Raw genomic sequence first — 254,478 nt, forward strand, 5'->3', positions numbered from 1 at the left:
TGGTTGGGGCTGAGCTTTGGGAATTCCCCAGGTGGGAAAAGAGCCTTTCCCACCCCCCGGAGACGCCGAGGAAGGAGAATTCCCCAAAATTCCCAATTTTCCGCCTCCAGTCTCCTGTGAAAATCCATCAGAATCGGTGAAATGGCCGGAAAATCCCTTGGGAATTCTGGGGGGGGTTGGGGTGGGAGCTCTGAGCTGATCCCAGCTCCTGAGGGCTCCTCCTGCCGCCGGAATTCCCAAATCCCCAAATTCCCGGCGGAAATTCCAATGTACAGAGCTTTTTACCATTGTATATTAAATTATTTAATAGCTTTTCGTGGCAGTTTTTCCTTTATTTTTTTTTTTTTTTTTAATGGAGCAGAGCTGGGAAGGAGGAGCTGAAATTCCTTGGAGTTTTGGAGGGAAAGAGGAAAAAGGGAAACCAAAGCTGTGGGATTGAATCCCTGCAGGAACGATCCCAAATCCATGTGGAAATGATCCCAAATCCCAGTGGGATTGATCCAAAATCCCAGTGGGAATGATCCCAAATCACAGTGGGAATGGTCGCAAGGGTTAAATCCCAAATCCCACCAGGAATGATCCCAAGGGTTAAATCCCAATGGGAACGACCCCAAATCCCAGGATTAAATCCGTGCAGGAATGATCCAAGATTCCATGTGGAATGATCCCAAATCCCACTGGGAATGACCCCAAATCCCACCAGGAATGACCTCAGATCCCACCAGGAATGTTCCAATAGTCCATCTAGAATGATCCCAGATCCCACCTGGAATGATCCCAGATCCCACCGGGAACGATCCCAGATCCCACTGGGAACGATCCCAGGGTTAAATCCCCCCGGCAATGATCCCGGTGGGATTGACCGCAGATCGCACCGGGCCTGATCCCGGCGGAGCAGCCGGACCGGACCGGACCGGACCGTGCCGCTCTGACCCAGATCCCCCCCGGAGTCACCGAGCGGGGCCGGCCCCTCTCATCCCCGGCGCGGGCCCTGTCCCGGCCCTCAGCCGGCCCGGCCGCCACCCCGCCCGCCCTCCCTCCCGCAGAACCGGCTCCGCCGGCCGCGGGGCCTCCCCCGCTTCCTGCCGCCGGCCCCCCCTATCTGCGGCCCCAGCGCGGCCTGCGCGGGCGGATAAGGGCGGCGGGGCCGGCCCCTCCCCGCGCCGCCATCACCTCAGCCGGCCCCGGGAGGAGCCAGCGCGGCCCGGCCCCGGGGGAACGGCCGCGAGCCGCCGGGCCCGGCCCGCCGCACCGCCCCCTCCCCGCGGGCCGCATCCTCATTGGCTGCTCTTGGGTGAACTCTGTGTCCTACTGGGTATTTCAGCTATCAATCAAATACAGACCACACCTCTTTCCTCCCTCACAGCAGGGGCGCGGCGCGCACGGCGGAGTCGCGCCGCTGATTGGTCAATATGCCCGTCAATCAAAACCAAACCGCGCCCTTTCCATCGCCGCTCTACTACGGGGGCGGGGCTACTACTGACTCTTCGCGCCGATTGGCTGCAGGGCAGGCAACCCACCTTTCTATTTGCCGGCGCGGCTGTCAATCATTAGTTTAAAGATTAGAAAAACCCCACCCAACGCAGAGCCCCAGGCCTGGGCAGGGGGCGTGGCCGGGCGCGAGGGTGTCCCAAATCTGCCTGGCAACGGGGGGGGTCTCGCGGGGGGGGGCGCGAGGGGAGGGGGGGGCACAGGGGAGCGGAGGGGGGGAGAGGGGCGGGCACGGAGCGGGGAGGGGGGAGAGGGGCGGGAGGATGGGGGGGGACGGAGAGTGGGGGGGGGCGGGTCCCCCTGCGCGCGCAGCCCCCCCCGCCCCCCCCTCCTGTCAGTGGCCACCTGAGGGAGCCGCCTCCCCTCCCCCCACGGCCCCAGTCCGGGCCGGGCCCCGCTGAGGAGGAGGAGGAGGCGGCTCCGAGGGGGCTCCGGACAGTGAGTGACACCCGCGCCCCAGCGGCCCCCCCGGGGGGACGGGGACACGGGGACACCCCCTCACACACACCCCCTTCCCCCCGAGGGCGGCTCGGGGCGCGGGGCAGCGCGGGGGGAGCGCCGGGCACGGAGATCCGGGGCGGTTTGTGAGGGGCACGGCCGTGAGGGGAGAAGGGAGCGGCCAAAAGGCGCCCGTGGCGAGGGGGGACCCCGTGAGGGACGCGGGGAGCCGGGCTGAGGCAGAGCGCCGGAGCGCCAGGGGGGTTCACGGGGGATGAAAGTGCGGCCGGGTGTGGGGGGGGGGGGGAGCGGGGGGTGTGGAGATAATAAAAAAAAAAAGCTTAAACAAAAAAAAAAAAAGGCAGAAAGAAAAGGTTGGTAAGTCCGAGGGGAGGGTGGGCACGGGTGAGGGGGTGCCAGGGAGGAGCGGGAGTGCATCCTGGGAGTTGCCCGATAGGCACAGCCACCAGAGCATGTCAGCAAAGGCGGATTATTGGTGCCAGAGCCTTGGGAAGGCGGGGGAGGGGAGTGGGGGAGGGGACGGGCCACCACCGGGGCCACCGGGGCCACCGGGCCACGGCCCGGGCAGCGCGGGCAGCCCCGAGGGAGCCCCCGGGCGTCCCCCGGTGCGCGGCGGGCCCGCAGCCGCACTCCGGAAACACGGAGAAAGTTTGGGCACGGGGCGGGGAAACGCGGGGAAAGCAGCGGGGATGTGCGGGGAAAGGAGCGGGGATGTGCGGGGGATGCTGAGGGGTTTGGGGAGAACCGAGCGGTACAGGAAAAGTTGAGGGGTTTGGGGAAAAGTTGAAGGGTTGAAGGGGAAAAACAGGGATGCAGGAAAAGCTGAGGGGGTGTTGGGGGGAAAACAGGAGTGAGGAAATGCTGAGGGGCTTGGGGAGAACTGAGTGGTACAGGAAAAGTTGAGGGGTTAAAAGGAAAAACGGATGCAGGAAAAGCTGAGGGGTTTGGGAAAATGTGAGGGGTTTTGGGGAAACCGAGTGGTACAGGAAAAGTTGAGGGGTTTGGGAAAAGTTGAAGGGATGAAGGGAAAAACAGGGATGCAGGAAAAGCTGAGGGGAAAAACTGGGGAAAACTGAAGTGTTTGGGGGAAACTGAAGGCTGTAGGAAATACTGACGGGTTTGGGGGAAAAACAGGGCTGAGGAAATGCTGAGGGGTTTGGGGGGAACTGAGTGGTACAGGAAAAGTTGAGGGGTTTGGGGAAAAGTTGAAGGGTTGAAGGGAAAAACAGGGATGCAGGAGAAGCTGAGGATTTGGGGAAAAGCTATGGGGTTTGGGGGAAATTGAGTGCTGCAGGAAAAGCTGAGGGGTTTGGAGAAAGATGAGGGGTTTGAGGAGAACTGAGGGCTGCAGGAAAAGTTGAGGGGTTGAAGGGAAAAGCTGGGATGCAGGAAAAGCTGAGGCGTTTTGGGAGAACTGAGGGGCTGAGGGAAAGCTGAGGATCTGCTGGGAAATCCCAGGGGCTGCTGGAAAACTCGAGGCTCTGGCGCAAAATCTGAGGGCTTGGCCTAAAATTGGAGGGTTTGTCCCAAAATCTGAGGGGCTGAAGGGAAAGCTGGGGCTGCACTGGAAAACCTCAGGGGTGGCAGGGAAACTCGGGGCTCTGCTGGAAAATCCTGGGGTTTTTTGGAAAACTTGAGTGATTTTCTATTGGAAAATCTGGGGTTTTGTCCCAAAATGTGAGGGTTTGTCCCAAAATCTGAGGGTCTGTCCCAAAACTTGAGGGTCTGTCAGAAAAGCTGGGGCTCTGCTTTAAAACCTGAGGGCAAAACCTGAGGGGCTGTCCCAAAATCCAGGGATTTGTGCCAAAACTCGAGGCTCTGCAAGAAATCCTGAGGGTTTGCCCCAAATCCTGGAATTCTCCTGGAAAACCCCGGGCTCTGAGTGAATCCCGAGGATTTGCGGGGTAATCCAAGGATCTGCTGGAAAACTTGGGAGCGTGTTCCTCAGAACTCCGAGGGTCTGCCCCAAAATCCAGGGATCTCCTGAAAAACTCTGGGATTCACTGGAAAACCCGAGGGGTTCTCCCAAAGTGCCCAAATCCGGGGCTTTTCCCCAAAACCTGCGGGAAAAGCTGAGAGCCTGTGGGAAGATCTGGGCTCTATGGTGGATTCCAGGGATCTGGGTGAAATCCAGGGATCCGTCCCAAATCCCGGGATTCTGCAGTGGATCCCAAGGGTCCATCCCAAATCCTGGGGCTCTGTGGTGAATCTCAGGGATCCATCCCGAATCCCGGGATTCTGCAGTGGATCCCAACAGCTTCTCTGGGAATTCCAGCCCATTCCAGCCGGGAACTCCTGCCCAAACTCCCGCCCAAACTCCCCTTTCTCAGCTTAAATCCATTCCCTGTGCCCTGGGATTCCCATCCCAGATCCATTCCCTGTGCCCTGGGATGTTTGAGGTGACATCCATGGAATTTTCCCAGTTTGGCGTGATTTTCCCATTTTGGGATGGCGTCCTTGGGATTTCCCAAGTTTTGGTTGATTTCTGTGGAATTTGTCCAGTTTGGAGTGGCATCCATTGGATTTTTCCAGTCGATATCCACTGGATTTTCCAGCTTTGAGTTGTTATCCATAGAACGTTCCCAGTTCTGGGATGGCATCCATGGAATTTTCCAAGTTTTGGTTGACATCCATTGGATTTTTCCAAGTTTAGGGATGGAATCCATTGAGTTTTCCCAGAATTTGGGTGGTATCCCTGGAATTTTCAAGGTTTGGGACATCGTTCATTGGATTTGTCCAAGTTTTTGGTGAGATCCATTGGATTTTCCACCTTTGGGATGGCATCCAGGGGATTTTTCCAGCCTTGGGATGATATCCATGGAATTTTCATCACTTTGGGGTGACATCCATGGAATTTTCATCACTTTGGGGTGACATCCATGGGATTTTTCCAGGTTTTGGGGTGATATCCATGGAATTCCCCAGGTTTTAGGGTCACATCCATGGAATTTTCCCACTTTTAGGGTGGCATCCATAGGATTTTCCAGCTTTTGGGGTGATTTTCTCTGGGATCATCCCTGTGTTCCCCCCTGCAGGAATATTTGGGATTCCTGATCCTGCCTGGATTCCACCTTCCTAAATCCTTCCAAACTCTGGGAATTTGGGGCTTTTAGGGATTTCTTTTTGGATTGGGGCAACAGGAGGGTGAGGGAAAAATGGGAATGAGCTGGAAAAGCACGACAGGCATCTGGAAATAATAATTAGTAATTAATAATCAATAATCCCACAGTTCCCAATTCCTTCTGCCATTAATTTGGTGGGAAATAATTGAAATTTGGGATTTTGGATTTGGCTTCAGCCAAACTGCCCTGGAAAAGTCTTTGCCCAAAATCCTGGAGATGCCGGGCACTGATTTAGGGAATTTGCTGGGGTTTGGGGGGATCTGCTGGGATTTGGGGAGCTCGGAGATTCTCAGGGAATTTCCTGGGATTTGGGGAATTCTCCGGGAGCGTTTTGGGGGTTCTCCTTGGGCAGTCCCGGGGCTGCAGAGCTTTTGTGGGATCGGGGAATTTGGGATTGGAGCCGGGCCCTGACCCTGTCCTGGTGTCCCCAAAGGCTCTGCCCCACCAGCCACCGCCGCTGTCCCCTCTGTCCTCGCTGTCCCCTCGCTGGCACTGCTGTCCCCCCTCTCTGTCCTCCCTCTCTGTCCCCTGTCTCTCTCTCTGTCCCTCCTCGCTGTCCCCTCTCTGTCCCCACTGTCCCCTCTCTCTCTCCCCTCTCTGTCCCCTCTCTCTGTCCCCACTGTCCCCTGTGTCTCCCCTCTCTCTGTGCCCACTGTCCCCTGTGTCTCCCCTCGCTGTCCCCACTGTCCCCTGTGTCTCCCCTCGCTGTCCCCTCTCTCCACGTGGCCTCTCCCAGCGCGGCGATGCCCGCGCGCCCCCCGCCCGCCGCTCCAGCCAATCAGGGCCCTCCTCTCATCATCCGCGCGACCCCCGCGGCCAATGGCGGCCCGCGACACAGCCGCGGCTCCCCCCGCGCCGCGCCCGGAAGCGGCGGCGGCCGCAGCGCCGTGAGGGGCCCGGCCCGGCGCGGCCCCGGTGCTGTCCCGGTGCTGTCCCGGTGCCGTGCCCGCTATCCCGCGCTGTCCCCTGCCGTCCCCTCCGCTATCCCCAGCTGTCCCCACGCTGTCTCACCGCTGTCCCCACGCCGTCCCCTCCGCCGGCCCCGCCGCTCGGCCGCCCCGCCCCGCGCATGCTCTGCCGGCGCCGCCGCGACTCCATGTGTGAGGAGCGCATTATCGGCACCGGGAGCCGCGGCGGCCACGGGAGCCCCGGGAAAGCGCCGCAACAAGCGGGAGAGCGGCGGCGCCGGCGCGGGGAGAGCGGAGCGGAGCCGGGAGCGCGGGGCGGGCTCGCTGCGGATGCGGCGCGGAGCGACCGGAGCGGCGCCGTGCGAGTTCTCCCGGTAAAAGTTCTGCCGGCGTTTATTGGCTCCGGCACCGGAGCGACGGCACCGCCGGGATTTTGGGAGAACGGAGGCCGGGGTGCGGGAGAGCTGCCGGGGAAGTTGCGGCATTTCCTGGCCGTGCGGGCAGCCCGGAAAGTGCAAAGTCCCGCTGGCCGCGGCTCCGGCCCCGGCCGCCCCTGAGCCCCGAGCCCGCGGCACCGGGGCCGCTCCGGGATCCCGGGGCTCGTCCCCCGGGGAGCCCCGACTCCGCCGCCCGCCCAGCGCCCCGGGGCGCCGCCGGCTTTTGTTTGGGAAAGTTGCTGCGGGCTTTCCGCCGGGCTGCTTCCTCTTCCTCCTCTTCCTCCTCCTTCTCCTCCTCCTCCTCTTCCTCCTCCGCCGCCGCCCCGAGCGCTCCGTGCCCGCTCCCCCCCGCGCTCCGCACCGGGAACACGGGGGGGACACGGACGGACGCGGAGGGACACGGGGACCCCCCGGAACCCCCCCGGTCACTCCGTGGGCACCCCCCGCCCACCCCCCCGGGCACCCCCGGTCACCGCGACCCTCCCCGGTCGGTGTCCCCGGGGATCAATCCCCGCCGTGCGAAGCCGCGATCCCCCCGCTGTCCCCGCGGCCGGTGCCCCCGGTGCCCCCGGTGCCGGAGCCCCGCGGTGGCCGCGGCCGGGCCGTGCGGCCGGGCCGGGCCGGGGCCGTGTCACAATAAGAGTCCCCGGCCGCCCTTCCTGCGCCCGGGGCACCGGGAATGGCACCGGCACCGGGAGCGGCGTCCGCGCCGGGATGCGCTGCCCGGGCTCGGGATGGGCACCGGGATGGGGATCGGCACCGGGACTGGCACCGCGATGCGCTGCCCAAGGGGGATCTCGGGAATCCCGGGGGATGCGGGACGATCCCGGCCCCGCACAGCGCACGGTGGGCAGGGGGAATTGCAGAATTGCAGCCGGGAATTGCAGCCGGCATCGGTTCCCGGGCCGGGATGGGATCCTGCCGGGATGCGGGGTCGGGATCCACATCCCGGCTGTTCCCGAGCATCTCCTCACTTTTCCCGGGAGTGGCCCCGCACGAGAATTCCAGCCGGGAATGCCTCACCCGTGATCAGAACTGGGATTCACATCCCGGCGTTTCCCAAGTGTTTCCCGGCTGGTTTTCCAGGATTTTCCCAGCCCGCTGTTGGGTTTTCCTTGGGCTTGTCCGGGATTCGGTGCCTTGCTCGGGCTGGCATTCCCGAGCTGTCCCAAGTCCCGGGAATGCTCCAATCCCAGCTCTGGGCTCCGGGACCGCTCCGTGCTGCCGGGAGCCGGAGCTGGGAGAGGCACAGGAAGTGACAGCGAGAGGAGAGAGAGAGGGAGAGGGAGAGGGAGGCCTTGGGGAATCCGGGATGGCAGCGCCGGGACCGGGCTGGGATCAACCTGGGATCAGTGGGAAAGGGCTGGGATCGGCCTGGGATCCTGGAAAAGGGATTGGGATCAACCTGGGATCACCAGGGCAGGGCTGGGATTGGCCTGGGATCAGCGGGAAAAGCAGTAGGATCTGCTGTGGATTTTGGGAAAAGGGCTGGGATCATCCTGTGATCGGCAGGAAAGGGGCTGGAATCTGCCAGGGATTTTGGGAGAGGAGAGGGAAGTGTCAAAATCCCTTGGATTTTGAGAAAGGGGCTGGAAGCTGCTTGGGATGAGCAGGAAAGGGGCTGGAATGTGCCTGGGAATTTGGGAAAGGGGCTGGTATCGGTGGGAAAGCCGTGGATTTTGGGAGAGGGGCTGGGATCTGCCTGGGATTTTGGGAACGAGGCTGGAAGTGATCTTGGATCAGTGGGAAGGGGGCTGGAACTTGGGAATGATGGAAATTGGGGTGTTCCAGGAATGCTTCAAATCCCAAAATTCCGATCCAAACCAGGGATGTCGCTGATGGGATTCCAAAGCCGGAGATGAATCCTGAAAGGGAATAAATTCCTCTTTTCCCATGGATTCGTGGAATTCTGGGATGCTTTGGGGTGAGAAGGAGCTCGGGGATCAGGCAGGGACATTTCCAGGTTTTTCCAGGCTGCCCTCCCTCTCCAGTTTTTCCCATAAATCCCAAACTCTTCCAGGATTTTCCCACTCCTGATCCAACTGGGGGCTCCTTCCTTCGAATCCCCAGCCTTAGCACAGCTGGAATTCCAGAATCCCAGGAATTCCCAGAGAAATCCAGGGAATTCCAGCTCTCCTAGATCCTCGGAGCTTCCCAAACTCTGGGAAAAGCGGCCGGGGCAGCTCCGAATTCCAAAGGATTTCCTGGGATTTTCCCAGATCCTCTTAACCACCAACAGCCCCGGGTGAGCTCCGCTAATTCCCCCTGGAATTCCCGGGATCACGGGGCCGGAGCAGCCGGAGAAACCCGGGAATGGCCGAAGGCCCCGGGAGCTGCTCCCGGCCCAGAAAAACCGGGAATGGATGGAAAGCTGGGAATGCCATGGATGGAAACTGGGAATGGATGGAAAGCTGGGAATGCCATGGATGGAAACTGGGAATGAAGGGAAATCTGGGAATGCCGTGGATGGAAACTGGGAATGAAGGGGAATCTGGGAATGCCATGGATGGAAACTGGGAATGGATGGAAAGCTGGGAGAGAAACCTGGGAATGCCATGGATGGAAACCGGGAATGAAGGGAAACCTGGGAATGCCATGGATGGAAACTGGGAGTGAAGGGAAATGTGGGAATTCCATGGATTTCAGTGCCTGGAAAATTCGCAGGATGAATCAGAATTCTCAAATCCCGATTCCCAGGATTGTGTTGCAGTTTGGGATTCCCAATTCCCAGGATTGTGTTGTACTTTAGGATTCCCAAATCCCGGGTCTGTGCCATGCTGATATTCCCGATTTTACGTGATGGAGCCGTCGTTCTGAGATTCCCAAATCCTGGTTCTGTTCCGGGGTTCCCAAATCCCAGCATTCCGAACCCTCCCTCGGGAATGTGGGAATTCCCGGAATTCCCAAATTCTCACCCCTCTCTGTTCCCGCAGGATCCTCGGCTCTGGCTCACCCCAGCGGGTCCCCATGACCTTCCCTGACAGGTAGGAGCTGGCAATTCCCGGGGTTCCTGGGGATTTGATGGGATGGGGAACCTCTGCTGTGCCACGGGCCTGGAATTTTCTCTGGGAACAGCTGGAGAGGAGCTCCAAGAGAAGCTTTCCCCAAAATCCCTGGGAATTCCCAAATTCCTGAGGGATTTGAGCCAATTCCTGAGGAAATCTCCCAGATTTTCCAAGGGATTGGGGAGTTCCAGAGGATCCAGAGCTCCTGGAATTCCTGCTGGGATTGTCCAGCGTGACTGGGCAGGGCTGGAGCGGGGATGGGATTTTGGGATTTGGGATTTGGGGCTGGGTGGGCTCAGAGGGGAGCCGTGGCTGAGCTCTCACCTGGGCTGGGCTCTCACCTGGGCAGCTCTTCCCCATTATAGGTCCTACCTGTGCAGCTCTCACCTGGGCTGGGCTCACCTGCTGGGTTCTCACCTGCCCAGTGGAGGTGTCACCTATGTGGGTCCCACCTGTCCCATCTCACCTGTGCCAGTCCCACCTGCCCTGTGTGGGTCTCACCTGTCCCATCTCACCTGTGCCAGTCCCACCTGCCCTGGGTGGGTCTCACCTGTCCCATCTCACCTGTGCCAGTCCCACCTGCCCTGGGTGGGTCCCACCTGTCCCATCTCACCTGTGCCAGTCCCACCTGCCCTGGGTGGGTCTCACCTGTCCCATCTCACCTGTGCCAGTCCCACCTGCCCTGGGTGGGTCTCACTGAGGGCGCTCCCATGTGTGGGTGCTCACCTGGGCAGGTCTCCCCTGTCCCCTCTCCCCTGTCCTGTCCCAGTCTCACCTGTTCAGGTTTCCCTCTCCCCGTCCCTGCAGGAACTCCGGGATTTCTCCTGGGATGGATCCACCCTGATCCCGCCCGGGGATCCTGGGAATCCTGCGGGGCTGGAATTCCCGGGAAAGGGAATCCCAGGATGGGAATGGGATTGTCCTGGGGTCTGGGATCCTGTGGCTCCAGAATTCCCGGGATTGTCCTGGGATAGAGATGGGATTGTCCCGGATCCTGTGGCTCTGGAATTCCCGGGACAGGGAAGGGACTGTCTCAGGAAAGGGCCGGGATTGTCCCAGGAAAGGGCCGGGATTGTTCCGGGATCCTTTGGCTCCAAAATTCCTGGGAAATTATTTTTTTAAAAACTGAGGAATTTTGGTGGGTGAATAAGAAAATTCCGTGGGAATTCCAATTCTCCTGCTGCTTTTCCCACGTTTCTCTGGGATGATCCCGCTGGGGAGGGAATTCCCAGCAGGAATCTCTGGGATCCCAATTCCAAGGAATTCCCAGCCTGAATGTCCCCATTCCCGTCTGGAAAATGGGAACATTTAAGGATGGAAATTCCCTCGTTAATGAGGAATTAATTAGGAAAGATCAGATTGCAATTCCTCATTAATATTCAAATATATTCAGGAATATTTAAATTACATCACGAATATATGAATAATCTTATGAATATTTAAATTGACTCCGGAATATTTCAGTCACTTCCCAACAAATGAATCTTGGAATTTTTCCCCTTAAAGGAGGAATTTGGAATGGAAAATCAACAATGGAGAAATAATTAATGAATGATTAATTAATGATTAATTAATAATGGGAGGATTTGCTTGGAAAATCCCAGAAGAAGTTGGGAATTCTGCTCCTGGATTTCCTCTCTGCATTCCCAAATAATCCCAGCCAGGGAATCTCAGTCCTTGTGGTCTGAATATTCCAGTTGGGAACAATTTGGGAATAATTCCCGTGGGAAAAGAAGAATTTTCCAGGAATTTTCCTGGCTTTGGTCCAATGAAACCAGAGAATTCCCAGAATTCCCATAAAATCCTGCAAATTCCTCCTGGAATTCCAGCTCCCCCCAGGGAAAATTCAACTGGAATTTGACAGAAATTCCAGGAAATCCACAGAAATTCCAGGAATTCCTCTGGATTTTTCTGGGCAGCCTCTGTTCCCCATCTTCCCACTCCAGTGGAATTTTGGGATTCTCCTCTCGCGCCTTTTGCGAGCCTTTGGAGCTCCAAACTCCCGGGAGCAGGAATTTGAAGGATGATTTTCCCCAAATTCGTGTGGGAATTCCAGAAAATTTCCCAAATTTCCCCAAAAATTTCCATTCCCTTGGATAAAAATTCCATCTGGGAGGCTCCGGAATTCCTGGGCTGAAATTCCTGGAGCTGCTCGAGGGGTTTGACCCCAAATTTTTCCCAGCTCTGGAGGAACCTCGGGATAATTCCTGAGGGATTTGGGACAAACTCCGGGAATTCCCAGTGCTGGATAATCCGGGAATGACCTGGCGGGGAGGGTGGGAAAATCGGGATAAATCCCGCTGGGAATCCCGGGAATTGCTGGGGATCAAAGGGATCGCAGGGCAGGGAATCCCGGGAATCTCAGGGAATCCCCAGCCTGGGAATGACTCCCGGGAAGTTTGGGGAAACCGGGAGAAATCCTGGCAGGAATGAAGGGAATTCCCGGGAATTTCAGGGAATTCCCAGCCTGGGAATAACTCCTGGGAAATTTGGGGAAACCGGGAGAAATCCCGATGGGAATCCTGGCAATCAGAGGGATCCCAGGGCGGGGAATCCCGGGAATTTCAGGGAATTCCCAGCCCGGGAGTGACTCGCGGGAAGTTCGGGAAAACCGGGAAAAACCCCGGCGGGATCGGGGCGGGAATTCCCGCGGGGATTGGCGGGAGCGGGGCCAGCCCGGGATTCCCGGCGGGAATTCCCGGTCCCCGCCGGCGCCCCAAGGGTTAAGCGCTGCCATTTTGTTCCCGGAGATTTCTCGGGAATGGCGCGGAAATGGCAGCGCTTAACCCTTGGAATGCCGGCTCGGGAATCCCGGCGGGATCCGGGGGTTCCCCTGCCCCTCTCCTTTCCCGGGAATCCCCACCCCAAAATCCCGGGAAAAGCGGGAGCGGGGCTTTCCCGCGGCACAGATCCCGCTCTTCCACCTGTTGGGATCCCAAAGTTTGGGGCGGAAAATGTGGGATTGGCGCTGAATTCCCACAGAAAAGTTTGGGAATTTCCCCTGGCGTTGCCGCATCCAAGGATTGGCGTCGTTCAGCCCGGAATTCCCATGGATTTTCCTGGGAAATCTCGGGAAAATATTCCCAGGAAAGGGAATTCTCAGGAATTTTGGGATGGTCCAAGGCTGGGGTATCCAGGAATTCCTCCTGGGAATCCTCGGGAGCAGCAAATCCAAGGAAAACATTTGGAAGTGTTGGAATCCCACTTTTCCACCTCTGGGAATTTTCTCTTCCCGAAACTTCGGTTGTTGAAATTTTGGCTTCCAAAATTCCAGGAGAGGAATTTCAGGATGTGGGAAAGGATAGAATCTTCAATCCAAGTTTCTCCTTTTCCTTTGGAATTTTATTGGAATTTTCATCAGGATTTTATTTGGGAATTGCCCTCCAAATCTAACCCGGTTCCCATTCCTGAAAAATCCTTCAAATCCTCCTTTTCCAAGATTTCCCTGGGATTTTGGTGGAATTTTTTCCTTTATTTCTCCCTTTTCCTGCCCTGGGCACTGGGATGGGCTGGAATTCTCCTGGGAGAGATTTCCAGCAGGAAAAACACCAGGAATTCCCTTTTCCAGGGCTGTCCCTTCACTTTTCCAGGGATTTCCCATCCCTTTCCCAGCCCCATTTCCAGGGATTTTCCAGCCCCTTTTCCAGGCTTTTCCTGGGATTTTCCAGCCCATTCTCCAGGGTTTTTCCCTCCCTTTCCCAGCCTTTCCTGAGTTGCTGTCCCCAGACTTTGTCCTGGTTGGAAATGCAGGAACTCCATCCCAAAATCCCGGGATTTTTAACCCCTTCGTGTCTCCCTTTCCCCGGGATTTTCCAGCCCCTGTCCCAGATTTTCCCCTCCTTCTTGTCTCTCAGCTCCCGGAATCTTTTCCCGGGAATTTTGACTTTTCCCGGGACTTTCAGCTCCCCATTCTCTCCCCTTTTCCCGGGATATTTTCCTCCCTTTTCCCGGGGTTTTCCCCCCTCCTTTCCCAGGATTTTTTAACCCTTTGATGTCTCCCTTTTCCAGGGATTATTTTTCCCCTTTTCCTGGGATTTTTAACCCCTTGATGTCTCTCTTTTCCTGGGATTCCCCCCCCCTTTCCCCATGATTTTTCCCGCCATTCCCAATGTTTTTAACCCTTTCCCGGGGTATTCCCCCCCCCCACCCGTGCCCAGTGTTTTTAACCCTTTCCCGGCATTTTTCCTCCCCTGCTGTTTTTAACCCTTTCCTGGAGCATTTTCCCCATTAATTTTCCCACTGTTCCCTGGTGTTCTTACATTTTTCCCGGGATTTTTCTCCCGGTGTTTTTAACCCTTTCCTGGGGTATTTTCCCCCTGCTGTTCCCGGTATTTTTAACCCTTTCCTGGGGTATCTCCCCCCACCTTTCCCGGGGATTTCTTTCCCGGTGTTTTTAACCCTTTCCCGGGATATTTTTCTCCCCCGCCATTCCCGCCGTGTTTAACCCTTTCCGGGCCGTTTCCCCGCAGCCCCTCACCATGAGTGAGGACTCATGCCGCACCCGGAGCCAGAAGCGCGCCCTGGAGCGGGACTCGGAGCCGGACAGTAAAAAACTCAGGATGGACAAAGGAATTCTGGGCTCCGAGCTCAGCTCCGAGGGGGACATGAAGATCAAAGCGGATCCCGGAGCCGGGAAGGTCCCGGGAACGCTGAAAAGTGGGGAAGTCAAAGCCACCATCAAAGTGGAGCTGCCGGCGGCAGCAGCAGCAGCAGGGGATGAGCCCGTGGACATGAGCACATCCAAAGGGTGAGGATGCCTTGGAATTCCGGGAATCCTTGGGTTTGGGGGAGGGTTTGGGTCCCCTCTCACCCTGCTTTTTATTGGGATGTGGCTGGGGTGGGGTTGGAGTTCAGTTTTTGGGAAGTTCTGGTGCCACATTCCCGGTTTTTCCTTTGGAATGGTGGAAAAGTTGGGAATCCCAGCCTATTCCAGGGGCAATTCCTGCTGATCCAGACCCCATCCCCGCCCCATTTCCTCGGAGCTGCCAATGGAATTCCTGGAATTCCAGCAGGAAAAGGAGTTTGGGAGTTGGGAATATCTCGTTCCCGGCCTTCATCCCAACCCAGTCAATCCCAGTTTTCCAGCTCTAGGGAAAAGCTGGGAATGCTCCACCCGTGCCACTTCCAGAGGGAAATGCCTGGATTTGGGCATTCCCTGGATTTGGGGATTCCCGGGCTCGCTGTGCCCTCTAGAGGGCGTTCCAGACCCTTTGGAATTCTCCCATTCCTGAAATTCCCACCCTGGGCCCTTTTCCCAGCCCTGGCATTCCCTGCGGGGCTGGAAAAGCCTTGGAAAAACGGCTGGGAAAGGACTGGAGAAACCCTGGAGAAGGAATGGGAAAGGGGCTAGAAAAGAGTTGGGAAAGGATTGGGAAAGGATTGGAAAAGCACTGGAAAAGGGTTGGGAAGGGCAGGAAAAGTGTTGGAAAGGCTGCTCCTGGAGTGACCCCGTTCCCAGGATTTGCTCCCCCTGCACTGACCCCATTTTCCCCGGGATTTGCTCCCCATTTCCTGGGAATCCTGACCCGTTTCCCTGGCAATCCTGACCCGTTCCCGGGTTGTTTCCCGTCTGTGGCTCCAGGGAGTGCCGGCGGGAGCGGCGCGTTCCCTCCCCGGACGTGATCGTGCTGTCGGACAACGAGCCCTCGAGCCCCCGCGTCAACGGGCTGGCCCGGCTGGCCCTGCCCGAGCCCGGGGCTGAGGCCCTGCTGGTGAGTGCTGGGAGGAACTGGGATTGGGTCAGGATGAACTGGGAGGAACTGGGGCTGGGTCTGGGGTAACTGGGATTGGGTCAGGGTTAACTGGGATTGGGTCAGGATGAACTGGGATTGGGTCAGGATGAACTGGGATTGGGTCAGGAGGAACTGGGGTTGGGTCAGGATTCACCAGGATTGGGTCAGGATTCACCAGGCTAGAGTCAGAAAAACCCAGGATCAGCCACATTTTCCCCTCCCAGCTCCATCCATTCCCGTTAATTCACGATCCCAAAACCCAGCAGCCAATTCCAGCTGGGAATCCTCCTCATTTACTCTTTGCCATGAATTTTTTCATGGAAAAATCCCAGATTTTCACCTCGGAACTCCCTCCCCTCACTTCTCCCGCTCCCCAGTCCCAGTTGGGAATTTTGGGAATTCTCACCGTGCCTGTGTCTCTGCCTTCCCCCGGGGTTCTCCCCATTTCCCTGGGATTTTCCCTGGGATTTTCCCTGGGATTTTCCCTGGGATTTCCCTGGGATTTTCCCTGGGATTTCCCTGGGATTTCCCTGGGATTTCCTGGCATTCCAGCGGAGCCCGGAGCAGCGGGAGCGCCTGATCAAGCAGCTGCAGGAGGAGCTGAGGCTGGAGGAGGCCAAGCTGGTGCTGCTCAAGAAGCTCCGGCAGAGCCAGAGCCAGAAGGAGACGCCGGCGCCCAAGGTAGGAAAATCCTGCTTTCCCAGGAATTCCCAGCCCTTTTCCCAGGAGTTCCCAACTCTTTTCCCAGGAATTCCCAGATCTTTTCCCAGTGTTTTTAATCCCCTGCTGTGGCCTTTTTCCTGGACTTTTGGAAGCTCCTTTCCTGGATTTTTTTAAACCTTTTTCTGGCATTTTTAGCTTTTTCCCAGGATTTTTAACTCCCTGGTGTCTCCCCTTTCCGGGGTTTTTCCTGCCAATCCTCAAGGACTTTCCGGGCAATGCCCAAGGATTTTCCTGTGAACTCCCAAGGATTCTCCTGCCAGTTCCCAAGGATTTTCCCACCAATTCCCACCAATTTTCCTGCCAATTCCCAAGGATTTTCCCTCCGATTCCCAAGGATTTTCCTGCCGATCCCAAGGATTTTCCCCTCAGACGCTCCGGGCTCTCGCCGTGCGCTCCCTGCTCTCTGCATTCCCGCTTTCCCGCCTTTTCCCGCTGCTCTCTTTCCGCTTTTTCCTTTTCCAGCTTTCCTCGGGCCCCTCTGGAAGCGCTGCGGCCACGCCCCCGCCCTTGGTGCGGGGCCCTCAGGCTGTTCCCGCTGGGAAAACTTCCCTCCAGGTCAGTGGGAGCCGGGAAAAGCCGGGAGAGACCCGGGAAGAGCCGGAATTCCCGGGAAAAGCTGCCAGCACCGCCCAGCTCCCACGGGTTTAGGGATAACAGGACGGGGGAAAGGTGGGGTGGGGTCTGCAGCGGGATTGTTGAGCCAGGGAATTCCTGGGGGGAACCGGGAATTCGCTCTGGAATTGCCGAGGGAATCCCGGGTTTTTCTGTGAGGGAATCCCAGGATTCAGGGTTGGAAAAAATCCCATTCCCGACTGAATTAAATCCTTGGAATCCCGAGGGAAGGAAGTTTCAGGAATCCAGGGACAGCTGTCAATTACCCCTGGAGTCCTTTGGGATTAGAACATTCCTGCTTTTTTTTTTTTTCCTGGGATAATGGGACCCAAATTCCCAAAGTGCTCCAGCACGAGGGATTTTCCTTGGAAAACCCCCAGAATTCCAGGAAAGGGAGGGATTTGCTCTCCTTTAGGAGCCATTCCCAAATCCAGAGGTGTGGGAATCTTTACCTTGGAATCACTTCCAGAGGAACTGGAAAACCTTCAGGGAATCTTGGAGTTAATCCAAATAATCCAGTTTATCCCAACAATTCCTCTGGAATTTTGGGTGAATTAACCTGGGTTGGGTTTTGCTGAAGTGTCCAGGAATTCCAGAGGGAGGGATTCCCTGGGAATGGAATTCCCACCCCGGGGAAGGGGGAGATCCCTGATCCCAGGGCTGGGAAGGAGGAAATGCCAGGACTGGGATGCAGAGGAAAGTTTGGAATTTTGGGAATATCCCAGCCCAGCACCAGGAGGGATTTTGAGGATTGGAATCCCAGGAATCCTCGGGCAGCAGCTTTTCCAAACTCCTCTCTCTTCATTTCTTTTCCTCCTCCATGATTTCTCCTCCTTTTCTTTTCCTGCTTTTCCCTTCCCTCTCCCAGGATCTTTTCCTTTCTGTGATTCCTTTTCTTCTTCCATGATTTCTCCTGGAGCTTTTCCTTTCTCCTGATTTCTCTCCCAGGATTTTTCCCAATGTTTTTCTTCCCTCCTCCCATTTTCCCCCTGCTTTTCCTTTCCCTCCACAGATCCAAACGCTTCCATTCCCACAAATCCCAACACTTTTTTTCCCCGTTTCCCCCCATTTTTTCCTGCCTTCCTTTCCTTCTTACCTGATTTTTCCCAAGGTTTTCCTTCCCTCCACAAATCCCAGCATTTCCATTCCACATTCCTACAAATCCCTGCACTTCATTCCCACAAATCCCGATATTCCCATTCCCACAATTTGCAACCCTTTCCCCCCCCATTTTTATCCCATTCCCACAATTCCCAACATTCCCCCTCCATTTTTCCCCCATTTCCATCTTTCCCAACCCATTTCTCCCCCCATTTCCCCCATTATTTCCCCCATTTCCCAGCCCCACTCTGACTGTTTTTTCCCGTTTTTTCCCGTTTTTCCAGCCCTCCTCCAGCCGCGTTCCGGGCTCGGGGCTCCCGCCCCCGCTGCTCCGGGGGGGCCAAGCGGCCGCCTCCAAGCAGAGCCCCCAGATCGTGATGCCCCCCCTGGTCCGAGGGGCCCAGGTGAGCTGCCCCCCTCCTCCCCTTCCCATTCCATGGAAAAATTCGGGATTTCCCCCCTCTGGTTGCTTTGAACATCCCATGGGGTGTGCTCCCATAAAAACGGGATTTTTGGTGTTAATTCGGGGTGTTCTGGCTTCTGGGGGATTTTTGGGAGAGGGGGTGGGAAGCAATTCCTGCTTTTCTGTGGTTTTCCCTCTAATTATCCTTTCTATCCCACCAATTCCGTGTTTTCCCAACCCCTTTTCTGTGTTTTCCCAACCCTTTTTCCGTGTTTTCCCAGCAAATCCACACCATCCGGCAGCACTCGAGCACGGGCCCGCCGCCGCTGCTGCTGGCGCCGCGCGCCTCGGTGCCCTCGGTGCAGATCCAGGGCCAGAGGATCATCCAGCAGGGCCTGATCCGCGTGGCCAACGTGCCCAACGCCAGCCTGCTGGTCAACATCCCCCAGGTGAGGGTTCTGGAAATTTCCACTGGGAATGGGGTGGGAATGGAGTGGGAATGACCAACACCAGCCTGCTGGTCAACATCCCCCAGGTGAGCATTCCTGGGAATTTCCACTGGGAATGGGGTGGGAATGGAGGGAATGGTGGGATTGACCAATGCCAGCCTGCTGGTCAATGTCCCTCAGACTGGCACTGCCCCAGTGGGAGGCACTGGGGACTCCCCTGATTCCTGGTGACCCCAGTGATCCCATTCCCTGATTCCCATTGATCCCATGGATCCCATTCCTGTCTCTCTCACAGGCGTCCCCCACGTCCCTGAAGGGCTCGGCGGTGCCCTCGGGCCAGGCGGGCACGGCCCCCGCGGGTGGCACGGCGCTGGGGGGCACGGGCGAGGCCCCAGGCAGCCGCCAGGCCGCGGCCAAGCTGGCGCTGCGCAAGCAGCTGGAGAAGACCCTGCTGGAGATCCCCCCGCCCAAACCGCCCGCGCCCGAGATGAACTTCCTGCCCAGCGCCGCCAACAACGAGTTCATCTACCTGGTGGGGCTGGAGGAGGTGGTGCAGAACCTGCTGGAGAGCCAAGGTGAGCCCGGAGGGGCAGAGCCCGGCTTAAACCTGGCTGGGGTCAGTTTAACCCAGCTGGGGACAGTTAAACCTGGCTGGGGATAGTTAAACCCGGCTGGGATCACTTAAACCTGGCTGTGATCAGTTAAACCTCCAGAAATGCAAGGTTAAAATGTGGTTAAATAAGTTAAACCTCCCAGAAATCATTTAAACGTCACTGAAACCACACTGGGGCTGCCCTGCTGTTTGTCCCTCAGGGAAGGTGACCCTGGGGCTGACCCTCCATGTTTGTCCCTCAGGGAAGGTGGCGGTGGCCAATCCCAGGTGTTTGTCCCTCATGGATGGCCACACTGGGGCTGACCCACCATGTTTGTCCCTCAGGGAAGGTGGCGGTGGCCAATCCCAGGTGTTTGTCCCTCATGGATGGCCACACTGGGGCTGACCCGCCATGTTTGTCCCTCAGGGAAGGTGGCGGTGGCCAATCCCAGGTGTTTGTCCCTCATGGATGGCCACACTGGGGCTGACCCGCCATGTTTGTCCCTCAGGGAAGGTGGCGGTGGCCAATCCCTGGTGTTTGTCCCTCAGGGAAGGTGACCCTGGGGCTGACCCGCCATGTTTGTCCCTCAGGGAAGGTGGCGGTGGCCAATCCCTGGTGTTTGTCCCTCAGGAAAGGTGGCAGCAGCGCTAACCCACCATGTTTGTCCCCCAGGGAAGGTGGCGGTGGCCATGTCCTGCCGGGAGCCCTACCTGTGTGCCCAGTGCCACACGGACTTCACGTGCCGCTGGCGGGAGGAGAAGAACGGCACCATCATGTGCGAGACCTGCATGGCCTCCAACCAGAAGAAGGCCCTGAAGGCCGAGCACACGAACCGGCTCAAGGCCGCCTTCGTCAAGGCCCTGCAGCAGGAGCAGGAGATCGAGCAGAGGATCCTGCAGCAAACGGCCCCGCCCGGGCAGCCCAAGGCCGAGCCCGTGGGGCAGCACCACGCGCTCAAGCAGGTGAGGGAGCGGCCCCAGAGCCGCCATTGCCCGAGGGAAAAGGGGCCCGGGGCTGGGGGGTGGCCTGAGGGTTTGGGCCTCGGGTTGGGTTTGGGGTGGGGGGCTGTGGGTGTTGTGCCAGGCTGTAAAGATTATCTAGGCCCAGAGAGCATCTAATCCCAAAAATCATCCAATCCCAAAAATCGTCCAGGCCCAGAGAGCATCCAGGCCCAAAAATCATCCAATCCCAAAGATTATCCAGGCCCAGAGAGCATCCAATCCCTAAAATCATCCAGGCCCAAAGATCATCCAGTCCCAAAGAACATCCAGTCCCAAAGACCATCCAATCCCAAAAATTCCAGTCCCAAAGATCATCCAGTCCCAAAGGCCATCCAGCCCCACGACCCTGCAGTCCCAAAGACCATCCAGCCCCACGACCCTGCCGTCCAGCAGCAGCCCCGGTGACGTTGTCCTTGCTCCCTGCAGAGCTCCAGCCAGCTGTCGCGGGGCGCCTCGCGGGGCGTGCTGCACCCCTTCAGCTCCTCGCCCAAGCTGCAGAGCTCCTCGGGCAGCGCCGCGCTGGGCGCCCGGCCCGGCAAGCACGCCGACAGGGCCGGCAGCAAGGGCGGCGCCGCCTGGAAGAAGAACCCCATCAGCACAGGTGCGGCGCCCGGGGAGCCCACGCTGCCAGCATTCCCAGGTTTTGGGGGGAGCTGTTGAGGGGTGGTGCTGAGGGTTTGAGGTGAAAGTTGGTGTCATCACTGCCCAAAATTCCCAGTTTTGGGGTGGGAATTACTTTTCCATGTGGATTTTCATTATTTTTCCCTCATTCCATGACTCCATAATTCCAGAGGGCTCAAATCCTGATTCTTGATCCAAAACCTCTGCGTTTCTTGGGATGAGTTTGGAACCTGAAGGCGCCGGATTGCACTGGGATAGTTGCGCTGCATTTTCTGTGCAATTTTTCATTATTTTCCCTAATTCCCGAGCTATTCCGTGACCCAAAATTCCCTTTTGCCGCAGGTGGGGCCCTGCCCTTCGTCAGCCCCGCGCTGGCCGTGCACAAGTCGGCCTCGGCCGTGGAGCGGCAGCGCGAGTATCTCCTGGACATGATCCCGCCCCGCTCCATCCCACAGTCGGCCACGTGGAAATAATTCCCGAGGGAGGACTTTTCCAGGCTCTGCCATCCTTTCTTTTCTACCACAATTCCGTGGAATCTGCTTTAATCCCAGCTGGATAACGCCCCGAGGCTTTCTAGGATGCAGCACCACCACTCCTCATCCGTCCCTGCCGGGAGAAGTGACCGCGTCGGGGTGGCCGAAGCCCGGCTCCGTTGGCTCCCAGATTTTTCATGGAAGCTGGCAGGGAAAGGGGGAAGAATTCCTTAATTTTTCTTTTTTTTTGGCTTTTTTTCCGTATTTAGTTTTGAAATTTTTTTGGCACCAGCACAAAAAGAAAAAAAAAACAACAAACCATGAAAGGACTCAGCGACTCCTCTCTGCCTTCGCCGACGCCGAACTTTTTGCTGGGAACGCTCCGGAATTCCGGAATTTTGGGGCGTGGAGAGAGGAATTCCAGCCCCATCCTGCGTTTAGTGAGCCGAGTTCATGGCTGCTCCCGATCCCTGCTCCTCCTCCAGCCGGGAAAGCAGGCGGCACATCCCGAGATTCCCAAAATTCTGACGATCCCAAGAAGAAGAAGGAGAAAAGTGCAAATCTCTGGTTCCGGTTGAGTTTGGTTTGGTTTTCTCCCGTAGGGATCGGCTGCCGCCCAAACCTTGGCTGGGAGGTGGGAATTGCTGCGGGAAATTCCCACTTTTTCCTTGGATTCTGGTTGGAATCAGACTTTGGAACCGTTGGTAGTTTCCAAACTTTGCAGTTACTGAGAGACAAAATCCACCTTGGTTCTTTCTCATCCCGCGAATTTTGGGCCTTCCCGACGTTCCCAGAGACTCCAAAGCGAAACATTTTGGGAATTTTTTTTCCTTTGGGAGGGTTGGTTGGGTTGGTTTTCTTTCTTTGGGTTTTTTTTCCTTCCTTTTCTGTTGTTGTTTTGAGGGATATTATTCCGAAATTTATAGGAATTCCAGAAGCTGATGCAGGCAGGGAGGGTTGGGAGCCGTTCCCAATCCTTCCCTCCGTGGTTCGAGTTCTTCCAGGCATCCCAAGCATGCTCCTGTATCCATTTGGGATGGAGTTTTCCATCTCTTTTTTTGGGAATTCCAGAGGTTCAACCCAAAATCCATCCGGGGGCCAGTTTGGTTTCATTTTTGGTTTCTCATCCTCTTTTTCCTTGGGCTTCTTCCTGAATTCCAGACAAATCCAAGGGGCAGAATTCCAGGCCTTATTCCAGTGACGAGAATTCTTTGGGAAATTTGGGGAATTTTCTTGGGGAAATTATAAATATATATAATTTAGAGATCTATATATATTAAAAAAAAAAAAGTGTGCGTGGGGGGGGAAATTCAGGAAAATCCGGATTTATTTTCTTAGGAATCGCTGAAGCCAAGAATTCCTTTGGGATCAACCCCTGGGATCCGAGGGACAAACCCCCTCCTCCCTTTTCCCACTTTTCCTGGTGTTTCCATGTTTAGGGATTTAGTTTAGGAAAAAAAAACAACACAACAACCTTGTTTTCCAAACTGGGATTTGTTGGATTAAAACCCCCAGAATTCCCAGCTGGATGTGGATTTTGGGGTGTTTTCCATAGGGATGTGAAGAGCTCAGATGTGGGAATTGGGTTGGAATTTTGGAATTTGGAGTTTTGTTTTCATTCCAAGCTTGGGCTGGGAGATGCCACCAGCGTGGAATTCCTTCAATTCCATTGGATTTTATGGAAAAGTTGCCATTCCTTTCCCACGTGGAATTTTTTGGGGTTGGTTCAGGGGAATTTTCCTCTCCTGTTTTTCTTCCTCATGGATGCCAACGTTTAGAAAAAGTTCATTTATTCAAAAAAAAAAAAAATCCCAACAAAATTCCTCCAATTAAAATATTTTTTTTTTGGGGGTGGGGGGAAACCTGGTTCATTTATTCCCAGAGTTTGGATGATTCCTGGAAAAAAAAAAACCAAACAGGGAATGGAAGAGTCACAGAAGGATTTAATGGGATAAAAACAATGTCAAAACTTTCTGGATCCCAGCAGAATTCCCTTGGAAATTGGAATTTCAGCCAATTTTGTTTCATTAAAATAATCAGGAATGTTGGAATTGAAGGATTTGGAATTAAAAATCCAAACACGTCTCTGCATCCAGACTTGCAAATATTCCATCCTGATTTTATTTGGATGGATAATTCAGGATAAATCCCAAAGAAAAATTATTTGGGAGATGGGGGGGACATTTGTTTGGAAGGGAAAATCCAGCACGGATTGGGGCTGGAAAACCAAATTATTTTACGGGGTGGGGCTGAAACTCAAATTCCCGCCTGGAATGCGACTCCTGGGATCCAGCCTGGTTCTGGCGTGGTTTTTTCCGGAACGTTCTTGGAATGCTGCCGGGAATTTGGGGGATTTGTTTGGTTCCATCCACGTTCCTGCCACGTTTGGGATCGGTCTGGGGAAGGTTCCCTGCTGGAACGGCGGGATGGATTTTCCTCCGCAGTCCCAGTTCCCTGTTCCCGTGGGGGTTTTTGGGATTGGGATGGTTCAGGTTCAAAGTTGTTCCAGCTCTTCAATACAGATTTTCCAAACCTCTTCCCAGTCTCCTTTTTCCAGGAAAAAGCCCCACAAAAAATGGGAAAAATGGGGGGGGAAAAAAAAAAATCTCAAAGGAACGGAAAATTCCCATTGTGGAATTCTGCCCTGGAAGGGGGAAGTTTGGGAATGGTGGAGGAGGGGGGAATCTGGGAACAAATCCTGAGTTTGTTGATCCCCTTTGGGATTTGGGATTCTCTGACTGGATCCCCTTTGGGGATTCCCAAACCCCCGAGGGCTTTTGGATTTCTGGATTCCCCGAGGCCCTTGGATCCCCTTTAGGATCCCCAGATCCCTTGGGGCTCCTGAATGCCGAGATCTTTGGGGTTCCCAAACCCCTGAGGCTTTTGGAATTCCGGAATCCCAGAGATCTGGATCCCCTTTAGGATTCCCAGATCCCAGAGAGCGCCTGGATCCCCTTTGGAATTCCCAAATCCCTGAGATCTCTTGGATCCCCTTTGGAATTCCAGAATCCCAGAGATCTCCTGGATCCCCTTTGGAATTCCCAGATCCCAGAGATCTCCTGGATCCATGGGAAGCCCTCCCAACCCTCCCGTTCCCACCGATCCCTCGGGGTCCTGGATCCCTTTTCCCTAAAGCCATAAAATTCCCGCTGGGAATTTGGGATTCCCGCCGGGGTTTTGGGGTTTCCTGGGACGCTGCGGGGAGCGAGGGAGCGCCGCTGTAATTTAGATTTTAGCGACTTGTGAAATAAAGAGGTCCCGGATTGTCATGGGACGATTCCCGCGGCGGAGCCGGGGCGGCCGTGTGGTTCTTCTCGGATTTCCCTCCTGACAGTTGGGATTTGGAATTCCACCAAAAAAAAAAAAGGGTTGGAATTTTTTTTTTCCTGTCCTGGGCTCTTCTTCCTCAGCGTTCCCAGCTTGGGAAAAAGGTGAATTCCCGAATTTTTTATGTCCCAGGGATTCCTGCGCCTGCCATTCCTGAGGAGAACAAAGAAAATCCAAAATTCCAGCGGATTTGGGATTGGGGTTTATTCTGTGTTTATTTTTATCCTCATTTTGGGAATTCTTCCTTTACCTCTGGATTCCCCAGCCAGTTATCCCTTTGTTTTTGGGGAAGAATTGGAATTGAATTCCCAAAGTTGAATCCCAGATGGAAAGCTGGGAATTCAGGCTGCAGGAAGGGGTGAAATGGAGGAAATTACAGGAGATTTTGGGGGAAAACCTCAAATTTGGCTCCTTTTTCCCTCTCCTTTGGGAAGGAAGGAGAACAGGGCAGGGGATTTTTCCCTTGGATTTGTTGGGACTCAAAATATTCCAGAGTAAATCCCAAAATTTAATAATTCTCACTAATCCCACCAGTGGAAGGATCCAGAATTGTTAATTAATCAGTAATTAATTGGGGGGGTTGGAATTGGAGTGACAATAAACAGAGAAACTCCTGGATCTGCCTCACATTCCCAGGATTTTGGGGGTCGGGATGGATCTCGTGGGTCACCCAGACAGAGCCGGATCTGCTCCTTCCTCCCCTGAGGATTATTCCCAAAAAGAAAAGGGGGAAGGCGGGAGAGGGGGAAAAGGAGGTGGCAAAAATGCGGGATTTTTGTGGATTTCCTGTGGAATTTCATGGATGGAGCAAATCCATAAATTTGGATTTATGGATTCAGCCTTCTCCATTCCCAGCTGGAATTCCTGCTCCAGCACCCTTGGATCTCACCCGAACATTCCAGGAAAACCCGCGGAGCCCATGGATGTTTCCCACAATTGTGGATAAAATCCAAATTCTCTGGGCCTGGGAAGAGCCGCGGGACGCGGGAATTCCCACGGGATTGTCCCAAATTCCCGTGGAATTGGGCGGGAGATGATCCCAAGGAATTGATGTGGCATTGCCCTTTTAAGCGCGCGTTGCCCCTTTAAGTGGGGTCCCCACGGTCACGTGACTGCCCCACGTGAGTTTCCCGCGCGCGGGAGCTGGGCGGGGCCGGCGGCGCGGAGCAGTGACGTCACCGATGCGCGCCGCGATGGCGGCGCCGAAGGTGAAGCAGGACATGGCCCCGCCGGGCGGGTACGGCCCCATCGACTACAAGCGGCACCTCCCGCGCCGCGGCCTCTCAGGTGAGCCCGGGGGCGGCCGCGGGGGCGCCGCCGGGGGGCGGCGGGGGCAGGAGCGGGGCCGTGCGGCCGCTCCGCGCTGAGCGCGCCCCGCTCCCCTCACGGCCCTCAGGGTACAGCCTGTTCGCGCTCGGCATCGGGAGCCTCCTGCTCGGATACTACAGCCTCGTCAGGTGGAACCGCGAGCGCAGGTGACGCTGCGAGCCCCCCGCGGCACCCCCGGCCCGGTCCCGGGGCTCCTCCCTGCGCTTCTGGCCCCGGGATGGGCTGTTCACACCCGGATCCCGGTACACCCCGGGACCCCCAGTGCCCCCCGGCACCCCCAGTGTCCCCGGGATCCCCCATGCCCCATTCCCGGTGCTCCCAGTCCCCCCAGTTCCCCGTTCCCCCGTTCTGTCCCTGCAGGCGGTTGCTGATCGAGGAGCTGGAGGCTCGGATCGCGCTGATGCCGCTGCTGCAGGCGGAGTCCGACCGCAGGTACGGGGCTGGGAAATCCCTTTGGGACTGGGGTCCCCCTTTATGGGATTGGGAACTTCCGTTGGGATTGGGAATTTCCTTTATGGGACTGGCAATTTCTCTCGGCACTGGGAGCTTCCCTTGGGACTGGGATCCCCCTTTATGGGATTGGGAACTTCCATTTATGGGATTAGTGTCCCCCTTTATGGGACTGGGATCCCTCTGTGGGATTGGGATACCCCCGTTGGGATTGAGAACTTCCCTTTGGGATCGGGATCCCCTTTGGGGTTGGGATCCCCTGTAGGGGATTTGGGTCCCCTGTACAGGATTGGGGTCCCGTTTGGGATCGGGGTCCCCTTTGGGATGAGGATCCCCCATATGGGATCGGGGTCCCTTCCCGTGCCCTGTGTCCCCCAGGACTCTGCGGTTGCTGCGGGAGAACCTGGAGGAGGAGGCCAAGATCATGCGGGACGTGCCGGGCTGGAAGGTTCGGGGTTCCGGGGGGGAGTGAGGGGGGCTCCTCTGGGATCCCATGGGACGCATTTGGGATCACCCCGGGCTGGAATGTTTGGGATTCCCGGGGGGAAAAGGGGGGGCTCCTCTGGGATCCCATGGGACGCAGCCAGCCCAGGGGATTTGGCTCTGAGGGATCCCATGGGATTTAACTCCATGCCCATGGATTTGGGATCCCCTGGCACTGGGGCTCACCCCTGGCTGCCAGGCCCCGCCCAGGGCAGGTAATCCCGGGGGTGATTCCCGACACAGTTCTGGGCGATTCCCGGTGATTCCCAACACAGTTCCTGGTGATTCCCGACACAATTCCCGGTGATTCCCGGTGATTCTCAGCCCAATTCCCAACACAATTCCCGTTGATTCCCAGCCCGTTCCCGCTGTTGCAGGTGGGCGAGTCCCGGTTCCACACGGATCGCTGGGTGCCCCCCACCGTGGAGGAGCTCTACTACCTGCGGCCCCCGGCCGAGCTGGAGCGGGAGAAGTTCGGGCTGCAGAACTACGTGTGACACCCCAAAAGCCCAACCCTCACCCCAAACCCCAAACCGGACCCCAAACCCGGACCCCGCCTCTCCCGGCTCCTTCTGGAACTTTCCCCCCCTTTCCTGTCCCTCTCCAGGCTGATCCCCCCATCCCGAGCTTCTTCTGACGCCTGTTCATTAATAATTAATAAATAAATAATGAATAAATAAATCAGTCAGTCCTTTGGGGATTGGAACTGCCCCTGGGAACTGGGAAACCCCTCTCCTGGAAATTGGGATCCCCTCCTTTTAGGATTGGGATCCCCCATTTGGGAGTGGGGTCTGCTGCCTTTGGGAGTGGGCGTCTGTCCGCTTTGGGATTGGGATCTCCTGTTGGGATTGGGATCTCCCTCTTTGGGATGGGGAGCCCGTGGCTCCCGGGCACAGCCCGCACTCCCTCTCCCTCTCTCCCCCCCTGGAATTCGGGGCTCCCGGGGGATTTTCCCGGGAATTCGGGCTGGAGGGAGGGGCCTGTCCTCGTCCCCTCCCCGCGTGCCCCCCGCTCCCGGGGCTGCGGATCCCGCTGGAAAAACCCCGATCTGGGGGGGTTTAATCCCAAAATTCCCGGGTGGGAGCCGCGGTCGGCATTCCCGGAGCGGGGCCGGGCGGGAGCGGGGCGGGGGCACCGGAGCCGCCTCCCCCCGGGCGGCACCGCCGAGCCCGCCCCGCTCCGACCGGAGCATCCCCGGCGTTCCGGTGGGACCGGAGCATCCCCGGCATTCCCGGCGTTCCGGTGGGACCGGAGCATCCTCGGCATTCCCGCGGGCTCCCCTCCCACCGCGGCTCCGCGGAGATCGCAGCGGCTCCGCTCCAGCCGCGGACGGAGGCTCCGCTCCCGCCGGGGTTCGGCTCTGCCGCCGCTCCGGTGCCGCTCCCCGCCATGAGCTCCGCGCCCAGCCCGTCCCGGGAGCCGCCCCGGTACCTCAGGTGAGCCCGGGGTCCCCCCGAGGAGCCCCCGGCAGCTCCGGGCGGTGCCGCTCAGCCGGGGCTGCCCCGGGACCCCGCGGGGGTGGGACGGGAGATCCCCGGTGTCCCGGGAGCCGCCCCCGCTCGGTGCCGGCCCCGCGCGCCACCCCCGGGCGGGTCCCGGTCCCCACGGGTGTCCCTGGGCCCGGGAGAGGGGATCGGTACCCGCGGAGCCGCCGTTGCCGGAGCAACCGCAGCATCCCGGGTCTCCATGGCGGCGGCGGGAGCGGAGCGCGGGACCGGGATGGGCAGGGATGGGGACAGCGGGGACAGCGGGGACGGCGGGGACAGCGGGAACACGCTGCGGGGACGGGCTCTACCGGGACGGAGCAACGGAACGGGAACGGGGAATGGGACCGGGATGAGGGACTGGAGTGTGAAGCTGGGATCGGGGGCGCAGAGAGGGGACACAGCCGGGATAAAGAGTCGGGATGTGGGGCTGGGATACGGATCGGGGGCGCGGGACCTGGACGCGGGACCGGGATGGGTTCGGGGCGGGCCCGCAGCTCCCGGGGAGCCCCGGCCGTGTCCCCGCCCGGGGCCGGTGCCAACCCGGGGTGTCCCTGCCAGCCCGCGGTGTCCCTGCCAGCAGCGATTAGGGACAATGTTCCCGGGAATTGCTGCGGACACGTGGCTCGAGGGACAACACAGCTGGGCCCGGCCACCCCCGCTCGGCACGGGAGCGCTCCGGGCACCGCTCGCTCCCTTCCCGCCCCTTCCCCCCCGGATTTCTCCCCAGAGCCCCCGTGTGGGGCTGGGGCAGGGCTGGGGCAGGGCTGGGGCTCACTAGAGGGCACCAAAGGATCGGGGACAGGGATGGGATGGGAATGCGGGATGGGAATGTGGGATGGGAATGCGGGATGGGATGAAGTTTTTCTGGCAGGTTTGTCAAGACAGCCAAGGACTGGGATGTGGAAAAGGGGGAACCAGGAGCTTGCTGGGGCCCTGCTGGAATGAAAAGGGATTTTTGGGCTCTGCCAGGACACGGCTGCTCCGTGGGGACAGCCTGGATGGGGAGGGAGCAGCCTGCAGCCTGCTACCCCAACCCGGGACCCCAACCCGGGACCCCAACCCGGGCCTCCTCAGCTGCCCCTGGCACTGCCGGCTCCGCTCCCGGGACTGGCTCTGAGCGGTTCCCTCCCAACCCGGGGTACGGCGGGGTCTGGATCCCCCGGTACCGCCGGGATCCCGGCCCGGCGGGGCTCGCGTTCCCTCCCGGCGGGCGCTGGAGGCGGCCCAGGCCGCTCCGCCCGCGCAGGTGAAGCCAACAGATGTGAGCAATTACTGTCGCGCTGGGCGCTGCCAGCTCCGGGCTCGGCGGCTGCGGAACAACCGCGGCTTTGTTCGCTTTTATGTAACCGGGGAACCGGGGCCGCCGCCAGCTCGGCCGAGCGCCGCTCCCGCCGCGGCCAGTGCGGGCACGGTCCCCTCGGTGTGACACCCGTGTGACATCCGTGTGACATCCGTGCGACATCCGTGTGACATCCGTGTGACCTCCGTGCCCGTCCCCGCCGCGGGGCCCACCCCCAGCCCCCGGCGCGCTCGCCCCGTGTCCCAAAATCCCGTCCCGGGGGTGGAGCGGGGTCCCGAGTCCTCTGGGGGGTTGGGGACGGCTCTGTCCCCCTGTCCTGAGCGGGGACTGTCCCCAAGGCAGCCAGGCCGAGGCGGAGGCCATGGAGAAGGAGCTGCTGGAGGATTACCGCTTCGGGCGGCAGCAGCTGCTCGAGATCTGGGGACACGCCTGTGCCGTGGCTGTCACCAAGGTGAGCCTGGGGACACCCCGAGGGGCTGGGGACACCTCAGAGGGGCTGGGGACGCATAGAGGGGCTGGGGTCCCCACCGGGAGTCGGGGCGGGGGCCCTGGGGGTCCCCAGAGGTGCCCGGCTGTCCCCGAGCCCCGGCCATGTCACTGCTGCGGGGATCGCCCGGGGCTCGTGCGAGATGTGAGGAGCGGGAGGAGGAGGAGGAGGAGGAGGAGGAGGAGCAGGCGTCCATCAAGGGCAGCTTTGTGCCCCGGGCCCGGGCGCCTCAGCTTTTCCATCGGCCCTTCCCTGCTCGGAGCGCTGACGAGGAGCAGAAATGTTTTGGTGCCGGAGCTGCTGCAGGATCCCTGACCCCACCTGGCGCTCGGCATCCTCCTCTTCCTCTGGGCCGCCTCAGCTCCGGCTCCCCCAGCCAGCCAGGGCGTCCCCAGGGTGTCTCCGCGCTGTCCCCGCGCTGTCCCCGGTGCCAGGAGGTGCCGGTGGCGTGGCCAGCGCTGGGCTGGGGCCAGCCCGGGCTACCGGGGCCGTGTCCCGCTCCGGGCACCGGGGATGAGTCCCGGAGCCAGGATCCGTGAGCAGGAAAAAATCCGTCAGTGGATAAACAGAGGCAGCGTCCCTCCCTCCGTCCCTCCCTGCCCGAGCCATCCTGCAATGTGCAGCGGCCGGGACGGGGACGAGGGGGCCGCGGGCACGGCCCGGCCCAGGCATCGTCCTCATCCCACCTGGGGCACCATCCTCATCCCACCACGGTCTGTGTTCCATCCCACTCTGAGCGCTACCCAAGTCCTGCTGTGGATACCAAGCCATGCCCTGCCATGCCAAACCGTGCCATGCCAGACCATGCCATGCCAGACCATGCCAATCCATCCCGTGCTGTGGATCCCATCCCCGTCCTGCTCCTTGTGCCACCTCCATCCCATGCTGGGTGCTGTGTGCCAGTGCCACCCCACCATGTCCCCCTGTCCCTGCTGTGTCCCCCTGTCCCTGCCGCGTGCCAGTGCCACCCCTGTCCCCTCGGTGTGATGCTGTCCCCGCTGTCCCTGCTGTCCCTGTCCCTGTGTGACAGTGTCCCCACTGTCCCCCCCATGTGACGCTGTCCCGCCGGCTGTCCCCGCTGTCCCTGTCCCTGTGTGACAGTGTCCCCGCTGCCCCTGTGTGACGCTGTCCCGCCGGCTGTCCCCGCTGTCCCTGTCCCCCCCATGTGACGCTGTCCCCACTGTCCCCACTGTCCCTGTCCCTGTCCCTGTGTGACAGTGTCCCCGCTGTCCCCCCCATGTGACGCTGTCCCTGTCCCCTCGGTGTGACACTGTCCCCGCTGTCCCGGTCCCTGTGTGACAGTGTCCCCGCTGTCCCTGTCCCTGTCCCCCCCATGTGATGCTGTCCCCGCTGTCCCTGCTGTCCCTGTGTGACAGTGTCCCCGCTGTCCCCCCCATGTGACGCTGTCCCCCCCCTGTCCCCGCAGGTGTTCCCGCTGCGCTCTCTGCGGCGCAGGCAGCCCACGCTGTTGGTGGCGTGCGGGCCGGCGCAGAACGGGGCCGTGGGCTTGGTGTGCGCCCGCCACCTGCGCAGCTTCGTGGGTACCTCAGCCCCCCGCCCTCCTCCTCCTCCTGCCGGCCTCGCTCCCGAGCCCCCCGGCTCCAGGGCTCCGTTTCTCCCCCAGGATTACGAGCCCACCATCTTCTACCCCAAGCGCTCCCCGGACCCGCTGCACCGCGACTTCACCACGCAGTGCGAGAAGATGGATATCCCCTTCCTGTCCTACCTGCCCACCGAGGTGACCCCAGCCCCAGATCCCCCTGGTTGGCCCCTTCTCCTCCCCTGTTCCCCCTGTGAGCACCCAAATCCCCCAAATCCCCCTAGTTGTCCCCTTCTCCTTCCCTTTATCCTTCCCCTGAAATCCCCCTGCTTCTCCCCCTCTTCTCCTTCCCTTTCCCCTCCCCGAACCCCAAATCCCCCCAAACCCCCAGCTCTCCTTTTCTCCCTCTTTCCCCCCTCTCCCTCCCCATCCCGGCGCTGCTGGGATCCCGGGAATGCCAGAAAATCCAGAAAATCCAGCAGCCGCTGCCCGCAGCCACCGGCTCTGTTATTTTTGGAACCTCGCAGCGCTGGGAGCGGAGGAATTTGACCCAAAATTCGCCGTCTCGGCTGCGCGGCCCCTCCCTCGCTGCTCCACTTGGGGGGGATTTTTTTTATTTTTTATTTTTCTGGCACGGCCGGGGGTTTGTGCCGTCAGAGGTGACACGGGGACATCGCAGATGTCGCCGTCGCTGTTCCCTGCAGGTGCAGCTCATCAACGACGCCTACAACGCCGTGGTGGACGCGGTGCTGGGAGCCGAGGGGACGCAGGGGACAGAGGGGACAGAGCCGTGCGCGGCCATCCTGGCCACCCTCAGGCACGTCCGCATCCCCATCGTCAGCCTGGATGTCCCCTCAGGTGCTGCCCGTGTCCCCTCGGGTGTCCTTCGTGTCCCTTTGGGTGTCCCTCGTGTCCCCTTGGGTGTCCCCCGTGCCCCCCGGTCCCTCCCGCACCCGTGGCGGTGTCACCCTGGGAGCCCCCGCGGTGGCCCTGGCGGGGCTGGGGACATCCCTGAGGTCCTGGCGGGGTGGGGACATCCCCGGACCCCCCCTCGGTGGCCCTGGCAGGGTTGGGGACATCCACAGGAAATAACAAAGTGCCCGGCCCAGACATGACGTCACCGGCCGCTGGCATTCCCGAACAGCCGCGTGCTGCTGGCTAGGCCTGGCATTGTCACCACCCGTGTGTCCCCCCCGGCCTGGCCGTGTCACCCTCCCCGGGGTGGGTACCCGCGGGGACAAACCCCGCCCGTGCCACCCCCCTGTGCCACCCCTGTCCCCTCCCTGTGCCCTCTCTGTCACCGTCCACGGCAGCAGCGGGACACCCCCGAGCCACCCCCGAGCCACCCCCGAGCCACCCCGTGTGTCCCCAAGGGTGGCGCGTGTCCCCTGGCGTCACACCTGTCCTCTGTCCGTGACCCCACCGACCGCTCCGTGTCCCCTGGGGTCACTCGTGTCCCCTGTCCATGTCCCTGGGTGTCCCCTGTCCCCTCCCCGTGTCTCCGGGTATCCCCACTGTCCCCGGTGTCCCCGTGACTGCTGTCCCCACGCTGTCCCCGGTGTCCCCGCTGTCCCGGTGACCGCTGTCCCCTCCCCGGGGCAGGCTGGCTGCCCGGCCCGGTGGGTGGCAGCGGTGACATCAGCCCGGACGTGCTGGTGTCGCTGGCGGCCCCCAAGGAGGTGGCGCGGCGCTTCCGGGGACGGCGACATTTCCTGGCCGGACGCTTCGTGCCCGAGGAGCTGCGCAGGAAATTCGGGCTCAGCCCCCCCGAGTACCCGGGCAGCGACTGCGTGGTGGCCCTGTGACCCCAAGGAAGCCCCTGGGACCTCCAAAACCCCCTGGGACCCCCAAAAGCCCCTGGGACCCCCAAAACCCCCTGGGACCCCAAATAAACCTCTGGGATCCCCCAAACCCCCTGGGACCCCAAATAAACCCCTGTGACCCCAAGGAAATCCCTGGGACCCCAAAGGAATCCCTGTGACCCCAAAAACCCCCTGCGACCCCAAAAACCCCCTGGGACCCCAAATAAACTCTGCTGGTGACCCTGTGACTCCAAAACCCTTGGGGCTCCAAAAAACCCCTGAGACCCCAAATAAACCTCTGGGACTCCAAAAACCCCCTGGGACCCAAAATAAATCCCCTGGGACCCCCAAAATCCCCTGGGACCCAAAAAACCCTGCCGGTGGCCCTGTGACCTCAAAACTCCTGTGACCCCAAAAAAACCTCTGGTGGGCCCTGAGACCCCAAATAAACTCCTGTGACCCCAAATAAATCTCTGCTGGTGGCCCTGTGACCTCAAAAATAAAGTGGTGGTGGCTCCTAAAATAAAGTGCTGGTGGCCCTGGGACCCCAAAGAAACCCCTGGGACCCCAAACCAAGCCCTGGGACCCCAAACCAAACCAAAACCTGGGGGTGGCCCTGTGACCCCAACACGCAGCGCTGGGGTCCCTCAGGTGTTTGGGGGCCGTTTGGAGATGGGGACAGGAGGACCTTTGTGGCCTTGGGCTGGCTTGGGGATTTGTCCTGGCACTGCAAGGCCTGGCCTGACCCCCGGCAGTGCCACCACCCCGCTGCTGGGGACAGAGCTGTCACCTCCCCTGCCACCCAGCCGGGGGGACAGCGGCACTGCCGGGGTCACACAGGGCTGAAATGGCACCAAAATGTCACCAAAATCCCACAAAATGTCACCAAAATGCTGCCAGAATGCCACCAAAAACCCACAAAAACCCCAGGAAAAGCACACGGGAACCACCCCCAGAGCACGGGGCTGTTCCTGAGGGTGACGAGCCACCCCTGGGACTGTCCCCTCCGTCCCCTCTGTCCCCTCTGTCCCCAGTGCCCCCAGTGCCCCCAGTGCCCCCTCCCGCAGCCGCCGGAATGCCGGGAATGCGCCGGGATTTCCGCACGCCGGGGCCGCTGATCCCAAACCCCCCGGTGCCCCCGGTGCCCTCCCGGTGCCCCTCAGTGCCCCCAATGCCCTCCCGGTGCCCCTCAGTGCCCCCGGTGCCCCCAATGCCCTCCCGGTGCCCCCAGTGCCCCCAGTGTTCCCAGTGCCCTCCCAGTCCCCTCCAACCCCTCAGAGCGGCACCGGCTCCTTCTTTTCCCTTTTCCCGTAGTTTTGTTTTCCCCGTGTTTTTATTTTCCCCGTCGTTTTTGGTTTTTATTTTTTCCTGTACTTTTATTTTTCCCATACTTTTTGGTTTTTATTTTTCCTATGTTTTCTAGTTTTTATTTTCCCCGTATTTTTATTTTCTCATATTTTATTTTCCCCGTGTTTTTATTTTCCGCTTAGTTTTTATTTTTCCCATAGCTTCTAGTTTTTATTTTTCCTATATTTTTATTTTCCTTGTAGTTTTCTCTTTTTATTTTTCCCGTATTTTTATTTTCCCTGTAGTTTTCAGTTTTAATTTTTCCTGTATTTTTATTTTCCCCTGTATTTTAATTTCCCCCGTATTTTTTCCCATATTTTATTTCCCCCGTATATTTATTTTTCCCGTATTTTATTTTTCCCGCAGTTTTTATTTTTTATTCCCGAGTATTTTTGTTTCCTTTCCCCTCCCTCCCGCCGCATTCCCGGCTCATCCCTCAGCCAATTTTCGCAGCTGGACCCGAGCGGCGGCGGCGGCGGCGCTGCCCCGGGCGGGCTCCGCTCCCGATAAAAGCGGGGCCGGCCCCGCCGCGGCCGCACTCGCGCCCGGAGCGGCCCTGGCACGGCTGGCACCGCTGGCACGGCTGGCACGGCTGGCACGGCTGGCACGGCCGGCACAGCCAGCACAACTGGCGCGGTTGGAACGGCTGGCACAGCTGGCACAGCCAGCATAACTGGCACGGATGGCACAGCTGGCGCGGCTGGCACCGATGGCACGGTTGGCACAGCTGCTGGTGGTGCTGGCGATGCTGGGAGCCTCGTACGCTGCCAGGGTGGCAGGTAAGGGGTGCTTGGGTTTGGGGTTTCAGGATTTGGGGTCAGCAGTTTTGGGTTTGGGGTTTGGGAGCTGGGAGTTGGGGTTGGGGTTTGGGGTTTGGGTATTGAGGTTTGGGTTTGGGAGCTGGAGTTGGGGGTTTGGGGTTTGGAGATTTGGGGTCAGCAGTTTCGGGTTTGGGGTTTGGAGTTTGGGAGTTGGGAGTTGGGGTTGGGGTTTGGGGTTTGGGGTTTGGGGTTTGGGTATTGAGGTTTGGGTTTGGGAGCTGGAGTTGGGGGTTTGGGGTTTGGAGATTTGGGGTCAGCAGTTTCGGGTTTGGGGTTTGGGATTTGCGAGCTGGGAGTTGGGGTTGGTGTTTGGGGTTTGGGGTTTGGGAGTTGGGGTTTAGGGTTTGGAGTTTGGGTATTGAGGTTTGGGTTTGGGAGCTGGGGTTGGGGGTTTGGGGTTTGGAGATTTGGGGTCAGCAGTTTCGGGTCTGGGGTTTGGAGTTTGGGGTTGGGGTTTGGGGTTTTTGTGCCACCGGGGTTTTGGGGTTCCCAGTGGGAATGAAGGGGGAAGGGGTGGGGATGGGCTGGTGGCACAGGGTGGTGGCACAGGACAGTGACAAGGGGTGGTGGCAGGGGGTGAGGAGTGGGAAGGGAGAGCTGGCACCTGCCAAAGGGGAGGGGTGGATAGAGATAGGGGAATTGTGTCCTTCCAGGGATCCTGGCACTAGAGGGACAGGGACAGGGACAGGGACAGGAACAGGGACAGGGAGAGGGACGGGAACAGGGACAGGGATGGGGACAGGGACAGGGACAGGGACGGGGATGGGGACGGGGACGGGGACAGGGATGGGACAGGGATGGGACAGGGACAGGGATGGGAACAGGGACAGGGAAGGGACGGGGTGGGCCTGGGTCCCTGGGAATGTGGCAGTGCCACCCGTGTGTCCCCAGAGCCGCTGGAGAACGAGTCGGAGCCGGGCAAGGCTGGCACAGGGGGGAAGCCCTGGAAAGCCACACTTGACCTGGAGGAGCTGGACCTGGGCACGGCAGGTGAGGCCACCCCGAGGGCCACCGTGTCCCCTCAGCGTCCCCAGGGGCGCTGCCCACCCCTGACATTCCCATGGGTCTGGGGACCTCATGCCATCCCCCACGTGACCCTTGGTGGTGACCACCCTGCCGTGTCCCCTGGGGTCACCCGTGTCCCCTGTCTGTGCCCCCACAGGGTGGGCTGTGTCCCCTGGGGTCACCTGTCCCCTCTCCATGTCCCCACAGCCCCCACCCCGTGTCCCTCCCTCTGCCCCATTGGCCATCCCCACCCCAGCAGCCCCTCAGTGGTCACCTCCATCCGCACACCCTCTGTGTCCCTAAGCTGTCCCCAACCCATCCCCAACGATCCCCAAGCTGTCCTCAACCATCCCAAGCTGTCCCCAAGCTGTCCTCAACCATCCCAAACCATCCCAAGCTGTCCCCAAGCTGTCCCCAATTGTTCCCAGCCCGTCCCCAACCCATCCCCGCATCCCCCTCAGGCAAAGGCGCCGCCTGGACCTCGTGGTTCAACATCGACCACCCGGGCGGTGACGGTGACCACGAGAGCCTGGCGGCCATCAGGTTCTACTACGGGGACCGCGTGTGCGCCCGGCCCGTGGCCATCCAGGCGCGCAGCACCGAGTGGCACCTGCCCGAGGCCCTGGGACAGGTGGTCCATGCCAGCCCCGAGCGCGGCTTCCGCTGCCTGCACCGCGAGCAGCCGGCTGGCACGGCCTGTGCCAACTACCACGTGCGCTTCCTGTGCCCGCTGGGTGAGCTGGGGGTACCGGGGGTACCTGGGGGCACCTGGGGTACCTGGGGGCACCTGGGGACAGCTGGGGGGCACTGCCTGTGCCAACTACCACGTGCGCTTCCTGTGCCCGCTGGGTGAGCTGGAGTACCTGGGGGGTACCTGGGGGCACACCTGGGGGCACCTGGGGGGCAGCTGACACAGCTGTGTGTCACCTCTGTCACACCTGTCACACCTGTATCCCACCTGTGTCACACCAGTGTCCCACTTGTACCTCACCTTTACGTCAGCTGCATCCCACCTGTGTCTCACCTTCACCTCACCTCTAACCCACCTCTATTTCATGTCTGTCTCCCCTGTGTCTCACCCGTATCTCTCCTGTGTCCCACCTGGGCTGTGGGGCGGGGGCGTTCCTTCCCCTTTAACCCCTTGGCCGCTGTCCCCAGCCCGTGGGCCCCAGTCACGCCCAGTGTCCCGCAGATCACGTGTACTGGTCGCACTGGTCGCCCTGGAGCCCCTGCTCGCGCAGCGCCTGCGGCGCCCGGGGCACGCAGAGCCGCTCCCGGCGCTGCGGCAGCGCGCGCAGCCCGGCCCCGCTCCGGGAGCTCCGGTGCCGCGGCAAAGCCACCGAGCGGCGGCCCTGCAGCGCCGGGCCCTGCCCAGGTACGGACCTGTCCCCGGGGGCTGCCGGGAGGGGACACGGGGTGGCACTGCCACCCGAGCCCTCCCTGTCCCTGGGGGCTGTGGGGAGAGGACACGGGGCTGCCGCAGAGGGCTGGAGGTGGCGCCGGGGTGTGACAAGGACGGGGGTCCCTCCAAGGACCCGAATCCCCCTCTCAGCCCCCGCAGCAGGAGCAGCTGTGAAATTCCATCCGGTGCCACCCACCTCAGGCTGCTCTGCCGCGGGTGTGACCCGGGGGTGACCGCACGGGTCACGGTAACCGTTCCCACCGGGAATGTCCCCTCAGAGCCCACCTGGACGGAATGGGGCGCTTGGGGTCCGTGTTCCCGCAGCTGCGGCCGCTCGGGGACGCGCGTCCGGCGCCGGAGCTGCCGCACGGCCAAGAACCCGCCGTGTCCCGGCCGTGTCACCGAGGTGCAGAAATGCCGCCCGCCCCCGTGCCCAGGTAACGCCACCGGTGCCCCCTCGGCGGTGCCCCCGCTGCCCACGGACTCGGAGTCGGAGCCTCCCGCGGGCTGCCCCGGGCACACGCTGAGGGGCACGGTGGAGACAGCGGCCGGGGTGGCGCTGCCGGGTGCCCGCGTGTACCTGGAGGGCCGCCCGCCCGTGCTGCTGGCCCGCAGCGATGCCCGCGGGCGCTTCTCGGCCTCGGGGCTGTGCCCGGGCCCCGCCGCCAACATCAGCGCCCACCGCGACGGCTTCGCCCCGGGGCTGGCACCCATCGCCGTCACCAACGGCTCGGGCGTGGCCGAGGCGCACCTGAGGCTGCACCGGCTCGGTGAGAAGGCGGGGGGGATTTTGGGGCACCCCTAGGGGCGAGCCGGGGGTGCCCATGGGCTCGCTGCCCCTCTCGCCCTTTGCAGAGAAGCCCCACATGGTGCTGCAGCCCGCGGCCAGGGTGCGGGAGGCCGGGCAAGACGTGACCTTCTGCTGCAAAGCCTCGGGCACCCCCGCGCCCCAGAAATATTACTGGTGAGCTGGCACGGCGGGCACAGAGGGCACGGGCGGGGGTGGCAGTGTCACCGCTGAGCCTGTCGCCTGTCGCCTGTCCCCGCAGGTACCACAACGGGACGCTGCTGGAGGGGACGGCGGAGCGCAGCAGCGGCCGCCTGGCGCTGCGGGGGCTGGCACCGGAGCAGGCTGGCACCTACCACTGCAAAGCCAGCTCCGAGGCGGGCGCCATCCGCTCGGCGCCCGCGCAGCTCACCGTGCTGGGTGAGCGAGCGCGGGGGGCCCCTACGGGGTGGCGAGACCCCCCCTGACCCCTCTAATCCCCGTCCCCTCCGTGCCCCCAGCCCCGGGCCAGCAGAGCTGCAGGGCGGAGCCGGAGCCCAGCCTGGTGGAGCTGCCCAGCGAGTGCCCGCAGGACGCCAGCGGCTCCCGCTACTACAACGTGGGGCGCTGCCCGGCCTCGCCGTGCCCGGGCGGCCCCGCCGAGACCTCGGGCTGCGGGGGGGAGTCGGGGCTGTGCTGCGGCGTGCGCAGGATGGAGCTGCGGCAGGTGCCGTGCGCCGGCTCCGTGCTGCCCCTCAAGGTGGTGGCCGAGTGCGGCTGCGGGCCCTGCGCGCAGCCCCGGCTGCTGGTGCAGGGCCGGGTGACGGCGGCCGACACCGGGGAGCCGCTGCGCTTCGGCCACATCTTCCTGGGGGGCAGGAAGGTGGGCTTCACCGGCTACCAGGGCTCCTTCACCATCGAGGTGCCGCCCGACACGCAGCGCCTCGTCACTCGCTTCGTGGACGGCCAGCAGCGCTTGGTGGACGCCGTCAAGGTGCTGCCCTTCGACCCGCGGGGAGGAGCCGTGTACCACGAGGTGAAGATGCTGCGCAAGAAGGAGCCGGTGGAGCTGGACGGAGGGCGGAACAACGCCATCCCCCTGGGCGAGGCCGGCGGCCGGGAGCCCGTCGGGGAGCTGGTGCTGCCGGCCGGAGCCTTCCTGCGCCCGTCCGGGGAGGTTTTCAACGGCACCGTCAAGGCCAGCGTCACCTTCGTGGACCCCAGGGACGTGGGCACGGCCAGCGCCGCCTCCAGCGACCTGAGCTTCGCCAACGCCGAGGGCGAGATCGTGCCCCTGCGCACCTACGGCATGTTCGCCGTGGAGTTCCGCGAGGGCGAGAGCGGCGCGGCGCTGCAGGCCGGGCCCGTGCAGGTGAGGATGGACGCGGGGCAGGTGTGGATGGCCGAGCACCTGCAGAAGATGAAGCTGTGGTCCTTGAACCCCGAGAGCGGCCTGTGGGAGGAGGAGGCGGAGCTGCGGCCGGCCGGGGGCGGGCGGAGGAGGAGGAGGGAGGAGAGGACGTTCCTGGTGGGCAACCTGGAGATCCGCGAGCGGCGCCTCTTCAACCTGGACGTGCCCGAGGATCGCCGCTGCTTCGTCAAGGTCAGGGCCTACAGCAACGAGAAGTTCAACCCCTACGAGCAGCTGGAAGGGGTGGTGGTGAGCCTCATCAACCTGGAGCCGCAGCCCGGCTTCCCCAGCAACCCGCGGGCCTGGGGCCGCTTCGACAGCGCCGTCACCGGCCCCAACGGCGCCTGCCTGCCCGCCTTCTGCGACGCCCGGCGCCCCGACGCCTACGCGGCCCTGGTGACGGCCACGCTGGGCGGGGAGGAGCTGGAAGCCGTGGCCTCCAGCCCCAAGCTGAACCCCAACGCCGTGGGGGTGGCGCAGCCCTACCTGAACAAGCTGGGCTACCGCCGCTCGGACCACGAGGACCCGGCGCTCAAGAAGACGGCGTTCCAGATCAACGTAGCCAAACCCGACCCCAACAACGTGGACGAGAACAACGGCCCCGTGTACTCCTACCGGAGCCTGCGGGAGTGCGAGGAGGCGCCGGTCAGCGCCAACCACCTGCGCTTCTACCGCGTGGAGGTGGACAAGTACGAGTACAACGTGGTGCCCTTCAAGGAGAGCGACGTCACCTCCTGGACCGGCGACTACCTGGCGTGGTGGCCCAACCCGCAGGAGTTTCGGGCGTGCTACATCAAGGTGCAGCTGCGGGGGCCGCAGGAGTACATGGTGAGGTCCAGGAACGTCGGGGGCAGCCACCCCCGCACGCGGGGCCAGCTCTACGGGCTGCGGGACAGCCGGAGCGTGCGGGACCCGCTGCTGGACGACACCTCGGGCGCCTGCGTGGAGTTCAAGTGCGGCGGGATGCTCTTCGACCAGAGCCTGGCCGACAGGACCCTGGTGTCCGTCGTGCCGCAGGGCAGCTGCCGCCGCACGGCCATCAACGGGCTCCTGCGGGACTACCTGAGCCGCCACCCGCCGCTGGCCGACAACAACCACACCGGGGCCTTCTCCATGCTGGCCCCGCTGGACCCGCTGGGCCACAACTACGGCATCTACACCGTCACGGACCAGAACCCGCGGCTGGCCAAGGAGATCGCCATCGGCCGCTGCTTCGCGGGCACCTCGGACGGCTTCTCGAGGGAGATGCGGGCGGGCGAGGGCACGGCCGTCACCTTCGAGTGCCAGGAGCGGCCGGCGGGCCGGGAGAGCCTCTTCCAGCGGCTGCTGAGCTCCCCGGCCGAGGCGCTGGCCGACATCCGCAGGGAGATGGGGAGCTCCGAGCTGCGCCGCGCTCCCCCCGAGGTGATGGACTTCGCCTCCGGAGCCCCCTCCGGGCCCGCGGGCACCCGCCGGACCCCCGGCAGCCAGCGGAGAGCGGGCCGGCCGCGGGGACAGCCCTGAGGCCCCTCCGTGTCCCCTCCCCGGCTCCGCTTTGTCGCCCCCTTTCCCCGTCGCTTTTGGCCGCGCTCATTTATAACGCCCGGAGGACTGGGGGCACGGGGGACAGGGGACGGCTGGGACGTGGGGAGGGGGTCCCGCCACCCCCCGGTGCTGTCGCTGCCTCCCCTTGGTGCTCAGCCCCGCGCTGGCGGCCCCGCGGACGGGATGGAAATAAAAGGAATAAAAGAGGGGCTGGGGGCAAACCGGGGCAGGGGCGGGCATGGCAAGGGGATCCCCGCCCGGTGCTTTGCCCGGTGCCACCGGCGCAGCCCCGGTGTGTCCGCGCCGGGGGCTGGGGACACTGCTTTCCTCCCCGAAAACGGGGATATTTTGGGGAGGAAACCCCAAGGATAACGCGGATGAGACTCCCTCCCTGCCGTGCCACCCCCGCGGCACCTCGGGCACCGCGCCGGCCCGGATTCCGGCGGATTTGTACATTATTTATTACAAAATATACAATTCTTGTACACCCGTCTGGCTGCTGGGCTTCTCCGGGACGGGGGCCAGCCCCGCGTGTCCCTCGCGTGTCCCTCGAGGGTCCCCGTTGTCCCCAGCCCCTGCCCCCGTTCGGTAGCACCGTCCCGGCCGCTCCTGTTTGCCTTGGGCCGGGCCCGGCCGGGCTGGCGGCGGCGGGGGGGGCTCGGTGCCAGCGGGACGTGGCAGCCGGGGCGGGGGCACCCACCGGAGCCCCCGCTGGCAGCGGGCCGTGCCAAGGCGCCGCGCGGGCAGCCCCGCCGTGACCCCGCGGGGCGTGCCGGGGGTGGCGCTGTCCCGCTGCCACCCGGGTGTCCCCAGCGCGGTTATTTTTGGGTGTCCCCCCCTCGCAGCCTCCCGCCGGCCCAGGCGCGGATGCTGTAATGGAACAGGCGGCGTTTATGGGGCCAAACCCGGGACAACATTTCCCTTCTTCAAGCCGCCCTGGCCCCGGCGCGGCATTTTTCCACCCTTTTTTCCACCCTTCTCGCAGGATGCGGCATCAAAGGGGGGCGCGGGGGCCCGGGGGGGGCTCCTTGGCCCGAGCGGCGGCCAAAGCCCGGCCCCGCTGTCCCGGCCCGGTCCCGCCGGGCCGCGATCCCAGCGCGGGCGGGGGGGCGGCCGAGGGAGGAGGCACCTGGAATGCTGAGATTCCACGGCGAGGTGTCGTTCCAACCCCGCCTTCCCAAAACCTGGCTGCTCCCTGAACTGGGTTCTCCCTGTCCTCGGGGTTGTTTTTCCCTGGATTCTCCTTGTCCTGGATTTCCCCCATCCTGGATTTTCCTTGTCCTGGGTTCTCCTTGTCCTGAATTTTCCCTGTCCTGGATTTTCCTTGTCCTGGGTTCTCCTTATCCTGGATTTTCCCTGTCCTGGGTTCGTCTTATCCTGGATTTTCCTGTTTTTCCCTGGATCCTGATTTCCCCGGGTTCCAGGAATTGTCCCCACCGGGTTCCAGGAAAAAAGCGGGGAGGGAAGGGCAAAAATAAAAAACGAGGGACAGAAGGGGTGACCTCAATCCCAGGGACACCCTGGGGATCCTGATCTGTGGGATGGGGGATCCAGGGGGATTTTTGCAGGTTTTGGGTTGAAATCCCTCAATTTTCCCACTTTTTCATGGGATGGTGATGGAGCGAGGATGATGCCCTGGAAGGCCCCGGCGGCGGATTTTGGGGAATGGATTTTGGATTTTGGGGTGCCCCAGAGGTGGATTTAACCCTGGAGGGTCCGGGGGGCAGGAGCAGGGCTGGGAATATCCCGGGAGACAGGAAAAACGGGATGAGAAAATCTCAGAAAAAGCTTCTTTTCCCCATTCCCGGCCCCATTCCAAGCGGGAACGGGAGCCCAGAGCCGGCAGCTCCCGGCCCGCCCCAGCAATTTGGGATGGCCAGATCCCAAAAAGAGACGGGAAAAGGATGTGCCAGCACGTCAGGATCTCGGAGAGGGTTTTTTTTGGGATATTCCCCCCTCCTACGCATCCCAAAAACACCTAAAAACCCCACAGGGAAGCGGGAGTGGAAGGATTTGGGATTTTATTTTTTATTTTTGGGGATTTTTGGGGGATATTTTGGGATATTCTGCTCCTCTCCTCCGGGAATAAGGAGCTGGAAAGGCCCCTGGGAAGCCGCTTTTGTTTTGGTTTTTTTATTTCTTTGAAAGAATGGAAAATATAATGACAGGCTCTGAATGAAAAGGATAAAAGGAAGCAGCTGGAAAGGCCCTAAATAGAGAATAATCCACCCCAAAATAAAACAGGATGAGAGGGAACAGGGGGTGAAGAGGGGAAGGGAAGGATTTGGGATCCCCTTTCCAGGCCCTGTCCCCAAATGGGGCATCCCCGGGGACCCCAAAGCAGAGGATCCCAAAACTGAGCATCCCTGGGAACCCCAAATCTGGGAATCCTGAACTGGAACATTCCAGAAACCCCAAATCAGAGAATCCTGGACCCGAGCATCTCTGGGGATCCCAAACTGGAGTATCTCTGGGGACTCCAAACCTGGGGATCCCTGGGCACCCCAAATCAGCTCATCTCGAGGTATCCAGAGCATTCCCAGGGACCCCAAATCAAAAATCCTGAACTGGAGCATCCCTGGGGACCCCAAATCCAGAAATCCCTGGGAATTCCGAATTGGAGCATCCCTGGAGACCCCAAATCAGGGAATCCCTGGGAATCCCGGACCTGAGCATCCCTGGGGACCCCAAACTGGAATCCCTGGGAATCCCAAACCAGAGCGTTCCAGCTGATCCAGCTGTGGAATTCCAGCTGTGGAATTCCAGCCCGTCTGGCCAAGAGACTCTGCTGTGCTCCCGCCGTTCCCTCTGCTGGGAGCTGGGAAAATCCCTGATCCCCAAAAGCCCTGATCCCAAAATCCCCAATCCCAGAAATCCCAAAAATCCCCCGATCCCAAAAATCCCAGACCCCAAAAACCCCGATCATCAAAATCCCTGATCCCAAAAATGCCCTGATCCCAAAAACCTCCATCCCAAAAATCCCTGATCCCAAAATCTCCAATCCCAAAAATCCCCAATCCCAGAAATCCCAAAATCCCTGATCCTAAAATCCCAATCCCCAGAAACCACAATCCCCAAAAATCCCAGACCCGAAAAATCCCTGATCCCAAAAATTCCCAATCTCAAAAACCCCGACCTCTAAAACCCCCCAATTTATTTGTGTTTTTCCAAGGTATTTTATTTTATTTTTCAGCCACCTCTGGAAAAAACATCCCAATTTTTTTTTTTTTGCTTTTTCCATCTATTTTTGAACCTTTTTTTTGGCTCCTTTTCCCTCTCTGGGGTTCCAGCCCATAAATAATAATAAAAACAACATTTTTAAATCATTTTCGCTGACACTTCACCAGCCCTGCCAGAGCCTTTTCATTCTCCAGATGGCGAAAATCCGCCTCAAAATAATAAAAAAAAAGAAAAAAAAAAAAAGGCCCTTAAAAAAAAAAAAAACAGGTCTGGAAATTTTGGTAAATATTTGGTGTTTTTCTTTTTATTTTTCTTTTTTTTTTTTTTTTTTTTTTTTTAATTCTGTCACATGAAGTCGTAAAAGTGGAGCAGATATTTTTTGGGATATTTTTGGGATGTTTTGGGGATATTTTTGGGATATTTTGAGGAAGGTGCCAGGGCTTCATGCCCGCTTTGGGGTGCCCAAGGGTCCCACCTGGTTTGGGGGCAACTGAGGCACGGAAAGAAAAAAATTAAAGAATTAAAGAAAAACTAAACTTTAAGAAACTTTTTTCTTTAAAGATTTAAAGAAAAATTTAACTAAATAAAGAAAGTGGAATGATTATTGAACCTCCCAAATATGCGAAATTCTCAGAGCTCCTCTCCCCAAATTTGGAGATTTTATTCCCAAAAATTTACATATTCATAGGATTACCTAAGAGACTCATGCATATTCATTATGTGGCCCCGCCCACTTCGCTCCGTTTTGGTTGGACTATGAAATTCAAGGAAATCACAAAACCTCGGGCCTGGAACGCCAAATCTGGGAGAGAATTTCCCCAAATCGTTTGGGGAAATATTTCGTTGAAGAAAAGTGGAAAATCTGGGTCGTAATTAAAGCCAGGATTCGATCCCAGACCGGATTTATTTGTGGGGCTGGGGCCTCTCCTGGCCCTGTGTCCCCTCTCCCGGGCCTGTGTCACCTCCAGGTCATGGGGATCGAGGTCCAGTTGATGGCGCTGGGTGTCACTGGGCAGTGTCCACAGTTTGGGGACACCAGGTGGCACTGGGGGCTCTGGACAGTGCCAGGTTGGGGACACTGAGTGGCACCCGTGGCGCTGGTGGCACCGGGCAGTGCCAGTTCTGGCCACTGGAGGGCGCTGAGTGCCTTGGCCCTGCCCCCTGTGTGTGACGTCATCCGCCGTGATTGGCGTCACCCTAAATCCCACACCCCAACCCCAAATCCCCATCCCCGACCCCAAACCCCCCATTTCCAATCCCAAATTCCCATCCCCGATCCCTCATTCCCAATCCCACAGCCCCCAACTCTCCCAGCACAGCCAGTGGGTCCCGGGGCTGTCCCCAGTGCCAGTGGATACTGTCCCTAGTTCCGGGGGGTGCTGTCCCCAATGCCGGTGGGTGCCACCCTTGTCCCCGTGCCCACCCCCAAGCCTGTGGCCGCTGGCTGGGCCCGAGTGGCACCAGGGTGTCCTCGGTGTCCTCGTCCTGCACCGCGCCATGAGCAGCCTGTGGACACCCTCAGCGCCCCAGGGTGACACCAAACACCCCAAGGTGACACCAAACACCCCAAGGTGACACCGAGCGGCCCAAGGTGACACCAAGCACCCCAGGGGTGTGACATTTTTGGGGAACATTCTGATTTTCCCAGTAAATCCTTCCCCGGGAATTTTGGGATCCCGTCCCTGCCCCAGTGCTCCCAGCATGGACCCGGCAGGGCTGGCATGGAGCACGGCTTCACTGGCACGGGCTGGCATTCAGCACAACTTTACTGGGTGCCATGGCACGGGCTGGCATTCAGCACAGCTTTACACGGGTCCTGGCACGGCTGGCATTTAGCACGGCTTTACTGGGTCCTGGCACGGACGCGGCGGTGGCAGCGGGGGTGGCAGCGCGACAGGAATGTGGCTCCCGGAGGGAGGGGACAGAGCTGTGACCCCACAGCCGGTGCGTGGCATTTGGGGGGCGTTGCTGGCGGTTTTGGGGTAAAATTCTCATTATGAGACAGCAGCGGGCGGGGCTGGCACAGGGGGGACACCCTGGGGACATCAGCGGGGACATCGCGGGGTCCCCTGAGCCGCTCGGTGCGGTGCCAGCCCCGTGTGGGGCAGGGGACAGGCTGGGGACAAGGGACAGGGGCGAGGTGTCCGTGGGGTCGGCGCCTTCTTTGGTTTAAATGTCGGGAATTTTGGAGGGGGGGTGGTGAGAGGTGGCAGCTCCTGGCACTGCGGGTGGCACCGGGGACATCCTCGGGGGGCTCCCGGGAATGGGGGGGGGGGGGGGGGTTTGTACAGGAGGGGAGGGATCGGCGGGGATCGGGTGGGGTCGGGTGGGATCGGGTGGTCCGGGATCCCGGGGAACCGGGCGGGAATTATCAGGAATCCCGGGAATCATCACCGGGAATCTGCGGGAATGGGGTCCCGCTGTCCCCCGCTGCTCCAGGGGCGGATCCCGACGACGGAGCCGCGGGAAAGGCCCGGGGCTGGCCCCGAGGGGCTCTGCCCTAAAAGCGCTGCTGGCAGCGGGGACGTGGCCCTGGTGCCACTGGGGACACTCCGGAAATCTTCATCCGCATCATCCTCCTCCTCATGCCAGCAGGAGCCGTCGAACCCGACAAGGAACCCCCAAAATCCAGGCAAATCCCAACGTGGGGGAGCCTCTGGATTCTCCTGAAAACTGCCCCAAAAGTCCCTGCGGGGACCCTCCGCGTCCTCCCGGTGTCCCCGGGTCCTTCCGTGTCCTCCCGGTGTCCCCGGGACTCTCCACATCCTCCCGGTGCCGCTGTGCGCGGGAATGACAACGACGGCGACAAAAAAACCGGGACGGAGCCGCTCCAGTGCCGGGGGTGGCGTGTCCGGAGCTGGGGACCAGCTGTGCCGTGTCCCTGCTGTCCCCAGGGTTTGGGGACCAGCTGTGCCGTGTCCCTGCTGTCCCCCTGCCGTTGGGGACTCGGTGTGACATGTTCGGGGTCCAGGTGTGACATGTCCGGGTTTGGAGACCGGCCGAGCCGTGTCCCCGCAGTCCTGTCGGGGTCGGGGATCGGCTGTGCCGTGTCCCCGAGGTTTGGGGACCGACTGTGACATATCTGGGGTTGGGGACCGGCCGAGCCGTGTCCCCGCTGTCCTGTCGGGGCTGGGGACAGGCTGTGCCGTGTCCCCGCTGTCCCCGGCCCTGGGCACTCGCCGCGCTCCTCTCCCGGCGCTGCCATCGCAGCCCGGGGCTCCTCCTCGCTCGGCCCCGGGCACAACCCGGGCTGGCGGCTGGGCCGAGCCCGCTCCGCGCTCCCAGCCCACTGTCCCCGCGTGTCGCTGGCCCTCATTTGGTGTCGCCGTCGCCGCGGGCCGCGGGCGTGTCGGGCTCCCAGAGGACGAACTCGTGCAGCAGCGTGTTCACCGTGTCGGGGCACTCCAGCATCACCATGTGGCTGCCCTCGTCGATCACCTTCAGGAAGGCGATCAGCAGGATCTGCGGGTGGCCAGCGGCACGGTGAGACCCCTGCCGAGGTGGCACGAGCCCCCAAAAGCCACTCTGTCCCCTCCCTGGCAAGTGGCAGGGCCAGGAAGAGCCCCAGCCCTGCCCCAGCCCTCCAAAGCCACTCTGTCCCCTCCCAGAGAGTGCCCCTGGCAGGGCTTGGAGCACCTTGGGGCGGTGGGAGGTGTCCCCACCCATGACAAAGTGTCCCTGCCCATGTCCCACCCATGTCCCTGCCCATGCCAAGCTGACCCTGCCCATCCCTGTCCCACCCTGACCATGTCCCTCAGGTCACAAGAGGATTTCCCCCTCCCTCCCCAAGGCTCCACAGCACCACCCCCCCCACCCATTTTGGGGGAGTAGAGTCCCCAAACCCATCTCAGAGGTGCCACCTTGTACCTCTGCCATCCTCTGGTCCTCCTCGATGGGCACGAACTTGTCGTGCATGCCGTGCACCAGCAGCACGGGCACGGCCAGCTCGGCATGGTACAGCTCGTCGCCCTCGGGCCAGTACTGCCCGCTCATGGTGGCCCTCAGCACGAAGGACGAGACGTTGAAGGCGTTGCCCTCCTTCAGCAGCTGCTTCTCCTTGGCACCTTGGCGGGCAAAGCCGGCCCTGGCACGGGGGGAGGGGGCTCAGCCCGAAATTCAGCAGTGCCAGGGTGAGCCCCAGTCCTCCAGCTCCCCAAAAGCCACTCTCTCCCCTCCCTCAGAGTGGCACTGCTGGCATGAGCCCCTGAGAGGTGACAGGAGATTCCAGCCCCCCCAGAATCCACCTCCTGTCCCCTCTCTCAGATTGGCAGTGCCAGGATGCCCCCTGAGCGGCACAGGAAGCCCCAGACCCCCAAAAGCCACACTGTGTCCCCTCCCTCGGCAGTGGCAGTGCCAGGCTGACCCGTGGGTGGCACAGGACCCCCTGTGGGTGGCACAGGACCCTGTGGGTGGCAGTGGTGACTCACTTGAGGAAGCTCCAGGCCAGGCAGGGGGACAGGCAGTGCAGCACACACGGGGGCAGGTTGAAGATGGAGCACAGGCTGGGCTCCAGCGCCGTGGGGCCGCCCCCGTTGATCATGATCACCTTGTGCACCAGCTCGGGGTACTCGTGAGCCAGGAACGTGCAGAAGGACACCCTGAAAGGGTTAAAAATAACCACAGAGTGTTGGCTTTCCCTATTTTAATTATTAATTATACTAATTATATTGATTATATTGATTGTGATCGCTTTGTGCACCAGCTCGGGGTACTCGTGCGCCAGGAACGTGCAGAAGGCCACCCTGAGGGGACATTGGGACAGGGTGCCAGCGTGGCAGGGCTCCGTCTCCTTCGTTAGTCTGCACCTAATCAGGAGCCCTAATCCTGGTTTATCCTAATTATAGCCCCTGCCCTTGCACTTCCCTCTCGGGATTAGCTGGACACCGAGATGGTGCCTGCCCCAAGGGCACTCAGGAGCTCTGAATCAGGGGAGAAAGGGGATAAAAATGGGATAAAAATGGGATAAAAAGAATGGGAACCCCAAACTCCTAAAACATGGGGTTTGTGTCCATTCCCATTTTCCAGGATGATCCCAGCCCCTTACCCGTAGGAGCGCCCGATGAGGATGTTCCTTTTCTTGGGAAACACTTGAACAGAACCCAAGGATTCTGGAGCTCCAAAATGGGATAAACATGGGACAAATCACCCAGAATGGGAACCCCAAACCCCTAAAACATGGGGTTTGTGACCATTCCCATTTTCCAGGATGATCCCAGCCCCTTACCCGTAGGAGTGCCCGATGAGGATGTTCCTTTTCTTGGCGTAGCGCTTGAACACGGCCCTCATGTCCTCGGCCAGCGCGTAGAAGGTGTAGGCGGCGGCCACGGGCGGCGCCGAGCTGCAGCCATGCCCCGCCAGGTCCGGCGCCACCACCTCGTAGCCCAGCTTGGAGAAGAACTCCAGCTGCTCCTTCCAGATGTCCAAGGAGCCCCCGACGCCGTGGATGAAGAACAGCACCACGTCCCCGTGCGTGCCCTTGCAGCTGGTGATGCGCTTCTTGCAGTCCACCGTCACCACCCTCTTGGGCTTGCGCTTGCGGCGCTTGGCGGCGGCCCCGGCGAGCTCCGGTGCTCCCGGCTCGCCGTTGGCCTCGGGCGCCGGGCACGGCGGGCACCGCCGCGGGCTGCAGGCGCTCTCGGGGCGCGAGGCCTCGCCCAGGTTCTCGATCAGCAGCTGCCCGTTGCGGTAGAGCGTGATGCGGCGCTGGCAGCGCACGGCGCCGCGCTCGGGGGACGAGCCCGGGAATTCCGGGGGTCCCGGGCGCTCGGGAGCGCTGTGGTGGATGCGCAGGATCCGGCCGGGCTTCACCTCCAGGAAGGTGAAGCCATCGCTGGACTCAACGCTGTCCAGGGGCCCCACGGCGTTGGGGGTCTTGCCCAGCAGGCAGCAGAGGAAGCCGTCGGTGATGCTGGTCAGCATGGTGATGCCTGGGAAAATGGGGGAAATTGGGGGAAAATGGGGAAAAATGGGATTCAGTCCTAATTCCAGCAGAGGAAGCTGTCAGTGATGCTGGTCAGCATGGTGATGCCTGGGAAAATGGGAAAATTGTGGGGAAATGGGGGAAAAATGGGGAAAAATGGGATTCAGTCCTAATTTCAGCAGAGGAAACCGTTGGTGAAGTTGGTCAGCATGGTGATGCCTGGGGAAATGTGGAAAAACATGGGAAAACATGGGAAAACAAGAAGACCACGGGAAAGCACAGAAAAATGTGGAAAACCAGGGAAAAACATGGAAACATGGACGATTCCCCATCCTGCTTTTTTCTGGGTCACATCCCTGTCCCCAAGCCCTGAAGTTTCCATCAAGCCCTTGGAAAAGGGATTTATTCTGGCTGAAAGAAAAAACCTGGGGGAAAAAAAGCCTGTTTGGAAGAGAAAATTCCCTTTTCCCAATAAATGTGGAGCACAGGGAAGTTCCAGCCCTGGGAATTCATTATTTATCCCACAAAGATAAATATTTATCCCATAAAATTGAAATATTTATCCCATTAAATATAAACACGGCTGTGGTCGGAAGCAGCATCCGAGGTGGGAATTAAAATTTAATTAAAATCTGTCCACAAAATAAACTAAGGAATGTGGGGTGTGGGATTATCCAGGCTGTTCCCAAAGCTCGCTGCTGGAGTTGAAATCTTGGGATTTTGGGAATATTCAGGGAAAAGCTGGTGGGAATGGGGGCACAGAGGTTGGGAATGGGTTAATTATGGCGGAGGGAAAACGAACACGGTGAATTATTGATGGCAGCGGGAGGAGAAAGTGGGATACAACACTGATCCTGCAGGGTCCTGATCCCAGATCCCACTGCTGTGGGATCCTGATCCCATTCCTGCACAATCCCAGTTCCCATTCCTGTGGGATCAGAATCCCAATTCCCATTCCTGTGGGATCGGGATCCCAGACCTCATTCCTGCAGGATCCCAGTTCCCATTCTTGCAGGATCAAGATCCTGTTCCAGTGGGATCCCAGTTCCCATTCCTGCAGGATCCTGATCCCATTCTAGTGGGATAGGGATCCCAGTTCCCACTCCTGAATGATCTCAGACCCCATTCCAGCAGGATCCCAGTTCCCATTCCTGCGGGATCCCAGTTCCCTAGATTCCCGGATTCCTGAATCTCCGGATTCCAGATTCCCGGATTCCCCGATTCCCAGATTCCCAAATTCCTGGATCCCCATATCCCAGATCTGCAGATCCCAGGATCCCTGATCCCAGATTCCCGGATCCCCGTCTCCCACTTCCCCCGCGCTCGGTGCCCGGAGCATCCAGGGGGGAAAGGCTGGAACAGGATCCCGAGGGATGCGGGAAGGCGGGAATGGCGCCCGTTGCCATGGAAACGGGATGGTGGGGGGGATTATCCCGACCCGGCTCCTTCCCAGCCCCGCTCCGGCTGCCCGAGGGATCCCGGGAATCTGGGAAATCAGAAATGTGGGAATCCGGGAATCTGGGAAATCAGAAATCTGGGAATCTGGGAATCTGGGAAATCAGAAATGTGGGAGTTCAGGAATCTGGGAATCTGGGAAATCAGAAATGTGGGAATCTGGGAATCCAGGAATCTGGGAATCTGGGAAATCAGAAATGTGGGAATTCAGGAATCTGGGAATCTGGGAAATCAGAAATGTGGGAATCTGGGAATCCGGGGATATGGGAATCTGGGAAATTTGGAATCTGGGAAATCAGGAATCTAGGAATATGGCAATATGGGAATCTGGGGATCTGGAAATTTGGGAATCCTGGAATCGGGGAATTCAGGAATCTAGGAATTCAGGATTTTGGGAATCCAGGATTTTGAGAAATTGAGAATCTGGGAATTTGGGATTTCAGGAATTCAGGATTTGGGGGATTCAATGCCTCTTATGTAAGAGTGGGAATGGAAATGAGGTGGGAATGGCAGGATCTGGCAGAGGGATCCTGGAGCAAGAGAAATCCATCCTTGGGATCCTGCCAAAGGGATCGTGCCACTGGGATTGTGCTGCTGGGATCCTGCCTGGGGATCTGGCCTTGGGATCCTGGCACCGGGGCTGGCACAGGGGACACAGGAATGGCACGGGGGACTCGGGAGCAGGATTAGGAACCAGGATTTGGAATCAGGATTTGGAATCAGGAGCCTTTGGGACCAGGATTTGGGGTCAGGGCTTGGGATCAGAGTCTGGAATCAGGATTTGGGATCAGGCGCTGGAACCAGCACTGGAACCAGCCCAGCCTCTCCCTCCACCTCGGGCAGGTTTTCCCAAAATTCCGGCCGAAATTCCAGCGGGATCAGACCCCCCTCCCCCCCAGCAATCCATCCCCGCCGTTGCATCACGAGGGGAGGAAAGAAGGAATGAAGGAATGAAGGAAGGAAGGAATGAAGGAATGAAGGAATGAAGGAAGAACGGAAGGAATGAAGGAAGGAGGGAAGGAATGAAGGAAGCTTTTCCCCGAGTTGGTTTTCCAGGATAATTTCCTCCTTCCCCCGCTCCCTGGCGCACCTGCACAAATCCGGGTTTTTCCCGGCTCCTCTCTGCCCCACAACATCCCAACCCCCCTCGCATCCCAGATTTTGGTTTTCCCGACGGGAAAAATTCCCGCATTTTTGGGTCATCCCCCCCCCTCCCCAGCAGCACCTCGGGCGCCAGGACATTCCCGCAGCCCAGCGGGGGGAAAAAAGCGCCGCTCACCTCATCGATGGCCCAGGGGCTCCGGGGATGCGGGAGGAGGGAAAAATCCTGGGATTGCGCAGGATTCCCGCTGCAAATCCTGGAATTGCGCAGGATTCCCGCTGCAAATCCTGGAATTCGGCAAAATTCCCGGTGCAAATCTTGGAATTGCGCCGAGTTCCCCGTGCAAATCCTGGAATTCCGCAGAATTCCCGGTGGGGAGGCGGAGCAGGGCGGTGAAAATCCCGATTTTTTTTCCCCCGGCGTTTTTGGGGGGGCGGGAGGGAGCGAATTCCTTCAGCCCCCCCCGAAAATTCCCCAAAATGCCCCAAATTGCCCAAACGGCCCCGAGTGCCGCCCGTGCCCGCTCCGGGGGCGCTCCGGGCTCGTCCTTGGAGCGGTCGCCATGGAAAAGGCAAAGCCCGAAGAGCTCCGGAGGGGCGGGACCGCGGCTGATGGACAGCGACAGAGGCGACAGGGATGGGGACAGCGACAGGGATGGGGACAGGGATGGGAACAGCGACTGGGATGGGGACAGCGACAGGGACTGCGGCTGATGGACAGGGATGGTGACAGGGACAGGGACGGGGATGGGCACAGGGACAGGAGGGGACAGGGACAGAGGTGGCATTTGGGATGGGGTGCTGACACTGTGGTGCTTTTTGGGATGGCAAAGGGGGCGAGTGTGGCAGTGCCATGGGCAGTGCCATGAGGCCGGCAGTGCCACAAACATGGCAGCGCCACCAACGTGTCACATGTGTGGTAGTGCCATGAATATGGCAGTGTCCCAAACCCATCAGTGCCACCAAGGTGTCGCAGGTGTGGCAATGCCAGGGGTGTGGCAGTGCCACCCCCAGGAGGCTAAACACCAAACCAAGGCTGAGTTTTGGGTTTATTTTCCCAGATTTTGGGCTTGGGGAGGGTTGAGCCACATCCCCTCATTCCTGCTGGGCCACAAAAACCAGGAGGGAAAAATCCTGGAGCTGCTTCTGCTCTTGGGCTGGGATTGATCACAAAAAGGAAAATCCTGAAATTATCTGGCTTGGAAGGACCTGAAATCCCACCCAGTCCCATCTTGGACCATCCCAGGCTGGTTCCACCTTTCCTTGGACATTCCAGGGCTGGAGCAGCTCAGCTGCTCTGGGAATTCCTTCCCAAAATCCTCCCCCCCGCCCCAAATCTCCCTTTTCCCATCCCAAATCCACTCCCTGGCTCCTGTCCCTCCATCCCTTGTCCCAGATCCCTCTCCAGCTCTCATGGAGCCCTTCCAGGCACTGGGAGTGGCTTCGTGGCCCTATCGCGACATCCTGGGGGACAACCGACAGCCCCCGAGGCGACAAGGCCGCAGTGGCGCCGTTGCCATGGTAACTCCTCATGACCTCCCCCAAGACGACTACAACCACCATCAGGCCTTGCGGCGCAGCGCCGGCTGTGATTGGCTGGAAGGACGGAGCCAATGAGAAGCGGCGTTATTGGCGGGCGGAGCAAAATGGCGGCGCTGGGTCTGGTGTGGGCGCGGGCCGGGGGCCGCAGGTACTGGGCGGGGAAATCTCAACTTTAAAATTCTAAATTTATCCTTTATTTCCTTCTCCTCACTCCTTTTTCTGCTTTAATTTCCACCAAGCTTTTCCCTGCTGCGAGGTTTTCCTTTCCCGCTGCTCCCAAACGCTCCGGAGCCTCTTCCCGGGACTTCCAACGCCGCCGTTCTGTGCCGCGTCCCGGCCCCAGCATGGAATTTCCGACAAATCCGTGGAAAATCCCGGGGGAACGAGTACCAGCCCAACAACTGGAAGCGGAAGAAGACTCACGGCTGGATCAAACGGATCAGCACTCCCGGCGGGGTCGCCGTGATCCTGCGGCGGATGCTGAAGGGCAGGAAATCCCTGAGCCACTGAGGGAACCCCGGAATTCTCCGGGAATTCTTCTCCAGGAATTCGGGATGACCCCGCCGGGCCCTAGAGGAGGTGCCCAGCCCTGCTGGCCCTGTCACACCGTGCCTCTGAGGGGTTTGGGGCGCGGCTGTTCCTTCGGTTGTTAAATTATTCTCACGTTTTGCGTGTGTTTATTCCAAGTTTTTTAAATTTTGTTTGTTTATAAACGTGGGAATGCGGAATGTGCTGAAATCCCAGCGTGTCTCCTGCGTTAATTAGGGTGGGGAATTTAACGAGGAGGGGGAATCTGGCGCGTACCAGGGCAGATATTTGGGAAAGTTGGGGGTGCGGAATTAGGGGTGGAATTCAGGTTTTCTTAACTTAGCAGCGCCTCTGCCCCATCCTCTGGGCTCCTGATTCCAGCATCACCTCTGGGATGGGATATAGGGAAGGAATTCTCCTCTTTTTCCAGCGTCGCTAATGAGCCGGCACTTAATGAGCCGCCCCTTAATTGAAGAGCGGACACGCCGCTCAAACTACAGCTCCCAGCACGCCCCGCGCCACGCTCCATCCGGGTCCTCCCGCACTGTACCCGCCCCGCCTTTCCGGGCGGGCACTTCCTGCCTTAACTCAACCCTCCCGTCGATGATTGACAGGCGCGGCGCCCAATAGAAACGCAGTGTTCCGGGGCGCGGGCCAATCGGCGCGCGCGAGGCGGGCGGCCATGACAGTGGGCGGGCCGGGGCGGCTCCTCCCGGCTGGTGGCGGCGAAGATGGTACGTGAGCCCCCCGCCGCAATGGCGGCCCCGCGCCGACCTCGGTGGCCCGGCCGCGGCTTCCGGGCCCCGCCGCATCGCCCGCGGCCTTCCCGGTAGCGCAGCGGCGGCGCCGCCGCCGCTTCCGGCCTGTAGGGCCCGCGCCCGCCGCGGCCTGGGCGGAGGTGGCGGGGCTGAGGGGGTGTGAGGGGTTCCCGCCCTCAGGGGTGGCGTTGAGGGGAGCCTCGGGCAGGGTGCGGGGGATTTGGGGGTGAGGGGAGAGCCAGGGCGGGGTTTGGGGGCTTTGGGGAGCCCCAGGGCGGGGTTTGGAGTGAGGGGAACCCCAGGGCGGGGTTTGGGGGATTTGGGGAGTCCTAGGGTGGGGTTTGGGCTGGGAGTGAGGTTGGAGCACCCCAATATGGGTGGGGGCACCCTCAGGGAGGGCCGAACCATTTCTTTTGGGTGAGGGGTAACTTAAAGTTGGGCAGAACCATTTGTTTTATCGGGGGGTTTAGGGATCGCCCTAAAGTTGGGTTGAACCATTTGTTTATGGGAGGGCTTAGGCGTCACAGCCTTGGGATCACCCTGGGAATTTTATCTGGGGAAGGAAAGTTTGGAGCTGCCTAAATCCCGGGAATTTCCCCTCAGGCCCTGGAGTTTGGGGTCGGTTAGACAGACACCAATCCCTGGGGTTCCCTGGGCTGTCCTTGCCCGTTCCCTGAGGGATTTTTGGGAATTGTGGCTCCCCAGGCAGATTTCCTGAAGGGGCTCCCGGTGTACAACAAGAGCAACTTCAGCAGGTTCCATGCGGATTCTGTCTGCAAGGCTTCCGTGAGTGCTCCGGGGCCCCATTCCTTAATCCTGGAATTCCCTAATCCTGCAGTTCCCCAATCCCGGAATTCCCCAGTCACGCAATTCCCAAATCCTGGAATTCCCCAGCCCAGTCTTCCCAGATCCTGGAATTCCTTAATCCCGGCATTCTCATATCCCAGAGTTCTCCAATCCCAGAATTCCCCTATCCCAGAGTTCCCCAGTCCTGGTATTTCCCATCCTTGAATTCCCAAATCCTAGAATTCCCCATCCCAGCGTTCCCCAATCCCGGAATTCCCAAATCCCCCATTCCCATCCCGTCCCTGAGTCTCTCTCTCGTTCCCGTTCCAGAACCGCCGGCCCTCGGTGTATTTGCCCACCAGAGAATTCCCCTCGGAACAGAGTGAGTCCTGCTGGGAAAATCCCGATTTTTATCGGCTCCACCAGGGACATCCCACAGTCCCAGCTCCCCCTCTTTATTCCCAATATTCCCTCTCTTAATTCCCAATATTCCCTCTCTTTATTCCCAGCTTCCCCCTCTTAATTCCCAATATTCCCTCTTTTAATTCCCAGTATACCCCTTTTTATTCCCATTTTCCCCCTTTTAATTCCCAGTTTTCCCTTTATTTATTCACAATATTCCCCCTTTTAATTCCCAATTCCCCCTGTAATTACTCCTATTTTCCTCTTTATTTATTCCCATTTTTCCCCTCCAACAATTCCCAATTTTTCCTCCCTCCTTACGCATTGAAATCCTCCTAAAACCTGACATTTTTTTCTCTGTTTTTCCTTGGAATTATTCGCAGTTATCGTGACAGAGAAGACAAACATCCTCCTGCGCTACCTCCACCAGCAGTGGGACAAAAAGGTGACATTTGGGATCCAAATTTCCCAGTTTTTCTGGGAATTTGGGATGGATTCATTCCAGGAGTCATTCCTGTATGAATGGTGAATGTGGGAATTCCAGGCAGGAAATCCTGGGGTGGTTCTGGCCCTGGAAATGAGGGGAAATTGGGATTGAGGGAGGTTGTGGTTGGGAATTTGGGAGTGGTTGGGTTTGGGAATTTGGGATTGGAAATGGTTGAGATGTGGGAATGTTGAGAATGGGAATACTCGGGAGTGGGAATGTTGGGATTTGGGAATATGGGGATTTGGGAATCCCAGCATGTGGGAACACTGGGGATCCCCATGCTGGGAGTCTGCCCTGGAATTCCCTGGGAATTGGCCTTGGAATTCCCTGGAACCCCCTAAAATTCCCTGAAAACCCCTAAAATCCTCTGGAATCCCCCTGGAACCCCTGAAATTCCCCAGAACCCCCCTGGAATCCCCCGGTCCCCCCGGCGTTGCCGCTGACGTGCGGCGCTGTTGCAGAATGCGGCCAAGAAGCGCGAGCAAGAGCAGGGCGAGCTCGAGGGCGAGAACTCGGCCCCGCCGCGCAAAATCGCCCGGACCGGCAGCCAGGACATGACCGAGGACACTTAGAGCACCCCGGAGCTGGGAGTTCCCACGGCCCCTCCAGCTGCTTCTGCCTCCCGCACCCCTCCCCTGACCCGCTGGGAATTCCCAGGATCCGCCCTATTTATTTGGGATTTGCCTCGTGCCTGGTTTTTGGTTTGTATTTATGGGGTTTTTATGGAGAGGGAGAATTGTTCGTCCTTAGGGGCCCTAATTCCCAAAATTCCTGGTTTTTCTGGGGTATCCCAGAATTCCTAATTCCCCAAAATTCCCCCTTTTCCTGAGATTCCTGGGATTTGCTCCTGAGATCTCCCAGGTGAGCTCATTTCCAAAAATCCCCTTTTCCTGGGATTTATTCCCTTCCCAAAATTCCCTTTTTTCCTGGGATTCCTCAGATCTGCTCCTTGTGAAATTCCAGGACAACTCCCCCCCTTTTTTTTTCCCCCCAAAATTCCACTTCTTTTGGGATTCTTGGGATCTACTCCCTGTGACACCCCAGAATTCCTCATTCCCAAAACCCCACTTTTTCTGGGATCTCCTCCCTTCCCAAAAGTCCCCTTTTCCCAGGATTCCTCACATCCCCTCCCTGTAAAATTCCAGGATTTTTTTTCCCTTCACGTCCCCCTGGAGAAATTCCCAGGAATCCTTTGGATATTCCCAACCCAACCACAACTGTGAGGCCTTTCCCATTTTTCCAGAAAATTCCCAGCCCCTTCCCAGGCTCCGATCATGGCTGGAGCCGATCCCTGGGTATTTGGAACCCCGGGATTTTTTTGGGGCTGGATCCACAGAATTTTTTTCCCCACATTCTGGAAAAGCCGGGAGCGTCGATCCTTAAATCCCAATTTTCTCCCGGGAATTACTGGATCCTGTCCGAGGGATCACTCGGAATTCCCAGGACTGGGAGCAGCCCCACATCTGGGAGAATCCTGGCTGGAATTCCAGGAATCCAGGATGGAATCTAGGATCTGGGCTGGAATTTGCGATCTGGGTTGGAAGAATCCAGGCTGGAATTCTGGGAATCCAGGCTGGAATTCCAGAATCCAGGCGGGAAATCCGGGAATCCAGGATGTAATTTGGGATCTGGGCTGGAATTCAGGAATCCAAGGTGGAATTCAGGATCTGGGCTGGAAGAATCCAGGATGGAATTCAGGAATCCAGGATGGAAGAATCCAGGCTGGAATTCCGGGAATGCAGAGCCCATCCCATGCTGCCCAAATCCTTGGGATTGAGACAATTCCCAGCCGCCTTTCCGGGACCATCCCGAGGCTCAGGATCCAGGAGAACTTCGGGAAAGGACTGGATGATCCCAAAATCCCAGCTGCTTTTCCGTGAGGAGCTGATTCCCGCAGGAATCCCGGAATTCGGGGCCTTTCTCCCTCCCTCCCCTTGCTGGGAACCCCACAGGATTTTTCCAGGAGATTTCCAGGATCAGTTCCCAGCTCTGACTCTGGGAGGGTTCCTGCCGCCCCTTGTCCCGGAAAATCCCGGATCCACCCTTGGAATTCCGGGCTGGGAAGGGCCAAAACTCCTCCAGAAGCTCGGGAGGAGCAGGACACAGCTCCGGTCGGAATTCCCGGAATTTGGGACTGGAGTTCAATCCAGAACTTTGGCTCTGCCTCCGTTTTCCCCAATTTTTTTGTTTTGTTTTGTTTTGATTTGGTTGGTTGGTTTTTTTATGGAAGCGACTTTGGAATTCCTGGAATGCAGTGTTGGGGGGGTGGGGGGAGGGGAAGGACAAGCGGAATTCCCGGGATTTTGGTTTGGTTTGGGATTTCCAGCTGGAGAACTCCGGGAGGAGCCGGATTTGAGGAATCTCTGGGAGGAATTCCGGGGGTTCCAGGAGAGGAGGGCGGATCCCGGGGTTCCCGAGGCTCGGGAATGTTGTTCCATTAAAGAGTTGGCACTTCCTGCTGGAATTCCCGAATTTCTTCCCCCTGGGAAAGGGCGATGGGAGCCTGGGGAGTGGGGATTTATCCCGGGAAAAACGGGTGGGAAATTCTGGGGGAAGGGTTGGGATTGGCCGGAGCTGGGCGGGTTTGGGATCGCCGGAGGGATTTGGGGTCCCCCTTCCCCCTCTCCTCCAGCTCATTCCCAGCTTTGCCTGGAATTCCTGGAGCTCTGCCTCCCCCTTCCCTTGATCCCATTCAGGAAATCTTCTGGAAAATTCCCAGAAAATTCCCCTCCTGCCTCTTCCTGGTGCCTTCCCACCTGGAATTCCCAAACTCCACCATTTTTCTGGCATTTTTTGCCCAGTTCCCACCTCTTCCTCCTCATCCCGGGATTTTCTGTGTCCTGCAGCTCCCAAATCCCAGGATTCCCTCCCTGGACACCTCCAGGGCTTGGAATTCCTGGAATTCCCAGAGCCAAATCCTGAATTTTTTGGAATTTTTCCACCCAATTTTGTCCCTTCCCAAACCCTAGGAAGCTCTGTCATTCCCAGCTCCAGGATTTTCCCTTCAAATCCTTCCATTTCCACCCAAAATCTGGGATTACAGAGCTGGAAAAACCTGGATTTTCCCAAAATTCCTGCTAAAATCCCAGATATCCACTGGAATTCTTTTTCCAGTAATTTCCAACAATTCCACATTTTTATCAAAAAGAAATTAATGGGATTTCAAGGATTTAATCGGATTTTTCCATCCCTTCCTTTCCTGGCTCCTCGGAATATTTGGATCTCATTTTCCAGACGTTGGGAATGCTGCTCCAGATCCTGGAGCCTAATTCAAATTTTCAAAAATGCAAATGAGATGCAAATGAGCTGTCGAAATAAATTTCTTTTTTATTGCGGATTTTACAAAAATAAATTAAAAATAAATAAATTAAACCCCCCTCCCCCCTCCCTTTCCTTCCTTTCCTGGAATTCCCATGGAATTCACACTCCAAGGAAAAAAAATCAAAGGAAAAACCATTCCTGAATTTTTCCCTCCTCCAAAATTCCAGAGATTTTTTTGTTGGTTTTTTGGGAAAGGGATGAAAATTCCCCAGATTTGGGGCTTTTCCCTCTGGGAATTCTCCACTCCAGAGGGAAATGGGATCAAAGCCATTCCCGGGGATTTTTGGGGAAATCCCGTGGGATGAGGGAGGGAGGAGGAGCCGGAGCCTCCTGGAATTCCCAACTTTCCTGGGATTTGCCCCAGGATCTCTCCAGGACATTCCAGGCCAGGGCAGGGGCGGGGATTGGGATCCTCCTGCATCCACGTTCCCAAGTCTCCTTCCCAAATTCCCAACTCTCCTTCCCTGTTCCCAGATCCCCAAATCCCCAACCCCAAATCTCCATCCCCAATCCAAAATTCCATCGCCAATTCCCAAATCTCCACCCCCATTGCCAAACTCTATCCCTAATCCCAGTTTCCATCCCCAATTCCCAAATTTTCCTTCCCAGTCTCCATCCCTGATCCCACCGGGGTTTTTCCCACCCCGGAGTGGGAACACGGAGCTTTTCCCTTTGGGAATCCCGGATTTTCCTGCCCTTATTGCTCTGGAAAATGGCTTCGATTTGGGATCCCAAAAAAAGCCCCCAAACCCCAAAATTCCATGGATTCTTCGCAAGAGGAGGGGGGAAAAAAACCCGAAAAAAATTCCAACCTGATTTTTGGGAAGAGGGAACAGGAGGGGGCTTGGGACCACTTCCCCCCCTCCCCCCCTTTTCCCAGCTTTTCCCTCTTTTCCCAGATTTTTCCCTTTGGGAATGGATGTCCTCAAGTGCCACCAACCCCGCGAAGCGAAGCAGGGAAAGGAGGGAGCGCATTCCCAGCATGGATCCCGCTGGAATCCAGGGAATCCCGGGAATCTGGGAAATCCAGGAATTCCTTCCCGCGGCAGCAGCGAAGCGGCTCCCACCCCCTCCCGCATTGTCCCCCCCCCCGTGTCCTCTCCTTGTCCCGCCCTTTATTGCGACAGAATTCCAGGGAATTCGGAGCTGGAGCCGGGAATGTCCCGCTGGGGTTTGGGGTTTGGGAGAAGCGGCACCGGCGGCGGGATCGGGGTTGGGATTTAGTGCAAGAAACGCTGCCCATGCACGGCATTCCCGGGAAATGCGCCCCATTCCCGGCTGGAAAACTCCCGGGAAGGATCTCCGGGATTTGGGATTGGGATCCACGGTTGGGATCCGGGATCCAGGCGGGGGGAGCGGGCGGAGCAGGGTGGAGGCACGGCTGAGTCGGGCTCGTCCCGGGGATCCCGGGAATTCCAGGAGCGGGATGCGGCTCCCGGGGATCCAAAGGCTGGAGGAAACGGAGTGTGGGAGAGTTTGGGATGCTCCAAAACCCGGGATCACTGCCCCCGGTGCCCATGGGAACCGGGATCACTGCCCCCGGTGAGCCCAGGAAGCTTCAGGATGCTCCAGCCGCACCGGGATGTTCCGGCCGCACCGGGATAACTCGCGCCGTGCCCCCGGTACCGGGATTCGCCGCCCCGCCGCTCTCAGGCCTCCCCCGCCGTCCCCCCGCGGCTCCCGGGGCGATGGCGGCGACTTCGCGCGGCGGGGCCGGGGGGACCCGGGGGGACACAGCCCGGGGGACCGGGGGGACCCGGGGGGACACAGCCCAGGGGAGCGGGGGGACACGGCGGGGACACGCAGCACAGAGCACCGGAGCGGAGCGCGGCGCCCGCGGCCCCCGGGCCGGCCCCGCGGGCGAGCGGCGGCGAGAGGCTCCCGACGGCCACGGCCGCGCGCAGCAGGGACCGGGCGGCTCCCGGAGCCGCCGGAACCGCCGGAGCCCCGCTCAGAACCGGGCACCGCCGCCCTCCTGCTCCCCCGCCCGGTTCTCCGGCTCCCCGTGCGCTCGGAGCCCCGCTCAGCGCCGGGCACCGCCGCTCTCCTCCCCCGCCCGGCTCCTCCCGACCCCCCGGAACCCCCGGAGCCCCCGGTCAGAGCCGGGCACCGCCGCCCTCCTCCTCCGCCCGGTTCTCCACTTCCTCCCGCGCCCCTTCCTCGTTGAGATGCGACTTCCCGGGCCCCGCGTCCGCCGAGGGCCCCGCGCGGGGCTGCGGGGACGCTCCGGCCGCGCCCCCGTTGGCACCGACCCCTTCGGACTTGCCGAAATTAAAGAGCTTGCCGGGGTTGAAGGGCTTGGTGGGCGACTGCACCTTCTCGGTGCCCGCGTCCCGCTTAGTCTCGGGCGATTTGAGGAATTTGAAGCTCAGGAACCCCGGCAATTTGTTCTCACTGCCCGTGGGCGACTGCGGCGACCTGGCGGCGGCGGTGCCGGCCGCGCCGGCGCCCCCGGACAGGAACTTGCCCTGCAGGGGGATGATCTGCTTCAGCTTCATCACGTTGTTGGTGGCCAGCAGCGAGCTGGGCCGCTTGGGTTTGTCGGGGCCGTGCGCGGAGGAGCCGCCGGAGCTTTTCCCCTTGGCCTGGCCCTTGTCGTGCGCCGGGTCCTGCCCGGTGTCCCCGGCCTTGGCGGCCTCGTCGCGGGCGGGGTCGCGGTCGCGGCGCGCCTGGAGCTCGGCGTGGCGCTGCCGCTCCTCCTCCTCGCGCTTGCGGCGCTGCTGCTGCTGGAAATGGTGCTGGGCCTGCCGCTCGTGCTTCTGGGGACAGCGACAGGGGACATCGAGGGGACACCGGGACAGCGAGGGGGCACCAGGAATGGGGCATGGCTGGGAGACATTGACGGGACACAGCCGGGGGATATTGAAGGGACACTGGGCATGGGGCATGGCCAGGGGATATAGAGGGGACACTGGGCATGGGGACATCAAGGAGGACACCAGGCATGGGGACACAACAGGGGATGCATCTAGGGGACATCAGGGACACATTGAGGGGCACATTCAGGGGACACTGGGCTTGGGGACACTTCAGGGAGGTCGCAGGGGCATTTTGGGGAGGCCATCGGCCATGGGGACACCTCTGGGAGCCCAGTGGTGCTGGGGACACTTTGGGGACACCTTGGGGATGCCACCCCAGCAGGACCCACCTTGAAGGCCTCGCGGCGCTGGTACTCCAGCTTGGCCATCTCCTCGGCCACCCAGGCGGGAATGTCGGGAATGGCCACCTGGATCACGTACTTGAGGAGCAGGGCGAAGTGCTGGGGACACGGGGACAGGGGGACAGGGGACACGGGGACACACCTCAGTATTCCTGGCACTCCTGAAATCCCATCCTTCCATCCGAAAATCCACCCCTTCCATCCCAAAATTCTGAATTTCCGCCCCAAAATCTGGCCCAGTGTCCAGGGAATTAATTAATTAATTGTCCAGGGATCTGAATACCCAAGGCTGTCAGTACCCAAGGCTGTGAGTACCCCAGAATTTGAATACCCAGGGATTTGAGTACCCAGGGATTTCTGGCTCATCCAGCCCAGCACTCACCTGGCCATCCCCACCCTCGGCCATCACCTCCCTGAGCCGTGACCCAGCCTGGGCGCCCCAAATCCCACTGAGGTGACCCTGGGGTGACCCCAGCCCCCATTGGGGTGACCCCAGCCCCCATTGGGGTGACCCCGGGGTGCCCCAGCCCCGCCGCCCCCAGTACCTCGAGCACCACGACGCAGACGATGGCGGCCTGGGGGCTGAGTCCCGGGAAGAGGCGCTGCAGCTGCCCGCACTGAGCGATCAGGTAGCAGTTAACCATGATGGCCAGGACGCCCATGGCCTCCATCACCTTCTGCAGGACACAATTGGGGCATTAATTAAAGGGTGGTTTTGGTTAATTTGTTAATTAGTGTGGTGGTTAATGGGGATCACACTGAGCGATCAAGTAGCAGTTAACCATGATGGCCAGGACGCCCATGGCCTCCGTCACCTTCTGCAGGACATGGTTGAGGCATTAATTAAGGGTGGTTTTGGTTAATTTGTTAATTAGTGTGGTGATTAATAGGGATCACACTGAGCTGATGCTGTCCCCCCTGTCCCCATGTCCCTTGTCCCCCCTGCCAGTAGCCAATGCTGTCCCCATGTCCCCATGTTCCAATGTCCCCCGTCCCACCTGCCAGTGGCCGATACTGTCCCCGCTGTCCCCAATGTCCCCTCTGTCCCCCGTCCCACCTGCCAGTGGCCGATACTGTCCCCGCTGTCCCCATGTCCCCTCTGTCCCCCGTCCCACCTGCCAGTGGCCATGCTGTCCCCTCTGTCCCCGCTGTCCCCATGTCCCCTCCGTCCCCCGTCCCACCTGCCAGTGGCCGACGCTGGCCATGCTATCCCCATGTCCCCTCCGTCCCCCGTCCCACCTGCCAGTGGCCGATGCTGGCCACGCGCTGCCCGAAGGGTCTCTGCAGGCCCGTGCAGAGCTTGAAGGCGTCGCTGCGGATCTCCAGGACGTTGTTGAGCAGCGCGCAGGCGGCCGCCAGCGGGAAGGCCGAGGAGAACAGCACCACGTAGCCAAACTGGATGAACATCTCCTGGTAGTCCTGGAAGGTGTCCTGAGGGGACAGCGGGGACACCACACACGTCACCAAGGGCTCCGGGGTGGCACCTGGTGGGACAGCTCGGGAAGGGACACTCTGGGAGGCCACCAGACACAAGGACACCTCAGGGGCCCCATGGGACACCTGGGGGATCCTGATGGCCACAGGGACACCTCAGAGAGCCCCAGAACACCTTGGGGAACCCAGGAGGTCCAGGGAAAGCGGACAAAGGAGACAGAAGCCACCCACCTCATACTTCTTCATGCAGCTCTCCACCTCAGCCTGGGTCAGCTGCGTGGAGTAATCCTCCTCGGGGGGGTCGATCCACGAGGCGCGGTTGCGCTTCCTCCCTTCCTCCTCGCCCTCCTCCTCCTCCCTCCTCCTCCTCCTCGCCAGCACCGCCGGCTCCGCCGCCCTGCCGGGGCTGCCGGGCTGCGCTTCGGCCTCCTCCTCCTCCTCGCAGAGCTCGAACACGGCCGCGGGGTCCATGCCCTTCTCCACCATGGTGGGGCTGCCCTCCTCCAGGAAGGGCTCGTCCTCGGTGCCGGCGGGCTCGGCGCGGCGCTCGGCGCGCTCGATGAAGCTCACCTTCTTCAGCTTCAGCCCGCAGTCCAGCGCGCTCTCCTCCTCCGAGTCCGAGCCGCGCCGCTCTTCCTCCGCTGCCGCCTCCTCCTCCTCCTCCTCGGGCACGCCGCAGCCGCCGTTCAGGCATTTCTTCTCGCCGCGCTCCGCGGGGCCGTGCGGGGGCGGCCGCGGGGTGAGCAGGCGGAGCAGGGCCCGCCCGAGCTCCCGCAGGCTCCGCACGCTCAGCTCGCCGCGCCGGAGCCGCCGGTACAGGTGCGGCTGCGACACCTCCCGCACGTTCTGCAGGAACTGCCGCGTGATCAGCAGCGTGGCCAGCATCTGCGGGGACACGCGGGACGCGGTGTCACCCCCCACGCCGATGGCCGGGGAATGTCCCCACGGCCTGGCCCCGCGGGGCTCCTGGCGCTCCTGTGCTGTCCCCGCTCCTGATGTCCCCGCAGTGTCCCTGCTCTTCTTGCGGTGTCCCTGCTCCTCCCTGTTGTCCCTACAATGTCCCTGCTCCCCTTGTGGTGTCTCTGCTTCCCTTGTGCTGTCCCCGCTCCTGATGTCCCCGCAGTGTCCCTGCTCTTCTTGCGGTCTCCTCGCGCCGTCCCTGATCCTCTCTGCTGTCCCCGTGGTGTCCCCACCCCTCTGTGTCACCCCCCCACAGTGTCCCCTCTGCTGTGACCCCCGCCCACCGCTGACACCCCCATGGGGCGGAGCCGCAGCAGCGCCACCGCCACCCTGGGTGGGCTGGGGACACCTGTGCCCCCTGGGTGCCCCCTGGGTGTCCCCTGGGTGTCCCCTGAGTGTCCCCTGCGTGTCCCCTGGTGTCCCCTGGGTCCCCTGGGTGTCCCCTGGGTGCCCCCTGGGTCCCCTGAGTGTCCCCTGGATGTCCCCTGGGTCCCCTGGGTGTCCCCGCGCTCCTACTTTGGATACTCCCAGGGTCCAGCAAAAGCGCAGGAGGCGCCTGAGGAAGATGAGGGACAGGTGGAGGTGGAGGAGGATGGAGGGGAGCAGAGCCTCCCGGAGCTGCCGCGCGAGGCTCTGCGACAGGGACAGGATGAGCAGGAGCTGCGGAAGGGACACAAAAGGGACACAAAAGGGACAACACGGCGACACCACACAGGGACAGAGACACGCCGTGAGCCGCGCTGGGCGGGGACACAGGCGGGGACAGCGGAGGGATGCGGTGGTGGTGGAGGGCGTGGAGGGGTGTTGGGGACACTGTGGGGACATCGGCCCCGCTGGCAGGGTCCCCTCACCTCCTTGAGGCGCTCCATGTCCTTGAGGTAGAATCCGATGTAGAAAAGGCTCAGGTAGGAATTGACGAACTGGAACTGGTGGCGACAGCAGGGTGGCACCTCGGTCACCTCGGTGTCCCCTCAGCGCTGGCCGAGACCTTCTGCTTCCCTCCGTGTCCCCTCTGTGACATCTCCAGCCCCAGCTGTCACCTCTGCAGCTGCCAGGACCCCTCCGGTCCCCTCTGTCCCTCCTGGACCTCTCTGGTCCCCTCTGTCCCTCACCAAGAGCCACTGGGACACCCCAGTGCCCTCTGTCCCCTCAGCAAGAGCTGCCAGGACCTCTCCAGTCCCTCCCACTCCCCCGTGTCCCCGATCCTGGCCCCCTCCAGTCCCCCAGTGTCCCCTCCATGTCCCCATGTCCCTGTGTGCCCCCGTGTCCCCCATCTCCCCAATGTCTCCAATGTCCCCGTGCCCCCATGTCCCCCCATGTTCCCATGTCCCCCCATGTTCCCATGTCCCCCAGCGTCCCCAATGTCCCCGTGTCCCAATCTCCCCTCAGTGTCACCCCAGTGTCCCTGTGTCCCCGTGTCCCCTCACCAGGACCATTTTGATGATGAGGTGTTTCTCGTAGGCGCTCTGCAGCCGATAATTCTCTGCAGGGCACAGGGCGAGTCAGGGGGGCCCGGGGGTCCCAGGGCCACCCCAGGGCCACCCCAGGGTCCCCAGCGCACCCATGTCATTGAGCCACAAGGCCACTTTCTTGTAGAGCTCGTCACAGGTGGTGACAATGACAGCCAGGATGATTTTGGGCAGGAAGCGAAGGACGCGAGGCAGCTCCTGGATGCTGAGCACCAACTCCTGTGGGGACAGGGACAGGGACAAGGTGGGGACAGGGATGGGACAGGGACAGGGATGGCACAGGGAGACAATCAGGGCCAGGATCAGGACCGGAGCAGGACCAGGAGCAGGAGCAGCACCAGCAGCAGGAGCAGTGCCACTGTCATTGTCCCCAGAGCAGTGCCACTGTCACTGTCCCCAGGGCCGGTGCCACACCTGGAGCTGGAAGCAGCCGAGCATGAGGAGGAAGACGACGGTGAGGCAGGCCAGGCAGACGGGGAGGCTGACGAGGCTCTGGAACAGGAGGCGCTTCCAGGGTGGGTAATAGAACTCCTCAGCGCTGGTCACCGGGCTGATCCGCTTGGTGCCCTGTGGGCACGGCCCGTGGCACACAGGGGACAGGGACAGCGACAGGGAGCCATGGCACACCCACGGGGACAGGGACAGGGACCCACGGGGCACTCACAGGGACAGGGACAGGAACAGGGACAGGGAGACATGGGGCACCCACGGGCACAGGGACAGGAACCCCTGGGCACCCACAGGGACAGGGACCCCACAGCACCAGGGACCCACGGCCCATGGCACACACGGGGACAGGGACCCCACAGATCCTGGCACCCCACAGCTCCAGGCACCCCACAGATCCAGAGACCCCTGATGGGACCCTGGGGCTGGTGGCTGAGCCCCCCTCAGGATGGGATCTGGGGGCCTTCCTGAGGAATGGGATACCCCAAAAGGGATGGGATCCCCCAAGGAATGGGACCCCCAGAAGGGACAGGACCCCCAGGAATGGGGCCCCAGAAGGGAGGGGACCCCGTGCTGGCGTCTGACCCGAAACTGGGGCCGCGGCTCCTCCAGGGACTCTGCAGGGGTGTCCAGCGTCCCCCACTTGTAGGCAAACTCGGCGCCGCGGCGCTTCCACTCCTCCAGGAACAGCGTGGCCCAGATGACATTGAAGATGGCAAAGACCACGCAGGAGATGTCCTGGCTGGTCTGGGGGACAGACAGCACCGACTGCACCGGGGTTGGTCCCCTCCCCGCCCCCCCAGCCCCCCAGCCCTGAGGGAATGGATGGGGTGGGGCACTGAGGGAAAAGGAGGAAGGAATCCATCAGGGAAGGGGGCAAAACCCCACAAGGAAGGATGGAAAACCTCAAGGAAGGATGGAAACCCTCAAGAAGAGTTGGTAAACCCCAAGGAGGGATGAAAACCCTTAAAAGAGTGTGGAAACCCTCACAGAAGGATGGGAACCCCAAGTGGGGATGGAAACCCCCAGGAAGGTTGGGAAGCCCCCAGAGTGGCCCCAGAGGCTCCACCTGGTCGCTGTCGGTGAAGGTGTAGAGGATGGAGCCGAACACGGCCGGGTACACCATGGCCGAGGTGTAGAAGCCCAGCCAGGCGAAGTACATGGCGATCTTCACCCCAAAATAGTCACAGATGTCATCTGGGCAGGACACAGGGGACATCAGTGGGGCCGGGACCCCAAAACTCCACTGGAGTCACCCCAAAGCTCACTGAAGGGCTAGGGCCCTACAAACCCTCCTGGAGTGACCCCAAACCCTCCAAGCCCCCCAAGCGCCCCCGGTCTCACCGAGGGGCTGTGCCTCGCACACCGCCTGCACCCAGGACTTCATCAGGCGCTTGAGGATCCTCTGCTCGTGCAGCGGGAACAGCTGCTGGATCACCCCCCGCGCGGCCAGCTCCGGGACTGCCACGGGGACACGGCGTCAGCGACAGCGGGGACACGGGGACACGGCCCGGGGTCCCCACTGCCACCCCGAGGGGCCCTGGGGGGGCAGGAGTAAGGGTGGGGACAGTGGGGACAGTGGGGACAGCTCTGTGCCCACCAGGATCCTACAGACCCCGCCCAGCACACGGCCCCAGGGATGGGGACAATGGGGACAGGGGGTCACGGACAGTGGGGACACGGCCCGGGAACCCCACTGCCACTCCGTGTGGCCCCGGGGTGGTGGGGCTGGCACAGGGACAACGGGGACGGTGGCACGTGGGAGCTCCGTGCCACAGGGCCAGTGCCACCAGGTGCCACACGTGGCAGTGTCAGCAGTGTCACTGGCTGCCATGGCACTGTCACCGGCTGCCATGGCAGTGTCACCAGGTGCCACACTCACTGATGGGCTGGCCCTCCAGGAAGTGGATGTTGTGCAGGGACTCGCCCTGCTTGGCCCGCAGGTTCTCCAGCCAGTAGCGGATGATGCTCTGCCGCTCCTGCAGGGGACATGCTGCCATTGGCCCTGGCCTGTCCCTGTCCCCAGTGCCAGGGGCGCCTGTATCCTCACCAGCCTCCCCAGATCTCCATATCCCGCATCCCCATATCCCAACACCCCCATATCCCTGGATTCCCGTTGTTCTGTATCCCCTATCCCTGTGCCCCACATCCGGGTATCCCATATCCCCTTATCCCACATCCCGTACCCCCACACCCCGTTCCCCACACCCCGTCCCCACCTGGGAGCTGAAGAAGCCGAGCTCGTTGTCGATGTTCTCGTAGATGAAATCCTCCTCGCAGGAGAAGCCGCGGGTGCCGCCCCCGAACTCCGCCTTCACCGGCTTGCGCAGCCCCAGCTCGTCCGCCCCGCGCAGCAAGCTGGGGGCAGCGTGGGGACAGTGTTGGGACAGTGTTGGGGACATGCTGGAGACACGGCGGGGACGGGCACGCACCTCTCGTAGGTGGCGGTGAGGAAGAAGGCGTAGACGCGCGTGTGCCGGTGGTGCCGCACCTGCACGATCAGCTCGGGGATGCCCAGGCGGATGTGGTTCAGCAGCCACAGCAGCGTGTGGTCATCCGTGCTGTCTGCGGGGACAGCGCCGAGTGTCCTGCCCCGTGTCACCGGCCCGGTGCCCATCCTGCCGCGTGTCCCTCATCCCCGTTCCGGTGCCCCTCCATCCCTGCGTCCCTCACCCCACTCCTGATCCTGCCATGTGTCCCTGTCCCAGTTCTCATCCCTCCAGGTGTCCCTCATCCCTATCCCCATCCTGTCACCTGTCCCTGTCCCGGTCCCCATCCATCCACACATTCCCTATCCCTTCCCACGTCCCCACCCCTCCCTGCATCCCCAATACTGCCCCATCCCACGTCCCACCCCAATCCCACATCCCCAGTCCCCCAATCCCCCATTCCCCCAATTCCCCATCCCCTCTGCCCCCTCCCGGGCTCTTCCTCCCATCCCCACCCGCTCCTGCCCCGGCTATCCCGGGTTTCCTGGCCACATCTCAATCCTGGTTTTCCCGATCACATCCCGATCCCGGTTTTCCCGGCCCCACCCCAATCCCGGTTTTCCTGGCCACATCCCGATCCCAGTTTTCCCGGTCCCACCCCGCCCCTATCCCGGTTTCCCCGGTTTCCCGGCCCGTTCCTACCCGGGAATGTCATCAGCACGTCGCAGTTCTCCGTGGGCACCGTTTTCATCCAGGCCTTGTGGGACATGATGTAGCGCCCGGCCTGGAGCAGCCGCTTCCCGAAGAGTTTATCTGCGGGGGGAGGCCGGGCAGGGATCAACCCCCGCGGGCGGCGGATCCCAGAGCGCCCCGGAGCCCCGGGCTGGCACCGGGACGCGTCCCCGCCTGTCCCCAGCCCGGCCGCGGCACGGGGCACGGCGCTGCCACCGCCCTGGCATCGGGTTTCTCCTGCGGCAGCTCCCAAAATCGGCCCCGACAGCTGCGGGGAGGAGCCGCCAGCGCGCCCCGCCACCCCCGGCGGTGCCCAATGTCGCGGGGTGTCCCCTCGGAGCGTCCCCAAGGGCTCTCACCTCCTCCCGGAGCGCGGGCACGGAAAAGCGCAGGAAAAACGGGGATGGGGAAAAGCAGCCGGTCTCCATGGAAACCGCGCCGCCGCGCCGGGCTGCGGTGGGGACGGTCCCCAAAGCACCCCCGGGTGCGGTGGCACCGAGGGGACACGGCCGCTGCCCCGCCCCGCTGTCCCCGTGCCCGGTGTCCCCAAAGCGCCGCCCGGGGAGGGCGGGGACGGGGAGGGATCCCAAAAAATCCACCCGGCGCTGGCAGGGAGAGAGGGAGACGGTGGGGACCCCGCTTGTCGCTTCCCTGCCTGTGTCCCCTCGCGCCTCAGTGTCCCCTCCTCGGCCCGGGATGTGGCGGCGCCCCGGGGCTGGGAAGGGCTCGGGGTGCCGGAAACCGCCCGGGAAAACAGGAAATGCCAGAGCTGATGATGCCCGGAAGGCACCCCAAAACCGGGCACCTCTGTGGGACCCCCCCAAACCCGGGCACCACTGCTGGGCCCCCCCCCCCAAACCCGGGCACCTCTGTGGGACCCCCAAACCCGGGAACCTCTGTGGGACCCCCCAAACCCCGGGCCCTGACGGGCTCTGAAAGGCTCCGCTGTCCCCGAGCCGAGGGTGGCACTTGAGGACAGCGCCAGGCTGCCACCCCCGCTGTGGCACCGGTCCGGCAGGCTGGGCACGGCCGTGTCCTGTCCTGGGGTGCGGGAGTGCCAGGCCGTGGGGGTAAGGGGGTTCCAGGGTTTGGGGGTAATGGGGTGCCAGGCCGTGGGGCAATGGGGTGCCAGGCTGCTGGGCGATTGAGGTTTAGGGGTGCTCGGGTATTGGGGTGCCGGGGCGTTGGGGGGCTGGGGTGCCCGGGTGTGGGGATGTTGGGGTATCGGGGTGCTGGGGGTATCAGGGTACTGGGTTGTTGGGGTGTTGGGATGCCAGGGTATCAAGTTATTGGGTGCCAAGGTGCTGAGGTGTTGGGGTGCCAGGTTTTTGAGGTGCCAGGCTGTTTGGGTGTTGGGGTGTCTGGGTGTTGGGGTGTCTGGGTGTTGGGGTGCCAGGTGGTTGATGTTTCTGGGTGCAGGGGTACCAGGGTGTTACTGTGCTGGGCTCTTGGGGTGACAGGGATGGGATGCCAGGGTGTCAAGGGTACTGGGGTGCGGGGGTGCTCGAGTGCCAGGGTGTTGGGGTATCAGGATACAGGGGTGCTGGGGGGCTGAGGTATTGGGGTACCAGGGTGTTGGGGTGTCAGGCTTTGGGGATGTTGGGGTACCAGGGTGTTGGGGTACAGGTGGTGAGGTGCAGAGGTAGCTGGGTGTTGGGGTATTGGGGTGCCAGACTCTCAGGGTGCCAGTGTTTTAGGGTGCCCGTGTTTTAGGGTGCCAGGCCATGGGGATATCAGGCTGCGGGGCTACCAGTGTGCCCGGTGGGCACGGGGCACTGGCGGCGGTGGCCGTGCCACCCTGGCCGGGCAGCCGGGTGACGCCGGCGGGCTGAGCTCACCCACCCTGCATTATTTATGTCCTGCCCGCAGCGGTGCCACCCGGCGCGGGCGGCGGCTGCGGGGCCGCTGCCACCCGCGTGGGGCACTGCCCACCCCGGGGGCACAGACCCAGGCCCGGGGGGCTTTCCGTGCCCAAGCTCATGGAAAAGGGGGGTCCCCAGCACCCCCAGGCAGGCTGGGCTTGGGGGGCGACCGCCACCCTCACCCCGCTGTCCCCGCGGCCCCTCCCGACACGCGGTGCCACCACCGAGGTGGCCCCGAGGGCTCGGCCGGGCCGGCGCGCCGTGTGCCACCCCCCGGGTCCCCCCGCTTGTCCCCGTTTGTCGCCGGCCGTGCCGCTCACCTTGGCTCCCGGGCTAAGGTCACCGGAGCTGCGGCGTGGCGGGCACCGAGCGGCGTCCCGGGGGGCACGAAGTGGGTCACCCACCGCCGGCAGGAGCCCCGCTCGGTGCCGCAGCTGCCGCCGGGCCCTGCCAGCCCCCCCCCGCCCCGGGCACCCCGATCCGGGGATGTCACCTGGCACCGCGCCACGCGGGGGAGGGGACCCCAAGGCCGGCGTGGGGACAGCGACACAAAGGCTGCGAGCTGCGCCACCCCCCTGTCCTGCTGGGGGGAGCACGGGCCTGGCAAGGGGGGGGTGGCGGGGGCAAAACGCCTTCCCGGGGTGGGGGGGCCACGGGGGGTGTCGCCGGTGGGGGGGGGGGACACGGCGTCGGCTGCCGGCGCCATCCGGGGGGCTCGGGGCTGTCCGGAATGGGGGGAAAGGTGACAAAAACCCCTCCGAGAGCCACAGAACCCCCCGCAATGAGGCGGGACCCGCCCGGGCGGGGGGGCTCGGGACCGCGCCGGTACCGGGGGGACGCTCAGAGCTCCGGTACCGGCAGCCCCGACCCCCCCACCGCCTCCCGGCCCGCATCCGCAGCGAGCCGCATCCCGGCCCTCCCCGTGCCCCTCCCGCACCCCCCGGTTCCCCGTACCCAGCACGCCGGTGGGCGCCGCCGGTTCCGCTCGCTCCTCCGCGGCCGGGCCCCTCCGGGGCCGCTCTCCGTCCTGCGCCGCGGCCGCCGCCGCTTCGGGCATGGTGCGGGGCTCGGCGGCGGCGGCGGGGCCGGTGCATGGGGCCGCCGGGGCCGCCGGGGCCGCCGCTGCCGCCGCCGCTGCGGCCGGGAGGAGGGACAAAGGCGGCCGCGGCGGAGCGGAGCGCGGAGCCGCCGCCGCTCCCGGTACGCTCCGGTTGGCCGCGGCTCCCGGCCACGCGTGTCCGGCCGCGCCCCGCGGGGGGGGCCCGGGGGGAGCGCGGGGGGCGGCTCGGCACGGGGGCGGCACCGGTGGCCCCCCCGCGGTGTCCCCGGTGTGCCCCGAGGTGTCCCCCCCTCACCTCCCCACATCGCCCCCCCCGCCGTGCTCGGCTGTCCCCAGCGGTGTCCCCAAGCGCCACCGCCCCGTGCCCCCGGTGCCCCCCCGTGCCCCCTCAGTGCCCCCCCGCCCGGTGAGGCGGCTCCCGGTAACTCGAGCGGGGTGAGCGCTGCCCGGTGACATTTGGGGTGACCCCCCCTCCCCCAGAGCGGCCGCCCCAGCGCGGGGGATCCCCCAAAGTCCCACAAAGCCCCCAGAGCCCCCCCAAAGCCACTCCAAACCGGGGGTCCCTCCCAGCCTGGCCGCTCGGAGCCCCCCGGGATGCGGGACTCGGGCCCGGTGCCAGCCCGGCTGCCCGGTGCCACCGGGAGATGTCCCCGAGCTGTCACCTCGGCTGGCACGGGGGGGGTGGGGCGGGAGCCGCTGCCAGGCCCGGGAATGGGGGGGCACGGGGTCACCGGGGCCGTGCGGGCTGTCCCAGTCCATCCCAGTCCATCCCAGTCCATCCCAGTCCATCCTCCCCCTGGAAGACAAGCCCAGATTTTGGGAATTGGAATAGCGACAGGACTAATAATAGTAATAATAATGATGGTGATGATGATGATATCTAATTAACAACAGTAACAATAATATCTAATTAATAATAATATAAATAATAAAATATACACTATCTAAATTATTATTATAATTACCATTATCATTATCATTACCATTATCATTATCGTTATCATTATTTAACCACAAGAAGAAGTAAAATATATTGGTTTAATCTACAAGATGGCGAGAAGACAAGTCAAAGGTTAAAACCAAGCAAAAAAATGTCTAAATGCAAAGAACTATTTTAAGATAAACTCTTATAAATCTGCATGAGCCTCTGTAATGGAGTCTATAGAAAATATGGTTTAAGTTAAATAAATATACATATATTTTATATTTTTTTATATTTATATAAAAATTATATATATTTAATACAAAACCACTACTATACTATATTAAATATATATTATTTATATACATAAAAATATATTAAATATATATTATTTATTTGCACAAAACTATATATTCAATATATTTCTATTTCTATTTCTATTTATGTTTATGTTTATATTTATGTTTATATTAATTTAACTTAAAACATGTTCTCTACAGACTGATCCTTTACAGGGCGTACCTGCATATTCATATCAATAAATAGAAATAAAAATTAATTAATTAAAAATATAAAAATAGAAATATCAAGCAAATAGCCAAGCACCCCAGCGCCGGATTTTATCTCTTAATAAAATTTATAAATTTTTAGATTTTCTCTCAATATAAATAGATATCAAATCTTATAAGATTTTAAATAATGTTTGTCACTGGGACCGGGCGGAACCGCGGGGTTCGCGCGGCTTCACCAGCGTGCCGTGATCTTTGCGTTTTAACCAATCAGAAGCCGTGTTTCACCGTTAGCCCCGCCTCTCAATATGTTTTGACCAATAGCGTGCGTTAATGGGCGGGGGCGCTGAGGCCGGTTTGGCGGCTTTGCAAGTTATTAACCAATCAGAAGCAGAATTACCGTTATGACTAAGCCCCCTCGGTAGGTTTGACCAATGGCGTGCGACGGTGGGCGGGGCCAGGCGGGCGCGGGGAGGGCAGCGATGGCGCTGAGCGGGGCCATGAGGGCGGCGAGGGGCAGGTGAGGGGACGGGGGGGTCAGAGGGACAGAGGGGACACGGAGGGGACACGGGGACAGGGAGGACACCGCTGGTGCCTGTGGGGTGCGCGGGTACGGGAGTGGGTGAGCCGGGGTTTGGGGGTACCTGGGGAGGGGGCACACGTGCAGAAGGGTCCCACCTGGGGTGGGGTCTCACCTGGAAGAGGGGGTCCATGGGGAGGGGTCTTACCTGGGGAGGGAACACCTGAGGTCAGCACACACCTGGGGAGGGGTCTCATCCCCACGGGGCCGGGGACACGGGGGTCGCGCCCCCTCCGTGCCCACCGGGCGTGCCCATAATGCCCCCCCATCCCCCAGGTGTGCGCGGGCACTGAGCTCGGCGGTGCCACCCGCGGCGGGCACAGGCGCCACCCGGGGCACAGGTGACACCATCTTCGCGCTGTCCTCGGCGCCGGGGCGCTGCGGCGTGGCCGTGATCCGGGCCAGCGGGCCGGGCAGCGGGGCCGCCCTGCGCAGCCTCACCGGGACCCCCGAGCCCCCGCCCCGGGTCATGGCCCTGCGGCGCATCCGGGACCCCCAGACCGCCGAGAGCCTGGACAGGGGGCTCGTGGTGTGGTTCCCAGGTGGGGACATAGGTCTGGGAACATGGGGCTGGGGTCAGGGGGTATGAAATGGGGTTTGGGGACACAGATGTGGGGTTGGGGACACGGGGTAGGGGTCGGGGGGCATGAACTGGGGTTTAGGGGCGGGGGTTGGCAGCCAGGGTGCCCACCCAGCCCCGTGTGCCCGCAGGGCCGCACAGCTTCACCGGGGAGGACTGCGCCGAGCTGCACGTGCACGGGGGGCCCGCCGTGGTCAGCGGGGTGCTGCGGGCCCTGGGTGAGCCTGATCCCATCCTGACCCTGTTCCAGCCCTTCCCGATCCTGTGCCATCTCTCCTGCCCCTTTCCCAGCCCTCTGATCCTTTCCCGCTTCCCCTTGGGATGCCGGGTGATCCTCCCCGTCCCTCCTCCCCCTTCGCTCTGGGAGCCCAAGGATTCAGCCTGATCCTCCCGTGTCCCATTTCCCCCTGTACCCTTGCCCCTTTCCTTTGGGATCCCGGAGGTTCCTCCTGCTCCCCCCACCCCATTTCCCGGGCCCCCCTCCATCCCGCCGTGCCCGGTGTCCCCCCAGGCCGTTTGCCGGGGCTGCGTCCGGCCGAGCCGGGCGAGTTCACCCGCCGGGCGTTTGCCCACGGCAAGCTGGACCTGACGGCGGCCGAGGGGCTGCGGGACCTCATCGGGGCCGAGACGGAGGCGCAGCGGCGCCAGGCGCTCCGGCAGATGGAGGGCGACCTGGGCCGGCTCTACCAGCGCTGGAGCCACGCTCTCACCCAGGTGGGGCTCACCTGCGGGGCCGCCCAGCCCTCCCCAGTGGCCACCGAGCCCTCCCCGGTGGCCGGCAGCTCGGGGCTGACTCCCACCCCAATGGCAGGCACTCGCCCACCTGGAGGCCTACATCGACTTCAGCGAGGATGACAACGTGGAGGAAGAGGTTCTGACCCAAGGTGAGCCCCTGCTGTCCCCATGTCATGGCTGTGTCCCCATGGTGGCACACTGGGGATGGGGACAAGAGGGGGCTTGTCCCATCCAGCCACTCCAGGTCCTTGTTTGTCCCCATGACTGGGACATGGGGTCTTCTGCCCCGTTTTTTTATCCCAAATTTACGGGTCAGGACTCGGGGTCTGTTCCAGTGTTTTGTCCCAGATTTCAGGCTTAGGACCTGGGGTCTCTCCTGGTGTTTTTCCCCAGTCTGGGGCTCGGGCCCCGCTGTCCCCAGCCGGGCTGTCCCTGCCGTGTCCCCGCCGTGTCCCCAGCCGGGCTGACCCTTCCGTGTCCCCGCAGTTCGTGTCACCGTGCGGGCGCTGCTGCAGGAGCTCCGGGGCCATCTGCGGGACGGGCGCCGGGGGGAGCTGCTGCGGGAGGGGGTCCGGGCCGTCATCACCGGCCCCCCCAACGTGGGCAAGAGCAGCCTGCTCAACCTGCTCTGTGAGTGGGGCTCGGGGAAAAGGGAGCGTTCCGGACCTCCAGAGGGAGCCATTCCCACTGTGCCCGGGCCATCGTGTCACCCACGGGCGCGGAGGGGTTGGGACCATTCCCAGATCCCCCTGGAGCTTTCCCGCTGTCCCCAGGTCGGCGCCCGGCCGCCATCGTGTCCCCCACGGTGGGCACCACGCGGGACGTGCTGGAGGTGGCCCTGGACATCGGGGGGTACCCGCTGGTGCTCAGTGACACCGCGGGGCTGCGCCAGGCCACCGACCCCGTGGAGCGCGAGGGGGTGGCCCGGGCACGCGACCGGTGAGCTCTGGGGACCTTGGGGAGGCTTTGGGGGGGTCCCCACAGCTCAGCCAGAAGGTGACATCGCTCTGTGTGTGTCCCCAGGTTGTGCCAGGCTGACCTGGTGCTGGCAGTGCTGGATGCCACCTCGGTGTCACCCACGCCGGTGGCTCTGGGGGCGGCGCTGGCGGCGCTGGAGCCGCCCCCGGGCACCCCCTGCGTGCTGGTGCTCAACAAGGCTGACCTGCTGGGGGGGCACAGGGGGCCCCCGAGTGCCACTGGTGCCCAGGGACAGGGACCCCCTGCCACCCTGCTGTCCTGCAAGACGGGCGAGGGGCTGGAGGCGCTGCTGGAGCTGCTGACACAGCAGCTGGCACAGCTGTGAGTCCGGGGGGATCCCAAACCCTCATCCTGGTTTTTGGGGCTGGCTGATCCCCCTTTCCCTGGCTGGTTCCCCTTTCTCTGGCTAATCCCCTTTTCCATTCCTGATCCCCTTTCCCATGCCCTGTGTCCTTTCCATGCCTGATCCCTTTCCCATGCCCAATCCCTTTCCCATTCCTTATCCCATTTCCCTGCCCAATCCCCTTTCCCATTTCCGATCTGGTTTTACATTCCTGATCCCCTTTCCATGCCCGATCCCTTTCCCGTTTCCCATCCCCTTCCCCATTCCCGATCCCCTTTTCCATTCCCGTTTCCAATCCCTTTCTCAATCCCTTTCCCATTCCTGATCCCTTTCCCGTTTCCAATCCCCATTCCCAATCCCCATTCCCAATCCCTTTCCCTTTCCCCTTCCCATTCCCAATCCCCATTCCCGATCCCCATTCCCAATCCCCATTCCCATTCCCAATCCCCATTCCCAATCCCCATTCACAATCCCTTTCCCAATTCCCATTCCCAATCCCTTTCCCTTTCCCATTCCCAATCCCCATTCACAATCCCTTTCCCAATCCCCATTCCCGTTTCCAATCCCCATTCCCAATCCCCATTCCCAATCCCTTTCCCGATCCTGTTCCCAATCCCCATTCCCGTTTCCAATCCCCATTCCCAATGCTGTTCCCAATCCCTTTTCCAGGTGCGGGGATCCCCTCCTGGGCTCTCCCAGCCTGACTCAGAGCAGGCACAGCCGCCACCTCGGGGCGTGCGCGGCGGCCCTGGAGCGCTTTGGGGACCTTGGGGACAGCGGGGACCTGGCGGTGGCGGCCGAGCAGCTGCGGGTGGCGCGTCGGGAGCTGGGCAGGATCACCGGGCACGTGGGCGCTGAGGACGTCCTGGATATCATTTTTAGGGACTTTTGTGTCGGGAAGTGACGGTGGCACTCCGTGGGGTGGGGTGTCACCGGGATTAAACTGTGGTGCCTTTGGTGGCTTTGCTGTTGTCCCCTCGCTGGTGACCGTGCTTGGGAGTGTGTCCTGAGCCCCAAATGTGGGAAAAACCCCCGGAAAAAGTCCCAGTTCCTGGTCAGGGGGACAGACAAGGAGCAGGGGCAGAAAAGCCACCCCCGGTGTCCCTGTCTGGGGTGTTCCCATCCCCAGTGTGACATGGGGTACACCCCTGTGCCCCCCGACCCCAAGGATTTAGCGTGGGGGGTTTGGGACCCCCGGGATCCCTCCCAATCCACGGAATTCCCCCAAGCCGTGGCAGATGTGGGGTCTTGCTGGTGCTCTGCCACCCCAAAAATGGTGGCATCTCCTGGGGACACCCCTGTGCCAGCCCCCTGTGCCACCACCCAGCCGGGAGCTCGGGAAGCACCTGGTGCTCCGAGATTATCCATGGAGGAATTCCAGGAAATCCTCTGGCAGTGCCTGAGGCCCCCCTGGACCTTCAGGGACAGTGAGACTTTGTCACCTTTGTCACCGCAGTCCCACCCTGGGGCTGGGCAGGAGGTGGGGGGGGGAGGTGGCATCGCCATCCTTGGAGGGGTGGCAGGAGGTGGCAGTGCCCTTCTCCCAGCACAGACACGGCTCGGGGGACACTTGGGATGGGGAAAGGGACAAGGGACACTCTGGGAGGCCTCGGTGGCGCCTGGCGTGCGGGCAGGGGCGGCGGGGCAGGAAAAGGATTTTCCACAGGAAACGCAGCCGTAAATCCCGGGAATAAATCCTGGGAATAAATCCCTGCTCCGCTCCGGGGGGGGCAGGGGGACAAGGACAGCACGGTCCCTCATCCTTTGGGGACAAGGACATCCCTGTGCTGCATCCTCTGGGGACAAGGACATCCCTGTGCCTCGTCCTTGTGCATTTCCCACCCCTCTCTGCAGAGCTGGGATGGAACTCCCGCTCCAAAAATTCCCAATTTTTCCATGGATTTCCACCCACACAAGCGGCAAGTTGTCTCCAAATTCGGGGCCGGGGAACAAGTACACCGCCGTCCTTCATCCTTGGGGGACAAGGACGTCCCTGCCCCTCATCCTTGGGCATTTCCCACCCCTCTGTGCGGAATTCCCGCTCCCAAAATTCCCAGTTTTTCCATGGATTTCCATCCACACAAAGCAGCAAGTTGTCCCCAGATTCGGGGCCGGCTGTTGTCCCGCTCCAGCCAAAAGGCAGGGATACATCTGAGGGGACACGCGGGGTGGGCTTGGGGAAACGGGGACAAAGGGAGGGTGGCTCTGGGGCAGGGGTTGCCATCCGTGCTGCGGGAAGCACCTCCTGGGCGGCTCTCCTGGTTTTCCGTGGGATTTTCCAGCATTATCCGCTGTGGGAAAAGTGGGATCAGGTCGGGGGCAGCTCCAGGAGCACTGGGTGCCCCGGGGAGGGTGGCCCGGTGTCACCTCTGTCCCCTCACCTGGCGTTCTTCAGGGTGGCCGTGTACTGCTCCATCAGCTGCAGCATCTGCTGGAGCTCCACCGGGTTCTGCATTCCTGCTGGGATCGGGATGGGATCCATGGGGTTGGGATGGGATCCATGGGATTGGGATGGGATACATGGGATGGTATCCATGCCATGGGATGGGATGGGATGGGATGGGATGGGATCCATGGGATGGGATCTGTGGGGTTGGGATGGGATGCATGGGATGGGGTGGGCACCAGAGGACATGGTGACTCCCCAACCTGTCCCCAGTCCCCCCGGGACTCACCCATGGTGCCCAGCGTGGCCGGGTTCTTCAGGAGCTCCATGTAGGTGCCCGTGCCAGGGAAGGGGCTCGAGCGGGCGGCGCTGCCTGGCCCCCGCGAGCCCGGCAGGTCCAGGTGGGACATCTGGGGGGAAAGTGGGCGCTGCTCAGGGGTGGCAGTGCTCAGGGGTGGCACCGCCCCCAGCAGGAAATTCCCACATAAACAAAATCCTGGTGTCAGGAAGGAAAATCCCAGTGCAGAGGTGCCTGTGCCCATGTCCCCATGGGAGTCCCCATGTTCCCAGTGCCCAAATGTCCCGTGTTCCCATGTCCCCGTGTCCCCATGTCCCCAGTGCCCCGTGTCCCCGTGTTCCCATGTCCCCAATGCCCCAATGCCCCATGTCCCCACCTTGGTCCCCATGCAGATCCCGAGCTGCTGCCGCAGCGACTCCTCCATCGCCACCGCCGCCTTCCTCTTCTCCTCCAGCTCCTTCCCCGCCTTCTCCTTGTCCGCCTGCAGCCTCTTCCTCTCCTCCTCGCCGTCCTTCTGGAGCTTCTCCAGCCCCTGGATCCTCTGCTGCAGCTCCTGTGTGTCGCGGGAGCAGTTGTGGCGGCACTGCTGCACGCTCAGCTCGCAGCTGCTCCTCCACACAAAGAGCGAGTCGCGCTCCTTCTGCCGCCGCAGCAGCTCCTCCACGCGCTCCCGGATCTGCCCCAGCTCCTTCTCGGCCTCTTTGCACTGGTATTGCTTGGCCAGATCCAAAACCCTCAGGATCTTCTCGCTCACATCGCTCTGCAGGGAGCTGCAGCGATGTTTGTGCACATCCAGCTCCATCCTGCTCAGGTCGCCCTCGGTCCTGGCACTCTGCAGGTCCTGCTGGCACTTGTCCTTCTCCCGGGTCACTTTGGTCAGCTCGGCCTGGCTCTGCTGCCTGCTCCCCTCCAGGGTTCTCTTGGACAAGCTGGCCTGGTCCAGCTGCCGCTGCAGCTGCAGCTTCTCAGCTTGGGGGGAGTTGGGGGACAGGGTTTGGCTCTGGGGGATTTGGGATCCAGGGGTTTGGGTCCCCCCCGGTGCCACCCCATGGCTTGGGGTGACGCCTCGGCCTGGGGCTGGTCATGTGGGGGTGCTGGGGGTGCCCCGGAGGTTGGGGAGGGAGAGTTGGGGGTCCCCAAGGAGTAGGAAGGGGATGCTGGGGGTCCCCAGGGGTTTTTTGGGGCTGGGGGTGTCTCTTACCCGTGCAGGTGTTGTTGATGAGGGTGGTGATCACCTGGCACTCTTTCAGCCTCAGCTGCTGGAACAGGAGCTCCCGCAGCTGCACGGGAGGAAGAGGAGGAGGAGGAGGAGGAGGAGGAGGAGGAGAAGGGTCAGAGAATCCCAAAAGGACCCCCCGGCATCTCCTCGTGGGCTCTGGGAGAGCTCCAGGGCAACGGGAGGAAGAGGAGGAGGAGGAAGAGGAGGAGAGGGGTCAGATCATCCCAAAAGGATCCCCGGGCACCACTTCAGGGGCTCTGAGAGAGCTCCAGGGAGGAAGAGGAGGAGAAGGAAGAGAACGCCAAGATTGGGACCCCCTTGACCAAAACCCCCTGGCACTTTCTGGGGTCCCCTCGCTGTCACCACCCGCAGGGACGAGGAGGCGACAGCAGCGTCACCCGCAGGCGGTGCCACCCTCCCGCGGGATTCCAGGAGCCCGGGCTCACCTGCGGGATGCTGCTGGAGGCCTGGCTGCTGTTACACTTCTCCAGCTCCCTCTGCGCCTTCAGCGCCATCCCCTGCACCTTGTCCCTGTCCTTCAGGGTGGCGTTGAGCGTGCGGCTCAGGTTGGCGTTGGTGGCACCCAGGGCGACAATCCTGCGGTAGTGGCTCTGCACCTGCTCCTCCAGCAGCCTCAGGTGGGTGTCGGTGCCCGCCTGGGCGTTCCCGTACACCATGAAGAGCACGAGCCCCAGGATGATCAGGAATTGGATCAGCGAGGTGAAAAGGAAAATGTATTTGAGGTAAAAACCGCAGTCGCGCTTCGGCATTGCCTCCTTGTGCTCCAGCCCGAACTTGGCCATGGCGAAGCTGCTCTTCTCCATCCTCGCCGCCGCTCTGGCCGCCCCACCCCGCGGGGACCGCGCTTTTCAGGGGGGCCGCGCCGGGGCGGGGCTGCTCCAGCCGCCGTGTTTATATCCCAGGATTTAATATTTCCTCCTGCCGGGCTCCTTCCTGCCGTGCCGGATGCTCCCGGGTACCCGCCGGGTTATCAGGGCACAGCTTCTGCTGGGCTTGTTGTTCCTGAAGTGTGGAAAGGAAAAAAAAAAAAAGAAATTTCATTCCCTCTATCCCATTTCGGTGCCTGGCGCGCCCCTGGGATTGTCTGCAATTATCTCCTGCCCCAAAATTCCCACTCCCGGCGTGGGAATTGCAGGGAATTCAATCCCGCTGGGCAATCTGGGCCCTGGGGTTGTTGTTCCTGGAGTGGAGGGGAAAAAAAGGGGATTTCGTTCCCTCCATCCAATTTCAGTGCCTGGCGCGCCCCTGGGATTGTCTGGAATTGTCTCCTGACCCAAAATTCCCACTCCTGGCACGGGAATTCCGGGGAATTTGATCCCGCCGGGTGATCGGGGCGCAGCTTCTGCTGGGATTGTTGCTCCTGGAGTGGAGAGGGGGAAAAAAAGTGGGATTCCATTCCTTGCAACGCATTTCAGTGCCCGGCGCATCCCTGGAATTTCCTCCCGCCCCAAAATCACGGGATTCGATTCCCCCCATCCCATTTCGGTGTCCTGCGCTCCTGGAATTGCCTGGATTTTGCCTGGAATTGTTTGGAATTGCCCGGAATTGATTAGAATTGTCGGGAATTGCCTCCCGCCCCAAAATTCCCACCCCTGGCGCGGGAATTGCAGCGCTGATCCCGCCGAGAGTGCCGGGCGGGACCCCGAGGGTGGCACGGGGGTGGCACACGGGGACAGCTCGGGTGGCACCGAGTGAGGCGGGGACGAAGCCCCCGTGGGAAGGCAGGGACAGGGACAGGGACCGGGAGCAGCTCTGCCGTGGCTTCCCAGCATCCTTGGGTGCACTTTGAAGAGAGTTTCCAGGAAAGTTGGATTTTCCTGCGGCCGCATCCTGTGCAAAGGGCAGCGACGCATCCGGGCCCCCCCACCCCGAGCCCCCCGACCCGCCGGGAGGAGACAGAGGCGACATCCCAGTGTCCCGCCCCCTCCCCGAGCCCCCCGTTCCCTCAGGGGATCCCCCCCGAGCCGCCGGGAGGGGACAGAGGTGACATCCCGGTGTCCCCGTGAGCCACTCCCAGCGGAGGATCCCAAATCCCAAACCTGGGTGGGGCCAGAGCGGCCCCCCCGCCCTGCGAGGGTTCGGCATGGGGAGGGGGACTGGGAACGGCATCCCTGAACTGGGAACGGCATCCCCGAACTGGGAACGGCCCTCCCGAACTGGGAACGGCCCTCCCGAACTGGGAACGGCATCCCCGAACTGGGAACGGCATCCCCGAACTGGCAACGGCCCTCCCGAACTGGGAACAGCATTCCCAAACTGGGAACGGCATCCCCGAACTGGGAACGGCATCCCCGAACTGGGAACGGCCCTCCCGAACTGGGAACGGCACCCCCGAACTGGGAACGGCATCCCCAAACTGGGAACGGCACCCCCGAACTGGGAACAGCATCCCCGAACTGGGAACAGCAACCCCAAACTGGGAACGGCATCCCCGAACTGGGAACGGCCCTCCCGAACTGGGAACAGCATTCCCAAACTGGGAACGGCATCCCCGAACTGGGAACGGCATCCCCGAACTGGGAACAGCACCCCCGAACTGGGAACGGCATCCCCGAACTGGGAACAGCACCCCCGAACTGGGAACGGCATCCCCGAACTGGGAACGGCATCCCCGAACTGGGAACAGCATCCCCAAACTGGGAACGGCACCCCCAAACTGGGAACGGCATCCCCGAACTGGGAACAGCATTCCCACGGTGTGGGGATGGGTTAATCAGGGCGAGGGTTAATTGGAGGGGTTAATTTGGGAATGGGAGGGGATCTGTGGGGCCCCAGGAGGCTGCGAGGAGCCCTCGGGATGGGATCCGGGATGGAGCATCCCAAAGGTGACACGGGCGACTCGGGGGCGCGGGTGGCAGTGTCCCCTCGGGGGGATCCAGGGATGGCGGTGTCCCCCCTCGGGGGAGGTCAGGGATGGCGGTGTCCCCCCTCGGGGGTGGCACTGTCCCCGCGGGTGACTCACTGTTATTTGCAGCTCAGGAAAAGGAAGCGGCGGTAGCTGAGAATGGCTCCGGCAGCGACACCGGCCGGGCCATCGCAGACACTTCCCGGTCCCCGAGGGACGCGGGGCAGCCAGGGCAGGAAACAGCCACCGGCCAGGGGTCAGCGCCCGGGGCGCCCCGCGGTTCGGCCCCCCCGAACCTCCCGGAACCCCAAGGAACACCCCGCGGACCCCCCCGGAACCCCCCGGGCGTCCGGCGGGGCTGGGGGATCGCGACATCCCCACGGGATGGGGACAGGGGGACAGTGGCCGTAGCCAGGACCTCGACACCCCTAGACGCCTGGTTTGAGGTGGCACTGAGGGACAAAGGGCACTGTCCCCCGCTTCAGCCATGCCACCCCAAACTCCACCCTTTTCCCTGCGCTCAGTCCCCTCCATGTCCCCAAGGCCGCCCCGACCCGCAGGGACCCGCAGGGAGCGGGGTCGGGGTGCGGACACGGTGACAACCCCGGCTCTGCCACTCCCGGCTGGGCGGAGCCACCGTGGCTGCGGTGTCCCCGTGAGGGGACAGACACCGGCGGTGGCCCCATGACAGGGTGTGGCTTTGAGTCCCCCAGTCCTTCCTCGGAGTGTTTTGGGGTTCGGGATAGAGGAAATCCCTGGAGTTTAGGGGGACGTTTGGGTTTGGGGAGGGGGCAGTTGGGGTCAGAGGAGCAGGGGACAGCGAGCTGGCGGCGCAGGGACATGTCCTGGTGAGCAGCACAGCTTTTATTGCCCAATCTCCCCCAAATCCCCCAGATTCGAGCTGTTCCCGGATTCTGGAGCGCCGTGGATGTGGCCGGAGCTCCCGGAGGGGATTCCAGGGAGATCCGTGCCCGGGATGAGCCAAAACTGCCCCAAAAAGCTGAGAAGGGGCCCCCCTGTTCCCTGTCTGGCTGCGATGGGGACACGGCAGGAGTGGGACACGGGATGGTGGCACAAAGGGGTCGGGATTGGGATTGGGATTGGGGTCGGGACCAGGATCAGGATTGGGATCAGGACATGGGATGAGATCAGGACCCAATGGGGCCAGGAATCACAGTGGGATCAGGGATCAATGGCATCAGGACATGGGATGCGATCAGGGATTGATGGGATCAGGGATCAATGGGATCAGGACCCAATGGGATCAGGGGTCAGTGGGATCAGGAATCAATGGGATCAGGGATCAATGGATCAATGGGATCAGGACCCAATGGGATCAGGGGATCAATGGGATGAGGACCCGTGTCCCACCCCCAGGGCTCCCGCGCTGCGCTGGCGGCTCCGGGGCCGAGCCAGCCCCGCAGGTGGCAGCGCTGGGGACATCGCGGCACCGGGGATGTGGCCGGGGGGGCTGCGGGACCTCAGCCCTTCCTGCAAGGGGAGGGACGGGGAGTGAGTCCCGCACGGGTCCTGCTGCCCCGGGGACACGGCGACAAGGGCGGTGAAGCCGCCGCTCCTTGCTGCCCCTCCTCCCGGGGGTGCCCCCTCCTCCCGGGGGTGTCCCCTCTTCCCAGGATATCCCCCCGTGCGGGATTTCCCAGTCCGTGGGTTGTGACACCTTCCTGGATTGTCCCTTTCCCGGATTGTCCCCCTCCCCGAGCTGTCCCCCCTCTCCGGGCTGTCCCCCTCGGTCTGTCCCCCTCTCAGAGTTGTCCCCTCGGGCTGTCCCCCCCCTGTCCGGGCTCTCCCCCCTCCCCGGGTCCCCCAAGTACCGCTGGCCCGGGGAACACCTGCGCCCGCTGCCTCTGTCCCGGCCCCGCCGCCGCAGCATCTCCAGCTCGGCCGCGTAGTCCCGGCTGTGGGGACAGCGGTGACACATTGGGAGGTGGCCCTGACCCCGGCTGGGGACACGGGGGTCCCCAGGGGGAGGAGGGACAGGACAGGGCGTCTCTAAAAGGGGACAGGGACAGGGAAGGGGAGGAGCGGACTGGGGGGACACATGAGGGGTCCCCATGAGGAGGGAGGGACAGGACAGGGTGTCACGAGGGCGGGGGTGTGGCTGCTCTGGCGGCGGCCCACCCTGAGGAGGGTGACAAGGACCTTAGAGGGGGATGTCCCCGAGGGACAGGGGGATGATCCCGGGGGACAGGGGGTGTCCCCGATGGACAGGGGTGTCACCAAGGACCAGGGCCCTTACAGGCTGTCCTGCAGCTCCCTCTGTCGCGCCTCGCAGCGGTCCCGGCGCTCCCGGCGCTCCCGCTGCTCCTCCAGCGCCTCCTGCAGCCGCCGCCGCAGCTCCCGCGCCTGCTCCGCGCCCCGCGCCACCTCCTCTGGGGACAGCGGCGACACCGGTGTCACCCCAGGGCGGAGCGCAGCCCCCCTGGGCCGGGCTCCCCGCGGGGGGACAGAGCTCACCTTGCAGCGCCGCTTTGTCACCTGCCAGCTGCGCCCGCTCGCGCCGCAGCGCCACCAGCTCGTCCCCCAGCGCGGTGACATTGGCCTCCAGCCTGGCCTGGGGACAGGGGACCGGTGGGGACAGCCGTGAGCAGTGTCCTCTCCACCCTCCGCCGCTCTCGACTCTTCTTCTGCTGCCAGAGCCCTCCTGCTCCTTTGCCTCACTGCCACCCCTGTCCCCAAACTGTCCCCACGCTCCTGATGGCCTTGGGTCCTCCACTCATCCTCCTCCAAAGGTGGGGTACATGAATTTGGGGACAATCCCTCCCTGGAGGGACGGCTCATCCTGAGGGTGGGGAGCACAGGAGAGCCCCAGGTCACCCACGTCCCTGAGTGTCCCCCTGCTCCTGGTGGCCTTGGGTGCCTGTCCCCCTGCCATCACGTCCCTCAAAGTGTTGGGGATGTGGCTTTGGGGACAATCCCTCCTTCCTGAAGTGACACTCCTCCTGGGGGAGCTATGGCCTGTCCCAGCAGGCCGAGGTCAGCCCGCGGGTGTCACCGGTGGTGCCAGGGAGGGGACAGGGGGACAGGAGCTCTCCAAGAGGCTGCCGAGCCCTGCCCGGGAAACGGGGACATTTTCCAGCCTCTCCGGGCCATTGTTCAGCCGGATGAGCCCGAGAGGGGCGGCGGGACCCGGCTCTTCCTCCGGGCCCTTTCCCGGCTGCGACCGCAGCTAAAAATACCCGGGAAGGACAAACCCAGGAGCTGCGGCCCCGCCGCTGCCTCGGGACCCGGTAATTACCGGGATGGAGCCGGGAACAGCGGCCCCGCCGGGAGCGGGACGGCGGGACGGGCCGGGAGCCGCCAGGGCTCGGGTTTGGGGCGTCCCTGCAGGGAGGTGGCGGCTGTGCCCCCCAGGATGGAGTCGGGAGCATCTTTTTGGGGTGCTCTCTTTTTGGGGCGTCCCTCCAGGGAGGTGGCGGCTACGCCCCCCAGGTGGCTGTGCCTGTGTCCCAGCTCACCCTCCTGGCTGGAACTGGGAATTCTCCCAGGGATGGAGCAGCCCCCGGGCTTGGCCGCTGGACAGGGAGGGAGGGACGGGGGACACTGCTGAGGGGACAGGGGATGTTGTCCCCAACCACTTTCCATCCCGAAGTGACCAAACCCCTCCTTGTCCCCACCCCTCTGGCCACTTACTGGGACTGGAGACAGGTGTGAGGGGCTACTAAGGGAACAGGGAGTGTTGTCCCCATCCCATTTTCCATCCTAAAGTGACCAAACCCCTCCTTGTACCCATCTCCCTGCCACCTTAGGGGACAGGGGACACTGCGGTGGGGACATGGGGTGCAGTCCCCATCCTCTTTGCCACTCCAAAGCGACCAAACCCCTCCTTGTCCCCATCCCTCCGGCCACCTGTGGAGACGGCGGACGCTACTGAAGGGACAGGGAGTGTTGTCCCCATCCCATTTTCCACCCTAAAGCGACCAAACCCCTCCTTGTCCCCATCCCTCCGGCCACCTGTGGAGACGGCGGACGCTACTGAAGGGACAGGGAGTGTTGTCCCCATCCCATTTTCCACCCTAAAGGGACCAAACCCCTCCTTGTCCCCATCCCTCCGGCCACCTACCGCCCGCTGGCGGCAGGACACGAGGCTGGCATTGTCCCTGCTGCTGTCGCCCCGTGCCCGCGCCAGCTCCCGGCGCAGCGCGTCCCCGTCGCTCCGCAGCCGCTCCCGGTGCCGCTCCAGCTCGGCCAGGCGCGCCCCGAGCTCCCGGCTCTCGTTGGCCGCCCGCTCCCGGCAGCCGCGCAGCTTCCCCAGCGCCTCGGAGCGCCACAGCAGCAGCGCCACCGCCACCGTCACCGCCGCCACCAGCAGCAGCAGCGCCGCGCACAGCGCCAGCACCTTCAGTGTGGCCCGGGGCACCGCGGGGTCCATGGCGGGGGACAGCGGGGACCAGAAGGGACAGGAAGGCACAGAGGAGACAGGAGGGGACAGACGGGGACGGGAGGACCCGCTCTGGCCGTGGCCGTGCCGGGATGTGGCAGTGGCACTGCTGGCGACACCGTAATTGTCGCGTGTGGGCCGAGGTTTGTGGCAGGTCAAGGCCCAGAATAGGTTTTTGTTTGTGCTGGACAGGGGACAGGGCTCTGCCCTAGCCGCGGGGACGAGCCGGGGTGGCCTCGGTGACCGCTGGGACGCTGAGGTTCCCATCTGTCCCCAGCACGGAGCTCCGTGTCCCCTGCAGCGAGAGCGAGGCAGGTTTGGCCAGGGCTTATTGGAAATGGGTTAAAAAATGAGGATTTGTGGAATGGCTGCGGCTCAGGGCAGCGTTGGCATGTCCCTGTCCCCTGTCCCTGTCCCCATCCCCTGTCCCCTCCCTACCCGTGGTGGCCAGAGGTGAATGGTCACTCCGGGATGTCCCCATGGAGCTGGGACAGAGGGACCCATACTGTCCGTTTGTTTTTACTCTCTCCTATAGTCCTAAATCCCAGTTATCCAAATCTGCATTCCTCTAATTACATTGCTGGCTTTAGAACCATTTCATTCCTATTCAACTTTTAATATTTTAAAAACGAGGGATTGGCGTTTTTCACAGGGTTGTCCCCTCAGGCGGGGGCATCGCCCTCGGGCCTGTCCCCTCAGAGAGTGGCGGGGCTGTCCCCTCTCTCAGCTGGCGGCCTCCCCCTCGGGGCTGTCCCCCCCGTCCAGCAGCCCGTAGTGCGCGTGGCTCTGGCACGGCCGCTGCAGGGGATGCGCCAGCAGCTTGGCCATGCAGTTGTGCAGCTCCAGCGCCGGCCCCGCCAGGGCCACCTCGTACTTGTAGTTGGTGCCTTTGGTGTCCAGGCTGCCGAAAAACCCGAACATGTCCTGGGGAGGGGACACATGGGGACATAAAGGGGTTAAATTTGGCTTGCCCTGATCTCAAATCCTGAGAAATCTCCTCTTTTTGTCCTCTAGATTTGTCCAAAAATTCCCCTCAAAATCCTGTGGTTTTGTCACCCCATTGTTGGTGATCCCCCAGTGTCCTTTGGCCTCCTAAATCCTCCACAAACCCATCCCATTCCCACCCCATTTTCCCCTAATCCTCCCATTGCCCGCTAAATCCCTCCCATTCCCACCCCATTCCCCCTAAATTCCTCCATTTCCACTCCATTTCCCCCTTTTGTTAGCCCAATCTCCCCCCCCCCAAAATCCCGCCCCCCTTTTTTCCCCAATTTCCCCCCAAAATCCCTCCCATTTCTTCTCCAAACCCCCCCCTTCCCACAAAAAAAATGGAGGAATTTGGGGGGGAAATTTTGTGGGATAAAGAAAATAAAAACAGAAAAACAGGGACAAATGAGGGGAAAAAAGGGGGAATTTGGGGAGGGGGAAAGGGAGGATTTGGGGGAAAGAGAGGAGTTGGGGGAAATCTGGGGGAATTTGTCCCCTTTTACCTTCCAGCTGCTCTCGTCTTCCTTTTCATCCACCCCGTTGTGGATGTAAACAACGTCGAAGAAGAAATAGGGGCACTGCAGAAGCTTCTGGGGACAAAAGGGGGAATTTAGGGGCTTTGGGGGGAGATTTGGGGGGTTTGGAGGGAGATTTGGGGTGGAAATGGTGAATTTTGTGGCTGGCACAGGGGGATTTTGGGGCTGGCATGGGGAGATCTGGGGTGGAAATGGGGGGATTTTGGGGGTGGCATGGGGGGATTTTGAGAGTGGAAATGGGGGAATTTTGGGTGGAAATGGGGGAATTTTGGTGTTGGCACAGGGGGGATTTTGGGGTGTCCCAGACCTGGACGTGCTCGCCCCCTCAGAAGTGGGGGATTTTGGGGTGGCATGGGCAGATTTTGCAGTGTCACGGGGGATTTTGGGGTGTCCCAGACCTTGACGTGCTCGCCCCCACAGAAGTGGGGCTGGCAGCGCGGGCGCCCGAACACCAGGATGGTTCTGACCACGAAGGGCGGGGGGATGGTCTGGATGTTGTCGGTCACCGGCAGCTCCACCTTCTGCTGGCTGGGATGGGGACAGGACAGGGTGGCACTCACGGGGACAGAGACAGGGATGGGGTGGCACCCACAGAGTCAGGGTGGCACCCACAGGGACAGGGGACGGAGACAGGCGGCACCCCCGGGTCAGGGTGGCAGCCACAGGGACAGGGGACAGGGCTCAGGTGCCACCCCCCCCAGCACGCCCAGAACGTTCCGGAACCCCCCCAGTGCTCACATGAGGTTGAAGAGCCCATCCAGATCTGAGCTTGGAGTCAAGGCTGGTCCTGGCACCTGTGACACACCCAGGGCCACCCCCAGCGCCACCGTGGCACCCAAGACACCCCAATGCCACCCAAGGGACCCCAGTGGCAAAGAAGGGACCTCCCCTGGCACCCAGGACACCCAGAACCCCCTGATGCCACCCGGGTGGCACCCAGGACACCCCAGTGGCACGGCAGGATACTGAAGGACTGGCACACGACGGTGTCCAGGTCGTAGAGGCAGCTGCAAACCTCACGCGGGTCTGATGTGAACCCCGAGAGCTGCGGGGGCACCGGGCTGGCACTGGCCCTGTCTCCACCCTGTCCCCTGCGCCCAGCTCTGTGCCCACCCCTGTCCCCACCTCTGTGCCCGCCCCTGTGTCCCTCCCTGTCCCTTTGCCCTGTGCCCATCCCTGCCCCCTCTGCCAGTCCCCTGTGCCCATCCCGGTCCCTGTCCCCACCCTGTGCCCGTCCCCTCCTGGCACCCCAGACCCCCTCTCCCTGTGCCCATCTCTGTCCCACCCTGTGCCCATCCCGGTCCTTGTCCCTGCCTGGTGCCCCCTGGCACCCCAGCCCTCCCGTCCCCCCTGTGGCTGTGGCTGTGTCACCCACCCAGGTGGCATCATTGTTCACCACCACCAGGGCGAACTCGTGGCTTTTGTCGATTTTGTGTTTGGTCCTGACGAACATCTCGATCATCTTCTGGGCCACCGTCAGGGCGTTGCTGCGGCACCTGCGGGGCACGGGCTCAGGGCACCCAAGAAACCACAAAAACCCCAAATCACACAAACCCCACACACCACAAACCCCAGAGACACCACCCAGCCCTGCCTGGCACCCCAAAAACCACACAAATCCCAGAAACACCACAAGCCCTTGCCTGGCACCCCAAACACACCACAAACCCCAGAAACACCACAAGCCCTGCCCGGCGCCCCAAACACACCACAAACCCCAGGAACCCACCCGGCACCCCAAAAACACCACCTGGCAGCCCCTGGCACTGACCCATTGAAGGACTCCAGTTTGGGCACTGCCATCTCCTCGGCCAGGTCCAGGCAGATGATCTGGCGGAGGGGCACAGCTGAGACCCTCGAGTGTCCCCAGGGACCCTCAGGGTGTCCCCAGTCCATCCCAGTCCCTCGCAATCCCCTCCCAGTCCACCCCAATCCCCCCCAGTCCCTCCCAGTCACTCACCACCTTCTCGGGGCAGTTGACCCGCGGTGTTCTGACGGTCACCTCGCCGTGCTGCCCGTGGCTGCCCGGGCCGTGCCAAGCCGTGCCAGGCTGCCCGGGGGGGCTGTGCCCGGCGCTGGCCGCCTCCCCCTCGCCCTCGCTGCGGTTCCCCGGAGCCTCTCCCCGGTTCCCTGGGGCCTCTCCCCGGCTGCCCACGCTGCCCGGCCCGCTCGCGGCTCGGTCCTCGGCGCCCTCGGGGTTGGAGCGGGTGCGGGGCCGAACATCTGGAACCTTCTCCTCCTCATCCTCGGCGGCGCTGCCCGGCTCCGACGTGTCCATCTCGAAACTGGGGGGCTGGCACCCCAAAACCGGGGGGTGTGCTGGAGCTAGCACCCCAAAATCAGCGGGTTTGGGGGTGCTGTGGGGCTGGGAGCCCAAACCTGGGGTTCTCTGTGCCTGGGACCCCTAAAGTGGGGAAATTCCGGTGTGGCTGTAACCCCAAAATCAGGGGTGTCCGGTGTGGCTGGAACCCCAAACCCGGGGGGCTCGGGGGTGATCTCTGCGTGGGGAGGGGGTCCAAGGAGTGGGAGGTACGAGGGGCAGGGGCTCGGAGGAGTTTGGGGGGTCCCCCACTCACTTCCCTCCCCCTTGCAGCCCCCTCCCCACTCAGCCCCACTCTCGGATCCCCTTTCCCACGCCCCCCACCTTCCCACGCCCCTCCCCTGCCCCATTTCCCCGGCCCCACGCCCCCATCTCCTCCCTCCCTCCCTTCCCCATCCCTCCCCCCCTGCTCCTGTTCGCCGTCGACGCCCCAAAACTCCCCAAAACACCCCTGAACCCCCTAAAAGTCCCCCGAGCCCCCGCGCTCGCCGCTCACAGACGCTCGGGCTCCGCCGGAAATGGCGGCGCGGGAGGGCTGGTGGGAGTTGTAGTCCCTTTGGGTGCCCCGCCGCCACCATGGGGAGTACCCCCAGGCCCCGAACGCCTCCTCACGGCCCCGTCCCTTCACGCACCCCCTTCCCCACCTCTCTCCCGTTCGTGTTCGCCCCCTGAGCCCCCCAAAATCCCCCTGAACTCCCCCAGAGCCCCCGCGCTCACCGCTCTGGTTCGACCCCGTTCCGCCGGAAATGGCGCCGCGCGGAGGCTGCTGGGAGTTGTAGTCCCCCTAGACCTCCGGCAAAGCCCCGGAACGCCGCCCCCTCCGCCCCACCAATGCCCCTCTAAACCGCGCTGCGTCTTTGCTCCACCCCAAACATCGTGTGAACTCCCCCGAACGGCTTCCTGCGCCCCAAATATCCCCGTGCACCGCCCTTTGCACCCCAAGTACTCGTGTTTTACCCTAAATATTCATGTGCACCCCCAAAACTGCCTTCCGCATCCCAAATATCCATGTGCACCCCCCAAACATCCACCTGCACCCCAAATATCCACGTGCGCCCCAAATCCCCGTGTACCCCCCAGAACCACAGCCCGCACTCCAAATCCCCCTGCTCCACCCCAAACATCGTGTGAACGCCCCCGAACGGCTTCCTGCATCCGAAATATCCCCGTGCACCACCCTCTGCACCCCAAATGCTCGCTTTTCCCCCTAAATATCCATGTGCACCCTCAAAACTGCCTCCCGCACCCCAAATGTCCACGTGCACCCCCCAAACATCCGCCTGCGCCTCAAATATCGATGTCCGCACCCCATATACCCACCTGCACCCCAAAAACAGCATCCCCCCACTTCTCACAGCACCCCAAATCTCTCCCAGCACCCCCAAAAGCGTTTTGGGGTCCCCGCCCCGTTGCAGGGGGTGCTCTGTGGGGTGAGGGTGGCACCGGCCTGGCACCGGGGTGGGTGGGGGATTTGGGAGGGGGGTTTGAGGTTTTTGGGAGGTTTTTGAGGGGGGGTTGGGAGGGGGGCTGAGCACCCCAAAAGGCCCCGCTGTGCCCCCCAGGCGGGGCGGCTGAACGGTTAAAGGAAGAGGAAATCCCGGCAGGAACACAGCCGGGGCCGGAGGCGCTGCCCGAGCTACCGGAGGTGCCGCGGGACGGGAGGGGACCGGGAGAGAACGGTCCGGGGGGAACCGGGACGGAACGGGGGGAACTGGGACAGAATGGGAACGTGGAGAGAACGGGAGGAACCGGGGGAGACCGGGAGAGAATGGGGGGAACGGGGACGGAACGAGGGGAACCGGGAGAGACCGGGAACTGGGACAGAACAGGAACCAGGGGGACCGGGAGAGAATGAGAGGAACCGGGATGGAACAGGGACGTGGTCGGAACTGGGACAGAATGGGGGGAACCGGGAGAGAACTGCAGCTGGGGGGAACTGGGACAGAACGGGGATGTGAGGGGAACCGGGAGAGAGCGGGAACCTGGGGGGAATAGGGATAGAACAGGGAACCGGGAGACAGCGGGAACCGGGGGAGAACGGGAACTTTGGGGGACTGGGAGAGAACGGGAACCCCGGGAAAGAGCGGGGCCTGCTGAGACCCTGCGGGGAAACTGGGACTTACTGGGAGCCTGGGTGTGGAGCCAGGACATCCCGGAGCCCCTGTGTGGAACCAGGACGTGTTGGGACCCCCAAAGTGGAACTGGGACGTGCTGGGAGCCACGGGCAGGACAATCCCGGACCGCGGGCATGGAGGAGGTGAGGGGCACTGTCCGTGCTGGGCACAGCGCGGGGCTGACCCCAAACGGGGCTGACCCCGCCCGCTCCCGGGGCTCCCTGTGCCGCGCTCCGCGGGGGAATTCCCGCTCCGGGCACCGGTGGCCCAGCGGGCCGGGCTGGTGGCCGCAGCTCATCCCTGTGCCAGGAGAGCCCGGTAGGTGCCACCCGCCCTGCCCCCGGCGCTGAACGGGGCACGGGCACCCCCACGGGCACCCCGGCCCGGCCCTCGCGCCAGGAGGAGGAGGAGGAAGCGGAGGAGGAAGATGAGGAGGATAAGGAGGACGTGGCCGGTGACATCGAGGACATCCCGCTGCTGGCAGGGGCGGCCCCGCGACAGCAGCGGCGACAGCAGCGCCCCGCCAGGTACCGGCCCCTGGAGAGCCACCCACGGGGACACTGGGAGCGCGGGGACACCGGGAACGCGAGGACACCGGGACTGAGGAGACATTGAGACTAAGGGGACACCGGGACTGAGGGGACGCCGGGAGCGAGGGGACACCGGGACATCACCGTGCCCTTCCTCGCCCCGCAGGGAGGATGAGGACGGCTGGGAGGCCACCGCCACTGTCGCCGCTGCCAGCCCGGACGGTGAGCGCCGCCTCCCGTGCCACCACAGGTGCCACCGCCGCTCTGTCCCTGCCCTGACGGCGGCCGTGTCGCTGTCGCTGTCCCCAGCGCGCAGCCCGGATCTCTTCGAGCGCCTGCAGCACGCCGTGAGCTCCCTGGAGCGCGCCGCCTTCTGCCGCCGTCGGCACCCCCCGGCGTGGCCGCCGCCCCCCCCGGCCTGGCACCGGGCTCTCCAGGTGAGCCTCGCCACGCCCGCGGCGCCCTCGGCGGCACGGCGGGCACGGACTGACCGGCCTGGCACGGGCAGGGCCTGCAGGAGCTGAGCCGGACACCGGGCTGGGCGCGCCGCTGCTGGCCGGAGGCGGCGGCGGGACCGGGGCTACCGGCGGAGGTGGCGGGGGCGGCGGCAAGGAACGCGAGCCTGCGGGCAGCCCTGGGCCAGCGGGACGAGGAGCTGGGCCAGGCCACGGCCGCCCTGCGGGCGCTGCGGGGCGAGCGGGAGCGCCTGCAGGGCAAGGTGGGTGCGGGACCGCGGGTGCCACCCTCGCGGTGTCACCGGGTGCCACCGTCGGGGTGTCACCGCAGCGCTGGCGGTGCTGAGCCCCGTGTCCGGCTCAGGTGCGAGACCTGCGGGAGGCTCTGGCCAGGCTGGAGGAGCCGGGAGGGTCTGGCAGTGACACCCCTGGCGTCGGTGACACCCCCGGGACCAGTGACACCCCTGGCGTCGGTGACACCCCCGGGACAGGCGACGCCTCTGGGACTGGCGACGCCCCCAGAGTCGGTGACACTCCCGGGGTCGATGACACCCCCGGGCCCAGCAGCCCCCCGGGGCACCGGGTGAGTGCGGGGCTGGGGCACGGGGGGTTCCTGGCCTGGCACGGGGCTCTGGCGTCCCCTCCGCGCAATGTCACCCGGGGTGGTGGCGGTGGTCGGTCCCACGGGGTGCCGCCCCCTGGGATGATCCCCCCGGGCCGCTCCCCTCCATGTTGCCTCCTCCCTTGCAGCCCCACGCCCCGCTGTCCCCCCAGACCTCGGCGGGGCCTGGCCGGGAGCAGGAGGAGCGGCTGCAGCAGCTGCAGGGGTGAGTGCCCCCCGAACCCCGAGTCCTCCCCAAATCCCGAGCCCCGAGTCCCCCGACCCCCCCTGGGGCCACTGAGGCACGGCCCCGGTGCCCGCGGGCCCGCAGGATGCTGGCGCGGCTGCAGGAGGCGAACCGGGAGCTGCTGGCGGCGCTGGGCGAGTGCAAGGGCGAGGCGGAGCGGCTGAGCATGGAGCTGGGGCGGCGGGAGGCGCGCTGCAGCGGGCTGCGGCTGGCACTGAGCTGCAGGTGGGACAGGGGACTTGGGATGGGGACACAGCATGGGGACAGAGACAGGGATGAGGACACGGGATGGGGACAGTTCCCTGAGACCCTCGGGATGGGGACCTGAATAGGGACAGGGGTGGGATGGGATGGGATTGACGGCATGGGAACAGGGATCAGGATCGGGACTAGGATCAGATGAGGAATGGGGACAGGGACTGGTCTGGGGACAGGGATGGGGACAGGGCTGGGGACAGTCCTCCTGAGCCCCTTGTCCCCCAGCGAGCGCTGCGGGGGCGCCTACATCGCCCTCCTGGACCTGTTGCGGGCAAAGCTGGCACCGGAAGGTGGCACCCATGGGGGTGAGTGACAGCGGGGGGACACAGGGGGCTGGGGGAAACTGAGGGGTTATGAGGGAGGACGCTGGTGTGATGGGGAGAACACTGGGAAGATTCTGGGAATTTGTCTGGGAGGATACTGGGGGGATACTGGGAATACTGGGAGGATACTGGGGAGCAATCAGGGAGGATGCCAATGGGATATGTAAGGCCCACGTGTGGCAGTGGGGGATGCACGAGGGATACCGGGAGGTACTGGAAGGACTTCGGGGGGATGCAGGGAGCTTGTGGGGCATCCCAATGCCCCCCACACCACCTTGCGGGCACCCCTGGGCAGCGGCACTGCCCGCAACGTGCCCAGGTACCGCGGCGGAACCGAGCCCGGGCCACGAACCGGGACTTGGCCCCGCCACACCGGAACAGAGCCTGGACTGCGCACCCGGACCTGGCCTCGCCACACCGGAGCCCTCGGGGCCAGCGGAGCCGGACAGCCGTGAGGACCTCGCGGACAGCCCCGGGGCTCACAGGTACCGGGGGCGCGGGGGTCCCGGCGCTGAGCCCCCCCCGGGTGCCCCGTGCCCACCGCCGCCGTGCCCGCCCCGCAGCCCCCGGGGGATGGAGGAGGGAGCGCTGCGGGAACTCATCCGGCGGCTCCGTGCCGAGCAGGCGGCGGTGGAGGGGTCCCTGCTGGACGCCGCCGAGCCCTCGGAGCCCCCCCGGGAGCGCGACCCCCGGGGCCGGGCGGCGCGGGCGCTGCGGGAAGCGCGGGCGCTGCTGCCCGGCTGGAGGCGGCCGGAGAAGGAGGAGCTGCTGCAGGAGCTGGCGGTGCTCAAGGTGGGGTTGGGATCCTTCCCTGGATCCCTTCATGGATCCCTCCCTGGATCCTTCCCTGGGACCCTCCCCGGATTTCTCCATCGATCCCTCCTTGAATCCTTTCCTGGATCCCGCCCTGGCTCCCTCCCCGGTGCCCCCCTGTCTCCCCGGCCGTGCCTCAGTTTCCCCGCGGTGCCAGGAGGCGCTGGCGGAGCTGCGGACGCGGCTGCAGCTGGCTCAGAAGGAGAAGCGAGCCCTGGAGCTGCTGCTGGCCGCGCACGGGCCCCGCGAGGCCGCGCTGCGCCTCCTGCTGCGGGAACGGGAGCGGGAGCGGCACCGGGAGCGGCACCGGGAATGGGGCCGGGAGCGGGACGGAGCCTCCGGCAGCAGCTCCGGCAGCAGCTCCGGCAGCAGCTCCGAGGAGGTAGGGATGGATCCCGTGGGGCCGTTCCCGGGATTTGGGGGATGCCGAGGGGTGGGAGACAGCCGGAAATCTCTGCAGGAGGCGCGGATGGGGCGGGGGGCAGCGATGGCCCCGGGAAACCCCCCGGACCCCGAGAGAACGAGGGAGGAACTGCTCCGGATCCGGGCCAGGTGAGGGATGGGAGCTGTGGGGGATTGGGAATTGTGTGGGGTCAGGAACTGTGTGGGATCGGGAAATGTGTGGGGTTGGGAATTCTGTGGGGACAGGGAATGGTGTGGGGCTGGAATTGTGTGGGGTTGGGAGTGGTGGTGGGCGGGCTGGTGGGGCGGGCTCGGGGTGGCCCTGGTGACACTGCCCCGTGTCCCCAGGACGGAGCAGCTGCGTGGCCGTGCCCGGGAGCTGGCGCTGGCCCTGGAGCGGGGCAGCGCTGCCAGCCGTGCCCAACAGGGGCACAGCGCCACCGTCACCCTGGAGCTCCTCCAGGCGCACAGGTCGGCACGGGCCGGGGTCCCTTGGGTGTCCCTGGGTCCTCCGGGTGTCCTGGGTCCCCTCGGTTCCCTCAGTCTCCCTGACTCCCTGGAAGCCCTGACTCCCCTCATCCCCCTGACTTCCTAAACCCCTGGCTCCCCCGATTCACTAAACCCCTAAATCCCGAAATTCACGGCTCCCCCTCATGCTCCCAGCTCTTCCAACTCCCTGACTCCCTAAATCCCCAGATCCCGGGCTCCCCTGGTTCCCCGGGCTCCCCTGGATCTCCCAGCTCCCCTGACTCCTAAAATCCCTAAATCCCAAAATCCCCGTCTCCCCCGATTCCCTGAATCCCTAAATCCCAAAATTGCCCGACGCCCCAAACCCCCTGAGCTCCTCCCATTCCCCGGCTCCCTAAATCCCCAAACCCCCCAAACCCCCTGCTCCCCCTGGGTGTCCCCAATCGCCCCCCTGATGCCCCCGGTGCCCGCAGCTCGCTGGCCCTGGCGTACCGCGGGGCGCGGCGCAAGCAGGCGGAGCAGCTGCGGCGGCTGCAGGCGCGGGCGGCGGCGCTGCAGGGCCAGCACGGCCGCAGGGAGCGAGCCCTGGCCCGGACACTGCGGGAGCTGCAGCGAGGAGGCGAGACCTGCATCTAGGGAGCCCCGGAAATCCCTGGGGAAACTCGGAAATTCATGGGGAGCCCCGGAAATCCCTGGGGAAATTCGGAAATCCCTGGGGAAATTCGGAAATCTTTGGGGAAATTTGGAAATCTATGGGCAAATCTGAAAATCTGTCTGGGGTCCGTGTCCAGTGTCTGTCCAGTGCCCGTGTCCGTGTCTGGGGGCCCGGCTGACCCCGGGGTCAGAGGTCAGGGCTTGGCTCCTTTTGAGATTCAAATTCGCTTTGTGCGGGGTCAGGGCCCTGTGACAGGCGGGGCCACCTCGGGGCTGGGGACAGCAGGGGACACGGCAGGTGGCACCAGGATATGGCAGGTGGCACCTGGCGTTGGCACGTCCCCCTGCCACGCCCCCCTGAGCCCGTGGCCACCGCGAGTCCCTGGTTGGTGCCTCAGTTTCCCCCTGGAAAGGTGGAGAAGTCAGGTCAGCCCCGGGGATTGTCCGGACGTGTCACCGTCACCGCTCCTTGGGGTGACACCGGGGACATGGGGGGGGAAGGTGGCAATGTGGGGACAGCGACGCTTGAACGCCCAGAGTGGCTGAAAATCAGGGATTTGACCCCAAAATGCTCCATTTCACCCATGGGACATCGCGGGGGACGGATGGACAGAGGGATGGGGTGGAACCAGTCCAATCCTGATCCAATCCCAGTCCAATCCTGATCCGATCCCAGTCCAATCCCAGCCCAATCCCGATCCAATCCCAAATCCACACTGGGGATCCCCAGGTGATTTCCCCCACTGAAAAAAAATCCAGGATGATTTTTAGGATCTCTCCACCAAGGCCGGGTTTGTCCATTAGGAAGGAGCTGGGATGATTTTTGGGATCTTTTCCTGCTTTTCCACCATCCCCAACCCCATCCTTCACACCCCACCAGAACCCCAAACCATCCTGAAGCCTCCGGAGCTGCCGCTGACCCCAAAAAGCAGCCCGGAAAAACCTCGGAGCCTTCCTGGGGCCCTTTTGTGGGGCGGGAGCAGCAGAGCGAGGAGGAGGAGGAGGAGGAGGGGTAGGAATGGGAATTATTCGGGAATTTGGGAATTCAGGAACTGGAATTCCTCTGGAGATCAAACGTCAAAACAAACCCAGATCGGATTTACACCTTTGTTCCTGGATTGTTATTTTGGGGTATTTTGGGGGGTTTGGGTTGGTTTTTTTCCAGAGAACCCAAGGCCACAAATCCCAGCCTGGCACAGGGGAAGGGTGGGGGTGACCCCACTGGGCCCGGATTGGGATCCCCCAAAACCCAGCCCCATTCCCAGCTGGGGTTCCCAGGGCTTGTCCCATGATCAGGGGAACTGGGATCCCCTAAATCCAGGCAACTGGGGCACCCCACTCTTGGGGACATTGTGGGGACAGGGGGACTCTGTGGATTGAGATCCCTGAAAAGCCAGCCCCATTCCCAGCTGGATTTTCCAGGAATTGTCCCATGATTTGGAGAACTGGGATCCTTTCAGAGCACCCTAAATCCAGGGAATTATGGCACCCCACTCTTGGGGACATTGTGGGGACAAGGGATTGGTGTCGATCTCCCAAAGCTGACCCCATTCCCAGCTGGATTTTCCAGGGGTTATCCCATGATTTGTTTGGCTTTAGGATCAAACCTCTAAATCCAGGAAATTTGGGGTTTAATTCCATTTATAGCCATCTCTGCTGCACCCCAATTCCAGGCTTAGCTTTCCTTTTCCCTAAATCCCGACCCAGAACCCGGATCAGGGACTCCAAGGTCGATCCCAGCCTGGCACCTTGGGGACACTGTGGCATTTTTGGGGTCACTTCTGGGACTTTGCCCCGTAAGTGCCCGGGGCAGGGCGGGGTGCTGCGGTCAGGCACCTTTTCCCGCTGGGATTATCCCGATTATCCCGGGTTAATGATTCCCAGGAATCCCAGCACCCACCGGGAGACGGGTCCGACTGGATCGACCGCATTGCAGCCGCATTTATGGGGCCGCAGGACCTTTGGGGCCACGGGGACTTTATGGGGCTGCAGGGAACTTTGGGGCCATGGGGACTTTATAGAGGTTTTTGGGGTCTCAGAACTTTATGGGGCCACAGGGACCTTTTGGGGCCTTGCGGGTTTATGGGGCCATAGGATTTTGTCCTGGTGCAATGTGGGGCTCCCAGCACAACACCAGGCTCCCAGCTTGATGCTGGGATCCCAGCTGGATCCTGGAATCCCAGTTCCAGTGCCAGGCTCCCAGTTTGACCCAGAATCCCAGTGATCCCATTTTGATCCCAGATTCCCAGTTCCGTGCTGGGATCCCGGTGCCACGTGGGGCTCCTGCCAGGCCCCTGCCTGGATCCCGGGATCTCAGTTTGATTTGGGATCCCAGTGCCAGGCTCCCAGTCTGATCCCAGTTCCCCAGTCCCATCCCTTTTTCTCAGTTTGATCCCGGTTTCCCATTCCCATTCCGGTTTCCCGGCCCCATCCCGGTTTCCCAGTTTGATCCCGGTTTCCCATTCCCATCCCGGTTTCCCAGCGCTCCCGGTGCCGGCCGAGCCCCGGCCGTGCCCGAACCGCCGCGGGGGCCCGGGAGGGGCCCCGGCCGCCGCCTCCGGCGCCGAACCGCGCTCTCCATTCCCGCTCCCCTCGCTCCCGCCGGCCCCGCCGGCCCCGCTGGTCCCGGTGGCCGTTCCCGACCCGCGGGGCGCGGGGGGCGGGGAGCGGCCCCGGTGCGACGGCGGCGGCAGCGGCGGGGCCGGGACCGGGGCAGGACCCGGGAGCGGAAGGGGAGGAGGCCGGGGAGGAGCATCCAGGGCGGCCACCGCGGCAGCGGCTGAACTTTGCTCTTTCACGGGAGGCGGGGAGAGCCCCGGGGCTCGGCGGAGCCGGTCCCGCCGCACCCGCAGCCGCACCGGCACCGGGCTGCGAGCGGCGGCGGGGCCCGGAGAGCGGCGAGGGCGAACCGGGGCAGCGCCGCCTCCTTCCTCCTCCTCCTCCTCCTCTTCTCCTCCTCCTCCTTCCAGCCGGTGCCGCGGAGCGCAGGAGCCACCGGGGGCGGGAGCGGCCCCGCATGCGGCCGGTGCCCGCGGGGGGATGCGCCGCGCCCCGGCCCCGCCGCCGCCGCAAACTTTCCGCGGGGCCGTGAACGGGCAGGAGGAGGAGGAGGAGGAGGAGAGCGACAAATCCCTGAGGGGGCGACCCCAAAAAAATCCCTAAAAAACTACCCCAAAAAGCGGAGCTTTTCCCAGCCGGCGGTTCCTCGGTAAAACTTACCGAACTCGGCGCGGGGAAGCACCGGGAGGGGAAGAACCGGGAGGAGAAGAACCGGGAGGGGAAGCACCGGGAGCAGAACCAGCACCGGGAGGGGAAGAACCGGGAGAAGAACCGTGAGGAAAAGAACCAGAGAGCAGAACCGTGAGAAGAACCGTGAGGAGAAGAACGGGGGGAAGAACCAGGAGCAGAACCAGCACCGGGAGGGGAAGCACCGGGAGCAGAAGCAGCACCGGGCGGAGAAGAAGCGGGAGGAGAAAAAGCACCGGGAGGAGCAGCAGCACCGGCAGGCTCCGCTCGATGCGGCGCTGAGCCCCCGCGGCCCCGCGGAGCCATGGCCATGGTGGCCGGCGCTTGGGGCGAGCCGAACGGTGGCGGAGCCGGTGGCACCGGGGGCGGCGGCGGCGGCGGAGGGGAGGAGGCGGCGTCCCCCGGCGGCGGCGGCAGCGACGCGGAGCACGGCGAGGAGGAGCGGCCCGGGGCCGGCGCGGACTGCGTGGTGTGCGGGGACAAATCCAGCGGGAAGCACTACGGCGTGTTCACCTGCGAGGGCTGCAAGAGCTTCTTCAAGCGCAGCATCCGCAGGAACCTCAGCTACACCTGCAGGTGACAGCGGGGGGACAGCGGGGGATCCCGGTTGGGGATGAGTTGGGGTCTCGGTGTGGTGGTGCTGGGGGTGTCCCAGTACAAACCAGTGGCTCTCAGTACAGCACGAGAGTCTCCCAGTACAAACCAGTGGCTCCCAGTGCAAATGAGGGGTCCCCCGTGCAGCTCGAAACGGCGCTCCCAGTTCAGCCCAGGGGCTCCCAGTTCATCTGAGGTTTCCCCCCAATCCATTCCAGTATCCCCCAGTCCATCTCAGTATCCCCCAGCCCCGGCTGTCCCCATTCCCGGCATTCCAGGTCCATCTCCCGGCATTCCCAGTCCATCTCGGTCCATTCCCGGTCCATTCCGGTCCATCCCAGTGTTCCCGGCGCTCCCGGCGTTCCCGCGGTGCCCGTGAATCACCCCGGGCATGGCCGGGATGCAACGGGAACCGCGGGAATGCCGGGAGCACCGGGATGGACCGGGAACACCGGCATCCAGCAGGGGCAGGATCCTCTGGAATACCGGGGACAGCAGTCCACCGGGATACCGGGACCAGGGAGCCTCTGGAATTCCGGGATACCGGGAGCAGGGAGTCCCTGGAATTCCAGGATAATGGGAGCGGGGAGCCTCTGGAATTCCAGGATAGTGGGAGCAGGAATCCCCTGGAATTCCAGGATCCGGGATCCCTGAGGAATCCAGGATGGGATCCCGAGGAAGTTCGGAGCTGCCAGAACCTCCAGGAATTCCCAGAGTTTGGAACGAGGGAGTTCCCAGGCTGCTCCCAGAGGGCAGAATTCCCAAATTTCTGAGGGTCCCCATTCCCTCATCCCGGCTCAGGGAGGGCTCTGGAATTTTTAGGAGGAGGGAAAAGGATCGGAAATCATCCAGGAGCCATTGGATCCAATCTTGGCAGGAGTCGGCTCCCGATCCTAAAAAATCCCGGATTTTGGGAAAAGTTCCCCTGAAATTATCCCAGATTTTTTTTTTCCAGTTGATAAAACCACCAGGATAATTCCTTGGAGTTTTGGGAAAAGGTCCCAGAAATATCCCGGATTTTTCCCAATGAGCAAAATCATCTGGATGATCCCACCACAGCCTTGAAATTTTGGGAAAAGCTCCCCAAAACTCATCCCAGGTTTCTCCCAATCCCAAGAGGAATTCCATCAACCCCTCCCCAGCTCCAGGAGTGGCACGGACCAGAATTCCCAGCTGGAAAACCTTCCCAAAAAATCCTCCTGGATTTTTCCCAGTGGATAAAACCACCTGGGTAATTCCTTGGAATTTTGGGAAAAGCTCCCAAAATCATCCTGGATTTTTTTCCCAATGGATAAAAACACCTGATTAATTCCTTGGAATTTCGGGAAAAGCTCCATAAATTCCTCCCGGATTTTTCCCAAGAGCCGAACCTTCCCCCAGCATTGGGAAAACCTTTCCCAAAAATCCCCCCTGGAGTTTTCCAATGGGATAGGAGGCAGTGAGCTGGGAAATTTGGGAAGCTCCGAAAGGCCCGGGCTGTGCTAATGACTTAATTAGGGCGGGTAATTAGCGGGAGCGATAATTAAAGGCATTTTGAATATGCAAATGAGCTTGGGGCCGCTTTGGATTCCCAGAACAAAAGCGGGATCCTGGAGCTTTGTTCCTTTGGAAAAGCCAAAAATTCCCAAGTCACTTCCTGGCTTTTGAAAAAAAAAAAAAAGGGAAAAAAATCCTTTGGATTTTTCCTTTTTGGATTCTGGCCTGTGCCGCCCCTGGAGCTGGGGAGGGATTGAGGGAATTCCTGCTGGGATTGGGAGAAATCTGGGATGAGTTTTGAGGAGCTTTTCCCAAAATTCCAAGGAATTACCCAAGTGGTTTTATCCACTGGGAAAAAATCCGGTATAAGTTTTGGGAGCTTTTCCCAAAATTCCAAGGAATTGTCCTCGTGACTTTATCCACTGGAAAAAATCTGGGATAATTTTGGGAGCTTTTCCCAAAATTCCAAGGCTGTGGTGGGATCATCCAGGTGATTTTGCCCATTGGGAAAAATCTGGGATATTTCTGGGAGCTTTTCGCAAAATTCCACAGGCACAGTGGGTATTATCCAGGTGGTTTTATCCACCGTAGAAAAGAAATCCAGGATAATTTTGGGATCTTTTCGCAAAATTCCAAGGAATTATCCACTGGGGAAAAAATAATCCAGGATAATTTTGGGATCTTTTCCTGCTGCTCCCAGACCTTGGCGGCTCCCCTGGATGTTTTCATCACTGGAAAAAATATTCTGGGATAATTCCCATTTTTTCCCCAGTTCTTTGAGCCTTTTCCGGTCGTTTTCTGGGAATTCAGGCCTGGATGAAGACGTCAGGGCTGCTCCTGATCCTGCTTTTCATCGGGATCACGTTCCCGGCCGCGCCGGGGATGTTGAGGATGAATTAATTCCGTGTTGGGATTCCGGAAGGTTCTGTGGTGGGATTCCCGCGGCTCCAGCCCCAGAATTCATCCCAAATTCTCTTTTCCTGCCCCGATTCCTACTGGGAAGGGATTTCTTGCTCTGAGATCAGCCTGGGAATGGGATCTGGGGGGGTTGGATAGGAGATTCCATGTGGGAATGGGAGACAGGAGCCCTTTTCCAGGGATTTTGGGAATTTTGGGATGAATCCATGGGCCAGGAGCCCTTTTCCAGGGATTTTGGGAATTTGAGGAATTCTGAGATGAATCCATCCTTTTGCAGGCTCTGAGGAATTTAGGGGGAATTCTCTCCCTTTATCCCAGAATCCTGTGGGATTTGGGGTCAACACTGCCTGAGGGATTTCAGGCCCAACCCCACAGGAAATTCCTGGAATTCCGTGGAATTCCTGGAGCTGCATCCATGGGCTCACCAACAATTAAATCCCAAAAACATTTCCAGACGTGGCAGGGATCAGGATGAAAATCCAGTGGGGTTTTTTGGGATCAGGATGAAAATCCAATGGGATTTTTTGGCATCATCATGGAAAAAAACCCATTAGCAATGACCATTTCAACAAAATCCCATAAAAACTGGGGAATGGGCTCTGGGATTCCTGGGATGGATTTGGGGGGGCTGAAATTCCTGGTAATTCGGGCTGATCCCGATGATTCCCACAGGTCCAACCGGGATTGTCAGATTGACCAACACCACCGGAACCAGTGCCAGTACTGCCGCCTCAAAAAGTGCTTCCGAGTGGGCATGAGGAAGGAAGGTAGGGAAAAAATTCCCAAGGAATCCAGGAATTCTGGGAATCCTAGGTTTTGGGGGAAAAAACCCTAATTCTTTCCTCTTTTTTGTGGATTTTTTTGTGGATATTTGGGGGATCCGTGTGAGGTCAGGATGAAAATCCAGTGGGATTTTTTAGGATCAGGATGAAAATCCAGAAAGTTTCTTTGGTATTGGGATGAAGATCCAGTAGGACCTGATTGGGGTCAGGATGAAGATCCAGTAGGATCCGTGTGGGATCAGGATGAAAATCTGATGAGATTTTTTGGGGTCAGGATGAAAATCTGGTGGGATCTTTTGGGTTTACCATGCAAACCCAGTAGGATCCATGTGGGATCAGGATGAAGATCCATATGGGGTTGGGATAAAAATGTGGTGGGATTTTTTTGATTGGGATGAAAATCTAATGGGATTTTTTGTGCTCACCATGAAAACCCCAACCTTCCTCCCCCTCCAGCCGTGCAGCGGGGCCGAATTCCCCCCAGCCACTCCAGCAGCAGCCCCAATCCCCTCCCAGCTGGTGACTTCTTCAACGGGCAGCCGGTGTCGGAGCTGATCTCGCAGCTGCTGCGCGCTGAGCCCTACCCGGCGGCGCGCTACGGCTCGCAGTACGCGCAGCAGCAGCAGCAGCCGCCGGGCAGCGTTATGGGCATCGACAACATCTGCGAGCTGGCCGCCCGCCTGCTCTTCAGCACGGTGGAGTGGGCGCGGAACATCCCCTTCTTCCCCGAGCTGCCCGTGTCCGACCAGGTGGCCCTGCTGCGGCTGAGCTGGAGTGAGCTGTTCGTGCTGAACGCGGCGCAGTCGGCGCTGCCGCTGCACATGGCGCCGCTGCTGGCGGCCGCCGGCTTCCACGCCTCGCCCATGTCGGCAGAGAGGGTGGTGGCCTTCATGGATCAGATCCGGGTCTTCCAGGAGCAGGTGGAGAAGCTCAACCGGCTGCAGGTGGACTCGGCCGAGTACAGCTGCCTCAAGGCCATTGCCCTCTTCACGCCCGGTGAGGGGCTGGGGGTGGGTGGGAGGGACTGGGGTTTTCCTGAGGGTTTTTGGGGTTGGGGATGGGTAGGGAGAGGTTGTTCTGAGGGTTTTTCTGAGGGTTTGGGGGTTCTGGGAGTGAGTAAGGAGAGGTTTTCCTGTGTTTTTCCAAGAGCTGGTGGTTGGGTCCATCTGAAGTTGGGAATGAACAGGGAAAGGTTTTTGCGGGTTTTTCTGAGGGTTTGGGGATTTGAGATTTTGAAAGATTCCTGATGGATTTGGGGATATTCTCAATGGATTTGGGGATATTCCCTATAAATTTCAGGATATTTCTTTAAATTTTGGGATATTCCAAATGGATTTTGAGATATTGGATTTTGGGATATTCCCAATAGATTTTGAGAGATTCCCAGTGGATTTTGGGAGAATGGATCTGAGGATATTCCCAATGGATTTGGGAATACTGCCTTTTGGGATATTCCCTTGGGGATATTCCCAATGGATTCAGGGATATTCCAAATGGATTTTGGGGATATTGGATTTGGGGACATTCCCAACAGATCCCATGCCACCCCCCACACATCGAAACCCTCTCTGTTCCCTTGCAGACGCCTGCGGGCTGTCGGACCCGGCGCACGTGGAGACGCTGCAGGAGAAGGCGCAGGTGGCGCTGACCGAGTACGAGCGCTCACAGTTCCCGTCGCAGCCGCAGCGCTTCGGGCGGCTCCTGCTGCGGCTGCCCGCGCTGCGCGCCGTGCCCGCTGCCCTCATCTCACAGCTCTTCTTCATGCGCCTGGTGGGCAAGACGCCCATCGAGACCCTGATCCGCGACATGCTGCTGTCCGGCAGCACCTTCAACTGGCCCTACGGCGCCGGGCAGTAGGGACGGATGGACGCACGGACGCACGGACGGACAGCAGGATGGATAGATGGACGCATGGACAGATGGGCAGTGGGACAGATGGATGGACAGCGGGACGGATGGACAGCGGGACAAGCCAGACAGCGGGACAGATGGATAGTGGGATGGGCCGGAGAACGAGATGGGCCGGACAATGGGATGGGCCAAAATGGGATGGGCCAGATAATGGGACAGGGCGAACAGTGGGACGGGCTGGACAATGGGACAGGCTGGAAAATGGGATGGGCCACACAATGGGACAGGCCAGACAGCGGGATGGACGGACAGCAGGACAGGCCAGAGAGCAGAACACATGGACAGGGGGATGGGCCAGAGAACGGGACAGGCCGGACAATGGGATGGGCCAGACAATGGGACGGGCTGGACAGCGGGATGGACGGACAACAGGACAGGCTGGACAATGGGATGGGCCAGATAGTAGGGACATGCTGGACAGTGGGATGGGCCGGACAATGGGCCAGACAGACTGCAGGATGGGCCAGACAGCAGAATGGGCCAGAGAACAGGACAGACACTCCCCAGGAAGGGGATTGGGATTCTCCGCAATGCCAGCAGCTCCTGGCCCGGAGCTGGGGGTGCACCCTTGTGGGTTGTGCCTGCAGAGTTGTGGGGTTGGCACCAAAGGTTTTGGCGTCCTGGCATTGTCACAGGAATTGTTGGGGTTCCACTATTGTCCCAAAAAGTTTTGGGGTATTGAGGTTGTCCCCAGAAGATATCCCAGTGTTGTCCCAAAAAGTTTTGGTGTCCCGGCATTCTCACCAAAAGTTTTGGGGTCGTGGAGTTTTCACCAAGGTTTTGGCGTCCTGGTGTTGTCCAAAAAATTTTGAGGTCCTGGCATTGTCCCCAAAAGTTTTGGGGTCCTGATTTGTCACCAAAGGTTTTGGGGACCTGAGGTTGTCCCCATAAGTTTTGGGGTCCCGGTGTTGTCTCCAAAAGAGCTCCCAGTGTTGTCCCAAAAAGCTCTGGGGCCCTGCCCTTGTCCCCAGGCTGTCCCCAAAGATGGAGGGGACACACAAGGGACACAGCCCCCCCCCCCGGGACTGTTCCCCCCGGCTGGCACCAGGATGAGCCAGGATTTGGGACTTCAGGATTTGGGATTTTGGGATTCTGGGACCATACCTGGCCGATGGAATCCTCGCTCCGCCATATAAACTCATTAATTAATGCCAATTAAAGATGTTTCCTACAACTCCGGTGGTCTGGAATGAGCCAAGATTTGGGATTTTGGGATTTGGGATTTCAGGATTTTGGGATTTCAGGATTTTGGGATTTCAGGATTTTGGGATTCCAGGACTATTCACTGATTGGAATCCTCACTCCGCCATATAAACCCATTAACTAACGCCAATTAAAGACACTTCCTGCAATCCCAGGGACTGGATTTGGGATACAGCAGAAAAATTGGAACTGAGGAGATCAAACCCACCCCAAAAATAGGGAACATTCCATAAAAATCCTGAAATTGGGATTTTTTTTTTTTGGGTTGGGGGGAATTGGGGATTTCAGGGGTTCTTCCTCAGCTTGGTTTTTTTTTGGGGAGGGGGGAATTTGGTATTTGGGTGATTTGGGTTTCTCAAGATCTGGGATTTTTCTTCCTAAACAGAGATATTTGGGATTTCCTTCCCAAAGTGGAGGGATTTGGGATTTCCCCTCCACAACTGGGAGGGGTTTTGGGGTCCTTTCCCAAATTTAGGGGAATTTCAACCTTCTCATTTCACCCCGACCCTAAATGAAAATCAACAATTACATTTAATTTATTACAAAACAATTAAAATATTACATGATTCCCACAGATCCCACCAATTCCCTACAAAATATTTTGGGATTTGGGTCATCCTTCCCCCCAGAAAAAACCCCAAAAAAGTTTTTTTTGTCCCCCAAATCCCAATTTGGGACCCCCAAAACCCCTTTAAGGCAGCTAGGGGAGTGCAAACCCCATAAAAAAGCCTATTTACAACCAGGGGAAGGCACTGGGGGAGGTCCCGAAGGGTGTGGGGGACATCTGGGGGCATCTTGGGGTGGAGACAGGGTCACACCAACAGCTGCCATCATCCCCCCCCCACCTTTGGCACTGGGGAGGGCTCAAAACGAGAAATTTTGGAATTTTTTAAGACAAAAAAAGGCACAAAAGTCTTTGGAGGGGGTCGGAGGGTGGGGTTTTGGGGCGTCCCCCCTACAAATGTCCCTTTTTTTTGGGGGTGGTGGCTTTGGGGTCAGCCCCGGAGCTTGTCGTAGTCGCTGACCATCCTTTTGATGTGGAAGAGTTTGTTCCGGAGGGTTTTGGATTCCCGCTTCTTGTCCTGGTACTCCGGGCTCTGGGAAGGCATTTGGGGACTTTAGGAGATGTCTGGGGACATTCTGGGGACATTTTGGGGATATGGGGGATGTCACCAAAAAGGCAGGTGACCCTAAAAGTCAGCCCCGAGAACTCACCCTCTTCACGTCCTTGAGATGGTTGTACTCCTCGGCCAGCGCCTGCGGGGACAGCGGGGTCAGGGACAGAGGGGACAGGGGACAGCGGGGACAGGGACAGGGGAGATGGGGGAGACAGGGACAGAGGGACAGGGGATAGGGGATGGGGGAACAAAGGGAGCAGAGGTAACAGGGAGGGGACAGAAGGACAGCGGGATCAGGGACAGGGGACACAAGGACATCGGAGACAGAGGGACAGAGGGACAGGAAGGGACAGAGGAACAGGAGGAGACAGGGACATGGAAAGGACAGAGGGGACAGAGAGGGGACAATAGGGAGTGAATGGGGGAAGAAATAAGGGGGGAGTGGAGGTGAAAAAGGGGTCAAAAAGAAGGAAGAAGGGGCAAAAAGGGGTGAAAAGGGGCACCAAGGGCGGTCTGGGGGTCAGCAGGGGCACACCTGGTACTGGGCGCTGTCCTCGGGCACCTGGTCCAGCTGCGCTGCCAGCTGTGCCAGGCGCTCATTGAGCCCGTCCATGTGGGCACAGAGCTCCTTGTAGCGCCGCAGCTCCTGCCCGAAATCCGCCTTGTAGCGCTGGCGCGTGCCCGGGGAGTTGATTGGGGGGTACAGCCTGCAGGGGGACATGGGGACATCACTGGGGACACGGGGGTATTGGGGACATTGGGGATATTTGGGATATTGGATATGAGATATGGGGACATTGGATTTGGAATATGGGGACATTGGAGACATTGGGGACATTGGGATTTGGGATATGAGGACATTGGGACATTAGATATGGGATACGGGGACATTGGGGACCTTGGGGATATTTGGGCCATTGGATTTGGGATATGGGGACATTGGATTTGGGATATGGGGACACTGGGGACATCGGCGACATTGGGATATGGGGACACTGGGTGTGGGACGTGGGACATGAGGGCACTGGGGACATTGGGGACACTGGGGACATGGGGACACCAGACATGGGGACACAGGGCCATAGAGACCCAGTGAGAAGCACCGTCCCGAGTGTCACCTGTGCCACTGCTCGCTGTCACGCTCGTCACTGGACTCAGGGGCGGTGGCGGGGTCGGTGTCGTACTGGGAGCACTGGGAGCCCTCGGGCTGGCGCCGGCCCCGGCGGCCGCGGCGGGCGGGGGGCTTGTGGGGGGGATGGGCGGCGTCCGGCTCCTCCGAGGGCGAGGGGGGGTCCGAGGGGGGGTCACTGGTGGGAGACGGGGACATCGGACACGGGGACACGGCCCCGGGGTGCACAGGGGGATTCCCGACCCCTCAAATCCTTCCCCACCCCTCTCCTGACCCCTCCCCTTATTTCCCAACCCCTCCACCCATTCCCGAACCCTCCCACATCTCCCAAACTTTCCCACCCCTTTCCAGACCCCTCCCCATATTCCCCACCTCTTTCTCTCCCCTTCCCACTTTTTCCACCCCTTTCCCGGCCCTTCCCCACATTTCTCCACCCCTCCTCACCTTTCCTGCCCTCTTCTGCCCCTTTCCCATTTTCTCCACCCCTTCCCGCCCTTTCCCCAAATTTTCCACCCTTCTCCATCCCTCTCCCGACCCCTCCCCAAATTTCCCGACCTGTCCTCAACTTTCCCTCCCTCTTCCGCCCCTCCCCCATTTTTTCCGTCCTTTTCCCGCCCTCTCCGCAAATTCGCCAACCCCTCCAATCTTTTCCCGCCCCCTCCCCATATTTCCCAACCCCCTCATTCTTTCCCCGACCACTCCGCACCTTTCCCTCCTTTTTCTGCCCCTTCCCCACTTTTTCCACCACTCTCCCGACCCCTCCCCGAATTTCCAGACCCCTCCAATCTTTTCCCGCCCCCTCCTCATATTCCCCACATTCCCCACCCCGTCCCCTGGCGCTGCCGCCCCCTCCCCACCTTTTCCAGCCCTTCTGGAGGGGGTCGCTGTACAAGGGGGGGCTGTAGGGCGGGGCCGGCCCGGGGGTCCCGCCCTTCTCCGAGTACGCGACGGTGGCGGCCTCGTCCGGAACGCTCGTCCCGCCCGACACGTTCTTCACCTTGAAAAAGGGATTTGGGATTTTGGGGGGAGAACTCAGCTGGGATAAAGGAGAAGCCGGCGAGAAATGTCCCGAGAAATTTGCGTGGGAATTGGCCCGAAATTCCCGCAGAAATCTCTGAAAATTCACCGAGAAGCACCCGAAAATTCCCTGAAAATTGTCCGAGACATCCCTGAAAATTCACCAAGAAACCCCAGAAAATTTCTTGAAGATACACCAAGAAATCCCTGATAATCCCACAAGAAATCCCCGAAAATTCCCTGAGAAATCCGGCAGAAAGTCCACGGAAACCAGGGGTTGTTGTCCCACCTGGAGTCCCCCCAAATCCTCCAGGAACACCCCCAAAAAGCCCAAAACCCAGAAACCCCAAAACCGAAAAACTCCAAAACTCCAAAACCAAAAAAATCCAAAACCCCAAAACCAAAAAAACCCAAACCCAGAAACCCCTCAAAAACCCAAACCCCCTAAAAGTTAAAACTTCAAAACCAAAAAAACCCAAACCCAGAAACCTCAAAACCCAAAAACCCCCAAACCTAAGAACCCCCCAAAAAACCAAAACCCCCAAAACCCAATAACCCCAAAAACCTCAAAAACCCCAAAACCCCCAAAAAATCCCAAAACCCCAAATGCTCGTGGGGAGACAGCGACAAAGGGACAAAGGCACAGAGCTGGCGGTTGGTGCCACCCTCAGGGTGACGCCCCGAGAGGTTTGGGGTGGCCCAACAAGGGGGACAAGGGACATCCGGCTGTCCCCTGTCCCCTTCCTTCCGGCCCTTTGTGGGTTGTTTGTGCCGGATGCCGGTCCCCGCTGCCTTGGTGGCCTTGGAGACATCCGGCCGGACACGCCACTTCCGCCGCTGTCCCCTCCTGGGGGCCACCTGGTGTGTCCCCAAGCTGTGGTGGCATCTGGGGACAGAGATGTCCCCAAAGGGGGTGACATCCCCAAAGCGGGGGAGGTGGCACGATGGGGGGGAGGCACCCGGGGTGGCACCTGGGGTGTCACCGTGTCCCCAGAGGGACAGGAAATGCTCGGCCAGGGAGGGGCTTTGAGCAAATAAAGGCGGGCAGGATCAAAAGAAATGAAAATAAATAAAATTAAATAAAATGAAAATAAATAAAAATCGATACAGAGAGCATGGCCCCACAGACACGGGACTGGGAGTGGTGGCTTGGGGACAGGCATGGGGACAGAGGAGAGGGATGGGGACAGGGATGGGGAGAGGGACAGGGGACAAGGAAGGGGTTGGGGACAGGGGACAGAGATAGAGACAGGGGACAGGGACAGGAGTGTCCCCAAAGCCACTGTCCCAACCCTTCCCACGGGAACGCTATGACACTCTCACCCATCCCCCAGCAGGTGACACATCCCGGGCCACACCGGGATGTCCCCAAGGTCCCCATCCAATGCCACCACTCCGGGTTTTCCCAGGGCCACCTCCCGGTTAATCATTGGCCAGACCGAAACCGCGCCGTGGCCCCGGTGTCACCTGGCAGTGTCACCTGCCAGTGTCCCCAAGCACTCTTGGGGTCCCTAAACCCCCTCCTGACGTCGCCACACGAGGTCCCCAAACCCCTCCTGGTGTCCCCACACACACCTTCAAGTCCCCAAATTCCCCTGAAGTCCCCTCCTGGTGTCCCCAAACCCCTTCCCAGTGTCCCCAAATCCCCTAAATCCCCCAAATCCAACTCTTCCAACGATCCCAAACTGCCAAAACTCCCAAAATCCCAACAATTCCAACAATCCCCAAAATCCCAACATTTCCAACAATTCCAACAATCCCAACAATCCCCAAATTCCAACAATCCCAAACTCCCAACATTTCCAACAATCTGAAAACCTCAAAATCCAACATTTCCAACAATCCCAACAATCCCAAAGTTCCAAACAACCCCAAATCACAAGTCCTGAACTCGCAGCTCTCACCCACTCCTCGACGTCAGGTCCCTGGGGCTCGGCAGGGATTTTATCCCAGTAAATGTTGTGTTTTCCGTATTTCCAGATCTTGCTGCGCGTTTTGTGCGCCAGGACGCAGATGAGGCACAGCAGGAGCACAGTCAGGAACCCACAGGCGATGGCCACAGCCTGAGGGAGTGCAGGGGTTATTCAGGAATTATTCAGGAATTATTTGGGAATTTGGGGATTCCACATTCAAGAATTCAGGATTTGGGAATTTGGGGATTCAGGGGTTTGGGAATTTGGGGTTTAGGGATTCCTGGCATCAGGACTCTCATCCCCAAAATCCTTGTGGTGTTGGGTGAGCCCAATCCCAAAGATTCTGTGTGCTTCCCAAACCCCAAATCTTCCCAAATACCAAACTCTAAACCTTCCTAGATCCCAAACATTTCCCTGTCCTTCCCAAATCCCAAACCCCAAATCTTTCCAAATCCCAAAGCTTTTCTGTCCTTCCCAAACCTTTCCAAATCCCAAATCTTTCCTCTCCTTCCCAAACCTCCTTTGGGATTTGGGAAGTTTTGGGATTCTAAAAGGACAGAAAAGGTTGGGGGTTTGAGAAGGTTCGGGGTTTGGGAAGGACGGGCAGGATCTGGGGGCTCCCGGTGCCAGCCGGGCACTGCCGGGCCCCCATCCCGTGCCAGTCCCGGGCGGCCCCGGGCGCTCCCGGTTCCGCCGGCCGGGCTGGAAGCGCCGCATTCCAATTCCAGCCCTGGCGGGGGGAGCGGCCCCGGCCTGGTCAGGCACGGGACCGGGAGCGGGACCTGGACCGGGATTGGGATCGGGATAGGGACCAGGATTGGGATCTGGGAATGATTTGAGACCGGCACCGGGGTCCGGGAATGCTTTGGGATCGCTGCTGTTTGGGGCTGGCTCGGGGAAGAGCAGGGGGGAGGTGAGCGAGGGGGCGGGGCTGATTCCTGAATCCCAAATTTTTCTCTGCCCTTCCCGAATCCCAAACCTTTCCGTGGGGATCCTTCCCTCACCCCCTGGGGGTTCCTCCCTCATTTTTTGGGGGTGTCTCCCTCCCTCCCTCCCTCCCTCAGTCTCTCCCTCCCCTCCTGGAGGTCCCTCCCTCAGTCCATCCCTCATTTCCTGGTGGTCCTTCCCTCATCTTTTGGAGGTCCTTCCTTCCCCTGCCGGTGGTCCCCATCTTCCCGGTGGTCCCTGTCCCCTGCTGGTAGTCCCTGTCCCATCCTGGTGGTCCCTGTCTCCTGGTGGTCCTTCCTCCCCATTCTCTCCCGATAGCCTCATCCCCTCGTGGTGGTCCCTGTCCCCTCTTAGTGGTCCCCATTCCCTGGTGGCCCTTCCTCCCCTCCCAGTAGTCCCCATCCTGTCTTGGTGGTCTCTGTCCCCCAGTAGTCCCTGTCCCCTCCTCGTGGTCCCCATCACCTGGTAGTCCCCATCCCCTCGTAGTAGTCCCTGCCCCACCTCGTGGTCCCTCTCCTCGGTGGTCCCTGTCCCCTCCTGGTAGTCCCCGTCACCTGGTGGTCCCCATTCCCTCCCAGTAGCCCCCATCCCCCGGGGTGTCCCCGCTGACCTCCTGCGGGTCCACAGTGCAGTAGTGGTACAGGTACTGGTTGAGCACGGTGCCCCCGGCGTACACCTGGCTGCACATGGCCAGCAGCGGGCTGTAGTAGTACCCCCCGCCACTCATCTGTGCCTGCGGGTTCACCCCCACCACATAGACGATGCTGGCCACCAGCATCACCAAGGCCAGCACGGCGCACACCACGATGACCACCAGGTAGAAACGGCGCGACCGCGAGCTGCTGGACTTGCTCAAGCTGGCCACCAACAGCCCCAGCTGGGCCAGGAAGCAGAGCACAGCCATGGCAATCATGAAGCCGTTGGCCGCCCGCGGGTTGGTGACGCCTCCGTAGTATCCCCCGTAGCCGTAGCCGTAGTTCACCCCGCTGCCGTAGTAACCGGAGCCGTAGAAACCGCCCAGGCCGGTGCCCAGCACGCCGCCGTAGCCGTAGCCGTAGTCCCAGGCCAGCGTGGAGGCCACGCAGGCGAACACGGCAATGCACAACAGCATCACCGCGCCCTCCAGCAGCCGCACCAGCCCCGGCGGTGACGACCACTTGTAGAAATGCTGAGGGACGTCCTCAATGTAGTAGGAGCCCGGTGGCGGCGAGCGGGCGCCGAAATCGTAGCCATAGTCACCCGTGGGTGGCCCGTAGGAGGCGGGGGGTGGCCCGTAGGCGCTGTCATAGGGTTTCTTGGTGAACATCCCTGCAGGGGACAGGGGACAGAATGCTCGAGGGAGGTTCTGTCGCTGGAGGAGGTGGTGGAGGAAGGACTTTGGTCCCTTTGTCATCGTCGCCACCCAGCTGGAGAGGGAGTGGGAGGTGCGGCGGTTTGTGTGGGGAAACTGAGGCACAGGGTTGTCACACAGAGTTGGGGTGTCCAAAAAACTTTGGAGATCCCACGAAAGAAGCCTTGGATACCCCACAAAAAATCTGGGAAACTTCCTCAAAAATAACCTGGAGAGACCCCCAAAAAAACCTTGGAGATCCCACCAAAAAAACCTTGGAGACCCCCACAAAAACCTTGGAGATCCCACAAACAAATTCAGAGACCCCCCCCAAAAAAATACCGGAGGATTCCCCCCCAAAAAACCTTGGAGACCCCACCAAAAAAAAAACTTGGAGACCCCACCAAAAAAACTTTGGAGACCTCACAAGAACCTTGGAGACTCCATAAAAAGACGCCACAAAAGTTTCGTGGAGAAACTGAGGCACGGCGTCACCTTGGGTTGACGTGGGGAAACTGAGGCACAGTGAGTCACCAGCCAGTGCCACCCCAGGCTCTCGGTGTCACCTCCCTGTCCCCAACAGCCTGAAGCCGGCAGGGAATTAATTGGGATTGCTGGAATTCCCCGATGGGAAGCAGGGGGCCTAAGCTGATCCGGACGGATTAAAAATCAAAATAATCACAATCAAAATCAAAATAATTAAAATAATTATAATCACCAAGTCCACGTGAGGCAAGGCCACGAGGAGAGCGGCTGGAAAATTTGGGGTGGGGGGTTAAAATCAGCAAAATTAATGTGGGTACCCCCTCGTGCCATGCAGAGAACCCAGAAAAAAACAACAAAAAAAACCCCAAATCGCTGGGGGAAAGGCGAGTTCCTGTGGGAAACTCAAAGTGGGCGCCAGTTCCGGCGGTACTGGGGCTCGGCGGGACCCCCGGGAGGGGCGGGGAGGAGTTTTGGGGGTGCCCAAAGGTCCCGGTTCCCAATCCCACCGATTCCAAATGCCCCGGTCCCACCGATCCCAAATCTCCTGGTGCCGGGCGGATCCCCCCATTTGACTCCACTTGGGACCCCCGGGAGGCCACCGGGATCCGCAGCAGGGACCGGAGCGCGGTGTCGCCGGTGGCAGCCGGGCCGGGGACGGCTCCGGTACCGGGAGCACTACCGGGGTCAGCACGGAGGGGATTTCGGTGGTGTCGGGGAGCCCGGTACCGGTGCGGAGCCGCTGGGGACCCGCTACCGCTCTGGAATCCGGAACCGACGGGGACCCGGGTGCCGGTGGGGACCCCAGTACCGCTCTGGAATCCCGTGGCCGCTACCGATATGAACCTGTTGGGGCCCCGGTACCGGTGTGGACCCGGTGGGGACCCCAGTACCGCTCTGGAATCCGGTACTGGCTGGGGCCCTGGTGCCGGCGGGGACCCCGGTACCCGCTCTGGAACCCTGTGGCCGCTCCCGGTCCGGCCCGCGGTGCCGGAGAGAAGCCCGGCGAGGCCCCCGGTGCCTCGGGGAAGGACGAACTACCCCCGTTCGCAGCGGGGAGCGGAGACCCCCGGTGCTCCCTCCCGTTCCGGTACCGCCCTCCTCCCGCGCTGCCGCTGCCGGTACCGGGGGTTCCCGGTACCGCGGAGCCGCTCACCTGCCGCCTCCTCCGCCGCTTTGTTCACCTTAAAATGGCAGCCAGGAGCGGCGGAGGCGGCGGCGGCGGCGGCGCTGCGGCACCGGCCCCGGGTCCCGCCCCCGGGGAGGGCGGGGGGCGGCACCGGGCACGGAGGGGTTAAAAGGGGGCGGGGCCCAATCGGGAGGAGCCCCCGAGGGAGGTTTGGGGAAATTCTGGGGGAACAAAAGGGGAAACTGGGGATAGGAGCGTCCCCAAAGCGGGGAAGGCTTGAGATCGTCCCGCCCCTCCCCCCCCCGAAAAAAAACTTGGAGGTTTTTTGTTAATTACCAAAGGTAATGAATGAATTAATCAATGTTTAATTATCCCAGTTCCTGTGGAAGGGCAAGGGACACATCCAGGGGGGGTGCAAAGGGGGCGGGGCCTCCCCAGAAACCTCAAAATGAGGGGAGGGGACCCCGGGGTGGCTCGGGGGGTGTCCCCGGCCGTCCCCGATTGTCGCGGCTCCAGTGGCACCGGGATCAGGATGGATCCAGCCGGGATCGGGAATGGATCTGGGTAGGAATGATCTCACCGGGATCGGGAATGTCGGGCTGGATCCAGTCGGGATCGGGAATGTTGGGATGGATCCTGTTGGGATGGATCCCACCGGGATCGGGAATACCGGGAATCCTGCCAGGATGGGTCCAGGCAGGATCGGGAAAGTCGGGAATGATCCCACTGGGATCGGGATGGATCCAACTAGGATCAGAAACGTTGGGATGGATCCTTCCAGGATGGATCCCACCGGGATTGGAATGGATCCTCTTGGGATGGATCTAGCCAGGATCGGGAATATTGGGATGGATCTTGCAAGGAATGATCCAATTGGGATCGGGATGGATCCAGCCGGGATCGGGAACTCTGGGATGGATCCAGCCAGGATTGGGAATGTTTGGATGGGTCCTTCCAAGATGGATCCCACTGGGATTGGGATGGATCCTGCTGGGATGGATCCAGCCAGCATCGAGAATATCGGGAATGATCCAACAGGGATCGAGATGGATCCATCTGGGATCGGGAATGCCGGGATGAATCCCGCCGGGATCGGGATGGATTGTCCGGCCGCAATGACACTTTTGGGGGCCCCTTTGGGGACCCAGCGCCGTCCCCCGGCCTCCCCCGCGCCCCGGCAGCACCGACCGTCCCCCGCGCTGTCACCAGCTCGTCCTCGAAGGTGACACGCCTGGCACGCGCTGGCGGCGACATCGCCACACGGAGGGTGGCGGCGCTGTGGTGGTGTTGTCGCCGTGCGGGGGGACACGGCGGGGACATCGCAGGGATGTCACCGCTCCTGGCGACCGCGGCACCCCCGGGGGGCTCCTGACGCTTCGAGGCCACCCCTGGAGGGGACACATGAGCCGCGGTGTCACCGTGACTCAGTTTCCCCCACGGGCCACCTGCGGTCATCCCTCTTTGGTGGCGCCGCGAGGCCACCGTGTCCCTCGGGGTGTCCTTGTCCCCCCAGTGTGGGCTGGGATGAGCGGAAAACCTCCGCTGGTGACGCTCAGGGACGCCGTGTCCCCTCCTGTCCCCTCCCCGCTCCAGCCCTTGGGGACAATGGCCGGTGTCTGGTCCCCCGCCACCGCCGTTACCTGCCCGTCGCATGGGGAGGGGACACACGCGACGCCCGGGCACAGCGCGATGTCCCCTGGCTGCTCCCCAGTGCCCGACCAGCAGTGCCACCAGTGCCACCGCTGCCTGGCACCGCGCGTTAATCATTGACAGCCTCGCGCCACCCCGATTGTCGCACGGGGCCACCGCGGGGCCACCACCCCACTCCCCTACCCGCGGAGTGTCCCTCACACTCCTGGCGCCCCAAAAAGGGTCTGGGGTCCCCCAAAATCTGCCCCAAAGACCCACGCGGGGTTTTGTCACCTCCACAAAGTTCCCAGGGCGGGGGGAGCTCACGGGGAGAGGGAAACCCAAAAATCCCTCAAAATCCGCCCAAAACCCAAAAAAAGCCCCCCAAAACCCACCCCCCCCCAAACCTCCCCAAAATCTCCCCAACCCCCCGCCCCCAGGCCGAGCAGAGAGCGACATGTCCAGTTCAGGCTCCTTTAATTTGTGCCTCAGCCCCCCCAAAAAACCCCAAATCCCCCCAAAATCCCACCCAAATCCCACCCATGACCCCCCCCCCCCACAGCAAAGAGGAAGCAGAACCGGACCCGGGGCAGGGGTCCAGGACTGTGGGGAGGGATGGGCTCCTCCAGGGGGTGGGGGATGGGCTCAGAATTGCATCCAGGGGTGCCCCCCCCAAATTCCCCCCCCCCCCCCCAAATTTCCAGCTGGGGGAAACTGAGGCACGGAGAGGTGACGGTGACGTCGCCAAGGTCACTTTGGGGGCAGAGCCACCAATGGAGACCCCTCCCCCCAAAAAATACACCCCTCCACCCCCATTTTGGGGCTCACCACGGGGGTCTCCCCCCTCTTCGAACCCCCCCACCCTGTCCCCAGATTTCAGCCTCCCCCCAAAAACCACTCATGGTTCCTGGTTTGTCCCCTCTGTCCCTTGTCCCCTCCCCTCTCCAGCAACCCCCCCCCACAAAAAAAAGGCTCAGCTCGGCTCCCACCACTTGGGAGGTCCCGGGGGGGTTTGGGGGGGTCCAGCACAGTGAACGCAGGAGTTTTTATACAGAGCTTTCCAGAACAAAGCTACGGGAACGGCCACACGATGGCCAGAGATAAACACGGGGAACCCCCCGCACCCCAAAACCGCGGGGGGAGTGAGGGGATGGGAGACCCCCCTGCACCCCAAAACCAGGGAGGTACAAAGGGTTCTGAGACCCCCCCTCCCTACACGCCAAAACCGCCCTCCTGGGACTGGGGGGGACACCAAGGTGTCTGGGGGTGTCCCCCCCCCCCCCCCATGGCGTCACCCGCTGTCCCAGGTGACAGAAGGTGACAGGGGGGTGTCCCATGGCCCCCCACTCCATTGCCACAGTCCAAAGGGGTGGGAGGGTGACAGAAGGGGACAGGAGGGTGGCCCCAGCGCTCCTCAGCTGCTGTCCGAGGGAACACACGGTGACACGTGGTGACACACGGTGACATGGTGCTGCGCCCATCACCCCGAGGTGACTGACACATGGTGACATAACACGCGTGTCCTCCCAGCACCCCTCAGCCGCTGTCCGAGGTGACATGGGTGACACACAGTGACACGGGTGACACACAGGTGTCCTGCTGCCGTCTGTCAGCCGCCGTCCAGGGTGATGGTCACACACGGTGACACGGTGCTGTCCCCATCACCCCGAGGTTACACACAGTGACATGGGTGTGCCACTGCTGTCCCTCGGCCACGGTGACACGGGTGACACAAGTGACACACGGTGACACAGGTGTCCCGCTGCCATCCCTCAGCTGCTGTCCGAGATGACACGGGTGACACACGGTGACACGGGTGACACACAGGTGCCCTGCCGCTGTCCCTCATCCGCTGTCCGAGGCAGCCCGGGGGGACAGCTCAGGGTTGTCGCTGCTGTCGCTGCCGTGGTGGGGGCTGCAGGGCGCGGTGGTGTCCCGCGGTGTCCCCGCTGTCCCTGGGACTGTCCCCGGGGCTGTCCCCGGGGCTGTCCAGGCTGGCGGCTGGCGCAGGGTGCGGCCGAGCAGCGCGGGCAGCGCCTGCAGGAGCCCCCCCAGTGCCTCCAGCTGCACCTCCAGGGCCCCCAGGCGTCGGCCCAGCTCCTCGTGGCGCTCCTGCAGCTCCGAGAGCAGCTCCAGCATCACCGACTGCGTCTGCAATGGGGCACGGTCAGGGGGACTCCAAAAATAGGGGGACTTTGGGGGAAGGGGTCAGCGACTGTGTCTGCAATGGGGGTTGGGGGCAGCGAGACCCTAAAACATGGGGGTTGGGGGCAGCGAAACCCCATAACAACAGGGGTTTGGGGTCAGGCATAACCGACTGTGTCAGCAATGGGGGTTGGGGTCAGGGGGACCCCAAAACAACAGGGCTGTGGGAGCACAGGTCAGCGAGACCCCAGAAACATTGGGGTCTGGGGCAGGGATCAGTGCCACCCCAAAAAATGGGAGGTTGGGGGTCAGGGATGGGTGTGACTCCAAAACAATGGGGGGTTTGAGGAGGGTCTGATCCCATAAAAACAGGGGGATTCAGGGGGGGCTGATCCCATAACAATGGGGTTTTTGGGGTCAGGGGGGCTGATACCATAAAAACAAGGAGTGGTAGGAGCTGGGTCTGACCCAATAAAAAGGGGGGGTTTAGGGAGGGGCTGATCCCATAAAAATGGGGGGTTCAAAGCTGGTCTGACCCCACAACAATGGGGTTTTTGGAAGGAGCTCACCTTGGCCAGGTCCACCAGGGTGTTGGCCTGGTCGTTGAGTTTGCGCTGCTCCATCTTCACACTCCTTAGCCTGAGGGGACAATGGCAGGCTTGGGGACACCCCCGGCAGCACTGTCACCCCCCAGCAGCGCTATGACCCCCTGGCAGCTGTCACCCTGCAGGCGTGGTGTCCTCCCCCCCACCCGGTAGCACTGTCACCCCCCTCAGGAGCTCTGTGACCCCCCCCCCCGGCAGTGCTGTCACCTCTGTCACCTCTGTCTCCCCCCATGCAGCCCCTCCCCCAAACGTGCAGCCCCTTCCATCAAGCTCAGCCCCTCCCCCCCCAAATCAGCCCCCCCCCGGGTTTTTGGGGTGTCCTCCCTACCCCAAATGTGAAGGCAGAGCCCATGCAAAGCTGGGGGGGCAGGGGAGGGGGGGCACTTACTTCTGAGCTCTGCGGGGGCAGCGCAGCAGAGGGAAAACAAAGGGTTAAAGGCGAGGGGACAGCGCGGCAGCGACACCACCACCACCCCAAAGAGACCCCAAAAAGGGACCCAAAGGGACCCCCCTGTCCCAGCCAGGCCACCCGTAGACCCCACCCAGGAGATGGAGGTGCCTAGGGGTCACCCCAAAGGTGACTGGTGGGGGGTGAGGGACAGGGACAGGAGGGGGACAGTGATGGGGACAGGGACAGGGGACAGCAGAGGTGGGGGACACGGAATGGCACAAGGGGACAGGGATGGAACAGGGGATGGGGACAGCGGATGGAGGAGAAGGAGAGGGGACGGGGACAAAGAGAGAGAGGGCAGAGGACAAGGGAATGAGGGACAGAGAACAAGGCACAAGGACAGGGACAGGGGACAAGAATGGGGACAAGAACAGGATAGAGGACAAGGCCAGGGGAGGGGAACATTGGGCATGGGGGACAGGGGACAAGGAATGGGGACAAGAACCGGGGACAAGGAATGGGGCAGAGGTCAAGGCCAAGAGATGGGGACAAAGGCTGGGGACAAGGACAGGACAGAGACCAAAACCAGGTGAGGAACCCAGCAGAGACACCTGCCAGGGTGACAAACCCAGGCCACCCCAATGCTGACCATCTGTCACCCACCCAGAGGGGACACACCCCCTTTGGAGACAGGGCTGTGGCCAGGGAGGGTGACAAGGAAGCAGGAAAAGCGGTGGCACTTACTGATGGATGGCTTGAAGGAACTTACGCTGGTGGGTCCGAACTTTGGCGTGGTCGATCTTCTTCACCAGCTTGGTGTGCTTGTAGATGAGCCACGTTTCCCTGAGCACGTTGGCAGCGGCGTTCTTCACCTGTGACCCCAAATCTCACAGGTCACCCATGAAGGAACATCAGAATTGGCTTTTTCCCATTTTTTCCCATTTCCTCTCCAGTTTTTTGGGGGGTTTTCCCATTGTTTATGGGGTTTTCCCCACTTTTAATTTTTTTTTTGCAGTTTTAATTGAGATTTTCATTATTTTAATGGAATTTTTTCTTGGTTAATGTGGTATTTCCAGGTTTTAATGGGTTTTTCCCAGTCTTAAGGGGATTTTTCCCATTTTAATGGGTTTTAACAGGAATTTTTCCCCTTTTAATCAATTTTAATGCGATTCACCCCAATTTTAACAGAGTTTTTTCCACTTTTAATGGGATTTCCCCCATTTTAATGGAATTTTCTCCAATTTTAACCTTTTTTTTCCCATTGTTACCAGGATTTCCCCATTTTTTGGGCCAAGCCAGGCGCTCTCACCCGCTTGGTGAGCTGCGTGTCCATCATGAAGTTGTGGACGTGTTTCTCAGCTTTGGTCAGCTCCAGCTTCCGGGCCACCACGGCCACCACCAGCGCGGTGCAGCCAGCGCCCTGCGGGGACATTGGGGACAGTGTTATCTCCACCCGTTCGTTTGCATTTTTGCATTATTTTGGGTTTAAAAATTAAAACCAAAAACATGGCAGGAAATGGAAATTCCAGTTTGCTTCTCAATCTGGAGTTAAAAATAATCACTTTTCTCAAGTGGAAAATCTCCTCGCGGTGTCCCCAAGGCCGTGTCCCCTCATGGTGTCACCTCTTGGTGTACTCTTCCATGTACCCTCTTGGTGTCCCCTGGTATGTCCCCATGCAGTGTCCCCTCACAGTGTCCCCTCCTGGTGTACCTTGCCGTGTCCCTGCCTGTCTCCTCTCGCTGTCCCCAGCCATGTCCCCGTGTCCCCAGCCGTGTCCCCCGGTTGTCCCCACGCTCACCATGATGCCGGTGAGCAGGCACACGCCCTTGCCGCAGTAGGTGTGTGGCACCATGTCCCCGTAGCCAATGGACAGGAAGGTGATGGAGATCAGCCACATGGCCCCCAGGAAGTTGCTGGTCACCTCCTGCTTGTCGTGGTACCTGCGCAGGGCGGTGGCACCGCTGTCACCGCTGTCGCCACCATAATTTGATTCCTCCCCCCCATTTTGTGCCTATTGCAGTGGATTTGGGGCGTTGTCCCCAAGATGGAGTTGGGGACACCATGGGGATGTCCCATGGCCAGGCTGTGTCCCACTGGGACAATGAGGGGACAGCACAGAGGTGGCACTGCTGTCCCCAGAAGTGCAGGACAGCGATGTCACCACGGTTGTTGGATCCCCCCCCATTTTGTGCCCATTGTGCCCATTGTGGATTTGGGGCGTTGTCCCCAAGCCAGAATTGGAGACACCAAGGGGTGTCCCACAGCCGGGCTGTGTCCCCTTGGCATTGGGGGACACTGAGGGGACAGCACAGAGGTGGCACCACCGTCCCCAAAAATGCGGGATGCCAATGTCACTGTGCATCCCCAAAGGCCACCTCAGGTGACACCGGAGGGGACAGCGGGGGACACTGTGAGATTCCGATGTCACAAACACCACGGTGCCGCCACCCCCCTGTCCCCAAGGGTAGGGACAAGCCCAGCTGGGGGACACAGAGCAGCGGCCAAGCCGGGCAGGGAGACAGGGACATGCGGGGAAATGGGATGGGAAAAGGGGAAAATGGGATTGGGAAAGGGGGAAATGGGATGAGACAAAGGGAAATGGGACTGGGGAAAGGGGAAAATGGGGTGGGAAAAGGGGAAAATATGATTGGGAAAAGAGAAATGGGGTGGGAAAAGGGGAAATGGGATTGGGAAAGGGGAAAATGGGGTGGGAAAAGGGACATGGGACTGGGAAAAGAGAAATGGGATGGGAAAGGGGAAATGGGGTGGGAAAAGGGAAAAGGGGTGGGAAAAGGGAAAATGGGGTCAGAAAAGGGAAAAGGGACAGAGGAACAAGCCGGGGTGGGACTGTGGGGTCTCAAGCATCAGGAATTTAGGATTGCTGCTTCCCAACCCGGTATGGGCTTGGAACCTCACCCGGCAGGGACTCGGCAGGGACTGCCCGAGGCGAGGGGGGAAGTGACAGCATGGTGACAATTCCCGGGACCCGCATGCCCAAGGAACACCCGGAATTCCCCCTCAAGGAACCCAAAACGCGCGGGGCCAGGAGGGGAAAGGTGAAGGGACAAAAGTCGGATCCCAGGAGAAAAAAAACCCTTTGGAGACTCCCAGCTCCTTGTAGGGTCTCTCTGAAAGTTCCCCACAGCCACCACGGAGGTCCCCAAGGCGGGGGACAGCGGGGAGGGGACAGGAAGCAGCTGCTGAGGTTCCAAGAGGAAAAGGGCTCCAGGCCTCTTTCCGCGCCCCCCGCCCGCCCTCGGCCGCAGCCAATCCTAAATTCTGGGGATTCGGGGAGCAGAAGCCTGGGGCGGGGGACGGTCCTTGCGGTCACTCGGGACGGTCCCCGCGGTCACTCACAGTTTGTCCCTGCAAGCAGCAGAGCGGGCAGGGAGGGAAAACAACAGCGGTTAATGCGCGACCCCGGGGGGGCTGGGGGGGCTCGGGGCCAGCAGGGGCGAGGACACGGCGGGGACATCCCGGGCACCCCGCGGGGACATTCCTGGAATCCTGCGGTGACATTCCCGGCACCCTGCAGGGACAGTCCAGACACCCTGCGGGGACATTCTGGGCACCCCGCGGGGACATTCCTGGCACCCTGCGGGGACATTCTGGGCTCCCCGCGGGGACATCCCAGACACCCGCGGGGAGCAGCTGAGGAGCGTCCTGAGGGAAAGTCCTGGAGGGTCCCCTCGGTGGCAAGGTCACAATCTCGGACCCCTCTGTGGGACCCCAAATCTTTGGTCCCCTCTGCAGGACTCCAAATCTTTGGTCCCCTTGGCAGCTCCAGCTCTTTGCACCCCTCTGCAGGACCCTCAACCTTCAGACCCCTCTGTGAGACCCCAAACCTTTGGTTCCCTCTGAGGGACCCCCAGTTTTCATCCTCTTGCCACCCCCCAGCTCTTGGTCCCCTCTCTGTCACCCCCAGACCCAGCAGGCCCCACCCCAGGGTGACACAGAGGAGCCTGGGGACAACTCCACCTGAGAAACCCCAAACATCCTGACCATGGGGGTCACCCCACCCCTCAAACTCCCTGATACCTCCTCAGTTGCACCCCCAGCCCCTCCCACCTAAATCTCCTCACTCAGAACCCCGTGAAAACCCCAAAATGGAACCCCGAAAAGATGGCCTTTGCCTCCACCCATGAAAACCCCAAAATAGAACCCCTAAACCCCAACCTTTGTCTCCACCCATGAAAACCCCATGAAAACCCCAAAACTGTAACCTCCAAACCCTGACCTTTAAGTCCACCCGCAAAAACTTCAAAATGGGAACCCGTAAGCTACAGCCTTTACCTCCACCCAAGAAAACCCCAAAATGGAGCCCCTAAACTATGGGCTTTGCCTCCGCCTATGAAAACCCCCAAATGGAACCCCTAAACCCCGAACTTTCCCTCCACCCACAAAAACCCCATGAAAACCGCATGATAAGCCCAAAACAAGAACCTTCAAACCACAACCTTCCCCTCCCTCCCCAGCCACTCACCTCTCGCAGACGCGCACGGTCCAGGCGGCGATGATCCAAGAGGAGATGCTGAAGACCAGCAGCACCGTGCCGGGGCAGATGGTCATGAGGGTCTTCATGACGAAGCGTGTGTTGAAGTTGATCTTGTTGAGCGCGCCGATGCTGCGTGACGAGGCGTCGGTGAAGAGCTTGCTGTGCAGCAGCATCACGCGGCCGATCAGGTAGAGCCGCAGAAACATGGGGATGGACAGGATGATGTCCACGTCGGCGTGGGCCACCGAGGCCGCGTAGGTGAAGGCCAGCCGGGCCGTCCAGGTAAACAGGTACTGCCCGGGGATGGGGTGGATGGCGCACACCAGCAGCTCCAGCGCGATGAAGAAGACACGCTCCGAGGTCATGGCGATGCGCCAGTCGTCAGCGCCGTTGTCAACCATGAACAGCTGCGGAGGTTTGGGTTCATTTGAGGGGTTTTGAGATAATTTAGGGGGTAATTTTGGTTAATTTGAGGGGGTATTTTGATTAATTTGAAGGTCTTTTGGGTTAATTTAAGGCGGTTTTTTTGGTTAATTTGAAATTTGTTTTCTTAGTTTGAGAGTTTTTTTTTGGTTGAGTAAAGCTTTTTTTTATTAATTTGAGGGGGTATTTTGGTTAATTTAAGGAGATTTTTGGTTAATTTGAGGAGTCTGAAGTTAATATGAGCGGGTATTTTGGTTAATTTGAGGGGGTTTTGGTTAATTTGAATTTTTTTGTTACTTTGAGATTTTCTTGGTTAATTTGAGAGGTTTTTTGTTAAGTTAGGGGTTTTTTTGGTTAATTTGAGGCGTTTTGGGTTAATTTGAGGAGTTTTGGTTAATTTGAGGGGTTTTGAATTAATTTGAGGAGGTATTAACTTATGGGGTATGTTAACTCGTGGGTATTATTTTAAGGATGACTTGTTTTAGTATAAACCCAAAACTTCTTTTTATTTATTTTTGGGGTCAGGTTTTTCCTTGTTTTTTGGGTTTTTTTGCCGGTCTCACACCCCCAGCCAGGTGCCAGCAGGTGCCCCGCCCCCCCCCCCCCCGGCCAGGGGCGCTCACCTGGATCTCCCTGGCGTGGTACATGACAATGAGCCCCAGCAGGATGAGCGTCGACAGGCTGATAAGGCATTTCAGGGCGAACGAATACGACGATTCCTACGACACCATAGAACCACCGTGAGCTCAGCCGGACCCCGGATTCCCGCATCCCTACCCTGAGACCCCTCCCCACCTTGGTGTAGACCCCCCAGGAGAGCTCGGTCTCGGTGACCATCACCACGATGCCGAACATGCCGAAGATGAGCGCGTAGTCGCTAAGCCGCTTGCGCTTCTCGAAGAGCGCTCGCCGGTGGCCCAGCTTGTAGCCGATGTTCTGGTTCCGCCGCTCCTCCGCCGCCCCCTGCCCCGGGGGTGCCGCGGCGGGGCCGGGCTCCGCCGTCCCGGGCTGCTCGGGCCGGGACACCACTACCTGCAGGCGGGGGCTGGAGCAGGGCAGCGGCGGCTGCGGGTCCCGGTGCGGCGGCTGCGGGGTGCGGGCGGCGCTCGGGGGGCCCCGGGGCCGTGCCACCCCCCCATTGTAGCGGCAGCTGCTCATGGCTCTGCTGGCGACAGCACCGGGCGATCCCGCATGGCTCGGCGGCGCGGGGGCGACCTGTGGGACAGGGGACGCGCGGGGGGGACACGGTGAGTGGCCGGGGAGGGGACGCAGGGAGAGAGGATCTCGCCCGGCCTCGGGGGTTGTTTGCCCGGCCTCGACGGCGGTGGGGACACGTCCTGCCCGTGGGGGACACGCAGTGACCACACGGACATGTCCGGCCCGTGGGGGACGTGTCCTGCCCGTACGGGGACACGCAGTGACCACAGGTCCGTGTCCCGCCTACGGCGGGGACGCGTGGCGCTCGCGGGGGACGCGGCCGTGTCCTGCCCATGGCGGGGACACACGGTGACCACAGGGACGCGTCCCGCCCGAGGGGACGCGTCCTGTCCGCGGGGCCGTGCCCGTGCCCGTGCCCGTGTCCTGCCCACGGAACCGCGTCCCGCCCCCCGCGCTGCGGACACGGCCGCCAGGACGCGGCCACCTCCGCTCCCGGCGGCCGCTGTCCCCTGTCCCCTCCCCGCAGCCGCGGGACATCCCCGGTCCCGAGCGGCGGCTGCACGTCCCCGCCGCTCCCGAACGCGCCGTGCCCGGTTCCGCCGTGGCCGGGGCTGCCGGGAGGGCTCCGCCGCGTCTCCCCCCACTCCCGGTGCGGCCCTGCCGTGCCCGGTACCTGCCGTGCCCGGACCCTGCCCGCCGGGCCAGGGCCGTGTCCCGGTCCCGCCGCCGCCGCAGCCCGAGCCGGTCCCCGGGGGCGCGCGGCGGCGGCACCGGAGCGCCGGGGGCGGGGTTGGAGGCGTGGTCCGAGCATATCCCGCGATCCGATTGGTCCGTGCAGCCCCCGCCCCCGCTGACGACACAGCGCCACGCCCCTGGTCACGCCCCCTTGTGTTGGCCACGCCCCCCGCTTCTTTCGTGCCCTCCCGGAGACCCCCGGACCCCGCGCCCCCCTCCCCAAAAACGCCCCTTCCCCATCCCAACCCTTCAGCACCCCTCGGGACCCCCTCCCCACCCTCGAGCCTCGCTGCACCCCAAAATTTATCACTCCCCCTTGTCCCCCCCAAAAACACTCCCGTGCACCCAAAACATCCCCGGTGCTCCCCAAAACACCCCCAGAGCAGCCCAAAACACCCCCAGTCACCCCAAAACTCCCCTGGTGCACCCCAAATATCCCCAGTGCACCCCAAAACATCCCCAGTGCACCCCAAAACACCCCCCGTGACCCCTCTGTACCTGCTGGGGCTCCCCGGGGCTGCCCGGAGGGGTCCCGTGACCGTCAGGGGCTGCGGGGCCGGGGCCAGGCGTGGGGCCGGTCCGGGGGTCCGGGGGCCATGGGCTTCCCTCCACGCCTGCCCAGGGGACATGCGGCATTAGGGGGTCCCCAAACCCTCCCGGTGACAGAGCTGGCACAGCCCAGGAGGGTCCTGCCCTGGCAGTGTCACCCCCAGGGGTCACACTATGCCCTGCACCAGCAAGCGCCAGGCACGAGGGGATGTCACACGAGTGTCCCCATGGCACAAGGGGCTGTGTCACACAAGTGTCCCCTTGGCACGAGGGGCTCTGTCGCACCAATGTCCCCTTTGCACGAGGGGCTGTGTCACACCAATGTCCCCACGGCACAAGGGGCTGTGTCACACAAGTGTCTCCTTGGCACACAGGGCTGTGTCACACTGATGTCCCTGTTCAGGAGGGGCTGCACCACACCTTTGACCCATTGCATGCAGGGCCTTATTGCACCAATAACCCCATTGCACGGAGGGTTCCATCCCATAAAAACCCCGTTTCACGAGGGGTTATTGACACAAAAACCTCACTGCATGGGGGATTACACCCCATAAAAACCCCATTGCACGAGGGGCTGCACTGCTCAAAAACCCCCATCGCACAAGCAGCCCTACTGCACCAACCCCATTGCATAAGGGGTTACATCACATGATAACCCTGTTGCATGAGGGGCTGCCCCATACAAATAACCCCGCTGCATGAGGGGATTACATCACATAAAAATCCCATTGCACACAGGGCTGCCCCATAAAAATATCCCCATTGCACATCAGCCCTATTGCACCAGTAACTCCATTGCACAAGGAGCTCACCACAGGAAAACCCCACTGTATGTGGGGGGGCTCTATCACATGAAAATCCCATTGCACAAGGGGTTACATCCCATAAAAGCTCCATTGCACGAGGAGCTGTGTCTCACTAAAACCCTGCTGCATGAGGAGCTGCACCATTAAAAAAAAACCCATTGCACGAGGGGCCCTATTGCACCAACAACCCTGTTGTGTGAGAGGCTGCACCACAATAAAACACCATAGCATGAGGGCCTCTGTCACACCAAAACCCCATAGCATGAGCGGCCCTACTGCTCCACCCCCATTGCCGCCTCACAAACCCCCCTTGCACAACACCCCACAACTCCCCAGACCCCAAATCACCCGTGACTCCCCGGGGGCTCCCCCATCCCTGCAGTGCCTCCCAGGCTTTGGGGCCACCAGGAGGGGACAGCCCCTACTGTCCCCCTTCCCGGGGGGCTGCAGGGCCCCGGTTCCGCGGTCCCTGAGCCACCCCTGCTACCCCGGGAGCCCCCGGGGGAGCGGGGCCGGCTCCAGCGCCCCCTGCTCCCGGTGTGTGGCCGGGCCTGGCTCCTCTCCAGGGCCGGATCGTTTTCTCTCCATTCTGCCAAATTTATGGCAGGAAAATGGGCTCCGATTTCTTTTTAATATTCGGGGTGGTGAGGAAAAAGCCGCAGCGGGCAGGGACGAGGGGAAATGTTCCCCCCAGCCTCCAGGGCCCTGGAGGCTGTGCCAGGCCCCACAGCCCGGAAAAGTTTTTGTCACCTTGGATGCGGGTGGGTGAGGCCACCGCGGGCTGGGGACGCTGAATATTTCATGAGGCACCGCTCCGTGGTGGCTTCACTGCTCTGGATGGCGGCAAACAGGGCCCAGATCCAGCTTCCCCCTGCCTGAGCATCCCCAGGGATGGATCCCGCATCCCGGGGAGGCCTTCTGTCCCTGTCCCCTATCCCCTGTCCCTAGTCTCTGTTCCCTGTCCCCTGTCCCTAAGGGGACGGCCTGGCTGGTGGCTGCATGCCCAGGGTGGTCCTGCCTGTCCCCATCGTCCCCAAGGTGGGGATGGGGATGGGGACATGGCAGGTCCAGAGTCACTGCGTGTCCTTGAGCCTCGGCCACCAGTGTCCCTGCTCCGGGATGTGACACTGCATCAGGACAGCCACGGGTGGCTCTGCCACCCCCTACTCGGGGACAACGGACAAGGGAGAGCTGCAGATGCCACCAAGCTAGGGCAGGACCCGCGGTGGCGACAGCAAAGAGTGACAGCACTTCCCGCGGCTGGGACACTCGTCGGGACACCCCATGGCCGGGCTGCAGCAGCCCCCAGAGCCCCGGGGGTGACAGTGGGGTGGCAGCAGGGGGACAAGGGGACCCCCTGCTCCCCCTGTGCCCGGAGCAGCGGCGCTGCCTCTGAGCAACTGCAGAGGAGGGGAGGGCCCGGCTATAAATAGCGGCGGGCTCCCCGCGGGTGATTTATTTATTCCCCTCTCGCTTATTCCTGCCCGGGCATCGCTGCGGGGTGGGGCACGAATCCGGGGGGAGCCGGGCTGGTGGCACCGCGGGGACAGCAGGGCGACTCCCGCTTGCGGTGCTCGGGGCTGCGGGTTCAGCGCGGTGACCCCGCCCGGGGTCACCGGGGCTCCCCGCCAGCCGCCACCGCGGCCCGGGGCTGGCCGGGGGCACCAAGGGCGTCAGACCTCCGGCTGCACCCCCCGTCCGTCCCCAAAAATCCGCCGCGTGGTCCCGGTTCCTGCGGCCGCCGCCAAGTCCTGGCCATATGTCCCAGGCCGGGAGCAGCTGGCGGTGCCCGCGGGAGCCCCCGGCCCCCGCTGCCCACCCGCCGGCGAGGGGCGGGCCCGGGGCGGCACCGCCGCTGCCCCCCGAGGGCAGGGCAGGGTGGCTCACTGTGCTTTGGAGGGGCACAGAACCGGCTGAGAGGAAGCAGGACGAGGACACGCGGCTCCCCTAAAAGCAGCGGGAGGGCTCAGCCGTGCCACCGGGGGACCCCCGGGGGTGGTAACACCCTAACCCCCAGGTCTCCCCGTTTTCCCCTCTCCGGCACAGCGGGGTGGGAGCACAGGGGCAGTGCCCGGCCTGGAGGGGTTTCCCCCACGCAGGATCGGGCCCGGTGCCACCCGTGTGGCGTCCGTGTGTCCCCCACAGCGCAGGGGGAGGCATAGGAGGTGGCACACCCTCGGGGACACCCGAAGCTCCCCGGCCCCACCGCGACGCCGGGGAATCCCCGCCTGGTGTCGGGGTCTCCCCGAGAAAATCCCTCTGCAGAGCCCCGCCGGGAGACCCGGGACCGCCGCTGCATCCAGGGGACACGGCCATAGCCCCCATGTCCTGAGGGTTGGCAGACACAGACGTGATCCCCCTCGCGACACCCCCAAACCAAGGGGGGACCCCATCCCCATCCCGCCCGCCTCGGGAGGGGACGCGCGGCAGGGGCCACTGTACCTGCTTGGGGCCCCGCGGGTGCGTGGGGCTGGGCTGGGGGGTCCCGGGGGGTGCGGCGGGGAGGATCCGGGCTTCCCACGCCCCCCGTTGGCCGCCACCGCGCCGGCGTCCCCAGACAAAGCCTCCGCACCGGGTTCTCCCTGCGCCTCCCCCACGCACTCGGCTCAGCCAAAGGACAAAGCCGCTCCGCCTGGCTGCCCCCGCCGGGCCACCGCCGACCTCCGCTCGGGGCCACCCGCGGGGGACACAGCCGTGCCCGCCGCCCCTGGCACCTCCACAAAGCCCTCGGCGACGGGGGGGTCTCCCAAAACCCGCCCACGCCCTTGTGGAGCCCTGTGTCCCCGCTGCAGGGCGGGGGTCCCCACCCTGAGGAGGGAGTCCCCCCCAGCGCAGGGTCCCCAGCGGCGGACCAAGGTCACCGGGAAGGTCGCGAGGGGCGGGAAGGCCCCCATGTGTCCCCACGGTCCCCGCCTCGAAGGCTGCGCCCCGCACGTCGAAGCCGCAAGGGCCACGCGGTGCCCGAACCCGCCCGGAGCCCCCGGTTCCCCCCGGGCTCGGCTGCGGCCCCGGAGCCCGCCGGCTCTGGTGGCTGCGGGACGTGCCACCCCAGCGTCACAGCTGTGCTTGTGGCGCTGGGTCCCCCTGCTTTTTGTGGCTGCTGAGCCGGGTGTCACCCCACTGCGCCATCGCTGTCACTCCCCTGTGCCATCAGTGCCACCCCACTGTGCCACCCCAGCAGCTGGCGGCCACAACCGAGGGAGCTCCGAGTGCCACCAAGCCCTTAGCCATGCTCACGCCTTTGGTGACAGCAGCCACATTGTCCCCAAGGACGGGGATCCCCAACTCCCCTGACTCCATCAGCCGGGGGTGCCCCGAGCAGCCGAACCCCGCAGGGAGGGGAGTCCCTGATGTCCCCACACCACAAACAGCGCAGGGAGGGTGTCCCCAATGTCCCCATGCCACAAAGATGTTCCCACGCCACAAACAGCGCAGGGAGGGAGTCCCCAGTGTCCCCACACCACAACAGCCCCCAAGCAGGACATCCCTGCTGTCCCCACACCCACACGGAGGGCGTCCCTGATGTTCCCACAGCTGTCCCCTCCCAAGGCTGGATATCCCCATTGTCCCCACACGCGCAGGGAGGGCGTCCCCACTGTCCCCACACACCACAACACCCCCCAGGCAGGACATCCCCGCTGCCCCCGCACCCTACACCGGGGAACGCCACGCGCGGGGTCCCCGCCGCTGCCACCCCCGGAGTGTCCCCCCCGCCGCTGCCACCCCTGGGGTGTTCCCCCGCCGCTGCCACCCCCGCGCCGGCTCACTTGCCACGGCCCCGTGCTACGGGGAGCGTCGGGGGGCCCCGGAGGGCGGCGGGCGCTGTCGGCTCTCGGCTCGGAGGAGCAACACTGGCGACAGCGGCAGCGTGCGGGGGGGTCGAGGGCTTCCCCGCCCCACGCCCCCGCGTCCCCCCCGGCAGGGCAGTGACCTTGAGGCCGCGGCGCTGGCGGTGGGTGGCAGCCCGCGATATTTTTAGCCGGCCACTGTCACTCCCAGAGCGTCCTCATTGTCACCGCCGGGGGCTCCTCCCGCGTCCCCCCTGCCCCAACTCCCCCCCACCGCCGCCGCACCGGAGGGGGCTGAGCAGGCCTCGGACACCCCGGAGCCTGGGAACACCGGGGAACCCCCGGGGAACCCCTCCGTGGTGCCCCCTCCCCTTGCCACCCCGCCTTACCCCTCCCGGGCAACCCCCCGCCTCTGCGCCGGGGGCTTCCCGCGAGCGGGGGGATCCTCCCGAGCCAGGGGATTCCCGGGATTCCTGCAAGCCACAGGCTTCCCCAGCACCGGTAGCCGCCCCTGGAGCGGAGGGGCGGTGGGGGTCCCCACCCTCGCGAACCCCCCACAAATTCACCCACCTGCCGCCAACCCCCGGCCTCCGCTGCCCTCGGGCACTGCCGCCGCTGACCATGGCCCGGCGGCGGCGACACGTGCGGCGCCGAGCCCGGGATCCCAGCGGGTCCCGGTGGCACAACCAGGGGCCGGGGGCGAGCCTGGACAGCGGCTCCGCCGTGCCGCCGAGCCCCTCCCTGCCGCGCCGTGCCTCGGTTTCCCCAGCGCGCAGGCGGCGGCCGCGGGGGCTGCGGGCGGCGATGCGGCGCCGTTACGATGCCGCTCCACACGCGCAGCCGCGCGCACCCGCCCCGCCGCCTCTCGGGGCTTCCCGGGGCTTCCCGGGGCCTCCCGGTTCTTCCCGGAGGCTCCGGGCCGCCGCTGCGGATAAATCCCGCCGCCTAACGGGGTCCCCTCCCCGCGCTCCGCCGCAGCCGCGGGGCCGGGGGCGATCGCCCACCCGCGGCTCCCCCCCCACACCGGTGACATCGGGGCGGCCCCCGGGTGGGGCTTTGTGCCCCCCGCTAAGGTGTCGGTGTCACCCCCGCGGGCGCTGGCGGTGGGGAGGGGGCGCGGGGTGACCCCGGGTTGGGCGTGTCACACACGGGGTGGGGGGGAGGCTGGAGTGTCGCCCCCTTCCCGCAGCCCCTCCCGGTCCTTTGTCACACCACGGGGATTTGGGGACACGGGGGGAGTGGGGGGGTGAGCAGCGGGGCTGGCACGGAGGGTTCGGGGGGCAGGGGCGGAGGTTTGCGGGGAACAAAGAACGGGGGGCGAGGAGCGGTGAGCATGGGGGTGTGTGCAAAGCACGGGGTCCCTGTCCCTGTGTCCCTGTCCCCTGTCCGTATGTCCCTGTCCCTGTTTGTATGTCGTTGTCCGTGTGCCCCTGACCGTGTGTCCGTGTCCCCTGACTGTATGTCCCTGTTCCTATCCCTGACCGTGTGCCACCTTTCCGTGTGTCCCTATCCCTCTGTTCGGTCCCACGCCCGCAATCCCCGCTCGGCGCCGGGCGGGGGGGATGCTGAAGGGGGGTCGTGCTGCAGAGGGCGGGACCCGGGCGGGAGAGGGCGGGGCCTCGGGGATAGGGGGAGGATGCCCGATTTGAGGCGGGTGCTCGGTTTGGGGGGATGATGCACGATTTGGGGCCGGGGGGGTTCCCCCATGCCAGCCGATCCCGCTGTCCTCCCCCCCGCTCGTTGCCATGGCAATGTCCCGTCTCTCCCCCCACCAAGTGATGGAAAAAGGGGGGAGTCCCCGAGGGGGGAGGGACAGGGAATCCCCTCCCTACTCCGCCCCTCCCTCCACTGCAGCGGGGATCCCCCCCGTTCCCTCGGGAGCCGCTTTGCCGGGGGATGGGGCGGGTGGGATACCGGGACTGCGGGATACGGCACTGCGGGATTCCCCCATATCCCACGGGAAATAGGGGATTCCCCACTAATCCCGCCCCTCCCCCCGCTGGGGGATTCCTCCCTTTAATGGGGACCCCCCTGGCATGGAGGGGCTCCCCCAAATCCCCTAAAGCCGGGGGGTACCCCGGAAATATTTTGGGGTCCCCTCAATTCCCCCTGATCCCATGGGGCCGATTTGGGGGGAGATGAGGGGACACTGGGAATGGGATTGGGAATAGGATTGGGAAGGGGAAAAAGGAACAGGGAATGGGGATGGGAATGGGAATAGGGATGGGGAATGGGAACGGGCAACAGAGAATGGGAATGGGGAACAGAGAATGGGAACAGGAATGGGGATGGGAACAGGGAATGAGGAATTTAACAGCGAATGGGAGTGGGGAATGGGGATGGGAAAAGGAAGGGAATTGGGAAAGGGAATTCCCAGGGGACACCACTGGAATTCGGGAAGGGGAATTCCCGGAATGGAAACAGGGGGGGACACACTGCTGGGGGTTCCTCATTCCAGAAGCAGTGGGATGGGGGATTCCCCTCCTCAGCAACAACCTGGGGGGGGGTCCCAAAGGGAGAGAATACCCCTCAGTCCAAGCAGGAATCCTACCCCCAATTCAAGTGGGATCTTCCACATTTTCAGGGATAAAACTGAGCAAGGCAGGGAAAGTGTCCCCCCAAACCCTTCCCAAATTATTCCTTCCCCAATTTAATCAGATTTTGGTTTTTTTTCTTTAAATTTTTAATTGAATTCAAACACACCAAACTCACACAAAGGAGGGGGGGTGGGGGTGTCACTCCTCCTTGGCTGGATTTGGGAATTCTGGGATGTGGGAACAGTGCCCAGCCCAGCGGGGGCAGTCCCAAAAAGAGGGAAAAGGATGAGCCTGGATGAATCCCATGGGATCTTGGGAAGTTGCATGGCACCTCCAGACCACTTCCTGGGAAGGAATTCCATTCCCAAAGGATGGGAATCCCTCCTCTGGGTGGATTTGGGGCTCCAGCATTCCAGAGGACACTGGGAATGTCACCTGGAGTGCCTGTCCCCCCCAGGAAAGGCTTTTCCCACTCCTCCCTGAGGGATTTTCCCTCTTCCCAATGCTTCTGCCCCAGTCCCAAAGGAAATGGCACTAGGGATTTCGGGGATAGGCCCATCCCAAAGAAAATGGCCCCAATCCCAAAGGAAACAGGAGCAGGGATATCCCAATCCCAAAGGAAATGGGAGCAGGGATTTCAGGGATATCCCAATCCCAAAGGAAATGGGAGCAGGAATTTCAGGGATATCCCAATCCAAAGGAAATGAGAAAAGGGATTTCAAAGACATCCAAATCCCAAAGAAACAGGAGCAGAGATTTCAGGGATATCCCAATCCCAGAGAAACGGGAGCAGGGATTTCAGGGATATCCCAAAGGAAACAGGAGCAGGGATTTCATGGATATCCCAGGAGCAGGGGTTTCAGGGATACCCCAGTCCCAGAGGAAACAGGACCAGGGACACCCAGGGGAGATCCAGGGTCTAGAATCACTTCAGGTTCACACCCCAGGAGCATTTTCCACGTGACAACTCCAGAACTCCAAGGAGGGAATGCCAAGGGACACCTGAGAGCCATTGAGAGCCGCTTTTCCCAGGGAATTTCAGGAACGAGAAGGTGGCATCAGTCCAACCTTGAGCTCGCCCCAAATCCACGGGTGGGGAGAGACAGAGAAAAAACCCCAAAACCCCGCGGGGGTAGAAGGGTCCTGGTGAGGATCCCAGTCCGGGGAGGCACAGGGCTATTGGTGGCTGTTGTAGGGTTTGTGGCGCTGGTTCAGGGGGTTCTCAGGGGACCTCATCCACTCCTTCTTGAGCAGCTGGCGCAGCTGGCTCAGCCGCATGTTGGGGTTGTCCCGCCGCAGGCGCGGCAGCTGCAGCTCCTCGAAGGCGGCGAAGGCGGCGCGAAGGCGGCGCTCAGGGTGGCGCTCCAGGGGCTGGGACACACTGGGGACATGAGGGACATGGTCATAGGGGGAATGGGGACAGGGCTGGGACACGCTGGGGACAGGGAGGGACATGGTCAGGAGGGGATGGGGCATGCAGGGGACAGGGAGGGACATAGTAACAGGGGGACAGGGACACACTGGGGACAGGGACGTGTCAGGAGGGGATGGCAACGGGGGGGACACGGTCATGCTGGGGGACAGGGAGGGACAGGGACACAGTCAGGGGGGATGGGGACAGGGAAGGACAGGGACACGCTGGGGGACGGGGACACATCCCACGAGCCACAGGCTTGAGGAAGGGATGGGGACAGGGCTGAGACACCCCAGGGAACAGGGAGGGACATAGTCATGTCCCTCCCCAGGGACAGTGAGGGACAGGGATATGGTCAGGAGGGGATGGGGACAGGGACAGACATGATGGGAGAGACAGGGAGAGGGATAGACACAAACCCAAAAAAATGGCCCTGATCCCAAAGGGAATGGCACCAGGGACAGCAGAGATGGCCCCGATCCCAAGGGGATGGGGACATGGAGAGACACAGTCCCAAGGGCACAGGGACAGGCATGGAGCTGGTCTCGAAGGAAACAGCCCCGATCCCAAAGGGAATGGCACCAGGGATGGCCCAATTCCAAACAAAACGGCCCCAGGGACAGCAGGGGCAGCTTCATCCCAAAGGAAGTGGCCCCAGTCCCAAAGAATTTCCTGTATTCCCCAATCCCACAGGAATCCCCCACGGATTTCAGGGACACCCCACCCCCACAGGATTTCCCGGATCCTCCAATCCCACAGAAACCCCCATCCCAACCCCTGCCTGCCCAGAACTCCAGGACACAGCACCCCCTCCCCAGCCACCCCAAATCCCAAATTTCCCGCCAGGATCCCAACTCCCAGGGACCACCTTTGGGGGGTGGTTTGGGGGGATCTGGCAGAGATTCGAGGTTGGGGCACACCTGAGGGCAGCGATGGCGTCCTCGATGCTGCGCGCCTCCACAGAGCCCTCCTCGGGCAGCCGCCGGTTCAGGTTCTCCTCCAGCGGCAGCTCCAGGTGCGATTTCTCCTTCTCCCCTGCCGGGAAAACCGGGAATGCTAAGGAACTCCCTTGGGAAAAACGGATCATGCCTCTGGAAAACTCAGGAATTCCTTTAAAACCCCCCAGGGAAAGTCCGTTTTGCCCTCTAAAAACCTCAATTTTTCCTCTAAAAACCTCAATTTTTCCTCTGGAATTTTCCCCTCTAAAAAACTTTGATTTTTTCTCTGGAATTTTTTTTTTCTTGGAAAACTCAATTTTTCCTAAAAAAAAAAATCAAATCAGTTTTTCCTCTGCAAAAGGAAATGTAGGAATGGGAAATGTGGGAATGGGATAGACATGGACATGGAAAATCAAGAAGCCCAGGACCAGGAGTGTAAATCACAGAATTCTACAGAATTCCACATCCAGAAAAGAGCTTTGGGATCAAACACAACACCAAATCCCATCCCCAAAGCGCCACATCCAGGATTTCTTGGGGACAATTGCAGGGAACGGGAACCCCAAGCTTCCCTCAGCCATTCCCAAGGTGTCTCCTGGAGCAGCAGCAGCTCCCCAGCCCAGAATTACAGGGGAATTCCCAAACCTGCATCTGCGTTTTCCCTCTGCTGCTGCTCCTTGCGGACATTCTCCTCGATCTGGGCCCGGGTGATTTTCCCAGGATTTCCCTGCTTGGGGCTTTTCCCTTTGAGCTTGGAGTCCTCTTCCTCCAGCAGCCGCTGCAGCTCCTTGCGGCGCTCCAGCTGCTCCAGGCGCCGCTTCTCCCGCTCCTCCTGGGAGGAAACACGGATTTGTGGATGGATTGATGGATGGATCCATGGATGGACCCGTGGATGGATTCATGGATGGATCCATGGATTGACTCATGAATGGATTCATGGATGGATCAATGGAATGACCTATGGATTTGTGGATGGATCCATGGAGGGATTCATGGATGGATCCATGGATTGATTCATGAATGGATCCATGGATTCATGGATGGATCCATGGAGGGATCAACGGAAGGACCCATGAATTCGTGGATGGATCCATGGAGGGATCCATGGATGGACCCACGGATTGACCCACGGATGGAACAGCTCCAGCTGCTCCAGGTGCCGCTTCTCCCACTCCTCCTGGGAAGGGCACACAGATCCACGGGGGTCACAGCCACCCCAGGAACCTCCTCCCTCTCTGGATTTCGGGATCCCCACCTTCCTCTGCTCCTTCCTCAGGACGTGTTTGTCCTCATCCTTCCAGAGCTCATCCTCCAGCTCCTGCTGCCGCCGCGCCTCCGCCGCCGCCTTGGCCTCGGCCCTGCGGGCGCGCGCCGCCGCCGACTTGCTGTTCTCTCCCTGGAATTTCTTGGGCATCCCTCAAAACCTCTGGGAAACCGGGAAAAATCAGGGTTCTTCAAGGATCTGGGGTTGGATTTTGGGTAAACTGGGATTGAGGTTTGGGGTCAGGCAGGCAGAGCTGGGAGTTTGCACCCTTGGAAATGTGCAGGGATGGGGATTAAAAGTTCCCAAGGTTTCCATCCCCAGTTTCCCTCAGGAATTCTCCAGCCCTTTCCCAGAAATTCTCCAGCCCCTTCCCAAAAATTCCCTAGCCCCTTCCCAATTTTCCTCAGGAATTCTCCAGCCCCTTCCCAGATTTTAGGGATTTGGAGGGGGAAAAGTCCCCAAAACTGAGGAAAAGACTGGGATAGTCCCCCCACATTTATCCCAACCTCAGATTGGGATACCCCTGGGACAAATTTCCCAGATTTCCTCCAGATCCTGGCTGATCCCAAATCTGCTCCCTCCAGGCCAAACTCCAGCCTCCCAGCCCATGGAAAAAGCATCTGGAAGTCCAAAAAAACCCGAGCCAGAAAAACCCGGGATTGAGGTGCCTCTATCCCGGTCCAGGGGGATCCAGAGGAAGAGGAGAAACTCCTTTAATTATGATAAACAGCCCCAAAAACGGGCTGTGATTGTTATCCACGGTGGGAAAAGTCAAATCCAAGGAAAATAGACGATTTCAAATCAACCAGACACGGGGGAAATCACAGCTTGGGGAGCTCTAGGGCGGAATCTTTGATTTTAATGGCAGATAATTATTAATTAAATTAAAGTGAAAATAAATGACTGCTCCATTCCCGAGGTTTGGGAATGGACTCAAGGTCTGGGATGGACTCATTCCTTTCTCCTGCCTAGAACATCCTCGGAGCCATCCTAATATTCATTTTCCTGCATTTTCACACTCCCTAAAATCCTTTTTCGCGCTATCCGAGCCTGCCCAGGAGCGGCATCGGGGCAGGGCCTCACCTGAGGGGCGGCAAAAAGGAACCCCCGAGCCTGGCCCGCCCCCCCCGGCCTCCCTTCCCCGCCACCCCCCGGCCGTGCCCGGTGCCCCCGGTGTCATCCCTTCCCCTCGCTCCCGGCCCGGGCCCGGGCCCGGTCTCTCAGCCCCGCCCAGCCCCGAATCGGCCCCGCTCCTACCGGGCCCCGCCGCCAGGCCGTCGCGCGCTTTGTGCATCATCACGGCACGCCGTCGCCACCTCCCCCTACGGCAGGGGTAGGCAGGGCGCGCCGCCGCCATGTTTGTTAAGGTCAAGGCCGAGCATAGCTGCTTTGAGTCTTTGCGGAAGCGGCGGCGGAAGGAGCGGCGAGATGGGCAGAGAAGACCTATCAGGGCGGCGCGGTGGAAAAAATCCTCTGGGAACTCGCGCAACGCCCACCGGCGGCGGAGGCTGCGCCCGGTTCAAAGATGGCGGCGCCCTGAGTGGCACCTGAGGGTATGAGCGGGCCTTAAAAGGGCGGGGTCTCTGTCAGATAAGGTGGGCAGGGCTTAAAGGAGAGGGGCCCTTTGTCACCTGCAGGAGTCGGCATTGCCACCTTGGGGACGGGGCTTATCATGGTATGGCCACTGTCCCCTCCGTGGGTGGAGCTTGGCAGGGTGTGGCCATTGTCCCCTGGGCTGGCTCCTGAAATTCCGCATTGTGCAGGATGCCTCCCAGACCCAAGCTGGCACCAGTAGCAACTCGGGCTGGTTTGACAGTCCTGCAATCTGCCATCAGGAACCGGGACTGGTGAGTTTTGTTTGCCAGGGAAAAGGGCCGGCCCTGATGTTCAGGGACCTGTGGCCCTATGAGAGTCTGTCCGAATTTTTCCTCATCTGCCTCACAATTGTCATTGGGGGACCACTGAAGAGAAGACCTCCGCCCGTCTAAAATCTCTGGCTCTGAAGGAGAAAGTCACACGCCAAAGGCCCTGAGATCTGAAAGCACAGTGTTAAGTTATTGTTTTCACAGGTGTTGCTTGCTGTATGCTACACTGAGCCCCATGAGAAGAAGGGGCACTGTGCCCTTTTTGCAACAATAGCCTTGGAAGCTGTTCCACCTCTCGGCCTGGCTGGACTTCTCCTCAGTTTCAGAGGGTCTCCCACTGAAGACCTTCACCTGTTTTACAACCACTGTGACAGACAGACTGAGGTGTAAGAAGCCTCTCCATCAAGGACTGAGACATGAAACCCCTATGTGAGAAGGCTCCTCTCTGCTCTTTCCAAGGACTGGGACTGAAACCCCCAACCCAGAGGAGGTGTGTGTGGGAGGCAAGCTGACCGAACCGAGATGTTTGCCTGCAGCTTGTGACCACTGGGCCAAGAAAACAATGGCTCTCATTTACTGCTGAGAACATGGACTAACTGTTACATCTATTCCTTATTGTATCTGTCTCTTCCCCCCTCCCCTCACAATTTTCAATAGAATTATCATAATAAAAATCTCTGAGTTAGCTAGAGATTTTGAGATCTCCCCAACGTAACAGGCGGATCCTCGACTGGACTGGACCAAAGGACTTCTACGCATCTACGTTTGGTAGCTATACCTGCCCTCCCCCCCACACCCCCCCCCCTTCTTCTCTCTTTCTCTGTCTTTTTCTCTCCCTTAATCTCTCTATCGCAGTCATTGATTGTGGTCATTCAATAAAATGCATTTGTTTTGATTATTACTGCAAATCCCCTGTGCCTTGTTGGTTCTTTGCACCCTGAGATCACCCCTACAAACCATCACATCATCCATTCACTGGGACGGATCGTGACGGGCCTGGAGTGGCCAGCTGGCTCCTGAAATTCCACACTACGTAGGATGCCTCCCAGACCCAAGCTGGCACCAGTGCCAAATCAAGGTACTGTGATAGTGGCAAGTGCTTCCTGTAAAATGCCATTAGGAACCTGGACTAAAAGTCCAGGAACCTGGACTTTTGTTTGCCAGGGAAAAGGGCCAGCACTGGTGTTCAGGGGCCTGTGGCCCAGAGTGGCTGGCTGCATGCTGAAAATTGTGCATCACACCAGATGTCTCCCAGACTCAAGCTGCCACCACCGCAAAGTCAGGCTGCTTTGTGAGTCTTAAGTGCCTCCTGCAAACCTTCCCCAGCTGTCCCTTGTTGTTAAGGGTTTTGATTGAGGGGAAAATCTCTCTTTTTTCATTGCTGGAGGGATTTAAATTGAGGAGAACCCTTCTTTTCACAATATTTTTGGAGAATAAATTAAAGGGCATAATTGGTTTATTTGCCATTTTATCAGTTTCAGTGGAGCTAACTGCCCTGGTTTCTCATTTTTATGGGTTCACTTGAAGGAAGCTCTGTCTTTTTCAGCATTTTAAGGATTAAAACATTCATTTCTGGGCACTTCTTTCTGTGCCTTTGGGCCAGCTAACTCAGAGAAGGGTGAGCCTAGCATGTACTTAACCCTTATGCTGCCCAGGAGTTTTGGGGTTTTTTTTTCTTATTTTTGTTTCTAATGTAGACAGGCCTAATTAGGAGTCCTAAGGAGACTTAGCCTATGTACATCATTAGTATTCTACTCCACCCTGCTTAGTGATATACTACACAGTAATCACCAAGGAATAATTATGAAAGTTAACAACAAATTTCCCAATTTATCTAGCTATGCTACCCAAACACAAATTTGTATGTCTTACCAGTTTTCTGTTCTTCTGCTCCAAGTAGTTGTTGTAAAAAAGAAAGCACTGTTACTTATCTGAAGAGTTTTCTTCCATAACAAGCCCTTTACTGCCCTTGAATCTGAGTCAGAGGAGCCAAACAGCTGCAGCTGCTCTGAGGGCTTTTATACCCGGTGGGAGTCGCCCCCTCCCTTTTCCTGGGTGCCAGGGGAACAAGAGGCGGGCACAATCAGGGGTATATTAACCCCAGCCTTGGCTGAGGGGCTTCATTCCCTCTCTGGGATGTGCTGGGGTAAGAGCCCTCCTCTCATTTCAGTGAAGAGGCTCTTTCAGCTGATCTCAGCTTCTTTTCAGCAAGTGTTTCTGGGCATCTAAAGCAACAGAGGCTTTGAAGGAACTGTGAAGAAAACAGCATGGAATAGAGGGAGTATTTAAGTTCACGATTTTGGGTTTTGTGTTTAGGGGTGGTAAAAGCTCATTTGTAATTTCTGGTGTTGTTCTTGGCGTTTTTTTGGTGGGTTTTGGTTTTATGGTGGGTTTTCTTGTTTGTTTTTTTGGTTGTTGTTTTTTTTAGGTTTTTTTTGGGGGGGTTGGTTTTGTTTGGGGGTTTGGGGTTTTTTTTTGTTGTTTTTTTGAGGAGTGCAACTCCCTGAAATTTTAGCTTGTGTCAAGCATAACACTTGTTTCAGCAGATTTGTCATGTCACAAAGGGGATCTAACCAGTGTCAAGGATGGTGCTTGAGATTGAGGCTTCAGATGAACTGAGGATGGTGGCTAGGAGGGGAGGGTGAGCAGGTATCCAGTTAGGAGTTATTGGGGGAGGGGGTGGTTTGAGGGCAGCAAATTGTGTCTATTTGAGACAGAGAAATTGTGTCTATTTGAGATGCATAGAAGCATATCAGAAGCACAGTAGAGGCATTCCCTTGTCTTACAGCACACAAGGTTATCTTCTGCACTCATAGGAATGCCATTTAACTTTGCCTTTCTCTAACCCAGGTGCCACTAATAATAAAGGCCACAGCCTTGGAATCAGGATGAAGCTGGAGCCTGAAGGAGCCAGGCACATTCAGGAGAGGGCAAGTAGCTGCCTTGCTGGGATTTGGCCCGCATAATTCTGAACTCATACTTTGGTTTTGGTTTTCTTTATTGTAGCTGACCGAGAGGCTCACAGGCCATCACGGGGCCCTCCGAGGCAGACTCATTTCAGGTGCAACGTGGATCCACATCACTGATCATCCAAAAGATAAGTCGGGGGCCACAGCCTAGAGATGGGAGAGTAGCAGGTTGGGAGTTCTTGGGCCAGATTTAAAAATTAGCAGAGGGAAAAACAATCTTCTCCAAGGGCCTCTTAGGACAGCTAAAGGGAGAGGCTCTACTTTTGATGGCAGCTTTCAGGCAGTGCAAACCAGCTCTGGTCTGTGTCTTGTTGTCCGGTGTGCCGTGTTTCCTAGTGTGTCTTTGGGATCCCTTTTGCCTTCTCCCCTCGAACCCCTCACCACAAGCATGATGTGTTGTGTTTAATGTCCCCCTGTTTGTCACGTTCTGTGTCACGGGTGTCTGCACACATTTGTGCCGGAGCTGTTCTTCCCTGCCGCATGGCCTGCTGCAATAGGACAAACCATGGGGAGTTGAAATTTGTAATGTGGGCTGTACTTGGGTTCTAGGTGGTATTCCTAGATTGACATAAGGTGTTTGCAGCTTGTGAGTTATTCTGCAGGTGTTTGACATATGTTCTAACTTTCTTTCAGGTGCAGATGCATCGTATCCGTGGCAGAGGGTCAGGGTTAGGAGATGCCGGGCCTTCTTAGGAGCACGGTGAGTAGCAGAGTGGTGGGGTTTTGGCCGATGCAGTGCCAAGATCAGGCACTGATGTTTGGTTTTCTTTAATACAGCTGTCTGAGAGGCAACAGCCCAGTGAGAGCAGGACCTTCCCAGCTGGTGAGGTGGCCTTTCTTTGCACCTGACACAGACTGGCATCCTCAGATGTCTGAGAGATAAGTAGAGGGCCGTGACCCACAGAGGGGATGAAGGCAGAGTGCTGGTTTGGGAATTACTGGGAGGGGTTTCTGAGTCCGCTTTGGAGGTGGGGGGTGTTCATGAAGTGGCCCCTTAGGCCCCATAAAAGCAAAGTCTCACTTTTGATGGCAGTGCTGAGGTGTGCAGCAGGGCAGAGCTGTCCCGGTGTGTCTCGTGTCACTTGTCTATTGTGCATTATGTGTTGTTTGTGTATCTCCTGTCCTTTGCCTTAGCCCTTTGAGGGCCCTGTCAGAAACCTTGGCATCATTGTTAGCATCTGTGATCTCTGCATTCCTTGGCCTGGCACCCAGGCCATAGAACTCTAGACTCAGGGGCTCAGACAGGTATCAGAATTCCATCTCTCTTTGGAAGCATCCAGTCAGATGTCTTTTCAGGTCTTGTTCTGAGCTGGATGCACAGCTATGCCCCGCCAGGATCTATTATGTCTGATTAGGACTTGTAAGAATGCGAGGTTAGGGAGAGAATTCTGACAGTAGGATTCCTAGGCATCAATCTTTGCAGTTCTTGGAAGAGATCATTCAGTTATCATCTTCTTCCACCAGGGTTTCCTGAGCCTCATCAGCTCACCATCGGTCTCAGCTCGGTCATCTTCTTTTGCATTCTCTCAGTCCTGGCAGCCATTTTCCTTGCAATGAGATTTCTGTCTGTGTCTTGTGCCCTTTGTTTGTCACATCCTGTCTGTCCTGTGTCACGGGTGTCAGCACACATTTGTGCCGGGGCTGCTCTGCCCTGCTGCATAGCCTGGTGCAATAGGAGAAGTCCCAGGGACTTGGAATTTGTAATGTGGGGTGCAGGTGGACTCTAGATGGGATTTGTAGATGGACACAGGATATCTGGAGTCCATAAGGTATCCGGCAGCCCTTTGACTTTCATCCTAACTTTCTTTTAGTTGCAGAAGGATAAAATCCAGGGCAGAGCCACCCATCCCGGGTGAGGGGATTCCCCCGTGCATGTCAGTCACTGTTTGTCTCTGCAGAGGAAGCATAAATGGTGTCTGTTTCAGCTCTGCTCTTTGTCTTTATTTTTAGGAAGTCAAGGCAGAGAGCAGCTGTCAAGGCTGAGTGGGCAAGGTGAGCATTGAGTAGGGTACCGAAGCTGTTGTTATTTCTGAGGTCTCAGTTTTTGGTGCTGCTCTGAGTATGTATTATTCTTCTTTTTATTTTAGATGGTCTGCTTGCCATCTATCCTAGCCCAGCATGCCCATGCCAGGTGGGTGCAAGCTTAAGGTATTGGTGTGGCATACTTGTCAGGGTTGGGAAGTTGTGTTTTCACAGTATCTCAGCATGCTTTTCTGCTTTGTTTCTTTGCAGGTGCTGTCGCTGCCCTAGGCATGCCAAGGAACAGAGGAGGGCAGGTGATTCGGGGTTTAGGCAGGCTGACTCATAGGCGAGCGTTATGCAGCAGCATGCTGAGCGTGTCCGTTTTCATTTTGCAGGTACCTTCTGGGCAGCCTCCAGAGTCAAATCAAGACTTGAGGTGAGCTGGGGCAGGGGTGCGGAGGAGTCCCGGGGATTACTGTTTTTGAGGGCAATAGTCACGTTTTCTGTTTTGCCTTAAGTACCCTGGGGAGGCTTGTAGCCACAGCTTGGAAGCGGCAGCACCGAAGCACACACATTGAGAACATCTCAACGTCCCTGTCTGACCGACGATGGCTTTTGTCTGCTCGTCTTCCAAAAGCTAAGTGTCGGGGCCAGTGTTTGGGAGAAGGGGAAAAGCCTTTACTGTCACAGGAGGCAATCTGATGTCAGCTTAGCGGAGAGGTCTGTAGTGGGATGGGCTCCCTGGAAGTAAAGGGAGAGGGTTTCTCCTCAGCCTCACCAGAACCTTTGCCGGGCAGGGCAGTTCCGACCCATCTCCACAGTGTCATGAACTTTGCGTCGTCAGCCTTCCTCGGCCTCGTCACGGCTCTTTCCCCTGAGGAGCTTGCCTTCAGGTCCAGAGCTATAGCCGCGGTCACCCGGCAGTCTGCTTCCTTCTCTAGGCTTGCCGAGCCTCTTGGGCATCCTCTTAACTGCTTTGGCCCTAACTTCCTTTAATGAGCTACATTTCATCATCACGAGCTGTCATCATAGGACTTCCTTTCCCTTGGCCTCATTGGCCTCTGGCTTGTCTTGCGCTAGGACTCTCGGGTCCCTAAGGGGAAAGTGCCAAGCAGTAGCAACTTGTCTCTGTGTTATGTCATCTGTGTCTATGTTATGGTGTCTGTATTACGTAGTCTGTGTCCATTGTCTTCCACGTCACAGGCCTTTGTTACATCTCGATGCTTTATCGGCACTCTTCTGTGCCATATAGGCCGTGTTCTACTCACATTCCTTTCCAGATATCCCTTATTCCAGCATCTTTACATTTTTACTCGTTGAGACAGGAATGTCTCACAGGGACAAGATGTTCTCATCCATCTTCCTTTTCACTACCAGCTTTGGTAGTGCCTTTTTTTCCATTTTCTTGGACTTCTAGAGGGAGCATCTTACACCCTCCTCACGTGATTGCAGTAGTTCTATAGGTTCCATCTTCTCCAAGGGTATAGGGCTCAATAAGTAAACTTCCAGAGAGTTATCTTAAGTTGTGGTTTATGTTGTATGTTCCTATGTTGGCTTATACTGTATGTACTTACATTGCATGTACCTATGCTGGCTTATACTGTATGTAAGTGCATTGCCTTATATTGTCTGTACTTACGTGTATGTAAGCATGTCGCCTTATATTGTGTGTACTTACACTCTATGTACACTTGCACTGTATGCGTCAGTTTATGTTGTGTGTACTTACACTGTACCACTTATGATCGGAGCTGCCCTGCCCTGGCCTGTAGTCACAGTTAGGTAGAACAGTTATAACAACTTTACTGTTCATCTGCCTTTTGTGGGATTTTGGGTGGAAAATTTATCAGTCCAGAGTGGGGACAAGTCCTAGCTGGGAGATAGCCACTTGTTGACCCTTCCTGTCATCTCACAGGTCCCCGAGGCTGCTGATTTCCCCAGGATCTGCCATTTACCTCAAGGAGCGGCAGCCAGAAGATGTGTCAAAGCACCTTCTTCAGCATCTCAGGTAAGGGCCGCAGCTAGCATGTAAGTGGAAGGAGTGTGTGAGTGTGTGTGAGAGCACGTGGCTGTGTCTATCTGCTCATCTCTGCGTGTGCGAGCGCATGCTGACTGGATTTAACCTTGTGTACATGACTTTTGCTTTCCAGATTTTGCAACTCATTGTTAAATTGAGAATAAAAAATCCCCAGCCGCCTTCCACCCTGGCTGTTGTTTTTTTTTTTTGGTCCCGGCCTAGTAAAAACCCAGAAAAATACCCCAAGTTAAGCTAGAAAAGACCCAAAAAACCCAGTAAAAAAACCCAAGATGGGCAAGAAAAACCCAGAAAAAATGCAGGAAAAACCCTAAGATGGGCAACAAAAAAACCCCACAAAAACCCAGGAAAAAAACTTCAAGATGGGCAAGAAAAAATCAAGAAAAAAGCCAGAACAATCCCAGGGAAAAAACCTCAAGAGGAGCTAGAGCAAACCCAGGAAAAAAAGCTAAAAAACCCCAAGATGGGCAAGAAAAACCAAAAAAAAACCAAGAAAAAAACCCCAACATGGGCAAGAAAGCCCAGGGAAAAAAAACCCAAAATGGGCAAGAAAAAGACCCTGAAAAAAAAACCAAGATGGGCAAGGAAAAGATCAACAAGGAAACCCAGAAAAATCACAGAAAAAAACCCCAAGACGGGCAGGAAGAATCCCAGAAAAAAACCCCAAGATGGACCAGAAAAAACCCAGAAAAAACCAAGAAAAAAAAAAAAACCAGGAAAAAAGCCGGAAAAACACCCCAAGATGGGCAAGAAAAAACCCAGGAAAAAACCTCAAGATGAGCAAGAAAAAACTGTCGTAAAAGCTGCCGTAAAGCGCGACTGTCGTAAAAGGTGCAGTAAAGCGCGACTGTTGTAAAAGCGGCCGTAAAGCGCGACTGTCGTAAAAGGTGCCGTAAAGCGCGACTCTCGTAAAACCCGCCGTAAAGCGCGCCTGTCGTAAAAGCTGCCGTAAAGCGCGACTGTCGTAAAACCTGCCGTAAAGCGCGACTGTCGTAAAAGGTGCCGTAAAGTGCGACTGTCGTAAAAGGTGCCGTAAAGCACGACTGTCGTAAAACCTGCCGTAAAGCGCGACTGTCGTAAAACCTGCCGTAAAGCGCGACTGTCGTAAAATGTGCCGTAAAGCGCGACTGTCGTAAAACCTGTCGTAAAGCGCGACTGTCGTGAAACCTGCCGTAAAGCGCGACTGTCGTAAAACCTGCCGTAAAGTGCGACTGTCGTAAAAGGTGCCGTAAAGCGCGACTGTCGTAAAAGGTGCCGTAAAGCGCGACTGTCGTAAAAGGTGCCGTAAAGCACGACTGTCGTGAAACCTGCCGTAAAGCGCGACTGTCGTAAAAGGTGCCGTAAAGCGCGACTGTCGTAAAACGTGCCGTAAAGTGCGACTGTCGTAAAAGGTGCCGTAAAGCACGACTGTCGTAAACGGTGCCGTAAAACGCGACTGTCGTAAAACCTGCCGTAAAGCGCGACTGTCGTAAAAGGTGCCGTAAAGTGCGACTGTCGTAAAAGCGGCCGTAAAGCGCGACTGTCGTAAAAGGTGCCGTAAAACGCGACTGTCGTAAAACCTGCCGTAAAGCGCGACTGTCGTAAAAGGTGCCGTAAAGTGCGACTGTCGTAAAAGGTGCCGTAAAGCGCGACTGTCGTAAAAGGTGCCGTAAAGTGCGACTGTCGTAAAAGGTGCCGTAAAGCACGACTGTCGTGAAACCTGCCGTAAAGCGCGCCTGTCGTAAAAGCTGCCGTAAAGCGCGACTGTCGTAAAAGGTGCAGTAAAGCGCGACTGTTGTAAAAGCGGCCGTAAAGCGCGACTGTCGTAAAAGGTGCCGTAAAGCGCGACTCTCGTAAAACCCGCCGTAAAGCGCGCCTGTCGTAAAAGCTGCCGTAAAGCGCGACTGTCGTAAAACCTGCCGTAAAGCGCGACTGTCGTAAAAGGTGCCGTAAAGTGCGACTGTCGTAAAAGGTGCCGTAAAGCACGACTGTCGTAAAACCTGCCGTAAAGCGCGACTGTCGTAAAAGGTGCCGTAAAGCGCGACTGTCGTAAAACCTGTCGTAAAGCGCGACTGTCGTGAAACCTGCCGTAAAGCGCGACTGTCGTAAAACCTGCCGTAAAGTGCGACTGTCGTAAAAGGTGCCGTAAAGCGCGACTGTCGTAAAAGGTGCCGTAAAGTGCGACTGTCGTAAAAGGTGCCGTAAAGCACGACTGTCGTGAAACCTGCCGTAAAGCGCGACTGTCGTAAAAGGTGCCGTAAAGCGCGACTGTCGTAAAACGTGCCGTAAAGTGCGACTGTCGTAAAAGGTGCCGTAAAGCACGACTGTCGTAAACGGTGCCGTAAAACGCGACTGTCGTAAAACCTGCCGTAAAGCGCGACTGTCGTAAAAGGTGCCGTAAAGCGCGACTGTCGTAAAACCTGTCGTAAAGCGCGACTGTCGTGAAACCTGCCGTAAAGCACGACTGTCGTGAAACCTGCCGTAAAGCGCGACTGTCGTAAAAGGTGCCGTAAAGCGCGACTGTCGTAAAAGGTGCCGTAAAGTGCGACTGTCGTAAAAGGTGCCGTAAAGCGCGACTGTCGTAAACGGTGCCGTAAAACGCGACTGTCGTAAAAGGTGCCGTAAAGTGCGACTGTCGTGAAACCTGCCGTAAAGCGCGACTGTCGTAAAAGGTGCCGTAAAGTGCGACTGTCGTAAAAGGTGCCGTAAAGCGCGACTGTCGTAAAAGCGGCCGTAAAGTGCGACTGTCGTAAAAGGTGCCGTAAAACGCGACTGTCGTAAAACCTGCCGTAAAGCGCGACTGTCGTAAAAGGTGCCGTAAAGTGCGACTGTCGTAAAAGGTGCCGTAAAACGCGACTGTCGTAAAAGGTGCCGTAAAGCGCGACTGTCGTAAAACCTGCCGTAAAGTGCGACTGTCGTAAAAGGTGCCGTAAAGCACGACTGTCGTAAACGGTGCCGTAAAACGCGACTGTCGTAAAACCTGCCGTAAAGCACGACTGTCGTAAAACCTGCCGTAAAGTGCTACTGTCGTAAAAGGTGCCGTAAAGCGCGACTGTCGTAAAACCCGCCGTAAAGCACGACTGTCGTAAAAGGTGTCGTAAAGCGCGACTGTCGTAAACGGTGCCGTAAAACGCGACTGTCGTAAAACCTGCCGTAAAGCACGACTGTCGTAAAACCTGCCGTAAAGTGCGACTGTCGTAAAAGGTGCCGTAAAGCGCGACTGTCGTAAAACCCGCCGTAAAGCACGACTGTCGTAAAAGGTGCCGTAAAGCGCGACTGTCGTAAAAGGTGCCGTAAAGCGCGACTGTCGTAAAACCGGCCGTAAAGCCCGACTGTCGTAAAAGGTGCCGTAAAGCACGACTGTCGTAAAACCGGCTGTAAAGCCCGACTGTCGTAAAAGTTTTCACTCCAAGGATGAATTGAATTTGGCTGCTCAGTCATGCAACAAGCCAGTCCTTCATCTGAATGGATGTGCTTGCTTCAAAGCTGGCCAGTGCCTGATGGCTGGAAGGCAAATGAAACTTTCCCTCACAAAACTGTGCAGTAGTATCATGGGTTGACTGGGAAAAAATAATGTATTTTCCTATGCCCGTTTGAGTTACTGATGATTATTTTCAGATTCAGAATAGAAGCATAAATTGTCAAAGCAAAACACCAGGTGAGAATTCTCTGAGAAAGAAGGATAAGCCAGGCGTTTTTATATTCCCTAAAAGTTTGTGTTTTGAAGAATCCAAACATAAACTTAACTCTTGAGCATTTCTGTTTATACAATTCATTGTACTCACAGGAAGCAACATTAGGAATTGATTACTGCTGGTATCACCCCCTTCATAGCTGTGTGGACTAAGTTGATTCCAGTCATGTACAGGACTTGTGGCATTTTACCTCTACAATTTTAATTGTTATCCCAACCTCAATTTGAACCTGAAATGTCACCAGACTATCCTTTTTAGGTTAAAATAGAAAATAAAATATTGGAGCCTTTTGACTTCAGTAGTCTAACTCTGCTGAGTTTTCAGGATCCATCTGTAAATTAGTTTGGCTTTCAGCTTCCACTGTCCATAACATGTTCACTGTTCATGATTTTAACTTCAGACAGGGAACTGATGTTCAGGCAAAAATGGAGGGTTTAACACATAGCTCTAGATATAGCTCTAGATATATAGAATTAGATATAATATATATTAATAATATATAATATATAAAATATATAATTATATATAATAATAGATATAATATTATATATAAAGCATATATTCTATATAACATATATTTCTATGTATACTATATATTTCTATACATATTTTCAACTGCTTCTCAGATGAAAATGATTCAAGAACACTCCTCTTTCCAGACCAGTGACAAAATTGGATTTTCAGCAGAACAAAACACATGTGAGCTCTCAGGTGGGGAGCTCCTGAGTCCTGAGCCCCCAGCTGATTCCAGTGCTGCCTTCTGTCTAATCCCAGCCTGTGTTGGCAACCTGCCCTCCCATTTCAACAGAAATTCAGAGAGATGAGCTGGAATCACTGGGCACAGCACAGTGGCTGGAGCTCATCAGCCTGTTCCATACAGAAACCAGCTCTAGCAGAGTTATTCTGCTCCTGTGGTGTGCTCAGCTGGGCTGAGGTGAATCAGTCTGTTTGAATGGATTGCCTGGGAGCATCATGCAGTAATAGTCTCAAAGTGCATTGTCACCATATCCTTACCTGCTCAAGGAAAATTCCCTGGAGCTTTGAGTGCTAAGAACATGGAGTGCATGGAGGATTGGTTTCCTTCAGGCTCTCTGGTTTCCCAATATGTTTTTGGTGGCGACTGGTTCATGGAGAGGATGAGAAACAAGTATGATGTTCTGTAGAAGAAGGTTTATTAGTTCTGTTGGTCTCTGACTATATTTCTGTTATTAATCTGTTTTAGTTAGTAATTGGACAGGTCACCTGTGCATAGGACTGGGAGTTGTTATAACTCCTCTAGGTGAGGCTGTAGCATGTTTCTTCAATCCTTGGCATAGAGAGGAGTCAATACCATGTTATTTAATGGAGGCTGAAGAGTGTTTGTGCTCCTAAAATATTTGAGACAAGGAAGATCCTATCCATAGTGATTTGATAAAGGACAGGGATCCTGCCCTTTCTGTCTGTCAGTGCTGACTCACATGTGTTGGTTATTTGCACCATACCACTGCCTGTGTAGCTCTTAAGACCCCCTTAGGCATCCAGACACAGTGTGTATCTCAAACAGCCTAAAAATTCAATGATGGGATGAATTCTTTTGGAGAATATTTTTCTCTTATTAGGTTCCTATCTCAAGTGAACAAACTGCTTGATTTACAGCACTGTTGTTTGAGAGGTTCCCTTTTGTAGCTGAAGATTCCTGTAATTGCTACTTTGCAGCAAATAAAAAAAATTTCTCTGGTTCAAACTGCAGTTTGACTATTTCTGCTGTGTAGAACCCATTATCAGAGCCTTGATGAGGCGCAGAACAGATTTGGATGAAAATGATGAGATTTGGATGAAATGGCCCTCCATCAGGGCAGGCTACAAAGATCCTCCTCTTTGAGGTATTGGCCCTTTTGATGCATAAAATGCATGAAAATTTGCTTGAAAAGTGCAAGTTGATGAGTAAAAGAGAATTCACAGTAATTTTAGTGAAATGAAAAAAGAAAACAAGGCAAAAGCATTGGAAAGAATATGTTTAATTGCATGTAATTACTTGATGTGGGGTTTCAGTCAGGGAAAAAAGGAGAACGGAACATGCTAAATAGCGCTGGTGTGGCAATTCCTCTTTGATGATTTTCTCAAATGACTGAACCTTGTGTATTATTAAAAAAATAAAGATACAGCAACAACAAAAAAAAAACCCAAAAAAACCAAAACAAAACAAAAAAAAAACAACTAAAAAAACCAACCAGGAAAACCACACACACTACTTTATGTCATAAGAACTTTGCTGTATCAGTCAAAATGCTCTGCCACGTCTTTCACCTCATGATTTTTGCATGTGTAGACAAAATGAACTTTGTTTCCTGGTAATGCTATGTCAACATGCTAGGTGGGATGCAAGTTTAATAGTTTTAACTATCAGGGTGTGAGTAAAACATTGCCTGGGTTATCTGATAGCCTAAGCACTTTGAGATGGAGCTTCTCAGTTGAACAATTTTTTGACATGCCAGGTTTGCTGACAAGCAAATCTGAACAAGTTGCAGTCTGGTGAAATAAAAATACAAGAGAAGCAGAAATAGAGGTCCAATAGAGGTGGGACAAGGTTCCTAGCACTAATTCAAATGGTTTTGTCTCTAAACAAGTAATCAGACTGTGGTGGTGTTTGAGGGTCCCCAGGACAAGGGAAGAAATGACATCTGATAATGCCTCATCTTCCCTGAGGAGGCTTCCAGTAAGGAAAGGACAAATGTGGGAGTCTGGGGCTTCCCTTCTGGGAAATTGAAAATCGAGGAAGAAAACTAGATAGGGACAAAGAAAACTGATGCTATCCTTCTGATAACAGAACTGAACTCATAAATGAATTTAGGACTGGTCCTCAGCATCTTTTAGGATTCTGTCAATGCACCTGTGACTGAGACTGGCAGTGATTGCTGTGCTGGGCAAGAAAACTGGAAGTGAATTTCAAAATGTTGAGGAACCAATCCAAGACTTTTTAACATGTGAATACAGGAGGTATTTCCCTTCTCTATCAGAATAGTTTCTTTGACTATACTTATTAGAGTTTTCCCAGGTACAAAAATACAACTTCATTTCAATGTGAAGGATTAGTCAAGGTCTAGCTGTATTTTGCTTGGAAAAAAATTCTGCCTGCTATATCTGCACCAGAACAGGCTTATTGGTGGAATTCTCTTCTGCAGATGTGGCAATTTTTGGGGGGGCTGTTTTTGGTCCTAATCTGGATTATTTCTTCTGGGTTTTGTGATAACTTTCACAGATAGGCAGGTAACTGGTAGTATTCTCCCAGTCTAAGTAGGTTTCTAGGAAAATGGAGTAGTAATAAAAAAGTAGGCATAGCAAGCTAAGGAAAGAAAAGACCTGTGCTGCATCTTTGTAGCCTTTTTTTTTTTTATTTCACTGTGATGGAACACCACTCAGCTGAGTAGGGAAATATTGTCCAGTTCAGACTGTAATTGAGTAGAATCTGACTTATTTGGGGCTGAACACAAAAGTGAGGATAAATCAAGGAATTAACAAGACCAAGAGAACAGACTCTACTTTCCAAATCCCAGAGTGCCAGTGCTGGAAAGTTTATTGTAATGGAATTTCAAGCCAGGATTTCCAGGCTCAGGAGGTTTAGTTATTTTGGATGCATTTCAGATCAGCAGTGCCTGCTTGGCATGCTGTCTGCTCCTGTTGCAGCATTTAGTTTTGTGACAGGTTCTGTGTGAGAAACAAGAATGGCCCATATCAGCACACCTTGGCAGCTTTATTTCAGCTGTAGCATTTTCAAGGAGAAGTTCCACAGCTGTTATTCCTTGTAACCCTGGGCCGGTGTCTTTGCTTGAAATGGTTGAAAAGGACGTGCAAACTGAAGGCTCTTCCCCATAGAAAGGTGTCAGCTCAGCTGCTCTCGCTCCCAACGTGTGCAGAGTTACAAACACAGAGCCCTGGGGCAGCAATGCCATCAGCTGGCAGTTCAGCAGTTATAATTTACCACAGGGGATGGAATGGTTTTTTTGTGAGGGTTATCTTAGCAAGGTGCTCGCTGGGGGACCCATCTGTTTCTGCTCATGTGCTTCCAAGGGTGACGTTTGCTAGCAGGGCCAAAAACCCCCAGGGAAACTGCATGTGAGCACAGTTCTCAGGCGTAACCCATTGTAACTGCATTTCCTCCTGTCTGTGATCTGCGGAACTCATCTGATAGGGAGTTTCTTTCCCAGTACTTTGGGTGAGTAGACTCACTCTAAATCCTGCTTCCTCTGTTTCTGCACTAGGGTTCATCCAGCACTGAGTACTGTGGGAATGTGTAAAATCAGAGGGGTTTGGGAAAGCTGCAAAAGGCAGGCCTCAGAGACAGCAGAACTGTGATCAGAGCTGAGCAGCAGCCATGAGATTGGTCAGCAGAAAAACTATTTAAACTGTGGAAAAGCAAGGACAAATAGAACAATGGTCTGTGTATTAACACTTGCCTGGAATAACTCCCTAAGCTACAGAAAGTTTATCTAGCAAGATATTAGGAAGTTCTAGGCTTAATACTGGAGCTCTGTGCATTGTGTTTAAGGCTCACAAGCAGGTATTGTATTTGAAATAAGCAAGCATTGTTTAACCAAAGGTATCTGTGCTTACAGTGGTTGGATAGAGCTACTGTCAATGTGCTTTTGCTTTGTGTGATTGGGCAAAAAACTGATAAAGTGAGTCGTGACATTGAGTTCTTGGTGTGCTGCCTGGGATGTGAGCTGGTGGCATCTTCCCATTGCCATAGCCACGGAATGAGGCTGATGCTGGAAAATCAAACGGCTCAAGGCAGTTCCCAGCAGCCCTGCCCTGTTTGTGATTTGTGCACAGACCCCTGCCAGTGTCAAGTACTTGGCACGGAGCTATGGTGAGAGGCACTGTGAAACTCCTGATCTCCTGCCTTCCTGCTTCCTCCCCATTTCCCTGATCCCTGGAAGCGTTTAGCCATGACAGCACTTCAGTTTAGCCATGACAGCACTGCACTTCATGTCCTAACAAGTGTTGGTTGCACAGAGGTAGTGCTGAAACTGTTGATGGTGCTGTTATTAGATGACCCCTGACACTCACCAACTAACTGAGAAACTGGAGACCACGAATTTCCCATTTCTCCTGAAATCACTTTCTTTCAGAAACTGCTGCACAGTTTTCCACACAACGCATTACTTAAAGGCAGAGATGAGAATTCAGGGAGTGGGGTCTGACTTCCAGCTGAGGTAATTGTGCAAGGCTACTGCCAGGGAAGAAGCGAGGCAATCCTGACTGGATTGAAAGCTGCCTCACTGTGAGCAGCCCCTGAACCTGGAGAGAACATCTGAGTGTTTGTTAGGCTGCTGAGAGGTGGGTCTGACAGCTGCTCCTTGTGTGCATAAAGACACAGAAAGCACACAGTTCTGAGGAAGGGAAAGTTGGATGTTAATTGGCTCCGAGTGACTTCTGGTGCCAGGAATGCTCAGTATGGGATGATGCTGGGGATGTAAATGGCAGGAGAGAATTAATTGCATATTGTGAGTGAGGAAGGACTATGGTGCTCAGAAATGAGTTTAGCTTGTTTTGTTGGTTTTCTGGTAATTTTTCTACTTTGGGTTAATTTTGTGGTAGTGATTACACCTAAATATTTTTCCAAGTCTGAAATTAGTACTGTGGTTATCTGTTGAAAAAGTTCTTAGTCTCTTATCAGGTTGTTTTTGTATATATATATTTGTATATATTTATTTAATTTAAAAAAATATAAGTAAAATATCATTATAATTTTGAAAAATAAATTTACTTCCTACATTTTAAATCTGGTTCAAATAAAGGGGTGTCCTTGGTTTTTATTTGGTTAGAGGCAGGAGTTTTATTTTAAATAATATAAGTAATATAGAAATGTGGACCTTAAGATAGAAATATATAATAAATATATAAAGAGAAATTGCTGAAGAATGAATATAAATTTATGTATAAATATATGTAAGTAATATGAAGAGTTGTAGTATAGAATATAAATAACATTATACGGCAATATAAATTATAAATGGGAATATAATTATAAAAATATGTAAATATAGTTTAAAAGAAAGGGAATGTTTTGGCTTTTACTTAAGTAGAGGCAGGGGTTTTATTTGGAATATTATAAGTCTTCCAGAAGTAAAAATCTTGACGCAGAAATATTTAATCAAATATAAAAAAATTGAATAAAAATATATAAAAATATAAATAACTACTCGCATCATATGTAATATAGAATATAAATTTATTTATAAATTGACATTGATAAAGATAAATGTATAAGTAAGCAATATACATTAATATACATTATAAATACAAATATGAATATAAAAATTGAACATTAGGATAAAATCTATTTAAATATTGTTTGAAACAAAGGGTTGGGGGTTTTTTTATTCTTATTGTGTTAGAGGCAGGGTTTTTATTTTAAATAATATGAATGTAGATATTATTGTCATATATTTCTAAATATTGAGATACACAATCAAGATATAAATATATATATAAACACAAAACACAAATAAATGCAAATAATAGGAAGAGATGTGATGAAGAATACAAATAACAGTATACATAAGTATACATTTTAAATGTAAATGTGAATATGAACCTGAAAACTAGAATTTTAAAAAATATTTAAATACAGTTTAGAAGAAAGGGGTTCTTTTTGGCTTTAATTTGGATGGAGGCAAAGGTTTTATTTTAAATAATGCAAGTGTTACAGAAGTAAAAATCGTAACAGAAATATATACTTATTATGTAAAAATATGTATAAAAATACACAAATAAATTTAAGTTTTAGGGATATATGCAATATGGAATAGAAATGTATTTATAAAAAGAAATGTAAAAATGGACAGTGTACATCAATACACATTGTAAATAGAAATGTGAATATTAATATGAAAAAATATTTTAAAAAATATTTAAATATTTTTTAAAAGAAATTGATGCGGGTTTTTTTTTCTTTTTTTGTTTTTTTTTTTTTTGTGTTGTGTTTTGTTTTGTTTTGTTTTGTCTTTTATCCTATTAGATTAGAGGCAGAAGTTTTTTTTTCCTCTTCCCGGTTGTTTTGGGGCATTTATTTCAGAGCAGTTTTCGGCGGGGGTCGCCCCTGTTCTTTTTTGCCGCCTTCCCTGCCCGCAGCCCCGAGGCGCGCTGCGCCCCCGGCTGGGGCGGGCGGCAGTGCTGCCGCCTTGTGGACAGAGCGCGGTACTGCAGCTCTGTCGCTACCGGCGGCCGCCAGGCCGCCATCTTGGGAGTGGCGAGTCGCGGGTGTCGCGGACTTTTCCTTGACCTTCTCAACATGGCAGCCAGAAGGGCTGGGAAGTCGAGGGTCTGCCTCGGTTTTAATCGGCTGCCTGCATGAAACACCGACGCCATGACGGCCCCGATGGATTTTTATGTGGCATTTTAAGTGTATAAGACACGGACTATGTGGTCAGTGGCGCCGTGGGCGGGTATATTTAGGCGGGTTGCTGAGAGGCATCTGCGTGAAGCCCTATTTCTTCCGAGGGTCCTGCTCGGCCGCCATCTTGGGAAGGGCGCGTCGCAAATGTCGCGGACTTTCTTTGACCTTCTCAAGATGGCGGCGAAATGGGCGGGGAAATCGCACACCCCGATAAATCTCCTCCCCCTGTGGCCACAGAGCGGGACCGCACCGCCTCGAGCCAGAGCCCTGCCCCTCGCCGCTGAGTGCCGGGGCGGGGCAAGGACGCGGCTGCCGAGCGAGGGAAGGGCGAGGGGCGGGAGCCAGCGGCGGTCGGCCCAGGGTCTGTAAATGGCGGGGACGGGTGAAGGACATTCGGTCATGTTAAGGGACGCGATGGCCGAGAAGAACGGCCGCGGCGGGGGCGGCCGGGCGGGGCCGGTTTCGGCGGGCGGCGGAGGTGCGGTCGCAGCGCTCCGCGGGCCGGGGCAGCGGGCGGGGGCGGGCGAGCGGCGTCGGAACAGGGCGGCAGCCCCCGAGCCCGCGCCCGCCCCGCTCCAGGCGCTGGGAGCGACCGCGGGCCGGACAATCCCGGCGGGGCGGCCCCGGGGCGGCGGGCAGGCGGCGGAGCGGGGCCGTGGCGCTCCCCGCCCTCGCTGCCGCCAGCTTTGGAAGGTCGGGCCGGGCGCCCGCCCCGTCCCGCCGCCTCCCGGTCTCTGTAAACTCCTCTCTGGCTTCTCAGGTCCATGCTGGAGAGTGGGAGAAAGGGCCCTGCTGGTTGCCGTGTCCTCGGGGGGCAGAGAGTTCTGCCCTTGGCCGCCTGGGCTGCTGAGTGTTGGAACAATGGGGATGCGCTTTTATGTATTTAGTGACATTTATGTATTTTTATTTATGTACATTTTATGTATTTAGTGACATTTAGAGATTTATTCCCCTGCTTCAGGTGAGCGTGCATCATTGCCAGCTTGGGATTGAGTGAAATGGCTGAGGAAACCAGCTCTGGGGAGGCAGGCAGGGAAATCCTCTCTTTACCTTTACCAATTCTTCCGACAAACTCATCATGGCAGGACAGCCTGAAGACTGAAAGTGTAAGAAGATGTGGAGGGAACCAGAGAATCTGGCAGCAGCATTGAACGCACAAGTGCGCGAATTTTTAATGTGGGCTGTACTTGGGCTGTAGATGCTATTCCTAGATTGGCATAAGGTGTTTGCAGCTTGTGAGTTTTCCTGGTGGTGTTTGACATATGTTCTAACTTTCTTTCAGGTGCAGATGCGTTCCATGTGTGGCAGAGGGTCGGGGTTAAGAGGTGCCAGGCCTTCTTAGGAGCGCGGTGAGTAGCAGAGTGGTGGGGTTTTGGCCGGTGCGGTGCCAAGATCAGGCACTGATGTTTGGTTTTCTTTTATCTAGCTGTCTGAGAGACACCAGCGCGGTGCCAGCAGGACCTTCCCAGGTGACGAGGTGGCCTTTCTTTGCACCTGACACAGACTGGCATCCCCAGATGTCTGAGAGATAAGTGAAGGGCTGTGACCCACAGAGGGGATGAAAGCGGGGTGCTGGTTTGGGAATTATTGGGAGGGGTTTTTGAGTCCAATTTGGAGGTGGGGGGTGTTCATGAAGTGGCCCCTTAGGCCCCCTAAAAGCCAAGTCTCACTTTTGATGGCAGTGCTGAGGTGTGCAGCAGGGCAGAGCAGTCCCGGTGTGTCTCGTGTCATTTGTCTGTTGTGCATTATGTGTTGTTTGTGTGTCCCATGTCTTTTACCTTAGCGCTTTGAGGGGTCTGTCAGAAACCTTGGCATCGTTGTTAGCATCTGTGATCTCTGCATTCCTTGGCCTGGCACCCAGGCCATAGATGCGATTCTGATACCTGTCTGAGCTCCCCAGTCAAAAGTTCTCTCTTTGGAAGCATCCAGTCAGACGTCTTGTCAGGTCTTGTTCTGAGCTGTATGGACAGCTATGCCCCACCTGGATCCTTTGTGGTGGACTAGGACTTGGATGCATGTCATGACAGGTAGAGGATTCTGACCATAGGATTCTCAAGCATCCTACTTTGCGTTTCTTGGAATAAATAATTCAGTTTAGCATCTTCTTCCTCCAGGGTTCTCTGAGCCTCCTCAGCTCACCATAAGTTTGAACTCAGTCATCTCCTTTTGCATTCTCTCAGTCCTTGCAGCCATTTTCCTTGCCAAGTGATTTCTGTTCGTGTTGTGTCCCCGTTGTCTGTTCTGTCCTGTCCTGTCTGTCCTGTGTCACAGGTGTCTGCACACATTTGTGCGGAGCTGCTCTGCCCTGCTGCATAGCCTGGTGCGATAGGAGAGGGCCCGGGGATTTGGAATGTGTAATGTGGGGTGTAGTTGGACTCTAGATGGGATTTGTAGATGGACACAGGACATCTGGAGCTCCTCAGTTATCCTGCAACAGTGTGACTCTTGTCCTAACTTTCTTTTCAGATTGAGATGGATTAAATCTGTGCCAGAGGGCCCCATCCCAGGTGAGGGGATTGCCCCGAGCAGGTGAGGCCCCATTTGTCTCTGCAGCAGAAGTGTATATGGTGACTGTGTTACAGATCTGTTCTTTGTCTTTCTTTTTAGGAAGTAACTCTGGATGCCAGCAGTCAAGGTGAGCAGCGGAGAGAAGTGGTTGTTATTGCTCAGCTCTCAAGCACAACAATTTTTCAGCAGATTGATCATGTCACAAGAGGCATCTGCCCAGTGTGAAGGATGATGTTTGAGATTGAGGCTTCAGGTGAGTTGAGGATTGTGACTGGGAGAGGGAGGGTGAGCAGGTATCCAGTTAGGGGTTATTGGGAGGGGGTTTGCAGGTAGCCAGGTGAGAAAGGGTGTTTATTTGTTTATTTGAGGGCTCCCCCACCCAAGGCCATTCAGAAGCCTAGCAGAGGCATTCCCATGTCTTACAGCACACAAGGTCATCCACTGCATTCACAGGAATGCCATTTAACTTTGCCTTTCTCTAACCCAGGTGCCACTCCTAATAAAGGCCACAGCCTTGGAATCAGGATGAAGCTGGAGGCTGAAGGAGCCAGGCACACTCAGGAGAGGGCAAGTAGCTGCCTTGCTGGGATTTGTCCCACCTAACTCTGGACTCACGCTTTGGTTTTGGTTTTCTTTATTGCAGCTGACTGAGAGGCTCACAGGCCATCACGGGGCCCTCCGAGGCAGACTCATTTCAGGTGCAACGTGGATCCACATCACTGATCATCCAAAAGATAAGTCGGGGGCCACGGCCTGGAGATGGGAGAGTAATGGGTCGGGAGTGCTTGGGGCAGATTTAAAACATAGCAGAGAGAAAAGCGTTCTTCTCCAAGGGCTTCTTAGGACGGCTAAAGGGAGAGGCTCTACTTTTGATGGCAGCTTTCAGGCGGGCAGTGCAGAACAGCTCTGGTCTGTGTCTTGTTGTCCGGTGTGCTGTGTTCCCTGGTGTGTCTTTGGGGTCCCTTTTGCCTTCTCCCCTCAAGGCCCTCACCACAAGCATGATGTGTCGTGTTTCGTGTCCCCCCTGTTTGTCACGTTCTGTGTCACGGGTGTCTGCACACATTTGTGCCGGAGCTGTTCTGCCCTGCCGCATGGCCTGCTGCAATGGGGACAACCCTGGGGAGTTGAAATTTGTAATGTGGGCTGTACTTGGGCTGTAGATGCTATTCCTAGATTGGCATAAGGTGTTTGCAGCTTGTGAGTTTTCCTGGTGGTGTTTGACATATGTTCTAACTTTCTTTCACGTGCAGATGCATTGCATGTGTGGCAGAGGGTCAGGGTTAGGAGGTGCCGGGCCTTCTTAGGAGCGCGGTGAGTAGCAGAGTGGTGGGGTTTTGGCTGATGTGGTGCCAAGGTCAGGCACTGATGTTTGGTTTTCTTTTATCTAGATGTCTGAGAGACACCAGCGCGGTGCCAGCAGGACCTTCCCAGGTGACGAGGTGGCCTTTCTTTGCACCTGACACAGACTGGCATCCCCAGATGTCTGAGAGATAAGTGGAGGGCTATGACTCACAGAGGGGATGAAGGCAGAGTGCTGGTTTGGGAATTATTGGGAGGGGTTTTTGAGTCCGATTTGGAGGTGGGGGGTGTTCATGAAGTGGCCCCTTAGGCCCCCTAAAAGCCAAGTATCACTTTTGATCCCAGTGCTCAGGGGTGCAGCAGGGCAGAGCAGTCCCGGTGTGTCTCGTGTTATTTGTCTGTTGTGCATTATGTGTTGTTTGTGTATCTCATGTCTTTTACCTTAGCCCTTTGAGGGGTCTGTCAGAAACCTTGGAATCATTGTTAGCATCTGTGATCTCTGCATTCCTTGGCCTGGCACACAGGCCATAGAACTTTTGACTCGGGAGCTCAGACAGGCATCAGACTCTCTTCTCTCTTTGGAAGCATCCAGTCAGGTGTCTTGTCAGGTCTTGTTCTGAGCTGTATGGACAGCCATGCCCCACCTGGATCCTTTGTGGTGGATTAGGACTTGTAAGAATGTCAGGGCAGGCAGAGGATTCTGACCACAGGATTCCTAGGCGTCCATCTTTACTGTCCTTGGAATCAATCATTCAGTTATCATCGTCTTCCTCCAGGGTTCTCTGAGCCTCATCAGCTCACCATCCGTCTCACCTTGGTCATCTCCTTTTGCATTCTCTCAGTCCTTGCAGCCATTTTCCTTGCCAAGAGTTTTCTGTTCCTGTTGTGTCCCCGTTGTCTGTCCTGTCCTGTCTGTCCTGTGTCACGGGTGTCTGCACACATTTGTGCCGGAGCTGCTCTGCCATGCCGCATAGCCTGCTGGGATAGGAGAGGGCCCGGGGACTTGGAATGTGTAATGTGGGGTGTAGTTGGACGCTAGATGGGATTTGTAGATGGACACAGGACATCTGGAGCTCCTCAGTTATCCTGCAACAGTTTGACTCTTGTCCTAACTTTCTTTTCAGATTGAGATGGATTAAATCTGTGCCAGAGGGCCCCATCCCGGGTGAGGGGATTGCCCCGAGCAGGTGAGGCCCCATTTGTCTCTGCAGCAGAAGTGTGTATGGTGACTCTGTTACAGCTCTGTTCTTTGTCTTTCTTTTTAGGAAGTAACTCTGGATGCCAGCAGTCAAGGTGAGCAGTGGAGAGAAGTGGTTGTTATTGCTCAGCTCTCAAGCACAACAATATTTCAGCACATTGATCATGTCACAAGAGGGATCTGCCCTGTGTCGAAGACGATGTTTGAGATTGAGGCTTCAGGTGAGTTGAGGATTGTGACTGGGAGAGGGAGGGTGAGCAGGTATCCAGTTAGGAGTTATTGGGAGGGGGTTTGCAGGCAGCAGGCTGAGAAAGGGTGTTTAATTGAGGGCCCCCCTACACAAGGCTTCTTAGAAGCCTAGCAGAGGCATTGCCATGTCTTACAGCACACAAGGTCATCCATTGCACTCACAGGAATGCCATTTAACTTTGCCTTTCTCTAACCCAGGTGCCACTCCTGATAAAGGCCACAGCCTTGGAATCAGGATGAAGCTGGAGGTTGAAGGAGCCAGGCACACTCAGGAGAGGGCAAGTAGCTGCCTTGCTGGGATTTGGCCCACATAACTCTGGACTCACGCTTTGGTTTTGGTTTTCTTTATTGCAGCTGAGCGAGAGGTTGACAGGCCCTCACGAGGCCCTCCGAGGCAGACTCATTTCAGGTGCAACGTGGATCCACATCACTGATCATCCAAAAGATAAGTCGGGGGCCACGGCCTGGAGATGGGAGAGTAATGGGTCCGGAGTGCTTGGGGCAGATTTAAAACATAGCAGAGAGAAAAGCGTTCTTCTCCAAGGGCTTCTTAGGACGGCTAAAGGGAGAGGCTCTACTTTTGATGGCAGCTTTCAGGCGGGCAGTGCAGAACAGCTCTGGTCTGTGTCTTGTTGTCCGGTGTGCTGTGTTCCCTGGTGTGTCTTTGGGGTCCCTTTTGCCTTCTCCCCTCAAGGCCCTCACCACAAGCATGATGTGTCGTGTTTCGTGTCCCCCCTGTTTGTCACGTTCTGTGTCACGGGTGTCTGCACACATTTGTGCCGGAGCTGTTCTGCCCTGCCGCATGGCCTGCTGCAATGGGGACAACCCTGGGGAGTTGAAATTTGTAATGTGGGCTGTACTTGGGCTGTAGATGCTATTCCTAGATTGGCATAAGGTGTTTGCAGCTTGTGAGTTTTCCTGGTGGTGTTTGACATATGTTCTAACTTTCTTTCACGTGCAGATGCATTGCATGTGTGGCAGAGGGTCAGGGTTAGGAGGTGCCGGGCCTTCTTAGGAGCGCGGTGAGTAGCAGAGTGGTGGGGTTTTGGCTGATGTGGTGCCAAGGTCAGGCACTGATGTTTGGTTTTCTTTTATCTAGATGTCTGAGAGACACCAGCGCGGTGCCAGCAGGACCTTCCCAGGTGACGAGGTGGCCTTTCTTTGCACCTGACACAGAGTGGCATCCCCAGATGTCTGAGAGATAAGTGGAGGGCTATGACCCACAGAGGGGATGAAGGCAGAGTGCTGGTTTGGGAATTACTGGGAAGGGGGGTGGTTTGAGTTGGCTCTGGAGATGAGGGGAGCCTACATGTGGCCCCGTAGGCCCCCTAAAAGCCAAGTATCACTTTTGATCCCAGTGCTCAGGGGTGCAGCAGGGCAGAGCAGTCCCGGTGTGTCTCGTGTTATTTGTCTATTGTGCATTATGTGTTGTTTGTGTATCTCATGTCTTTTACCTTAGCCCTTTGAGGGGTCTGTCAGAAACCTTGGAATCATTGTTAGCATCTGTGATCTCTGCATTCCTTGGCCTGGCACACAGGCCATAGAACTTTTGACTCGGGAGCTCAGACAGGCATCAGACTCTCTTCTCTCTTTGGAAGCATCCAGTCAGGTGTCTTGTCAGGTCTTGTTCTGAGCTGTATGGACAGCCATGCCCCACCTGGATCCTTTGTGGTGGATTAGGACTTGTAAGAATGTCAGGGCAGGCAGAGGATTCTGACCACCGGATTCTTAGGCTTCCATCTTTGCAGTTCTTGGAATAAATCATTCAGTTAGCATCTTCTTCCTCCAGGCTTCTCTGAGCCTCATCAGCTCACCATCGGTCTCGGCTCGGTCATCTCCTTTTGCATTCTCTCAGTCCTTGCAGCCATTTTCCTTGCCAAGAGATTTCTGTCTGTGTCTTGTGCCCTTTGTTTGTCACGTCCTGTCTGTCCTGTGTCACGGGTGTCTGCACACATTTGTGCTGGGGCTGCTCTGCCCTGCTGCATAGCCTGGTACAATAGGAGAGGGCCCGGGGGTTTGGAATGTGTAATGTGGGGTGTAGTTGGACTCTAGATGGGATTTGTAGATGGACCCAGGATATCTGGAGCTCCTCAGTTATCCTGCAACAGTGTGACTCTTGTCCTAACTTTTTTTCCAGATTGAGATGGATTAAATCTGTGCCAGAGGGCCCCATCCCGGGTGAGGGGATTGCTCCGAGCAGGTGAGGCCCCATTTGTCTCTGCAGCAGAAGTGTGTATGGTGACTCTGTTACAGCTCTGTTCTTTGCCTTTCTTTTTAGGAAGTAACTCTGGATGCCAGCAGTCAAGGTGAGCAGCGGAGAGAAGTGGTTGTTATTGCTCAGCTCTCAAGCACAACAATTTTTCAGCAGATTCATCATGTCACAAGAGGGATCTGCCCTGTGTCGAAGACGATGTTTGAGATTGAGGCTTCAGGTGAGTTGAGGATTGTGACTGGGAGAGGGAGGGTGAGCAGGTATCCAGTTAGGAGTGCTTGGGAGGGGGTTTGCAGGCAGCAGGGTGAGAAAGGGTGTTTATTTGTTTATTTGAGGGCCCCCCTACACAAGGCTTCTCAGAAGCCTAGCAGAGGCATTGCCATGTCTTACAGCACACAAGTTCATCCACTGCACTCACAGGAATGCCATTTAACTTTGCCTTTCTCTAACCCAGGTGCCACTCTTAATGAAGGCCACAGCCTTGGAATCAGGATGAAGCTGGAGGCTGAAGGAGCCAGGCACACTCAGGAGAGGGCGGGTAGCTGACTGGCTGGGATTTGGCCCACATAACTCTCGACTCATATTTTGGTTTTGGTTTTCTTTATTGCAGCTGACTGAGAGGCTCACAGGCCATCACGGGGCCCTCCGAGGCAGACTCATTTCAGGTGCAACGTGGATCCACATCACGGATCATCCAAAAGATAAGTCGGGGGCCACGGCCTGGAGATGGGAGAGTAATGGGTCGGGAGTTCTTGGGGCAGATTTAAAACATAGCAGAGCAAAAAGCAATCTTCTCTAAGGGCCTGCTAGGACGGCTAAAGGGAGAGGCTCTACTTTTGATGGCAGCTTTCAGGCGGGCAGTGCAGAAGAGCTCTGGCTTGTCTGGTGTTGTCCGGTGTGCCGTGTTCCCTGGTGTGTCTTTGGGGTCCCTTTTGCCTTCTCCCCTCAAGGCCCTCACCACAAGCATGATGTGTCGTGTTTCATGTCCCCCTGTTTGTCACGTTCTGTGTCACGGGTGTCTGCACACATTTGTGCCGGAGCTGTTCTGCCCTGCCGCATGGCCTGCTGCAATAGGACAAGCCTTGGGAGTTGAAATTTGTAATGTGGGCTGTACTTGGGCTGTAGATGCTATTCCTAGATTGGCATAAGGTGTTTGCAGCTTGTGAGTTTTCCTGGTGGTGTTTGACTTATGTTCTAACTTTCTTTCAGGTGCAGATGCATTGCATGTGTGGCAGAGGGTCAGGGTTAGGAGGTGCCGGGCCTTCTTGGGAGCGCGGTGAGTAGGAGACAGGTGGGGTTTTGGCCGATGCGGTGCCAAGATCAGGCACTGATGTTTGGTTTTCTTTAGTCTAGATGTCTGAGAGACACCAGCGCGGTGCCAGCAGGACCTTCCCAGGTGACGAGGTGGCCTTTTTTTGCACCTGACACAGACTGGCATCCCCAGATGTCTGAGAGATAAGTAGAGGGCTATGACCCACAGAGGGGATGAAAGCAGAGTGCTGGTTTGGGAATTACTGGGAGGGGTTTTTGAGTCCAATTTGGAGGTGGGGGGTGTTCATGAAGTGGCCCCTTAGGCCCCCTAAAAGCCAAGTCTCACTTTTGATGGCAGTGCTGAGGTGTGCAGCAGGGCAGAGCAGTCCCGGTGTGTCTCGTGTTATTTGTCTGTTGTGCATTATTTGTTGTTTGTGTCTCATGTCTTTTACCTTAGCCCTTTGAGGGGTCTGTCAGAAACCTTGGAATCATTGTTAGCATCTGTGATCTCTGCATTCCTTGGCCTGGCACACAGGCCATAGAACTTTTGACTCGGGAGCTCAGACAGGCATCAGACTCTCTTCTCTCTTTGGAAGCATCCAGTCAGGTGTCTTGTCAGGTCTTGTTCTGAGCTGTATGGACAGCCATGCCCCACCTGGATCCTTTGTGGTGGATTAGGACTTTAAAGAATGTGAGGTTAGCTAGAGGCTTCTGACCATAGGATTCCTAGGCATCTATCTTTGCTGTTCTTGGAATCAATCATTCAGTTAGCATCTTCTTTCTCCAGGATTCTCTGGGCCTCATCAGCTCACCATCGGTCTCAGCTTGGTCATCTCCTTTTGCATTCTCTCAGTCCTTGCAGCCATTTTCCTTGCCAAGAGGTTTGTGTCTGTGTTGTGTCCCCGTTGTCTGTCACGTCCTGTCCTGTGTCACGAGTGTCTGCACACATTTGTGCCGGAGCTGCTCTGCCCTGCTGCCATAGCCTGGTGCAATAGGAGAAGCCCCGGGGATTTGGAATTTGTAATGTGGGGTGTAGTTGGACTCTAGATGGGATTTGTAGATGGACCCAGGATATCTGGAGCTCTTACCTTATCCTGCAACAGTGTGACTCTTGTCCTAACTTTTTTCAGATTGAGATGGATTAAATCTGGGCCAGAGGGCCCCATCCCGGGTGAGGGGATTCCCCTTAGCAGGTGAGGCCCCATTTGTCTCTGCAGCAGAAGTGTGTATGGTGACTCTGTTACAGCTCTGCTCTTTGTCTTTCTTTTTAGGAAGTAAATCTGGATACCAGCAGCCAAGGAGAGCAGTGGAGAGAAGTTGTTCTTATTACTCAGCTCTCAAGAAAAAAATTGTTCAGCAGATTGATCATGTCACAAGAGGCATCTGCCCAGTGTGAAGGATGATGTTTGAGATTGAGGCTTCAGGTGAGTTGAGGATTGTGACTGGGAGAGGGAGGGTGAGCAGGTATCCAGTGAGGAGTTATTGTGGGCAGGGGGAGGTTTGCAGACAGCAGGGTGAGAAAGGGTGTTTATTTCTTTATTTGAGGGCCCCCCTACACAAGGCTTCTCAGAAGCCCAGCAGAGGTTTTCACATGTCTTACAACACACAAGGTCATCCACTGCACTCACAGACTCACAGGAATGCCATTTAACTTTGCCTTTCTCTTACCCAGGTGCCACTCCTAATAAAGGCCACAGCCTTGGAATCAGGATGAAGCTGGAGCCTGAGGGAGCCAGGCACACTCAGGAGAGGGCAAGTAGCTGCCTTGCTGGGATTTGTCCCACATAACTCCAGACTCATACTTTGGTTTTGGTTTTCTTCATTGTAGCTGACCGAGAGGATGACAGGCCATCACGAGGCCCTCCGAGGCAGACTCATTTCAGGTGCAACGTGGATTCCCATCACCGATCATCCAAAAGATAAGTCGGGGGCCACGGCCTGGAGATGGGATGATGGGAGAGTAGTGGGTTGGGAGTTCTTGGGGCAGATTTAAAGATTAGCAGAGGGAAAAGCAGTCTTTTCGAAGGGCTTCTTAGGACAGCTAAAGGGAGAGGCTCTACTTTTGATGGCAGCTTTCAGGCGGGCAGTGCAGAACAGCTCCGGTCTGTGTCGTGTTGTCCGGTGTGCTGTGTTCCCTAGTGTGTCTTTGGGATCCCTTTTGCCTTCTCCCCTCAAGGCCCTCACCACAAGCATGATGTGTCGTGTTTCGTGTCCCCCTGTTTGTCACGTTCTGTGTCACGGGTGTCTGCACATATTTTGCCAGAGCTGTTCTGCCCTGCTGCAATGGGACAGGCCTGGGGAGTTGAAATTTGTAATGTGGGCTGTACATGGGCTCTAGATGCTATTCCTAGATTGACATAAGGTGTTTGCAGCTTGTGAGTTATCCGTGTGGTGTTTGATGTACTTTCTAACTTTCTTTCAGGTGCAGATGCATTGCATCCATGGCAGAGGGTCAGGGTTAGGAGGTGCTGGGCCTTCCTAGGAGCGCGGTGAGCAGCAGAGTGGTGGGGTTTTGGGTGATGTGGTGCCAAGACCAGACACTGATGTTTGGTTTTGTTTAATACAGCTGTCTGAGAGACACCAGCCCGGTGCCAGCAGGACTTTCCTAGGTGCCGATGTGGCCTTTCTTTGCACCTGAGATCAGCATCCCCTGATGTCTGAGAGATAAGTGGAGGCCTACGGCCCACAGAGGGGATGGAAGCAGGGTGCTGGGTCAGGACTCCCTGGGGTGGCTGGGGGGGTTTGAGTTGGCTCTGGAGATGAGGGTAGCCAAGACGTGGCACCTTAGGCCCCATAAAAGCCAAGTCTCACTTTTGACTACAGTGCTGATGTGCAGCAGGGCAGAGCAGTCCCGGTGTGTATCGTGTCACTTGTCTATTGTGCATTATGTGTTGTTTGTGTATCTCATGTCTTTTACCGTAGCCCTTTGAGGGACCTGTCAGAAACCTTGGCATCATTCTTAGCATCTGTGATCTCTGCATTCCTTGGCCTGGCACCCAGGCCATAGATGTGTTTCTGATACCTGTCTGAGCTCCCCAGTCAAAAGTTCTCTCTTTAGAAGCATCCAGTCAGCTGTCTTGTCAGGTCTTGTTCTGAGCTGTATGGACAGCTATGACCCACCTGGATCCATTATGGTGGATTAGGACTTGAAAGAATGTGAGGTTAGCTAGAGGCTTCTGACCATAGGATTCCTAGGCATCCATCTTTGCTGTTCTTGGAATCAATCATTCAGTTAGCATCTTCTTTCTCCAGGATTCTCTGGGCCTCATCAGCTCACCATCGGTCTCAGCTTGGTCATCTCCTTTTGCATTCTCTCAGTCCTTGCAGCCATTTTCCTTGCCAAGAGGTTTGTGTCTGTGTTGTGTCCCCGTTGTCTGTCACGTCCTGTCCTGTGTCACGAGTGTCTGCACACATTTGTGCCGGAGCTGCTCTGCCCTGCTGCCATAGCCTGGTGCAATAGGAGAAGCCCCGGGGATTTGGAATTTGTAATGTGGGGTGTAGTTGGACTCTAGATGGGATTTGTAGATGGACCCAGGATATCTGGAGCTCTTACCTTATCCTGCAACAGTGTGACTCTTGTCCTAACTTTTTTCAGATTGAGATGGATTAAATCTGGGCCAGAGGGCCCCATCCTGGGTGAGGGGATTCCCCTTAGCAGGTGAGGCCCCATTTGTCTCTGCAGCAGAAGTGTGTATGGTGACTCTGTTACAGCTCTGTTCTTTGTCTTTCTTTTTAGGAAGTAAATCTGGATACCAGCAGCCAAGGAGAGCAGTTCTTATTACTCAGCTCTCAAGAAAAAAATTGTTCAGCAGATTGATCATGTCACAAGAGGCATCTGCCCAGTGTGAAGGATGATGTTTGAGATTGAGGCTTCAGGTGAGTTGAGGATTGTGACTGGGAGAGGGAGGGTGATCAGGTGTCCAGTGAGGAGTTATTGTGGACAGGGGGAGGTTTGCAGACAGCAGGGTGAGAAAGGGTGTTTATTTCTTTATTTGAGGGCCCCCCTACACAAGGCTTCTCAGAAGCCCAGCAGAGGTTTTCACATGTCTTACAGCACACAAGGTCATCCACTGCACTCACAGACTCACAGGAATGCCATTTAACTTTGCCTTTCTCTAACCCAGGTGCCACTCCTAATAAAGGCCACAGCCTTGGAATCAGGATGAAGCTGGAGCCTGAGGGAGCCAGGCACACTCAGGAGAGGGCAAGTAGCTGCCTTGCTGGGATTTGTCCCACATAACTCCAGACTCATACTTTGGTTTTGGTTTTCTTCATTGTAGCTGACCGAGAGGATGACAGGCCATCACGAGGCCCTCCGAGGCAGACTCATTTCAGGTGCAACGTGGATTCCCATCACCGATCATCCAAAAGATAAGTCGGGGGCCACGGCCTGGAGATGGGATGATGGGAGAGTAGTGGGTTGGGAGTTCTTGGGGCAGATTTAAAGATTAGCAGAGGGAAAAGCAGTCTTTTCGAAGGGCTTCTTAGGACAGCTAAAGGGAGAGGCTCTATTTTTGATGGCAGCTTTCAGGCGGGCAGTGCAGAACAGCTCTGGTCTGTGTCTTGTTGTCCGGTGTGCTGTGTTCCCTAGTGTGTCTTTGGGATCCCTTTTGCCTTCTCCCCTCGAGGCCCTCACCACAAGCATGATGTGTCGTGTTTCGTGTCCCCCTGTTTGTCACGTTCTGTGTCACGGGTGTCTGCACATATTTTGCCAGAGCTGTTCTGCCCTGCTGCAATGGGACAGGCCTGGGGAGTTGAAATTTGTAATGTGGGCTGTACATGGGCTCTAGATGCTATTCCTAGATTGACATAAGGTGTTTGCAGCTTGTGAGTTATCCGTGTGGTGTTTGATGTACTTTCTAACTTTCTTTCAGGTGCAGATGCATTGCATCCATGGCAGAGGGTCAGGGTTAGGAGGTGCTGGGCCTTCCTAGGAGCGCGGTGAGTAGCAGAGTGGTGGGGTTTTGGGTGATGTGGTGCCAAGACCAGACACTGATGTTTGGTTTTGTTTAATACAGCTGTCTGAGAGACACCAGCCCGGTGCCAGCAGGACTTTCCTAGGTGCCGATGTGGCCTTTCTTTGCACCTGAGACCAGCATCCCCTGATGTCTGAGAGATAAATGGAGGACTACAGCCCACAGAGGGGATGGAAGCAGGGTGCTGTTTTGGGAATTACTGGGAGAGGTTCTGGTGTGTCGGGTTAATGAACTTCTATGGTTTAATATGGAGATGAAAATAGAATTAAATATACATTTAGAAATAAATATGAAATTATCGTGGTAGACATAAATATAGCTAACAGATACATACATAAAACTCTAATATATGGTATATAATTGTAACATTATCATGTATATAAATGATAGTCCAATATTTATATATACACAAAGATATATAAATATAGATAGTAAATATAAAAATATTTAAATAGAGTTAAAATAAATTGGGCGGTTTTTTTTGGTTATAGGCTGGGGTTTTTAAATAAATGATAGAAATAAAATATCAATTCAGATATACAAATATATATACAAATGCAAATCTCTTTAACAATTTAATTTAAATTAATATAAGTAAATGAAATCTATAATACAGAAAATATATATCTATTATTATATTAGAAGGCATTCTCTCTAATATATATAATATCTATGAATATAATAAATAAAAATATCCATATAAATATCATTATAATTTTGAAAAATAAATTTACCTGCTACATTTTAAATCTGGTTCACATAAAGGGGTGTCCTTGGTTTTTATTTGGCTAGAGGCAGGAGTTTTATTTGAAATAATGTAAGTAATATAGAAATGTGGATCTTAAGATAGAAATATTTAATAAATATATAAAGAGAAATTGCTAAAGTATTAATACAAATTTATATATAAATATATGGAAGTAATACGAAGAGTTGTAGTATAGAATATAAATAATATTATACAGCAATATAAATTATAAATGGGAATATAAATATAAAAATATGTAAATATAGCTTAAAAAAAAGGGAATGTTTTGGCTTTTATTTAAGTAGAGGCAGGGGGTTTTTTTTTAATATTGTAAGTGTTACAGAAGTAAAAATCTTGACGCAGAAATATATAATCAATGTATAAAAATATGTATAAAAATTCATAAATAACTACTCGCATCAGATGTAATATAGAATATAAATTTGTTTATAACTTGACATTGATAAAGATAAATGTATAAGTAAGCAATAGACATTAATATACATTATAAATACAAATATGAATATAAAAATCAGACATAAGGATAAAACCTATTTAAATATTGTTTAAAAGAAAGGGTTGGGGTCTTTTTTATTATTAGGTTAGAGGCAGGGTTTTTATTTTAAATAATATGAATGTAGATATTATTGTTATATATTTCTAAATATTGAGATATACAATCAAGATCTAAATATATATATAAAGACAAAATATAAGTAAATATAAATAATAGGAAGAGATGTAATGGAGAATACAAATAAGAGTATACGTTAGTATACATTTTAAATGTAAATGTGAATATGAACCTGAAAAATGGAGTTTTAAAAAATATTTAAATACAGTTGAGAAGACTGGGGTTCTTTTTGGCTTTAATGTGGGTAGAGGCAGGGGTTTTATTTTAAATAATGTAAGTGTTGCAGATGTAAAAATCCTAACACAAAAAGATATAATAAATATATAAAGATATGAATAAAAGTATATAAAAAATATAAGTAATAGGAACACAAGTAACATAGAATATAAATTTATAACTAAATCGCTTAATATAAACGCAAAATCGATCATACATCAGTGAACATTTTAAATATAAATTTGAAAAATATTTTTTTTAAGATTTTAAATACAGTTGAAATGAAAGGGGGTTTTATTTGCCATGTATGGGGTAGAGGCAGGGGTTTTGAGTACTGTAAGTGTTACAGAAGTAAAAATCCTAACAGAAATATATACTTACTATGTAAAAATATGTATAAAAATATACAAATAAATTTAAGTTTTAGGGATATATGAAATATGGAATAGAAATTTATTCATAAAAAGAAATGTATAAATGGACAGTATACATCAATATACATTATTGATAGAAATGTGAATATTAATATGAAAAAAACCTTTTTTTAAATATTTAATTTTCTTTTTTTAAGAAATTGTTGGCGTTTTGTTTTGTTTTTTTTTTATCCTATTGGATTAGAGGCAGAAGTTTATTTTTCCTCTTCGCGGTTTTTTTGGGGCATTTATTTCAGAGCAGTTTTCGGCGGGGGCCGCCCCTGTTCTTTTTCGCCGCCTTCCCTGCCCGCAGCCCCGAGGCGCGCTGCGCCCCCGGCTGGGGCGTGCGCCAGTGCTGCCGCCTTGTGGGCAGAGTGCGGTATTGCAGCCCTGCACCGAGAAGCCGCCACCTTGGGAGTGGCGCGTCGCGGGTGTCGCGGACTTTTCCTTGACCTTCTCAGCATGGCGGCGAAAAGGGCGGGGAAGTGGAGGACCGGTGTGGGTCTGAGTGGACTGCCTGCATGGAATACCGACGCAGGCGCGGCCCCGGTGGTATTTTCTGTGGCATTTCAAGTGTACCCGATACGGGCCGCGGGCTCAGCGGCGCCGCGGGCGGGCGTATTTTGGCGGGTTTGTGCCAGGCATCTGGGGTAAACGCCTCGCTGTGCCGGGGTCCTCTGACGGCCTCCTTCCCGCCCTGAGGGAGCCGAGGGTGGCCGAATTGTGCCGAAGAGCCGAAGAGCCGAGGGTGGCCGGAAACAGCCGAGTTGACCCGAAGAGACGAGGGTGGCCGAAAACAGCCGAGTTTACCCGAAGAGCCGAGGGTGGCCGAAAACAGCCGACTTGAACCGAAGAGCCCAGTGCGGCCGAAAATAGACGAGTGTGGCCGAAAACAGCCGAGTTTACACCAAGAGACCATGATAGCCGACTGGAACCGATAGCCGAATGTAGGCGACACTGGCTGTATTTAGACAATGTGCCCAATATGACCGAGTTTAGCCGAACCGTGCCGAGTTCGGCCGAAGAGCCGAACTGAAACGAGTTTAGACCAAGAGCCGAACCAAGCCGAATTCAGCCGAGTTTCATTAAACAGAACCGAACAACGCCGCAGCGCTCTGCCTGCAGTGCTCCGAGGCAGACGGCAGGGATCGCTGTGCCTGCAGTGCGCCTGTGCAGACGGCAGGGATTGCTGTGCCTGCAGTGCTCAGAGGCAGACGGCAGGGGGCGCTGTATAAAGTAAGTATATAATATCAACTATCTATAAGAAGGAATAAAAGCTCTATGTCATGGGCAGCACTAGAAAATTTCGGGCTCCCAGGGAATAAATAGTTTTCTTTAAATCATTTTCGTTTTGGAGGTTTTTTTACTCCCAGGTAACCTGAAAGCTATTACTGCTGCTTTTTTTATTCTAAAGCTAGAAAGGAAAACCAAGATTAGACATACAGGGAAAGAAAGAAAGAAAAGAAAAAAAAGAAAATAAGGAAAGGAACTGAAAGGAAGAAAGAAAGGACAGAGGGGCCAGCTGTCTGTCATCTGAAATTCTGCATTGCACAGGATGCCTCCCAGACGCCAGCTGCCAGCACTGCAAAGTCAGGCTGCTTTGAAGGTTCAAAATGTCCCCAGCAATGTGCCATCAGGAACCTGAGCTGGTGAGTTACACTTACCTGGGGCAATGGGGGGCATTTGCGTCCAGTGCCCGGGGGCCCTTAGTGGCCGGCTGGCTCCTCATATTCTGCATTGCACAGGATGCCTCCCGGAACCCAGCTGCCACCACCGCAGTGTCTGGCTGGTTTGAGGGTGCCAAGTGGCCCCAGCAATGTTCCATCAAGAACGTGAGCTGGTGAGTTACACTTCCCTGTGTAAAGGGCGGCGTCGGTGTCCAGGAATCAGGGGCCCTTAGTGGCAGGCTGCCTGCTGAAACTCTGCATTGCGCAGGATGCCTTCCAGACACAAGCTGCCACCACCGCAGTATCTGTCTGCTTTCAGGATCCCAAATGGCCCCAGCAATCTTGCATCACGAACCTGAGCTGGTGAGTTACCCTTACCTGTGTAAAGGGCAGCACTTCTGTTCAGAGGTCAGGGGCCCATAGTGGCCAGCTGCCTGCTGAAATTCTCCATTGTGTAGGATGCCCCCCGGACCCAAGCTGCCACCACCGCAGAGTCAGGCTGGTTTTTAGATCCCAAATGGCCCTGTCAATCTGCCATCAGGAACCTGAGCTGGTGAGTTACACTTCCCTGTGTAATGGGCGGCATTGGTGTCCAGGGTCCTGGGGCCCTTAGTGAACGCCTGGCTCATGAAATTCTTCACTGTGCAGGATGACTCCCAGCCCCAAGCTGCTTCCTGTGCAGAGTTGAGCTTGTTTGAGAGTCCCAAGCCCCTCAAGCAATATGCCACCAGGAACCTGGGCTGCTGAGTTTTGCTTAACTGGAGAAAGGGTCAGCCTTAGTTTTCAGGAGCCTCTGGCCAAGAGGGGCTGGCCGTCTGCCTGCTGAAATTCTGCATTGTGCAGGATACCTCTGAGACCCAAGCTTCCACCTCTGTAAAGTCAGGCAGGTTTGAGAGTCTCAAGTGACTCCAGCCACCTGCCATCAGGAACCTGAGCTGGTGGGTTAAGCTTACCTGTGTAAAGGGCAGCATTTCTGTTGAGAGCCCAGGGGCCCTTTGTGGCCGGCTGCCTCCTCAAATTCTGCATTGCGCAGGATGCCTCCCGGACCCAAGCTGCCAGCACCGCAGAGTCTGGCTGGTTTGAGGGTCCGAAATTTCCCCAGCAATCTGCCATCAGGAACCGGAGCTAGTGAGTTACACTTTCCTGTGTAAAGGGAAGCATTGGCGTCGAGGACTCATGGGCCCTTAGTGACTGGCTGTCTGCTGAAATTCTGCATTGCGCAGGATGCCTCCCGGACCCACGCTGCCACCACCGCAAAGTCAGGCTGGTCTGAGGGTCTGAAATGTCCCCAGCAATGTGCCATCAGGAACCGGAGCTGGTGAGTTACACTTACCTGGGGTAATGGGCGGCATTAGTGTCCAGGGCGCAGGGGCCCTTAGTGGTCGGCTGTCTGCTCAAATTCTGCATTGCTCAGGATCCCTCCCAGCACCAAGCTGCCACCTGTGCCTAGTTGATCTTGTTTGAGACTCCAAAGCCCCTCCAGCCATCTGAAACTAGGAACCTTGGCTGCTGAGTTTTGCTTACCTGGGAAGAGGGACTGCACTAGTGTTCAGGAGCCTCTGGTCCAGAGGGACCAGCTGTCTGTCATCTGAAATTCTGCATTGCACAGGATGCCTCCCAGACGCCAGCTGCCAGCACTGCAAAGTCAGGCTGCTTTGAAGGTTCAAAATGTCCCCAGCAATGTGCCATCAGGAACCTGAGCTGGTGAGTTACACTTACCTGGGGCAATGGGGGGCATTTGCGTCCAGTGCCCGGGGGCCCTTAGTGGCCGGCTGGCTCCTCATATTTTGCATTGCACAGGATGCCTCCCGGAACCCAGCTGCCACCACCGCAGTGTCTGGCTGGTTTGAGGGTGCCAAGTGGCCCCAGCAATGTTCCATCAAGAACCTGAGCTGGTGAGTTACACTTCCCTGTGTAAAGGGCGGTGTTGGTGTCCAGGAATCAGGGGCCCTTAGTGGCAGGCTGCCTGCTGAAATTGTCCATTGTGCAGGATGCCTCCCAGACGCAAGCTGCCAGCACTGCAGGGTCAGCCTACTTTGAGGGCCCCCAATGTGTCCAGCAATCTGCCATCAGGAACCTGAGCTGGTGAGTTACACTTCCCTGTGTAAAGGGCGGCGTTGGTGTCCCCGAATCAGGGGCCCTTAGTGGCAGGCTGCCTGCTGAAACTCTGCATTGCGCAGGAGGCCTTCCGGACCCAAGCTGCCACCACGGCAAAGTCAGGCTGGTTTGAGGGTCCCATATGGATCCAGCAATCTTCTATCAGGAGCCTGGGCTGCTGAGATTTCTTTTTCTGGGAAAGGGCTGGCCTTGTTGTTCAGGAGCCCTTGCCTGGAGTGGCCGGCTGCCTGCTGAAATTCTGTCTTGCGCAGGGTGCCTCCCAGGCCCAAGGTGGCACCAGTTCAAACTCCAGCCGCTTTGTCCTCGGCACGTGTCCCCTGCTACCTGCCATCAGGGACCTGGGCGTCTGAGTTACACTTTACAATTTAAAGGACTAGCATTGGTCTTCAGGCCCAAGGGCCCTTAGTGGCTGGCTGCCTGCAGAAATTCCGCATTGTGCAGGATACCTCTGAGACCCAAGCTGCCACCTCTGTAAAGTCAGGCAGGTTTGAGAGTCCCAAGTGACTCCAGCCACCTGCCATCAGGAACCTGAGCTGGTGGGTTACGCTTACCTGCGTAAAGGGCAGCATTTCTGTTGAGAGCCCAGGGGCCCTTTGTGGCCGGCTGCCTCCTCAAATTCTGCATTGTGCAGGATGCCTCCCGGACCCAAGCTGTCACCGCCGCAGAGTCTGGCTGGTATGAGGGTCCGAACTGTCCCCAGCAATCTGCCATCAGGAACCAGAGCTGGTGAGTTACACTTCCCTGTGTAAAGGGAAGCATTGGCCTTGAGGACTCATGGGCCCTTAGTGACCGGCTGTCTGCTGAAATTCTGCATTGCGCAGGATGCCTCCCGGACCCACGCTGCCACCACCGCAAAGTCAGGCTGGTCTGAGGGTCTGAAATGTCCCCAGCAATGTTCCATCAAGAACCTGAGCTGGTGAGTTACACTTCCCTGTGTAAAGGGCTGTGTTGGTGTCCAGGAATCAGGGGCCCTTAGTGGCAGGCTGCCTGCTGAAATTGTCCATTGCGCAGGATGTCTCCCAGACCCAATCTGCCAGCACTGCAGGGTCAGCCTACTTTGAGGGTCCCCAATGTGTCCAGCAATCTGCCATCAGGAACCTGAGCTGGTGAGTTACACTTCCCTGTGTAAAGGGCGGCGTCGGTGTCCAGGAATCAGGGGCCCTTAGTGGCAGGCTGCCTGCTGAAACTCTGCATTGCGCAGGATGCCTTCCAGACCCAAGCTGCCACCACCGCAGGATCTGTCTGCTTTCAGGATCCCAAATGGCCCCAGCAATCTTGCATCACGAACCTGAGCTGGTGAGTTACCCTTACCTGTGTAAAGGGCAGCACTTCTGTTCAGAGGTCAGGGGCCCTTAGTGGCCGGCTGCCTGCTGAAATTCTCCATTGCGTAGGATGCCCCCCGGACCCAAGCTGCCACCACCGCAGAGTCAGGCTGGTTTTTAGATCCCAAATGGCCCTGTCAATCTGCCATCAGGAACCTGAGCTGGTGAGTTACACTTCCCTGTGTAATGGGCGGCATTGGTGTCCAGGGTCCTGGGGCCCTTAGTGAACGCCTGGCTCATGAAATTCTTCACTGTGCAGGATGACTCCCAGCCCCAAGCTGCTTCCTGTGCAGAGTTGAGCTTGTTTGAGAGTCCCAAGCCCCTCAAGCAATATGCCACCAGGAACCTGGGCTGCTGAGTTTTGCTTAACTGGAGAAAGGGTCAGCCTTAGTTTTCAGGAGCCTCTGGCCAAGAGGGGCTGGCCGTCTGCCTGCTGAAATTCTGCATTGTTCAGGATACCTCTGAGACCCAAGCTTCCACCTCTGTAAAGTCAGGCAGGTTTGAGAGTCCCAAGTGACTCCAGCCACCTGCCATCAGGAACCTGAGCTGGTGGGTTACGCTTACCTGTGTAAAGGGCAGCATTTCTGTTGAGAGCCCAGGGGCCTTTGTGGCCGGCTGCCTCCTCAAATTCTGCATTGCGCAGGATGCCTCCCGGACCCACGCTCTCACCACCGCAAAGTCAGGCTGGTCTGAGGGTCTGAAATGTGCCCAGCAATGTGCCATCACGAACCGGAGCTGGTGAGTTACACTTACCTGGGGTAATGGGCGGCATTAGTGTCCAGGGCGCAGGGGCCCTTAGTGGCCAGCTGTCTGCTCAAATTCTGCATTGCTCAGGATCCCTCCCAGCACCAAGCTGCCACCTGTGCCTAGTTGATCTTGTTTGAGACTCCAAAGCCCCTCCAGCCATCTGAAACTAGGAACCTTGGCTGCTGAGTTTTGCTTACCTGGGAAGAGGGACGGCACTAGTGTTCAGGAGCCTCTGGTCCAGAGGGGCCAGCTGTCTGTCATCTGAAATTCTGCATTGCACAGGATGCCTCCCAGACGCCAGCTGCCAGCACTGCAAAGTCAGGCTGCTTTGAAGGTTCAAAATGTCCCCAGCAATCTGCCATCAGGAACCTGAGCTGGTGAGTTACACTTACCTGGGGCAATGGAGGCATTTGTGTCCAGTGCCCGGGGGCCCTTAGTGGCCGGCTGGCTCCTCATATTCTGCATTGCACAGGATGCCTCCCGGAACCCAGCTGCCACCACCGCAGTGTCTGGCTGGTTTGAGGGTGCCAAGTGGCCCCAGCAATGTTCCATCAAGAACCTGAGCTGGTGAGTTACACTTCCCTGTGTAAAGGGCGGCGTTGGTGTCCAGGAATGAGGGGCCCTTAGTGGCAGGCTGCCTGCTGAAACTCTGCATTGCGCAGGAGGCCTTCCGGACCCAAGCTGCCACCACGGCAAAGTCAGGCTGGTTTGAGGGTCCCGTATGGATCCAGCAATCTACTATCAGGAGCCTGGGCTGCTGAGATTTCTTTTTCTGGGAAAGGGCTGGCCTTGTTGTTCAGGAGCCCTTGCCTGGAATGGCCGGCTGCCTGCTGAAATTCTGTCTTGCGCAGGGTGCCTCCCAGGCCCAAGGTGGCACCAGTTCAAACTCCCGCCGCTTTGTCCTTGGCACGTGTCCCCTGCTACCTGCCATCAGGGACCTGGGCGTCTGAGTTACACTTACAATTTAAAGGACTAGCATTGGTCTTCAGGCCCAAGGGCCCTTAGTGGCTGGCTGCCTGCAGAAATTCCGCATTGTGCAGGATACCTCTGAGACCCAAGCTGCCACCCCCGTAAAGTCAGGCAGGTATGAGAGTCCCAAGTGACTCCAGCCACCTGCCATCAGGAACCTGAGCTGGTGGGTTACGCTTACCTGTGTAAAGGGCAGCATTTCTGTTGAGAGCCCAGGGGCCCTTTGTGGCCGGCTGCCTCCTCAAATTCTGCATTGCGCAGGATGCCTCCCGGACCCAAGCTGTCACCGCCGCAGAGTCTGGCTGGTATGAGGGTCCGAACTGTCCCCAGCAATCTGCCATCAGGAACCGGAGCTGGTGAGTTACACTTCCCTGTGTAAAGGGAAGCATTGGCCTTGAGGACTCATGGGCCCTTAGTGACCTAGTGTCTGCTGAAATTCTGCATTGCGCAGGATGCCTCCCGGACCCACGCTGCCGCCACCGCAAAGTCAGGCTGGTCTGAGGGTCTGAAATGTCCCCAGCAATGTGCCATCACGAACCGGAGCTGGTGAGTTACACTTACCTGGGGTAATGGGCGGCATTAGTGTCCAGGGCGCAGGGGCCCTTAGTGGCCGGCTGTCTGCTCAAATTCTGCATTGCTCAGGATCCCTCCCAGCACCAAGCTGCCACCTGTGCCTAGTTGATCTTGTTTGAGACTCCAAAGCACCTCCAGCCATCTGAAACTAGGAACCTTGGCTGCTGAGTTTTGCTTACCTGGGAAGAGGGACGGCACTAGTGTTCAGGAGCCTCTGGTCCAGAGGGGCCAGCTGTCTGTCATCTGAAATTCTGCATTGCACAGGATGCCTCCCAGACGCCAGCTGCCAGCACTGCAAAGTCAGGCTGCTTTGAAGGTTCAAAATGTCCCCAGCAATGTGCCATCAGGAACCTGAGCTGGTGAGTTACACTTACCTGGGGCAATGGGGGGCATTTGCGTCCAGTGCCCGGGGGCCCTTAGTGGCCGGCTGGCTCCTCATATTTTGCATTGCACAGGATGCCTCCCGGAACCCTGCTGCCACCACCGCAGTGTCTGGCTGGTTTGAGGGTGCCAAGTGGCCCCAGCAATGTTCCATCAAGAACCTGAGCTGGTGAGTTACACTTCCCTGTGTAAAGGGCGGTGTTGGTGTCCAGGAATCAGGGGCCCTTAGTGGCAGGCTGCCTGCTGAAATTGTCCATTGTGCAGGATGCCTCCCAGACGCAAGCTGCCAGCACTGCAGGGTCAGCCTACTTTGAGGGCCCCCAATGTGTCCAGCAATCTGCCATCAGGAACTTGAGCTGGTGAGTTACACTTCCCTGTGTAAAGGGCGGCGTTGGTGTCCCCGAATCAGGGGCCCTTAGTGGCAGGCTGCCTGCTGAAACTCTGCATTGCGCAGGAGGCCTTCCGGACCCAAGCTGCCACCACGGCAAAGTCAGGCTGGTTTGAGGGTCCCGTATGGATCCAGCAATCTTCTATCAGGAGCCTGGGCTGCTGAGATTTCTTTTTCTGGGCAAGGGCTGGCCTTGTTGTTCAGGAGCCCTTGCCTGGAGTGGCCGGCTGCCTGCTGAAATTCTGTCTTGCGCAGGGTGCCTCCCAGGCCCAAGGTGGCACCAGTTCAAACTCCCGCCGCTTTGTCCTCGGCACGTGTCCTCTGCTACCTGCCATCAGGGACCTGGGCGTCTGAGTTACACTTACCCTTTCAAGGACTAGCCTTGGTCTTCAGGCCCAAGGGCCCTTAGTGGCTGGCTGCCTGCAGAAATTCCGCATTGTGCAGGATACCTCTGAGACCCAAGCTGCCACCTCTGTAAAGTCAGGCAGGTTTGAGACTCCCAAGTGACTCCAGCCACCTGCCATCAGGAACCTGAGCTGGTGGGTTACGCTTACCTGTGTAAAGGGCAGCATTTCTGTTGAGAGCCCAGGGGCCCTTTGTGGCCGGCTGCCTCCTCAAATTCTGCATTGCACAGGATGCCTCCCGGAACCCAGCTGCCACCACCGCCGTGTCTGGCTGGTTTGAGGGTGCCAAGTGGCCCCAGCAATGTTCCATCAAGAACCTGAGCTGGTGAGTTACACTTCCCTGTGTAAAGGGCGGCGTTGCTGTCCAGGAATCAGGGGCCCTTAGTGGCAGGCTGCCTGCTGAAATTGTCCATTGTGCAGGATGCCTCCCAGACGCAAGCTGCCAGCACTGCAGGGTCAGCCTACTTTGGGGGTCCCCAATGTGTCCAGCAATCTGCCATCAGGAACCTGAGCTGGTGAGTTACACTTCCCTGTGTAAAGGGCGGCGTCGGTGTCCAGGAATCAGGGGCCCTTAGTGGCAGGCTGCCTGCTGAAATTCTGCATTGCGCAGGATGCCTCCCGGACCCACGCTGCCACCACCGCAAAGTCAGGCTGGTCTGAGGGTCTGAAATGTCCCCAGCAATGTGCCATCAGGAACCAGAGCTGGTGAGTTACACTTACCTGGGGCATTGAGGGGCATTTGCGTCCAGTGCCCGGGGGCCCTTAGTGGCCGGCTGGCTCCTCATATTTTGCATTGCACAGGATGCCTCCCGGAACCCAGCTGCCACCACCGCCGTGTCTGGCTGGTTTGAGGGTGCCAAGTGGCCCCAGCAATGTTCCATCAAGAACCTGAGCTGGTGAGTTACACTTCCCTGTGTAAAGGGCGGTGTTGGTGTCCAGGAATCAGGGGCCCTTAGTGGCAGGCTGCCTGCTGAAATTGTCCATTGTGCAGGATGCCTCCCAGACGCAAGCTGCCAGCACTGCAGGGTCAGCCTACTTTGGGGGTCCCCAATGTGTCCAGCAATCTGGCATCAGGAACCTGAGCTGGTGAGTTACACTTCCCTGTGTAAAGGGCGGCGTCGGTGTCCAGGAATCAGGGGCCCTTAGTGGCAGGCTGCCTGCTGAAATTCTGCATTGCGCAGGATGCCTTCCAGACCCAAGCTGCCACCACCGCAGGATCTGTCTGGTTTCAGGATCCCAAATGGCCCCAGCAATCTTGCATCATGAACCTGAGCTGGTGAGTTACCCTTACCTGTGTAAAGGGCAGCACTTCTGTTCAGAGGTCAGGGGCCCTTAGTGGCCGGCTGCCTGCTGAAATTCTTCATTGTGTAGGATGCCCCCCGGACCCAAGCTGCCACCACCGCAGAGTCAGGCTGGTTTTTAGATCCCAAATGGCCCTGTCAATCTGCCATCAGGAACCTGAGCTGGTGAGTTACACTTCCCTGTGTAATGGGCGGCATTGGTGTCCAGGGTCCTGGGGCCCTTAGTGAACGCCTGGCTCATGAAATTCTTCACTGTGCAGGATGACTCCCAGCCCCAAGCTGCTTCCTGTGCAGAGTTGAGCTTGTTTGAGAGTCCCAAGCCCCTCAAGCAATATGCCACCAGGAACCTGGGCTGCTGAGTTTTGCTTAACTGGAGAAAGGGTCAGCCTTAGTTTTCAGGAGCCTCTGGCCAAGAGGGGCTGGCCGTCTGCCTGCTGAAATTCTGCAATGTGCAGGATGCCTTCCGGACCCAAGCTGCCACCTCTGTAAAGTCAGGGAGGTTTGAGAGTCCCAAGTGACTCCAGCCAACCTCCATCAGGAACCTGAGCTGGTGGGTTACGCTTACCTGCGTAAAGGGCAGCATTTCTGTTGAGAGCCCAGGGGCCCTTTGTGGCCGGCTGCCTCCTCAAATTCTGCATTGCGCAGGATGCCTCCCGGACCCAAGCTCTCGCTGCCGCAGAGTCTGGCTGGTTTGAGGGTCCGAAATGTCCCCAGCAATGTGCCATCAGGAACCGGAGCTGGTGAGTTACACTTCCCTGTATAAAGGGCGGTGTTGGTGTCCAGGAATCAGTGGCCCTTAGTGGCAGGCTGCCTGCTGAAACTCTGCATTGCGCAGGAGGCCTCCCGGACCCACGCTCTCACCACCGCAAAGTCAGGCTGGTCTGAGGGTCTGAAATGTCCCCAGCAATGTGCCATCAGGAACCGGAGCTGGTGAGTTACACTTACCTGGGGTAATGGGCGGCATTAGTTTCCAGGGCGCAGGGGCCCTTAGTGGCCGGCTGTCTGCTCAAATTCTGCATTGCTCAGGATCCCTCCCAGCACCAAGCTGCCACCTGTGCCTAGTTGATCTTGTTTGAGACTCCAAAGCCCCTCCAGCCATCTGAAACTAGGAACCTTGGCTGCTGAGTTTTGCTTACCTGGGAAGAGGGACGGCACTAGTGTTCAGGAGCCTCTGGTCCAGAGGGGCCAGCTGTCTGTCATCTGAAATTCTGCATTGCACAGGATGCCTCCCAGACGCCAGCTGCCAGCACTGCAAAGTCAGGCTGCTGTGAAGGTTCAAAATGTCCCCAGCAATGTGCCATCAGGAACCTGAGCTGGTGAGTTACACTTACCTGGGGCCATGGGGGGCATTTGCGTCCAGTGCCCGGGGGGCCTTAGTGGCCGGCTGGCTCCTCATATTTTGCATTGCACAGGATGCCTCCCGGAACCCAGCTGCCACCACCGCAGTGTCTGGCTGGTTTGAGGGTGCCAAGTGGCCCCAGCAATGTTCCATCAAGAACCTGAGCTGGTGAGTTACACTTCCCTGTGTAAAGGGCTGTGTTGGTGTCCAGGAATCAGGGGCCCTTAGTGGCAGGCTGCCTGCTGAAATTGTCCATTGTGCAGGATGCCTCCCAGACGCAAGCTGCCAGCACTGCAGGGTCAGCCTACGTTGAGGGCCCCCAATGTGTCCAGCAATCTGCCATCAGGAACCTGAGCTGGTGAGTTACACTTCCCTGTGTAAAGGGCGGCGTTGGTGTCCCCGAATCAGGGGCCCTTAGTGGCAGGCTGCCTGCTGAAACTCTGCATTGCGCAGGAGGCCTTCCGGACCCAAGCTGCCACCACGGCAAAGTCAGGCTGGTTTGAGGGTGCCATATGGATCCAGCAATCTTCTATCAGGAGCCTGGGCTGCTGAGATTTCTTTTTCTGGGAAAGGGCTGGCCTTGTTGTTCAGGAGCCCTTGCCTGGAGTGGCCGGCTGCCTGCTGAAATTCTGTCTTGCGCAGGGTGCCTCCCAGGCCCAAGGTGGCACCAGTTCAAACTCCCGCCGCTTTGTCCTCGGCACGTGTCCACTGCTACCTGCCATCAGGGACCTGGGCGTCTGAGTTACACTTTACAATTTAAAGGACTAGCATTGGTCTTCAGGCCCAAGGGCCCTTAGTGGCTGGCTGCCTGCAGAAATTCCGCATTGTGCAGGATACCTCTGAGACCCAAGCTGCCACCTCTGTAAAGTCAGGCAGGTTTGAGAGTCCCAAGTGACTCCAGCCACCTGCCATCAGGAACCTGAGCTGGTGGGTTACGCTTACCTGCGTAAAGGGCAGCATTTCTGTTGAGAGCCCAGGGGCCCTTTGTGGCCGGCTGCCTCCTCAAATTCTGCATTGCGCAGGATGCCTCCCGGACCCAAGCTGTCACCGCCGCAGAGTCTGGCTGGTATGAGGGTCCGAACTGTCCCCAGCAATCTGCCATCAGGAACCGGAGCTGGTGAGTTACACTTCCCTGTGTAAAGGGAAGCATTGGCATTGAGGACTCATGGGCCCTTAGTGACCGGCTGTCTGCTGAAATTCTGCATTGCGCAGGATGCCTCCCGGACCCACGCTGCCACCACCGCAAAGTCAGGCTGGTCTGAGGGTCTGAAATGTCCCCAGCAATGTGCCATCAGGAACCGGAGCTGGTGAGTTACACTTACCTGGGGTAATGGGCGGCATTAGTGTCCAGGGCGCAGGGGCCCTTAGTGGCCGGCTGTCTGCTCAAATTCTGCATTGCTCAGGATCCCTCCCAGCACCAAGCTGCCACCTGTGCCTAGTTGATCTTGTTTGAGACTCCAAAGCCCCTCCAGCCATCTGAAACTAGGAACCTTGGCTGCTGAGTTTTGCTTACCTGGGAAGAGGGACTGCACTAGTGTTCCGGAGCCTCTGGTCCAGAGGGGCCAGCTGTCTGTCATCTGAAATTCTGCATTGCACAGGATGCCTCCCAGGCGCCAGCTGCCAGCACTGCAAAGTCAGGCTGCTGTGAAGGTTCAAAATGTCCCCAGCAATGTGCCATCAGGAACCTGAGCTGGTGAGTTACACTTACCTGGGGCAATGGGGCCTTTGCGTCCAGTGCCCGGGGGCCCTTAGTGGCCGGCTGGCTCCTCATATTCTGCATTGCACAGGATGCCTCCCGGAACCCAGCTGCCACCACCGCAGTGTCTGGCTGGTTTGAGGGTGCCAAGTGGCCCCAGCAATGTTCCATCAAGAACCTGAGCTGGTGAGTTACACTTCCCTGTGTAAAGGGCGGTGTTGGTGTCCAGGAATCAGGGGCCCTTAGTGGCAGGCTGCCTGCTGAAACTCTGCATTGCGCAGGAGGCCTTCCGGACCCAAGCTGCCACCACGGCAAAGTCAGGCTGGTTTGAGGGTGCCATATGGATCCAGCAATCTTCTATCAGGAGCCTGGGCTGCTGAGATTTCTTTTTCTGGGAAAGGGCTGGCCTTGTTGTTCAGGAGCCCTTGCCTGGAGTGGCCGGCTGCCTGCTGAAATTCTGTCTTGCGCAGGGTGCCTCCCAGGCCCAAGGTGGCACCAGTTCAAACTCCCGCCGCTTTGTCCTCGGCATGTGTCCTCTGCTACCTGCCATCAGGGTCCTGGGCGTCTGAGTTACACTTACAATTTAAAGGACTAGCATTGGTCTTCAGGCCCAAGGGCCCTTAGTGGCTGGCTGCCTGCAGAAATTCCGCATTGTGCAGGATACCTCTGAGACCCAAGCTGCCACCTCTGTAAAGTCAGGCAGGTTTGAGAGTCCCAAGTGACTCCAGCCACCTGCCATCAGGAACCTGAGCTGGTGGGTTACGCTTACCTGCGTAAAGGGCAGCATTTCTGTTGAGAGCCCAGGGGCCCTTTGTGGCCGGCTGCCTCCTCAAATTCTGCATTGCGCAGGATGCCTCCCGGACCCAAGCTGTCACCGCCGCAGAGTCTGGCTGGTATGAGGGTCCGAACTGTCCCCAGCAATCTGCCATCAGGAACCGGAGCTGGTGAGTTACACTTCCCTGTGTAAAGGGAAGCATTGGCCTTGAGGACTCATGGGCCCTTAGTGACCTAGTGTCTGCTGAAATTCTGCATTGCGCAGGATGCCTCCCGGACCCACGCTGCCACCACCGCAAAGTCAGGCTGGTCTGAGGGTCTGAAATGTCCCCAGCAATGTTCCATCAAGAACCTGAGCTGGTGAGTTACACTTCCCTGTGTAAAGGGCTGTGTTGGTGTCCAGGAATCAGGGGCCCTTAGTGGCAGGCTGCCTGCTGAAATTGTCCATTGTGCAGGATGTCTCCCAGACCCAAGCTGCCAGCACTGCAGGGTCAGCCTACTTTGAGGGTCCCCAATGTGTCCAGCAATCTGCCATCAGGAACCTGAGCTGGTGAGTTACACTTCCCTGTGTAAAGGGCAGCGTCGGTGTCCAGGAATCAGGGGCCCTTAGTGGCAGGCTGCCTGCTGAAACTCTGCATTGCGCAGGATGCCTTCCAGACCCAAGCTGCCACCACCGCAGTATCTGTCTGGTTTCAGGGTCCCAAATGGCCCCAGTAATCTTGCATCACGAACCTGAGCTGGTGAGTTACCCTTACCTGTGTAAAGGGCAGCACTTCTGTTCAGAGGTCAGGGGCCCTTAGTGGCCGGCTGCCTGCTGAAATTCTCCATTGCGTAGGATGCCCCCCGGACCCAAGCTGCCACCACCGCAGAGTCAGGCTGGTTTTTAGATCCCAAATGGCCCTGTCAATCTGCCATCAGGAACCTGAGCTGGTGAGTTACAGTTCCCTGTGTAATGGGTGGCATTGGTGTCCAGGGTCCTGGGGCCCTTAGTGAACGCCTGGCTCATGAAATTCTTCACTGTGCAGGATGACTCCCAGCCCCAAGCTGCTTCCTGTGCAGAGTTGAGCTTGTTTGAGAGTCCCAAGCCCCTCAAGCAATATGCCACCAGGAACCTGGGCTGCTGAGTTTTGCTTAACTGGAGAAAGGGTCAGCCTTAGTTTTCAGGAGCCTCTGGCCAAGAGGGGCTGGCCGTCTGCCTGCTGAAATTCTGCATTGTTCAGGATACCTCTGAGACCCAAGCTTCCACCTCTGTAAAGTCAGGCAGGTTTGAGAGTCCCAAGTGACTCCAGCCACCTGCCATCAGGAACCTGAGCTGGTGGGTTACGCTTACCTGCGTAAAGGGCAGCATTTTTTTGAGAGCCCAGGGGCCCTTTGTGGCCGGCTGCCTCCTCAAATTCTGCATTGCGCAGGATACCTCCCGTACCCAAGCTGTCACCGCCGCAGAGTCTGGCTGGTATGAGGGTCCGAACTGTCCCCAGCAATCTGCCATCAGGAACCGGAGCTGGTGAGTTACACTTCCCTGTGTAAAGGGAAGCATTGGCATTGAGGACTCATGGGCCCTTAGTGACCGGCTGTCTGCTGAAATTCTGCATTGCGCAGGATGCCTCCCGGACCCACGCTGCCACCACCGCAAAGTCAGGCTGGTCTGAGGGTCTGAAATGTCCCCAGCAATGTGCCATCAGGAACCGGAGCTGGTGAGTTACACTTACCTGGGGTAATGGGCGGCATTAGTGTCCAGGGCGCAGGGGCCCTTAGTGGCCGGCTGTCTGCTCAAATTCTGCATTGCTCAGGATCCCTCCCAGCACCAAGCTGCCACCTGTGCCTAGTTGATCTTGTTTGAGACTCCAAAGCCCCTCCAGCCATCTGAAACTAGGAACCTTGGCTGCTGAGTTTTGCTTACCTGGGAAGAGGGACTGCACTAGTGTTCCGGAGCCTCTGGTCCAGAGGGGCCAGCTGTCTGTCATCTGAAATTCTGCATTGCACAGGATGCCTCCCAGGCGCCAGCTGCCAGCACTGCAAAGTCAGGCTGCTGTGAAGGTTCAAAATGTCCCCAGCAATGTGCCATCAGGAACCTGAGCTGGTGAGTTACACTTACCTGGGGCAATGGGGCCTTTGCGTCCAGTGCCCGGGGGCCCTTAGTGGCCGGCTGGCTCCTCATATTCTGCATTGCACAGGATGCCTCCCGGAACCCAGCTGCCACCACCGCAGTGTCTGGCTGGTTTGAGGGTGCCAAGTGGCCCCAGCAATGTTCCATCAAGAACCTGAGCTGGTGAGTTACACTTCCCTGTGTAAAGGGCGGTGTTGGTGTCCAGGAATCAGGGGCCCTTAGTGGCAGGCTGCCTGCTGAAACTCTGCATTGCGCAGGAGGCCTTCCGGACCCAAGCTGCCACCACGGCAAAGTCAGGCCGGTTTGAGGGTGCCATATGGATCCAGCAATCTTCTATCAGGAGCCTGGGCTGCTGAGATTTCTTTTTCTGGGAAAGGGCTGGCCTTGTTGTTCAGGAGCCCTTGCCTGGAGTGGCCGGCTGCCTGCTGAAATTCTGTCTTGCGCAGGGTGCCTCCCAGGCCCAAGGTGGCACCAGTTCAAACTCCCGCCGCTTTGTCCTCGGCATGTGTCCTCTGCTACCTGCCATCAGGGTCCTGGGCGTCTGAGTTACACTTACCCTTTCAATGACTAGCATTGGTCTTCAGGCCCAAGGGCCCTTAGTGGCTGGCTGCCTGCAGAAATTCCGCATTGTGCAGGATACCTCTGAGACCCAAGCTGCCACCTCTGTAAAGTCAGGCAGGTTTGAGAGTCCCAAGTGACTCCAGCCACCTGCCATCAGGAACCTGAGCTGGTGGGTTACGCTTACCTGCGTAAAGGGCAGCATTTCTGTTGAGAGCCCAGGGGCCCTTTGTGGCCGGCTGCCTCCTCAAATTCTGCATTGCGCAGGATGCCTCCCGGACCCAAGCTGTCACCGCCGCAGAGTCTGGCTGGTATGAGGGTCCGAACTGTCCCCAGCAATCTGCCATCAGGAACCGGAGCTGGTGAGTTACACTTCCCTGTGTAAAGGGAAGCATTGGCCTTGAGGACTCATGGGCCCTTAGTGACCTAGTGTCTGCTGAAATTCTGCATTGCGCAGGATGCCTCCCGGACCCACGCTGCCACCACCGCAAAGTCAGGCTGGTCTGAGGGTCTGAAATGTCCCCAGCAATGTTCCATCAAGAACCTGAGCTGGTGAGTTACACTTCCCTGTGTAAAGGGCTGTGTTGGTGTCCAGGAATCAGGGGCCCTTAGTGGCAGGCTGCCTGCTGAAATTGTCCATTGTGCAGGATGTCTCCCAGACCCAAGCTGCCAGCACTGCAGGGTCAGCCTACTTTGAGGGTCCCCAATGTGTCCAGCAATCTGCCATCAGGAACCTGAGCTGGTGAGTTACACTTCCCTGTGTAAAGGGCGGCGTCGGTGTCCAGGAATCAGGGGCCCTTAGTGGCAGGCTGCCTGCTGAAACTCTGCATTGCGCAGGATGCCTTCCAGACCCAAGCTGCCACCACCGCAGTATCTGTCTGGTTTCAGGGTCCCAAATGGCCCCAGTAATCTTGCATCACGAACCTGAGCTGGTGAGTTACCCTTACCTGTGTAAAGGGCAGCACTTCTGTTCAGAGGTCAGGGGCCCTTAGTGGCCGGCTGCCTGCTGAAATTCTCCATTGCGTAGGATGCCCCCCGGACCCAAGCTGCCACCACCGCAGAGTCAGGCTGGTTTTTAGATCCCAAATGGCCCTGTCAATCTGCCATCAGGAACCTGAGCTGGTGAGTTACAGTTCCCTGTGTAATGGGTGGCATTGGTGTCCAGGGTCCTGGGGCCCTTAGTGAACGCCTGGCTCATGAAATTCTTCACTGTGCAGGATGACTCCCAGCCCCAAGCTGCTTCCTGTGCAGAGTTGAGCTTGTTTGAGAGTCCCAAGCCCCTCAAGCAATATGCCACCAAGAACCTGGGCTGCTGAGTTTTGCTTAACTGGAGAAAGGGTCAGCCTTAGTTTTCAGGAGCCTCTGGCCAAGAGGGGCTGGCCGTCTGCCTGCTGAAATTCTGCATTGTTCAGGATACCTCTGAGACCCAAGCTTCCACCTCTGTAAAGTCAGGGAGGTTTGAGAGTCCCAAGTGACTCCAGCCACCTGCCATCAGGAACCTGAGCTGGTGGGTTACGCTTACCTGCGTAAAGGGCAGCATTTCTGTTGAGAGCCCAGGGGCCCTTTGTGGCCGGCTGCCTCCTCAAATTCTGCATTGCGCAGGATGCCTCCCGGACCCAAGCTGTCACCGCCGCAGAGTCTGGCTGGTATGAGGGTCCGAACTGTCCCCAGCAATCTGCCATCAGGAACCGGAGCTGGTGAGTTACACTTCCCTGTGTAAAGGGAAGCATTGGCATTGAGGACTCATGGGCCCTTAGTGACCGGCTGTCTGCTGAAATTCTGCATTGCGCAGGATGCCTCCCGGACCCACGCTGCCACCACCGCAAAGTCAGGCTGGTCTGAGGGTCTGAAATGTCCCCAGCAATGTGCCATCAGGAACCGGAGCTGGTGAGTTACACTTACCTGGGGTAATGGGCGGCATTAGTGTCCAGGGCGCAGGGGCCCTTAGTGGCCGGCTGTCTGCTCAAATTCTGCATTGCTCAGGATCCCTCCCAGCACCAAGCTGCCACCTGTGCCTAGTTGATCTTGTTTGAGACTCCAAAGCCCCTCCAGCCATCTGAAACTAGGAACCTTGGCTGCTGAGTTTTGCTTACCTGGGAAGAGGGACTGCACTAGTGTTCCGGAGCCTCTGGTCCAGAGGGGCCAGCTGTCTGTCATCTGAAATTCTGCATTGCACAGGATGCCTCCCAGGCGCCAGCTGCCAGCACTGCAAAGTCAGGCTGCTGTGAAGGTTCAAAATGTCCCCAGCAATGTGCCATCAGGAACCTGAGCTGGTGAGTTACACTTACCTGGGGCAATGGGGCCTTTGCGTCCAGTGCCCGGGGGCCCTTAGTGGCCGGCTGGCTCCTCATATTCTGCATTGCACAGGATGCCTCCCGGAACCCAGCTGCCACCACCGCAGTGTCTGGCTGGTTTGAGGGTGCCAAGTGGCCCCAGCAATGTTCCATCAAGAACCTGAGCTGGTGAGTTACACTTCCCTGTGTAAAGGGCGGTGTTGGTGTCCAGGAATCAGGGGCCCTTAGTGGCAGGCTGCCTGCTGAAACTCTGCATTGCGCAGGAGGCCTTCCGGACCCAAGCTGCCACCACGGCAAAGTCAGGCCGGTTTGAGGGTGCCATATGGATCCAGCAATCTTCTATCAGGAGCCTGGGCTGCTGAGATTTCTTTTTCTGGGAAAGGGCTGGCCTTGTTGTTCAGGAGCCCTTGCCTGGAGTGGCCGGCTGCCTGCTGAAATTCTGTCTTGCGCAGGGTGCCTCCCAGGCCCAAGGTGGCACCAGTTCAAACTCCCGCCGCTTTGTCCTCGGCATGTGTCCTCTGCTACCTGCCATCAGGGTCCTGGGCGTCTGAGTTACACTTACAATTTAAAGGACTAGCATTGGTCTTCAGGCCCAAGGGCCCTTAGTGGCTGGCTGCCTGCAGAAATTCCGCATTGTGCAGGATACCTCTGAGACCCAAGCTGCCACCTCTGTAAAGTCAGGCAGGTTTGAGAGTCCCAAGTGACTCCAGCCACCTGCCATCAGGAACCTGAGCTGGTGGGTTACGCTTACCTGCGTAAAGGGCAGCATTTCTGTTGAGAGCCCAGGGGCCCTTTGTGGCCGGCTGCCTCCTCAAATTCTGCATTGCGCAGGATGCCTCCCGGACCCAAGCTGTCACCGCCGCAGAGTCTGGCTGGTATGAGGGTCCGAACTGTCCCCAGCAATCTGCCATCAGGAACCGGAGCTGGTGAGTTACACTTCCCTGTGTAAAGGGAAGCATTGGCATTGAGGACTCATGGGCCCTTAGTGACTGGCTGTCTGCTGAAATTCTGCATTGCGCAGGATGCCTCCCGGACCCAAGCTGTCACCGCCGCAGAGTCTGGCTGGTATGAGGGTCCGAACTGTCCCCAGCCATCTGCCATCAGGAACCAGAGCTGGTGAGTTACACTTCCCTGTGTAAAGGGAAGCATTGCCATTGAGGACTCATGGGCCCTTAGTGACCGGCTGTCTGCTGAAATTCTGCATTGCGCAGGATGCCTCCCTGACCCACGCTGCCACCACCGCAAAGTCAGACTGGTTTGAGGGGCCCAAATGGCTCCAGAAATCGCAACAAGGTACATGGGGGGCTGAGTGTTGGTTAACTGGTGCGCCCCCTCCTGTGGGAAGCTCTTTTAATGGAAATAGACCAATTCCTTTATCGCATTCTTTCTTGATTTTTATCCTCTATAGCTTTTTTCCCGTGTTTTTAGCAAGACGCAGGAGAGGGCTTTCTTTTAACTGAACTTTTCATATTTCAATAAGGTGATTCCTTTAGAAAGTTCCCCTGAGCAGCCGGAGCTGTGGTTACCAAGGGAACGGAGCTCAGGGCGGGACGGGGGAACTCGGCACAGCTCAGGGTCTGGGTGCTCCAAAGGCGGGATCTGATGCCGGGATGGCCCGAGGGGATCGGCACAGCTCAGGTTTCGGTCCTCCAGAGGCGGGATCTGCAGCCGGGATCGCCGGAGGGGCTGTTCTGGTGCAGACCGAGCTGGAGCGTGCATGGCTCCCACATGGCTACGGCGGCTCATCCGGCAGAGACAAAGCCAGGACTGACCCCGGCTGCAGCGGAGGGAGCCGAGCAGAGTGAGGACAGACGGGACCCCGCTCCGTGCGGTGACCACAGTGCACACGGCAGGCCCACCGCCCCGGCACGGCCAGCGGAGCAGCCGCGGGCCAGGCGGCCAGACCAAGACAGCCCTAACCTCAGCCTAACCAGCCCCCCTAAAAACAGCCTTTTCCCCCAACAGCAGCACAACACAGCAACCCTAACAGCGAGACCAGACAGCAACCTTCACACACCAGGTCAATGACAGAACCCTCAGAGAACAACAGACCCGCTGCAAAAAGGTAGGGGTGACGACTGTGGGCTAGACAGCAAGAGGTGGAGTTCGGAGACGGAACACATCTTTTTGAGTTTTTTTTCTAGGACTTTTAAAGGTATTTAGGAGATTTTGGAAGGGACTTTTCAGGGTATTGTTGGGGCTTTTTCAAAGACATTCTATGATTTAGCGTATTTTGAAGATTATGGTCAGGGTCAGAGGAAACACCCTCTGAAAAGGCAGAGTTTTAGGACTGCAGCGGAATGCTTTAGAAAGGGGCCAGCGGTGGCACAGCGGGTCGGGTCCCACCCTGCCAGTCCAAAGATTGTAAGTTTTAGATCCAGTTAAGTTGTTCTGGTTAGGGTTAGATGCTCTCAGGTTTGGTCTGGGAGACTTTCTGCACAGAAAAACTCACCCCCTGAGTTTCCCGATGCCAGTTTGCACTAGAAGGTGCTTGGCACTGCCAGGGCAGCCCGAGTTCTCGGTGGGGGCCGCTTTGCTCCTGGATAAATCCTGTGGCAGCCCTGTACCCTGTAAAACCAAACTCACCCCTGCTGCGTGTCGACGTCCATCCGCAGGAGGCACGCGGCACTGCAAGGGCAGCCAGAGTTCTTGGTGTTGGCAGCTGCGGGCTGTGAGAAATTGTTCTCTGCAGTTTTGGAGGCCGAATCGCAGTTTCAGCCATGGGCACACAGAGAGGAAAAGCTGTTAATTTCCTTAGAAAGGCAAGTCTGGCACCCCATGGTTTAAGGGGCAGACAAAGGGCTGTGTAAGGGAAGGGGCTCCTGACAGGACCTTTCTTCACCTCAACCCCCAGTCCAAGGTCTAGCAGCCCCCCGTGCGACCAGCTGCTTTCAGAGGGTTACCCGGGCACACCCGCACAGGGAGCTGCTAGGCCAGAGGGGCTAACAGGGGTATCCCAAGCGTCCCTCCCAGAACTATGGTCAGAGCATCCAGCACAGACTCGGGAGCAGCCATACCCACCCGGGCACAGAGCATCACTTTGAGAAAACGCCAAGGGAAGAGCCCTTTTGCCAAGGGGCAGCATCTGAGCAGGCCAGGCAGCATGTGGGGTTCCAGGAGAGGGCTTTCAACTTTCACCTTTCACTGTGTCAGTCCTTCTCCAAAGCCCCAGATGCTCCAGAGCACTCCCAGATAGGAGAAGGGTTATTAGGAGAAAAAGGGTTTAGAAAAAAGGGAAAAAGCTTTCTTTTCCATTACTTTTTGTGTTCAAACTGGTAGGGACTCAGATTCCCCTGCAATTTTAATGGTCTCAGTTGAAAGAATCCCTGCCTTTTCTATGCTGTTAGGGGTGTTAATTGGCAGTGAGTCCCCATTCTGTATTATTTGGCAGTTTAAAAAGAAGGGGAAAATCTTGACAATATTTCTTATGGGTTTGAATTAAGGGTAGCCACCCCCTTTTTGTTGTCCTGAGGCCCAAATTGAGGGAGAAGCCCAGGTATCCCTCCATCCTAAGGGTTTGAACTGAGGGAAAAATCCTTCCTTTTTTCCTCACTGGAGAGATTTAAAGTGTGGAAAGCTCCTCTTTTCCCAATATTTAAGGAGAGCAAATTAAACAGCAGAAACTCTTTATTTGCCATTGTATTACCTTCAGTAGAGGTAACTGCCCCATTTCCTCTTTTTCTGGAGTTCACTGGAAGGAAGCTCTGCCTTTTTCAGCATTTTAAGAGCTTAAAACTACATTTCAGGGCACTTCTTTCTGTGCTGTAGGACCAAGTACATCAGAGAAGGATGAGCCTGCCATGCACTTAACCCTTACACTGCCTGGGAGGCTTTTATTTTTCTTATTTTTACTTATAATGTAGATAGCAAAAATTAGAGGTCCCAAGGAGACTTAGACTATTCTTATCATTAATATACTTCTCTACCCAGCTTAGTCACATGGGAAGTACTACTTAGCAGCCACTAAGGAATAATTACATAAGTTAACAGCAAATTACCCAATTTATCTAGTTATGCTGCCTAAACAGAAAGGTTGATTTCTTACCAGCTTTCTTCACTTTTGCTGCCAGTAGTTGTTGTAAAAAAGAAAGCGCTGTTATTTTTCTGAGGAGTTTTATTCTATAACAAGCCCTTCACTCCCCTTGAATTCAAGTCAGAGGGGCCAAACAGCTCTAGCTGCTCTGAGGGCTTTTATACCCGGTGGGAGTTGCCCCCTCCCTCTTCCCAGGTGCCGTGGGAACGAGAGGCGGGCACAATCAGGGGTATATTAACCCCAGCCTTGGCTGAGGGGCTTCATTCCCTCTCTGGGATGTGCTGGGGTAAGAGCTCTCCTCTCATTTCAGTGAAGAGGCTCTTTCAGCTTATCTCAGCTTCTTTTCAGCGGGTGTTTCTGGGCATCTAAAGTACAGAGGATTTGAAGATTCTGTAAAGAAAACAGCATGGAATACAGGGAGTATTTAGATTCATGATTTTGGGTTTTGTGTTTAGGAGTGGTAAAGTGCATTTGTAATTGCGGGTTTTGTTCTTATTTTGTTTTGTATTTTTTTTTTTTTTAGAAGGAGTGCAGCTTCCAGAGATTCCTGGTTGTGTCAATTACAATGCTTTTTTCAGCAGATTTGTCATGTCAGCACAGGGATCTGCCTAGTGTCAAGGATGATGTTTGAGATTGAGGCTTCAGGTGAGTTGAAGATTGTGTTTAGGAGAGGGAGGGTGAGCAGGTATACAGTTAGGAATTATTGTGCATGGGGGGAGGTTTGAAGGTAGCAGGGAGAAAAAGGATGTTTATTTGAGGACACCCCCCTAAGGCTTCTCAGAAGCCTAGCAGAGGTATTCCCATGTCCTATAGCACACAAGGTTATCTGCTGCACTTGTAGGAATGCCATTCAATTTTGCCTTTCTCTAACCCAGGTGCCACTCCTAATGAAGACCACAGCCTTGGAATCAGGGTGAAGCTGGAGCCTGTAGGCGCCAGGCACACTCAGGAGAGGGCAAGTAGCTGCCTTGCTGGGATTTGGCCCACATAACTCTGGACTCATACTTTGGTTTTGGTTTTCTTTATTGTAGCTGACCCAGAAGCTAACAGGCCACCACGAGGCCCTCCAAGGCAGTCTCATTTCAGGTGCAACGTGGATCCACATCACCAATCAACTAAAAGATAAGTTGGGGGCTATAGCTTGGAGATGGGATGATGGGAGAGTAGCGGGCTGGGAGTTCTTGGGCCAGATTTAAAAATGAGCAGAGGGAAAAGCAATCTTCTCCAAGGGCCTCTTAGGACAGCTAAAGGGAGAGGCTCTACTTTTGATGGCAGCTTTCAGGCAGGCAGTGCAGAACAGCTCTGGTCTGTCTGGTGTTGTCCGGTGTGCCGTGTTCCCTGGTGTGTCTTTGGGGTCCCTTTTGCCTTCCCCCCTCAAACCCCTCACCACAAGCATGATGCGTCGTGTTTCATGTCACCCTGTTTGTAACGTTCTGTGTTATGGGTGTCTGCACACATTTGTGCCGGAGGTGTTCTGCCCTGCCGCATGGCCTGCTGCAATAGGACAAGACTGGGGAGTTGGAGTTTGTAATATGGGCTGTACTTGGGCTCTAGATGCTGTTCCTAGGTTGGCATACGGTGTTTGCAGCTTTTGAGTTGTCCTGCAGGTGTTTGACATATGTTCTAACTTTCTTTCAGGTGCAGATGCCTTGCATCCATGGCAGAGGGTCAGGGTTAGGAGTAGGAGGTGCCGGGCCTTCTAAGGAGCACTGTGAGTAGCAGACTGGTGGGGTTTTGGGTGATGTGGTGCCAAGATCAGGCACTGATGTTTGGTTTTCTCTTTAATACAGCTGTCTGAGAGACACCAGCGTGGTGACAGCAGGACCTTCCCAGGTGACGAGGTGGCCTTTCTTTGCACCTGACATGGACCAGCATCCCCCGATGTCTGAGAGATAAGTGGAGGGCTGTGACTCACAGAGGGGATGAAAGCAGAGTGCTGGTTTGGGAATTACTGGGAGGGGTTTTGGTGTCTGCTTTGGAGGTGGGGGGTGTTCATGACGTGGCCCCTTAGGCCCCATGAAAGCACAGTCTCACTTTTGATGACAGTGCTGAGGTGTGCAGCAGGGCAGAGCAGTCCCGGTGTGTATCGTGTCACTTGTCTATTGTGCATTATGTGTTGTTTGTGTATCTCATGTCTTTTTCCTTAGCCCTTTGAGGGTCCAGTCAGAAACCTTGGCATCGTTGTTAGCATCTGTGATCTCTGCATTGCTTGGCCTGGCACCCAGGCCATAGATGCGATTCTGATACCTGTCTGAGCTCCCCAGTCAAAAGTTCTCTGTTTGGAAGCATCCAGTCAGATGTCTTTTCAGGTCTTGTTCTCAGCTGTATGGACAGCTGTGCCCCACCTGGATCCATTATGGTGGATTAGGACTTGTAATAATATGAGGTTAGGTAGAGGCTTCTGATTGTAGCATTCCTAGGTATCCATCTTTGCAGTTCTGGGAAAAAATCCTTCAGTTAGCATCTTCTTCCTCCAGGGCTCTCTGAGCCTCATCAGCTCACCATCGTTCTCAGCTCAGTCATCTCCTTTTGCATTCTCTCAGTCCTTGCAGCCATTTTCCTTGCTAAGAGATTTCTGTCTGTGTCTTGTGTCCTTTGTTTGTCACGTCTGGTCTGTCCTGTGTCACGGGTGTCAGCACACATTTGTGCCGGAGCTGCTCTGCCCTGCTGCATAGCCTGCTGCAATAGGAGAAGTCCCAGGGACTTCGAATTTGTAATGTGGGATGTAGCTGGACTCTAGATGGGATTTTTAGATGGACACAGAATTTCTGGAGCTCTTAAGTTATCCTGCAAGCGTTTGACAGTTGTCCTTTCTTTTCAGATTCAGATGGCTTAGATTTCTGCCAGAGGGCCCCTCCCGGGTGAGGGGATTGCCCCCCGAGCAGGTGAGGCCCCATTTGTCTCTGCAGCAGAAGTGTATATGGTGGCTCTGTTACAGCTCTGTTCTTTGTCTTTCTTTCTAGGAAGTAAATCTGGATGCCAGCAGCCAAGGTGAGCAGCGGAGAGAAGTGGTTGTTATTGCTCAGCTCTCAAGCAGAACAGTTTTTCCGCAGGTTCATCAGGTCGCAAGAGGGATCTGCCCAGTGTCACAGATATTTGAGGTTGAGGCTTCAGGTGAGTTGAGGATTGTGAGTGGGAGAGGGAGGGTGAGCAGGTATCCAGTTTGGAGTTATTGGGAGGGGATGTGCTGGCAGCAGGGTGAGAAAGGGTGTTTACTTGTTTATTTGAGGACTCCCCCACATAAAGGCTTCTCAGAAGCCTAGCAGAGGCATTGCCATGTCTTACAGCACACAAGGTCATCCACTGCACTCACAGCAATGCCATTTTGCTTTGTCCTTCTCTAACCCAGGTGCCACTCCTAATAAAGGCCACAGCCTTGGAATCAGGATGAAGCTGGAGCCTGAAGGAGCCAGGCACATTCAGGAGAGGGAAGGTAGCTGACTTGCTGGGGTTTGGCCCACATAATTCTGTACTCACACTTTGGTTTTGGTTTTCTTTATTGCAGCTAACCGAGAGGCTCATAGGCCATCACGGGGCCCTCCAAGGCAGACTGATTTCAGGTGCAACGTGGATTCCCATCACTGATCATCCAAAAGATAAGTCGGGAGCCATGGCCTGGAGATGGGATAATGGGAGAGTAGAGGGTTGGGAGTTCTTGGGCCAGATTTAAAAATGAGCAGAGGGAAATGCAATCTTCTCCAAGGGCCTCTTAGGACAGCTAAAGGGAGAGAGTCTGCTTTTGATGGCAGCTTTCAGGCGGGCAGTGCAGAACAGCTGCGGTCTGTGTCGTGTTGTCCGGTGTGCTGTGTTCCCTGGTGTGTCTTTGGGGTCCCTTTTGCCTTCCCCCCTCAAACCCCTCACCACAAGCATGATGTGTCGTGTTTCATGTCACCCTGTTTGTCACGTTCTCTGTCACGGGTGTCTGCACGCATTTGTGCCGGAGCTGTTTTGCCCTGCTGCATGGCCTGCTGCAATTGAACAGGCCTGGGGAGTTGAAATTAGTAATGTGGGGTGTACATGGGCTCTAGATGCTGTTCCTGGGCTGACATAGGGTGTTTGCAGCTTGTGAGTTATCCTGGTGGTGTTTGACATATGTTCTAACTTTCTTTCAGGTGCAGATGCATTGCATCCATGGAAGAGGGTCAGGGTTAGGAGGTTCTGGGCCTTCTTAGGGGCACGGTGAGCAGCAGACTGGTGGGGTTTTGGGTGATGTGGTGCCAAGCTCAGGCACTGATGTTTGGTTCTCTTTAATACAGCTGTCTGAGAGACAGCAGCGTGGTGCCAGCAGGACCTTCCCAGGTGACGAGGCGGCCTTTCTTTGCACCTGACATGGACCAGCATCCCCTGATGTCTGAGAGATAAGTGGAGGGCTGTGACCCACAGAGGGGATGAAGGCAGGATGCTGGTTTGGGAATTACTGGGAGGGGTTTTTGAGTCCAATTTGGAGGGGGGGTTGTTCATTAAACGGCTCCTTAGGCCCCATAAAAGCCAAGTCTCACTTTTGATGACAGTGCTGAGGTGTGCAGCAGGGCAGAGCAGTCCCGGTGTGTCTCGTGTCTGTTGTCTGTTGTGCATTATGTGTTGTTTGTGTATGCCATGTCTTTTACCTTAGGGAGGGCCTGTCATTAACCTTGGCATCATTGTTAGCATCTGTGATCTCTGCATTCCTTGGTCTGGCACCCAGGCCATAGAACTTTTGACTCGGGAGCTCAGACAGGTATCAGACTTCCATCTCTCTTTGGAAGCATCCAGTCAGATGTCTTGTCAGGTCTTGTTCTGGGCTGTATGGACAGCTCTGCCCCACCTGGGTCCATTGTGGTGGATTAGGACTTGTAATAATATGAGGTTAGGTACAGCATTCTGACCATAGGATTCCTAGGCATCCATCTTTGCTGTTCTTGGAATAAATCCTTCAGTTAGCATCTTCTTCCTCCAGGCTTCTCTGAGCCTCATCAGCTCACCATCGGTCTCAGCTCGGTCATTTCCTTTTGCCTTCTCTCAGTCCCTGCAACCATTTTCCTTGCCCAGAGATTTCTGTTCCGGTTGTGTCCCCATTGTCTGTCCTGTCCTGTCCTGTCTGTCCTGTGTCACGGGTGTCAGCACACATTTGTGCCGGGGCTGCTCTGCCCCTCTGCCATAGCCTGGTACGATAGGAGAGGGCCCGGGGACTTGGAATGTGTAATGTGGGGTGTAGTTGGACTCTAGATGGGATTTGTAGATGGACACAGGTTATCCTGAGCTCATCAGTTATCCTGCAACAGTTTGACTCTTGTCCTACCTTTTTTTTCAGATTCAGATGGATTAAATCTGGGCCAGAGGGCCCCATCCCGGGTGAGGGGATTGCCCTGAGCAGGTGAGGCCCCATTTGTCTCTGCAGCAGAAGTGTATATGGTGACTCTGTTACAGCACTATTCTTTGTCTGTCTTTTTAGGAAGTAACTCTGGATGCCAGCAGCCAAGGTGAGCAGCGGAGAGAAGTGGTTGTTATTGCTCAGCTCTCAAGCACAGCAATTTTTCAGCAGATTGATCGTGTCACAAGAGGGATCTGCCCAGTGTCAAGGATGATGTTTGAGATTGAGGCTTCAGGTGAGTTGAGGATTGTGAGTGGGAGAGGGAGGGTGAGCAGGCATCCAGTTAGGAGTAATTGTGGGCAGGGGGAGGTGAGCAGGCAGCAGGGTGAGAAAGGGTGTTTATTTTTTGTATTTGAGGCCCCCCCCCACAAGGCTGTTCAGAAGCCTAGCAGAGGCATTCCCGTGTCTTACAGCACGCAAGGTCATCCACTGCACTCACAGGAATGCCATTTAACTTTGTCTTTCTCTAACCCAGGTGCCACCCCTAATGAAGGCCACAGCCTTGGAATCAGGATGAAGCTGGAGCCTGAAGGAGCCTGGCACACTCAGGAGAGGGCAAGTAGCTGCCTTGGTGGGATTTTGCCCACATAACTCTGGACTCACACTTTGGTTTTGGTTTTCTGTATTGCAGCTGACCGAGAGGCTCAGAGGTGATCACAGAGCCCTCCGAGGCAGAGTCATTTCAGGTGCAACGTGGATTCCCCTCACCGATCGTCCAAAAGATAAGTCGGGGTCCACGGCCTGGAGTTGGGAGAGTAGTGGGTTGGGAGTTCTTGGGGCAGATTTAAAAATGAGCAGAGGGAAAAGCAATCTTCTCCAAGGGCCTCTTAGGACAGCTAAAGGGAGAGGCTCTGCTTTTGATGGCAGCTTTCAGGCGGGCAGTGCAGAACAGCTCCGGTCTGTGTCGTGTTGTCCGGTGTGCCGTGTTCCCTGGTGCGTCTTTGGGGTCCCTTTTGCCTTCTCCCCTCGAGGCCCTCACCACAAGCATGATGTGTCGTGTTTCGTGTCCCCCTGTTTGTCACGTTCTGTGTCACGGGTGTCTGCACACATTTGTGCCGGAGCTGTTCTGCCCTGCCGCATGGCCTGCTGCAATAGAACAAACCATGGGGAGTTGGAATTAGTAATGTGGGCTGTACTTGGGCTCTAGATGCTGTTCCTAGGTTCACATAAGGTGTTTGCAGCTTTTGAGTTATCCTGGTGGTGTTTGACATATGTTCTAACTTTCTTTCAGGTGCAGATGCATTGCATGTGTGGCAGAGGGTCAGGGTTAGGAGGTTCTGGGCCTTCTTAGGAGTGCGGTGAGTAGCAGAGTGGTGGGGATTTTGCTGATGTGGTGCCAAGCTCAGGCACTGATGTTTGGTTCTCTTTAATACAGCTGTCTGAGAGACAGCAGCGTGGTGCCAGCAGGACCTTCCCAGGTGACGAGGTGGCCTTTTTTTGCACCTGAGACAGACTGGCATCCCCAGATGTCTGAGAGAGAAGTAGAGGGCTACGACCCACAGAGGGGATGAAGGCAGGGTGCTGGTTTGGGAATTACTGGGAGGGGTTTCTGAGTCCGCTTTGGAGGTGGGGGGTTGTTCATGAAGTGGCCCCTTAGGCCCCATAAAAGCCAAGTCTCACTTTTGATGACAGTGCTGAGGTGTTCAGCAGGGCAGAGCAGTCCCGGTGTGTCTCGTGTCTCTTGTCTGTTGTGCATTATGTGTTGTTTGTGTATGCCATGTCTTTTACCTTAGGTAGGGCCTGTCATTAACCTTGGCATCATTGTTAGCATCTGTGATCTCTGCATTCCTTGGTCTGGCACCCAGGCCATAGAACTTTTGACTCGGGAGCTCAGACAGGTATCAGACTTCCATCTCTCTTTGGAAGCATCCAGTCAGATGTCTTGTCAGGTCTTGTTCTGAGCTGTATGGACAGCTCTGCCCCACCTGGGTCCATTGTGGTGGATTAGGACTTGTAATAATATGAGGTTAGGTACAGCATTCTGACCATAGGATTCCTAGGCATCCATCTTTGCTGTTCTTGGAATAAATCCTTCAGTTAGCATCTTCTTCCTCCAGGCTTCTCTGAGCCTCATCAGCTCACCATCGGTCTCAGCTCGGTCATTTCCTTTTGCCTTCTCTCAGTCCCTGCAACCATTTTCCTTGCCCTGAGATTTCTGTTCCTGTTGTGTCTCCGTTGTCTCTCCTGTCCTGTCCTGTGTCACGGGTGTCAGCACACATTTGTGCCGGGGCTGCTCTGCCCTGCTGCCATAGCCTGGTGCAATAGGAGAAGCCCCGGGGCTTTGGAATTTGTAATGTGGGGTGCAGTTGGACTCTAGATGGGATTTGTAGATGGACACAGGTTATCTGGAGCTCATCAGTTATCCTGCAACAGTTTGACTCTTGTCCTACCTTTTTTTTCAGATTCAGATGGATTAAATCTGGGCCAGAGGGCCCCATCCCGGGTGAGGGGATTGCCCCGAGCAGGTGAGGCCCCATTTGTCTCTGCAGCAGAAGCGTATATGGTGACTCTGTTACAGCTCTGTTCTTTGTCTGTCTTTTTAGGAAATAAATCAGGATGCCAGCAGCCAGGGTGAGCAGTGGAGAGAAGTGGTTGTTATTGCTCAGCTCTCAAGCACAGCAATTTTTCAGCAGATTGATCGTGTCACAAGAGGGATCTGCCCAGTGTCAAGGATGATGTTTGAGACTGAGGCTTCAGGTGAGTTGAGGATTGTGAGTGGGAGAGGGAGGGTGAGCCGGCATCCAGTTAGGAGTAATTGTGGGCAGGGGTAGTGAGCAGGCAGCAGGGTGAGAAAGGGTGTTTATTTTTTGTATTTGAGGCCCCCCCACACAAGGCTGTTCAGAAGCCTAGCAGAGGCATTCCTGTGTCTTAGAGGACACAAGGTCATCCACTGCACTCACAGGAATGCCATTTAACCCAGGTGCCAGCCCTAATGAAGGCCACAGCCTTGGAATCAGGATGAAGCTGGAGCCTGAAGGAGCCTGGCACACTCAGGAGAGGGCAAGTAGCTGCCTTGGTGGGATTTGGCCCACATAACTCTGGACTCACACTTTGGTTTTGGTTTTCTGTATTGCAGCTGACCGAGAGGCTCAGAGGTGATCACAGAGCCCTCCGAGGCAGAGTCATTTCAGGTGCAACGTGGATTCCCCTCACCGATCGTCCAAAAGATAAGTCGGGGTCCACGGCCTGGAGTTGGGAGAGTAGTGGGTTGGGAGTTCTTGGGGCAGATTTAAAAATGAGCAGAGGGAAAAGCAATCTTCTCCAAGGGCCTCTTAGGACAGCTAAAGGGAGAGGCTCTGCTTTTGATGGCAGCTTTCAGGCGGGCAGTGCAGAACAGCTCCGGTCTGTGTCGTGTTGTCCGGTGTGCCGTGTTCCCTGGTGCGTCTTTGGGGTCCCTTTTGCCTTCTCCCCTCGAGGCCCTCACCACAAGCATGATGTGTCGTGTTTCGTGTCCCCCTGTTTGTCACGTTCTGTGTCACGGGTGTCTGCACACATTTGTGCCGGAGCTGTTCTGCCCTGCCGCATGGCCTGCTGCAATAGAACAAACCATGGGGAGTTGGAATTAGTAATGTGGGCTGTACTTGGGCTGTAGATGCTATTCCTAGATTGACATAAGGTATTTGCAGCTTGTGAGTTATCCGTGTGGTGTTTGATGTACTTTCTAACTTTCTTTCAGGTGCAGATGGATTGCATCCATGGCAGAGGGTCAGGGTTAGGAGGTTCTGGGCCTTCTTAGGAGCGCAGTGAGTAGCAGAGTGGTGGGGTTTTGGCCGATGCGGTGCCAAGCTCAGGCACTGATGTTTGGTTCTCTTTAATACAGCTGTCTGAGAGACAGCAGCGTGGTGCCAGCAGGGCCTTGTCAGCTGACGAGGTGGCCTTTTTTTGCACCTGAGACAGACTGGCATCCCCAGATGTCTGAGAGATAAGTAGAGGGCTACGACCCACAGAGGGGATGAAGGCAGGGTGCTGGTTTGGGAATTACTGGGAGGGGTTTTTGAGTCCAATTTGGAGGGGGGGTTGTTCATTAAACGGCTCCTTAGGCCCCATAAAAGCCAAGTCTCACTTTTGATGACAGTGCTGAGGTGTTCAGCAGGGCAGAGCAGTCCCGGTGTGTCTCGTGTCTCTTGTCTGTTGTGCATTATGTGTTGTTTGTGTATCCCATGTCTTTTACCTTAGGGAGGGCCTGTCATTAACCTTGGCATTATTGTTGGCATCTGTGGTCTCTGCATTCCTTGGTCTGGCACCCAGGCCATAGAACTTTTGACTCGGGAGCTCAGACAGGTATCAGACTTCCATCTCTCTTTGGAAGCATCCAGTCAGATGTCTTGTTAGGTCTTATTCTGAGCTGTATGGAGAGCTCTGCCCCACCTGGGTCCGTTATGGTGCACTAGGACTTGTAAGAATGTGAGTTTAGGTAGAGGCTTCTGACCCCAGGATTCCTAGGCATCAATCTTTGCAGTTCTTGGAAGAGATCATTCAGTTATCATCTTCTTCCTCCAGGCTTCTCTGAGCCTCATCAGCTCACCATCGGTCTCAGCTTTGTCATCTCCTTTTGCATTCCCTCAGTCCTGGCAGCCCTTTTTCTTGCAAAGAGATTTCTGTCTGTGTGTCGTGCTTTTTCTTTGTCACATGGTGTGTGCCCTGTGTCACGGGTGTGTGCCCACATTTGTGCCGGGGCTGCTCTGCCCTGCCGCATAGCCTGGTGCAATAGGAGAAGTCCTGGGGACTTGGTATGTCTAATGTGGGGTGCAGGTGGACTCTAGATGGGATTTGTAGGTGGACACAGGATATCTGGAGCCCATAAGCTATGCTGCAGCCCTTTGACTTTCATCCTTACTTTCTTTTAGTTGCAGAAGGATAAAATCCAGGGCAGAGCCACCCATCCTGGGTGAGGGGATTCCCCCGTGCAGGTCAGTCACTGTTTTTCTCTGCAGAGGAAGCATTAATGCTGGCTGTTACAGCTCTGCTCTTTGTCTTTGTTTTTAGGAAGCCAAGGCAGAGAGCGGCTGTCAAGGCTGAGTGGGCAAGGTGAGCATTGAGTAGGGTACCGAAGCTGTTGTTATTTCTGAGGTCTCAGTTTTTGGTGCGGCTCTAAGTATGTATTATTCTTCTTTTTATTTTAGGTGGTCTGCTTGCCGTCTATCCTAGCCCAGCATGCCCATGCCAGGTGGGTGCAAGCTTAAGGTATTGGTGTGGCATACTTGTCAGGGTTGGGAGGTTGTGTTTTCACAGTATCTCAGCATGCTTTTCTGCTTTGTTTCTTTGCAGGTGCTGTCGCTGCCCTAGGCATGCCAAGGAACAGAGGAGGGCAGGTGATTCGGGGTTTAGGCAGGCTGACTCATAGGCGATCGTTATGCAGCAGCATGCTGAGCGTGTCCGTTTTCATTTTGCAGGTACCTTCTGGGCAGCCTCCAGAGTCAAATCAAGACTTGAGGTGAGCTGGGGCAGGGGTGCGGAGGAGTCCCGGGGATTACTGTTTTTGAGGGCAATAGTCACCTTTTCTGTTTTGCCTTTGGTACCCTGGGGAGGCTCGTAGCCACAGCTTGGAAGCGGCAGCACCGAAGCACACACATTGAGAACATCTCAACGTCCCCGTCTAACCGACGATGGCTTTTGTCCGCTCGTCTTCCAAAAGCTAAGTCTCGGGGCCAGTGGTTGGGAGAAGCCTTTCCTGTCACAGGAGGCAATCTGATGTCAGCTTAGCGGAGAGGTCTGTAGTGGGACGGGCTCCCTGGAAGTAAAGGGAGAGGGTTTCTCCTCAGCCTCACCAGAGCCTTTGCCGGGCAGGGCAGTTCCGACCCATCTCCACATTCTCGTGAACTTTGCGTCGTCAGCCTTCCTCGACTCGGCATCGTCACGGCTCTTTCCCCCGAGGAGCTCGCCTTCAGATCCGGAGCTATAGCCGCAGTCACCCGGCAGTCTGCTTCCTTCTCTAGGCTTGCTGAGCCTATTGAGCATTCTCCTAACTGCTTTGGCCCTAACTTCCTTTAATGAGGTACATTTCATCATCACGTGCTCTCATCATAGGGCTTCCTTTCCCTTGGCCTCATCGGCCTGTGGCTCATCTTGCGCTAGGCCTCTCGGGTCCCTAAGGGGAAAGTGCCAAGCAGTAGCAACTTGTCTCTGTGTTATGTCATCTGTGTCTATGTTATGGTGTCTGTGTTACGTAGTCTGTGTCCATTGTCTTCCACGTCACAGGCCTTTGTTACATCTCGATGCTTTATCGGCTCTCTTCTGTGCCATATAGGCCGTGTTCTACTCACATTCCTTTCCAGATATCCCTTATTCCAGCATCTTTACATTTTTACTTGTTGAGACAGGAATGTCTCACAGGGACAAGATGTTCTCATCCATCTTCCTTCTCACTATCAGCTTTGGTAGTGCCTTTTTTTCCATTTTCTTGGACTTCCAGAGGGAGCATCTTCCACCCTCCTCACGTGACTGCAGTAGTTCTATAGGTTCCATCTTCTCCAAGGGTATAGGGCTCAATAAGTAATCTTCCAGAGAGTTATCTTAAGTCGTGGTTTATATTCTATGTTCCTATGTTGGCTTATACTGTATGTACTTACATTGCATGTACCTATGCTGGCTTATACTGTATGTACTTATACTGTATGTAAGTGCGTCACCTTATATTGTCTGTACTTACAGTGTATGTAAGCGTGTCGCCTTATATTGTGTGTACTTACACTCTATGTACACTTGCACTATATGCGTCAGCTTATGTTGTGTGTACTTACACTGTACCACTTATGATCAGACCTGCCCTGCCCTGGCCTGTAGTCACAGTTAGGTAGAACAGTTATAACAACTTTACTGTTCATCTGCCTTTTGTGGGATTTTGGGTAGAAAATTTATCAGTCCAGAGTGGGGACAAATCCTAGCTGTCAGATAGCCACTTGTTGACCCTTCCTGTCGTCTCACAGGTCCCCGAGGCTGCTGATTTCCCCAGGATCTGCCATTTACCTCAAGGAGCGGCAGCCAGAAGATGTGTCAAAGCACCTTCTTCAGCATGTCAGGTAAGGGCCACAGCGAGCGTGTAAGTGGAAGGAGTGTTTGAGTGTGAGTGAGAGCACGTGGCTGTGTCTGTCTGCTCATCTCTGCGTGTGTGAGCGCATGCTGACTGGATTTAACCTTGTGTACATGACTTTTGCTTTTCAGGTTTTGCAGCTCATTGTTAAATTGAGAATAAAAAATCCCCAGCCGCCTTCCACCCTGGCTGGTTTTTTTTTTTTTTTGGTCCTGGCCAAGAAAAAACCCAGAAAAATACCCCAAGATAAGTTAGCAAAGACCCCAAAAAACCCAGTAAAAAAACCCAAGATGGGCAAGAAAAACCCAGAAAAAATGCAGAAAAACCACCAAGATGGGCAACAAAAAAACCCCACAAAAACCCAGGAAAAAAACTTCAAGATGGGCAAGAAAAAACCCAGAACAATCCCAGGGAAAAAACCTCAAGAGGGGCAAGAGCAAACCCAGGAAAAAAAGCTAAAAAACCCCAAGAGGGGCAAGAAAAACCCAGAAAAATCACAGGAAAAAACCCCAAGAGGGGCAAGAAAAACCCAGAAAACACCCACAGAAAACCAAGAAAAAAAACCCCAAGATATGCAAGAAGAATCCCAGAAAAAAAACCCAAGATGGACTAGAAAAAACCCAGAAAAAACCAAGAAAAAAAAAAAAAAACCAGGAAAAAAGGTGGAAAAAAATCCCAAGATGGGCAAGAAAAAACCCAGAAAAAAACACAGGAAAAAACCTCAAGATGGGCAAGAAAACCCTGTCATATAACCAGCTGTAAAGCGCGCCTGTCGTAAAAAAGGTGCTATAAAGCGTGACTGTCGTAAAAGGTTCCAGGTGTGGTTCAAGGTGTGTTGTAGATACAGTGCTATGCAGGCTCTAGATACAGCAGTAGGCACGTTCTAGATCACGCTCTAATCACGTTCTAGAGCGCGTTATAGGTATGTTCTAGATCACGTTCAAGATCGGGTTCCAGGAACGTTCTAGATAGGATTCTAGGCACGTTCTAGATCACGCTCTAGATCAGGGTCTAGGGGCGTTCTAGATCACGTTCTAGATAAGGTTTTAGGTGCGTTCTAGATCAGGTCATAAGTATAGTTCTAGGTATGTTCTAGGTGCCGTAAAGCGCCACTGTCGCAAAATCGGCCGTAAAGCGCGACGGTCGCAAAATCGGCCGTAAAGCGCGACTGTCGTAAAAGGTGCCGTAAAGCGCGACTGTCGTAAAGCTGCCGTAAAGCGCGACTGTCGCAAAATCGGCCGTAAAGCGCGCCTGTCGTAAAGCTGCCGTAAAGCGCGACTGTCGCAAAATCGGCCGTAAAGCGCGACTGTCGTAAAAGGTGCCGTAAAGCGCGACTGTCGTAAAAGGCGCCGTAAAGCGCGACTGTCGTAAAAGGTGCCGTAAAGCGCGACAGTCGTAAAAGGCGCCGTAAAGCGCGACTGTCGTAAAAGGTGCCGTAAAGCGCGACAGTCGTAAAAGGCGCCGTAAAGCGCGACTGTCGTAAAAGGCGTCGTAAAGCGCGACTGCCGTAAAAAGCGCCGTAAAGCGCGACTGTCGTAAAAGGCGCCGTAAAGCGCGACTGTCGTAAAAGGCGCCGTAAAGCGCGACAGTCGTAAAAGGCGCCGTAAAGCGCGACTGTCGTAAAATCGGCCGTAAAGCGCGACTGCCGTAAAAAGCGCCGTAAAGCGCGACTGTCGTAAAAGGCGCCGTAAAGCGCGACAGTCGTAAAAGGCGCCGTAAAGCGCGACTGTCGTAAAAGGTGTAGTAAAGCGCGACTGCCGTAAAAGGCGCCGTAAAGCGCGACTGTCGTAAAAGGTGTCGTAAAGCGCGACAGTCGTAAAAGGCGCCGTAAAGCGCGCCTGTCGTAAAAGGTGCCGTAAATCGCGACTGCCGTAGAAAGCGCCGTAAAGCGCGACTGTCGTAAAAGGCGCCGTAAAGCGCGACTGTCGTAAAAGGTGCCGTGAAGCGCGACTGTCGCAAAATCGGCCGTAAAGCGCGACTGTCGTAAAAGGGGCCGTAAAGCGCGACTGTCGTAAAAGGCGCCGTAAAGCGCGACTGTCGTAAAAGGTGCCGTAAAGCGCGACAGTCGTAAAAGGCGCCGTAAAGCGCGACTGTCGTAAAAGGTGTCGTAAAGCGCGACAGTCGTAAAAGGCGCCGTAAAGCGCGCCTGTCGTAAAAGGTGCCGTAAAGCGCGACTGTCGTTAAGCTGCCGTAAAGCGCGACTGTCGCAAAATCGGCCGTAAAGCGTGACAGTCGTAAAATCGGCCGTAAAGCGCGACTGTCGTAAAATCGGCCGTAAAGCGCGACTGTCGTAAAAGGTGTCGTAAAGCGCGACTGTCGTAAAAGGCGCCGTAAAGCGCGACTGTCGTAAAAGGTGTCGTAAAGCGCGACTGTCGTAAAAGGTGCCGTAAAGCGTGACTGTCGTAAAAGGTGCCGTAAAGCACGACTGTCGTAAAACCTGCCGTAAAGCGCGACTGTCGTAAAAGGTGCCGTAAAGCGTGACTGTCGTAAAAGGTGCCGTTAAGCGCGACTGTCGTAAAATCGGCCGTACAGCGCGACTGTCGCAAAATCGGCCGTAAAGCGCGACTGTCGTAAAAGGTGCCGTGAAGCGCGACTGCCGTAAAATCGGCTGTAAAGCGCGACTGTCGTAAAACCTGCCGTGAAGCGCGACTGTCGTAAAAGGTGCCGTAAAGCGCGACTGTCGTAAAAGGTGCCGTAAAGCGCGACTGTCGTAAAATCGGCCGTAAAGCGCGGCTGTCGTAAAGTCGGCCGTAAAGCGCGACTGTCGCAAAATCGGCCGTAAAGCGCGACTGTCGTAAAAGATGTCGTAAAGCGTGACTCTCCTAAAAGGTGCTGTAAAGAATTTCTGGTTTTTTGGCTCTTTTTGGGGTGTTTGGTTGGTTTTAGTTGGTTTTTTTGATTTTTTGGTGGTTTCTGTGGGTTTTTTTTGATTTTGTGGAGATTTAGGTGTTTTTGGTTTTCTTTTTGTTGTTGTTTTTGTGGGCTTTTTTTGTTTGCTTTTTTTTTGTTTGTTTGTTTTTGGGATTGGTTTTGGTTTTTTGGGGGTTTATTTTGTTTTTTTTTTTAAATTGAGGAGTGCAACTCCCTGAAATTCCAAGCTGTGTCAAGCACAACATTTTTTTCAGCAGATTCATCATATCACAAGAGGGATCTGCCCAGTGTCCAAGATGATGTTTGAGATTGAGGCTTCAGGTGAGTTGAGGAATTTGAATTTGTAATGTGGGGTGTAGTTGGACTCTAGATGGAATTTGTAGATGGACACAGGATGTCTGGAGCTCATCAGTTATCCTGCAACAGTTTGACTCTTGTCCTAACTTTCTTTTCAGATTGAGATGGATTAAATCTGTGCCAGAGGGCCCCATCCCGGGTGAGGGGATTGCACCGAGCAGGTGAGGCCCCATTTGTCTCTGCAGCAGAAGTGTAAATGGTGACTCTGTTACAGCACTGTTCTTTGTCTTTCTTTTTAGGAAGTAAATCTGGATACCAGCAGTCAAGGTGAGCAGCGGAGAGAAGTGGTTGTTATTGCTCAGCTCTCAAACAGAACAATTTTTCAGCAGATTGATCATGTCACAAGAGGGATCTGCCCAGTTTCAAGGATGATGTTTGAGATTGAGGCTTCAGGTGAGTTGAGGATTGTGACTGGGAGAGGGAGGGTGAGCAGGTATCCAGTTAGAAGTTCTTGGGAGGGGGTTTGCAGCCAGCAGGGTGAGAAAGGATATTTATTTATTTATTTGAGGACCCCCGACACAAGGTTGTTCAGAAGCCTAGCAGAGGCATTGCCATGTCTTACAGCACACAAGGTCATCCACTGCACTCACAGCAATGCCATTTAACTTTGCCTTTCTCTAACCCAGGTCCCACCCTTAATAAAGGCCACAGCCTTGGAATCAGGATGAAGCTGGAGGCTGAAGGAGCCAGGCACACTCAGGAGAGGGCAAGTAGCTGCCTTGGTGGGATTTGGCCCACATAACTCTGGACTCACACTTTGGTTTTGGTTTTCTTTATTTTAGCTGACCCAGAGGCTCACAGGCCATCACGAGACCCTCTGAGGCAGACTCATTTCAGGTGCAACATGGATTCCCATCACCGATCATCCAAAAGATAAGTTGGGGGCCACAGCCTGGAGATGGGAGAGTAGCAGACTGGGAGTTCTTGGGACAGATTGAAAAATGAGCAGAGGGAAAAGCATTCTTCTCTGAGGGCCTGTTAGGACAGCTAAAGGGAGAGGCTCTACTTTTGATGGCAGCTGTCAGGCGGGCAGTGCAGAACAGCTCTGGTCTGTGTCGTGTTGTCTGGTGTGCCGTGTTCCCTGGTGTGTCTTTGGGGTCTCTTCTGCCTTCTCCCCTCGAGGCCCTGTCCTGGGGTGACGTTATGATGCTTGTATTCCCATTTATCTGTTCTGTGCCTTTAAGACCGACTCTGAAGAGTGGAAATTTTGTTTGGGTTTTCCTTATCAGGGACACAGAAATGAGCAGTACATAGGCCTGTATGTACTTCAACTACAACACTTCTAGCTTGCAGGTTGCTGCTTTGCTTGCTTGCTTTTCTGCTCTTGCTTCTGCTCTCGCTTTTGCTTCTGCTTGTTAGCTAGTTTAGCTAAACAGTCCAAATTCCTTCCCGGACTGTTTCTCCTCTCCTGTTCTTGTGACCATCTCGAACCTGCTCTGGACTGGGACCCGGGAACACCGTTCGGCTGCAGCAGCTGCCCAGCGCCGGAGGGACTGAGAACAGGGCAACCACCCCCAAAAGAGACTTTCTGATTTTGTCATCTTTCTCAGAGCGGTGTCAGCTGGTATTGTTCATTTAGTGTGCGGGGGGTGCTGTGCCAGTCAAATAAACAGGTTCTTTCCACCTCTCTCCAAGGAATTTTTTCCCGAACCGGTTGGGGGGAGGGGCCGTGTGGGTTTTGCTTTCTGGAGGGGCCCTCCTTTCCAGATTCTTCAACAAATTTGCCCTAAACCAGGACAGGCCCTCACAACAAGCATGATGTGTCGTGTTTAATGTCCCCCTGTTTGTCACGTTCTGTGTCACGGGTGTCTGCACACGTTTGTGCCGGAGCTGTTCTGCCCTGCCCCATGGCCTGCTGCAGCAGGACAAACCATGGGGCATTGGAATTAGTAATGTGGGGTGTACTTGGGCTCTAGATGCTATTCCTAGATTGACGTAAGGTGTTTGCAGCTTGTAAGTTTTCCTGCAGGTGTTTGACATATGTTCTAACTTTCTTTCAGGTGCAGATGCATTGCATCCATGGAAGAGGGTCAGGGTTAGGAGGTGCCGGGCCTTCTTAGGAGCGCGGTGAGCAGCAGACTGGTGGGGTTTTGGCCCATGCGGTGCCAAGATCAGGCACTGATGTTTGGTTCTCTTTAATACAGCTGACTGAGAGACACCAGCCGGGTGCCAGCAGGACCTTCCCAGGTGACAAGGTGGCCTTTCTTTGCACCTGAGACAGACCGGCATCCCCAGATGTCTGAGAGAGAGAGGGCTGTGACCCACAGAGGGGATGAAAGCAGGGTGCTGGTTTGGGAATTACTGGGAGGGGTTTTTGAGTCCAGTTTGGAGGTGGGGGGTTGTTCATGAAGTGGCCCCTTAGGCCCCGTAAAAGCCAAGTCTCACTTTTGATCACAGTGTTGAGGTGTGCAGCAGGGCAGAGCAGTCCCGGTGTATATCGTGCCACTTGTCTGTTGTGCATTATGTGTTGTTTGTGTATCCCATGTGTTTTACATTAGGGGGGGCCTGTCAGAAACCTTGGCATCATTGGTAGCATCTGTGATCTCTGCATTCCTTGGCCTGGCACCCAGGCCACAGAACTTTTGACTCAGGAGCTCAGACGGGCATCAGACTCACTTCTCTCTTTGGAAGCATCCAGTCAGATGTCTTGTCAGGTCTTGTTCTGAGCTGTATGGACAGCTCTGCCCCACCTGGATCCATTGTGGTGGATTAGGACTTGTAATAATATGAGGTTAGGTAGAGGATTCTGACTGTAGCATTCCTAGGCATCCATCTTTGCTGTCCTTGGAATAAATCCTTCAGTTAGCATCTCCTTCCTCCAGGCTTCTCTGAGCCTCATCAGCTCACCATCGGTCTCAGCTCGGTCATTTCCTTTTGCATTCTCTCAGTCCTGGCAGCCATTTTCCTTGCCTAGAGGTTTCTGTCTGTGTCTTGTCCCCATTGTCTGTCCTGTCTGTCCTGTCCTGTCTGTCCTGTGTCACGGGTGTCTGCACGCATTTGTGCCAGAGCTGCTCTGCCTTGCCGCACAGCCTGGTGCAATAGGGGAAGTCCCGGGGACTTGGAATGTGTACTGCGGAGTGTAGTTGAACTCTAGATGGGATTTGTAGATGGACACAGGATATCTGGAGCTCTTCAGTTATCATGCAACAGTCTGACTCTTGTCCCAACTTTTTTTTCAGATGCACCTCCTCAGATGACTGCAGTAATTCTTTAGGTTCCTTCTTCTCAAAGGGAATAGGGCTCAAGAATTCATCTTCCAGGGAATTATTGCAAGTCCTGGCTTGTATTGTATCTGCCTATGGTGGCTTATGTTGTATATACCTATACATCTGTTTTCTATTGGATTTTGGGTAGAAAATTTATCAGTCCAGAGTGGGGACAAGTCCTAGCTGTCAGATAGCCACTCGTTGACCCTTCCTGTTGTCTCACGGGTCCCCGAGGCTGCTGATTTTTCCAGAATCTACCATTTGACGTCAGGGAGCAGCAGCCAGAAGATGTGTCACAGCACGTTCTTCAGCGTCTCGAGTAAGGGCCGCAGTGAGCGTGTAAGTGGGAAGAGTGTGTGAGCGTGTGTGAGGGCACGTGACTGTGTCTGTCTTTGTCTGCTCGCCTCAGCGTGTGTGAGCGCATGCTGACTGGATTTAACGTTGTGTGTGTGGCTTTTGCTTTCCAGGTTTTGCGACTCCTTGTTAAATTTAGAATAAAAAATCCCCAGCCGGGTTGTATTGCATGAACTGACATGGTATGTACCTATGTTGGCTTAAAACCCAGAAAAACAGATGAAGATGAGCAGGAAATATCCCAGAAAAAAAACCCATGGTGGACAAGGAAAAACCCAGAAAAAGCCCAGGATGGGCAAGAAAGAAATAAGAAAAAAACCCCAGAAAATAATCCAAGATGGGCAAGAAAACAACCCAGAAAAAACCCCAAGAAAAAAACCCTGAGATGGGCAAGGAAAAACCCAGAAAAAAGTCTGAAGATGGGCAAGAAAAAACCCGGAAAAAAACCCCAAGATGGACAAGAAATAACCCAGAAAAAAATTCCAAGAAGGGCAGGAAAAGACCCAGAAAACACCCAGAAAGAAATCGCAACCAAAGTATAAATATAGAAATGTTTTTCAAGTATATGCAGATATATTTATGTTATTTTATATTTAAAATATTTTAACCATTCTTTATATAAGATATATACAGTATTACTTGTATTATGGATCGTATTGATTTATGTTTATTTCCTATAATACACTACAATATTTATATCAATTTTACATCTATCATATCTATCGTTTGTTATATGTTACACCATATTGATATACTCTAGGTTTTTTTAAGTAGTTTAAAATAAAGAGGAGTTTTGTTTTTTATTTGGCAACAGCAGGTGTTTTAGTGTACATTATTTGTATTTATAATTTTTAAAGGTAGAAATCTAAGAATAGAAATAGATCATAAATAGCTAAAGGTTAATATAAAAATTAAAAATGTAAGAAAAAATAAGTTGTAGCAGTAGATATGGTACATAATTAAAAAAAAAAATTATCTCTATTATTTGAATAGGATACATATTATATATAATGATTAATATAATGCTTAAATATAAACTATAAATATAAATGTGAATATAGTCATGCGAGCTATAAATATAAAAATATTTCAATATAGTTTAAAAGAATAGAGCTTTTTTGTATTTATTTAGTTAGGATGGGATTTTTATTTTAAATAATGAAAGCATGATAGAAATGTAATTTTAAACATAGAAATATATTTTGTGCTTTTATAAATATCTTTCTATATTGATTGTATAAGTAAATATAAATAATAGAAATACACAGAATATATTATATAAATTACATGCTACATCACTGTCCACTATAGATATGCATGTGAATATAAATATGAAAATAGAAGTAAAAAATTTATTTAAACATGGCTTTAAATCAAGGGGACTTGTTTGGTTCTGGTGGGGTAAGAGGCAGGTTTTTGGCATTTATTTCAGAGCAGTTTTCGGCGGGGGTCGCTCCTGTTCTTTTTTGCCGTCTTCCCTGCCCGCAGCCCCGAGGCGCGCTGCGCCCCCGGCTGGGGCGGGCGGCAGTGCTGCCGCCTTGTGGGCAGAGCGCGGTACTGCAGCTCTGTCGCTACCGGCAGCCGCCAGGCCGCCATCTTGGGAGTGGCGAGTCGCGGGTGTCGCGGACTTTTCCTTGACCTTCTCAACATGGCAGCGAGAAGGGCGGGGTAGTCGAGGGCCCGCCTCGGTTTTAATCGGCTGCCTGCATGGACCACCAACGCCATGGCGTCCCCGACGGATTTTTATGTGGCATTTTAAGTGTATAAGACACGGACTATGTGGTCAGCGGCGCTGCGGGCGCGCATATTTAGGCGGGTTGCTGAGAGGCATCTGCGTGAAGCCCTATTTCTTCCGAGGGTCCTGCTCGGCCGCCATCTTGGGAAGGGCGCGTCGCAAATGTCGCGGACTTTCTTTGACCTTCTCAAGATGGCGGCGAAATGGGCGGGGGAAATAGCACACCCCGATAAATCTCCTCCCCCTGTGGCCACAGAGCGGGACCGCACCCCCCGGAGCCAGCGCCCTGCCCCTCGCCGCTGAGTGCCGGGGGCGGGGCAAGGACGCGGCTGCCGAGCGAGGGAAGGGCGAGGGGCGGGAGCCAGCGGCGGTCGGCCCAGGGTCTGTAAATGGCGGGGACGGGTGAAGGACATTCGGTAGGGCAAAGGGACGCGATGGCCGAGAAGAACGGCCGCGGCAGGGGCGGCCGGGCGGGGCCGGTTTCGGCGGGCGGCGGAGGCGCCGTCGCAGCGCTCCGCGGGCCGGGGCAGCGGGCGGGGGCGGGCGAGCGGCGTCGGAACAGGGCGGCAGCCCCCGAGCCCGCGCCCGCCCCGCTCCAGGCGCTGGGAGCGACCGCGGGCCGGACAATCCCGGCGGGGCGGCCCCGGGGCGGCGGGCAGGCGGCGGAGCGGGGCCGTGGCGCTCCCCGCCCTCGCTGCCGCCAGCTTTGGAAGGTCGGGCCGGGCGCCCGCCCCGTCCCGCCGCCTCCCGGTCTCTGTAAACTCCTCTCTGGCTTCACAGGTCCATGCTGGAGAGTGGGAGAAAGGGCCCTGCTGGTTGCCGTGTCCTCGGGGGGCAGAGAGTTCTGCCCTTGGCCGCCTGGGCTGCTGAGTGTTGGAGCAATGGGGATGCGCTTTTATGTATATAGTGACATTTATGTATTTTTATTTATGTACATTTTATGTATTCAGTGACATTTAGAGATTTATTCCCCTGCTTCAGGTGAGCGTGCATCATTGCCGGCTTGAGTGAAATGGCTGAGGAAACCAGCTCTGGGGAGGGAGGCAGGGAAATCCTCTCTTTACCTTTACCAATTCTTCCGACAAACTCATCACAGCAGGACAGCCTGAAGACATTAAAGTGTAAGAAGATGTGGAGGGAAACAGAGAATCTGGCAGGAGCATCGAACGCACAAGTGCACGAATTTTGCTTTTTGCTTGGATTTAAACTCAGAAGTCGTGAGGAATTTGGGAGTGAGAAGAGATATTTCAGAAGGAGAAGAAGAAAAAGAAGTTGTTGTTACAGTCTTGGCAAAAGCTTTTGTTCTAGCTAATAAAAGAAGTTAGTTTAAATAAAAAAAAAGAAAAAAAACGTGGAGTATTTTTTTTCCTTCACTATTATATTCATTGGTGGTATATGGTGTGTTGTTTTATTTCTTGGTATTATTAACTCTGTGTAAGTTGGTTTTTGAGTGAAGCTGACTTTCTGGATGGGTTGGTTTGTATTTGAGGTAGGATTAATTTCAAGGGGTTTCTTTCATAGACTTCTGATAGGTATTACTGGCATTTTGGTTTTGTTTAATGTATGTATAAACATACAGCTTTGGTAGGGCCAGCTGGGCTGCTGGAGTTTTGGGTGTGAATTTATTAGATGGCTTTTGTTAAATGCAGTTTTTCATTTTTGAAATGTTTTTCAATGTAGTGGTTTTAAGGTGGTTTTTAAGAATTCATTGTATTGTTTTCTGTTGTTTGTAGTTGGTGTATGATAAGGGATGTGGTGTGACTTCTTGAACGCTATGGTTTTAGTGTTCGTAAGTTCTGATTTCTTTCTGGTTCGTTAGGTGTTTTTAGTTTTATTGTTGGGGAGAGGGGCATTTATATGGTGGGTTTTTATAGACAATATTTTTTAAATTTAGTTAGTGATATTTTGTAGTATTTTAATAGTTTAGATTTTTTTATTTTCACGCTTTTAATTAATTTGTAAAATTTTTTCAAATAACTTTTCCAGATTATTGGTTATTATGTGTGCATAAACGTAGAGCTTTTTTGTGTTAGTACTGTTTTGGGTCAGTTGTACAGTTTTGAGTCTAGTGAGTTGGTTTGATTTAATTTTTAATGGGTGTTTGTTTTTATTAGTAGTTGTGTCATTTTCAAGGTGTATTTGAGTTTTTTGGGTGTTTGAGATATTGGTTTAGGAGGAAGTTTATGATGAGAATGTGTGGAGGCTTTGGGCTGCTTATAGTGGGATTTAAAATTTATTTACAGTTAGGTTTATTTGAGTTTTTATTAGGGTTCAATGTTGTGGAATGTTTGTTCCGTTAGTAATAGAAATAGGTTTTGTTTTGATGTGCTGCAATGGGATGAGCGCGGGCTGCGTACAGGTGCTGACAAAGGTACAGTATTGTTGTGGTTCTGATGTGTCGGGTTAATGAACTTATATGGTCTAACATATACATGAAAACAGAAATAAATATGAATTTAAAAATAAATATGAAATTAGAGTGGTAGACATAAATATAGATAACAGATACATACATAAAAGTATAATATATGGCATATAATTGTAACATTATATATAGAGTGGAGTATAATTTATATATATTAAGAAAGATATATAAACATAGAATGTAAATATAAAAAGGTTAAAATACATTGGAGATTTTTTCATTTTTTTTAAGTTATGGGCTTTTTTTAAAATAAATAATATAAATAGAAATAATATAAAAGTAGAAATCCAGATATACAAATATATAATTTATATACCGATATCTATAAATATTTAATATGAATAAATATAAGTAAAAGAAATACATAATATAAAAATAATACATCTATTATTATAATAAAAGGTATTCTATCTAATATATATCTATAAATATAATAAATAAATATTATAAATGTAGATGTGAATAGAATTTTAACTATTGTTTAAATCAAGGGGTGTCCTCGGTTTTTGTTTGGTTAGAGGCAGGAGTTTTATTTTAAATACTATAAGTCTTATAAAAATGTGAATCTTAAGAAATATATAATAATTATATAAAGAGAAATTGCTAAACTATGAATATAAATTTAAATATAAACATAAGTAAGTAAAATGCAGATTTGTAATATAGAATATAAATAACATTATACGGCACTATAAATTATAAATAGGAATATAAATATAAATATAAGTAAATATATTTCAAAGGAAAGGGAATTTTTAGGCTTTTAATTAAGTAGAGGCAGATGTTATTTAAAATAAAACCTAAGTGTTACAGAAGTAAAAATCTTGACAGGGGAATAGATAATCAATATATAAAAATATGTATGAAATAGATAAATAAGAGCTTGCAGTAGATATAATATAGAATAAAAATTTATTTATACATTGACATTGATAAAGATAAACATATAAGTAAGCAATATACATTTATATTTATAATGCATATTAATGTGAATGTAAATATGAAAACATAAGGATATATATATTTAAATATTTTTTAGAAGAAAGGGTTGGGGTTTTTTTTGGTTCTTACTGGGTTAGAGGATGCCTCCCAGACCCAAGCTGCCACCTCAGCCGAGTCAAGCAATCTGCAACAAGGAATCTGGGGGGCTGAGTTTTGCTTACCTGGTAAAAGGGTCAGCACTAGTGTTCAGGAACCTGTGGCCCGGAGCGGCCGGCTCTCTGCTGAAACTCTGCATTGTGCAGGAGGCCTTCCAGACCCAAGCTGCCACCACTGCAAAGTCAGGCTGGTTTGAGGGTCCCAAAGGGCTCCAGCAATCTTCTATCAGGAACCTGGGGCTCCTGAGTTTTCTTCTTCTGGGAAAGGGCTGGCATTGGTGTTCAGGAGGCCTCGCCTGGACTGGCTGGCTGCCTGCTGAAATTCTGTATTGCGCAGGATGCCTCCCAGGGCCAAGCTGGCACCAGTTCAAACTCCCGCTGCTTCGTCCTCGGCACGTGTCCCCTGCTACCTGCCATCAGGAGCCTGGGCCGCTGAGTTACACTTACCTTTTTAAAGGACTAGCCTTGGTCTTCAGGCCCAAGGGCCCTTAGTGGACGGCTGCCTGCAGAATTTCCGCATTGTGCAGGATGCCTCCCAGACCCAAGCTGCCACCTCTGTAAAGTCAGGGAGGTTTGAGAGTCCCAAGTGGCTCCAGCCACCTGCCATCAGGAATCTGAGCTGGTGAGTTACACTTACATGTGTAAAGGGCAGCATTTCGGTTCAGAGCCCAGGGGCCCTTTGTGGCTGGCTGCCTGCTGAAATTCTGCATTGCGCAGGATGCCTCCCAGACCCAAGCTCTCACCACCGCAGAGTCAGGCTGCTTTGAGGGTCCCAAATGGGCCCATTAATCTGCCATCAGGAACTGGAGCTGGTGAGTTACACTTACCTGTGTAAAGGGCAGCATTGGTGTCCAGGGCCCTTAGTGGCCCGTAGTGGGCTGCTGTCTGCTGAAATTCTGCATTGCTCATGATCCCTCCCAGCCCCAAGCTGCCACCTGTGCCTAGTTGATCTTGTTTGAGACTCCCAAGCACCTCCAGCAATCTGAAATGAGGAACCTGGACTGCTGAGTTTTGCTTACCTGGGAAAAGGGACAGCACAAGTGTTTAGGAGCCTCTGGTCCAGAGGGGCCGGCTGTCGGTCATCTGAAATTCTGCATTGCACCGGATGCCTCCTGGACCCCAGCTGCTACCTCTGCCGAGTCTGGCTCGTTTGTGAGTCCCAGGCGCCTCCAGCTATCTGCAACAAGGAACCTGGAGGGCTGAGTTTTGCTTACCTGGGGAATGGGTCAGCATTAGTTTTCAGGAGCACGTGGCCTGGAGTGGCTGTCTGTTTGCCTTCTAACATTCCGCATTGCGCAGGATGCCTCCCAGACCCAAGCTGCCGCCACCGCAGGATCTGTCTGGTTTCAGGGTCCCAAATGGCCCCAGCAATATTCCATCACGAACCTGAGCTGGTGAGTTACACTTACCTGTGTAAAGGGCAGCATTTCTGTTCAGAGGTGAGGGCCCCTTAGTGGCCGTCTGCCTGCTGAAATTCTCCGTTGCGCAGGATGTCTCCCGGACCCAAGCTGCCCCCACCGCAAAGTCAGGCTGGTGTGAAGGTCCCAAATGGCCCTGTCCATCTGCCATCAGGAACCTGAGCTGGTGAGCTACACTTACCTGTGTAAAGGGCGGCATTGGCGTCCAGGGTCCAGGGGCCCTTAGTGGACGGCTGGCTCATGAAATTCTGCATTGCGCAGGATGCCTCCCAGACCCAAGCTGCCAGCAACGCAGAGTCAGGCTGGTTTGAGGGCCCCCAAATGTGTCCAGCAATCTCCCATCAGGAAGCTGGGCTGCTGAGTTTTCTTCTTCTGGGAAAGGGCAGCATTGGTGTTCAGCACATAGGGGCCCTTCGTGGCAGGCTGTCTGGTGAAATTCCGCAGGATGCCTCCCAGACCCCAGCTGCCACCTCAGCCGAGTCGAGCTCGTTTGAGAGTCCCAAGCGCCTTGAGCAATATGCCACCAAGAACTTGGGCTGCTGAGTTTTGCTTACCTGGGAAAAAGGTCAGCCCTAATGTTCAGGGGCCTGTGGCCCGAGCAGCCGGCCGTCTGCCTGCTGGAGTTCTCCATTGCTCAGGATGCCTCGCGGACCCAAGCTTCCACCACCGCAGAGTCAGGCTGCTGTGAGGGTCCCAAATGTCCCCAGCAATCTTGCATCAAGAACCTGAGCTGGTGAGTTACACTTACCTGTGTCAAGGGCAGCATTACTGTTCAGAGCCCAGGGGCCCTTCGTGGCCGGCTGCCTGCTGAAATTCTCCATTGCGCAGGATGCCTCCCGGATCCAAGCTGCCACCTCAGCCGAGTTGAGCTCGTTTGAGAGTCCCAAGCGCCTCGAGCAATATGCCACCAGGAACTTGGGCTGATGAGTTTTGCTTACCTGGGAAAAGGGACAGCACTAGTGTTTAGGAGCCTCTGGCCAAGAGGGGCTGGCTGGCTGCCATCTGAACTTCTGCATTGTGCAGGATGCCTCCCAGACCCAAGCTGCCACCTCAGCCGAGTCGAGCAATCTGCAACAAGGAATCTGGGGGGCTGAGTTTTGCTTACCTGGTAAAAGGGTCAGCACTAGTGTTCAGGAACCTGTGGCCCGGAGCGGCCGGCTCTCTGCTGAAACTCTGCATTGTGCAGGAGGCCTTCCAGACCCATGCTGCCACCACTGCAAAGTCAGGCTGGTTTGAGGGTCCCAAAGGGCTCCAGCAATCTTCTATCAGGAACCTGGGGCTCCTGAGTTTTCTTCTTCTGGGAAAGGGCTGGCATTGGTGTTCAGGAGGCCTCGCCTGGACTGGCTGGCAGCCTGCTGATATTTCTGCATTGCCAAATGTGCCTCCCAGACCCAAGCTGGCACCAGTTCCCACTCCAGCTGCTTTTGCCTCGCCACGTGTCTCCTGCCATCTGCCATCAGGAACCTGAGCTGCTGAGTTACACTTCCCTGTGTAATGGGCAGCATTGGTGCCCAGGGCCCAGGGGCCCTCACTGGCCAGCTGCCTGCTCAAATTCCGCATTGCGCAGGATGCCTCCCCGACCCAAGCTGCCACCACCGCAGAGTCAGGCTGCTGTGAGGGTCCCAAATGGCCCCAGCAATCTTCCATCAAGAACCTGAGCTGGTGAGTTACACTTACCTGTGTCAAGGGCAGCATTTCTGTTCAGAGCCCAGGGGCCCTTCGTGGCCGACTGCCTGCTGAAATTCTCCATTGCGCAGGATGCCTCCCGGATCCAAGCTGCCACCTCAGCCGAGTTGAGCTCGTTTGAGAGTCCCAAGCACCTCGAGCAATATGCCACCAGGAACTTGGGCTGATGAGTTTTGCTTACCTGGGAAAAGGGACAGCACTAGTGTTTAGGAGCCTCTGGCCAAGAGGGGCTGGCTGGCTGCCATCTGAACTTCTGCATTGTGCAGGATGCCTCCCAGAACCACGCTGCCACCTCAGCTGAGTTGAGCAGTCTGCAACAAGGAATCTGGGGGGCTGAGTTTTGCTTACCTGGTAAAAGGGTCAGCACTAGTGTTCAGGAACCTGTGGCCCGGAGCGGCCGGCTCTCTGCTGAAACTCTGCATTGTGCAGAAGGCCTTCCGGACCCAAGCTGCCACCACTGCAAAGTCAGGCTGGTCCCAAAGGGCTCCAGCAATCTGCCATCAGGAACCTGGGGCTCCTGAGTTTTCTTCTTCTGGGAAAGGGCTGGCATTGGTGTTCAGGAGGCCTCGCCTGGACTGGCTGGCTGCCTGCTGATATTTCTGCATTGCCAAATGTGCCTCCCAGACCCAAGCTGGCACCAGTTCCCACTCCAGCTGCTTTTGCCTCGCCACGTGTCTCCTGCTACCTGCCATCAGGAACCAGGGTGTCCGAGTTACGCTTTCTTGAGAAAAGGGCTGGCCTCCATGTTCAGGGGCCAGGGGCCCTTAGTGGACGGCTAGGTCCTGAAATTCCCCATTGCTCAGGATGCTTCCCACATCCAAGTTGCCATTTGTGCTGAGTCGAGCTGGTTTCAGACTCCCAAGCGCCTCCAGCAATTTGAAATCAGGAACCGGGGTTGCTGAGTTTTCTTTACCTGGGAAAAGGGTCAGCACTAGTGTTCAGGGGCCTGTGGCCCGGAGTGGCCTGTTGTTTGCCTTCTGAAATTCTGCATTTCCCAATCTGCCTCCCAGACCCAGTTGGCACCTATCCCAACTCCAGCTGCTTTGGCCTCGGCACGTGTCTCCTGCTATCTCCCATCAGGAACCTGGTAAGCTGAGTCAGGCTTACCTTAGAAAAGGGCTGGTGTTCACGTTCAGGGCCCAGGGGCCCTTCGTGGCCATCAGCCTGCAGAAATTCCGCATTGTGCAGGATGCCTCGCTGACCCAAGCTGCCACCACCGTAAAGTCAGACTGGTTTTAGGGTCCCAAATGGCTCCAGAAATCGCAGCAAGGAACATGGGGGGCTGAGTGTTGCTTACCTGGTCCGCCCCCTCCTATGGGAAGCTCTTTTAATGGAAATAGACCAATTCCTTTATCCCATTATTTTTTGATTTTTATCCTCTATAGCTTTTCTCCCGTATTTTTAGGAAGAAGCAGGAGAGGGCTTTCTTTTAACTGAACTTGCAGTGTTTCGATAAGGTGATTCCTTTAGAAAGTTCCCCTGAGCAGCCGGAGCTGTGGTTACCAAGGGAACGGAGCTCAGGGCGGGACGGGGGAACTCGGCACAGCTCAGGTTTCGGTCCTCCAAAGGCGGGATCTGCAGCCGGGATGGCCCGAGGGGATCGGCACAGCTCAGGTTTCGGTCCTCCAGAGGCGGGATCTGCAGCCGGGATCGGCGGAGGGGCCGTCCTGGTGCAGACCGAGGTGGAGCGTGCATGGCTCCCGCCTGGCTCACGGCGGCTGATCCGGCAGAGACAAAGCCGGGACTGACCCCGGCTGCAGCGGAGGGAGCTGAGCAGAGTGAGGACAGATGGGACCCCGCTCCGTGCGGTGACCACGGTGCACACGGCAGGAACGCCCCCCCCCCGCGGCACGGCCAGCGGAGCAGCCGCGGGCCAGGCGGCCAGACCAAGACAGCCCTAACCTCAGCCTAACCAGCCCCCCTAAAAACGGCCTTTTCCCCCAACAGCAGCAGCACAACACAGCAACCCTAACAGCGAGACCAGACAGCAACCTTCACACACCAGGTCAATGACAGAACACTCAGAGAACAACAGACCCACTGCAAAAAGGTAGGGGTGACGACTGTGGGCTAGACAGCAAGAGGTGGAGTTCGGAGACGGAGCACGTCTTTTTGAGTTTTTTTTCTAGGACTTTTAAAGGTATTTAGGAGATTTTGGAAGGGACTTTTCAGGGTATTGTTGGGGCTTTTTCAAAGCCATTCTATGATTCTTTAGCATATTTTGAAGATTATGGTCAGGGTCAGAGGAAACACCCTCTGAAAAGGCAGAGTTTTAGGACTGCAGTGGAATGCTTTAGAAAGGGGCCAGCGGTGGCACAGCGGGTTGGGTCCCACACTGCCAGTCCAAAGATTGTAAGTTTTAGACCCAGTTAAGTTGTTGTGGTTAGGGTTAGATGCTCTCAGGTTTGGTCTGGGAGAATTTCTGCACAGAAAAACTCACCCCCTGAGTTTCCTGATGCCAGTTTGATGCACTAGGAGGTGCTTGGCACTGCCAGGGCAGCCCGAGTTCTCGGTGGGGGCAGCTTTGCTCCTGGAGAAATCCTGCGGCGGCCCTCTTCCCTGTAAAACCAAACTCACCCCTGCTGCGTGTCGACGTCCATCCGCAGGAGGCACGTGGCACTGCAAGGGCAGCGAGAGTTCTTGGTGTCGGCAGCTGCGGGCTGTGAGAAATTGTTCTCTGCAGTTTTGGAGGCCGAATCGCAGTTTCAGCTACGGGCACACGGAGAGGAAAGGCTGTTAATTTCCTTAGAAAGGCAAGTCTGGCAGCCCATGGTTTAAGGGGCAGACAAAGGGCTGTGTAGGGGAAGGAGCTCCTGACAGGACCTTTCTTCATCTCAACACCCACTCCAAGGTCTAGCAGCCCCCCGTGCGACCAGCTGCTTTCAGAGGGTTACCCGGGCACACTCGCACAGGGAGCTGCTAGGCCAGAGGGGCTAACAGGGGTATCCCAAGTGTTGCTTCAGGAACTATGGTCGGAGCATCCAGCACAGACTAGGGAGCAGGCAGACCCACCCGGGCACAGAGCATCACTTTGAGAAAACGCCAAGGGAAGAGCCCTTTTGCCAAGGGGCAGCATCTGAGCAGGCCAGGCAGCATGTGGGGTTCCAGGAGAGGGCTTGCAACTTTCCCCTTTTACTGTGTCAGTCCCTCTCCAAAGCCCCAGACCCTCCAGAGCACTCCCAGAAAGGAGAAGGGTTATTAGGAGAAAAAGGGTTTAGAGAAAAGGGAAAAAGCTTCCTTTTCCATCACTTTTTGTGTTCAAACTGGTAGGGACTCAGATTCCCCTGCAATTTTAATGGTCTCAGTTGAAAGAATCCCTGCCTTTTCTATGCTGTTAGGGGTGTTAATTGACAGGAAGTCCCCATTCTCTATTATTTGGCAGTTTAAAAATAAGGGGAAAATCTTGACAATGTTTCTTATGGGTTTGAATTAAGGGTAGCCACCCCCTTTTTGTTGTCCTGAGGCCCAAATTGAGGGAGAAGCCCTGCTGTCCCTCCATCCTAAGGGTTTGAACTGAGGGAAAAATCCTTTTTTCCTCACTGGAGAGATTTAAAGTGTGGAAAGTCCCACTTTTCCCAGTATTTAAGGAGAGCAAATTAAACAGCAGAAACTATTTATTTGCCATTGTATTACCTTGAGTAGAGGTAACTGCCCCATTTCCTCTTTTTAAGGAGTTCACTGGAAGGAAGCTGTGCCTTTTTCAGCATTTTAAGGGTTTAAAACTCCATTTCAGGGCACTTCTTTCTGTGCCGTAGGACCAAGTATCTCAGAGAAGGATGAGCCTGGCATGCACTTAACACTTACACTGCCTGGGAGGCTTTTATTTTTCTTATTTTTATTTATAATGTAGATAGCCTAAATTAGAGGTCCCAAGGAGACTTAGACTATTCATATCATTAGTATTTTTCTCCACCCAGCTTAATCACATGGGAAGTACTACTTAGTAGCCACTAAGGAATAGCTATGTAAGTTAACAGCAAATTCCCCAATTTATCTAGTTATGCTGCCTAAACAGAAAGTTTTATTTCTTACCAGTTTTCTTCACTTGTGCTCCAAGTTGTTGTTGCAAAAAAGAAAGTGCTGTTATTTTTCTGAAGAGTTTTCTTCTATAACAAGCCCTTCACTCCCCTTGAATTCAAGTCAGAGGAGCCAAGCAGCTGCAGCTCTTCTGAGGGCTTTTATACCCGGTGGGAGTTGCCCCCTCCCTTTTCCCAGGTGCCATGGGAACGAGGGGCGGGCACAATCAGGGGTATATTAACCCCAGCCTTGGCTGAGGGGCTTCATTCCCTCTCTGGGATGTGCTGGGGTAAGAGCTCTCCTCTCATTTCAGTGAAGAGGCAATTTCAGCTTATCTCAGCTTCTTTTTAGCGGGTGTTTCTGGGCATCTAAAGAACAGAGGCTTTGAAGATTCTGTGAAGTAACCAGCATGGAATACAGGGAGTATTTAGATTCATGATTTTGGGATTTGTGTTCAGGGGTGGTAAAGTGCATTTGTAATTTCTGGTTTAGTTATTGTTTTGTTTTGTTTTGTGTTTTTTTTTTAGAAGGAGTGCAGCTTCCAGAGATTCCTGGCTGCGTCAAGTACAATGCTTTTTTCAGCAGATTCGTCATGTCACAAGAGGGATCTGCCCAGTGTCAAGGATGATGTTTGAGATTGAGGTTTCAGGTGACTTGAGGATTGTGATTAGGAGAGGGAGGGTGAGCAGGTATACAGTTAGGAATTCTTGTGGGTAGGGGGAGGTTTGAAGGCAGCAGGGTGAAAAAGGATGTTTATTTGAGGACCCCCCTAAGGCTTCTCAGAAGCCTAGCAGAGGTATTCCCATGTCCTACAGCACACAAGATTATCTACTGCACTCATAGGAATGCCATTCAACTTTGCCTTTCTCTAACCCAGGTGCCATTCCTCATAAAGGCCACAGCCTTGTAATCAGGGTGAAGCTGGAGCCTGAAGGCGCCAGGCACACTCAGGAGAGGGCAAGTAGCTGCCTTGGTGGGATTTGGCCCACATAACTCTGGACTCATACTTTGGTTTTGGTTTTCTTTATTTTAGCTGACCGAGAAGCTAACAGGCCACCACGAGGCCCTCCGAGGCAGACTCATTTCAGGTGCAACGCGGATCCACATCACCAATCAACCAAAAGATAAGTTGGGGACTATAGCTTGGAGATGGGATGATGGGAGAGTAGCAGGTTCAGAGTTCTTGGGCCAGATTTAAAAATGAGCAGAGGGAAAAGCAATCTTCTCCAAGGGCCTCTTAGAACAGCTAAAGGGAGAGGCTCTACTTTTGATGGCAGCTTTCAGGCGGGCAGTGCAGAACAGCTCCAGTGTGTGTCGTGTTGTCCCGTGTACCGTGTTACCTAGTGTGTCTTTGGGGTCCCTTTTGCCTTCCCCCCTCCATCCCCTCACATCAAGCATGGTGTGTCGTGTTTCACGTCCCCCTGTTTGTCACGTTCTGTGTCACGGGTGTCTGCACACGTTTGTGCCGGAGCTGTTCTTCTTTGCCCATGGCCTGCTGCAATAGGACAAGCCTGGGGAGTTGGAATTAGTAATGTGGGCTGTACTTGGGCTCTAGATGCTATTCCTAGGTTGGTATAAGGTGTTTGCAGCTTGTGAGTTGTCCTGGTGGTGTTTGACATATGTTCTCACTTTCTTTCAGGTGCAGATGCCTTGCATCCCTGGCAGAGGGTCAGGGTTAGGAGTAGGAGGTGCCGGGCCTTCTTAGGAGCACTGTGAGTAGCAGACTGGTGGGGTTTTGGGTGATGTGGTGCCAAGATCAGGCCCTGATGTTTAGTTTTCTCTTTAATACAGCTGTCTGAGAGACACCAGCGCGGTGACAGCAGGACTTTCCCAGCTGATGAGGTGGCCTTTCTTTGCACCTGAGACCAGCATCCCCTGATGTCTGAGAGATAAGTAGAGGGCCATGACCCAGAGAGGGGATGAAAGCAGAGTGCTGGTTTGGGAATTACTGGGAGGGGTTTTGGAGTCCCTTTGGAGATGGGGGTGTCCATGAAGTGGCCCCTTAGGCCCCGTAAAAGCCAAGTCTCACTTTTGATGACAGTGCTGAGGTGTGCAGCAGGGCAGAGCAGTCCTGGTGTGTCTCGTGTCTCTTGTCTATTGTGCATTATGTGTTGTTTGTGTATCTCATGTCTTTTTCCTTAGCCCTTTGAGGGTCCTGTCAGAAACCTTGGCACCATTGTTACCATCTGTGATGTCTGCATTCCTTGGCCTGGCACCCAGGCCATAGATGCGATTCTGATACCTGTCTGAGCTCCCCAGTCAAAAGTTCTCTCTTTAGAAGCATCCAGTCAGATGTCTTTTCAGGTCTTGTTCTGAGCTGTATGGACAGCTATGCCCCACCTGGATCCATTGTGGTGGATTAGGACTTGTAATACTATGAGGTTAGGTAGAGGCTTCTGATTGTAGGATTCCTAGGCATCCATCTTTGCAGTTCTTGGAAAAAATCATTCAGTTTAGCATCTTCTTCCTCCAGGGCTCTCTGAGCCTCATCAGCTCACCATCGGTCTCAGCTCAGTCATTTCCTTTTGCATTCTCTCAGTCCTTGCAGCCGTTTTCCTTGCCAAGAGATTTCTGTCTGTGTCTTGTGTCCTTTGTTTGTCACGTCCGGTCTGTCCTGTGTCACGGGTGTCAGCACACATTTGTGCTGGGGCTGCTCTGCCCTGCCGCATAGCCTGCTGCAATAGGAGAAGTCCCAGGGACTTGGAATTTGTAATGTGGGGTGTAGCTGGACTCTAGATGGGATTTTTAGATGCACATAGGATCTCTGGAGCTCTTAAGTTATCCTGCAAGCGTTTGACTGTTGTCCTAACTTTCTTTTCAGATTCAGATGGCTTAAATTTCTGCCAGAGGGTCCTATCCCGGCTGAGGGGTTTCCCCCGAGCAGGTGAGGCCCCATTTGTCTCTGCAACAGAAGTGTATATGGTGACTGTGTTACAGCTCTGTTCTTTGTCTTTCTTTTTAGGAAGTAAATGTGGATACCAGCAGTCAAGGTGAGCAGTGGAGAGAAGTGGTTGTTATTGCCCAGGTCTCAAGCAGAACAATTTTTCTGCAGGTTCATCATGTCACAAGAGGGATCTGCCCAGTGTCAAAGATGGTGTTTGAGATTGAGGCTTCAGGTGAGTTGAGGATTGTTACTGGGAGAGGGAGGGTGAGCAGGTATCCAGTTGGGAGTTATTGGGAGGGGATGTGCTGGCAGCAGGGTGAGAAAGGGTGTTTATTTGAGGACCCCCCCACATGAAGGCTTCTCAGAAGCCTAGCAGAGGCATTGCCATGTCTTACAGCACACAAGGTCATCCACTGCACTCACAGGAATGCCATTTAACTTTGTCTTTCTCTAACCCAGGTGCCATTCCTAATAAAGGCCACAGCCTTGGAATCAGGATGAAGCTGGAGGCTGAAGGAGCCAGGCACACTCAGGAGAGGGCAAGTAGCTGCCTTGGTGGGATTTGGCCCACATAACTCTGGACTCACACTTTGGTTTTGGTTTTCTTTATTTTAGCTGACCGAGAAGCTAACAGGCCACCACGAGGCCCTCCGAGGCAGACTCATTTCAGGTGCAACGCGGATCCACATCACCAATCAACCAAAAGATAAGTTGGGGGCCACGGCCTGGAGATGGGATAATGGGAGAGTAGAGGGTTGGGAGTTCTTGTGACAGATTTAAAATTTAGCAGAGGGAAAAGCAATCTTCTCCGAGGGCTTCTTAGGACAGCTAAAGGGAGAGGCTCTACTTTTGATGGCAGCTTTCAGGCGGGCAGTGCAGAACAGCTCTGGTCTGTGTCTTGTTGTCCGGTGTGCCGTGTTCCCTGGTGCGTCTTTGGGGTCCCTTTTGCCTTCTCCCCTCGAGGCCCTCACCACAAGCATGATGTGTCGTGTTTCACGTCCCCCTGTTTTTCACGTTCTGTGTCACGGGTGTCTGCACACGTTTGCGCCGGAGCTGTTCTGCCCTGCCGCATGGCCTGCTGCAATGGGGACAGGCCTGGGGAGTTGGAATTAGTAATGTGGGCTGTACTTGGGCTCTAGATGCTGTTCCTAGATTGACATCAGGTGTTTGCAGCTTGTGAGTTTTCCTGGTGGTGTTTGACATATGTTCTAACTTTCTTTCAGGTGCAGATGCATTGCATGTGTGGCAGAGGGTCAGAGTTAGGATGTGCCGGGCCTTCTTAGGAGCGCGGTGAGTAGCAGAGTGGTGGGGTTTTGGCCGATGCGGTGCCAAGCTCAGGCCCTGATGTTTGGTTGTCTTTAATACAGCTGTCTGAGAGACACCAGCCGGGTGCCAGCAGGACCTTCCCATGTGACGAGATGGCCTTTCTTTGCACCTGACGTGGACCAGCATCCCCTGATGTCTGAGAGATAAGTAGTGGGCCATGACCACCCACTGAGGGGATGAAAGCAGAGTGCTGGTTTGGGAATTACTGGGAGGGGTTTTTGAGTCCAGTTTGGAGGGTGTCCAAGAAGTGGCCCCTTAGGCCCCATGAAAGCAAAGTCTCACTTTTGATGACAGTGCTGAGGTGTGCAACAGGGCAGAGCAGTCCCGGTGTGTATCGTGTCACTTGTCTGTTGTGCGTTATGTGTTGTTTGTGTGTCTCCTGTTCTTTGCCTTAGCCCTTTGAGGGTCCTGTCAGAAACCCTGGCACCGTTGTTAGCATCTGTGATGTCTGCATTCCTTGGCCTGGCACCCAGGCCATAGAACTTTTGACTCGGGAGCTCAGTCAGGTATCAGACTCTCTTCTCTCTTTGGGAGCATCAAGTCAGATGTCTTTTCAGGTCTTGTTCTGAGCTGTATGGACCGCTATGGCCCACCAGGATCCATTGTGGTGGGTTAGGACTTGTAAGAATGTGAGGTTAGGTAGAGGCTTCTAACTGTAGGATTCGTGGTTATCCATCTTTGTAGTTCTTGGAATGAATCATTCAGTTTAGCATCTTCATCTTCCAGGCTTCTCTGAGCCTCATCAGCTCACCATCGGTCTCAACTCGGTCATCTCCTTTTGCATCCTCTCAGTCCTTGCAGCCGTTTTCCTTGCCAAGAGATTTCTGTCTGTGTCTTGTGCCCTTTGTTTGTCACGTCCTGTCCTGTGTCACGGGTGTCAGCACACATTTGTGCCGGAGCTGCTCTGCCCTGCCCTGCCGCATAGCCTGCTGCAATAGGAGAAGTCCCAGGGACTTGGAATTTGTAATGTGGGGTGTAGCTGGAATCTAGATGGGATTTTTAGATGGACATAGGGTCTCTGGAGCTCTTAAGTTATTCTGCAAGCGTTTGACTGTTGTCCTAACTTTCTTTTCAGATTCAGATGGCTTAAATTTCTGCCAGAGGGCCCCATCCCAGGTGAGGGGATTGCCCCTAGCAGGTGAGGCCCCATTTGTCTCTGCGGCAGAAGTGTTATGGCAACTCTGTTACAGCTCTGTTCTTTGTCTTTCTTTTTAGGAAGTAAATGTGGATACCAGCAGCCAAGGTGAGCAGTGGAGAGAAGTGATTGTTATTGCTCACGTCTCAAGCAGAACAATTTTTCTGCAGGTTCATCATGTCACAAGAGGGATCTGCCCAGTGTCAAGGATGCTGTTTGAGATTGAGGCTTCAGGTGAGTTGAGGATTGTGACTGGGAGAGGGAGGGTGAGCAGGTATCCAGTTGGGAGTTATTGTGGGTGGGGGGAGGTGAGCAGGCAGCAGGGTGAGAAAGGGTGTTTATTTGTTTATTTGAGGACCTCCCCCCACACAAGGCTGTTCAGAAGCCTAGCAGAGGCATTGCCATGTCTTACAGCACACAAGGTCATCCACTGCACTCACAGCAATGCCATTTAGCTTTGTCCTTCTCTAACCCAGGTGCCACTCCTAATAAAGGCCACAGCCTTGGAATCAGGATGAAGCTGGAGCCTGAAGGAGCCTGGCACACTCAGGAGAGGGCAAGTAGCTGCCTTGGTGGGATTTGGCCCACATAAGTCTGTGCTCATACTTTGGTTTTGGTTTTCTTTATTGTAGCTGAACGAGAGGCTCACAGGCCATCACGGGGCCCTCCGAGGCAGACTCATTTCAGGTGCAACGTGGATTCCCAACACCAATCATGCAAAAGATAAGTCGGGGGCCATGGCTTGGGGCTGGGATGATGGGAGGGTAGGGAGTTGGGAGTTCTTGGGCCAGACTTAAAAATTAGCAAACGGAAAAGCGTTCTTCTGCAAGGGCCTGTTAGTACAGCTAAAGGGAGAGGCTCTACTTTTGATGGCAGCTTTCAGGCAGGCAGTGCAGAACAGCTCTGGTCTTTCTGGTGTTGTCCGGTGTGCCGTGTTCCCTGGTGCGTCTTTGGGGTCCCTTTTGCCTTCCCCCCTCCAACCCCTCACATCAAGCATGGTGTGTCGTGTTTCACGTCCCCCTGTTTTTCACGTTCTGTGTCACGGGTGTCTGCACACGTTTGTGCCGGAGCTGCTCTGCCCTGCCGCATGGCCTGCTGCAGTAGGACAAGCCTGGGGAGTTGGAATTAGTAATGTGGGGTGTACTTGGGCTCTAGATGCTATTCCTAGGTTGACATAAGGTGTTTGCAGCTTGTGAGTTGTCCTGGTGGTGTTTGACATATGTTCTAACTTTCTTTCAGGTGCAGATGCTTTGCATGTGTGGCAGAAGGTCAGAGTTAGGATGTGCTGGGCCTTCATAGGAGGACGGTGAGTAGCAGACTGGTGGGGTTTTGGGTGATGCGGTGCCAAGCTCAGGCACTGATGTTTTGTTTTCTCTTTAATACAGCTGTCTGAGAGACACCAGCATGGTGACGAGGTGACACTTTCCCAGCTGACGAGGCGGCCTTTTTTTGCACCTGATGTGGACCAGCATCCCCCGATGTCTGAGAGATAAGTAGAGAGCCATGACCCACAGAGGGGATGGAGGCAGGGTGCTGGTTTGGGAATTACTGGGAGAGGTTTTTGAGTCCGCATTGGAGGTGGCCGGTGTTCATGATGTGGCCCCTTAGGCCCCATGAAAGCAAAGTCTCACTTTTGATGACAGTCCTGAGGTGTGCAGCAGGGCAGAGCAGTCCCGGTGTGTATCGTGTCACTTGTCTATTGTGCCTTATGTGTTATGTGTTTTACCTTAGCCCTTTGGGGGGCCTGTCAGAACCCTGGCATCAGTGTTAGCATCTGTGATCTCTGCATTCCTTGGTCTGGCACCCAGGCCATAGAACTTTTGATTCGGGAGCTCAGACAGGCATCAGACTCTCTTCTCTCTTTAGAAGCATCCAGTCAGATGTCTTTTCAGGTCTTGTTCTGAGCTGTATGGACAGCTATGTCCCACCTGGATCCATTATGGTGGATTAGGACTTGTAATAATATGAGGTTAGGTAGAGGATTCTGATTGTAGGGTTCCTAGGCATCCATCTTTGCTGTTCGTCGAATAAATCTTTCAGTTAGTGTCTTCTTCCTGCAGGGTCTCTGAGCCTCATCAGCTCACCATCGATCTCAGCTCGGTCATCTCCTTTTGCATTCTCTCAGTCCTTGCAGTCATTTTCCTTGCTAAGAGATTTCTGTCTGTGTCTTGTGCCCTTTGTTTGTCACGTCTGGTCTGTCCTGTGTCACGGGTGTCAGCACACCTTTGTGCCGGAGCTGCTCTGCCCTGCTCCATAGCCTGCTGCAGTAGGAGAAGTCCCAGGGACTTGGAATTTGTAATGTGGGGTGTAGCTGAACTCTAGATGCTATTCCTAGATTGTCATAAGGCGTTTACAGCTTTTGAGTTATTGTGCAGGTGTTTGACGTATGTTGTAACTTTTTTTCAGGTGCAGATGCATTGCATTCGTGGCAGAGTAGCTCATTCTGGATGAGGGGGTTCCCACAAGCAGGTCAGTCACTGTTTTCTTTGGTAGAGGAAGCATAAATGATTGCTGTCACAGCTCTGTTGCCTTTGCTTTTAGGAAGTCAAGGCAGAGAGCAGCAGTCCAGGCCAGTGGGCAAGGTGAGTGTTGCGTAGTGTACAGAAGCAGTTTTATTGCTGAGGTCTCAGTTTCTGGTGCAGCTCTAACTATCTCCTCTTGTGGTTTTTTTTTTTTTTTATTATTATTTTAGGTGGTCCACTTGTGATCTATCTTGGCTGAGCATGCCCATGCCAGGTTGGTGCAACCTTAAGGTATCAGTGTGGCATACTTGTCACGGTAGGGAGCTTGTGTTTTCATAGTATCTCAGCATGGTTTTTTGCTTTGTGTCTTTGCAGGTGCTGTTGCTGCCCTAAGCGTGACCAAGGAACAGAGGAGGGCAGGTGAGTCGGTGTTTAGGCAGGCTGACTCATAGGCTAGCATTATGCAGCAGCATGCTAAGCGTGTACATTTTCTTTTTGCAGGTGTCTTCTGGGCAGCCTCTGGAGTCAAATCAAGTTTTGAGGTGAGCCGAGGCAGCGGTGCGGAGGAGTCCCGGCGATTAGTGTTTTTGAGGGCAATAGTCACATTTTCTGTTGTGTCTTAGGTACTCTGAGGAGGCTCGTAGCCACAGCTTGGAAGCGGCAGCACCGAAGGACACGCATCGGGAACATCTCAACGTCCACGTCCGACCGAGGCTGGATTTTGTCCGCTCGTCTTCCAAAAGCTAAGTATCGGGGCCAGCGGTCGGGAGAAGGGGAAAAGCCTTTACTATCACAGGGGGCAGTTTCATGTCAGCTTAGCAGAGAGGTCTGTAGCGGGACAGGCCCTCTGCAAGTAAAGAGAGAGGGTCTGTCCTCAGCCTCATCAGAGCCTTTGCCGGGCAGGGCAGTTCCGACCCATCTCCATATTCTTGTGAACTTTGCGTCATCTGCCTTCCTCGACAAGGCATCGTCACGGCTCTTTCCCCCGAGGGGCTCGCCTTCGGGTCCGGATCTATCGCCGCAGTCATCCCGCAGTCCGCTTCCTTCTCCAGGTTTGCCGAGCCTCTCGAGCGTCTTCCTAACTTCCTAACTAGTTTGACACTAACTTCTTTTCGTGAGCTACATTTCATCATCACGTGCCATCATCATAGGGCTTCCTTTCCTTTGGCATCGTCAGCCTCTGGCTCATCTTGTGCTAGCAATCTCAGATCTCGAAGGGGAAAGTTCCCACTTGTCTTTGTGGTAGGTCATCTGCGTCTGCGTTACCTTGTCCGTGTCTGTGTTACGTAGTCTGTGTCCATTGTCTTTCACGTCGTAGGCCTTTCTTACATCTCGATGCTTTATCGGCAGTATTCTGTGCCATATCGCTTATATTCTACTCATGTGCCTTTCTGGATCTTCCTTATTCTGCCCTCTTTATATTTTTACTCTTTGAGCCAGGTAGGATTACAGAAGATGTTCTCATCCGTCTTCCTTCTCACTACCAGGTTTGGTAGTGCCTTTTTTCCCACGACATTTTCTTGGACTTCTAGAGCGGTGTCTTATACCCTCCTCACGTGACTGCAGTAGTTCTATAGGTTCCATCTTCTGAAAGGGTATAGGTCTCAGGAATTCATCTTCCAGAGTTATGTTAAGTCCCGTTTTATATTGCATCTATCTACCTATATTGCATGTACCTGTGTTGGCTTAAATTGTATGTACTTATACTGTATGTACCTGTGTTGGCTTATATTGCATGTACCTGTGTCGGGTTATACCGTATGTAGTTACATTGCATGTACCTGTGTTGGCTTATATTGTATGTACTCGTGTCAGCTTTTACTGTATGTACTTAGGTTGCGTGTACCTGTGTCGGCTTATATTTTATGTACCTGTGTCGGCTTATACTGTATGTACTTATGTTGCATGTACCTATGTTGGCTTATACTGCATGTACTTGTCTTGGCTTATATTGTATGTACCTGTGTTGGCTTATACTGTATGTACTTATGTTGTGTGTATCTATGTTGGGGTATACTGTATGTTATTACATGGCATGTACTCGTGTTGTCTTATATTGTATGTACCTGTGTCGGATTATACTGTATGTACTTACGTTGCATGTACCTGTCTTGGCTTATATTGTGTGTACCTGCGTCAGCTTATACTGTATGTGCTTATGTTGCATGTACCTATGTTGGCTTATACTGTATGTACTTACCTTGCATGTACCTGTGTTGGCTTATATTGTATGTACCTGTGTTGCCTTATACTCTATGTACTTATAATGTATGTAAGTGCATTGCCTTATATTGTCTGTACTTGCACCGTACGCAGTGGCTTATAGTGTGCGTACTTATGTCGTACCACTTACGGTCGGAGCTGCCCTGCCCTGGCAGGTAGTCACAGTTAGGTAGAACTGTTATAGAAATTTTCCCGTTCATCTGTCTTTTGTGGGATTTGGGGTAGAAAATTTATCAATTCAGAGCGGGGACAAGTTTTGGGTCAGCAAGCCACTTGTTGACTACTTCCTGTTGTCTCACAGGTCCCCAAGGCTCCCGATTTCCCCAATCTACCATTTGATGTCAGAGAGGGGCAGCCAGAAGATGTCTTGAAGCACAATCTTCCGCGTCTGAGGTAAGGGCCGCAGCGAGCATGTAAGCGGGAAGAGTGCGTGAGCATGTGTGACAGCTTGTGGTTGTGTCTGTCTGTGTCTGCTCGTGTGTGACTGTGTGAGCACATGGTGAGTGGATTTAACCTTGTGTGTGTGGCTTTTGCTTTTCAGGTTTTTCAACTAATTTTTAAATTTAGAATAAAAAATCCCCAGCCGGGGGGTTTTTTTTTTTCCCCCCCCCGGCTGGGTTTTTTTTTCCTCGGTCCCGGTCGGTCCGCGAGGCGACGTTCATCGCCAAAGTTTGGGCACGGACCGTCCAGGGACCGGGGTTTTTGTCAGGCAGGAGGATTTTTTTGAGGGCTCCCGGGAACCACGTTCCCGAGGAGCGGCGTGAACACGTGCCGAGCGTTAGCAGAGCGGCTGAGGTGTGAATCGGTGTGGGTTTGTGTGTAAGCTGAATGAAGTGTGTGTGTGTGTGTGTTGAAGGGCTGTAAGGTTGTAACCTTGTATGAGTTTTGCTTTTCAGGTTTTTCAATTCATTTTTAAATTTAGAATAAAAAATCCCCAGCCGGGGGGTTTTTTTTTTTTTCCCCCCGGCTGGGTTTTTTTTTTCCTCGGTCCCGGTCGGTCCGCGAGGTGACGTTCATCGCCAAAGTTTGGGCACGGACCGTCCAGGGACCGGGGTTTTCGTCAGGCAGGAGGATTTTTTTGAGGGCTCCCGGGAACCACGTTCCCGAGGAGCGGCGTGAACGCGTGCCGAGCGTTAGCAGAGCGGTTGAGGTGTGAATCGGTGTGGGTTTGTGTGTAAGCTGAATGAAGTGTGTGTGTGTGTGTTGAAGGGCTGTAGGGTTGTAACCTTGTATGAGTTTTGCTTTTCAGGTTTTTCAATTCATTTTTAAATTTAGAATAAAAAATCCCCAGCCGGGGGGTTTTTTTTTTTTCCCCCCGGCTGGGTTTTTTTTTCCTCGGTCCCGGTCGGTCCGCGAGGCGACGTTCATCGCCAAAGTTTGGGCGCAGACCGTCCAGGGACCGGGGTTTTTGTCAGGCAGGAGGATTTTTTTGAGGGCTCCCGGGAACCACGTTCCCGAGGAGCGGCGTGAACGCGTGCCGAGCGTTAGCAGAGCGGTTGAGGTGTGAATCGGTGTGGGTTTGTGTGTAAGCTGAATGAAGTGTGTGTGTGTTGAAGGGCTGTAAGGCTGTAACCTTGTATGAGTTTTGCTTTTCAGGTTTTTCAATTCATTTTTAAATTTAGAATAAAAAATCCCCAGCCGGGGGGTTTTTTTTTTTTTTCCCCCCGGCTGGGTTTTTTTTTCCTCGGTCCCGGTCGGTCCGCGAGGCGACGTTCATCGCCACAGTTTGGGCGCAGACCGTCCAGGGACCGGGGTTTTCGTCAGGCAGGAGGATTTTTCTGGAGGGTCCCGGGAACCACGTTCCCCAGGACCAATGCTTGCTGGGGTGTAATTTAGTAGTTGTGATGAGAGGGCCGGTGGGTTTGTGTGCTATTTGAAGGGAGTGTTCTGTGGTAGGTGAGTGTTGTTTTCTCTGTGGTTTTGTTGTTTTGGGTTTCCTGTAACCATAAATTTAAAATGTCCTGGAAATAGCAAAAGGTTATCAGTTTGTGTTAATCTTTGTATTGCTTTGTATTGCTTTGTATTGCTTTGTATTGCTTTGTATTGCTTTGTATTGCTTTGTATTGCTTTGTATTGCTTTGTATTGCTTTGTATTGCTTTGTATTGCTTTGTATTGCTTTGTATTGCTTTGTATTGCATGTAGATTTTATCAGCGTGTCTATGGATTGTATTTGTGCTTGCATTTGTGTACACTGTTTCTATGTCTTTTGCTGATGTGTAAATAAGAACATTCATGTAATAAAGTTGAATCACCCCTAATAAAGATACCCCTGCCCTTCCCTAATCCCACCCACCCACCCCCCCCCCCCCCCGCCCCGTGGCTCCTGTCTTTTTTTGTAATTTCTTTCTGCTCTATTTCTTCCTTTTGCTCCTCACTTTGCTTTCTATTTCTAACTTAACTTCCATCTGTGTCTAACCCTTTGTTTCTGCTTCTGTAACTCTGTTTTATTTTTCTCTCTATTGCTTTGCACCTTATTTCTTTTCCTTTATAACTTTCACCCTTGCTCTTCTTGCTTCTTTTTCTCTCTCTGTTCTTTGCCTCAGTTTCTCTTTTTTTGCTCTTAGTCTTTTCCTTTTTCACTCTCCCCTGAGTTTTCACTTTAACTCTAACCCTAACCCCTTTTTTCCCCTGTAACTCTTTTTCTTTTCTGTCTCTGTCTTGGTTTCTCTGTCTGTGTTTTCTTCTCCTTTGTCTCTGTCTTTTTTTTTTCCTGTCTTTTTTCTTCTGTGTCTCTTTTTCTTTCTCTCTCTGTCTTCTCTTCTGTCTCTCTCTTCTCTCTCTTACTTTTCTCTTTGTCCTTTCTTTCTTTTCTCTTTCTCTTTCTTTTCTCTCTCTTGTGTCTATTTTTCTTTTCTCTCTTTCTTTTCTGTCTTCTCTCTCATTTCTGTCTCTCTTCTGTCTTTTTTTTCTGTCTCTTCTCTCTCTCTTTCTCTCTCTCTCTTTCTGTCTCTTCTCTCTCATCTGTCTTTTTTTCTTGTTTCTCTCTTTTTCTTTTCTGTCTCTATGTCTTTTCTCTCTCCTCCTTCTCTCTCTTCTCTCTCTTTCTCTCTACCTCTTCTCTCTCTCTCCTCTGTCTTTTTTTCTCTCTCTTCTCTTTTTTTTCCTGTCTTCTCTCTCTCTTCTCTCTTTTTCTTTTCTGTCTCTCTTTTCTCTCTCCTTCTTCTCTCTCTCATCTTCTCTCTCTTTTCTCTCTTCTCTCTTTTTTCTAACTTTGTTTTCCTTTCTAGCTTTAGTTTAAAAAAGCAGCAGTAGAAACTTTCAGGCTCCCTGGGAGTAAAGCAAAAAAAAAAAAAAATTATAAAGCAAAGCATTTACTCCCCGGGAGCCTGAAATTTTCTACTGCTGCACCAGACATATAGTTTTTCTTCTTTTTACTATATACAGTATATAGAAAGCCCACCCCCTCCTAATTAGTACCCCCCACCCAGGTGCTGCCAATCAAACCTCATCAGCCACCCCTACACACCACCCCCAGTACCCAAGCACCCCCTCCCCATTGTGCGCCCAGGCCCCTATGCCCCCCTGGGGTATTGCACCCCCCCACCCCCTGTTGTTCCCCCCCGCCCCTAGCTGGCACCCCCAGTACCCAAGCACCCACCCCCCAGTTGTCCCCCCACACCCAGTTATCCCCCCACCCCTAGCTGCCACCCCCCAGTACCCAAGCACACACCCCCCTGTTGTCCCCCCGCCCCCTGTTGTCCCCCCGGCCCCTGCACCCCACCCCCAGTACTCGAGCACCCACCCCGAGGCATTGCCCGCCGTCGCTGATCCCCCCCCGGCGCATGTTGCCCCCCACCCCGCTGTTTGAGCGCCCCCTGCTGTTGCACACACGGTAGTGCAATTATTACAGCGCCCCCTGCTGTTCTGCTTCAGGTACTGCAATTACAGCGCCCCCCCCCCATTACAGCGCCCCCTGCCGTCCACATCGCCACACTACACCCCGAGCTGTACCCCGTGACGTCACGAGAGCGACACACCCCCAGGAAGGACCCCCCCGCGCAATAGCCGTCCCTCCCAGTGCCTGACCGAAACCCCGACACCCACCCCGCGCCCCGGAAGCCCCTCCCCGCCACGCCGCAGGCCGGGCCCGCACCGGAACAGGGTTCCGCGCCCCGCGCGCACCCCCAAAACCCCAAAAATCCCCCAAACCCCGACAAAAACCCCCCGGTCCCGGCCGGCCGCCATGTTACCGGAAGTGACGTAATTGATCCTGGGCGCAGCCATCTTGTCCCCGGAAACCACGTGCTTCCCTGGGCGCCGCCATGTTGTTGTTGCCGGAAGCAACCTTCCGGGCGCGGCCATGTTGTTGCCGGAAGCAACACCAAGGCGCCGCCATCTTGCCACCGAAAACCACGTGACAGCATGGGCGCCGCCATCTTGTCCCCGCTACCACGTGGTCGCCTGGGCGCCGCCATGTTGTTGCCGGAAACCAGACCCAGGCGCGGCCATCTTGTAACCGGAACCCACGTGACAACATGGGCGCAGCCATGTTGCTCCTTCTCACGTGACCGCCGCCATCTTAGAAAACCGTCACGTGACGACATGGGGGCCGCCATCTTGGATCGGGGTTAATTTTACCGGCGAATATTAACAATTACGGTTGTATTTAACTAGGGGGTGGACCCCACCCCCCAGTTAATTAGGGGGTGGACCCCACCCCCTAACTAATTAGGGGGTGGAGCACACCCCCTAATTAATTAGGGGGTGGGGTCCACCCCCTAGTTAATTCCATCCCCAACCCCATTTCCCTTACCTAACCCTAATTAGTACTCAGAGTAGCTATTCCCATCCCCCATTCCCTATCCTAACCCTAATTAGGACCCGACCTTGATGCCACCCCCCCTGCCCATTTCCCTACCCTAACCCTAATTAGTACCCTAACCCCATCCCCAATCCCCTAACCCTAACCCCAATCCCTAACCCTAACCCTAGCCCTAGCCCTAACCCTAATCCTAACCCTAACCCTAAGTACTAGGGTTTTCAAGAGTACCATTTTTTGCAGAGTACCCCTTTTCCTGGAGTACCATTTTTCCAGGAGTACCACTTTCTCCAGAGTACCTTTTTTTTGGGAGTACCTTTTTCTCAGGAGTACCCTTTTTCCCAGGAGTACTAGTTTTCCAACAGTACTTTTTTTTCCCCGAGTACTGCTTTTTTCAGGAGTATTAATTTTTTGGGGAGTATTAATTTTTTCAGGAGTACTCCTTTTTTCAGGAGTACTAGGGTTAGGGTTGGGGTACCGGGTTAGGGTTGGGGTACCGGGTTAGGGTTGGGGTACCGGGTTAGGGTTAGGGTTAGGGTTAGGGTTAGGGTTAGGGTTAGGGTTAGGGTTAGGGTTAGGGTTAGGGTTAGGGTTAGGGTTAGGGTTAGGGTTAGGGTTAGGGTTAGGGTTAGGGTTAGGGTTAGGGTTAGGGTTAGGGTTAGGGTTAGGGTTAGGGTTAGGGTTAGGGTTAGGGTTAGGGTTAGGGTTAGGGTTAGGGTTAGGGTTAGGGTTAGGGTTAGGGTTAGGGTTAGGGTTAGGGTTAGGGTTAGGGTTAGGGTTAGGGTTAGGGTTAGGGTTAGGGTTAGGGTTAGGGTTAGGGTTAGGGTTAGGGTTAGGGTTAGGGTTAGGGTTAGGGTTAGGGTTAGGGTTAGGGTTAGGGTTAGGGTTAGGGTTAGGGTTAGGGTTAGGGTTAGGGTTAGGGTTAGGGTTAGGGTTAGGGTTAGGGTTAGGGTTAGGGTTAGGGTTAGGGTTAGGGTTAGGGTTAGGGTTAGGGTTAGGGTTAGGGTTAGGGTTAGGGTTAGGGTTAGGGTTAGGGTTAGGGTTAGGGTTAGGGTTAGGGTTAGGGTTAGGGTTAGGGTTAGGGTTAGGGTTAGGGTTAGGGTTAGGGTTAGGGTTAGGGTTAGGGTTAGGGTTAGGGTTAGGGTTAGGGTTAGGGTTAGGGTTAGGGTTAGGGTTAGGGTTAGGGTTAGGGTTAGGGTTAGGGTTAGGGTTAGGGTTAGGGTTAGGGTTAGGGTTAGGGTTAGGGTTAGGGTTAGGGTTAGGGTTAGGGTTAGGGTTAGGGTTAGGGTTAGGGTTAGGGTTAGGGTTAGGGTTAGGGTTAGGGTTAGGGTTAGGGTTAGGGTTAGGGTTAGGGTTAGGGTTAGGGTTAGGGTTAGGGTTAGGGTTAGGGTTAGGGTTAGGGTTAGGGTTAGGGTTAGGGTTAGGGTTAGGGTTAGGGTTAGGGTTAGGGTTAGGGTTAGGGTTAGGGTTAGGGTTAGGGTTAGGGTTAGGGTTAGGGTTAGGGTTAGGGTTAGGGTTAGGGTTAGGGTTAGGGTTAGGGTTAGGGTTAGGGTTAGGGTTAGGGTTAGGGTTAGGGTTAGGGTTAGGGTTAGGGTTAGGGTTAGGGTTAGGGTTAGGGTTAGGGTTAGGGTTAGGGTTAGGGTTAGGGTTAGGGTTAGGGTTAGGGTTAGGGTTAGGGTTAGGGTTAGGGTTAGGGTTAGGGTTAGGGTTAGGGTTAGGGTTAGGGTTAGGGTTAGGGTTAGGGTTAGGGTTAGGGTTAGGGTTAGGGTTAGGGTTAGGGTTAGGGTTAGGGTTAGGGTTAGGGTTAGGGTTAGGGTTAGGGTTAGGGTTAGGGTTAGGGTTAGGGTTAGGGTTAGGGTTAGGGTTAGGGTTAGGGTTAGGGTTAGGGTTAGGGTTAGGGTTAGGGTTAGGGTTAGGGTTAGGGTTAGGGTTAGGGTTAGGGTTAGGGTTAGGGTTAGGGTTAGGGTTAGGGTTAGGGTTAGGGTTAGGGTTAGGGTTAGGGTTAGGGTTAGGGTTAGGGTTAGGGTTAGGGTTAGGGTTAGGGTTAGGGTTAGGGTTAGGGTTAGGGTTAGGGTTAGGGTTAGGGTTAGGGTTAGGGTTAGGGTTAGGGTTAGGGTTAGGGTTAGGGTTAGGGTTAGGGTTAGGGTTAGGGTTAGGGTTAGGGTTAGGGTTAGGGTTAGGGTTAGGGTTAGGGTTAGGGTTAGGGTTAGGGTTAGGGTTAGGGTTAGGGTTAGGGTTAGGGTTAGGGTTAGGGTTAGGGTTAGGGTTAGGGTTAGGGTTAGGGTTAGGGTTAGGGTTAGGGTTAGGGTTAGGGTTAGGGTTAGGGTTAGGGTTAGGGTTAGGGTTAGGGTTAGGGTTAGGGTTAGGGTTAGGGTTAGGGTTAGGGTTAGGGTTAGGGTTAGGGTTAGGGTTAGGGTTAGGGTTAGGGTTAGGGTTAGGGTTAGGGTTAGGGTTAGGGTTAGGGTTAGGGTTAGGGTTAGGGTTAGGGTTAGGGTTAGGGTTAGGGTTAGGGTTAGGGTTAGGGTTAGGGTTAGGGTTAGGGTTAGGGTTAGGGTTAGGGTTAGGGTTAGGGTTAGGGTTAGGGTTAGGGTTAGGGTTAGGGTTAGGGTTAGGGTTAGGGTTAGGGTTAGGGTTAGGGTTAGGGTTAGGGTTAGGGTTAGGGTTAGGGTTAGGGTTAGGGTTAGGGTTAGGGTTAGGGTTAGGGTTAGGGTTAGGGTTAGGGTTAGGGTTAGGGTTAGGGTTAGGGTTAGGGTTAGGGTTAGGGTTAGGGTTAGGGTTAGGGTTAGGGTTAGGGTTAGGGTTAGGGTTAGGGTTAGGGTTAGGGTTAGGGTTAGGGTTAGGGTTAGGGTTAGGGTTAGGGTTAGGGTTAGGGTTAGGGTTAGGGTTAGGGTTAGGGTTAGGGTTAGGGTTAGGGTTAGGGTTAGGGTTAGGGTTAGGGTTAGGGTTAGGGTTAGGGTTAGGGTTAGGGTTAGGGTTAGGGTTAGGGTTAGGGTTAGGGTTAGGGTTAGGGTTAGGGTTAGGGTTAGGGTTAGGGTTAGGGTTAGGGTTAGGGTTAGGGTTAGGGTTAGGGTTAGGGTTAGGGTTAGGGTTAGGGTTAGGGTTAGGGTTAGGGTTAGGGTTAGGGTTAGGGTTAGGGTTAGGGTTAGGGTTAGGGTTAGGGTTAGGGTTAGGGTTAGGGTTAGGGTTAGGGTTAGGGTTAGGGTTAGGGTTAGGGTTAGGGTTAGGGTTAGGGTTAGGGTTAGGGTTAGGGTTAGGGTTAGGGTTAGGGTTAGGGTTAGGGTTAGGGTTAGGGTTAGGGTTAGGGTTAGGGTTAGGGTTAGGGTTAGGGTTAGGGTTAGGGTTAGGGTTAGGGTTAGGGTTAGGGTTAGGGTTAGGGTTAGGGTTAGGGTTAGGGTTAGGGTTAGGGTTAGGGTTAGGGTTAGGGTTAGGGTTAGGGTTAGGGTTAGGGTTAGGGTTAGGGTTAGGGTTAGGGTTAGGGTTAGGGTTAGGGTTAGGGTTAGGGTTAGGGTTAGGGTTAGGGTTAGGGTTAGGGTTAGGGTTAGGGTTAGGGTTAGGGTTAGGGTTAGGGTTAGGGTTAGGGTTAGGGTTAGGGTTAGGGTTAGGGTTAGGGTTAGGGTTAGGGTTAGGGTTAGGGTTAGGGTTAGGGTTAGGGTTAGGGTTAGGGTTAGGGTTAGGGTTAGGGTTAGGGTTAGGGTTAGGGTTAGGGTTAGGGTTAGGGTTAGGGTTAGGGTTAGGGTTAGGGTTAGGGTTAGGGTTAGGGTTAGGGTTAGGGTTAGGGTTAGGGTTAGGGTTAGGGTTAGGGTTAGGGTTAGGGTTAGGGTTAGGGTTAGGGTTAGGGTTAGGGTTAGGGTTAGGGTTAGGGTTAGGGTTAGGGTTAGGGTTAGGGTTAGGGTTAGGGTTAGGGTTAGGGTTAGGGTTAGGGTTAGGGTTAGGGTTAGGGTTAGGGTTAGGGTTAGGGTTAGGGTTAGGGTTAGGGTTAGGGTTAGGGTTAGGGTTAGGGTTAGGGTTAGGGTTAGGGTTAGGGTTAGGGTTAGGGTTAGGGTTAGGGTTAGGGTTAGGGTTAGGGTTAGGGTTAGGGTTAGGGTTAGGGTTAGGGTTAGGGTTAGGGTTAGGGTTAGGGTTAGGGTTAGGGTTAGGGTTAGGGTTAGGGTTAGGGTTAGGGTTAGGGTTAGGGTTAGGGTTAGGGTTAGGGTTAGGGTTAGGGTTAGGGTTAGGGTTAGGGTTAGGGTTAGGGTTAGGGTTAGGGTTAGGGTTAGGGTTAGGGTTAGGGTTAGGGTTAGGGTTAGGGTTAGGGTTAGGGTTAGGGTTAGGGTTAGGGTTAGGGTTAGGGTTAGGGTTAGGGTTAGGGTTAGGGTTAGGGTTAGGGTTAGGGTTAGGGTTAGGGTTAGGGTTAGGGTTAGGGTTAGGGTTAGGGTTAGGGTTAGGGTTAGGGTTAGGGTTAGGGTTAGGGTTAGGGTTAGGGTTAGGGTTAGGGTTAGGGTTAGGGTTAGGTTAGGGTTAGGGTTAGGGTTAGGGTTAGGGTTAGGGTTAGGGTTAGGGTTAGGGTTAGGGTTAGGGTTAGGGTTAGGGTTAGGGTTAGGGTTAGGGTTAGGGTTAGGGTTAGGGTTAGGGTTAGGGTTAGGGTTAGGGTTAGGGTTAGGGTTAGGGTTAGGGTTAGGGTTAGGGTTAGGGTTAGGGTTAGGGTTAGGGTTAGGGTTAGGGTTAGGGTTAGGGTTAGGGTTAGGGTTAGGGTTAGGGTTAGGGTTAGGGTTAGGGTTAGGGTTAGGGTTAGGGTTAGGGTTAGGGTTAGGGTTAGGGTTAGGGTTAGGGTTAGGGTTAGGGTTAGGGTTAGGGTTAGGGTTAGGGTTAGGGTTAGGGTTAGGGTTAGGGTTAGGGTTAGGGTTAGGGTTAGGGTTAGGGTTAGGGTTAGGGTTAGGGTTAGGGTTAGGGTTAGGGTTAGGGTTAGGGTTAGGGTTAGGGTTAGGGTTAGGGTTAGGGTTAGGGTTAGGGTTAGGGTTAGGGTTAGGGTTAGGGTTAGGGTTAGGGTTAGGGTTAGGGTTAGGGTTAGGGTTAGGGTTAGGGTTAGGGTTAGGGTTAGGGTTAGGGTTAGGGTTAGGGTTAGGGTTAGGGTTAGGGTTAGGGTTAGGGTTAGGGTTAGGGTTAGGGTTAGGGTTAGGGTTAGGGTTAGGGTTAGGGTTAGGGTTAGGGTTAGGGTTAGGGTTAGGGTTAGGGTTAGGGTTAGGGTTAGGGTTAGGGTTAGGGTTAGGGTTAGGGTTAGGGTTAGGGTTAGGGTTAGGGTTAGGGTTAGGGTTAGGGTTAGGGTTAGGGTTAGGGTTAGGGTTAGGGTTAGGGTTAGGGTTAGGGTTAGGGTTAGGGTTAGGGTTAGGGTTAGGGTTAGGGTTAGGGTTAGGGTTAGGGTTAGGGTTAGGGTTAGGGTTAGGGTTAGGGTTAGGGTTAGGGTTAGGGTTAGGGTTAGGGTTAGGGTTAGGGTTAGGGTTAGGGTTAGGGTTAGGGTTAGGGTTAGGGTTAGGGTTAGGGTTAGGGTTAGGGTTAGGGTTAGGGTTAGGGTTAGGGTTAGGGTTAGGGTTAGGGTTAGGGTTAGGGTTAGGGTTAGGGTTAGGGTTAGGGTTAGGGTTAGGTTAGGGTTAGGGTTAGGGTTAGGGTTAGGGTTAGGGTTAGGGTTAGGGTTAGGGTTAGGGTTAGGGTTAGGGTTAGGGTTAGGGTTAGGGTTAGGGTTAGGGTTAGGGTTAGGGTTAGGGTTAGGGTTAGGGTTAGGGTTAGGGTTAGGGTTAGGGTTAGGGTTAGGGTTAGGGTTAGGGTTAGGGTTAGGGTTAGGGTTAGGGTTAGGGTTAGGGTTAGGGTTAGGGTTAGGGTTAGGGTTAGGGTTAGGGTTAGGGTTAGGGTTAGGGTTAGGGTTAGGGTTAGGGTTAGGGTTAGGGTTAGGGTTAGGGTTAGGGTTAGGGTTAGGGTTAGGGTTAGGGTTAGGGTTAGGGTTAGGGTTAGGGTTAGGGTTAGGGTTAGGGTTAGGGTTAGGGTTAGGGTTAGGGTTAGGGTTAGGGTTAGGGTTAGGGTTAGGGTTAGGGTTAGGGTTAGGGTTAGGGTTAGGGTTAGGGTTAGGGTTAGGGTTAGGGTTAGGGTAGGGTTAGGGTTAGGGTTAGGGTTAGGGTTAGGGTTAGGGTTAGGGTAGGGTTAGGGTTAGGGTTAGGGTTAGGGTTAGGGTTAGGGTTAGGGTTAGGGTTAGGGTTAGGGTTAGGGTTAGGGTTAGGGTTAGGGTTAGGGTAGGGTTAGGGTTAGGGTTAGGGTTAGGGTTAGGGTTAGGGTTAGGGTTAGGGTTAGGTTAGGGTTAGGGTTAGGGTTAGGGTTAGGGTTAGGGTTAGGGTTAGGGTTAGGGTTAGGGTTAGGGTTAGGGTTAGGGTTAGGGTTAGGGTTAGGGGTTAGGGTTAGGGTTAGGGTTAGGGTTAGGGTTAGGGTTAGGGTTAGGGTTAGGGTTAGGGTTAGGGTTAGGGTTAGGGTTAGGGTTAGGGTTAGGGTTAGGGTTAGGGTTAGGGTTAGGGTTAGGGTTAGGGTTAGGGTTAGGGTTAGGGTTAGGGTTAGGGTTAGGGTTAGGGTTAGGGTTAGGGTTAGGGTTGGTTAGGGTTAGGGTTAGGGTTAGGGTTAGGGTTA

General features: G+C 56.4%; 16 protein-coding genes across 30 annotated transcripts; 9 read left to right on the forward strand and 7 right to left on the reverse strand.

Annotated features, from left to right (window-relative positions):
• Nucleotides 1-1,842: 1,842 nt before the first annotated feature.
• GATAD2A (GATA zinc finger domain containing 2A) lies at nucleotides 1,843-87,194 on the forward strand. Of its 6 annotated transcripts, XR_008483761.1 has the most exons (13): nucleotides 1,843-1,929; nucleotides 9,351-9,401; nucleotides 13,892-14,169; nucleotides 15,004-15,133; nucleotides 15,707-15,835; nucleotides 16,340-16,432; nucleotides 17,875-17,994; nucleotides 18,275-18,442; nucleotides 18,738-19,017; nucleotides 19,713-19,997; nucleotides 20,463-20,637; nucleotides 21,000-23,513; nucleotides 87,183-87,194. XR_008483761.1 is itself a non-coding variant. In XM_054286651.1 (12 exons), exons 3-12 carry the CDS (start codon nucleotides 13,901-13,903, stop codon nucleotides 21,214-21,216), a joined length of 1,866 nt encoding a protein of 621 aa, XP_054142626.1. In that variant the 5' UTR covers nucleotides 1,843-1,929; nucleotides 9,351-9,401; nucleotides 13,892-13,900; the 3' UTR covers nucleotides 21,217-23,729. The 6 variants fall into 6 exon arrangements, 5 of the variants coding, with proteins under 5 accessions (XP_054142626.1, XP_054142629.1, XP_054142630.1 ...); XM_054286651.1 differs by lacking the exon at nucleotides 87,183-87,194 and having other exon boundaries at nucleotides 21,000-23,729; XM_054286654.1 differs by lacking the exon at nucleotides 87,183-87,194 and having other exon boundaries at nucleotides 19,708-19,997; nucleotides 21,000-21,219.
• Nucleotides 25,614-27,403, forward strand: NDUFA13 (NADH:ubiquinone oxidoreductase subunit A13). The gene is made up of 5 exons (XM_054286662.1): nucleotides 25,614-25,744; nucleotides 25,854-25,932; nucleotides 26,147-26,218; nucleotides 26,615-26,684; nucleotides 27,097-27,403. The coding sequence occupies exons 1-5, from the start codon at nucleotides 25,639-25,641 to the stop codon at nucleotides 27,214-27,216; spliced, it is 447 nt and encodes a 148-aa protein (XP_054142637.1). The 5' UTR covers nucleotides 25,614-25,638; the 3' UTR covers nucleotides 27,217-27,403.
• YJEFN3 (YjeF N-terminal domain containing 3) lies at nucleotides 28,033-33,354 on the forward strand. 2 transcript variants are annotated; one of them, XM_054286660.1, is made up of 6 exons: nucleotides 28,033-28,155; nucleotides 29,849-29,957; nucleotides 31,420-31,530; nucleotides 31,618-31,731; nucleotides 32,238-32,391; nucleotides 33,136-33,354. In XM_054286660.1, exons 1-6 carry the CDS (start codon nucleotides 28,109-28,111, stop codon nucleotides 33,336-33,338), a joined length of 738 nt encoding a protein of 245 aa, XP_054142635.1. In that variant the 5' UTR covers nucleotides 28,033-28,108; the 3' UTR covers nucleotides 33,339-33,354. The 2 variants fall into 2 exon arrangements, with proteins under 2 accessions (XP_054142635.1, XP_054142636.1); XM_054286661.1 differs by having other exon boundaries at nucleotides 28,109-28,155; nucleotides 29,845-29,957.
• Nucleotides 35,365-41,666, forward strand: CILP2 (cartilage intermediate layer protein 2). Its single transcript, XM_054286646.1, has 8 exons — nucleotides 35,365-35,461; nucleotides 36,395-36,493; nucleotides 36,970-37,242; nucleotides 37,701-37,883; nucleotides 38,189-38,680; nucleotides 38,766-38,874; nucleotides 38,960-39,117; nucleotides 39,198-41,666. Exons 1-8 carry the CDS (start codon nucleotides 35,365-35,367, stop codon nucleotides 41,588-41,590), a joined length of 3,804 nt encoding a protein of 1,267 aa, XP_054142621.1. The 3' UTR covers nucleotides 41,591-41,666.
• ABHD8 (abhydrolase domain containing 8) lies at nucleotides 48,079-53,675 on the reverse strand. Its single transcript, XM_054286659.1, has 5 exons — nucleotides 53,446-53,675; nucleotides 50,016-50,718; nucleotides 49,219-49,389; nucleotides 48,659-48,875; nucleotides 48,079-48,253 (listed from the first exon to the last, which is right to left on the reverse strand). Exons 2-5 carry the CDS (start codon nucleotides 50,708-50,710, stop codon nucleotides 48,104-48,106), a joined length of 1,233 nt encoding a protein of 410 aa, XP_054142634.1. The 5' UTR covers nucleotides 50,711-50,718; nucleotides 53,446-53,675; the 3' UTR covers nucleotides 48,079-48,103.
• On the forward strand, nucleotides 54,881-55,489 carry MRPL34 (mitochondrial ribosomal protein L34). The gene is made up of 2 exons (XM_054286663.1): nucleotides 54,881-54,957; nucleotides 55,049-55,489. Exons 1-2 carry the CDS (start codon nucleotides 54,881-54,883, stop codon nucleotides 55,317-55,319), a joined length of 348 nt encoding a protein of 115 aa, XP_054142638.1. The 3' UTR covers nucleotides 55,320-55,489.
• DDA1 (DET1 and DDB1 associated 1) lies at nucleotides 56,017-59,884 on the forward strand. The gene is made up of 5 exons (XM_054286664.1): nucleotides 56,017-56,071; nucleotides 56,801-56,881; nucleotides 57,212-57,263; nucleotides 57,667-57,728; nucleotides 58,232-59,884. The coding sequence occupies exons 1-5, from the start codon at nucleotides 56,069-56,071 to the stop codon at nucleotides 58,340-58,342; spliced, it is 309 nt and encodes a 102-aa protein (XP_054142639.1). The 5' UTR covers nucleotides 56,017-56,068; the 3' UTR covers nucleotides 58,343-59,884.
• ANO8 (anoctamin 8) lies at nucleotides 62,979-74,641 on the reverse strand. Of its 4 annotated transcripts, none has more exons than XM_054286649.1 (17): nucleotides 74,539-74,641; nucleotides 71,693-71,803; nucleotides 70,994-71,126; nucleotides 70,781-70,919; nucleotides 70,444-70,540; nucleotides 69,906-70,022; nucleotides 69,631-69,758; nucleotides 69,147-69,308; nucleotides 68,529-68,681; nucleotides 68,207-68,333; nucleotides 68,073-68,128; nucleotides 67,497-67,571; nucleotides 65,917-66,570; nucleotides 65,491-65,682; nucleotides 64,797-64,925; nucleotides 64,240-64,350; nucleotides 62,979-63,850 (listed from the first exon to the last, which is right to left on the reverse strand). In XM_054286649.1, the coding sequence occupies exons 1-17, from the start codon at nucleotides 74,639-74,641 to the stop codon at nucleotides 63,188-63,190; spliced, it is 3,150 nt and encodes a 1,049-aa protein (XP_054142624.1). In that variant the 3' UTR covers nucleotides 62,979-63,187. The 4 variants fall into 4 exon arrangements, with proteins under 4 accessions (XP_054142624.1, XP_054142623.1, XP_054142622.1 ...); XM_054286648.1 differs by having other exon boundaries at nucleotides 62,979-63,847; nucleotides 64,797-64,928; XM_054286647.1 differs by having other exon boundaries at nucleotides 64,797-64,928.
• GTPBP3 (GTP binding protein 3, mitochondrial) lies at nucleotides 76,552-80,234 on the forward strand. The gene is made up of 9 exons (XM_054286657.1): nucleotides 76,552-76,595; nucleotides 76,932-77,197; nucleotides 77,367-77,453; nucleotides 77,747-77,949; nucleotides 78,047-78,119; nucleotides 78,457-78,600; nucleotides 78,744-78,909; nucleotides 78,994-79,269; nucleotides 79,961-80,234. The coding sequence occupies exons 1-9, from the start codon at nucleotides 76,558-76,560 to the stop codon at nucleotides 80,193-80,195; spliced, it is 1,488 nt and encodes a 495-aa protein (XP_054142632.1). The 5' UTR covers nucleotides 76,552-76,557; the 3' UTR covers nucleotides 80,196-80,234.
• PLVAP (plasmalemma vesicle associated protein) lies at nucleotides 81,483-84,018 on the reverse strand. Its single transcript, XM_054286658.1, has 6 exons — nucleotides 83,641-84,018; nucleotides 83,177-83,255; nucleotides 82,352-82,944; nucleotides 81,967-82,087; nucleotides 81,673-81,748; nucleotides 81,483-81,582 (listed from the first exon to the last, which is right to left on the reverse strand). Exons 1-6 carry the CDS (start codon nucleotides 84,016-84,018, stop codon nucleotides 81,576-81,578), a joined length of 1,254 nt encoding a protein of 417 aa, XP_054142633.1. The 3' UTR covers nucleotides 81,483-81,575.
• A 3,782-nt stretch (nucleotides 87,195-90,976) lies between the features above and the next one.
• BABAM1 (BRISC and BRCA1 A complex member 1) lies at nucleotides 90,977-94,534 on the reverse strand. 2 transcript variants are annotated; one of them, XM_054286627.1, is made up of 8 exons: nucleotides 93,943-94,534; nucleotides 93,754-93,812; nucleotides 93,358-93,478; nucleotides 92,949-93,027; nucleotides 92,721-92,745; nucleotides 92,381-92,510; nucleotides 91,950-92,033; nucleotides 90,977-91,383 (listed from the first exon to the last, which is right to left on the reverse strand). In XM_054286627.1, the coding sequence occupies exons 1-8, from the start codon at nucleotides 94,258-94,260 to the stop codon at nucleotides 91,183-91,185; spliced, it is 1,017 nt and encodes a 338-aa protein (XP_054142602.1). In that variant the 5' UTR covers nucleotides 94,261-94,534; the 3' UTR covers nucleotides 90,977-91,182. The 2 variants fall into 2 exon arrangements, with proteins under 2 accessions (XP_054142602.1, XP_054142601.1); XM_054286626.1 differs by having other exon boundaries at nucleotides 91,950-92,036; nucleotides 93,943-94,532.
• Nucleotides 94,535-96,348: 1,814 nt separating this feature from the next.
• On the forward strand, nucleotides 96,349-104,258 carry USHBP1 (USH1 protein network component harmonin binding protein 1). The gene is made up of 16 exons (XM_054286594.1): nucleotides 96,349-96,559; nucleotides 96,726-96,943; nucleotides 97,113-97,383; nucleotides 97,455-97,664; nucleotides 97,766-97,984; nucleotides 98,152-98,228; nucleotides 98,334-98,474; nucleotides 98,733-98,812; nucleotides 98,856-99,315; nucleotides 99,394-99,622; nucleotides 99,801-100,025; nucleotides 100,104-100,195; nucleotides 100,394-100,551; nucleotides 100,987-101,132; nucleotides 103,650-104,001; nucleotides 104,137-104,258. Exons 1-16 carry the CDS (start codon nucleotides 96,551-96,553, stop codon nucleotides 104,256-104,258), a joined length of 3,009 nt encoding a protein of 1,002 aa, XP_054142569.1. The 5' UTR covers nucleotides 96,349-96,550.
• NR2F6 (nuclear receptor subfamily 2 group F member 6) lies at nucleotides 104,015-110,264 on the forward strand. Its single transcript, XM_054286615.1, has 4 exons — nucleotides 104,015-104,989; nucleotides 108,074-108,168; nucleotides 108,640-109,179; nucleotides 109,766-110,264. Exons 1-4 carry the CDS (start codon nucleotides 104,718-104,720, stop codon nucleotides 110,038-110,040), a joined length of 1,182 nt encoding a protein of 393 aa, XP_054142590.1. The 5' UTR covers nucleotides 104,015-104,717; the 3' UTR covers nucleotides 110,041-110,264.
• A 1,825-nt stretch (nucleotides 110,265-112,089) lies between these two features.
• OCLN (occludin) lies at nucleotides 112,090-120,428 on the reverse strand. The gene is made up of 8 exons (XM_054286625.1): nucleotides 120,392-120,428; nucleotides 118,033-118,730; nucleotides 116,466-116,624; nucleotides 114,402-114,541; nucleotides 113,534-113,722; nucleotides 112,951-113,122; nucleotides 112,513-112,554; nucleotides 112,090-112,394 (listed from the first exon to the last, which is right to left on the reverse strand). The coding sequence occupies exons 2-8, from the start codon at nucleotides 118,726-118,728 to the stop codon at nucleotides 112,293-112,295; spliced, it is 1,500 nt and encodes a 499-aa protein (XP_054142600.1). The 5' UTR covers nucleotides 118,729-118,730; nucleotides 120,392-120,428; the 3' UTR covers nucleotides 112,090-112,292.
• Nucleotides 120,429-123,278: 2,850 nt separating this feature from the next.
• Nucleotides 123,279-137,770, reverse strand: KCNN1 (potassium calcium-activated channel subfamily N member 1). Of its 4 annotated transcripts, none has more exons than XM_054286623.1 (10): nucleotides 137,660-137,770; nucleotides 132,445-132,560; nucleotides 130,849-131,268; nucleotides 130,677-130,772; nucleotides 129,619-130,037; nucleotides 126,934-127,075; nucleotides 126,444-126,554; nucleotides 125,879-126,006; nucleotides 124,708-124,777; nucleotides 123,279-124,144 (listed from the first exon to the last, which is right to left on the reverse strand). In XM_054286623.1, the coding sequence occupies exons 3-10, from the start codon at nucleotides 131,209-131,211 to the stop codon at nucleotides 123,839-123,841; spliced, it is 1,635 nt and encodes a 544-aa protein (XP_054142598.1). In that variant the 5' UTR covers nucleotides 131,212-131,268; nucleotides 132,445-132,560; nucleotides 137,660-137,770; the 3' UTR covers nucleotides 123,279-123,838. The 4 variants fall into 4 exon arrangements, 3 of the variants coding, with proteins under 3 accessions (XP_054142598.1, XP_054142599.1, XP_054142597.1); XM_054286624.1 differs by lacking the exon at nucleotides 137,660-137,770 and adding an exon at nucleotides 137,069-137,144; XM_054286622.1 differs by lacking the exon at nucleotides 137,660-137,770 and having other exon boundaries at nucleotides 132,445-133,361.
• A 2,027-nt stretch (nucleotides 137,771-139,797) lies between these two features.
• On the reverse strand, nucleotides 139,798-144,598 carry CCDC124 (coiled-coil domain containing 124). Of its 2 annotated transcripts, XM_054286616.1 has the most exons (5): nucleotides 144,500-144,598; nucleotides 143,234-143,404; nucleotides 142,624-142,810; nucleotides 141,961-142,075; nucleotides 139,798-141,007 (listed from the first exon to the last, which is right to left on the reverse strand). In XM_054286616.1, the coding sequence occupies exons 2-5, from the start codon at nucleotides 143,390-143,392 to the stop codon at nucleotides 140,803-140,805; spliced, it is 666 nt and encodes a 221-aa protein (XP_054142591.1). In that variant the 5' UTR covers nucleotides 143,393-143,404; nucleotides 144,500-144,598; the 3' UTR covers nucleotides 139,798-140,802. The 2 variants fall into 2 exon arrangements, with proteins under 2 accessions (XP_054142591.1, XP_054142592.1); XM_054286617.1 differs by lacking the exon at nucleotides 144,500-144,598 and having other exon boundaries at nucleotides 143,234-143,436.
• Between the last annotated feature and the right edge of the window lie 109,880 nt (nucleotides 144,599-254,478).

The sequence above is a fragment of the Melozone crissalis genome, unplaced genomic scaffold (assembly GCF_028551555.1).
Source record: "Melozone crissalis strain CALT ecotype California unplaced genomic scaffold, PUWL_Pcris_2 ptg000054l_1, whole genome shotgun sequence".
NCBI classification, from domain to species: Eukaryota; Metazoa; Chordata; class Aves; order Passeriformes; family Passerellidae; genus Melozone; species Melozone crissalis.

Coding starts and splice junctions, on each gene's coding strand:
- MRPL34 (XM_054286663.1), top strand. CDS start 54,881: ATGAGAAGCGGCGTTATTGGCGGGCGGAGCAAAATGGCGGCGCTGGGT. Junction 54,958..55,048: donor GCGCGGGCCGGGGGCCGCAG/GTACTGGGCGGG, acceptor ATTTCCACCAAG/CTTTTCCCTGCTGCGAGGTT.
- USHBP1 (XM_054286594.1), top strand. Junction 97,985..98,151: donor GCAGCCCCCCGGGGCACCGG/GTGAGTGCGGGG, acceptor CCTCCCTTGCAG/CCCCACGCCCCGCTGTCCCC. Junction 100,026..100,103: donor CCGGCAGCAGCTCCGAGGAG/GTAGGGATGGAT, acceptor AAATCTCTGCAG/GAGGCGCGGATGGGGCGGGG.
- BABAM1 (XM_054286626.1), bottom strand. CDS start 94,260: ATGGACACGTCGGAGCCGGGCAGCGCCGCCGAGGATGAGGAGGAGAAG. Junction 93,028..93,357: donor TGAACAATGATGCCACCTGG/GTGGGTGACACA, acceptor GTGCCCCCGCAG/CTCTCGGGGTTCACATCAGA. Junction 91,384..91,949: donor AAGACGAGAGCAGCTGGAAG/GTAAAAGGGGAC, acceptor TCCCCTCCCCAG/GACATGTTCGGGTTTTTCGG.
- ABHD8 (XM_054286659.1), bottom strand. CDS start 50,710: ATGCTGACCAGCATCACCGACGGCTTCCTCTGCTGCCTGCTGGGCAAG. Junction 49,390..50,015: donor CTCATCGGGCACTCCTACGG/GTAAGGGGCTGG, acceptor TAACCCTTTCAG/GGTGTCCTTCTGCACGTTCC. Junction 48,876..49,218: donor CTGGCCTGGAGCTTCCTCAA/GTGAGTCACCAC, acceptor CCCCCGTGCCAG/GGCCGGCTTTGCCCGCCAAG.
- YJEFN3 (XM_054286660.1), top strand. CDS start 28,109: ATGAGCTCCGCGCCCAGCCCGTCCCGGGAGCCGCCCCGGTACCTCAG. Junction 28,156..29,848: donor GAGCCGCCCCGGTACCTCAG/GTGAGCCCGGGG, acceptor TCCCCAAGGCAG/CCAGGCCGAGGCGGAGGCCA. Junction 29,958..31,419: donor GTGCCGTGGCTGTCACCAAG/GTGAGCCTGGGG, acceptor CTGTCCCCGCAG/GTGTTCCCGCTGCGCTCTCT.
- NR2F6 (XM_054286615.1), top strand. CDS start 104,718: ATGGCCATGGTGGCCGGCGCTTGGGGCGAGCCGAACGGTGGCGGAGCC. Junction 104,990..108,073: donor AACCTCAGCTACACCTGCAG/GTGACAGCGGGG, acceptor TGATTCCCACAG/GTCCAACCGGGATTGTCAGA. Junction 109,180..109,765: donor CATTGCCCTCTTCACGCCCG/GTGAGGGGCTGG, acceptor GTTCCCTTGCAG/ACGCCTGCGGGCTGTCGGAC.
- NDUFA13 (XM_054286662.1), top strand. CDS start 25,639: ATGCGCGCCGCGATGGCGGCGCCGAAGGTGAAGCAGGACATGGCCCCG. Junction 25,745..25,853: donor CCCGCGCCGCGGCCTCTCAG/GTGAGCCCGGGG, acceptor CACGGCCCTCAG/GGTACAGCCTGTTCGCGCTC. Junction 25,933..26,146: donor AGGTGGAACCGCGAGCGCAG/GTGACGCTGCGA, acceptor CTGTCCCTGCAG/GCGGTTGCTGATCGAGGAGC.
- CCDC124 (XM_054286616.1), bottom strand. CDS start 143,392: ATGCCCAAGAAATTCCAGGGAGAGAACAGCAAGTCGGCGGCGGCGCGC. Junction 142,811..143,233: donor TGAGGAAGGAGCAGAGGAAG/GTGGGGATCCCG, acceptor GTTTCCTCCCAG/GAGGAGCGGGAGAAGCGGCG. Junction 141,008..141,960: donor GACGCCATCGCTGCCCTCAG/GTGTGCCCCAAC, acceptor TCATGTCCCCAG/TGTGTCCCAGCCCCTGGAGC.
- ANO8 (XM_054286647.1), bottom strand. CDS start 74,641: ATGCCCGAAGCGGCGGCGGCCGCGGCGCAGGACGGAGAGCGGCCCCGG. Junction 68,682..69,146: donor AGCCGCGGCCCCAGTTTCGG/GTCAGACGCCAG, acceptor CCGTGCCCACAG/GGCACCAAGCGGATCAGCCC. Junction 68,334..68,528: donor TCGGCTGCTTCCAGCTCCAG/GTGTGGCACCGG, acceptor CTGTCCCCACAG/GAGTTGGTGCTCAGCATCCA.
- GTPBP3 (XM_054286657.1), top strand. CDS start 76,558: ATGGCGCTGAGCGGGGCCATGAGGGCGGCGAGGGGCAG. Junction 76,596..76,931: donor ATGAGGGCGGCGAGGGGCAG/GTGAGGGGACGG, acceptor CCCATCCCCCAG/GTGTGCGCGGGCACTGAGCT. Junction 78,910..78,993: donor GTGGCCCGGGCACGCGACCG/GTGAGCTCTGGG, acceptor GTGTGTCCCCAG/GTTGTGCCAGGCTGACCTGG.
- OCLN (XM_054286625.1), bottom strand. CDS start 118,728: ATGTTCACCAAGAAACCCTATGACAGCGCCTACGGGCCACCCCCCGCC. Junction 116,625..118,032: donor GCACTGTGGACCCGCAGGAG/GTCAGCGGGGAC, acceptor GCACTCCCTCAG/GCTGTGGCCATCGCCTGTGG. Junction 114,542..116,465: donor GACCTGACGTCGAGGAGTGG/GTGAGAGCTGCG, acceptor CCCTTTTTCAAG/GTGAAGAACGTGTCGGGCGG.
- CILP2 (XM_054286646.1), top strand. CDS start 35,365: ATGGCACAGCTGGCGCGGCTGGCACCGATGGCACGGTTGGCACAGCTG. Junction 37,884..38,188: donor CAGCGCCGGGCCCTGCCCAG/GTACGGACCTGT, acceptor ATGTCCCCTCAG/AGCCCACCTGGACGGAATGG. Junction 38,681..38,765: donor CCTGAGGCTGCACCGGCTCG/GTGAGAAGGCGG, acceptor CGCCCTTTGCAG/AGAAGCCCCACATGGTGCTG.
- GATAD2A (XM_054286651.1), top strand. CDS start 13,901: ATGAGTGAGGACTCATGCCGCACCCGGAGCCAGAAGCGCGCCCTGGAG. Junction 16,433..17,874: donor CTGGGAAAACTTCCCTCCAG/GTCAGTGGGAGC, acceptor CCGTTTTTCCAG/CCCTCCTCCAGCCGCGTTCC. Junction 17,995..18,274: donor CCCTGGTCCGAGGGGCCCAG/GTGAGCTGCCCC, acceptor GTGTTTTCCCAG/CAAATCCACACCATCCGGCA.
- KCNN1 (XM_054286622.1), bottom strand. CDS start 132,582: ATGCCGCATGTCCCCTGGGCAGGCGTGGAGGGAAGCCCATGGCCCCCG. Junction 130,038..130,676: donor ACCACGCCAGGGAGATCCAG/GTGAGCGCCCCT, acceptor AAACCTCCGCAG/CTGTTCATGGTTGACAACGG. Junction 124,145..124,707: donor CCCTGGTGGACCTGGCCAAG/GTGAGCTCCTTC, acceptor GCCCCATTGCAG/ACGCAGTCGGTGATGCTGGA.
- PLVAP (XM_054286658.1), bottom strand. CDS start 84,018: ATGGAGAAGAGCAGCTTCGCCATGGCCAAGTTCGGGCTGGAGCACAAG. Junction 82,088..82,351: donor GGATCTGCATGGGGACCAAG/GTGGGGACATGG, acceptor CTTTCCCCCCAG/ATGTCCCACCTGGACCTGCC. Junction 81,749..81,966: donor GGCCACGCTGGGCACCATGG/GTGAGTCCCGGG, acceptor CGATCCCAGCAG/GAATGCAGAACCCGGTGGAG.
- DDA1 (XM_054286664.1), top strand. Junction 57,264..57,666: donor AGAATTCCCCTCGGAACAGA/GTGAGTCCTGCT, acceptor AATTATTCGCAG/TTATCGTGACAGAGAAGACA. Junction 57,729..58,231: donor ACCAGCAGTGGGACAAAAAG/GTGACATTTGGG, acceptor GCGCTGTTGCAG/AATGCGGCCAAGAAGCGCGA.